The sequence below is a fragment of the Bacillus rossius genome, chromosome 2 (assembly GCF_032445375.1).
Source record: "Bacillus rossius redtenbacheri isolate Brsri chromosome 2, Brsri_v3, whole genome shotgun sequence".
NCBI lineage: Eukaryota > Metazoa > Arthropoda > Insecta > Phasmatodea > Bacillidae > Bacillus > Bacillus rossius.
In genome coordinates this window covers 124519869-124808226 of record NC_086331.1, presented here as the reverse complement: position 1 = coordinate 124808226, position 288358 = coordinate 124519869, and the positions used below count along the sequence as shown (strand labels likewise).

The 288358-nt window shown below is 35.9% G+C and overlaps 5 protein-coding genes across 9 annotated transcripts; 4 read left to right on the top strand and 1 right to left on the bottom strand.

Moving 5' to 3' along the window:
• The first annotated feature begins 3776 nt into the window (after nucleotides 1-3776).
• Nucleotides 3777-35869, top strand: LOC134529767 (uncharacterized). Of its 3 annotated transcripts, none has more exons than XR_010074699.1 (5): nucleotides 3777-4225; nucleotides 15137-15414; nucleotides 21743-21805; nucleotides 25972-26161; nucleotides 30170-35869. XR_010074699.1 is itself a non-coding variant. In XM_063364181.1 (4 exons), exons 1-4 carry the CDS (start codon nucleotides 3820-3822, stop codon nucleotides 30256-30258), a joined length of 963 nt encoding a protein of 320 aa, XP_063220251.1. In that variant the 5' UTR covers nucleotides 3783-3819; the 3' UTR covers nucleotides 30259-35869. The 3 variants fall into 3 exon arrangements, 1 of the variants encoding a protein (XP_063220251.1); XR_010074698.1 differs by having other exon boundaries at nucleotides 3790-4225; nucleotides 21746-21805; XM_063364181.1 differs by lacking the exon at nucleotides 21743-21805 and having other exon boundaries at nucleotides 3783-4225.
• Nucleotides 35870-67267: 31398 nt separating this feature from the next.
• LOC134529760 (SCAN domain-containing protein 3-like) lies at nucleotides 67268-115596 on the top strand. 2 transcript variants are annotated; one of them, XM_063364169.1, is made up of 4 exons: nucleotides 67313-68026; nucleotides 85818-86095; nucleotides 105559-105748; nucleotides 114275-115596. In XM_063364169.1, the coding sequence occupies exons 1-4, from the start codon at nucleotides 67621-67623 to the stop codon at nucleotides 114361-114363; spliced, it is 963 nt and encodes a 320-aa protein (XP_063220239.1). In that variant the 5' UTR covers nucleotides 67313-67620; the 3' UTR covers nucleotides 114364-115596. The 2 variants fall into 2 exon arrangements, with proteins under 2 accessions (XP_063220238.1, XP_063220239.1); XM_063364168.1 differs by lacking the exons at nucleotides 105559-105748; nucleotides 114275-115596 and adding an exon at nucleotides 91672-95862 and having other exon boundaries at nucleotides 67268-68026.
• Nucleotides 115597-136502: 20906 nt separating this feature from the next.
• Nucleotides 136503-191497, bottom strand: LOC134529765 (putative tricarboxylate transport protein, mitochondrial). Of its 2 annotated transcripts, none has more exons than XM_063364179.1 (7): nucleotides 191437-191497; nucleotides 169315-169443; nucleotides 165892-166099; nucleotides 159621-159844; nucleotides 155248-155468; nucleotides 139917-139990; nucleotides 136503-137629 (listed from the first exon to the last, which is right to left on the bottom strand). In XM_063364179.1, exons 2-7 carry the CDS (start codon nucleotides 169433-169435, stop codon nucleotides 137521-137523), a joined length of 957 nt encoding a protein of 318 aa, XP_063220249.1. In that variant the 5' UTR covers nucleotides 169436-169443; nucleotides 191437-191497; the 3' UTR covers nucleotides 136503-137520. The 2 variants fall into 2 exon arrangements, with proteins under 2 accessions (XP_063220249.1, XP_063220250.1); XM_063364180.1 differs by lacking the exon at nucleotides 191437-191497 and adding an exon at nucleotides 169533-169675.
• LOC134529764 (gamma-2-syntrophin) lies at nucleotides 188983-262187 on the top strand. Its single transcript, XM_063364178.1, has 11 exons — nucleotides 188983-189203; nucleotides 197052-197201; nucleotides 200690-200849; nucleotides 214098-214223; nucleotides 218995-219108; nucleotides 243189-243373; nucleotides 249430-249588; nucleotides 251925-252149; nucleotides 254606-254809; nucleotides 257629-257769; nucleotides 261018-262187. Exons 1-10 carry the CDS (start codon nucleotides 189189-189191, stop codon nucleotides 257734-257736), a joined length of 1446 nt encoding a protein of 481 aa, XP_063220248.1. The 5' UTR covers nucleotides 188983-189188; the 3' UTR covers nucleotides 257737-257769; nucleotides 261018-262187.
• LOC134529763 (tigger transposable element-derived protein 1-like) lies at nucleotides 224756-227654 on the top strand. Its single transcript, XM_063364177.1, has 2 exons — nucleotides 224756-224967; nucleotides 225701-227654. The coding sequence occupies exon 2, from the start codon at nucleotides 225703-225705 to the stop codon at nucleotides 227512-227514; it is 1812 nt and encodes a 603-aa protein (XP_063220247.1). The 5' UTR covers nucleotides 224756-224967; nucleotides 225701-225702; the 3' UTR covers nucleotides 227515-227654.
• Nucleotides 262188-288358: the final 26171 nt, after the last annotated feature.

Below are 288358 nucleotides of genomic sequence, written 5' to 3'. Positions count from 1 at the left end.
TCTCAGACGTCTCACTGGGTACGCAGGTAACGTAATTTCGTAACACAAAGGCGGGACACAAAATACACTGAATTAAGGGGCGCGTGCAGGTTACGTGGCACTCGTTACTCGGGTAACGTAAGTTAGCAATACACAATACGGGATACAAAAATACACTGAATTAAGGGGGTGCGCACAAGTTCCGTGGCACTCGTTACTCGGGTAACGTAAGTTAGAAATACACAATACGGGATACAAAAATACACGGAATTAAGGGGGTGCGCACAAGTTCCGTGGCACTCGTTACTCGGGTAACGTAAGTTAGCAGTACAAAATACGGGATACAAAAATACACTGAATGAAGGGGGTGCGCGATTGGAGACGGCCAATCCCGTATGCAAATGTCTCGGCGCGGGTGTTGTGCCCACTGTGGTGAAACACGCACCGCAATTAAGTTTGTCCAAGTTCCCTTGCGGGTTTGTGGTCAGCGCCGTGCACGTGACCTTAAACAAAGTTCTGTACGTTGCGGGAGACGGCCCGTGCCGTATGCTGAAGAGCAGCCCCGCTGACCAAGTGTGGTGCGGGGTGTCCTTAAGTTGATGCGGCCGGATTAGGTCCTGGACCGAAAAAAGGGACCGGGTACTCACGGAGAGGTTAAGCAATAAAAGGGGTTCTGTTAATTAGTGACTATATTTACCGGACGTTACTTTCGATGTAGACAAAGGATGTTGCCCCTCCGTGGGACGTAGGTCCGCCCCGGTCCGTGAGCTGCGCTGAACTGCCGAACTGGCATGGCGTCCGAGGGAGGCTCGGCCTCTCTCGCGCCAGGCGTGACCTCATTACGCTAGACTCCAAACGGGTGTGTCTGGAAGAGATTTTATTGTCGCTAAAATCCTCATTTAATGTTTCAGGAGGAATGGGTACGGTTCTTCTCTTGTCTACTCAGGTTTCCGCGGCTTTGTGCCTTAATTGCTGTTCGGGTCGCCTGACTCGGGTGGGCCATGGCCAGGGGTGTGTTCCGTTAGCGGGAGCGTATACTGGCGGGTGCAGGTCGGGCTCTGGGGTGGTCGTCGGCCAGACGACGTCAACACATACATTCTTTCCTTAAAAGTAAGGGACTGGAAGCATTTTATTGTGCACTATGATACAGTTAGGATTTAGATGTAGCACATTAATTACTTAAAAAAAAATTTTGTGTCTTTAACAACCAGCCAAAAAAGTAGTTTTAAAAAATTAAAAATAGTAGTCAAGGTCCTATTATTTAATCTTATAATTATTTGAAATGGTATTGTGTTATTTCTGATAAAGTAATACACTTTACAGTGGGGAACGACACAAACCACATCTGTTTTTGAGGTCACAAATTCAAATGTTTTATTCTATTGACGTCGTCCCAAGTGCTCCTCCAGCTCTCTGAGGCCATTATTGCCCGTTGCTGCTTCAGGCTTGTGTGTGCGCCGGTGCCCATGCGCGAAAGTGTAACAAACGGCCTTGGTCGAGAGGGGAATGCCCTGCAGAGGCGCCACCAAAACAGTGATGTGTCTATTCATAAGGGTTTTGTTTATGTTTTTATGTGAGTGTGTAGTGTAAATATCTATTTGTGTTGTTGTGTACCTGCAGATGTGTTTCTCGGGCGACTCAGTCGCGTCTCCCCGCCTGTGACCATGTGGGCTCCATGCACTTGCACACGAAGGGAAGGGGAGAATTCATGTGCGCGCAGCAAGGGGGGAGGCCGCTGAGACGTCGCGGAGCGTGGGTCGAGTTAGTCGCCTGAGTGGGATGAGAGAGTGCGGTCGCGAAGTTGTAAGTGAGAGCAGAACGGACACTGTCAGTCGCGTCACCGTTGTCACGTCCCCATCATTCCAGTTTTAGTCGGTCATATCACCGTCATTCGCATTGTCACATTACCGTCAGTCACGTCACTGTCGTTCGCGTTGGCAGTTACGTCACAGTCGTTCATGTCATCATCATTCTCATGTCACTGTCATTCACATCACTGCCAGTCACGTCACTGTCATTCACATCACTGCCAGTCATGTCACTCTCATTCACATCACTGCCAGTCACATCACCATCATTCACGCCACTGTCAGTCGCGTCACTGTCGTGTCACTGCCAGTCAGGTCACTGCTAGTGTCATGTCACACTCAAAGTGCATGGAATCGTGCCTCGCCCCCTGATGGACTGTCACAGATGAGGGCCGTGACTGCCCATGTGCAGTGTGTGACGTGTGCAGTAAACACAACTTAACATATTAAACACTTTTATTTCACCCGAGTTAGGCTAGTTTCATTTTTCATTTCATTTCATTTATTAGCGTCCTATATTTGACAGTACATATGTCCAGGTTTTGTCAGTAACATTATAAATAAAATACAACATCATAATACACTAACAAAACAATATAAAAAATATAAAAAAAATACATTATAACACAATAATATATGTTACAATAAAAAATGATAATAAAAAACAATGCAGCAATTTATGTAGATGCACTGAGGAATTCATTAACAGAGTATGGAGCTATTCGTAGTAGGTAATCTTTGAGATGTCGTTTAAATATGGTATGTGATTGGGATGCTGTATTTAACAGGGATATCGGTAGAACATTTATTAGTTTAAGGCCCATGTAAAAAGGGTTCAATTCGAATTTTTTTGTTGAATGAAAAGGAATATGATTCTTATAAATGGATCTGGTAAAGTGATTATGTATCATTATTCTTTACATACTTAATATTTTGAATTACATAAATGACAACCGAATATATATAAATGGCTGGAAATGTTAAGAGTTTGTTATTCAGGAAAATAGGCCTACAAGAATCTGTCTTACTAAGATTATAAATAATTCTAATAACCCGTTTTTGAAGCTTAAATATCATTAGCCAATTTAAGGAATTTCCCCAAAAAATAACACCATATCTCATTATTGAATATATGTTTGCATAATACATAGCCATAACTGTTCCCTTGCCACGTGGCACGAACCTTCTCTGCCGGAGCAGCTGGGCAGCGACTCCGAACCATGGGAACGGCCCTAATGTTGACACTATAGTTTCATACATACACTCGCGCATGCGTGCACGTAGTGTTCACGAGCCAAACTAGTCATATTATACACTGTGTACCTTAACATTTTCAAGTATTTAAAAGTAGGTTCTTTTATAGTTGTTTAAATTCATTTTTAAAAAGTTCTTTAAAAATCGCTTCATTGTTTGAATAGATCGCTTACCTAAAATGGTGTTAGTCTTATAGATGGTTGAATTGGAGAGCTACAATTTAAAAGAAAAAATTAAAATTGTTTATTTATGGGGTAAATTGGTAAACCATATTTAAAGAGGGGTAATTTATAAAAAAATTTGTTTAGGTCACGTTAATGACATTAAAAATATATATGAAAATTATTCTTTCCGAAACAATGAGGAAGTACCGAAAAACATATGCGGAATTTATAATTATCCAGAAGTTCAGAACTATGAAATTGTCAGAACAATGATTTTTATTATTTTACTTTATTATTTAAATGCTGTTGTGACCTTTTCTATCAGTAGTTTTCTTTAATTTGTAATTTTCGTTGGCCATAATGTTATGTATTTCTATATATCTTGAAAGCATTTATACTTATTTTACACTATAGCATTTGAATGGAAATTAATTAATTTTATAATTTTTAGTTTAAAAATCTTCATTTTTTAGAAAAAAAAAATCTGACTTGACCATTCAAAATAAATTTTGAATTTCGTGTCATCTTTGTTTGTCTATGTAACACGCCTATGTTTACACTATCTTGTACTATGTATACTTGGTAGTATTCGCGCGCGTTTCTTGATTGAACACATGAAAATGTATAAACGCACAAATGTTTATAAATTTATGGGAATGGTTTCTGAAGTTCGAAGGCACAAAGCCATTGTGAGTTTTGGACTTAATGGGTGCCATGAGCATGCCATTTTAAAAGCGGATAAATTATTTTTGTTCGGTAATCGTCAATCGGAAAACCTTACTGAGATATTGTCGGTAGGAATGGTAATAACATTTTCGGCTCACACCCTTTCGCAAGTGAGTGAAGAGAACTGCGCGTGGTACATCTATTTTGCAACAACAGACTGCGTGAGTAAGTTCGACGGTAGAATTGGTTGCATTCAGAAAAATGCTGAATTCATTCTGCCACTACGTTTTCACGTTGGCCGAGTTGATCATTTGAATGATCGTAATGGGGCAATAGAATGCTACGACAATTCAGGTACGTTATTGCTATGTGAAATAATTTTTTTTTATTATTATTATAGCTGCAATTGGGTTCTGAACTGATCCACACTTCCAACCGACGCACATTCCTCCTCCAGCCTATTCCATTCCCCTACCGTCCTCACGACCATCGCATTCTTTCCCCTTTCTGTCCTCCTCCTCTCTTTGAAAACCTTACTGTTGTAAATGTGGAGTTAACGGACTGGTTGTTAGTAAGAAACTTACAATAGTGGGAAATAAGGTACCTACCAGGTAATATTGTTACAGAGGGGCGTTAACATAAAGTGTTTGTTTTGGAGAAATTTAGTAAACGGAGGTGGTGTTTTGATAACAGGACGTAATATGATGACTGTATTGCAATTAGAGAATTTTTAATTTTTCTTTTTTCTGTTTTATTTTGTAAATAACTAGTTGCAAGTGCAACAATAAATTCTCAGAAACCAGTAGGAATTCAGAAACTCTGGTTTCCGGATAATTACAGGCACGTCTCTAGTATTCAAAAAAATTACATTCAAAATTTTATTTTTAATTAATGTAAAGGCCTTTCTGTAAGAATATTTTAATGATTTGCAGATCTTATGCTTTATATATAAGAACTTAATAAAAAAAGTGGCAGCAGCAGCATCATTGCACGTGTACTGTAATGTAAGCTATAAACTGTGTTTTCTTAAATGTTAGTAGGAATATAGAAATGCTAAATGTAAGTGTAAAAACAGGAATGTCTTTAGTGTTCGAAAAAAGTATTTTCATGAATATTTTATTTATGGAAAAGCAGCTACTTCACAGGGTAGAATTGCAGATAGTATCTAGAAAACCTTAAGTTGGCTACAACAATAAGAGCAATTTTTCATGGAATCAGTCTTTGCTACACTGTTAAAGAAAAACATAAATTTGTCACTATTTATATTACAGGTAATAATTACAAACATTTTACACCAACTGTTATCCTGAAAATATTATTTTTCACATGTGGTTATCGTAACCTAACTTCTACTTCAAATGGTTACTGTGGGGGATCACTCGTCATTTATGAATTTTTGAATGAATGTTTGCTGTAAATTAGTAGCAGTATTCAGCATGTACCTATCCTCTCGTTAAAACAATAAATTACTGGTAAACTACTTGGATTGGTAAATATTTACTTGGGCGGTATTTCCGGAAAAAAATGTTAAAAATCCGAAAATACCTTTATTTTATGCTCTTCAACTTCCTCTTTTCATTAAAATCGGCGGAGATTAGAAATTCCAAATACTTTAGGAGATATCGAATTTTTAAATTTCTTATTTGTAGTTGAGCGGTATTTGCGAAAATAAATGTTCAAAATCCGAAAATACCTTTATTATATGCTCTTCAAATTCCTCTTTTCATTAAAAGCGGCGGAGATTAGAAATTCCAAATACTTTAGGAGATATCGAATTTTTAAATTTCAGCACAAAACCAGCGCATTCCTGTGGCGTGCGTGCACCATTGTTTCTTGTTTACGTACGAGTATCTATTTTTTTATTGGATAATGATGTCACGTGATTATTCGTGATAGGCCAGAATTCAAATGAACTGATACGTGATTATTTAGTTCAATTATTGTTTAAAACGGTGTTTAATTACCGCCTCCAACTTAGGTGAGTTTTTAACGTTTCTAATTTTAAAGTCTTATTTGTTATTTTGATATTGTTGCGCAAGTAATAAGTAACAAAAAAATTTACGTGAGTTGTTACTGTACATCCTTTGTTACGGGTTTGTTAGGTAAGGTCAGTTACATTATAAATAATTTAAAACTAAAGAATAATTAAAATTAATTCACATTATTTTTAATATCACCTTAGTTTGAAAGTATTTATAATGTAACTGACCTGACCTAATCGACCATTTTAGTTTACTGTTCACCGTCTGTCCGGGTTTGTTTGGTCAGGTCAGTTACATTATAAATATTTTAAAACTAAACAGCCATTAAAATTAATTCACAAAATAATTTTTAATGTCGGCTTAGTTTGAAAGTATTAATAATGTAACTGACCTGACCTAATCAACCATTTTATTAATTACGCATTCACGATTCACGTATTCACGAACACGGCAAAATAACAAAAATGGCGCCGCTCGAATGGTTCCACAGGTCTTGTATTGCAAAATTAAAAAATTCGATATCTCCTAAAGTATTTGGAATTTCTTATCTCCGCCGCTTTTAATGAAAAGAGGAATTTGAAGAGCATATGATAAAGGTATTTTCGGATTTTTAACATTTATTTTCGCAAATACCGCTCAACTACATATGATGAAATTTAAAAATTCGATATCTCCTAAAGTATTTGGAATTTCTTACCTCCGCCACTTTTAATGTAAAGAGGAAGTTGAAGAGCATAAAATAAAGGTATTTTCGGATTTTTAACATTTTTTTTCGGAAATACCGCCCAAGTAAATATTTACCCTTGGATTTCACTACTCTTCTGAAATTATTCAAAAACTCTTAAAGGATTAAAAATTTTTGGGATTTTTGAATTATTTTCTGCAGAAAACTGTGCTTTTGTCCAATTGCATACTGAATGGAAATGGCGAGGAATTAATTTTTTTTAATAACTTGTTTTAAAACATTAGATGACATTTAAATAGTTATAGAATTAATGACATTGTTTGATAAAGGAACAGCTTCAACTTTCTTTAATTGATCCGTACCACACACAAGTTCCCACAAATTCAGGGCACAAGGCTTCACTACTGTTTCCACAATTGTGTATGGATTTTTTTGCTGGGCAATACGATAAGCAACTTTGTATGATGCTTCAAGACAATTTTTGTGTTGGGGTGAATCGAACATTATGTAAAGTACCGGTTTTCTCAAACCAAGCATTTTTAGCACCAATGAATTGGCGTTATTTGCCCATATGTACGAAGAACCATGCAGTTTATCCTAAATGTTATTAAATCCGCAAATTTTTCCTTTTCCTATTCATGTCATACTTTATCAAAGATAGTTATTGGACTAAGCTAGTTAAAAATTTTGGTAAATATGTAGTGTAGCGGTATTTGTGAAAAAAATGTTCAAAATCCGAAAATACTTTTATTGTATGCTCTTTCACTTCCTCTTTTCTTTAAACCCGGTGGAGATAAGAAATTCCAAATACTTTAGGAGATATCGCCGTTCTTATTTTGCAATACAAGACCTGTGCTATCATTCAACCTTCGCCATTTTTTTTATTTTGCTGTGTGTTCGTGCATGAATGCACAGGTGTTGTGATGAAAATTAAAAAATTTGATATCTCCTAAAGTATTTGGAATTTCTTATCTCCGCCGGGTTTAATGAAAAGAGGAAGTTAAAGATCATAGAATAAAAGTATTTTAGGAATTTAAAAAATTGTTTTTTAACAAATATTGTCCAACTATAAAAATTAGAAAATTTGATATCTCCTAAAGTATTTGGAATTTCTTATCTCCGCCGTGTTTAATGAAAAGAGGAAGTGAAAGAGCATATAGTAAAAGTATTTTCGGATTTTTAACATTTTTTTTCCGCAAATACCACTACTCTACATATTTACCAAAATTTTAAATCTTCATCACATTTTGATAATTTAAAAAAATTCATCATAAATGCTGGTTGAAAAATTTTACTTGTTATGAAGCTCTACTTCAGATGATCCATCAAAACTCAATAGTTCTACCTCCAGTTCTTTAACTAACAACTCGGTAGCTTCTAGTTTGTCTCAGGTGCTTGGAGGAGCATTGCAATATACCTTCAGTGCAGGCAATATCTAAGGAGTGGGCAGTTAATTGGCTATCAAATGTCAGGGGACTAGGAACAAGATCTAATGAATTGTTTTGTAATCTGGTTAACTCAAATTATGACATTATATGCATCACGGAAACCTGTTTCAATGAATATAGTACGTATAAATTCCCATTACTTTACAGAACAATATTTGATCTTTAGAAATGACAGAAATCAGCAACTCACTAAAAAGTAAAGAGGTGGTGGTGTGTTAAGTGCAGTTAAAAAACATAAGTTAATTACTGTTCATTCCATTGAAAATCATGATTTCCATGAAATTGAAAGTGTTTGGTTCAAAATTAAAATTTTGGAAAACAGTAATCAAATGCTAAGTAGGCTAACATCTGTCTACCCCTTGATATGCTCTAAACACATTACAAGCTTATTTTGAGTCATTTGAACAAAAACTAGTATCCATTCAAGATAATTTATTAATTCTCAGTGTCTTTAATGTTCCTGATATTGATTGGCTAAACAAATTCACTACTAGTATCCTGAACTGTCACTCTAAATCCAAGGTTTAATCATTTACTTAATTTTGTTTCGAGCCTAGACATTTATCAATGTAACAAAACCCATCCTTCAAAAAATCTATTAGATCTTGGTCTAACTAAAACACACCAATTATCAAAGAAGATGTATATCATCCACCGTTAAAATTTGTCTTACCAATTAACTCTACACACGTAATATTTATTAACTTATTCTCTGTTCTTTAGGAATTAGAAATATGGCTATCATCTTGGTCTTTATAATTCTATTCAAAATATTGATTGGACAAATTTCTATAAATCTTCTGATGTGAATGAACTTGTTGACCAACTATCTAATTGTATAACTGATAAAATTAATACTTTCATTCCACTATCTACAAAAAAGTATCTAAATATCCTGTGTGGTTGTCCAAAGAATTAATCAATACTTTAAAATCCAAGAAACACTTTCACAAACTGTGCAAGAGAAGTAGAAACCTTTTTAATATAATTATTTTCTTATTGCCGGAAACAAGTGAATATCTTTATAAAATGGGATAAAATGGTCAAGATTAACTAATAACAACATGAAGAGTAATTCCATAAAGTTTTGGTACTTGATAAATTTAATGAAGGATGGTTATTATGATCTATACTCTTTAAAAATCAATGATGTTATATGTAGTGATCCTTCCGTGTTGTCTAATGTTTTTGCTAAATATTTTTCTAGTGTCTATGTGTCCTCCACTTGTAACTCTCCAATTCCTTATAAGGCAAAAGCACCGGTAGTGGACACCCTTAAGAAATTATTTTTTAAAAAATCTGCTAAAAAAATTCCTGAAAGCACAAAAGTGGTTAAATGATATTAATGTATGCATTGGCCAATTCTCCAATCCTTCCTAGTCATCTAGAAAAGTGGATTAACAATGAACATAGCATAGTTATTAATATAATAATTAAAAAAAAAGTGTTCTCATACCAGTAGTGGACATGCAAAATTATACATTTTCCTAGTAGTGGACACAATATTTAACCAGTGGTGGACACACATTGAAATGTGCAGAAACATTTGCAAAACTAATTTTACATTTGCATAAATAAAGAAATAGAGACTAATAGTCATTTAACTTATTGGGATTAAATTTAATTATTAAATTTTTGAGCATAAAATGAACTTAACTTAATTGTATAAGACAAAACTTGAACTTTAGCAACATTCTACACAAAAATCAAAAAAGAAAAATGAAAACTGTCTTCTAAGTTTAGGTAACGTTACCTGGGGTATGAGATTTACAAGACCAACAGCAAGACAATAAAAATTAACACAAACACTGCAGCTTTTAAATTATATTTCAAACACATCTACAGGTCCACTGAAGGTGTATTTCATCCTGCCTCCATGAAGTTCAAAGTTTGGGTTTGGCAAAATGCCCACAATTTGAGTAACGTGAACATACGAAATGTCATTGTTTTTAGGTGCAAAAATTTTCTTGGATGGACCAACTGTTCTCATCCCCATTACTTGGATATCATCACCTTCTAATGTTTGTATTATGCATACATATCTGTACTTTGTAGCCAACCGTTTTCCTCCCATGAAAGTTACAAGCACAAAGGCTCCTGGTTGTACATTTCTCTCATTTGGCTCTTGCATTATGAGTTCTTCAGACACTTCACTCATAGCGTCCAGTGAATCTAGCAGAATGAGATCCCGATCATCTTCGGAAAATGATGTATCGTCTTCATTGCTGATAGTTTTGCCAGTAGGCATTAGTGGCTTCTTTTCCAATTTCTTCCTATTCCTTTCTGCAATTCTCTCTTCATTTCTGCTGAAGTTCCCTCTTCAAATTTTCCTTGTTTTCGTAATATACCTGCCAATTGCGAGACGTTATCACTGATGGAATCTTTTCCCTTGTAGCTCTTTTCTTGGTTTTCGGCATGTTGTCAGATGGCCAGAATAATGCACGTTTAAATGGAGATGGAATTACTTTTCCACTTGGAGTCACAGCACGTGAAGTTCCAGTTATGTTGCATGTTCCTGAAGTAGAAGGTTCAAGGGAAGATGAAGTACCTGGTATCTGTATCGCAGGTGTTAGTGCTGCCTCAGAAACCCTTTCATTTGTTGCATCACATGTCACAGTTGTTGAAGAAGATAGTGATTGCGAAAGTGCTAAATCAGCTTCGACGACGAGTGTTGCAACATTTTCAGCTGCAGGTGATGATGAAGTAGTCTGGGAATCTTCTAAGACATTGTCTACTTGGAGTTGCACTGCAGGTGACAATGAAATAGTCTGAGTGTCTTCTACTACATTGTCTACTTGTGGTTGTGCTTCAGGTGACAACACTAGAGTCTATACACTTTCTAAAAGGTTTTCTTCAGGTGGAGCTGAAGATGATGGCAGTGCATGAATGCCTTCTGCAACATGATAATCAAGGGGTGGAGTATCTAAAGTTGTGTGATGCTCAGTTTCTTTCGCCTTGAGGTCGTTCACATACTTCCAAAACTTGAACAGGTCAGCCTGTTGTGTGTCCTCCAGCCAAACATTGCAAGATTCCTGAAACTTGTGTACCTTCTCAGCCCCTAAGAAATTTTACAATAGCTGGGATGTGCATTTTGTCGGACAGCCATGTGTAGCCCTCTCAGAACTTGCCGAGTTTGCTGCTGGTTTAGACTTACTAGCAGATATTTCCATCAGCTTGGTGGTGTCGATTGCAGAAGGATTCCATGGATGTAGGCCACTTTTGCGGAAAGCGTGGGTGAGATCTTCAGGCTTGATGCAATCGTGGATACTTTTTTCCAGCAACTTAGGAAAATCTTTCCTTCTTAGTGTTGGATCTTCATTGTTAGCCACTCTTTCCAGCCTCCACTTGTGTTGAGTCTTCTTCCAGCCACCTTTCAGTTGCTTGAAGACACCAATGTCCATTGGTTGGAGAACGTGGGTGGAGTTGGGCAGTAGTGCAACGCACACAATTCCATTAGCTGCACAGAATTTACTTGTATGAAGTGTCAGATGGGAACAGTGGCCATCGATGAACAGAACAACTAGCAATGGAATTTTGTGCTCTATTAGCCACGGGTGGAATATGTTGGAGATTAACTCGTAGAAAATCTCCCCAGTCATCCAACCATTGGGAGATTTTCCAACGATCCAATCGTCAGGTTTTGCGATGTCAAGGTCTGGAGGAAGTCTTTCATATTTAAAAACCAACAAGGGAGGACATAAAGCTCCTGCAGCATTTCCTGTTATCAGTCAGGCATTCTTTTTCATCTGTGTTCACCTGCTGATAGATACTCTTGTCACCCTTTTGTGCCAAAACTTTGTTTCCTTTAGGGTTCAAAAAGAATGCTGTTTCATCAGAATTGAATATTCTGCTGGGGTCCAACATCACTGCCTGTAAATCATGCTCTGTGATGTAATCTCCAACCTCTTTGAACCAAGACTTGATGTGATAAGCAGTAATACTAGCTCAACTAGCAGTCAAATTCTGTGGGATTCGCAAAGACAGAGTTGTGTGCCTCTTCAAAAAAGATAGGTACCATTTAACTCCAGGGCGACCATCTTTGAAAGGAACTTCTCGTTTCAGTTCTTTCACAATTAGCTGAACACTGTTTAGCAGATCATCCTTCGTTACAGGAAAGCCTGCTTTAGCAGCAGAAACAATCCACTCAACAAGAATGTCCTCTTCCTCTGGTGTAAGCCAGGAATCTGGACCCATTCTCCTTGCAACTGGGCTTTTCCCCGAGATTTTGTTATGTAGAGTAATTCGTGGTACTCCATGGTTCGTAGCTGCTCTCTTGATGCTCAGACCATTCTGCACATCTTTTATAGCAGCTTCCATTGCTGCATGTTCATATCGCAGGATGGACCATTTTGTCATTGTGGCCTAAAGCAAAGAAACAAGTAGAATTTTTAATATCTGCATTTTATTATTCAATAAAAATTTGACATTGTTTTATATAATAGATCTACACACCAAGCAGTATGTGTTAGATGTATGTATACTTTGTCCTAATTATGGGAGACCTTTAGAAAAATAGATACATAAATTTTTATAATGTCAAAATACAATTATATAAATATTTACCAAAGGTGGAAACACAAAAAAACCAGTGGTGGACATCTGTGTCATCTATTGATAATGTTACGAATTTTAAACTGGAAGTCATAGCAATTTGTCAATGTTACATAAACATAACTTTCAAGTGAAGTTGCACATGTTTTAAATTTAAAATTAAATTCACCAGTAGTGGACATGTGTGTCCACTATATGGAAATGAGAGGTTATGCATGCCAGTAGTTGACACCCCTCATAACAGGGCCATTTTTTAAAAATTTTTATCATACGAACATATATTACGTGCCACAAAATATCTGCATTACTATAAACACAAGACATCTTACTTACATAATCTAATACTTAGTAAAACGTGTCTAACAGCACTTACCTCATCACTTTTGACAACAAATGGCGAGATTTCTGGACTTCCTCTACCGCCACTCAGATTTGGCGCGATTAAAATGCAAACATGGGGTGCTTTCCAAAAACAATCCTATCGGTTGTGTCACAAAAGTCGACTTGTAAGTATCAATTTTTTAGGTACGCGATATATTGACCCAACCTCTTATTTTTTTTGTTCAAAGTCAAAAGTGTCCATTACTGGGTGGGGTGTCCATCACCGGTGTGTTTACCTTACTGATATGGGCCTCGAAACTATACCTGTACCAACCATTTCTGAAAGTCATGTCATTTGGAGAATTAAGGTCCTAAAAACATCAAGATAAATAGAACCTGATAGCATTCTGAACTTCATTTTGAAAGGTTGCTCCCATTTGTTAGCACCATTACTACAACATATTTTTAATACATGATTGAAATCACAAGTATTTCCCAATAAATGGAAAATAGCCAAGTTGACACCTATTCATAGAAATGGATAAAAAAATTTTTTCCAATTTTCTTCCAATATCCTACTTAATGGTTTTTCCAAAATTAAAAAAAAAGTCAAAATATCTACATTTTCATTTCAGTAATAGATTATCTAATAGTCAACATAGTTTCAGCAGATGAATGTTTACAGCTAATAACTTAATTATATTTCTCTATCCTATATATAACAAAGTAGTAAATAGAAGACAGTTATTTTGATTTGGCCAAAGCCTTTGACACTGTTAACCACATTAACAGTATCAACAGTTAAAATGTTATCTCAGTTTGGTTTATGTGATAACTATATAAGTAAATTGTTATTCCAGTTATTTGATGAATATAAGTTTTTTGGTATCTATAAAAAATAATAATTCCTCTCTCTTCAATGCTAATTCTAGTGTTTCGGAGGGTGGCACTTTATCCCCTCTTATTTTTAATATCTTTATTAATAATATCAAAAGTGTTTTAAACTACTCCGTTTTGCAGAAGATTTGAAAATTTACAGGAAAATTAGTACTCCTAACGACTGCTTATTATGGCAACATAATATTAATAAAATCAATAATTGTGAATATACAATTTAGTTACACTTAACAAGGATAAAACTAAGATAATATCCTTTACGAGGAAATATTACCCAGATAAGTACGACTATAACTTGTTGAACTCTCAAATCATCAGAACTACATTGAATAAAATATATTGGAATCTTCCTAGACTCAAAAGTTATTTTTTCATAAGCAATTTAACTATCTATATTCTACTTTGGCCCTTATAAAATTCATCACTTTTCTTTTATGCTACTAATTAAGATTCTATTATTTCCCTCTATTTTTGTTATTATATTTTTATATATTATATATTTATATTCAGTACATTATCTAAACATTTAAGACTGGTAGAATTATTAAGGATAGGTACTTAATTTAAGTTATGTACAAAGTGAAATCAGTGTACAGTTCTTCTAAATACCTAATATATAGTTTTGAAAATTTATTAATTAGAATTTATTAAAAAAAGAATTTTTTTGAGAAAAATTTTATCACATTTACAAAGTTGAAAGCTTTATTTATAATACTGTCAGTTAACATTTTTTGACCTGCAATGCTATTCACGGAAGGAAAAAATTTCCCCGGTGGCTGCAAAACTATAGATCTAAGCCTTAACTGTCTGCTCTTCCTACCTTTTCCTTGGTCTTCCTTGGGTTTTTTTCCCCAGGCAGCCTCTCTTTACCCATTCTCTGGACAGGGCCATATCATCTCATTCTTGCTTTTTCAGTGATCTCATTAAAGTCTTGTACTCTTGCTCTTGCTTGCACCATCTCATTCCTAATCCTGTCTCGCCTCCTAACTGCCAACACATTCCTCATAAACTTCATTTCTATTGCTCTGATCTTCCCAGCATATCTCTATAGTCCAAGTGTCTATGGGCACTTAGTAGGTATTGTACAAGCTACTTGAAAGGAATAATTAAATGTGTGAACATTATATTTGTTGTGTGAGGGGTTTCAAGAGGTGTAATGACACTAAAAAATATACAATAGACAATTTTGACCTGAATATCTCAAGTTGTGAATGATATAAATATGTTACTGAAGGCTATCTAAGTTTAGCTTTACTTGTGGATAATACATATTAATGAACTGAATTTATTACTCTTAACCTGATAACACTTTTTGATCTGTAATTAGGTGTTATGCTAGTTAATTTTTCACATAAAAATTCTTTGTTTTTATTTTTTTCAGGTGCCACTTCATTGGTGTTCTTTTGTGCATCAAAGTTTTATATTCATGGAAGTAATTTCGATGCAAATGGGAAACTTAACCAAGTTCTGGATGGTAATGATCTACTGCATTTTGATGCAATTCCATGCATACCGCTCAACAACATCACATGTTCAGAGTGGAATGCTACTCTTGTGTGGATTGGCAGACGGCCAAGAGTGAAAGAAATAAACTGTCCCACTGAAGTTAATTTTAGAGAGTTCATCCAGGGATATAAATTCAGATGGTTTATCCGTCAGGTTAGTGTTAATTTTGTTCTTTATTTTCTTAATGGTTTTTATAAGATGTATTTAATTAAATATATAAAATTTTTCTCCTTGGAACTTTTTTTTGTCATAATAACAGTTGCTAGACTATAAGATATTTGAAAAATATTTTACTAGCCAGTTAAGCAAAATCTATTAAAGATTTAATTCGCGGGTGTGCTGGAATAAGGGGATAAGTCAAATATTGGCAAAAATGTTTCTTTTTTTATGGTATGAAATAAAGGAGAAAAAGCTCTACAAATTGGTCCAAATGGGTTAAGTCTAGCACCCTTGCGTGTTATTCTATGGCACTGAACTTTTGGAATGATTAATTACTGATCTTGCATACTTGAAAGAACTTTAAATGTTTAATATCTTAATTTCAGTAATTTTGACACATCCCCTTTTTGCCGCGCACCCGCGAATTTATCCTTCCTTTCACTCCTCTTACTATAGCAGTGCACTCCTGTAAGGGTGGTACACTCAATGAGAAGTAAGGATTGTGACAAAATATAAGCACCATTACCAAAAACAGCATAGTTTTCTTGTCCTTCCTCATATTGTTTTTGATGTTAATGTTGTAATGTTTCATAATAATTGTCAGTGTAGAAAGAGTTATTTTAAAGAAAAATTTTTTATATGTAGACTTATATTTAAATAAATAAATTTAGAAAGCTATGAACCTATTAAAAACACCATTATAGGCTAAATATTATTTTTGTGTTAAAGAGAAAACTCCTGGAATGATATTTGGTACAGTGTATTTTTTGCATTTACTAATAAATGCAGGAAAAGGCAAGCTACTTTAAAGGCAAGGTTTAAAATTAAGATTTAAAATTCTGTGATTTCTTGCCTTGTAAATGCAGAACCTCTTAACAAGTAATTAGTAGGTACTGAACTTCTTTTAAACTTACTTTACTGATATAGAAATCATTGTTTAGATAACCATTGTTTAATATAAATGTGGCAACAATGCAATATTGGGCATACATAAACAGTTCCCGTTTTGTTTTAAGAAGCCTACTGTGTTGTCTGTGCTGTCATCATTGTTTTGTCTAGAATATCTGTTTTATCTCATAGCTGGATATGTCTGTCACTGTGTTGCCCAAGGTCATTTTGTTTGTCTTTATTTACTGTTCTGGTTGTAACTGTCTCTTCAGCCCACTGTTTCCATCTGTTCTGTGACATTTGTCTGACTAAATCCTTTTTCTGAATTTTCTGTGCTCTCTGTGTGTTTAACTTTTGACATTTGGTGATTTGGGCTTAGCATATTAATCTTTTTTTTTATCCTCATTGAGGTTTCTAAACAGATGCTGTGCAACCAGCCATGGCTTATGTCAATAAAAAAGAACATATTAAATCAATCTTCCATTTCATTGAAAGAATGAATACAATATTTGACATAGTGATTGGCCGCCAGAATTTTTTTTATAAATAGAATTAACAGCAAATATTACACAGATTTAATCTTATGAAATAAGCAATTGGTTTGTATAAATTTTGTTTCTTCATTGTTTTGTTGAGTTTGGCATGACTAATTAGTTCCTAAAAATGCTTGTGTTATTCGAAACATATTCTGAAGCATTAGTTTCCATAAATAGCAAGGCTAATTTACTTAATGTTTTCCAAAATTTTGAAGGAAAATATACTTTACTTAATATAAATGCATTGAATTATACTCAAATATAAATATGTCACACCATTAATCTTTATATGCCTCCCATCGCACTTTGTATGACAAATACGACACCATGTAACGGGAGATATGTGGTTATGTACTTTATCGTCAGTCGGCTGGCTGACTTGCCCGCCCGGGCGTGACCTTCAACTCAATCTCGTACCTTTCCAAACCTTTTTTTACTGACAGTGAAACCGATATTACTGTCCGAATAATTACATTTTAATTTTTCAAAAATAAAGTGCTTATTCGCTTATCACCACATGGTTCACACCAATCCACTCAGGCCAATGATTATTTTTTTCATTGCAACATTAATTTAACAACCTTTTCCACGTGAATCATCTGTTCATTTCTGTTTCGGTATCTAATGTCAAATATATTCCCGCTAATACAACCAACAGCATCTTACTTATATAAACTTTTGGTGAGAGTCCTTATTTTATACGATTGTGCGCACAGTTGACTTGCTTAAAACTAAAGTGTGACCAACATAAGCGTGGCCTTCATTAAAATCTGCACGCCGTAACACTTCTATTTTGGTGTCAAATACTTGAACACGATGCATTATGAGTGATCAAGCACGTACAGTTACCGGCAGCTAAATGGGCAGAGGTTGCTTTTGTTTAAGTGAATTCCCTGCCACTGGCTAGACTGAGTTCACGGCCCGGTCTGTGGCCAGGCGACAACGGTACGGCACGGCGACATACGCGCGGACGTAAAAACATTTAGTCCTTTACACTCCATAGCTGCAATTTAACTTGTCATAGCTGATGTTTGTACAACAGCCAATAGCGTAGACAGACCTGTGCGTGCATCTCTTCCCCCCCTTGTTTGGCTAACTGTATCCCATGGCACATCTGTTGTTTACAGAAGTTGAAACAGACTTCATGGTGTTGTACTGAACTTTTTTTTTTGTCTACCAAGATTTCGTGCTAACTGAAATTTACAGACGTGCTATTCAAGACTGAGGCAGTAAAATTCACATCACGCCTAATGAATCCGTGCAATCTGAAGACGTGCTAAGTGAGGGAAAGTTGTATTGTGAAAACCTAAAAGTGAAAACTTTATCCAGTGATCTGCACTTTTATAAATATTTATTATAGAGATGACATAAAAGCTTACGGCAGGGGTTCCCAAAGTGTGTGGTCGTGGCCTTTAAGGTCGCCACTGCTTTTTGCTGTTTTAAAATTTGAATTTATTTTACAATTCACAAACAAATTCTCTACTTTCATGTTACACCTACTGTTTCTATATATGTATTCATTTCTCTACCTTTTTCTTTGTATCACCTGCTGCAATTTATAAAATAATTTTATTAATATATATTTTTAAAGTTAAATATATTTTCAAATTAATGTATTACAAAATAATAAAAATTATATTTAGACATTATGGTTTGTAGGTTTGTGCTTTAAAAATTGTTTTAACAATTTTTGGGCTGGACTTTGCATTGGTTTTTATCAGGGGCACTGCTGGAAATAATCTGTAGATTAAGGTAGCTGCAGGTATAAAGAAGTTTGGGAACCCCTGACTCATTTTATTGTCAATTGTGTTTCTTTTATTGTGTTTGCCTATAAACTGCTAGGAAAAAGTAATATAAATGTAACACTTAATTACAAAACATTAGGTGTGAAATAATGTAAATAAATAAAAGGTGCAGCTCTTGAAAGGAATTAGGTTGCAACCTAATAAATATTTTAACTTCAAATTATGTTAATAGAATAAATTTTTAAAACTCATTGACCATTTGTATTTATGCAGTATAAGTTAATGGCTATGGGTTTTAAATTTTGCCGAAATGAAACCATTGCTTTATATCACTAGCCACATATCATAAATGAAAAATAATTTAAAGTTTTTTTTTGTTTTCTTCTAAAAGGGCTATTAATATTTCACTAAACAAAGACCATCATTAAATGTGTTTCTCATGAGTTTTTTTTTTGGCTATTCTATTTTATATGAACACAACAAAGTAATTTTTTCTGTGCAAACATTGTGAAAAAATTGTTTTCATCCTTAAAATTATTGCTTTCTTTTAAAACTGAATGTTTATGAAGTGTTCTTTCTACTTAGATAAGTTTTTCTGTGGTAAATGTGAAAGTTAAATTAAATTTATTTAATGTAACCTAAAATCAAATACAAACCATCACTATCTTTGTTACAAAGTGTTTTGGTCTTGAAAGATACATGACCTCAAATTTATTAAGAGTTGCCACCATGTTTGTTTTAAATGTTTTAATTAGCCCAGTTATCAGAACTTAAAGATAACAATTGGATTCTGGCAAATTAATAATTAGTTACAGCTAAAAATTATTAAAAATAAAATTATTACAGCCATTACTTATTATTTAAACACAACTTCAATCGGAACTAATAGGTATAGTTATTGAGAACCAGGTAGGCTTGGCTTATTCACTACGTAAGATATGCAAGCACACAAGAGCATTTCTTTAATTGACCCAAGAAATCAGTGGTCTTTAAAACTCCAAAACATCATGTTGGCAATCCTTGTAACTTGAATAAATTGTAAAGATGTCATAAAAAAAAATATAAAAATTGTCTGCATAAGGTAGGGTAGGTGGTATAATTATTGGCAGTTAATGCATATGAAGTTTATAATTTGTTTAATATTTAGTTATATAAGTCTTGTAAAGTCAACTGTACCTATTGTTCATTGAAATGTGGCACATAACCCAACTTTGAGTACCTACAGTTGGAATGCCAACATTTGGTATGTACCTTTTAAATTTTGGCACAGCTTGCTAAGAACTTTAATATCACATAATTAAGTACCTACTTACATACAATGTTGTTAAGTAACGAATTACAAGTAATCGGATTACTTGTAATGATTACTTTTCAAGTAATTTATACTTGTAACGAATTACATTTAAAAAATGTAATTCGTACTTGTAATCGGAATACATAACATTAATTGTAATCGATACATTAAGGTAATCGATACTTTACATTTACTTGCCGTTACTTTTATTCTCGGAACGTATAATGAATACAATTAAGAACAAGAAGATCATACACTTTTGTATTAGTAAAGTTTATAATTTTACGCTTGTAGTGCTACGATCGTATGCACAACATCTATGATCAAAAATGAAGATCCATAGTGACTTGTAGTGTCTCCAACATTTCCCTATCCTAAAATCTGCATTTTTAAAATTTAACACATCGCTACCGTCAAGTGCTCCCGTTGAGCGTCTTTTTAGTGTTGGTAAAGATGTTTTTGCCATCAAGAAAGGGAATCTATCTGATGAGAACTTTAAAATGCAATTGTTTCATAAGGTCAATTCCAAAATTTAAAGAGTGTTACTTTTATTACAGGTAGCTACATGTATGAAGTCTTTTGATGTTATTCAAGCAAGTTTGTAATCAAATATTATTCATTTAATTAAAGATAATAAATTTAATCATTACATGAAATCATTTTTTAACAAAACATATATGTATGTATGTTTATTAATGTAACAAAGTGTAAAAAAAATTGAATCGTAGGTCAGTTTTAAAATGGTAGTGGAAAGTAATTGTAATTGTAATTTTACTGATTACTTCTATATAAAGTAATTTTTACTTGTAATTAGTTACATTATCACCACAGTAATTGTAATTGAGCCCAATTACTTTTTCCGAATACTTTTAACAACACTGCTTACATATATATACCTTTCACATCCATGTCTTATCCTAAGCTACATATTTTAGCATGGGGTGCCAATAAATTCGAACTTTACAATTATTGACAGTATTGTAGGATTACAGACAGCTACTTAGACACCTGTTTTGAATTTTCTGATATGTGAGACACTGTTAAACATTAATTTTGAGTTGGTTACCTTTTGTACGTTAGCCTTTTTAAATACATTGGCACTTAATTTCTTTTCTTGAGTGTAATGCTTTAAATTTTTTTTTTTTGCAGATTTATTGACCGCACAATTAATTTTAAGAAATGGAGACATTTTTGTTGATATTGTGTGGTATCATAAAAATATTTCAATTATGCACAGATCAGCTATTAAACCACCTAATAACATAAACACTACTAATATCACTTCTAGCATGCTCCTTCAATTATAATTTTTTTCTACTTTCATCACTACTCTATCACTACTATTGTTACTAATAATAATAAAAATTCAGCAAACTCTAAAATACATGGTTCAGAATTCAATGAATGCTGCTGGTAAACTTTGGTAGCAGTTGAGTCTTTTGTGGGAATAAATGTATGTGTGTGTCTATATATTTATGAAAATCTACCTAACGTACTAATATATGTGTGTGTGTATACATATATATAGCATCCACCCATGGGTGGATGCTATCTTCTTCCTGCTCTGTCTTATGGATGATTACTGGTTTTGGGATTTGGGGATGTTGGTTGTAATTCATTTCAGTCCAGTCTTCCTTTTGTGCAGATAAATTGCTGGAATAAATGTACATAGTCCGTGATCCGTGTGGCAGATTTTCATGACTTTCAACAGCAATTATGGGTGCATGCTATCTTCTTCCTGGACTGTCTTATGGATGATTACTTGTGTTGGGATTAGGGAATGTTGGCTGTAGTTCGTTTCATTCCGGTCTTCCTTTTGTGCAGAGCAATATCACAAAAAACTAAAATATTTTTTTTAGCAGGTGACAAACTGAAAACTGGTTCTGAAGAAAGGAAAGAAAAAAAGGTTGGCCTATATTCTGGTGAGTGAGGTACTGATAAAGCAATTGTCAAAATTGGTTTTAAGAGGAACAATTAATCTAATGTAGGGTTAAGGAGAAGTAAATGATTCTACAATAAACTAATTAAACAATAAATTATATTTTAAAATGATCAAAGCAGTCTGGTGTAATTTTTTTCTCTGGTCCTGATTTTGATTAGGTGAATTTAATACCTCTGTCACATTAAATTGAACATAAATGTGTTTTATAGTGCACGTTATATGTAGATCCATCAGCAGATAGAGACCTACAGTTAGAATGAAAAATTAAATAAATACTTATATAAGAGAACCCTTTTTGGTATGTGTACGTTGAGCGGCACTGTGTTCTTAAGAATAAACTAGGTTTATTCCATTCACTTTATTCTCGCAAATAATCAAATTAGATTTCAATATCATTATTAAGAAAAAATAAACAACTATAATCATAACACAAATACACATAATTCTGGTGTTATATGTGGACTTGCTACACACAAGTACAAAAATCACAGTAGCTATTAATACAAAAGTTACAATATTTTCATTATCAAAGAAGGCATTAGAACTGTTTAGTCACAAAAATATTACTCATATTACATGAAACGAGCTTTTCCTTTAGAGGGAAAGAGGCAATGAGTGACCTCAAAAGGATATGAGATATTTCTCGTAAAAGTTAAACTTTTCTCCACACAAAATCTCGTTCCAGTAATTATTTACTTAAAACATCATTAAATGACACATAAATCTGGTTTATTGTTCATAAATACGGAGAACTTCGTTATCGTACCTTAAACAGCTGTTTCCAATAGCCCATTGTGCCTTGATGGACTAAGTGAAATTTAAAAACTTACGTATTAATGACTCCTCTTCTTTTAACCTAATCGTAACCGAAATGTCACATCTTGAAGTAGGGAGTGAGTTTCGATCTCTCTCAAACTCCCACTTAAATCCCTACCCGAACAATCCATGGTTATTGGAACCAAATTTACAAACAGCTTACCAGGACAGCTGAGGAGGCTACCCCCTCCACCCAGGTACGCCAGTGCGCCTCAGTAACCACAGCCAGACACTGCGCAAGTCCATTGAATTTTATCATGTTTAATTAAAACTTTAACTTGTTTTTGATAAGGAGAAAATTGAGTGTAGTAAAGCATATTTTTGAAAAATTGTATATAATTTAAATATTTTTAATTTTAGAGCTTAAATGAACTGATTTTAAACCATAGTGTATATTTAGCGGCCTTTTTTCTTGACGTTGGTATGTAGGTGTTAATTTTTCACTTACATAATTATGTAGTTGCTCATCAAGATAATTTACGTCAAAAGAGTTATAAAAGTCAGTCCAATAGTGGTTTTTAATTGAATTGTAGAGACAGAGATAATTAGTTTTTTTGTAATTACAAAAGTCGTTATATGAATTATTCTTGTGCGAGAAACTGTCAATTGAAATAATGTTTAAAGCAGAATGGTACAGGTCTTCTTTGATTAACACATAGTTTGTAAAAGTTACAGAAGATGGAAAAATATTAGAGAAGCAGAGATATAAAATACATTCTAAATGGTTGGTTATAATTGCACTGTATTAGCCTTAGGGTAGTTGTAAAATTAAGAGACGCTGAGCCTTAATTTTAACGTGAGGACGAACAATGCTATCAGCTGAGTTGTCCGCCCAGTCAACACCAGGAACATGAAGTCTCCAACTATCAATAATTCATCAGAACAGGTAGAAAATTTATCATGTAAGGCCACAAAAGTATTCACAGTAAGCATTGGCAGTAGTATCAGGCGGCAAGTAAATATTTCCAAGAATTAAAAATTTGTAAAATGAGTTTTTTTATTCTTATCCACGTGGCTTCAACTTCAGAGGAGTCCAATATATATGTATAGGTTTAGCTGATATGAATTAATTTTCTTAATATTTATTAATGCACTGCCATCTCTTTTCTTGTTAGTTGTGGATTCCTGTTATTTCTAAATATCATATACTGATCAGTGAAATAATGAGAGTTTACACTCTATTTATTTAACCACGTTTCAGTAAGAAAATGACATTATATTGGGAAATAAGATTTTTATAAAGTTCATTTGATTTAGTTCTAAGTCCTCTGACATTTTGATATGAGATTATCAAATCTTTAACGCTAGACTGCACTGGATTATAGCAACGAACATCATAACTCCTAGTGGAATATGGTTAGAAGAAGATGCAGACGTGCTGGCCGTGGAGTTACAAGGTATAATGTTGTTGACAATTGCTGTATCCGTAAGGGTGGATTCGTTGTTAGCGATTTGCCGATTTGCTCAGCATGAAGCTTCCCCTAGAAGGGGCTAATAAGACAGCCACTAGGCCAGATAACTATGTTGTTAATATGGCTGAAGTCATCTTCAGGGACCGAGACATGGAAGGATGCATACGTATTTTTTTATTATTATTATTTTTTCATTTTTGTCACTTTGAATTGTGATATGTTTGGTTCATTGGAAAGATAATAAATGATTTCCTGTTCCAGCACAGAGGGTTCAAAGCATGTGAAAAACAGCTTTTGACATTTGATAGGTAGGTTTAGATCTGATTTTAAAATAAGATGTGTTATGAATACCAACTTTCATTGGTTTTTTTTTTTTTTGCCGAACTTGGTCATGTTTGGTATCAGCGTTGCAGTTGGCGTGGGACTTTTGCCAATATTACACAATGGAAAAGCCTTCTTGGTCGTCAGGTTGGTAGTTGGTGTTGTTGGGGTTCATGACAAGGCACGATTCGTGCTGCGTCAGAAGTAGGCCACGAGTCATGCTACTGTGGCCGGATGCGACCGGCGCTTCTGCGTGAGTTGATAACTCACTGTTGGGGGATTTTTTTCACTGCTTGACTATAAGATTTTTCGTAGTTACTCTTGGTGTTAGGTTTTGCTTGATCTGGGATAATTCTTGTTTGATGTCATAGGTTTCTGCTCTAGAGTTCATGAGCAAAGTTTTTGAAACTTAATTAATCTTTTAAATCATCAAATTTTTCGCAAAGTGATTTCACAATGCTGATTAATTCTTCCATGTTTGAGCATTCAGGTTTAGAAACTTCATGTAAGGAGTGATCGTGGTTTCATAGGTTTTTTAAAGACTTTTCTTTCGACTGTGACCTAAACATGATTGGGTGAATGTCCCTCACTAGCTCAAACTCAGGAGTAAAAGCATCATTCAGGGATGGCAAAAACCCCGAAAATCAGGCTGATTATATAACAATGAATTAATGATTTACACTAAAGGATTACAATAGAGTAACAAATGAATTGCGGAACACATGTGAAACACATCCAACGGCTAGGAACTCATGACTGCTACTTAATAATGTTTTAGAGGGAGGTTATACTTCATGGGTAAGTTGGTATTGCTCACACATGATTAACTAAAAGAGAAGCTGGGAGGTGGTTGGGGAAGGAAGGATCTGGCTCCATGAGGGTGCAGCCCCTGGACAATGTCAGCAATGAAGTGCTGCTGACTTATTTTTAACACCTGAATTTAATTGTTATATTTCTGTAAAGACGCATGACCCTAATACTGCCCGTGACTTTTATTATTAGTAATTTTTTCATTGTGTGATGGTATAAGATGATACTGCATACTTTTTCTGATGTTTTTATTATTAATTTTGTCTGAATAATTATTGAACTCAAATTAGGGTACAGAATTCTGTGCTTTTTTTGTTTTTTCATTAAAGCTAGTAGGTATTTCATCAAAATTATTACACATTAACACCACTTTTAGTATTATTCTAATACATTTATTTGCTACATGGCCAGTTTATGTACAAAAAAAAGTTAGTCTGGAAGTAATAAAACACACTTTATATTTTGACAATATACTAATTCCAAGATGATTATGTAAAAAAGCTTGAATGTTATAAAAGAAAGAGCATGTTTTTTAATAAAATATAAATATTTCATGCTAAATAATTTTTATTTTATTTTTTTACATTGTGTTTTGTTATTCAAAGAGTGGAAGAATTAGCTTTAAATTTGACTTCTAAATGAGCATAAGTATTAAGTTCGCTTGTTTATGGTATAGACTTTATTTTTGTGTCTTGTATTAATATGAATTTGATAAGGGCCCTAATCCTGTTAGCAGGCATATAAAGCCAATAAAATGTAATCAATATGATGTGATTTTTGTTTGCAGCTGTGCAATGCCAACGCCTTATATGTTAAAGCTGAAGGTCGAGTCATGTTCCTGATTAACCATGAATTTGGTGTAGCTTTACTCATGATAAGGCCAAATGTCTTGCAAACGGCATTGTTTCACAGGAATGACACTTTTTCTTGTGGACGTAACATGAGAGATTGTGATTTGAGGAAAGTCCTGAAAGAAGGTGAGATATATATCTGTTAATCATGACTTATTTTGTATTGTGTGTAACATAGCAACTGTGGTAACATTTCTAGACTAGTTTCTGAATTTTAGCGAGCTTGCTTTGCATGAAATTTAATTTTAAGCTTGGGCAGTCTTAAGCATCAAATGCCATTGATATATTTAACACTCCAGCTTCCTGCCAAAGATAGCCATGGTTGAATTTTTTTTTGTTGGATATCAAGAGAGAATATTTAACATTTCAGAGTGTCTGCATGTCACGAAAGTCATAAAGAGTAACGGAACTAAAGGAATGGTCACAATAAGTTCCGAAATAAACAATGTTTGCTGGTGTTTCATCTAAAAGTATTGAATTTTTTTTACCTAATAACGTCTTATAAATTGATGAACACCAACTGCACGCACAAAAAAGCATGACTCATTGTCACATTCCGCCTGAGCCGAGCATGCAAGCGAGAGCGCGGAACAAGTGATAGAGAGGCACGATCGGCCTAAGCGTTTGGCTTGTGACACATCTATCTCTCTTCCACTCCATCGACTGATAAAGTGAAGTGGAAAGTTAATGTGGTTTTTATTGTTTATTACAACAATTGTGCCAAAAAAGGTACTTAATTCTTGCATTTTAAGAATTTGATCTAGCGATATCATCTCATATAATTGATCTTTAATTATGAAAAAAAAAGTAGCATCGGTTGGCCAGTGCATAGGTTATGCTACAACTTTGATTAAAAATTATTATCTCATACAAACGATCGTATAAAAAGTCAACTGCTTTTATTTAGTATTCAATGGAAAAAATGATTGTGCGTAGCTATTAATGTAATATTAAAAATTAATGTTTAACATCACACATGTCATAACAATGTGTATAAAATAACAAGTTGAACTGGCCAACCACCGTGCGAGAAAATCTTCTATAATATCAAACAGGTTAAGGCAGGCTTTTTAAAATTTAAAATTTAAAAATTTGGATTTATCTGTCTAATTTTGTAATTTCAAATAAACAATTTGTTGACATTGATTTGATTTCAGTTTATTTCTATAACTAATTGTTCGTGATTATATTTAAAAAAATTATTTGAATTAAATTTGCAAAAACTGTAAATAATATTTGTAAATTAAAAAGTATCCAATTTTTCATAAATGTTTTCTTATGACGTTATCAATTAAAATTATTGTCCGTAAACCGACTTTACAGACAACCCCTTTTTTGTTATTAATTACGACTGCCATAACTGCAGAGGCATTGAACTACGGCAATGTGTTGTGTGTGTGCATTAAATTATATATATATGGCCGTTTTGTCTGTGCAAGGCATTTATTTAATTTCATTCTGTAATTATATATACAGTAATTATTTATTGAAAAGATATTTCAGATGTATAGGTTATTTTTGGACCCCTATCCCTCACTTAGCACAACTAATTTGTTCCTAAAAATGCTTGTGTTATTCGAAATCGCGTATTCTGAAGCATTAGTTTCCATAAATACCAAGGCTAATTTATTTAATGTTTTCCAAAATTGTGTAGAAAATATACTTTACATAATATAAATACGTTGAATAACACTCAACAATAAATATGTCACACCATTTATCTTTATATGCCTCCCATCACACTTTTTATGATGAATACGACACCGCGTAATGGGAGATACGTGGTTATGTACATTATCGTCAGTCGGCTGGCTGACTTGCCCGCCCGGGCGTGACCTTCAACTCAATCTCGTACCTTTCCAAACCTTTTTTTACTGACAGTGAAACCGATATTACTGTCCGAATAATTACATTTTAATTTTTCAAAAATAAAGTGCTTATTCGCTTATCACCACATGGTTCACACCAATCCACTCAGGCCAATGATTATTTTTATCATTGCAACATTAATTTAACAACCTTTTCCACGTGAATCATCTGTTCATTTCTGTTTCGGTATCTAATGTCAAATATATTCCCGCTAATACAACCAACAGCATCTTACTTATATAAACTTTTGGTGAGAGTCCTTATTTTATACGATTGTGCGCACAGTTGACTTGCTTAAAACTAAAGTGTGACCAACATAAGCGTGGCCTTCATTAAAATCTGCACGCCGTAACACTTCTATTTTGGTGTCAAATACTTGAACACGATGCATTATGAGTGATCAAGCACGTACAGTTACCGGCAGCTAAATGGGCAGAGGTTGCTTTTGTTTAAGTGAATTCCCTGCCACTGGCTAGACTGAGTTCACGGCCCGGTCTGTGGCCAGGCGACAACGGTACGGCACGGCGACATACGCGCGGACGTAAAAACATTTAGTCCTTTACACTCCATAGCTGCAATTTAACTTGTCATAGCTGATGTTTGTACAACAGCCAATAGCATAGACAGACCTGCGCGCGCATCTCTTCCCCCCTTGTTTGGCTAACTGTATGCCACGGCACATCTGTTGTTTACAGAAGTTGAAACAGACTTCGTGGCGTCATGCCTGACTTCTTTTTTTTTTTTTTTTGCCTGCCGAGGTTTTGTGCTTATTGAAATTTACAGATGTGATATTCAAGACTGGGGCAGTAAAATTAACATCGCGTTAAATGAATCTGCACAATCTGAAGACGTGTTAAGTGAGGGATAGGTGTATTGTTATGTTTAAATTTTTACATAAAAACGTCTGCTTGCGTTCAATGTATTGAAAATCAAACTAAAGTGTAATTGCATCTATTTTTGCAAATTTCATAATCTTGGTCCGATTTAACTTTGGGTTGTGCTATAAAAACTATTTTACGCTGAAGGAGATTTAATAATACAAACATGCAATGCTTGCTGTATCAAAGAAGGTAAACATTTTGTAAAGTACTTAACATAAACATAAATTCTGAAGTTATTTTAGCATTTTAAAAACATAATGATGTTGGAAAGTTGAATGGATTCGGAAGCAAGAAATGGAACTCACCAGGAAAGCAGACAATTATTAAAAAAATATTTAAATATCACAGGACTGAAATTTTCATGTACTATATTTAACTTCTGATGATTCTGTGTTAATTTTCTCAGTTAAAATTTTCTGTTTTGTTGTAGAACATGATTATTAGATTTCTAGTGTATGTAATTAATAACAGAGTTTGATGTTTATAGGCTTTTTCATAATACCTCCCTATTCTCCAAAATTTTTGCTTATCCATTGTTTTGCTGGCCCATTTATCTATACTGATATTATATAGAGGAAAGATTTGTTTGTTTGTTTGTATTGAATAGACTCCAAAACTACTGGACCGATTTGAAAAATTCTTTTTGCATTAGAAGCCAACATTATCCCTGATGAACATAGGCTACTTTTTACCGCGTTTTTTATTAACCACATTATTTAAGCAACATATTTTAATTTTTCTATCTTTGTAATTCAGTAACTAGCAACTGTCCGTCGTCGTGGTGTCTCTCTTGACGCTCGCGTTCCCACCACCGCCTGCCTCTGCTACCGCGCCCCGCCCACCCCGCTCGGCTAGCTAGGCAGCAGCATTTCACCTAAGGGAGGGGAGTCAATGTCACTCTCACGGCTCACTCGCGCGGTCGCCTCCCTACGCAGCGGTTGTGTGCGATTTCGTATATTTTTCCTTGAAAATATTTTGAATTTTTTATAATTTTTTAATCACCACTTCATATACAGGCTAATTCCTGTTCAACACTTTGTCTGTTTTTGTTGTATGAGTGTGCACGCATGACACAATTTATTTAAATATAAAAGATAGACAGAGATAGAGTGATATATATATAGATTGAGATAGAGCGAGACAGAGATAAATTGAGATAGAGTGAGGTATAGAGAATGAAATGGGTTAGATAAAGAGATATATTGATGTATAGAGCTATATAGAGATTTATATATAGAAGAGATAGAGATAGTGTGAGGTATATATGTATATATGTTGATATAAAGTGATAAATAGCAATAGAGAGATACATAGATATATAAAGATGTAGATAGAGATAAATATATGTTTAAAGAGATGGATCGATGATTTGTATATTTTTCAGGTGATGCTCTTCGTTTTATTGGTGTACAAGCACCAAAGGGGGTGTTGACGAGGTTTGTGGCTTATAAAATTCATATCTGCAAATTTTAAAAAACTTAAGAATTTTATGTCAAGTTTATTTTATTTTTTTAAACATAGTACAAATATATTAATATGCTAGTCTTAGATTTTTCATTCAATAAGCTTGGCACTATTGTACAAGTTTCGAAGTACTGTCAAGAACTTACTGTTAATGGAGCCTTGTACAGCTGGCAAGCTGAAATACCTCAAATGTATTAGTTACAATATTTTACAAGAAGTGTTTTATGAGCTGTTTGAACTTAAGTATTTTTTTAATAACGAAGACATGACTGAATGATTTGTCTCATTGTTATGCAATTTTATATTTAAAAGAATTGTTAAATTTTGTACTTACATATATGATGTTAATTGATTACTTACTATGTCATAGAAAGTTTATGTAATTGTTAATTGTAGGAGTATTTAACTCAGGTTACTTTGATTTGAAGGGCCTATGTTATAACTATACTCCATCTGAAAGTATTTTGTCTTTGATATAGAGAAATGTTAACTAAAACTATGCATAAGTGTGAGATGTATTCTTTGCTTCAGGATGTGAATTTCTAACTTCTAATTTCATGTAAACCTTATTCATGTCATTGTAAAGAATTATAGGGTAAAGTGACCGAATATTGGATAGGTTGCTAATATCGGATACCAGGATATTTGACACACGGATGCTGCACGCTATTTGTGGTGTTATTAAACAGTTGCCTTTAAGTACTCTTTGTACTCTTAAGTACTCGCGAGAATGCGCGGCCGTTGTCACCAGCGTGCCAGACGCCATTATCGTTTGTGTGTTTTATGAAGTTTCGAAATTTTCAAGGAGAGTTTTGAACTGCAGATTGCGGGTAGAAGGTGGGTAGTTACAAACCACATCTATACATTAGATCAAACTACAAGTGTTGTAGTTTCATGTATAAGTGTTGTTTATGCATACACAAGTTTGGTTTTGACACAGAAAAATGTAACAACCGAAGTTGTATGATGCCTAATATCGGATACTGAGGGATGCTGAATATCGGATATCCGATAATAGGGCTTCAATTCTAATTTTACCGCAAAAATTTGCTCCACGAAAAACAACTTTGAATTATCGAAATAAATTTATTAAAACAGTAATTATAAATTGGGAATGTTAAATAAAAATATGTGTTGTATTATTTAAATAATTTTGACGACCTAATTTGTACATAATTTTCGTGTGGCATTAAACTTTAATGTTTTTAGAGATTTGAACCAAAAAAATAGTCAAGCCTACTGTTGATAACCCTGTCTGTTTGATTCTTGATGGACATTACTCCCATACAAGAAATTTAAATGTGATAGAACTAGCACGGCAGATTGGGGTGAAAATAATTTTCCTTCCACCACATTCGACACACAAGCTACAACCTTAAGATGTAGCTTTCATGGCTCCATTTAAAAGTTTTATTCTGCTTAAATTGAACATTGGCTGGATGCCTATCCTTTCAGAGCTGTTTCTGTTTACCAAGTTGGAAGTTTAATGGGACGCGCCTGCATGAGAGAAGCTACCATGGAATCAGCTGTAAATGGGTTCAGAAAGTGTGGTATATCGCCATTTGATCCACTAGTCTTTGGAGAACAAGATTTCCTCCCTGAAGAAAAGTAGAATCACAAAACAGGTCAACGTTTGGAACATGAAAATGATGTAACCATGGCTGGAAATTACTCTACCTATCCAATTTGATGAAGGATCTGAAGACAGGACAAAGGACCGAGAAGGAACAAGCTATGATACATCCATGGATGAAATCACAGACATCCCAAAAACTTGTGAGGCTCAGAAGAAGAGAAACGCTGCAGTTACAATCAGCCCGTTCCATTTACGTCCATGTCCTAGGCTACCAGGGCCTTCTAAAAAGAGTCGTAGGTCTGGACAAACAGCCGTCATCACTTCATCTCCATACAAGGCACAGCTTACAGTCTCTCTACAAAATGCAGAGTTAAGGAGACGTAAGCAGAATCTTCCAACGAGTTCCAAGAAAGAAATTGTAAAAAAAAAAATCTTAAAGGGAGCAACAACGTCCATTTTTAGGAAGACAGCCTTGCCGAAATCATGTGGAAAGAAAGGAACTTTAAATGCAAATTTCACAGATTCGGAAGATTCAGAATTGGAGGACGAACCACCTCTTGTTTCAACGGATGACAGCGACAGTGCAGATGAAGAGTGCCTCTACTGTGGTGTGCCATATCACGAAGATCATTCTGGATTCGGTGCATTCGCTGTCTAGGATTGGTACATGAAACATTTGCTGTAATTGGTAAATACAGCTGGAAAACATTTGTTTGTGAAAACTGTGGTTCGTGATTTAGTTAATTTGTTTGGCTCAGACAGACGTTTAATATGTTCCACAGAACTCAGGTTCCTTGCAATCAATGCTTGATATATTTTTAGTTCTTTTTCTTTAAGTCTAACAGTTATGTATTGTACTTGATCAACTGCCGGGAAGAATTATGCCTTATTTCATAATTTAATTTTGAAAACACCTACTATCCGATATTAGGAACACCTAGTATCCGATATTAGGCTACTTTTTTCCAGAACTGATAAATGTTATTGTTTTCCTTTTTATTATTCTAATATTTCCGTGAACTATTTGCGTACTTGAAATACATGTCAGTGTAAACTATGTTTAACAAAGCAAATAATGGAGTAAATTGTAATTCTTAATATAATTTCTTTCATTAAGAAAATTTAAATTTTAAAAAAGTATCCAATATTCTGTCACTTTACCCTAAATGCCCGTCAGTACATTGTAGATTTCTGTGTAGCTGACACAAGTTTTAAGTTAACTAATTGATACTCTTTTAAATGTTGTTCAAATAACTAAGGAATGTAACTAAAAAAATTTTATTTTGTTGTGGAACGCATCATTTTTAGCACATGCAAATTACATAAAATGTGTAAATATTTTTGATGTTGAAGACTATGCATAGTCGACTAATTGAAACAGAAATTTGTCATGAAAATAGGTTTTAAACCGTTGTTTATTTGTTAATTTAGTTTTAATTATTTTTGCATTATTTGGTCTACTAGTGTGTCTAATTATAGAATGCATAATAAAACTACCAGCTTGGCTGAACTGGAATCAAATAATGCTTTGTCCTATAAGCAGTCTGCATGTCTATAGGATGTTTGACTCGTGAATTTATTCCATGGTTATTTTAAACGAGGAAGAAAAATGTCCAAAATATTTTAACAATGTACAAAAATTCTTTTATGTACTGTGCTGATGATAAACTATTTAAAGTGATGTGGTAGCCTACTTTGGAATTATATATATAAAGTTATTATTTGGAGTTTGTTTGTATTTTAAGGAATGTTTTAGCAATAAAATCTTTAAAATGAGTATAACGCAACAGAACATTGACAAAAATGTTTAAGGAAGCTGGAATAATTAAAAATAGTGTGAAATGTCATGTGATGTGGGCTAGTACATATAAAATAAATACCATCTCCAATTTTCCCAGTGAGTAAATAATGGCAGCTTGTTCATATTGAACCAATATGTACATAGTATTTGGCTTTTCAGAATTGATTCTTTAAGATCAACTGAAAATTTTATAATTTCTGTTTTGTAGCATTTCAAGTTAAGTTGGTTCTCTTTTTTTTGGTGTAGCATGTAAAAAAACCTCAAAAAATTTTTTCTCTTATTCTTCAGTTCCCAAAACTTTGGATCTGATGGGAAATTTTATCAACTCAGCACTTATTGATGAAGCTATTATCTCCAATATATCTAATTTGAATTTTTATAGTTTTGTGGGATTCTCACACAAAACTCAAAAAGCCAATGTTTTCTAAGCTTTGTTGGGGCTGGTACATACAAATTTTTTTGTTAGCTGACTCACAAAAACTTTTTAAGTATCCATCTTTAGCATGGTGTTGGTCACCATAATATATAACATTAGTATCAGTCTTACTTAATCCAGGAACAAAATAGTGTTTGCAACTTCCCACCACAACCACAAATCTATTGTGGTGTGGGCAAATCAAAGTACACAGGGATTTAAAGAATATTATATATCTACATATTATTGTGTGTTTGTATTATGAATTTATAGAATATATATATTAGTTAAAAATAAGTATGCAGTGTTAAACCATTATGAAACAAATGTGCTGGTGGCAGTCATGAATGCAATGCTAATTTTTCTCACCAAGAAAATTTTACTTATGATAAAGTTTATTTCCACAATTTTAGTAAATGAACATTTTTTTTTTAATTTTTCAAAACTTAGTTTTCTATTCTTAAGTAAAATATAATTTTGCCTAGTAATACAATGTTCAGGACATTACGTGTACTCAATGATCTCTATCAACCTCCCCTCCTTTTTTTTCCATTTAGTCAGAACATATTTCAAAATATATTTTTTCATTTTCACTTGTTTTTCTACTTTTACTTACCACTTACTCTGGTTAGCAACTTACCCTAGAGTATTTGTTACTAACAATTTTGGAAATTATAAGCATAACATGCTGCTTAAAGTGCTAGAAGAAACAAATACTTGCTGATACCATGGATCTATTTTCTTCTACTGGCATGTCTTGCCATTTCCCCTAAAATATAAGTGTATTAAGCTGTTGTATTTTGTTTAGATAGGTCACTGTCTTGTATAATTTTGTAAATTTTTTAGTGCACACAACTGTAATGAAGATGCAAATTACATGCCTATTACTTACAGAACTTATTTCTGTCTAACCTAACTGCATAATGTAAGTTTTATTTAAAATTTTGATAACTGCACGTCAGACAAGTGTAACTTCATTAGTATTTCAACAATTTGCTTAAAGCCGAATTTAAGTTTGTGTATGGAAGTTTAACCTAATGTTTACTTACACATTGTAACTTGTTTCGGTTTATTTCATGATACTGTAGAGTTAAGATTATTCATAGACATAATACTGTTTAAAAAGTTATAATTTTTAAAATTTGATAGAATGTTGGAACTTCATGTTTTATACGATTGTTACATAAATTTAATATAAATTAATGATTTGTTGTATCACTTGAGCAAAAATCTGTGAAGGTAATATTGGAATTTAATTTTTATTGTGTTGGTGATAGTGTCAAATATATGCTTGTTGGTGGTTGTAGAATTGTATATAGTTTGGCAATACATTTTAAATTTAATAATTTTTAGTAACTATATCTTAAGGCCATTTATAAATAAAGTAAGACTGATACTTTATGTTATATTACATTATTGGAGCATAGCACTTGTAGTTATGTTTTTGTGACTTTTAACTTCCATGATTGAAACATTTTAGTCATTAAGATAATGAATGTTATTTAGTTTTAATAGTTAATAGACTTGAGGCAAAAGTAAATGAGATATGACAGGTTACATATTTCATGCCTATTATTGAAAATGTATAGTCATTAAGTTATAATATTTATTAGTAGTTTATAGTAAATACAAATGTGAGTCAATCTACTTCTTTGTATGTTTAACTAAGGCTGATTCTATACAGTTCCTTTGTATGAAAAAAGACTGTTTCAAGCATTTGCCTTTCAAGAGTACAAATTTCTTGTATAAAAAACATTGTTTGGTAGTTTGTATTTAAGATACTTGTATTATCTTAGCTCAAATAAAAAAACGTTTTTACATTTCCTAACACACTGTTGTTTGTATACTTACATCATCCTTTCTGATGGTGGAAGTGCTTTGAAAATTTTCATTACACGGAAAAAAAACTTTCTTTCCAGGGAAATGAGAAAAACCAATCATATCTGTCTATCCACCCATTTGAAACATGAAATGATATGTGAAGAACATTTGCAACAGCATGCGCCGAGCACACAGGCACGGAAGTTAAATGTACACGGTAGGGTGTCCTAAAAAATACAAAAGTTTTAAAATGTTTACTCTCGCCCACTAAAAAGTTGTTTTGCTAAAATATGACTTCTTTTAAAACATTCAATTTATTTGCATAATATTTAAGGGTCCCTCAACAAAGTTATTTCCATGTCAGAACTAATGTTAAAATCATGGATTGGACTCGCTCACTGCGGTGACCACTAACATGAACTAGCATGTTTATTTAAACAGTTTGGATGATCAGGGGTTGCCTTTCGGTCAACATCAAAATGACAACAGCAAAGTTCATTGGGCTAGATGCATATGTGACTGATTTCATGAACATTCACCCACCCTATTACATCTTGATTTGCATTCAAAATCACCTGTCTTGAACCCCACTGGAACAGCGGGTAAAATGCCGACCGACATCAGCATCTTCGCAATTTCATGGAATTGCACAATCAAATCCTCAGCAAGTGGTTTGAGCGTGTTCCAGTGGTCCAAATTGTTTCCCCACTTCAGAATGACTTCAAACTGACACAGCACTCACAGTAGATTAAAAACTGCTCACTGAACGCCCTAAGAGCACTGTGGTCGTGGTAGTGGGAGCTCAGTTGTGAGAAGGCCTCCGAAGGTGGACATTGTTTCGCTTGGCTCCAGATCAGCGGGAGGGCGACACGCGTAATAAAATGGACCCTGTCTATCCAAATTGAGGGATAGCTAACTGTTTTTAGACTAGCAGCAGGAAGTCACGCGGGCCTTGGGTTAGGGGCTAGGAGCTCGGAAACCACTCATCGCTGAATCATATTTAGCTCAGGCAAATTAGACATATGCTTCCCGAAAAATCGTCCAAAGCTGGAAAGTGTTTTAATACCTTTTCGGGGTCCCAAATAAGAGTCCTGTGAGTTTGCGACGGATTCTGACTTCTGCTTAAGTTTTGGGAGTCAAAAAACCGCGGAATTTTCGCACTTTGTTTAGTTTTTCGCTTATAACTCCTAAACGACGCATCCGACAGAAAATTTTAAAGCTTTTTTAAATTACATTAAATTATGCTTCGAATGGTGTTTGGTTCATCAAAATCGGCCTAGCCGTTTAGCCGCAATCGATTTTCAAAGTTGGGCCATTTTTACCAACTTGGGTAAAAAGTTGATTCTTTGTTTAGTTTTTCGTTTACCACTCCTAAACGACGCATCCTGAAAAATATTTTACTCATAGCTTTGTTTAAGAGCATTAAATTCTACGTCGAATGGTTTTTACTCCGTCAAAATCGGCCTAGCCATTTAGCCGCCAACGCTGCTGTTTTGTCACTTTGGACCATCCACTCTGGTTAAAAGCAAGGAAAATTCTTGCTTCTGTCGGCCCAAATAGCGAGTTGAGTTATGTTGCCGTGTGGCTTGGGGGTTTTCATTTGCTCATGTCCTACATGGGCAAAATTGGCTTCATTATGGACGGCAGCGGCCTCCAATATTTGTGGAGTGTTTGCTTCGCGATGGCATCCACAAAACAATGATGTCAGGCCACTACTATTCCAGAGCTGTATGAGCTCATATATTGGCCCAGCTCGCTTTGGCCAAAATAATTCTACAGACGATGTCCACATCTCAAGAAACAAAGCTGACAGACGAAGAGACTGATGCACTATCGTATCTCATAAAGGATTTTACATCAGAAATATTTGACATTAACAACCCAAATGTTGACAGTCTTATGGAAAAGTTCAAAAGACAATTGGAAATCTTAGAGGAACGAGGAAGCACAGCACAGCTGTGGGTGCAGTATTTCAGGATGGTGTCAGTCCTCAAGCGATTTATCGAGGCTGAAAGAACTGGGAATTGGATGTTACACCTGCAGAGCATAAGAAACATGATTCCATATTTCCATGCCAGCGGACACTTCAACTACGCAAAAGCTAGTCAACTCTACCTGCAGGATATGGAGGAGCTCAATAAAAAAACTGACCCATGCTGAATATCTACAGTTCGTTGTACAAGGTTACTTCACAATAAGGCGTAGCGAAAAGCATTGGTCCGGAATATGGTCAATTATGACCATTGAGCAAGTGCTCATGAGAGCAATATCTTCTTGTGGAGGGCTATTCCGTGGGCGGGGAATCAGCGATGGGACTCTAGCCCGGTGGATCGCTGGCATGCCCACTGCATTGGATGTTTTTCATCAAATTGAGAGTACTGTGAGGTCTCCTTCTCAACATCCGATCAGCATGTTGACACGACAAACTCCAGAATACGGAGGGACGACAGCGATTTGCAGAAATTCAGCGAATGGTTTCAGTGCCATGACCCATTCCCTAAAATGAGTTCCCTCATGTCCATCAGCACAGGAGTTATAGCAGATAACAGCATTAACTGCCACAAATCTTTTGAAAAGGGCACAGCCAGTATGAAAACCATTGAAAGGAAAAACTTCAAAGAACTTCAACTTAACAGAAAAAATCTAGTGGTGCCTTTACGAGCCGTGAAGGCTACAGCAAAGATCAACGGAGAATCAGCCCCTATCAGTCCGGACACGATTTTCCGCCGCATTCCATTTCACATGAAATCACAGCTTCAGCTTGAATCGTACTTTGGATTCGAATTGGCCTCGTACCCACTCCCACTGTTTTATGATGATGGCATGATGCGGAAGAGTAGAAAATCTGAACTGTACAAGCTGTTCACTCCAATCAAAGTGGATTTCACTGTCAATGCAGACTACGTAGTGGATGGTGGTTTCCTCCTGCACAGAGTTGTGTGGAACAGCGGAGAACAGTTTTCCAATATCATTCACAAGTACGTAAATTACGTGAAATCCAACTACAAGTCTGACAGTATCAACATAGTTTTCGATGGATACCCAGAGGATGTGGCCGAGAAGAGTATAAAGTCTGCTGAAAGAGCGCGAAGAGCCCGTGCTATGTCATCTTCGTCGGTTATATTCCAGGAACATACCAAGGCCACAATGCCGAAAGATCGTTTCTTGTTGAATGATCACAACAAGAAACGTCTCATATCGATGCTGACAAACAAACTGATGGACGAGGGCATTCACGTGAAACAAGCCTTGGAAAATGCAGATTCTCTGATTGTGAGCACAGCAATGGAGAGGTCTATAGAGGGAGGCAATGTTTTCATAGTGGGAGAGGACACCGATCTGTTGGTCCTGCTCTTTCATGTTGCTGTCTTTGAAGAGCCCATCTCCAACGTGTTCCTCATTAAACCCGGGAAGCAGAACCAGGAAACTGTCGTTTACAGTCCGAGCAATTTCCGGCTGCCTCAAAACATGAGAAAGCATGCCCTGTTTCTCCATGCCTTCACGGGGTGCGACACCACATCCTCATTTTTTCTGCCAGGGGAAAATTCAAGAAATTCATGGCAGACCAAAACCTCCTTCATCAGGCCTCTATTTTTCATGACCCGATCGCTACTCCTGATCACGTTGCAGAGGCAGGCGTTCACTTCATAAAAACCTTGTACACGGGTGGCAGCAGCAAGTCCCTCAATCAAGTAAGGTTTGACCTCTTCCAGAGGTTGCTTTCAAAAAAGAATTTCGACTTGGCGTCCTTGCCTCCTACAGAAGAGGCTGCTCGCCAGCACTCCTTCAGAGTTTATTTACAGGTGCAGGTATGTAGGAGTAATGTACTAGATCCAGAGAGATGGGGATGGAAAATAACCACCAATGGGTTAACTCCCATCACGACTGATCCACCGGCCCCGCAAGAACTTCTCAACTCCATATCGTGCACATGTAACAAAGGGTGCAAAGCAGCTTGCTCCTGTAGAAAGGCAGGGATAAAATGCACCACCATGTGCATAACCTGTTAAGGGCACGCATGCCTCAATTCCATCTCTTAAGACAAGGATGTTATACTGGATGCCACCCAGTGTGACGAGGAGATTTATATCATCAAAGGAGAGCAAGAAATGAATCCTCATTCTCAAGATTTCGAGGATGAGGAGCTAGATGACGTGATCGGCGAAGAGCGACCGTCTTCTCCTAAACGGCGAAGAAATCATCAACATGAGTACCTTGTACATCTTTCATAATATGATCTTTCATGTACACAACTAATACATCTTTCATGTACACAACTAATACCGTTATCGTTTACATGTATACATCTTTTGTTACCATCAATAAAACATTATTCATTATAATGCCTTCTTATATTTTGAAACCACATAACATCATTTTGGAGTGTCCAGGTGCGGATCCAGTAGGAGGCGCGCGGGGGGGGGGGGGGGGGGCACGAATCCTATAATTTCTGAAACCCCAGAACAATTAATATTTCATATTTTATTAAAAATAAGGATTATACTTGAAATTCCAAAGGGGGGCCGTGCCCCCCTTCCCTTCACTCTTGGATCCGCCCCTGGATGATTGTCATTAAATAAAACATCATCAAATGATTCATATGATCCATTCAAAGGGCATAATCAACTTTCTAGCCTAGTTGGTAAAATATGGCCCCACTTCAGAAATCTATTGCGGCTAAACAGCTAGGCCGATTTTGACGGACTAAAAACCATTCGACGCAGAATTTAATCCTCTTAAAAAAAGCTATGAGTAAAGTTTTTTTTTCAGGATGCGTCGTTTAGGAGTTGTAAACGAAAAACTAAACAACTTTGAAAATCAATTGCGGCTAAATGACTAAGCCGATTTTGACGTACCAAACACCATTAGAAGCAAAATTTAATTTGTTTTAAAAAGGCTTCAAATAAAATTTTCTGTAGGATGCGTCGTTTAGGAGTTATAAGCGAAAAACTATACAAAGTGCGAAAATTCCGCGGTTTTTTGACTCCCAAAACTTAAGCAGGAGTCAGAATACGTCGCAAACTCACAGGACTCTTATTTGGGACCCCCAAAAGGTATTAAAACACTTTCCAGCTTTGGACGATTTTTCGGGAAGCATGGCCTTTTTTTGGTCTAATTTGCCTCACCTGGTGTTCGTCCGGCTCACATGACAGCACGGAGCGCAGCTTAACCCATGTCAATGCTACACAATGGCGTTCTTTCACTATGGCTACCATTTAAATTTCTCCCTCAATTCTGTTTATTGTTGCTTTAGACACATGCAGACACTGCACAAAAAACTAAATTTCTTTACTTTTAAAAATGATTCTTTTGACCCAGTTGCCAAAAAATAGCTTTTAATACTACAAGAAAGATGTGAATTTGTACAACACATGGCTGTGGTAATTTTTGCATATATGAAGTAATTTTTTGAGATTTTACAAAGTATTTCTTGCAAAAATTGGTGAATTATTTATATTTTTATTGATGTTTCATTCATGCATAATTTTTTAAACCATTTTAAAGTTATTCTAATATAAAAAAATTTGTCTTTATTTTGTTTTAATGCTTATAATGTGCACAGTTAATACTGGAAAGCTATTCCAGAAACAATTTGTATATAACCTTAACTATTCAAGGTACTGGGACAACACAAAGCATAAATGCCTGCATAATAATCCAGACCCAGGTTTACAGTGAACACTATTTTATAGTGATACAGTTTTTTTTCATCTAAATGTACGATTGTACAGATACATGTATTTTACATGAATATTTCTGTTCAATTAGCAAAAAATTTTACAGTGTGTATATCACACATGCACACATCTTGTGCATTGTGTGATACACACATAAATATAACTTATATAGTGCTGTATTCTTTCTTAGCTTTATGTCTGCATGCAACGTCAAAATAAGTCAATATACAGCAAGATCACAGAATGAGTGTAAAAATAAATTTTTATATTTCTCAAATTTTTCAACGTAAGTTATTGCCTTTTATTAGCCAAGACAAAAATTGTTCCAGTGCGTGTTTTTTTTAAAAGACTGGTGTATTTGTCCTAAGGGTTTGGTAGAATAAACTGTTTCGTTATATTTGAAGAAATAATTTATTCAAGACTAAATCACTCTGATAAACAATGGACTATTTCTGCATGAAATTTTTATTTATTTTTCTCACTAGAAAACAAATTGCACCATATACATCACACACATCATGAAACCTTTAGCACAAAAAACTATGAATCGAATCAGCATTTTCGACGTGATAACGTCTTATATATCGATGAATGCCGGCTGCGCGCATGAAAAAGCATGACTCATTGTCACGTTCTGCCTGAGCCGGGCGTGCAAGAACCAGCCAAGCACCGTGTGTGAAATCTTCTATAATATCAAACAGGTTAAGGCAGGCTTTTTAAAAGCAGCAATTTAAAAAATTTGATTAATCTGTCAAATTTTGTCTTTTCAAATTAACAATTTATTGACTTTGATTTCAGTTTATTTCTATAACTAATTGTTCATTATTATATTTAAACAAATTATTTAAATTAAATTTGCAAAAACTGTAAGTAATATTTGAAAATTAAAAAGTATGCAATTTTTCATCAATGTTTTCTTATGACGTCATCACGTAAAATTATCGTCCGTAAACCGACTACAGACAAACCGTTTTTTTTTTATGAATCTTTATAAAACCAAAACACTTGAATTGTTATCTTCCTCATGTTCCAAAACCAAATAGACGACTCAATTTCCGGCGAGGAGGCTGAATCTGAGTTGGTTCGAGGCTCATCTCTGGTAAGACTGACCTTCATATATTAGCACCGAATCTGTCAAGTAGTCCGGAGTCCATTAGAACCTTGGAGGTCCCATCACATTTAGCCTAGGTTAGCTCTGCTGTGCGACGTTGATATTCAAGTTTAAATAATTATATCTAATTTTTTTGTTTAATTTTTAGTTATGGGTTTATATTGTTACCCATTTTATGCAGTAATGCTTTTCAGAGGGTGGTGCACAATTTAACTGTAAAATTCATGAAAACGCATCTTGCCTTAGATGGAATGTAGATATTAAATGTAACGTACACAGTCACGATGGTAACAATATTTTATAAATGTGTGAACATCAAGTTTCTCTATTTTTTTATTTCTAGGGGAAAAGCCATCCCAGTACTTTATAACTGATTTTTGGGATATGTACGTAGAGAAACAAATACACAAAAACTATTACTATATGCATACACGTGTATAACACTAACGAATTAAACAGTATACATTTTTGTATGGCCCCGAAAGAAACATTTTGGCCTGCTGCATACCAATAAATTGTCTTTGTGAAAACCATACACCATCTTCTCTATTACTCATGAAACTGTACACTAAACGACTATTCACTTAATTAACTCAAACATGTTTCCATCTTGCTGTGTCACATACTCGCATGCACAGCTCTCGTGTTAAACAAGGAATCAAGGGACCTCTCAGACTAATCTTCAAGTCATAATGTACTGTCCCAATGGCCTAGGAGTAGAAGGTTCCACTCCAATAAAACATCTTGACTGACAATTCCCGACGCCATTTCGTACTGTCCCAGTGCCCCAGAAGTAACAATTTATTGCATTAATGACTATCAGCTAAGTATGTTTAAAAAATACTACTTTATTAGTCACTAAACTATGCTTTAAACAAATACTTGTGCTTAACACACCCACAAAAAATTCTAATTTATGGTTTATTCACAGAACCGTCTCTCTTGCACAAAACTAAATTTCCTGAAGCTGCATTTTCTCGTTCATAGCTGCCTAACAACATATTACAATACAGTAGAATCTCGTTATAGCGAGCACGGTAATAGCGAGAACACGGCTATAACGAGGTATTTTTGAGAAATTTACCGTGTGATCGCTTGAAGCGCGCTTTTGTTATTTGTCTGCTTTATCTCTACCCCTCTCGCTCGCCACTAGACATCTTGCCGTTGACGCCTGTCACATTCTCTAGCCGTGCAGTCGCCACCTAAGTACATGGCTTAAATATGTATGTTTTTGTTTTTATAATCACGTATTTTCAGGTTTTTTTTGGTTGTTATCTTAAAAAAGAGAATATTAAAAAGCCGCTCTAATGAGATTTAATTGTTTCTTGGTTAAGAAAAACTATTAATTATCAAATATTGTTAATTGTTTATATTCTATTTATTATTATTTACGCGACGTCATACTGTACGCGTACGCAATACGACTGGATTCGTTGCTGCAACATAACATAGCATATTATGCGGTATCAGAAGTAACGAGTAACGTAACGATAGTAACGAGTACTAATTGTTATAGTAACGAATACATACAGGTACACATTTTTTTCGTTACTTTTACACCTCTAGTAGGCACTACCGTATTTATTTCAGAATCGCTAGGGCAGTTTTCTTGTAACTTTTGTTTCGGTCAGTTGTTTGGGTATCTGTCCGGGAAAGGGGTGGTGATGGTTTGAGTTTAATCCCAAATTTATTTTCTAAAAAAGTTGACAGGTTTCTTTAAATGAAAAAAGTATAGTTTTCCAGTGACTATTTTGTTTGAGGCGTACGTGCGTTGCCGCAACCGCACTCCTGCTTTTTTGTAAGAAATTAAATCGTCGCGCTACACTAGCACTACCTGTTAGCAACATCCCAAACCAACATGGCCGCCAGCAGACAGCCCGCATCGACGATAGATAGCAGGACAATGCTGTGTCGGCCGCAGGCTGAGATGCTATACTTACGTGGCTTGGTAGGGTATTCTGGTTATTTTGACGCAATCGGTGATCGCATCCGTACTTATGGGGTATCGTTTTAAAGAGAATTCACACATCTGCTCACAGAAATTAAGATTTCGTTAATATAACCTGTTATTTTCCAATTATACTGGTTTAAACACAATTTTAAACTATTTTAGGTTAATTTTTATTTTGTGGGGGCCAAAATTTGTCTAATTCGGTTATAGCGAGGATCAAACCCGGAACCGTGACACCTCGCTATAACGGGACTCTAGTGTATATGGAAAATCTTCAACCTACCAGTTCACATTTCAAGAAGTTCTCATTTTCTCTAGTCTTATAATAATATTCTTTTATCTGTCAATTACGCAGCAATCCTAATCACGGTGATACTTCCCAAATTTGCTACTTGCAGGAAACACATTGAGTTTGGACGAGCTGTGTACAATCAGAGCAGAGAAGTTCATAAGCCTTAAATAATGTGCTTTTATTAGTGTTTTATTGACTTCAGGGGTTAGGCATCAATGTCCATTCAACAAATAAAAAACCGTCCATTCAGTGTGTGTTGATTGTATTGAAAATAATTAGACACATGTTTTAATACACCAGTGATATTGCTTCCTTGTAGAATACTGTGTACTGTTCATATTTTAAAGTGACATAATATGTATGTTGTTGATATGCCATTGACGTCCCTCGGCCTATAGTCCCTAATTCCCTGTGGTGAACTGTCCTGTTTTGCCCATGTAGCTCTCGTCGGTGAGGAAGTGAGTTCAGGCCAACGTGGCCGGGACCGGAAAGTAAGGGACCAGGAGGGAACTATGCGTATGTGGAAGGAATGGTAGATGGTAACAAGGATAATGCGATGATGTCCGTTTTCACGAGCTCCTTTTATTCCGTGAAGAATCCTGTCGCAGCCTGGCCGGCACGTCGCGAAACGAGCGTCCTCCTCTGCCGCGACCCGGACTCCCGGAAACAAACACTTGGAGACAAAATGAGAACCGGCGTAAAAGCGAATGCGGTCCCGTAGCGAATCGTACCGGTTACGAAAAGTTCAGCGGTGCTTCGTAGCACGTACGCGACTCGTGACGTATGCGTAGACGACTCTATGACGATATATACAGGTTAAGAGAGTAGGAAGGTCCAGACGTGCACAGCGTGCGTCTCGAGCGGAGTGAATGGCGAAGTTACGAAGACGCGATCTTGTTAACAAGGTTTATCGCGAGGAATCCTGTCACAGCCTGGACGACCACGTCGGTAGACGAACGTTTCATCCACGCTGCGACCCGGACCCCGTGCTACTTCTCGTGGAGCGGAGCGAAGCAGGTCCGCCCTGTGCGACTCCCAGCAGACGACTGACTCCGCCATCTGCGCGCCGCTACGCGCGGGCTGCGGAGGAGGGGAAGGGGAAGCGGGCCGGCGGGGAAGACGCGACTCGCACAGCGGGCCAGGCTTGCCGATCTACATATGACATAGCATAAGCACTTAAAACTATATACAGAAATCCCGAAATGCAAAGTATCAAAAACAAAAGGACATTTTAAATTATTAACAAAACTTAGATACTCGTGAATATTTACAACGGAACATAGTGACAATAAGTATAAGATATTAGAAATTATTTACAGCACACAAGATCGGTTTTGGACGTCCCAGGGCGCACGCGGGTGCGTCCCTGCTCGTAGCACTGCACTTAGGTTGCACTAGTAATGCAAGAGAGGACGCTGACGAGGCATGACGGCCTGAAGGAGCCGAGGCGACACTTGGGTCGACGTTACCATATTAACTTATATAGGCCTAATAACACTATTGAACACTAGCAGACTCGTGTAAGGCATTTCCAAAATAAAAATTTTAATACCTTAATTGTTAAATAAAATATATGAATTACTGGTTAGTGTTGTTACTTAGGGCTATAGACTGAGAATGGTAGGCATGGTTACTTCATTCTTTTAAGACAGTTCATTGTGATTTTCGTTCATTTATGAAAACTCATTTACACCAACAGTTTAAAATTAATTTTTTTTTTCTTTCAAATCATGATAAGCCACAATTCTCAAGTTGGCTTTTCATTAGTTACAGTTAGCAAAAAAGTTAAACAAAAAAGATGTGATAAAATCATCATCAATTTTATTTTTCAAGAATTTCACTCAGACTTACTAAAAAAATTTATCTAACATTACATAATTACTGTAAAATGTTAATTTTAAATAATATCTAATATTTGTAAGCTTAAAAATATTTGTCAATTTTGATAAAGAAGCAAGGGAAATTTTGATTAAGAAGACAAAATATAATTGTCAAAGCCACTGCGTAAATAATACGTGAATGACTAACCATGTGAAACTTGTATTACTGCGATAGCTGTTTACAACCTAAGAAGTCATAACAGTAACATAACAGTAACGTAACAGTAACCACATGGATAGCTCATGCTCGAGGTGGAGGGCCAAGTGGTTCAAAGAATTATCAAAGGCGTCGTGGCCAACAGGGATGCGTTTCTTGGGAGTCAAGAATATTCTTTACTACAAGTTAAATGTAAATTTTTTGAAAGATGTTTAAAAAAAAACAGCCATTAACAACCGAATGCCATTGAATAATTTGAAAAACTTACATTTTTTTTGTGTCTCACAGAACTCGCTAATGGAAAATCAAAAATAATTTTGATAGTTTGTATAGAAAATTTAGCTGTCAGTAATGAGATGTTTCTTGAATCACCTGTCAAAAATCAGCACTATTTGCAATGAATTTTATTTTGCTGTGTGTAGTACAGCTGGCATCATTGCTTAAAACTTGAAAATGGGGAGGTTTTTTTTATAATGGGTCTTTTTTCATTTACAGCTGGTTTAATATATTTAACCCATAAAATATTCTTATACATATAATTTATAAAAACATTAATTGAATAAAAATATTAAACTGTTACAGCAGATATGCTTTGTAGTATTTTCAGAATATTTTATTTCACAATGGGAGGGGTCATGTAATCACTAGGGGTAGTCAAATTTCGTTAATGACGAAATCGCGAAATTTTAAAAAAATCACTTGCACATGATGTGTAATACAAATAACGGTAAATCTGTATTGTACGGATTAGCGCCAAAAAAATCGTACAAATATGAAATAACTTTCATTATATGCTATCTTACGTCCTCTTTTCAGAACCGCCTGCGGAGATAAAAAATTCCAATTACTTTTGGAGATATTGAATTTTTTAATATTCATTTTTTGGCGATTTTTTTAAAAAAAAAATTTAAAAATCCGAAAATACCTTTATTCTGTGCTCTTTAACTTCCTAATTTCATTAAACCCGACGGAGATCAGAAATTCCAAATACTTTAGGAGATATGGAATTTTTTAATTTTCATGTTGTGCACTGACGCGGCGTTTCAGCGGGAAGCCTACGATTCACACATCCTTCTGGACATACCCGAATACTCACGTTGGCAAGCATTCTTTTCTTAAAATTAGCAAGAAGTAATTAAAAATACTTTAAAACATTGTAGATGGTTGGTTATATTAGGTAAGTATAGCTACATTAAAAAAACTGTAAAATCATTTTATAGTTGCTTAGCAAATAACTTTTTAATATGTAGCTATCCAGCGCTAGGAAACCGTTTTCATGATTTCACAGTATTTTTAATGTAGCTATCCTAACCAAATCAACCATCCACAATGTTTTGAAGTATTTACAATGTAGCTAACATAATCAATTGACCATTAGTTTTCATTAGTTGCATATTTATTTACAATAAACAAAAAAAAACCGAAGATGCACGATGCCTCTCGTCTGTTGAAAGAAGGCTTGCCAACGTGAGTGTTCGGGTATGTCCAGAAGGATGAGTGAATCGTAGGCTTCCCGCGTTCACCATTGTTGCTTGTTTACAAGTATGATTTTTTTTTTCCGCGACGTAGTTGAACGACTACATCACGTAAAAAGAAAATTACGTGAGTTCCTACTGTTCATCCTTTTTCCCGGTTTGTTAGGTCAGGTCAGCTACATTATAAATACTTTAAAACTAAACAACCATTAAAATTAATTTTTATTATTTTTAATGTCCGTTCAGTTTCAAAGTATTTATACTGTAGCTGACCTGACCTAATCTACCTTTGTCCCGTTTTGTTAGGTCAGGTCAGTTACATTATAAATACTTAAAACTATACAAGTAAAATTATTTGATATTATTTTAATTTCCGTTTATGGGAAGTATTTATCATGTAACTAACCTTACCTAATGGAAAATTTATGTTATTTAGGCATTCACGCACACACGGCAAAATATAAAATGGCGTCTGTGAAATGATTACATAGGGCTTGTATTGCAAAATAAGAACGGCGATATCTCCAAAAGTAATTGGAATTTTTAATCTCCGCAGGCGGTTCTGAAAAGAGGACGTAAAAGAGCATATAATGAAAGTTATTTCATATTTGTACGATTTTTTTTGGCGCTAATCCGTACAATACAGATTTACCCAAATAACCTTACATGGTAGTGATAAGACGTTAATATTAGAGGTGGGTCGAAAAGTATCAACCTGATACTTTGTCACTGATATGCGCCTGTATCAGGAACGGCAAACGAGTACACTTGAAAAGTATCAGAGACTTTAGTATCAGTTCAGAATTCACCTGGAACAACACCACGGCCAATGAGCGCAGTACCCGATCGCAGATAACGGTCACTTGGGCGGAGCTTGTGAAAGGGGAGGGAGCAGGAACGACGAATAAGGGATAAAGAAGGGAAAGAATGTAGGGGAGGAAGCGCAGGGGAAGGCGTTGAAGCCTTGAAGGAGAGGCGCAAAGCGATATTGTTACAAGCAGGGCTGCCACTCATGGGTTTTTCCACCCAGATCTGGGTTTTTCCAATGGTGTTTGGGTTTCTGGGTTTTTAAATAATGAATTCCAACAATTCTAGGTTTTTTATAATTTTAATTATTTTTATACCTAAAACAATAATAAAGTTAGTAGCTACTGTATCTGTTGCAATATCTGTTTGATAAATGCAAACAAGTCTATGTGTTTCACACACAAAAATACATAGTATAAACACAAAACTAGTTTTCAAGAAGCTAAGTCGAATATTAAATTAGACACATTCTTCAAAGAGGCTTGCAGAACACAAAACCAATGCAACAATTAACCTTCAAACCAATCTTGTAGAATCAGACTCTGAATAAAGACTAACGTACATGATGCAGTTTTATAAAAACAATTACCGGTTTAAAGAATGCAGTGATGGTGTTTGTTTTGTCATGTATATATTTGTAGGTTTTTTTATGATATGTGCTGGTCCAAGAATTACTTATACAGCCATTTTGCTGCAGTGTAATTTTCTTGTATTGGTTGTATTTAACCGTTTTCAGTCTTGTAAGGTAATTAATTGTTTTATATTAAAACCAGTTATGTTTATATTTTTGAATTGGTACGCAAACATTTTCAACGATAGCATTTTAGACGCATCTGGGTTTTTTACCCATGTGTCTGGGTTTTTTTGTAGGTTGACGCCGTCGTCGGTGCTCCCTCTGAGAGCACAGGCCGTTATGTGTCCTCAACACCTGATAAGTGCCGCGCCCCGAACGCGCCCGTGCGCGCAACGTAGTGCAGTGCCCCGAACGGCGTGACGTCAGTCACGGCCTCCTACGTGTGCGAAGCGCCCGGCCGGGTGTGGCACTGCGCAAGGGTATTGTTTATTCATGCATTTGATAATATATACAGAAACTAATAAATCTAAAACCATCAATAATCAATGTTAATGCAATAATCATTTTATAAAGGGTTATAATTCACAAAACTGGCCGAAGTCATCTTCCCGTGCTCCGCAGTTTTCCCGCGGAATTTCCCCCCTCCCTGGCCCCGGCGGCCAGGGAGGTTAGTCAGTCGCCATCCAGCACTCGCCCGGGCCAGCAGCCCACGCACGGGGAGCCTTCAACTTTCGCGCCAACATTCTGTAACTGCAATAGGTAATTATAGTCCAATCGTTTTTATATCAGCTCCCCGGTCGGCCCAAATCGGCCGTTAGCGATCTCGCGCGGTCTATTAATAAAGTGTGTAGTCCATCCATGGACCTTTTATTTCCTACGTAATTAATTAGGTGGCCCCTAGTGGCACCTGCGCCTCACGCTATAACGTCCCACCTCGGGACATAGTTCATTGCCCACGCAGGGCGGCACTGCGCCAAACGCGACCACAAACAGTCGGACGAGTCATCAACTGGGACATGCCACGGCCACGTGTGTGATATCGTTGAAGATTCCACCGTGTCCGTACCCAGCTTAACGTGGCCCTCGCCACCACGCGGACTAGCCACCTGTGCATATCCTCCTGTGCGGGACTTATCACAGTGATTTAGTGCAATGTGTTTTCATAAGTAAATTCGCGGGACCTACCGCCCTTATAGTGTAACGTGTTTTCATAAGTAAATTCGCGGGACCTACCGCCCTTATAGTGTAATGTGTTTTCATAAGTAATTGGCGGGACCTATCACTCACGCACTTCGCGTTACGTCCACGGACATTCGCATAAGCCAGAACAGGTTCATCGTGCGCGGAGCTTAGGTCGACGATGAGGCGGCCAGTTACGTGATCGTGTGACGTGTAGATTGTGCTACGCAATAAAACAACTACAAGTATGTGCGTGTTTCATTAATCAGGCGTCCTGGGAGGCCATAACAGCCCGGGGGGCCTTTTGTCGCCACGTCCCTGCCTGCAGCCACGAGGCCAGGAACCCCGCCCTTGAGATCCAAAAGTTAATCAAACAGTTAAAATTCACGTAGAATCAGATCAGGCAACGGGGACGGCGTCAAGGTTATCTAGTTTTTTCATGAATATCAGAGTGGCAGCCCTGGTTACAAGTCGTTTTGTTTATTGTCCTACTTCAAAGTACGCTCAGTGTGCAGTGCGTGCACCGTCTCGTTCAATAATAAAACTAATGAAAATTTAATATTAAAAAGTACATTAATACAAGATATAATATTTATATTTGTGCACCTAACAGCTATGAAAATGCAAATAAATTCTCAGTTGACACTAATAACAGATGTAATCAACATATGGACTTTCTTTTTTCGAAAACAATTAGTAACTAGTGTTTTCATACATTAAAAATTCACGATTTTATCAAAAATAAAAAATAAAAAAACAGATAGGTACATTAGTGAGCATACTATATCAATGTTTTTTCAAATGTTTCTTCAGATTAGTCGATGATTTATAACTCAGTTTTTGTTTACACAAATTACAATTAGCAAACTCATTATTTTCCGTGAAAAAATTCTACACAAATGAAGTCTTTTTCGTGCACTTATCCATTCCTTATTTCACTATAAAGATACTAACTACAAAGCATGACAGCCCGCAACATGGTGAAACACGGCCAGGACGAACTGCAGTGAATGTTGAACTGATTGATACTGGTTGTATCAGGCGGGCATGAGAGTATCAGAGGTAGAGAATTACCAGGCGTGATAAATAATGTATCAGATTCTCCTTCCGGTCGCACGGTCTGCGTACGCGGAGCTTTGTTGCCTCCTGGGACCGTCTGATACAGAAGTATCAGAGACTTGAAACATGATACAATGCTGTATCAGTATCAGGATATGACAGATACCGAAAATTTCTGTAACAACCCACCTCTAGTTAATATACTGCATTTCGTTTTAACGAAATTTGCTGTGATGCGCGAAATCCGTAGTTTTTCACGAAATATGACGAAATCGCAATATTCGCGCGAAATTAACCTTTTTATCGCGAAAAATCACGTTGAATCATTCTGGAACTTGCACAAAACGTTTATTATTCCAAGAGGTTATATGCGAGACGCCATCTTTGCTTTTGTTTTTCTCTAGCACCCATAGAGTAGAGTGTGGCAATAAACATTATCACTTTAGCTACTGGTAGACAAATCACAGATGGCGTTGGTAGTTACGAGTGTCGAAATGTTCTATGATTTTGTTTTCACGAGTGCGTGTCTGTCGAGTTTAAGTTCTTTATTTCCGAGTGGATGATGTCTCTCTTCCGCATCTATGATCGTTTTCCGTTGAAAGTTTTTGTGTCATTTTGGTCATATTACCGTGGTCACTGGATAAACGTATAAAATGCCGAAAGTTGTGTTTTCGAAAGAGCTAAATAATATGACGATAAAGGATTTTACGTGTTCAGTAAAGAAAAAGGCATCATGAAGTGCAAGTTCTGTAATGTGCAAGTCGACTGGAAAATAAAATACACGTGTGAAAAACACTGTAAATTTCGAGCATCGCACTAGGTGAACAAAGCATCGGGTTCTGGAACTAAGCGTCAAGTTACTCTAGAACCATATATTTCACGAATGAAAATTATTACATCCAGACGTACGCCTACTCAGTCTCCGTCGTCGCACACGTTCCTACGAGACGTAGAAGACCATAAAACGGCAAAAATGACATTATTTTGCCGACCGCAAATGCGTCTGGTGACGCAATCGTCGATAGGCCTTAACTCAATCTTTGTTCCTTTCTCTGAATCGGCCAAACGCAGTCCAGAAAAATAGCGTCACTTCCATATTAGCCAATCAAATCATAACTTTCAAAATGCTAATTGTTGTATTTGGGCGTCCTAGCCGAGGCGACTAATTATTTTCGTAGTTGTCACGGCAATGCACGAAAATAAATGCCGGCCAAGAGTGCCAACATATACATGAACAAATACAGCACACGCAGTTGAGGCGGTGAAAAACGTAAACAAAAAAAAAAAAAACAATATTCTGTACTGTTGAATAAGTACAGTGTTTTGGTGGGGACTAGTTTGCAGGAAATATATAATAGCTGATTTTCAGAGATAGGTAGTCAAAATGGACTTGAGCCACTAACGTTTCTGATCAGTTTCCGATTTTGTTGTATGTAATCTTGAGAATTTTAATTACAAATGCAGCGTGCTAAATTTTAGATGTGAATGTACTTCAAAACATTGTTTTTGATAAATTTCGACCAAATAAAACAATTATTCCATCAAACATATACATGTGTATAAAATTATAATGACGAAATAGTTATTTTTTCTAACTAAACAATTTTTTTTCACCGAAATTTGGCACCGAAATAACTCTTAAAGTTAACCAACCTCAAAATCACACCATACGAAACTCTAAACTCTCAAATGCTTCCACGCCAAGTTTATCTGAAAAATTTACTATCATGCACCAAAACATGCGCAGTTTGAGAAATAAAAAAATTGAACTTGAAAATATTCTATACTTGCTGCAACCTGACATTCTATGTTTATCAGAGCATTGGTTAAAACAGGAAGAGATTTCCTGTTGTCATTTCGATAAATATGTACTTGCAACAAGCTATTGTAGAGATAAAGTTAGTGGGGGTGGAGTCTGCATCTATGTAAAAAACAACACAGCCTTCAAAGTCTTAAAACTGGAAAACTGGTGCCAGGATAAGGTTATCGAGGCAGGTTGTGTAATACTACCTCATCTAAAATCTTGTATTATTGTAGTTTATAGATCACCTATTACCTCTAACTTAAAAAAATTTTTCACAAGTATTGAAAAAATCTTAGTTATGACAAGGAAACAGAGCAGATATCAAATAATCTGTGGAGACTTTAATATTAATATGAGTGAAAGTAATAATAAAACAGACACTTTCAAGAACCTCCTCCTACAATTTAACTTAAAATGCTCAATTTCTGAACCCACTAGAATAACCTACTCAAATAGAAGCACCCTAGATAACATCATAACAAACATAAATCACATACACTACACATCTCTAAACTATGTAACAGCTCTGTCTGATCATGATGCCCAAATCATTGCACTAGAAAAATCTATTTTAGATAGTAATATCAAAATTAAAAAGTTGTTTACAACTTACAATATAAGAAAATTTAATGATGATAAAATTACTCTTTTCAATAACCTGCTACAGAAGGAGAACTGGCAAGAGGTATACTCTCAGAATGACTCTAATATGGCGTGGAATGTGTTTTCCAACACATTCTCACGGATATTTGAACGAGCCTTCCCAAAAGTAACAGTAAAGGATAAAAACAACACTTCCAACAAATGGATGACTAGAGGACTTCACATTTCATACAATAGACTTAGATCACTCTACCAAGAAAAAAGGAGAAATATAAGTGAAAGTCAAAAAATATATATAAAAAATTATGAAAAGATATATAAAGAGTTAATTAATACAGCTAAAAAGCTATATAATAATAATATAATAGATAAAGCACCTAATAAGTGTAAACAAATGTGGAATTTAATAAAACAAGAAACTAAACAAGGTCACTGCCATGTAAATCTATCTCTAAAAATAAAGGACTGCCTAGTTGAAAATCCAATTATAATTGTCAATGAGTTTAATAAATTTTTTACAACAGTACCTCATGAACTAGTAAGGCAAGCTGACCCACAAATAGCTGATATTACCATCCCTCAAAAAGACAAAGGTTCAATAAACATAAACCAAGAATCTATAATTTTCAATCCAATTACTGAAAATGATATACTTAAAATAGTAAACATTCTAAAAGCAAAGAATTCAGCTGGCTTAGATGAAATACCTATGACCATAATAAAAAAATGCTGTTATGCCATTAAGTATCCACTAACATATATTTTTAATCATTGTTTACTAAACGGAGTGTTTCCTGATAGGCTAAAGTGGGCTAAAATAATCCCGATCCACAAAAAGGGAGAAGCTACTAGTATGACCAATTATAGGCCTATTGCAGTACTTTCTTCTTTCTCAAAAATTCTTGAAAAAATCATTGCCCACCAGTTAATAGCATTTTTAGAAAAATATAAAATAATATCACCAAATCAGTTTGGCTTTTTAAAAGGGAAATCAACAGAACAAGCAATATATCACTTTATAAACAAAGTAGTTGACTCTTTCGATAAACAAAACCATGTCTTAGGTATTTTTGCTGATCTCTCTAAGGCTTTTGATTGTGTAGATCATAAGTTGTTAATTACAAAATTAGAATCATATGGGGTAAGAGGAGTACCACTTAAAATATTTCAATCATATTTACATAACCGTTATCAAGTTACAGCAATTACTCATAGAAATAACAATGGAAGATTAATAGAATACATTTCGCAAAAAAATCCAGTAACCATTGGTGTACCTCAAGGCTCGATATTGGGGCCAATATTATTTATATTATTTATCAATGACCTTCCACAAACAGTAAGATTAATTAAAGGTGAAACAACTATGTTTGCTGATGATACAAGTGTAATAATATCAGGAACTGAAAAAACAGATTTTATAAACATAACAAATACAGTGATAAGTGAACTCAATAAATGGTTCCAAAAAAATAAACTTGTCCTCAACATTTCTAAATCCACTATAATGAAATTTTCACGGTCAAAACATTTAATTCTGGAAGACGAAATTAAGCCTATTGGAAACAGAAAATTGGAAATTAAAAATGAAATAAAATTTCTTGGTTTAGTAATTGATAAAAATCTATCCTGGAATGTGCACATAAACACTATTTCTAAAAAATTAAGCACTATGTGTTATGCTATGCAAACCATTAAAAATATTTGTTCGACTCAAGCTGTCCGAGCTCTATATTTCTCAAACGTTCAATCTATCCTTGAGTATGGTATTATTTTTTGGGGAAACTCAAGTAAAGCAATTAAATTATTTCGCCTTCAAAAAAAAATACTAAGAATAATAAAAGGTAAAAATAAAAAGTACCATTGCAAACCTCTCTTCAAGGAGCTAAACTTTCTTACACTCCCCTCCTTGTACATATATCATACCATATTGTTTGTAACTCAACATATAAATTTTAAACAAAATAGTGATATACATGAATATAACACCAGGGGTCAAAATAAGTTACAGATAGTAGGGCATAGAACCAATATATTTGCACAAGGCCCGTACTATTGTGGCATAAAATTAATTAACAAACTTCCAAGACAGATGATAAATACTAGAAATGATAAGAAATTTAAAAAGGAATTAAAAGAGTATTTAACTAAAGAAGCGTTCTACTCTGTTAAAGAGTTTTTAGATGGGTGATTCATATTTTTTGAAAAGTGATTATATTAAATGCTCTGCAAATATAGTTATTGTATCTGTTTTGTATATTAAATGCTCTGTAAACATTGACTACAAACTTAAAGACTTGTCTCTTAATATTACCTTCGTGGGCCCGCGACTCACACAGGTGAGCCCGGGCACGAAGCTAGTTCCAGTTTATCACGGGAGTGGCCGTTAACCCACTCAAACTCTTCGACGACCCCCAAGCCCATGTAGGGATCTTATTTGCAAGTGCCGCAACGTAACACGTTATTAATTATTCAGTGCGAGTGTGTGTAGTGTCAGCGTATTTGTCCAGTGTAATTGTATAACTTGTGCCCATCCACACTTTTTTAGATGCGGGATTAAAAACCAGCACCGAATTAACGTTTTCTTTATTTCATAGAGGCCCCCTGAACAGTTAGGAAACAGTCCTCTACACTGTTTAAAGCCAGTGCGTATTAAAAGCAGGGACTCCCTTCCACCATCAACAGCCGCCGATCCTAGTGGAACACGCAGGGGCAAAAAACCCACGACCACCTCGGTTAATACTCAAATTAACCTGGCGCCCGCTGGAGATTTCATTAAGAGCCACTAAAACCACTAGGACTGCCCCGGGTCTCGATCACGAGAACGCGGGTGACGGCAACACAAAATACCTAACATATCACGATGCAAACAAATTATGTCAGGTCTTGTAAAAATGTATTTCTTTCGTATACATTTTACAATCATAATTATTTCCCCAGTGAATATGTGTAGGATCTCTCGACCTACTAAATTAAAACATTAAGCTTCCTATACCACAAACTAATTCCATCAGGATCGGATTAATTTGGATATGTGATACGAAACTATTAGTACAAAAATGAAACCTTCACCAGTGAAATGAAAATCGACAAGTATTTTCCCGAAACAGGGTCTATATTATTTGATTATGAAATAAATTTATGAAAGAAATAACTGTTCTCTAGCAAAAATGTCATCCCTATTTATTTGTTTGTATAGAATTACTTCGTTAGTTTTGGCTTAAATATATAACCTAACAAAATCACGAGTTTAAATACAAGAGTAAAGTTGAAAACACACGGTTTTGAATCTTAAATTTTATTTATATGGTTTAATACAAAGCAGGTTTGATGTCGAAGTAGTTTTTGGATAATTTAATTATATCTGTTGCAAGATAAAGTTCGCGGCATATTTCATTATTGCAGCTGTAAACATTACGATTCACAATACAAACAAACAGCTGACTAACATTCTACCAGAAAAAAACTGTCTCGCAACAAAAGTTACCAAATTCTGGTTTATTTTATTACCAACACACCCATTATTAAACCACATGCTTCATCAGGTTCCGGTTAGCCAACTGCAGGCTAAGTATGGGTCATAATACACCCCTAGTTCGTTAACAGGAGGCTAGCCTAACATGAGGGCTATTCTCCGTTCACTCTTAGCTGAGTTCTGAAATAAACAAACACCGCCGTATCACTGCTCCGCGTCAGCAAGTGATAGGCTGAATTCATCTGGCGCGCCAAGCACTAGTTGCAACACACACACTTCAGTACAGTCGGTGCTAATAAAATAACGGAGACGTAATATAACAGGAAGCACCGTAGCACTTTGTTCAGCGTAGGTGGTTCATTTGCGAAGAAAAAACTATGCACTTTACGCCTAATAACCGTCTTCACAAAATCATCACAAGTTTTTATAACAGGATACTCAAGTTTCCTTTTCTTCCCGGAAGATGTTAATGTCCCGGTGTCCTGTAATTCTTTCCTTGCACGAAGCACACTGCTCTTCGAAACACGCCTAAATTCCGCAGTTAAACTCGCGATATCGTTCACACGACAATCCGGATATTTGTCTGAAAATGTTTTAAAAACATTCAACACAGTAGCTTTCTGTGCACTTTTCAAAGGCGTTCCCGTTCTGTGTTTTACAAAACTCGGTCCGACGTCAGCCATAACAAACCGTGCGCGCGCGAATCCGAAATGCAACTGTTGCTAGGGATGCAAACGATACATCGATGTTTTCAAAACATCGATGTATCGTTCATGAAACATCGATGTTAGCATCGATGTTTTGAAGAGCGATATATCGCCGATGCATCGACGAAAAAGTCCAAAAACATCGACATCGTTCATCATTAAAATTACCCTAGTTATTTTATAATATTTTGGCTATCATTTCATGAATATTTATTGAATATATAAAAAAAATTATGATACGACATTTAGTTTTTAAGATACAATTTTTTTAACTGTCTATACTTACTATAAAAACCTACTTTTTAAGTAGGTATCAAAAATGTTGTAAATACTGAACTATTTGGTTGATTTCAGTATCAATTTTTTCCCAGTATTTTAAGATGTGTAAAATCATTTGGAAAAAATAAATAGCGTTAAAAAAATTTGTTTACTTAAGAATTTTCTTTTAAATTTTGAAAAATATAGGGTAAAAGCAGCGAGACTACATGGGCAATTTCATAGCTTGTTGTACATACAAGCTATTGATTGATACCGATACGATCTCGCTAGCTCTATCGAGAAAATTAATGTTACATTTTAAACCTGCACATACTCTTCATGTTTTATCCCTATTTTTTTTTAATTAAAAATAAATTGTGTACAAAAAGTTTATTTATTTTAAATAAGTATTTTTTTTACTACAGTTATAATAACTAAACATTGGCAACTTTTGACCTTTCTTTTTTTGAGTCTGGTCAGTAAATTACAATAGCTACAATTAGGAAAATCGCTTCCAATGTATATTAAAATTTATAACATTTCATAAAAAAATTGGTTGTCTGTAAAGTCGGTTTACGAACGATAGTTTAACGTGACGTCATAACAAAAAAACATTGATGAAATTATTGCATACTTTTATGAATAAAATTGAATAATTTTTATTGAATTATCACTATTTTGTATGGATACAAAGGAGAGAAATTAAATCTACAATTTAATTGATAAATTGTCTTTTATTTGCACTCATTAATTCAAATATGTTTAATACTTTAACGAAAAGATTATTATTATAACTATAACTTTTATACATGTTTGCTATTTAACTTCTTTAAATCTGTGTTATTCTGTTAAGGATAGGAAGATGATAGGAAAAGTAGGAAACGAATGGGAGTGTTTCAAGTTTAATGTGCCTTCAAAAAGTCAAATCGATGGTTTTTCCAATCGAGTGGAAGAGAGATAGATGCGGCGCAAGCGTACAATGAGCGTAACGGGACATAGCGTAACGGGACAATGTGTAACGGGACACAGCGTAACAGGACAATGTGCGTAACGGAAAACTTTTTCGTGCGTGCAGCTGGTTTTCATCGATTTATTAGACGTCACGTCAAAAAAGAGTTATTTTTAAAATGATTTTAGACTTCTTAAAATACTGGAAAAAAATGATAAGGATACCAACCAAAATGGTTTAGCATATGCAACATTTATTTATACTTAAAAATATAAGTTTTATAAGTATCGAAGACTAAAAAAAAAGTTTCTTGAAAACTAAATGTCGTATTGCAATGGTTTTTGGATAGATAGATCTCTCATGATCTGTACTATTTTCAATATATTCATGAAATGATAAATAAAAACAAAAAAACAAGGGTAATTTTATTTTAAGTAAGCCTGTGTCTTAAGGCTGCAGTCTGCCCGGGCACACACACGGTGCGCAGAGCTTCAGGAAAAACGTGATTTTAAAACTACTCAAGATATCCGAGTGGGGTCTGTTTACGAAAAGCATTTAAGTGTTCGCTGAATGCTGAAAGGTACTTTTGAATTCGGATTAAGTTTTTAAACTGTGTTTTTAGTAGAGTGAAAATGGCTTGTTTTCGGAGTAATTTTTAGGCATAAAACAACCGATACAAAATCTTGAAACCACTTAAGGGCAGTGTAGAAGTACACCTTTATCTTCATTTCTCGGCCATATAATGTTACGGTCACCGCTCATACGAATGACGAGAAGACTGCGCGCCAATTGAGAGGAGACACCGCGCTAGAAGCACCAGCGAGCGTCGCGCTTATCATCCCACCTCACTAACACACATAAACCCTTAACATACGGCCAGCTTTACATACATTTAAATTACGGACATGCCCTTTTCCACAAAAAAAAAAAAACTATACATTTACATTTAAAATTTTGATTAAAACATTAATCAACACTGAAGTAATTTTCTAGATAAATATCTACATACGAAATGTTAAAAATGTGTGTTGTGAATCATTGTGTTTGCTATTGTTTCTGCTTCTGAAATTAAAATTCTTGTATAGTTTGGACCAATGCATACATCGCTTGTGGCATTACTTCCACATAACCAGATGTCCCCCCGGCGACGTCACACACTACCAACCAATGGCGCGCGAGCAACTGGTGCGCCCCTTTCATTCATTTCATTTCGTTCGTGGATACTCGGCCGACGATACGTGGAGTCGCGTTCGCGCGTATTTCGGGTTGTGCAGTGCTACTGGATATTGCTCTCTTCATGATTTGTGTACTTTTGGATAAGTAGGTAAGTAAAGTATTATGTTTATAAATTATAATACAATCATTAGTCTTAATTAAATTTATTTGAAACGCACACAGTCATCGAGTATTTTGATGATATGCATACTATAGTTTATTATACATCCATGTGTGTGTTATTTAAATGATTCATGCAAAACCAGGAAATTTAATATAATACAATTATTTAGACTATGTCATTTCAGTTTAGCGCTGTTTGTTACGGAAAAAACGGAAGATTGCAAAATAAGAAAAAAAACCTTTAAAAACACACAATTGCACAGATAACAAGCCTAGATCAGCCGATGTCGAACAATTTGACCCAACAATGAACCTTAATAGGTATTTTGAACATAATACCTGTTTATTTTCATTGTTGTGTTAGTATGTTTGCTGCGTTGCCAATGCTGTTGACTGTCTGCTTTTCCTGATATTGTTGAAACTGTCCCATCATTATTAGGCCACTGTTCGTCTGTGTTTTTTTTTGTGACTAAATTTCTTCCATGGAATTCTTGTGTTGTCTGATATTTTAATTTTGAATGTGTTCGTCGATTCTGTCGTCGTTGTGTTGACACATTCCTCACATCCGTGGCGGGTGTTCGCCTGTAAACACGGTTCAAAAATGTTATAAGTAACCCAGTTAATAGGCATGACCACTTGAGTAGTTTTTTCAACTAAACAAGTGCTTGTTACCCTTTATTATGGTAATCAATGTGCGTTCATTAACATTTTTAACGCGTTAGCTGTTAAAGATTAACTTATACAGCTGATAAGAGGAAGGGTGTAGAAATGCAAGGTAGGAAATTCTTATAGCTTATCCACCAGTATTACTTGTCGACAACAGTAATACTTCGGTTGCTTTTTTCATTCTGCCTTTATCTCTCCCATAAAAATTAGATACTGGCGCATGTGAGACTTCGAATGTTAAAAAGTATGGGTTGGGAATACAGGGGTGGACAGAAGGCATCATGTTTGGGGAAAAAGTGGCGTAATTATATTTTACTCTATGAAGTGACTTTGTTTGTCATCCCATGGGAAAAGATAATTGCTTGAGCTGTCAAAATAAACATCGCCGGCGGCAGTAAAAACAAAAAGTGGTGTACATCTGGTCGATCGCTGTGTATATCTACTCGAAAAACATGTCATAGCATTTCAGGATAACTAGAGTCCTAATGTCTTACGTTTAGAGCCGTATGTTTTCTACCTGATACATACAAATTTTTTAGTCACTTTTGAACGAAAATAAAACACTGGCCGAGCGGGCCAGTTTTTTGCCCTGTTTTGTGGATTTAGTATACAGCTTTTATCAGTTTGCTGACAGTTGTAAAATGTTTTTACTCTCTTCTCGGAAAAATTAAGTAAGCCGGTATTAATGTGGTTGTTAACAAGTCCAAACATCCACGATAGGCCACAGCGCAGAGGGCAGGCAGGGATTGGCGAGGAGAGGAGGGCCAGCAAACATTCCATGTTGACATGCTACGGCCGGAGGTTATTTTGGTCGTTGCATTAAAAATATTTATTATTTAATGGCACTTAATTTATTAAGTTCAAATATACAAAAATCATACCAGATAGATATATAGGGTTCAAAAAGTAAAATAATAGTTTTCTTCGCCTGGAAGAAAAAAAAAAAGGGGGGGGGGGTGGTTATAAATGCCACCTCCGAGTTTTACGAACGCAATACGTGGAAACTTGTGCATACTAGAATAATTAAGGAAAAAAGTTTTAATGTTTTGAATATTTCACTAATAAAAAGTTTAGCTTTATTAAATTTAATATGAATATATTGTATTTATAGGTTACAGGTTAATGTTGGAGGGAATGTAATCTTTATTATTATTTATTTATTATATTGTTGTCTTTAAATCATCTTAAAACATGATTTTTTAATTTTTAAATATTAAATTTTATAAAAATATTCATTTATTAAGTACATATATGTATGTCCCGATTTATCTTACCTACTTGAATTGAAAACAAAAACCAATATTATATAAAATTTTAGTCACTACTTGTTAAAAAATGCTTATTAAATAACTTAGTATTTTTAATGCTTTTTCCGTGTAAAATATGTGCCAACACTGTTTACATTTTAAGAAATATAAAAAAAGTATTATCTCGTTTTTTTACAACTTATTACCATTATGTACTTTACTTATATTTAGAGACATCTGTATTTCGCGAATACATTTCCTGTCAACATATTTCACAAAAGACTGTATCTCGTTCTCAGAGTTGTGACGAATTGTGGGCGCGCAGCAGAACGGTACCCACATTCTCAGTGACCCCGTCAAGTGGAGGAGAACATTCCTCACCGACCACAGCCAATAACTATACTTAAAAGCTACAGTATGTTGTGAAATACCTTGACGCGAAATGTATTCGCGAAATACAAGTGTCCCTACGTATATTATATAACCAAAATTTTAAAATTGCTTGTTTGTTTCAATACATATTACAATGCCACCAAACAAATTAAAAAGTAAGATTTGGCTCTATTTTACCAAAACTGGTGACAAAGAAGCTGTGTGCAAAATATGTAATAAGAACCTAAAAACTTCAGGCAATACGACAAATCTTCGTGGTCATTTAGAAAAAGTACATTCGGAACTGCAATTGCAAGATACAGAACCACCTAACAAGAAGTCAAGAGGTAATACCATTACTGGTTATTTAGAAGTAGCTGCCTCAACATCTGGTACCAGTGACTTAAGGAATGATAATCCTACAGCAACATCAAACAACGATGTAAATGTCTGCTCTTTGACAAAATCGTGCAGCACAGATGATGATATTCCAGAAACAGTGTCACTTTCACAAGAAAAAACAGTTGCCATTACATCGTCAAGCATTCTGGTGCGTGGTTCTAATAAAACTACGCAGCCAACTGTTGATGATTTCATAAACAACATAAAAAGCATAACATCACAGGATGGGGAAAAATCAAAGAAAATCACTGAAGCCATCGTGAATTTTGTAATCATGGATAACAAACCATTTTCTACTGTAGAAGGTAAAGGTTTTTTTACAATTAATGAAAGAGGTGTGTCCATTGTACAAGGTACCATGTAGAGAAACAATAAAAAACCGGATTGACGAAAAGTATGAGGCGATGAGTGATCTTTTTAAAACATACATAAAGAATGCTGATAACTATTGCATTACTTATGACATTTGGACTGAAACAATGCAAACTAAATCATTTGTGGGTATCACTATTCACTTTCTGGACAAGTCTCAACTACTCAGTGGGACATTAGGTGTTTTTGAGTTGACAGAACACCATACATCGCTGTACATCACTGAAAAACTGACAGATATTTTTTCAGAGTAGAATATTTCAATTGAAAAAGTTTCAGCTGTCATTACAGATAATGACAGCACTGTTATGAAGGTCAATCGTGACATGTTTGGTGAAAAAAAATTATTCCTTGCTTTGCCCATACAATTAACTTGGTCGTAACTAAATCCATTGATGATGCTAATAACTGTACTGAATTGATAGGTAAGGTTCGAGATATAGTCAAATACATTAAAAAGAGTGTCAATGCAAGTGACGAATTACGGAAAAGACAGATGGAAACGGGATCAAAAGGTCAAGTTAAAAAAATGATACTTGATGTTCGCACTAGATGGAATTCATGTTTGTATATGCTAGAAAGATTCTTGGAGTTAGTGTCGATTGTAGGAGCCATACTTTTAACTAGAACCGAGGCTCCCCCAATGGTTTCTAGCAGCGAGTTAGAGTGTGTCAAAGAAATGGTCGGATTGCTACGACCATTTGAAAAAGTAACAAAAGAAATTTCAGGAGACAGTTACGTTACTGTAAGCAAAGTAATCCCGTTAATCATCTGTGTCCGGGATACAGTCGAAAATATGAAACCTAGGAATGAAATCATTGTACAATTTAAAAACGAAATAAAAAAAACAGCTGGCTAGAAGGTTTGATAACATAGAACATTCCGCCATTCTGGCAATTTCAACAACTCTTGACCCAAGATTTAAGTTCATGCACTTCAAAGATCCCGTCGCTAAATCAAAAGTAATTAGTTACTTAAATAAATATATAAGGAAATCGAACGTACCTACCACCCAGAAAGACACATCTGATGAGTCGGAACAAGAAGATTCAGAAGAATTTGACATCTGGAAATACCATAAGCAGTTGACACACAAAAACATGAAAAATAAGGCATCAACATCTGCTGGAACTATCAACGAAACAGAGGTTCAGACGTACCTGTCGTCTCCTGTTACACATATGAAAAGAGACGCTATTGAAATCTGGCAGGACATTAAGTCTATTTTCCCAAAACTTTCAAATATTGCAATGTTATACCTCCCCATCGTCGCCACATATGTGCCAAGCGAGCGCTTGTTCTCGGAGGCTGGTGCAACCATCACCCAGGAAAGAAATAGACTTCTAGGGCCTAATTTATCTAAACTATTGTTCCTAAATTCTATGTAAAAATTTTTGATTTTAAGAAATAAATAGTTCGGTTATAAAAATAATTTTCATTTAAAGATTTGTTATATTTAGTTTCTTAATCTGGTGATGTAAGATAGCTAATACATTGTGTTTAAAAATATCTCTGATCACACTACTTACATTACTGCATTAGCTATCATAAAGTTATAGGTATGTACTACCTACTTATTGTAATCCCGAGGTGCCATAGACTCTGGACTTAAAATGAATATATATTTTTATAGTTAAATGGCTATCTTTATTTAATGAATTGTAATAATTTACATATTTTTTAATGAGTTTCGTATCAGACATTAGTATGTGTAGGAAGTTTTTGTTAAGGTTAGTAAGTAGCCTTGTATCTAGATGTTTACAGAAGTTTCATGTATTTTCTATGTTATATTTTAGTTTAAGTTTTACCAATTGTTATTGTATATTTATTCTTATAATATTTTATTTAATATAATGTGTGTGAGAATTGTAAAATTTAAATATTTATGTGTAATGCGCAAGGAACTCCTGAACTTTTTTTTGTGTGTACACGGGAAGTGCATATTTTTTAAAGACTTTAAAATTTAATTACCTATCGGCCATGGTTGTTGAGGTACATTTTGTTTTAGATTGGTATTTGTTTTAATATAAAAAGGTATTTATTGAAACTATTTTCTGAAAATTAATTTTATGATATAAATGTTTTTTTCTTTTTTTTTAAGAAATATGGGCACATTTATATTTTATATTAATGTTGCTAGATAATTTTACAGCTATTTTTACATAACTTAACCCTGACCTTGACCTTATATATTTTTGTGATGCTTCTGTATAATTTTTATCAGAGAATTGTCACTTCCATTTTTTTAGTAAATGTAAATATTATATTTCTTTGTATGATTTTTTTGTCATTTTTACGGTGTTGTTTTTTTCATTAGGGATTAAAAATCAAGTGAAAAAACTTAAGTATTTAAATTTTGCCATGTTATGCGTATTGCCTCCTTCCTTAATGTTTACCTTTATTTCTACTAATGTTGCGAAGTTGTAGTCATTTAAATTTGTCCACAACTCTTTGAAGTTTACTGAGAGCTGGTCCAGTAGTTCATGCGGATTTTTAAGTTTTTGGTAGCAGACTTTGCTTTTAATACATGTTTTCGTTCTGCATGAGACACGACTATAAATGGGCTGTGGATATTGTGGTCAGGAACTATAATTTAAATCATTTTGGCATGTTTTTCCCGATATTTAAAAACATCGGTTAAAACATCGATGTATCGGCTGGTCAGAACGATGTTTTTTGACATCGATGCTTTTTCTTTTGAACATCGATGTTCGTGATATCGATGTTTTTAAGAGCGATGTTGCATCCCTAACTGTTGCGCCGGGCATCAACTGTACACCGTACAGTACCTTTTGTCTATGCCACCGTACACACGGCGTCTGCTAACATAATTGTAAGTACATACTTGCTGACACATTAAACTGTATTGGAAATTAATGATGAATCGCTATAATGTTATATATCAACAATTGTTATAAAAAAGACAGTGTAAAAATACTTACAAATGGTATGTAACCAAGGGACTATTTCTTGCGCACGAATAATGTGCGCGGCGGCCGGCAGCCAATGAAAATGTTTGTTTATTCCTAAACTCAGGTAAGAGTGAACGGAGAATAGCTAACTTTTAGATTTAGCCGGGGGTCATAAAACCGGCTCTTAGTAGATTTCATTATCTGTATTAATATTCTAATATAACTAATGTTTAGTGAATATTCCGTGGTGGCCGGTTCCTACTCCCATCCTAATACTCCTCTCTTCCATGGCCTTCAAATCCTGTGGTAGATCGGCCTCTACCGGGAAGATTAGATGTTCCTACCGTTTTCCTTCATGTAGATACTTTACTAATATAGTAGTTACGCTGCTTTGAACCATGGCTGCTGGTTAACGCCGTAGGCCACCCAAATTAAAAAAACAATTTTACACGTCTGTATTCCCGCGCGTTATGTTGTTATATTTTTGAAAATGCCCAAACGCATAAATATTTCCGCAGTTACGGGAATTGTATGTGAGGTTCGAAGGTTCAAAGCTATCGTGGGTTTTGGTTTGAATGGCGTACACGAACAAGCAATTTTGAAACTTGATAGATTGTTCATTAACGGAAAGCGTTTTCGGACGGAAAACCTCACTGAGGTGTTGTCAGTTGGTTCAGTTGTTAAATTTTGGGCTCACAACCTTTTGCAAGTGGGTGTTGATAACTGTGGCTGGTTCATCACTCATGCAATAATACAAGATTATCAAAGAGAATTCGGCAATAGAATTGGTGGCATTGAGGGAACTGCTGAATTCATGCAGGCACTACATTCTCACGTTGGCCGAGTAGATGAGTTGGATGACCATAATGGGAAAATAATATGTAAGGATAATTCAGGTATGGTTTGATTTTGCTATGTGAATTATATTACTGTTTTTGTAAATGTGGAGTGAACGGACTCTTAGGTGAAAATAATTCTGAAAATTTTTTTACTCAAGTTTTATTATACCGTAAAGAGGCTTTTATTAAATTAATTGGGTTAGCTCTAGTATGCGATAACTGCAATTCAGTCTTGATAGTAAGAAACTTATTATTGGGGAATAAGGTACGAGGTAGTATTTTTATAGAGGGTCTTTTACATAAAGTTAAAATAATCCGAATATACCTTTTTGAAACAGGAGAGATGTTCCTGTATCAACCCTGTAACAGCGTTTCTATATTACTACTGGGTTCTGAAAAATCGTTAGTGGGTCATTACATACCAAATCAACCAAAAAAAACTATTTTTGACACCCACCGTCTCAGATTTTGACGAAACTTGGCATGGTTGTTCAATTTATTGATGTAAGTAACCATACCAATTTGTTTTGCTCTCTCTAGTGGTTTAGATTTTACAGCCCCTTAAAGTTTATGGATTATTGGGGTAAATCTGTATTGTACGGATTAGCGCCAAAAAAAATCGTACAAATATGAAATAACTTTCATTATATGCTCTTTTACGTCCTCTTTTCAAAACCGCCTGCGGAGATTAAAAATTCCAATTACTTTTGGAGATATCGCCGTTCTTATTTTGCAATACAAGCCGTATGTAATAATTCAACAGACGCCATTTTATATTTTGCCGTGTGTGCATGAATGCCTAAATAACAGAGATTTTCCATTAGGTAAGGTTAGTTACATGATAAATACTTCAAAATAAACGGAAATTAAAAATAATATTAATTAATTTTACTTGTATAGTTTTAAGTATTTATAATGTAACTGACCTGACCTAACAAAACGGGACAAAGGTAGATTAGGTCAGGTCAGCTACAGTATAAATACTTTGAAACTGAACGGACATTAAAAATAATAAAATTAATTTTAATGGTTGTTTACTTTTAAAGTATTTATAACGTAGCTGACCTGACCTAACAAACCGGGAAAAAGGATGAACAGTAGGAACTCACGTAATTTTCTTTTTACGTGATGTAGTCGTTCAACTATGTTGCGAAAAAAAAAAAATCATACTTGTAAACAAGCAACAATGGTGGAACGCGGGAAGCCTACGATTCACTCATCCTTCTGGACATACCCGAATACTCACGTTGGCAAGCCTTCTTTCAACAGACGAGAGGCAAACGCCCGATCGTGCATCTTCGGTTTTTTTTTTGTTTATTGTAAATAAATATGTAACTCATGAAAACTAATGGTCAATTAGGTTATGTTAGCTACATTATAAATACTTCAAAACATTGTGGATGGTTGATTTGGTTAGGAGAGCTACATTAAAAATACTGTGAAATCATGTAAACGGTTTCCTAGCGCTGGATAGCTACATATTAAAAAGTTATTTGCTAAGCAACCATAAAATGATTTTACAGTTTTTTTAATGTAGCTATACTTACCTAATATAACCAACCATCCACAGTGTTTTAAAGTATTTTTAATTACTTCTTGCTAATTTTAAGAAAAGAAGGCTAGCCAACGTGAGTATTCGGGTATGTCCAGAAGGATGTGTGAATCGTAGGCTTCCCGCTCAACGACGCATCAGTGCACATCACGAAAACTAAAAAATTCCATATCTCCTAAAGTATTTGGAATTTCTGATATCCGCCGGGTTTAATGAAAAGAGGAAGTTAAAGAGCAGAGAATAAAGGTATTTTCGGATTTTTAATTTTTTTTTTTTAAAAAATCGCCGAAAAATGAATATTAAAAAATTCGATATCTCCAAAAGTAATTGGAATTTTTAATCTCCACAGGCGGTTCTGAAAAGAGGACGTAAGATAGCATATAATGAAAGTTATTTCATATTTGTACGATTTTTTTTGGCGCTAATCCGTACAATACAGATTTACCATTATTGGCATTTTAATCATCTGGCCGCAGTTAACTAGATGTTTTGTCCGATGGAAAAAAATTCATAATTTTTTTTATTTACTAACCATTTTGTCTGAAAAAGTTTTTATGTTTGGATCAATGTAGCAGGAATAATATAAAAAATGAACAAAACTACTAAGTGTTTATTTGGAACCATAAAAAAATCTCAAAGTGTAATTTTTATGATTATCAAAACAAAATGTAGAGTTTTACGGAAAAGGATAACCATGAAATCTCTGTTTTATTTTTGTTCTAAAAGATATCTTCTACCACATTAAACAGTAAGATTCGTGGGTTTTTTTACTCCTTTGATAATTTTTTTCACTTCAAAACACAAAAATGAGTTAATTATTTAATTTTGATTAAAAAGCTGCTTTGGCCATTTTTTGCCTGACTGTGTTTCTGAATTATATACAGATGATTAAAATACCACATTTTTCTTTTGGTATCCCACACACTTTTTTTATAAAATAAATTACCTTACTTGCTGCTTCCTGTTTCCCACGCTGTCAAAGCCCTGCATTCGTGCCATGACACCATCCTGTTCCTTTTCCACTCGCAAATATATAAACAACTGCCAATGTAGTTTACCTATTTTTTTGTGTTTGTGCCTGGCTGCGGACTTCACACACCCCTTCCCCCGTCTTCTGTGCTCGCCCTCTTCCAGATCCAGATGCAAGATCTTCCCAGGAGATAAGCCATAAGGCCAGCAACTGATACAATCCGTGCATAGAGAGAGAACAAGGCGGGCTGTGTGTGACCTTGTGCATGTCCGAACCTGCCTTCCCCTCACAGCAGCATTATTTAATATAGCTTCCATGTCAGTCCGTCACAGGTAGTTGCCATGAAAGAAGTAAGATTGGTGCTTATACATAACAGTCAATTAAGCATTTCAGTAGATGAGTGTTATTGATAGTATTTATGTGTTTTTATTAAACTTTGTGAGTACCAAAGTGCATTGTTGTTATGTTTTGTTGAACAATGGAGAAAAAGTGCAGTGTTGGAGAAAATACTGAAAGTGATTGCCATCTGTTACACTATGTCAAGGACAAGTCTATACAAGGTATTGAAAAACTTTCTGAAGAAGATTTGAATCTTTTGACATTAAGATGTGAATCCAACAAGTTAACAACTGTTTGCCTTCACCATGAAAGTGTGTTTTTAAAGAAGTATGAATTTTTACAAAAGGTGTGTTGTGATCCTTTTAAAGACATAAAACTGTTATTATTAAAAAAGCACTTCGTGTTTTAACTGTACAACAGAGTAGAATCATCTTATCAAAAGGGTACAAGGTTAAACCTGGTCAGAAACTTTGTGCGTTTTGCAGGAATAAACTTTTAAAAGATAAAGAAGCTGACAAGGTTGAAAGTAATGATGAGCACGAGAATGGACAAACAAAGGACATAGGACTAACATTTAGAGATGAACTAAACCAACTTCAAAAAAATACTGTAATTGACGAGCTAAATTCTTCCTTTCATGAAATTGGATGTTCACCAATGAAATTACATGCACTTGGTCATCATAACAAATCAAGTTATGCTAAAGAAAAGCTACAAAAAGTTCATGAAAAAGTAAAATAAAAAATTGAAACTGTTCGTGAAGTTGATTTACCAGAAGAAAAAAATTGTTGGAAAAAAGTATGTTGCAGAACAGTGAAGACATGGATAAACTAGTGAACATTATTAAAAAGGAAATTATAGGTGCATCAAGAAAAAAAATAAAAAACTTTTAACACATCTGATTATTCTGTTCGTAAGGCTCAACATGTGTTTAAAGACAAGGGTTTTTTAGGCGAACCAGACCCTAAGCAAGGGAAACCGCTAAGCCTTGAAACAATTGATTTAGTGAAACAATTTTATCAGAGTGATGAACATTGTAGAATTCTGCCAGGTATGAATGATGTCGTGAGTATAGGAAAAAAGGTTTATGAGAGAAAGGGTTTGATTTTGTGTAATCTTTCTGAGCTATACTCAAGTTTTAAATGGGAGCATCCTCATTTGAAAATATGTTTTTCAAAATTCTGTTTCTTGAGAGCTAAATGGTGCGTTTTAGCTGCCTCTAGTGGCACACACTTAGTACCTATGCGTGTGCACAATACACCAGAATGTTATTTTATTGATTCATGGAGCCGGTATAGAGGAAGATTACAAAGAACTGATATTGCTCATGGTTTGTGAAGGAGCAACAAGAGAATGTATGTTAAGGCATTGTGACAAATGTTTATCAAAAGATAAGTTTGTCCATTTTTTACTGACAAAGTTTGAAGAATATGACAATGAAGACGTTATTGAGTTCAGTGGGTTTCCACAGATCGAACTGTTGTTGAATTTATAGAAACATTAGTTGAAAAACTCAACCAATTAATACCTCATTCTTACATTGCCAAATCACAAGCATCTACTTTTAAAATTTTAAAGGAAACAGCTCTTTCCATTGTAGCTGTAATTTCAATGGACTTCAGTGAAAATTATGCTTTCACGATACAAGAGGAAGCCCAAGGTTACCACTGGACCTCAGATTCATGCACTATTCATCCTGTAATCATTCACTGCAGGGATGCAACTGGCAAAAAGCTTGTTCTACCTTTTTTGCATCATATCTGATGACCTCAAACATGATGGTGTACGAAATCCAAAAAACTATGACTGCCTTTTTGAAAGAGAACCACCCACACATTAAAGAGATACAACTTCGTAACTCTGTGTCTACATGAGAGAGATTTTTTACTGAGATCTCAGTGGTAATTTTTTGCGACCAGCCATGGCAAAACGAAATGCGACGGAATAGGGGGTACTGTAAAAGGCATAGCTTGGAGGGAAAGTCTTAAACGACCTCTGGAAAAACAAATTATAACAGTGGCTGAACTGTTTGACTTCTGCAAGACCAGAATTGAAAATATCAGTTTCCATTTTATTACTAAAGAAGCAGTTAAATTGACTCGTCTTGCTATGGAAAGTCGCTTCAAAGATGTTCCAACTCTTCCAGGGACAAGATCATTTCACAACTTTCAGCCACAAAATGATTCACAAACAATTGAGTCTCGAAGAATTAGCAAGGATGAAAAAGCAGCTATTATTTTTAATTTATTTAGCATTCAGCAAAACTTATCTCGTGGAATTAGAAGATTTGTACCCTGTATGTTTTATTGCTTGTGTTTATGACAGCTTCTGGTACTTTGGCATGGTGAATGAGATAAATGCTGAACAAAAAGATGTCACGGTACAGTTTCTTCATCCCCGCGGACCATCACCATCCTTTTTTTGGCCCAAGAAAGAAGCCCATTCCTCATATTATTGCTATGGTGAAACCGCCAAAAACAATGACTGGAAGAACCTATCAGTTTTCACAAGAATGTATGACAAATATCCAATCAAAATTTGACAATCTAGACGAATTTTGAAATACAATGACCTACCAGTGTTACAACCACAATAACTGTAAGCCTTAATAACATAGGAGTATTGCAACTGTAAGTAAACACACTAATGTTTTATGTAGTGTAATTTAATAATTATATTTAAATTGAACTGCAATCTCATTACTGAGGTCAGTTCTGTTCGTATTTGTGAGTAAAGGGAACAGGTTGATGTCATGGCAGGAATGCAGGATTTGACAGCATGGGAAACAGGAAGCAGCAAGTAAGGTAATTAATTTTATAAAAAGGTGTGTGGGATACCAAAAGGAAAATATGGTATTTTAATCATCTGTATATAATTCAGAAACACAGGCAGGCAGGCAAATAGCGGCCAAAGCAGCTTTTTAATCAAAATTAAATAATTAACTCATTTTTGCGTTTTGAAGTGAAAAAAATTATCAAAGGAGTAAAAAAACAGCGAATCTTACTGTTTAATGTGGTAGAACATATCTTTTAGAACAAAAACAATACAGAGATTTCATGGTTATCCTTTTCCCTTTATGAGATTTACCATTTTCCGTAAAACTCTACATTTTGTTTTGATAATCATAAAAATTACACTTTGAGATTTTTTTATGGTTCCAAATAAACACTTAGTAGTTTTGTTCATTTTTTATATTATTCCTGCTACATTGATCCAAACATAAAATTTTTTTCAGACAAAATGGTTAGTAAATAAAAAAAATATGAATTTTTTTCCATCGGACAACACATCTAGTTAACGGCGACCAGATGATTAAAATGCCAATAATCCATAAACTTTAAGGGGCTGTAAAATCTAAACCATTCGAGATAGAGCAAAACAAATTGGTATGGTTACTTAAATCAATGAATAGAACAACCATGCCAAGTTTCGTCAAAATCTGAGACGGTGGGTGTCATGGTGTGGTTGAACTGACATGGAATGACCCTAGTATGTGTCATAATACCTGTGCATTGAAGTGGCTGCTGCAATTTTTTTTCTTTTCTGTTTGGGTCTGTGTGTTTGTATTGGATAAATTTAGCAAACTGTGGTATTGTTTAGGTAATCAAATGAGTTAATGAGACTATTTTTTAAAGGTTAGGTTAATCTTTTTGAAAACAAAACATAAATGCCTTTTAATATTTTTATTTATGGTAAAAATTTACCAGATTATCTATTTTTGTGAAATCCAACATAACTGCACATAATTGCTGATTTCCTGACCAGTTATTTTTTCCAACAGACGAGCAATAATTTTCTGTTATTGCAGTGCATTTAGATTATGTTTGAAGACGTTATTAAATTTGTAGAATAAGTGTTATTTTTTTTTACTTTTTTATTTTTATTTTTGTTTAGTTATCGGACGTCGCAGCTTTTTAGAACGGAAACATAAAAAATTGTAAAACATGGTTTTCACACTACACATGTCCCTAAATTTACTTTGAAGGTATGATTTCGTAATTCCTACTAGTTTCTGAAGAAATAATTTTATATCTTAAATTACATTACCTGTGCTTTTACGCTGCTGTCGCCATTCATTCTTTACCTGTGATAAATAGGAATATATGTTTTCCATTTACCTACTAGAGACGTTCCTAAATTAACCCTGAAAGGAACGTATCTTAATTCCTAATGGTTTGTAAAAAAAAAATAACAGATTACAGCTTACATTAAAATACCTATGTATTCACGCAGTCCCTGACATTTATTGTTTATGTTTACCTGTGTGGGTTTTAAAATTTTTATTGGAGAACTCTAGTCAATGTAGGTAGGTATTGTTATAATAATGAAATTTGTTCAACTACTGTATTGGAATTGTAAGGAATTTAATGCTTAAGTTTCATGTTTGTTATTTTATTAGAATAATAATTGTATTACGAAAGGTTTGTTTTGTTACATTGCATTTAAAGTACTTACTATTTTGAGTCACGTTGTAATGGGAGCCAAAAATTTGTATTGAATTGTTACAGTTCATTTTCTGTGAGGAATACGTGCTGTGCACTGAAGTAGCTGACACATTGAATTTTGCAGTCTTTCCAGGGAATTTTTGAGTACAGCTTTCCTAATTCTGTGTCTGATATGGCTGGGGTTTATATATCCAAGTTTATCCCTGGATCCTGATGGCTTGATCCTGATGGCATGATCAGGGCCGCCGAGAGGGGGGGAGCAAAAGGGGCAAATGCCCAGGGGCCCGGTAGCCTTAGGGGCCCGGGCGCCCGGCTGGGAAGTGAAAATAAATGGCTGGAAAAACATTTTTCCCCTGCTATTAAAACATCTTGTACTATATACACACACACACACTTATATATGTTTTGTGTGTTCCTAAAACTATAGTCTATAACCAATAACCTAATCGAGCAGTATCTGTAACATTCAGTTCACACCAAAATACTTGCGTAGTAGCAGAAATGGGAACGCCAGGTACGAGCACAATAGGTTTGCTTGGTCCCGTACACCCCTCCACTTGGAGTCAATGCCATTTAGACTCCCCCTTCTGAAGTAAAGAATGCGGTGATGGGCCCTGGCTGGAGGGTGTGTCATGGAGATATCTGATGAAATGAAACATCTCAAATCAATTCATTTTTCAAATATTGGTTCAAATCAGTTGAAAACCAATCCAGCTTTTAAACACACTACGGAGATTAAAATTGGATAGTTTATTTCCAAATGTGTGTATCGCTGTTCGAGTGTTCTGCACAATTTGCGTGACAGTTGCCGAAGCTGAAAGGTCCTTCAGCAAAATGAAGGAAATAAAAAATGTACATCGCTCAACCATGTCTCAGGAAAGGATTAGTGGGCTCACCTTGCTTGCCTTACAGCCTCATCTCGCTCGGTCATTGAACCACGACGATGTAATTAACGATTTTGCTTTGAAAAAGGCACGGTAAACCGATTTGTTGTGATTACTTCTGAACTATTTAATTGTTTGTAAATCAATATTATTGAGTAGCATAATCCTTTTAAATGCATTATATGTTTAAAATTTTAAATAATATACTACAGTGTATGATTATTCTGAATGTAGTGATTCGATATGAAGTAATGACTGTTTTGTTGTAAAACATTTTGAAGTGTTTTTAAATTTAGACATTTTTATATAGTATATGACATTTGAATAGTTGTGTTTTAGTAGGATGTAAAATATATATCATTGTTATTTAAAATGTGTCATTTATGATTTTGCATCGAACTAAGGGTATTAAATTAATTTGTATAAATTATTAATATGTATTACAAATTTTTCAATGTAATGAACATGGTTCAATGTGTTTGATGTTTTCGAAGTAATAAAATTTATTATTACTTTAAATATTTTAATAATATTTATATTCAGAATAAATTATTATACTTATGTATTTTAAACACTCATATAATAATGCAATTTCTGATCACCATTTAAGATTTTTTTATTTTTTTTAGCAATATATACATCAAAATTAATTATTATTTGTATTTTGTTGGGATTAATAATGTAAAAGTGCACTGAGATAATACATGCAAATGCTCTCTTTTTTTTTTGCGTAACTAGGAAATCGTTATGTATGTTCAAATGAAGGATGCAATTTTACGATATTATATATATTTATGGTATACATAGTACGTAATAGTGGTAAGCAAAAAAAAAAAGGAAGGGGGCCCACTACCCCAGCTGTCCAGGGGCCCACAAATTCTCTCAGCGGCCCTGGGCATGATCCTGTGGTACATGATTCCTCCTGTTTTAATCCAGTATGTCGAAAGATCCTATGGCATAATTCTGTTGGCTTGATCCTGTCGTACATGATGCTTTATGTTTTAGTTCAGTATGTCGGAAGATTCTGCACATAAAAGAATTTGCGAAATAAGAAAGAATTATGAGTTTAGGTTGGAAAAAAAAAATCTTTTTTATTTAACTTATGATCATAATTCATTAATATATGAAAATATATTTTTTTTATGTACAAAATTTTTTGACATACTGAAATAAAACAGCAGGCATCATGTACCACATGATCAAGCCTTTAGGATCCAGGGATAAACTGCAATATATGAAACTGAAGAATTAGCGTATTTTGATTTGTCCATCGTTGGCTTAAGTGGTTCTAAACAGAGATACATGATCGTGAGTAAACAGTGATTGGTGGCGGCAGTATGAAAACACAAGTATTGTAATGTAAGCTTTAAACTGTTATTATTCATGAACCAGTAGGAATTAAGAAACCATGTTTTCAGGGTAAATTTATAGATATCTCTAGTACTATAAAAACATATTTTCAGTTTTTATTTACATTTTTAGTTTCACAAAGCTGCGACATCCAATGCTGGTAGAGTAATGTAAGCTATAAACAATTACTTTTCACAAACTATTTAGAATTAAGAAACCATCCCTTGAAGGTAAATTTTGGGACGTGTGTACTGTACGTGACTTATGGGAAGATCCCTAGACTAGACACGGGTGTGGTGAAGTTGGGGGGGAACCGGTCTCTACTCGAAACAAGGGGGGTGGGTGCCAGTTATCGCTTGTCGCCTGAGCAGTGTACAGTTCTGCGTGCAAACATTGTTTCTTGTTTTCAAGTTGAGGCGCAACGCTTGGTCTGTTAGTATTTTTACTAAATGTATAGCCTATATTTGACATATATTGGTAGTTATTTAATTAGTAATTATTAAACTGTACTATTTACGTAACTATAGATAAATTTAAATAGTAATAATAAACCTCATTTTAGCAATGACTTCTACAGGGAAAAAGAGAAAAGGTATACATAGTGAAGGACGCAAAATTATAAACACTGTTGTAGAGAAGTGGGACAACGAAGCAAAAGGAGGTAACTTAGCTTTTCCTGTGAGTCAAGCTACACGTTGCGCAGCTTTTTATACAGGTGTGAGTGAAGCGACGGTGAAGCGAATCAGAAAGGAAAACCAAGTAAGAAACCCTACAGATTCTACGAATAAATTATCAACACTTGGAAAAGTTAGTTCTGCTTGGCGAAAACACACTACCATGACTGTAGATGATTTCAACAGATGCGTTATAAAAATGCTATACATGGAGAAAGCAGATATTGTTATGTGGCGTAATGATTACGTACGCAAGATACTGCACTACCGCGAAGTCGGCACAGAGATTGTTTATCTCGATGAAAGTTGGATTGACAACAATTTAACGTTTTCCAAGTGTTGGCAGCACAACGATGAATTTGGAGTTGAGGCAAATTCAAGCGCAGGTAGGAGGCTTATTATGTTGCACGCAGGTAGCCAGAATGGGTTTATTCCTAATGCATCACTTGTTTACAAAGCTGGAATTGTTACCGGAGACTACCACGGACAAATGAACTATGCAAACTTCGAAAAATGGATAGACGAAAAAGTATTACCTAATTTTCCGCCAAATTCTGTCATTGTGATGGATAATGCACCATACCACACTGTGCAAATAAACAAACCGCCGTCAAAGTATGCTACAAAAACCTATGTTATGATGTGGCTTGAGAAAAACGGTGTTGGATTCAGTGAGAGCATGCGCAAAGTTGATTTGGATAAGCTCTTAGAACTACATAAGCCCAAGGAAAAAACATACAGAATAGATGGTAAATTCAGGCAGTTTGGTCATACTGTACTTAGGCTACCTCCTTACATGTGTAACCTTAACCGAATTGAACTGGCATGGGGGAAAATCAAGAGGCTATTCAGAGAAAATAATGTTACTGGTGACTTGTCACTTACGAAACTAAATGATCTGACAGAAGCTGCTATTTCGTCAGTGACCAAACAAGATTGGGAGGGATTTTGCAGGCATGTGCAACACATTGAAGAAGGATATTGGAAGAAGGATGGCATAATTCCGGACGTTATTGACAGTAATATTGTTAATTTGGATACCGACGATGGCACTGATACTGAAAGTGACGAGTTATCATGCGATGAAGAGCCAAGTGATAGTAAATCTGACTCTGAACTGGCGAGTCCATTGTAAAAATATAACATAAGTGGGAAGATGTATTTTTGACGTGACAACGTCTAATAAATCGAACGCCGGCTGCACGCACGAAAAAGTGTCCCGTTACACACATTGTCCCGTTACGCTGTGACCCGTTACGCTCATTGTACCCTTGCACCGCATCTATCTCTCTTCCACTCGATTGGAACAACCATTGATTTGACTTTTTCGAGGCACATTAAACTTGAAACACTGCCATTCGTTTCCTACTTTTCCTATCATTGTCCTATCCTTAACAGAATAACACACATTGGAAGAAGTTAAATAGCAAACATGTATAAAAGTTATAGTTAATAATAATCTCTTCGTTAAAGTAATAAACATATTTGAATTAATGAGTGCAAATAAAAGTAAATTTATCAATTAAATTGTAGATTTCATTTCACTCCTCCTTTGTATCCATACAAAATAGTGATAATTCAATAAAAATTATTCAATTTTATTCATAAAAGTATGCAATCATTTCATCAATGTTTTATGATGTTGTCACGTTAAACTATCGACTTTACAGACAACCAATTTTTAAGTTACTATTTTAAGTTACAGTACATAGTTTTTTATTTCGCGTGACTATCAAGAAACACGAGTACATAGGCAAATTCCACTAAGACAAATTCACAGCCTCCTACACAGCGACTCAGCTTGCCTCTGCCTATTTGTCTATGCAACTGGAGTCAAGTATAAATGGTGAGTTAACATACATTTATGTCATTTTTAATTGTAAGTTAAACCAATTAAATGATTTTTTAAGTATGGATGATTTGTGGTGAATGAAATGTCTGTTATATATTTCTAAAGGGGAGTATCAGCAAGTTTCCAACATCATTTATTTACAATAACTTCTGCTGTTAGATTATTTAGGAAACAAATCAATGTGAAGACATATAATGTCATGTCATTATAAAAAATACATATAAATATTGGTTTGTTATAAAAAATTAGGATAAATGTGTACTATTTTTGCTCATTAACTACTTGACGAGCGTATTAAAATAACAGCTTCTTCGGAACGCGCTCAGTTTTTAGACAATATGACGATTTTTTGACGTAATTGGTTTCAATCGCATGAAAATAGCAGTGCTCCGTGGTTTTGTCGGCGCTCTTTTTAATCTTTAAGCAAAAAATAACGGTTTGTAACATTGGTAGTAATTGTTCAGGTTTTCTTCTATAACATTTGTGTTTCGTGTTACTGGAAAATTTAACGTTGTGTACGAGGCCAGTAAATGTTTTCGCTCTCCATAGTAGCGCATATTCCCTTGTCTGTCTGACCTTAAGACGTCAGAGCTAGCCTCGGCAACCGCATTCCTTCCAGGGATCTTCCCATCAGACATGGATAGTAGTTTGTGAAAACCATGTTTTCTGATTTTTTTCTTTCTATTCTAAAAAGCCGCAATTTCCGATAATTACCTTATTTTTTAAAACTGGATAACAATTTTCTACAGCATGCTGCAAATGTATGAAGAATATTACATCGTGTTTGTTACTGTTGTCTGCTGAAAATATTAGCTTTTAAGGAATTTACTGTTTTTTTTTGTCCTATTAAAGTAAATAACTTATCTCTTTGATAACCTGATAAATTAGTAATGTTCAGTGTTTTGATTGTGCCCCGTTGATCATACAGTATGTACTCCAAACAAATTAAATGTTTAAATTTAATATGGGTGAATATTTGCAAAGTGACACATTTGAGACCTGCATTTGTCAGAGATAAAAAAAATTAAAAAATAGTTTTTTTATGCATTCATTGTGTAAAGATAAAACTGATCATTTTGTAGCTTGAAGTAATCAACATAATATTCATTTCCTTGGTTTTCATAAATTAAAAAACAAAAATACTGAGCCATGGGACTGACAGGTTGGCACGGGACTGACATCTAACTTAGAAAATATAGACAGTAATGGCTAAATGTCTCCAAAGTTGTTGTTTACTAAATTATATGCTAACATATTACATTTAATTACTTCTATGCAACAAGAACAAACAAAAAAACATTTTTTTTATGAATTTAAAAGAAAACCAAGTCAAATTGACTGGCTAAAGTACAAAGATGTAGCACAAACCTTCGAAAATACACAGCAAATGACACTAAACTTGGAAAATTCATATTCATTAGTATGCAGGTGACAAAGAAATAATAAATGCTTCGAAAACTGAATTTTGGTACAACATTCATTAAGTCACTGACGCTCATGCACTTCTACAAAAGAAGGAAACTTATAGTAAAGTCTGTTCCCTTTAACAAGAAGACATGGCTGGGGAAGAACCTTAACAATATTCTTTGTATTAATATATGATACGTCAGTGTCATCGATGAGAAACACATTTTCATTTTTTGATACAAGTTTAAGAAATACAACTTTTATTTCATCATCTTCATCAACACTGGATTGACAAAGTGCTGCGTACATGTACTTCTTATTACTACTTGCTTGTTTCTTTGTATTTGTATGCACCTGGAGAACTTCTACTAACACATACATTCCTGTAGTAACACTAGAAAAATCATTTTCAGAAGTGTCTGTGCATAAAGTTTCAGTATCGCTATACACGTCCTCGTATTGAATTCGCGAGCTGTTGTAGCTGGAAATCATACCCAGCTCTTTCTCACTATCAAGACCTGATGTTGGTGAATCTTCATATGTCAGTGTACCAATCTCATAATGACAGCACTTATCTGAACAACTGAAACAAGACAGTCTTCGCAGACTAAGCCGGTTTGGATTATTGGTTGCTTTCACCTGGTGAACTTTCAGTGTTCCCTTAAACGGCAAAACTTTCCCTTTTTCAGTCACATCAGAAATCTTTGTGATCTCTGTTTCGGAAACTGAAAAAATTTTGACTCCCGGACAATTCTCTTGAAGAACATCGACCAAAGTATGTTGGACAAATCCCTTCCTTGAGCCACAATCCTCTGCTGTACGTTTGCACACACTTCCAATTCCATCAGGTGCGCCTTTGCCATGGCCTGCTTCCTGATAGTTCCATGTAACATTTGTAACACCTGTAAAACGATTTCCTATGTGATTGGCTAGAAATGAAAACATTGATTTGTTTCTGTACTGGCCAGATGGACTATCGCTAAGAAAATGTACCATGTGAATACTTTCTGAAACAACAGCATTCATCACCGGAAACAGATGAGCCAAAATTGCTGGAGCATTGTGTTGCAGAGAGCATGCATGATACTGTGCAGAAACATTTTGTTTCTAGAGTTCCCGAGGACTTTCTGTAAACAGCAACATTGTGCATTGATATTTGTTGCCGTGCACCACCAAAATGGAATGATTGGATTTCTTCTGCAAACTTTAAATTACAGTTTTCACTAAAGTCGCAATGTACAATTTCGTGATCTGTCAAATTATCTTTCAGTTGAGACATGGCGTTGAACTGGTGGAGAATCGTACCTTCGTGCTGTAGAAATCGAGAAAGCTGCTCTTTGTACGTACTCACAAGATTCAGTAGTGTTGATTCCTTACCCTGTTTTGTTACTTTTATGGCTGTCTTCACTTGTTTTGTCTTTTTATCTATGTAGTGCTCTTTCCCACGTACCCACTGTTGAAATTTTACTGGCTGGTTGCCTTCAAACTCATTATACATTATTCCAAATTCTAGACAGTTCCTACAGTCATGCAGCAAACACTCTTCATTTTTTTAAGAACAGCAAAATTTTTTGATAACATCAGAAGTTGTTTGTTCAAAGATCACGCCATTTAAATGCAAAGCCTCTACAACCAGTTTCATGTTTGCATGTACGGCACATGCACATGTATCTCTTTCCTCTACCTTCAGTGGGAGCACCCAAAAAGGGCGGTTTAGACAAAAAAAACTATAGCTAGCTTTTGTTTCCGGGTACTTCTTCAAAAATTGCTGATGTAGATTCTTTAGAGTATCTGTTAGATAACGCTTTTGTTTTCTAACGTTTTTCTGTGTGATGAAATCTTTATTGCCAGGGCATGTTCTACTGCTAATATCTTCTTGAAGGAATTCTGCTATTTTTCTTCTCATGGATGTAAGTATTTTATCTTTGTACTCATACTTCAAAATATTTCTTGTTTCAAAAGATGGCGTATTCCTCCTGTATCTAAAAACTCTTGCGCAAGCTGATTATAAACGGTATTTCTTCAACATCTTTCCAGCCATAGTTTTCTTAAAAACCTGTCTCTCTTTATTAGACTTTAGATCTTTGTATGTTTTTGATAAATTATCCTTCATTACTTCACCAAAAACAAGTTTATTGACTACTTAATGTTAAAGCTTATTATTATCACTTTTATTTTGTTCACTGAACCTTAAAAACACATCTGGGACCTGAAATTCTTAAAATGTCCTTGAATTTCTAAATCTTATATTTGTAGCCACCATGCAATTTCAATAACTAAATCCAGCTAGCTATATATAAGGATAATTGAGCTACCACAATTTTACAGTATTTGCAGTGTAGCTAACTAAACCATAATTTGCACAATTTTATAGTATTTTACCATAACTGGCCTAACATAAAGAAACAACATAATTTTACAATTTTTGAAATGTTTAAGAAATAACCTAAACTATCCTTACAATTATTTTGGATTCTAGCTAATCTGACTAACCTTTCATATAATTTTGAATTATTTTTACTATTGTTGATCTAGCTGAACTAACCTATTACATGATTTTACAGCATTGGAAATGCTGTTAACCTGTTTCCTTACCTACATGAGAAAGTTTTGTCTTCACTTCTGAGAGTTTCATCTTTTGTTTCAACTGTACCATGTTTAATGTAGATATCAAACATTGCCATTTTAATTAAACAACTGTGCCAACTGTAAGAAAATATAAAAATAAAAATGCCAAATTGGTCCAAACTTTTTTTGCAATATCAACTTATTAAAGTTTGATACATGAAACTTTTTGTATATAGCAGTTATTTTCTATCAACTTCAGGAAGCACATTAAATTGTATACCATGATTTAACAAAGCCAAGTGTTAAAAATCAAAAGACAGAAAACTTAATGGCCACAGAAATTGTTAAACCGAAATTGTCAGTATCATTTTTCTCACAACCTTAATGTTTTTCTACTATATGGTGGAAATTTTGATTGTTGAATATTTGTGAGTATTAAGTAACATTTTAAAATTCTGTGAAATGGTGCAGTTTTAATAGGTTAAATCAGCGACAGTTAAAATATTGTCAAATTATGCGGAAGGTGGTTTTGATTAGGCCAGCAACATTTAATATACTGTAAATTTTCTAGAATAGGTATGCTTCTGAAAAAATAAAAACAAAATTCTGAAAATAGTATATTTCTGTGCCTTTAATTGTATTTGATAATTATGTAAAACTGCATTAAAATGTTTCAATTAATTTACCGCTTGAATAATTGGGTTAGCTACATTTAAAATACTGCTAAATCATTTGAATTGTTGGCTAGGTTAGCATTATATAAATATTGCAAAATTATGTGAACAATTGGTTAGTTTATCTACACTTTAAAACAGTTCATTGATGAGCATGGATGGTTAGGTTATCTAGCAACATTAAAAAAACTTAGTGACTTTTTTCAGGACAAGTGTTACTAAAAAAAGAAGGGAGGGGGGGGAGGGTTGTCTCTAAAGTCGGTTTACGGACGATGGTTTTACGTGATGACATCATATCAAATTTTTTAAATTGCTGCTTTTAAAAAGCCCGCCTTAACCTGTTTGATATTATAGAAGATTTTCTCACGGTGGTTGGCCGGTTCTTGCACGCTCAGCTGAGGCGGAACATGACAATGAGTTATGCTTTTTCGTGCGTGCAGCCGGCGTTCATCGATTTATAAGATGTTATCATGACAAAAAAATTTGTGATAATTTTGTTCCATGGAAAAGTTGCTACTCTAAGTTATTACCCTGAATTGTATTAATGATTTTAATATTTATATATGTACTGTTAAATGTGTACTTCAACATAATTTTTCCAGGGCAGCCTCTCTTTACCCATTCTCTGGTCAGGGCCATACGATCTCATTCTTGCTTTTTCGGTGATCTCATTCAAGTCTTGTACTCTTGCTCTTGCGTTTGCTTGCACCATCTCATTCCTAATCCTGTCTCGCCTCCTAACTGCCAACACATTCCTCATAAACTTTATTCCTATTGCTCTGATCTTCCCAGCATATCTCTATAGTACAAGTGTCTATGGGCACTTAGTAGGTATTGTACAAGCTACTTGAAAGGAATAATTAAATGTGTGAACATTATATTTGTTGTGTGAGGTGTTTCAAGAGGTGTAATGACACTAAAAAATGTACATTAGTCAATTTTGACCTGAAAATCTCAAGTTATGAATGATATAAATAGTTAATGAAGGATATCTTAATTTAGTTTTACATATGGATAATACATATTAATGACCTGAATTTAATACTCTCAACATTATAACATATTTTGATCTGTAATTATGCCTTATGCTAGTAAACTTTTCAAATTAAAATTTCTTATTTTTATTTTTTCAGGAGCCAAATATGAGGTGTTCTTTTCTACAACAAAGTTTCATATTCATGGTAAGAATTTGGGGCCAAATGGGAAACTCACAAACGTTCTGGAAAATTCTGATCTAATACATTTTGATGCCATCCCAACAAATTCTGCAGACAACATCAAGGGTTGTGAGTGGTACGCTACTCTTGTGTGGATTGGGAAACGGCCAAATGTGTATGAAATTGAATCTCCCACTGAAGTTAATTTTAGAGAGATCATCAGTGGATCTAACTACAGAAGTTTTATCTATCAGGTGAATGTTAATTTTGTTCTTTATTTTCTTACTGGTTTTTATAAGTTGTTTATTTAATTAAATGTATAAACATTTTCTGCTTGTTACATTTTTTTGTTAAAATAAGAACAGTTCCTTGACCATAACGTATTTTTAAAATATTGTTACTAACCAGTTTTAACAAAATATATGAAAGATTTAACTTCTCTTTTCTTTTAACTTCCTTTACTAAAGCAATGCACTACTGGAAGGTTGGCTACACTTAATGAAAAGTAAGGACTGTGACAAAATATTAAGCACCTTTACAAAAGACAGCATAGTTTTCTGGTTCTTCCTCATATTGTTTAAAACAATTTGATACTATTGTTGTAATTTATTTATTTATTTATTTATTGAATATTTTACCATGCCTACAAACAGCAAATGATTAGCCTTAATTGATAGGCACAACATTGCTACAATAAACACAGAAAGACAAAACAAAACCACGCAAACAAAGTTATATAAAACAAAAATAGCCATGTACAAAAAAAAACCAAAGAACAGTACACAAAACAAGTCAAAATTAAAATTATACAAACAAAATAAGGCAAAGTAAACCAGATAAAAAATAAAAAAGAAGCTAGAATAGAGAATTAATGTGATCTATTATTTTCTAAAAAGATTTTTTTTGAAGGAATTAAACTGTTATACTTATTACCATTTTTGACCATCCTATAAACTATGTCATATGATTTATTTAACGAACATAACAAAGGTTGATATCGACAGTTAAAGGAAGGTGTTTTAATGCAGCGGCCAAGAAATATAATATCCCTTGTGCAACAATTCAGTTCCACATGAAGCAAGATTTTGTAAAGAAGCAATCTGGCCCCGCAACGGTTTTAATGGAAGGAGAGAAACACACAAAAATGGATCATTAATTTTTTGCAGATAAAGGATATGCTAGGCATAAAGCAGACGTGTTTATCAGTGTGAAAAGCATATATTATGGTAATGTTCAGTTTTATAGCTAGTGGCTTTGTAGTTCTGCCGATGGTGGTTTTTCCTTTCCAAAGATTACCTATTAAAGTTGTTCAATCTGTTCCAGATGCCTGGGAATTGGCCACAGTGGTACAGGCTGGATGAATGCTGAAGTGTTTTATGAGTAATTGGAAATATTTTTGTGTCATTTTTAAAGGAGAACAACATTTTGTTTGTAGATTGGTATAAAAGCCATGTTTCATTGTGTAGTAGTGATCTTTCCACTGAATTCTGTGGTTTATTAATTGCGCTGTACCCCAATGCAACATGAATCATTCAGCCAGCAGATGTCGCAGCTTTTAGGCCCACTAAAAAGGCTGGAGAAAAGGTGTACTTGATTGGCACAGGGAGCACCCTAATGATCTGAAGAAGGAAAAATTCTGTCCAATCCTGGAGGCAGTCCTGAACAAACATGTAAAAGTAGAAACATTTAGAAAAGCATTCGGTGCCTCTGTTTTGTTTCCATGGAATCCTTATGCCATTAACTACACCTATCCCTCACTTAGCACGTCTTCAAATTGCACGGATTCATTTAGCGCAATGTGAATTTTACTACCCCAGTCTTGAATAGCACGTCTGTAAATTTCAGTTAACTTGAAATCTCAGAAGGGCAAAAAAAAAAAGCCGGGAATGATGCCACGAAGTCTGTTTAAACTTCTGTAAACAACAGATGTGCCATGGGATACAGTTAGCCAAACAAGGGGGGAAGAGATGCACGCGCAGGTCTGGTTACGCTATCGGCTGTTGTACAAACATCAGCTATGGCAAGTTAAATTGCGACTATAGAGTGTAAAGGATCAAATGTTTTTACGTTCGCGCGTATGCTGCCGTGCCGTACCGTACTGTTGTTGCCTGGCCACAAACTGGGCCGTGAACTCAATCTAGCCAGTGGCAGGGAATTCACTCAAACAAAAGCAACGTCTGCTCATTCCGCTGCCGGTAACTGTACGTGCTTGATCACTCATAATGCATCTTGTTCAAGTATTTGACACCAAAATAGAAGTATTATGGCATGCAGATTGTCATGAAGGCCACGCTTATGTTGGTCGCACTTTAGTTTTAAGCATGTCAACTATGCGCACAATCGTACGAATTAAGGACTCTTACCAAAAGTTTATATAAGTCTGACGCTGTTGGTGGTACTAGCGGGAATATATTTGACATTAGATATTGGAACATAGATGATTCTCGTGGAAAATGTTTTTAAATGAATGTTGCAATGAAAAAAATAATCATTGGCTTGACAGGATTGGTGTGAACCAGGTAGTGATACACGAATAAGCACTTTAATTTTTGGAAAATTAAAATGTAACTATCCGGACAGTAATATTGTTTTCACTGTCAGTAAAGAATGGTTTGGAAAGGTACGCGACGTGAGTTTAAGGTCACGCCCGGGTGGGCAAGTCAGCCAGCCGACTGACGATAAAGTACATTACCACGTATCTCCCGTTACGAGGCGTCTTATTTGTCATACGAAGTGCGATGGGAGGCATATGAAGGTAAAGGATGTGACATATTTATAGTTGAGTATTATTCAATGCATTTATATTACGTAAAGTATATTTTCCTACACAATTTTGGAACACATGAAATAAATTAGCCTTGCCAGAATACGCGATTTCGAATAACACGAGCATTTTTAGGAACGAATTAGTCGTGCTAAGTGAGGGATAGGTGTATTCAAAGTGTGTGGGCAACACAAACAAAAATGATTATCTAGATCTACGTACTCAACTGCTGCCAAGATTGCATTATGAAACTTTCAAAACAAATATGTATGAAGAATTAATGGAAAAATTCAACAATATGAAACAGCGGGTGAAAGAGATCATAGTAAAGAATTTTACACTTTGTTCAATATCTGGCCAAGAAGAACAAGAGGTTCCACCTACATATCAAGAAGAACAAGAAGCTCCACCTAAAGACCAAGTTAATCCACCTACAGAGATGATTACAACTTATTACTGCAAAAGTTCACAAATTGTAAGAAGAGAAAATAGAAATGTGTCTATTTGTTTGATGGTGAATGTTTTCAGAATCTGACTAAAGAATCATAAAATCGGATGAAAGTAGCATCAGGAAATAGTGTTGCACAATCTTCTAAAAATCGTCAGACATTTTAATGTATCTGGAAAGGAAAATAGCAAATAGGACACCAATCATTTGGTTTGACGAGCAATGCTTGAAAGAAGTTTGAAATGGAAAAATTGTAGAAAAACAAGACTAGCTAGAAAATAAAAAATAAAGAGAATGACAAGAGAAAAGTTAAAACAAAAGAGAAGGCTATCTACAAACGAGAGTTAACATAGTAACGTGACCGAAAGAGTTGGATCACCTTTGAAACAAGGCTTGAAATAATTGTACATATACAATGTAATTTGCCTGCCAAGAACAAATTTTCACTTTTTTTACAGTTAAAAAACAAAAAAAAAAATGTTAAAAATTCTTTATGTAAACAATTGTAACAAGATGTAAAAAATCATCACTTACTAATATTAGAAGTTAATTTTGTTAATAAAAAACATAGATTTTTTTATAAAATTTGTAATTCTGAAAACATCCTTAACCCTGCCAGCAATTGTCACTCGCCCCCCCCCCCCCCCCTCTTTCAGACCCTGTTTCAATAATGAATGTTTTATCACATAGATTTGTTAAATTCTGTATAATTTCAATTAATACCACCCACCTTACTAACATTATCAGTTAAAAAACCTATGGTCAGACTTGTTGACTGACATAAGGTTTTTATGTAGCTCAGACAATGAAAAAAGATTTGAAACTACTACCAAGCAAGGTTGGCTATGGTAAAACATTTGACTTGTATTTAGCAGAACTTCGGTTGAAGTTCCAGTCCAGCCATATTATTTTATTTTCCATGGTTTCCCTATATAACTACTGTGATTTTTTTTTTAACATCGGTTTGGATAGAATCCTTCCTCAAATTCCCTGCATTGTGTTCATTGTGTGTGTTCATTTATCTATACTAATATTATAAAGCTGAAGAGTTTGTTTGTTTGAACGCGCTAATCTCAGAAACCACTGGTCCGATTTGAAAAATTCTTTCAGTGTTGGATAGTACATTTATCAAGGAAGGCTATAGGCTATATTATATTATCAATAACATTAGGGATCCTTACTAAAAGTCCAATTTAGAATCAAATGCGTTGGAGGGGGTTAGATACAACATGCAGTACACGTACGAAGTGTGTGTTGACAATGCCGCAGGCGCTAGAAGTTTATTTCCTATTGCCTATTAACATTGTTGCCACACACTAGATGCCTTATCATTCTTAATTTTCCCATACAAGTAAAAAACACCCGTGTGATATTAACAACGAAGCAATCAGTACCCTCATAAGAGTTAAAATTAGTATTTAAATACTTTTTATCACTTTAAATCACAAACCTAAACTATTGTTTTTTTCCTCTCTCTGTGTTTAATTTGTTTTTTTATTGCCCCTTTTTTTTCAAGTATATATATTTTACAGACTTGAAACTTCACAGTAATGTTCCTTATGTTACGCAGGATGACATTTTCCGAAAATTAGATCCCATGGGTGGTTAAAACCAGGCAACAGTGGGTACTTTGTCTGCATGAGAACAGGATTTTGCATTGTTCATGCCTTCTGCGTCTCCATGGCAACGGGCATCGCGCGGCAGTGGCGTACCCACAAGGAGGGGCATGTATAATGAGAGGCGCAAGAGTGATCTGCCTGTAGACTGCCGTAGCGAAGTACGGGTACATCAGTTGTACGTTGCGTGCACGAGTCGGGAAACCATCGGTGCTATTCATTTTCTCTCCGGTACATTATACAGCATTGTATTAAATTTTCACTGAATTTTTTTTATTTACTATTACTGTAAATGGGAGATGTGGCTTAATTTTTTTCCATTAGTATAGCCGTGCGAAGCCGGGTCGGGCAGCTAGTGAGATATAAAGCTCAACTAAACATTATTTACTTTTCTTTTCTACCATTCGCCTCACCAGTCTTCCCCGCTGTTTCTCTCTACTGCTGTAGCCATGCAATTTTTTTTTTAATTTTTCGTTTGAGTTTTCCTAATAAATACAACTTGAAGAGACAGTATTTTATTGTTCTATGTGATGTATTAAAGTTTTACCACATTAATTACTACCTGCATCATTAAGCTTCATGGTCATTTTGGCACCAATAACAATTTTGGTATTTTGGTGTAAACCAGGCGTACTCAACCTGGTGCTCGCGAGCACTCGATTGCTTGCGGAAGGAATAATGGTGCTCGAATAGTTGTGGTCGAAAAGTACTCGCGAACACCCTTATTCCACATTTAAAATTATATATATAAATATATAATTTTTTTCTTGTATTGTTGATATGCTCTCGCTCGCAACACACGTAGTACATAACTTTGCCGAGAGGTTGCAGATCAGCATGGGTGTGTCCCACTCGCTTGAAATATTTCGGGCTCCACACAATAGATAGCGTGGCACGTACCGTTGTGATTGCCGTGACAATACATATATTTTTCTGCGCACCGAGCACAGTTACGTGAAGAGTGAGGTTATGGTTTGTTATAATGGATAAATTTGTTGTTAGGAAACGTACTGGGAATGAAGAAGAGACATCAACATCATCGCTGTCATCATTGGTAGTGGTTTCAAATAAGGACAGCGAATGTAAGAAACAAAAAACGTACTCATTTCAGAAAACCTGGGAGACTGGTTTTCTTGCAGTCCAGAACGACGATAATACTGGTGTAATCTGCCTACTCTGTTCGGCTTCTTTATCTGGATTTCGAAAAGCAAACTGTCAAAGACATCACGAAACTCATCACAGTGTGTTCATGAAGGAATATCCAGTAAATTCAGACGCACGATTGCATAAGGTGAGTGACTTAAAGATAAAGTTTCAATGTCAGCAAAAACTGTTTTCATCCAACAGCAATAATAATAAGCTTTCTACAGAAGTATCCATAGACGTGTCTAACAAACTAGTTCGGCAAGGAATGCCATTTTCAGTTGGAGAGGTGGTCAAAGACTGTATTGTTTCAGCAGTGACAACTCTTGTTGAAAGCATACCTGAAAAATACCGAAGTATTATGATAAATGTGGCAAAGAATGTTCCTATAAGTAACGATACAGTCGCCAGACGTGTTAATGTTCTTTCTGCTCAAATGAAGGAAAATACTCGGCAAAAATTGTCTGAGTTTGTTTATTTTTTGCTAGCTGTGGACGAGTCCACCGATGTCGCTTCGGTAGCTCAACTTATGTGCTTCGTGCGTTGCATTGATAGTCACGGGACAGTTGATAATTTATTTTTGACAGTTCTACCCCTACCAGGTTCAACTACGGGTCAAGACATTTACACCGCTGTTACAAACTTCTTTGTGTCTAGTGAAATTGATGTGTCAAAGCTTGTATGTGTGGTTACGGATGGCGCACCTTCAATGGTAGGTAAAAACAAGGGATTTGTTACACTTTTGAAGAAAGATGAACGCTTTCCTTCTTTCATCCATTTCCACTGCTTGATTCATGTTGAAAACTTAGCTAGTCATTTTCAGTCAGTTCCAGAAATACCAGAGCATTTCAAAGTGATCGTGAAAGTGATTAATTTCTTTGCTGCAAAACCTCTGAACAAATGCCTGCTGAGAGTATTCCTACAAGATTTGTCTGCTCCACATTTCGATTTAATTCTTCACACAGATGTTCGCTGGCTAAGCCGTGGAAAAACTATTTCATGTGTTTGGGAACTTTTTGAAGAAATTAAGGCGTTTATTTCTTCCAGTGGTTATGCCCCTCAGTTCCCTCAGCTGTACAAAGATGATTTCAAGGTCACCCTGGCTTTTATTGTTGATTTGTTTGAATATCTGAATGAGGTACGTAAATATCCGCCTTCAAGGACCACAAAATACTGTTATTGATTTGAAACAAATAATATTTGCCTTTAAAACAAAAATTGAAAGATTCTTATCGCTAGCTGAAAAAAAAACCAACTCTTGCACTTTCCGGAAATGGAACGCACCTTGCAGAGTTTGGGCAGCACAGACTGTCCCAAGTTTGTTGTTCGTGCACTTCAAAACCTTACAAATGCATTCAGCACGAGATTCCAAACCTTGGAAGAATATGAGTCGCTGTTCGCATTGGTCTTTAATCCACTAACTTTTCCAATTGACTTAGGAAAGTTAAACTTATTGAGCGGCATGATCTGGGACACGCTGAAATGGAAGTAATAGAAATGCAGTCTACGCTGGCCATGAAACTGTTATTTCAAAATGAAAATCTCTCGACATTTTGGGGTTCAAAAGACATAGAAAAGTTTCCCATTCCTACGTAAGATTTCTACATATATGTGTTAGAGTGCTTTTTCAGTGATGAAGTATGTTAAGAACAAAATGTGATCACGATTAAGTGAATCTTACTTGGAGGACTGTCTGCGGATTGCCACAAGTGATTTCCCGTTGGATGTCCAGGATCTTGTGAATAACATTCAGGTCCAAGGGTCTCACTAGACATGGTGAACTAGCAGTGTTCGTTTTCCATGCTACTGTATGCATCCATCATTCCTGTGTTTAAATGCAGACTGTGAATTGTCTGAAATTATCTGCAAACAGATTTAAGGATAGCATTAAAATTTATTTTAATGTTATTTCAAACGATTAATTTTAGGAAATATGTCACGTAGTATGTTGTTATACTTCCTTTCCCTCAGTATGAATAAAACATTTATTTTTGCAGGAAAATTGTTTTTGGTTTTTCTTGCTTGCAAATAACAACAATTGTAACCAATGATTCTGAACAATTTGCAGGATTATATTTATTGGGCTATAGAACAAAGTGTAAAATACTTATGCAAAGTAAGCTCAAAAATTTTAAACTAAATATAATTTTCTACTTTATGCCAATAATATGAGAATACATTTCAATTCTACCTGAGAGTGGCAGGTGCTCACCACCTTAAGAAGGTTGAGTACACCTGGTGTCAACAGAAGTTGAATGTGATTTGAGACTTCACACACACACATATATATATATATCAATACATATATTGTATTGATTGCTGGGTATGAGTACAAAACTATAAAATTATGCATTTGGTTGCATTATTGACCACATTTATTAATAAAACACTGTGCACAAGTATTCTAGTTCAATGCATCGGCCAGCTAGAACTGTTACACACACAGAAATAAAGCTTGCACAACATGTTTATTATTTTAGGTAATCATTACAATGGTATTGAATTTTAACAGTTTTTAAATTTTTAGTATTTAGTTGCTGTGGTAGCCCACCTAGCTAACTGATAGCTACTTAGAAACCGGTTTTGAATTTTCTGACATGTGAGCCTCTATTGATCATTAATTTGGAGTTTATTACATTTTATGCATTAGTCTTTTCAAATACATAGGCACTTAATTTCTTTACATGAGTGTAATGCTTTACATTTTTTTTTTTGCAGAGTGATTAACTGCATTTTTAATTTTAAGAAATGGATATATTTTTGTTGATATTGTGTGGTAACATAAAAATATTTCAATTGTGCACAGACCAGCTATTATACCTCATAATAACATAAACACTACTAATATCACTTCTATCATGCTCCAACTACTATTTTTTTCTGCTATCATCACTACTCTTACACAACTATTGCTACTAATAATAATTTAAATTCAGCAAACTCTACAAGGTTCAGATTTCAACGAATGCTAGAAATATCTGATAGAAGTTGAGTCCTTTGCTGGAATAAATGTATTTAGTTAGTGATCCATGTAGCAGATTTCCATGACTTTCAACAGCAATTATGGATGCCTGGTATCTTCTTCCTGCTCTGTCGTATGGATGATTACTGGTGTTGGGATTAGGGGATGTTGGCTGCAGTTCATTCCATTCCGGTCTTCCTTTTGTGCAGAGCAATGTCACAGAAAAATAAAACTTTTTTTCAGCAGGTGATACTGAAAACTGGTTCTGAAGAAAGGAAATAAAAAAGCTGGGCTTATATTCTGGTGAGTGCGGTACCGATAAAGCAGCTGTCCAAGTGCTGTTTTAAAAGGTAACGATTAATACAATGCAGGGCTCATGAGAAATAAATGATTCTAAAAGAAGGTTACTAAACCATAAATTACAATTTAAAATGGACAAAGCTCTCTGGTGTAATTTTTTTCTCTGGTCCAATTTTTTTGAATGTAAACTTGCTTTACAGTAGGGGAAGTCCGGGCAAAGCGCATAGGCCGGGTAAAACGAATAAAGGCAGTATTAACTGAACGACAACGGATGGCTCTAGCCTACTCGCCCAGGAGGTGGAGCTAGCTATCGGCCCTCGAATGAACTCGGTACGAGATGGACATCGACAGGAACGGCGCATACAGATAATTACAAAAGATTGTGCAAGATTTGTTAAGATTTTATAAAGGTGAGTTGTTTAAAACTACTCAAGAAGTTTTAACAACAGAATAATTATTACTGTATCATATGATACCCATACAATGGCCTACATGTATAGCATATAACGTAAATAGTAACGTGTCAGTAAATTTTATTTACTCTCATTGTTCTGTAATGGCTGCAAAGCGGGCAAAGTGAATAGCTATTCACTATGCCCGGATTAATATTATTAGCTATTCACTTTGCCCTGACAACAATTTAATGATACAAACATAATTCATATTGATATTTAAAGTAACTACCAAATGCGTATCCCGAGTGTGCATGTCGTATCATTCAGTAGAAAAAAACCTAAAATTATAGTGGAGAATAAACTGTTGTTCGTGGAATGTTGACAATGTTAGAATTAATTTTATTTTTGTTAATTAGATATTATTCTCTTTATGTAAAAAAGGTTAGATTTCTTTAACATGTAAATATTTAACTGTATAAAAAACAAGTTATAAAATATAAGTATTAAAATTACAAAGCAGGAACTTTTTACTCTATTCAAAACTTATTTTATACTAAGATTTTAAACACTCATCTTCCAGTGCTTTTAATCCTACCACATATTTGTTGTTCTTAAACTTTTCGTTTAGTGGTATAATGTTATAAGTGCAAGCATACAGTTGCGGTAGGAGCTCGCACTTAATGAATAAATTAAAGAATTTTAAATTTAGCCTATGTGTTTTCATAATAAGTTAATAATTTTGCATAGTTTCCGTAATGCTCATAAATATTACACCATACAATCATTATACGACAGTTTATATCAAAATGAACTCTATCCACAGATGGTGTATAAATACAAGAGAACAACCAACCAAGGAAACTAGTCGGAGGAAACCATGAAACGAGCGATGGAAGAATGTGAAGTTAATTCAATAAATTATGTTGCTACAAAATATGGAATACCCTTTGCAACTCTTTATAGACATTGTAAGTCAGGTTCAAGCAAAAAGCGGCTTGGTAGGTTCAGAACTGTATTCACAGATGAACAAGAAATTGAACTTTTAAAATATATACAAGAAATGGACAGCATCTTTTACGGTTTGACAAGACGTGAATTCATAAGACTAGCATATGACTTCGCCCAGAAAAACAACATAGCTCATCCATCAAACTGGGATAAGAATCGTAGTGCTGGTAATGAGTGGTTTATAGTATTTCAGCAAATGCATCCTGAAATTTCGCTCAGACAGCCGGAACCGACAACAATCGCTAGAGCAAGGGGCTTCAATCGGCCGCAAGTTGATAGGTTTTACAAGATTTTATGGGACCAGATGGAGAAATATAATGTGAGTGCAAGCACATTGTTCAACATGGACGAAACAGGCATTCAGACGATGACAAATAAACCCCCTAAAATTCTCTCAGTTTGTGGAAAGAAACAGGTAGGAATAATCTCAAGTTCAGAAAGAGTAACACTTACTACAGTGATTTGTTGTTGTAATGCTGCTGGAGGTTTCATTCCACCCTTCTTAATTTTTGCTAGAAAGCGCATGCAAGAGAAACTGCTGGATGATGCGCCACCAGGAACACAAGCAACGTGCACAGACAATGGATGGAGTAATGATGAAGCATTCTTGCAGTGGCTGCAATTCTTTGTTGAACATGTCCGCCCTAAACCAGAAAAAAAATTCTGCTTTTGCTTGACAACGACAAATCACACAAATTTTACCCTGCTCTTCAGTTTTCCACTGAAAATAATGTGGTTTTTGCATCTTTTGCTCCACACACCACTCACAAAATGCAGCCTCCGGACCGAGCTGTTTACGGGCCTTTGAAGAAATACTTTGAACAAGAAGTAAATTCGTTTCAGAAGAACCATGCTGGTAGAGTTATCAACCAATACGATATTTCTAAATTGCTTTCCCCAGCATACTTGAAAGCTGCCTCAACACAGAATGATGTAAGCAGATTCAAGTCTGCTGGCTTGTGGCCCTACAACCCAAATATCTTTGGTGATGAAGATTATGCTCCTGCTTTAGTGCCGGATAGAAATGCAAATGAAAATGGTAGTGGAGAATCAGTAGTGCATAGCAATTATTGTTCCAGCATTGTCCCTGGCACTTCAAATGTTTTAGAAGGTGAAGCAGGACCATCAGGTGCTTCCAGGACTAGTCCAAGAGACATTAGACCCCTGCCAACTGCATCTCGCAAGCAAAACACAAGAAAAAGAAAATCCCAGCAAGCTGAAGTACTGACTTGCACTCCAGTTAAGGTCTACCAAAAGATGAAACTGGAACAAAATGCTAAAAAATGCACTACTCTTCACGTTTCAGCAAAGAAAAAAATTGTTGATACTGAAGAAGAGTGAAAAACACATCGAAAGCACAGAATCAGAATACAGTTGTCAAATATGTGAAGCACCATATGAGGATCCCCCAACAGAAGACTGGATTCAGTGTGCTCTGTGCAAACTCTGGAGTCATGAGTCCTGCACTTCATATTGTGGAACTGGACAATATTTGTGTCGTGAGTGTGAGTGAAGTGTCAGAATTTAATATAAAGCTGCAACATCTCAAGCATGATGTTTTAAAGAGTAACCGAATTTCAGAATATGCCTTAGTTGGGACTTTTATGCTTTTCTATTACAATATAAATATTAGGGCCTACATTAACATTAAGAAAGTTACATTGCAGCCTATTTGTTTATGAAAAAAATTAAATATGACAAATTAAAGCCTATTATTTACAAGAGAAGTAACTAGCCACTTAAGTTTTAACTGTCAAGGCATAGCTAAATTGTACTGGCTTAATATTGTTTATTGATATCATTGTTATTCACTTTGCCCTTTGCTCTTATTCGCTTTGGACCTATACAAGGGCAAAGCGAATAATGTGTGTGATATTTTAAAATAAATAATTTAAACAATGTATAATTTAAAATAAAATTTAATTTTGGCAAAACTTAATAGTACATAAAACAACGAATCAACACAACAAATTTCAGTCACCTGAGTTATTTAATGACATGAAGATATTAGTTAAAAATTAAGTTATTTGCTTTGCCCGGACTTCCCCTACACATCATTTGTAGATCTATCAGCTGATATTGACCTACAGTTGTAATGAAAAATTACATACTTAAATAAGAAAACCCTTTCTGGTATGTGTAAGACGAGTAGCACTGTGTCCTTAAAAATAATCTAGGATTATTCCATTCGCTTTATTCTTGCAAATCATGTACTTCGTTTTAAAAATCATGAATTAACCCTTAGCCGGAGACGTGAAAATATTTGACATATCTGGTGACGTGCCACTCAGACCCCAAAATGTTTTGTAGAAATTAACTGATTAGAAATTATTTTGGTCCCATGTAAAATTATTTCATGCATTTTATATACTTATTAATTAAATTTAAAAATAAATTAGTAAATGATTATTTACCAAATATAAAATACAATTTTTTTCCATTGGTGCTTGCTCAAATAAATCTAAAAATGCATATTTGTAATACTTGCTTTTTAAAATAAAATAAGCAGATGATAGCCTAAAAGTTTTATTTGCTATTCAATATAGATATAATGACAAAACAAAATCTAGAAAACTTCTACAAATAATAAGACTTTATCATAAAAACTACAACAGATAAATTTTCCCAACAAACAAAAAATCTATTTTTCCCCCAAATATTTTCCTTGCATGACCAATGCTTATACCACAACAAAATATAAAATCTAGCTAACTATAAAGCACATATATACTTATATATTTTGAAAATGGCATTTTAAACATAAAATTTATTAGTCGAACATTGTTTGAAAACATTAAATTTGTACGAAAAGTCACTCTGTAGTACAGTATTTGCACATGTTTGCTCTGCAATCATCACATATTGCTTTTCCACACACACGGCAAACATTTTTTGTTTTCTTATCCTGGCTGCGAGGACACAGACTACACCTTCTCCTTATCCCAGTAGTTTTTTCAGGAGATTCTTGTTCGATTTCTTTCTTCAAAATTCTTCCAATGGATAATCGCAGTTCTCTGGGCAGCTTGTCATTTTTTATTCTCCTGTCCATGTGTTTGTGAACAAGTTCTCTGGAAAGTTCCTTTAGAAAGGTAGATCTTGGTATTTCACAATTTTTTGCATAACAGGCATGTAATACAAAACTATTAACCGCAGCAATATTCAAAATTGCATAAAAGAGAGCTAGCGGCCATCTATTTGTTCGGCGGTTTGTTGAATAATTGGCACACTTCCTGTCAAGAGAATCAACACCTGATTTAGTGTTATTGTAAAATGCAATAATCTCAGGTTTGCCTGTTTCTACATCAGTTGATTCGGTATGGTGCATTGTTGAAATCAGAAGCACAGCTTTTCCTTTCTTTGGAACATAAGAGAGAAGTGTGATGTCTTTTGTAAATCCGTAGATACTACTGCCTTCTTGTCTTTTTCTATTTGGTAGGAATGTGGCTGGTATTTCTTTCTTGTTTTTCTTCAGTGTTCCAACATAAGTAAGGCCCCGATTGCGTAATTCCTCGGCAACTTCAACGGAGGAAAACCAGTTATCTGCAGTAATATTACGGTTGGTATTTACAATCGGTTGAACTAATTGTAAAACGGCTTGTGTTGTTTTCAGAAATTTTCTGTCTACTTGCGGGAGTAACTTGCCATCACAATCCTTCCCAGTGTAAATATATGCATTGTAAAAATAACTTGTTCTGGCATCACTTAGTATCATTACTTTGATTACATATTTTGATGGTTTATTCGGCATATACATGCGGAATCTGCAACGTCCTCTAAACCAACCAGCATTTCATCAATGCATGCCAATTCACCGAGTGAGTAAGGTAACTGAGAGTTTTTCACAAGTTCATTGAAAATCCATGATATAGCTGCGGAAGGATCATTTTCTTTTCGTTGTTCCCTGTCCTCAGAATTATCAAAACGCAAACATGACAGAAGGATTAGAAGCCTCTTTTCAGACATAACACATCTAAAAATTTCCCGACCAGTGCCGTCTGTTGCAAAAAGAGATTCCAGATCTTTGTGGTTTGATTTGAACACTGACCAAAAGTACAAAACACCTAAAAGTGCGTCAAACTCCATGCAATCCAGGTCAGACAACTCGGGTTTATTTTCCCTTGAATATTTTTCTTTCAATGTCCTGAGTTTTTTGTTGGTGTGTAAAATGACTTCATCTGCCATTTCTTGAGTAAAAATACATTTACACACTTCTAATGGTGTTGTTGTAGTGGGTAAATTCTTTGCTGGCCCTTTTAGACCCAGTAAATGAGAGAGAATATTGTGCTTAGGTGTTCTAACAGTTTTTGTTGCAGGTGTAGAACACCATTTGTACCTATTTTTACCATAATAGTATTTAACTTTTGAATGTTCACTGACCAAATCACTGCTTCGATGATAATGTTGCTCAACGTTTTCGCAGTCCATTTCTTGGCAATGTTGAGTTGCACATTCTTCACCATTATCTTGATTTTCGTTTTCATCACAGCTGATTTCAGAATCTGAATTTTGATCACTACCTGGAAGATAATCATCTGATTCTGCACTTTCATCACTTAAGTCACTGCCAATATCTTTCAACCACTTAGAAATAGTTTCGTCATAATCTGGATCGCCCACACGCACACATGTTCGTTTAGAAGCCATTTTATCACTTCTGAGATAGAAACACATCTGGTGACGTGGTGCCACTACGGCCCCAAGTTATCTTTGCGACCTGATATCTAGCGCCAGACAGCGTAAACAAATCTGGCACTGCAGGAGGAGACTATGTGATATCCAAGCGAAAGGTAGATGGCACCACAAGCAAGTGCCTTGAACTGCACATAGATGGCAGTGAGTTAAAGCTTTGCTGGGGTCACGGAGACCCCACGTCTCCGGATAAGGGCTAAAGAAAGATAAACAACAATAATCATGGCACAAATGCACATAATTCTGGTGTTACAGTTTTATTTTGTGCACACAAGTACAAAAATCACTAACTATTAATACAAAAGTTACAGTATTGTAGGCATTAGAATTGTCCAATCATGAAAATGGTTCTCATGTTAAGTGAAACAAGCTTTTTTTTAGAGGGAAAGAGGCAGTGTACCTAAAAGGGTATGAGATGTTTTTCGTAAAAAATGCAGAAAATTTTCTCTGCAGTAAATATCATTCCAGAAATTATTTACCTTTGAGCTTAAATTAGGATTATAAATATCTTGTGCCGTGCTGCGCATGTCACATTTCTGGTTGGCGAGTTTCAGTTGTGGTGATTTGGCTGAGATGTGGCTGTTGCTGCACTCTAGCGACGCAGTATCCTGGGTGTAGTTTCTGTTTCTGTGCAATTGCACTGCAGTAGTGCGTGGAGCATCGCGAGTTTCACACTCGGGTTTGCCTAGTAGGAATTTTGTTTTCCTGGTTGGTAGTATGTGGCTGTTGTTCAGCTGTTGGGGGAACTGCTTGGACAACAAGAGGTAGTAACAGGTTGTTAGAGGATGAGCGACTAGAAAATTGCAATTTTGGCGATTTTACCAGAATTTGAGCTGCCATGTCGTGAAGTAACGACTGCAAGTTGTGCTGCTGGAGTAGGTGGCTAATTGCTGCTTTGATTTTCTGCTCGTTGAAACAGAGTTAATTTTTAGTGAGCCAAGATGATTTTTGTCTACAAATGCTGCAAAATGTTTTTATGGTCGTGTGCTGCATGCTACGAGGTCGGGACGTGCCATTTTGGTTGAGGATTTGGCATGTCTTGTATGTGAAGAGAAGAAGCCATGTTGGTTTTTACAAGGCTTGTGTGAGTAGCATGGTTGCTGGTGAATTGGCGTGGGGCAACTGACTTTTTATACAGTTAATGGTCAATCTACATAGTTACAAAGTAGTATAATGACAGTTAATGTGAGCAGTATTTATTTAATATTTTAACTATGTTTTATTTTAATGAGGCACCCAAGTGATGCATCAGGTTTATATTGGATTAAATCCTGCTGGGAAAAAACAATTTATAGCACTGAACAAATAGTTTGGATAGTTGGATGTGTCATAAAATAATTTTGTTGTTTACACTAAAGTTTTTGGGGAAAATATAATTGCAGCTATTGGTGCTATGAACTCAGTAAAGTTTGTTTTTGAAACCTGGAACCTATTGACAGAGAGTGGTGGTCTGAAGACTTGCAGGTATTAGGAGACTTAAGATTTTATACTTGTACTAAATGTATTTAAATTGTTTAAAGATAATGAATAGTAACCAAAGATATATTATATTCAGACCTTACTGATAAAATAATTGTACTTTTTGGCAGAGTATTTACCTGTAAACATATTGAATTTGGTCTTGTGAGTACTTTAATTTTCTTTGCTGACTTTCAAGTCAGTACTGAGATATTACTTGGCAGATATTTTGGCAATATAATTAGCTGAGCAATTTTCACTTACATTTACTTTGTGAGAAAAGATGTAACCTGGAAGTATTTTAAAATTACTGGAGTATTATAAATTGATTTTATATAAACTGGCATAGGTTTTGATTTTTGGGAGAATGTGCATATGTTATGCTTTGGTAACAATGTACTTATGTGAAGACGCAGCGTACGTTGTCTGTTGCTACCTACAGTTTACCCCTGTAATTTTAATTTTTGATGTTACCTTGGAATCATTTTACTGATGAGTAAGTAAAATATTTGTGTTGATTGTCAAATATGAGAGCTCAATAAATTTGAATTCATATTTTAATATTTTTGAAAGTTCTGTTGAGCTGTAAAGTAACTTTGTTGTTGTGTCATGTAATGTTTTGGAGAGCTCATATTACTGTTTTGATTTTGTTGACCTTTTGAGAACTAAACTGCAATTAAACTTACCTGATCTCAACCTAGTCTTTTTCCATCTCTACTACCTTTTGCCTTTATTGCCCTCTGTTGAGGTGGTGAAGCGTGAAAAGGTAGTGACAATCTTAGACCTTTCATGTTACAAAAACTATACACCAAGCAAAACATAAATATGAATATGTATGAAAATTCACTTTACGTGGTGAAGCCAACATGCCAAATCCAGAAAAGTGAATTAGCTCCAAACTATCAACTGTCAGAAAAATTGTATCAAAATATATTTTTGAGGAAGTGTGATGATGTGAGAATTTCAAGGTAAGGTTTCAAGAGTTACTTCTCAATTAAATGCAACTCTGGCAACTAACCTACAATTATGTCCTACATAAAAAACTTAAAAACATAAAACAGAATTAAACCTGACATAGCACCATTATGTGCTCTGTTCATGGTGTGAGAAGATGTGTGTTTGATTTGGATGATTTGTTGATAAATTTGTCACGTGACCCAATTTGTATTAAAAAATTTGGCAGTTTTTCATAATTTTGATTTTTGTGTTTGATAATAATTATAATATTACCAAAATAAATTTTTGAAGTCACAATTTTGGTTTTAACGTACAACATTTGCAATTTATTTACTTTTAAATTAAAAACTAATTGTTTCGATAAAAAAAAGTATTAGTAATTTCAATTTATGGTCCATGCAGTTTTCTATTCATAATTTTGAAACTGTTAAATGGACAGATGTTTGAGGCATTTACGAGATAGGCGTAATAAACTAAAAATCGCAAAATTATGAATTAAACAATTTAAATTCTTAATTTCCTTTTTGTAGCTTATCCTGATGCTTTGTCTTCCTGACAACTCCATGTATGCCTAGAATGGAAATTTGGCAATTACATGGTAGGTACATTTCTTTTGGTATGCTTTTCAGTGTATTAAATATCACATTTTAAATTTCATATATTATTTTGGTACATAGTATTACAAAAGTATGAAACTCATCACTACTACTATCTCATCGCCTTACCTTTTTTTCGATGTCAAGTGATAAGAAGCTATAACCTACCAACTACCAATAACAGTTTGGTTTGGTATTTGTACCATGGAATGTCATGACAAAGATAATGAAAAAGTCAGTAAATTTTATTTTCACAATCCAGTAGACACTCTGGCTCTTTTGCACAATATTGTAAAAGAGAGAAATTTTAAAATTAAAATAAAAGAGAGGTAAAATTAACTATTGTGGGGATTTTGTTTAAGTTTGCAACCTCGTACTGGGAGGAAAATGACATAACTCTCTAATGTTTCTTCAGGTAAGGCCTCTAAATGCTGTGAGAGGAATTTTAACATATATTATCATAAATTATAGGATAGTTCCCTTCCCGTATAGGAAGTTCCTGCTGTAATGATTACGAACTTATCCTAAAGATTTAAACTGTAATTAAAAATAACTGAAACTAAATTCTATAAGAAACATTTATTAAGATCATAACAAAATATTCAAACTTACAATCGACTATTTAGGAACTAACTGACTTTAAATTAGACATATTATTGTACACTTAACAAAGTTTAAACAAACGAGTTACTAGACAAACTTGAACAAGGGTTTTCATTTGAAAAGCACAGACCACATTTGAATTAATCATTCATGAAAATAATCATGCATAAGTTGATGGCAATGTTCATGTATTATAAATGAATAATTAATATCCATGGGAAGGCTTATGCTTCTTTTCATATCACTAACAGGAATATTAGGGTACAGGCTTCAGTGCTGAGTTTTTTTTTTTTTATTTAAGCTAGTAGGTATTTCATCAAAATTATTACACATTAACACCACTTTTAGTATTATTCTAATACATTTCCTTGCTACATGGCCAGTTTATGTGTAAAAGAATAAAAGTTATTCAGAAAGTACACAAACACACTTTTTATATTTTGACACTATACTAATTCCAAGGTGATAATGTAAAATGTTTGAAAGGTGTAATATTTGTAACTTACAAGAAAGAGTATATTTTAAAATCAGATAAAAATATTTTATGCTAAATAATTTTTATTTTCCAGTTTATTGCATTACCTGGTTTGTTGATATTCAAAGCGTGAAAGAATTAGCTTTCAGTTTGACACCTAAATGAACTTAAGTGCATTCGTTCAGTGTACAGACTTTATTTTTGTGTCGTGTACTAATATGTATTTGGTAAAGGCCCTAATGCTCTTAGTAGGCATAAAAAGCCAATAAAATGTAATCAATGTAATGTGATTTTTGTTTGCAGCTGTGCAATGCCAAAGCATTATATGTTAAAGCTGAAGGTCGAGTCATGTTCCTGATTAACCATGAATTTGGTGTAGTTTTACTTATGATGAAGACAAATGTCTTGCAAACGGCTTTGTTTCACAGGAATGACTCATTTGTTTGTGGACGTAACATGAGAAATTGTAACCTGAGGAAATTTTTGAAAGAAGGTGAGATATATATCTGTTAATCATGACCTATTGTGTGTAACATAGCAACTGTGGTAATGTTTCTAGACCAGTTTCTGAATTTTACGGAGCTACACTGCAGGAAATTTAATTTTAAGCTTGGGCAGTCTTAAGCACCAAGTGCCATTGATGTATTTAACACTCCAGCCTCCTGCCAGAGATAGCCATGATTGAATCTATTTTTTTTTTTTTATAAAGAGAGAATATTTAACATTTCAGAGTGTCGCAGGTCACGAAAGTCACAAAGAGTAACGGAACTTAAGGAATGGTCACAAAAAAGTTCCAAAATACACTATATGTGCTTTCGTTCCATATAAAGTTTGAAAAAATACATTTTTTTAAATTATGACTGCCATAACTGCAGGGGCATTGAACTATGACAAAGTGTTGTGTGTGCATTAAATTATATTGTGGTGTGGTTAATTTGAAACTACGAATGCTTTTATGTTTATTCAAATTGTTTCTTTTGGAGCATATCATTCCATTGCCCTTTTTGACTCCGGGGCATTTATTTCATTTAATTATGTAATTTTATTAATGGTAATTTTTGTAACAAAATTATTTTTCATATGCTATGAGTAATTTTGTAGTGTTATGTTTCAAAATGTGTGCATATTTGCATAAACACGTTTGTTTAGGTTCAATTCATTGCAAATTGAAGTAAGGATGAAAGTGTATCTATTTTTGTAAATTTCAAAATCTTGTTATGAATTAATTTTGGGTTGTGCCATAAAAACTAATTAACGCCGAAGGAAATTTAAGAATCCAAACATGCAATGCTTGCTTTATCAAAGAAGGTAAACATTTTGTAAAGTACTTAACATAAACGTAAATTCAGAAGTCATTTTAGCCTTTTAAAATGGTTTTTAAGAAGGTTTGCAAACCTATATGATTATATTATTTCATAGATGGATAACCTTTTGCTGTTTAGAAGTGAGTATAAATTATCTGGCAGAGAGTCTACTATTGGCATGAACTATATCACGTTTGTTTTAGTTATGTTTTATTGTATGACTAAATGTGATCATTAATGGTTTTGCTTTGCAAGTTGATAGCATATTGACATGAAATTTATTCCTGAAAATGTTATCTTCCTGATATAAAAATCACTAAGTTCCTGGAATAGTGGATTTATTTTGTATTAAGTATAATTTTGACTATACACCAATCCCTCACTTAATTGCGCGAATTCATTTAGCACAATGTTAATTTTACTGCTCCAGTCTTGAATAGCATGTCTATAAATTTCAGTTAGCACAAAATTGCCACAGGCAAAAAAAAAGTCGGGATGACGCCACAAAGTCTACAGCAAACAACAGATGTACCGTAGCATAGTTAGCTATACGAGGGGGGGAGAGATGCGCCTGCAGGTCAGACTACGCTAACGGCTGTTGTACAAACATCAGCTATGGCATATTCAGTTGCAGCTATGGAGTATAAAGGACAAAATGTTTTTACGTCTGCGCGTATCCTGCCAAGCCGTACCTTTGTCGCCCGGCCACAGACCGGGCCGTGTGGAACTTCAGTCTAGCCAGCAGCAGGGAACTTGCACACACAAACACATCTGCCTATTCGTCTGCCAGTAACTGTATGTGCGCAAGCACCTGCAGTTGAAATAATTGGAATCATGGCTTTCCAGGGAGAGCGTAATGCATCATGTTCAAGTATTTGAGACAAAACTAGAAGTATTACAGCGTGCAGAATATCATGAAGGCCGCACTTATGTTGGTCGCACTTTAGTTTTAAGCAAGTCAACTGTGCACAATGTGCCGGCAATTAGGTATTTCGGCACTTTTTTTAAAATTGTTATTATAATTTTAATTATTTTTGAAAATTTTATTTTTCTTTATAATTTGGTGACAATTGGGTGATTTACACTTTGTTAGGCTGGTGTTCTCTATATAGTTAAACTTTGTGCCAGTCTCAGGGACCCATCTGATCTTTTGCAGTCTAATGTAGACGTTAGCAGCCCGTATGACATTTCTCCCGCCTACCGTCACATTCCCAGCCTGTAACTTTATTTCTCTGCATGACTAAAATAGCATAGAGCAGCTTCTGGCCTGCAAGCTGTATTTCTTAGAGACCCGCTGAGACTAGCGAGTCTCAGCACGAACGAGTATCCCGTGGACGCTCATTCCCAGCCCCCGTTGCGTTTTTTGTCCACCCTCCCACCCCCCACCCCCCTCAGTTCTCAGAATTTAGCCCAGGGCCATTGACCTGACATGAACCTGCCAGGCGGTAGCGACTTCAAGGTCGAATTGCCATAGAAAAAATGTGTGCAAGGATGGACCACCCACTACATCTAGCGGCAGAAATAGTAACATCTGTTCTGGTCACCAGCGAGTGGAGCTGACGCCCGTGACACCTGTTGGCGATCTTGCCAACCTCCCCCCTCTGTCCCCTTTATGCCGCCAGAGTGCAGCACCGGCTCCTCCATTAGGCCCTATGCTTCCTCCTCGCGGCCTGTAAAAGTCAATTGTATGTTGCTTTCTGTACCTGCCGGTAGAGACTGCAGCAGTCGCCTTTCGGTGCAAACAACTGAAGTCGTGCTTACGACCACTTGGTCACCTCCGGATGTCTTCGGCCCAGAGCCGAACCTTCCCCCTCTTTTCCCTAGGGCCTACCGACCGTTTTAATTAGAAGTTTTGTCCGCCATCGCGGCACTTGGTACTCTGACTTCGGCTACTTACCGCGTCAACGACGAAATTGTGTGAATAAGGAATGTAGTCAGCTGTGTTAAGGGACGTGATCCCAAGCTCAAAAATTCAGTAGTAGCCAATCAGTAGTAGTGATTAGAAAACAAGTCATGTTTTAATTTAAAGTTTATTAAATTTTTTTGATCTTACTAAATGATATTTTCTGCCGCGTCATCCGCGCAATTCTCAGTCCGCGCCTTTCTGATGTCGGCACGAGGCTTTTCCTGAGTCCAGGAGCTACACCCTGTTTGGTGAGTAATCCGGTCTATTTCCCTCCTTGAATTCCCGTTTGTTGGCCATTTCGTGCAGACTGTGTTTGTCTGGAAGCAGGTCTAATTCGTTTGGAATTTGGGTGTGTTTCAGACAGGGTCCAACATTTGGGCGCTGAAATTGCACCCATCATGTTGTCCAGGACCTCCAGCTTCATTTCTCTCTAAGAAGAGCTTCCTCCCGGCCTGAGGTCCAATTTGAAGCCCCGGGTGATATTTAAAATATAACTTCTCCCTACAACCAACGAATGAACTTACCTTATTGAATACCAGCGAGCAGTGCCATAGAGAAATTATCAAATTAGAATATGTGAAATTGTTATAGTGATGAGTGGACGAACCTAACCTGCTATAAAATGTCATTTTGTGTGGTTAACAGTATAGTATAACGTGTTTTAATAATATCGGGCCGGCCTCCTTTTAATAACTTTAATATATTGTGAATATCAGGTTATTGTGAACCTAAAACAAAAGATTCATTTAATTCTTTTTAAATAAAACAGGGAACCTATAGACCAAGCTACTTATGTAGTGTTTATTTATCATTTACCTTTATCTATTTAAACGATCCACTAGCTCCCAAGTTGCTTGTGTGCAGAAAGTATAAAATTGTCTTGTTCACTACCTCGGGCCCCCTCTGGTAATACTTGTTTTTTTCTTTATTATTTTGCTCAGCTGTTTCCTAGGCCTTTTTGGAAAAGTGGTGACCTAAGGTGATTCAGTATGTCGATGCTATGAAAAAGGATCCAACATTAACTCCAAAATGTAAGAGTTTCAGTACTGTGGCTTCAGATGTTGAAGATAATTGGCTAATTTGTAAGCTTACATTTTATCAGGCTCTAGCAAGTGAAGTAGTGCCTTTTTTGACAGAATTTCAGTCGAATAGTCCGATGGCCCCATTTTTGTTTGAATTACTAAAACTTTTACTGGGAGCTCTGATATCAAATTTGTCAAGGCAGAAGAGTAATGAATGCTGCTTGCTCTGTAACATGTATAGACATCTTAGAATCAAAAAATTTCTTTGGCCGAAGAGATAATTTGGGATTTGCTACAATAGAATCCTTGCAAAAAATTAAGACAAAAGAGAAATTGATATCCTGAAGTTTCGTCAAGAATGTATAACATGTCTGCAGGTTTTATGTAAAAAAAAATTTTCAGAGTTGTCCATTGAAATCTGCACTTACATGCTTGGATCCTGAAATAGCTTTGCAGTCAAATGTTGCAGACAAGAGACATTGCACATTGCACATTGCAGCACGTGGTACAAAAAAGGCATATGACATGGAGGAAAGTTGATGCAGTTCATTGCTAATATGTGTATATTACAGGAACATAATTTTTTAAAGACGAAATGAAGAATTTTTTTAGAGAGCAAGACAGATTGTATGACCTATGGGCTAGAGTTCTTTCAAGTTTTAAATGTGATAAAAAAGAACTCTAAAGGTTTGTGAAAAAAATTCTCATTTTTTCTTGTGGCAATGCGAGGCTTGAGAGAGGATATTCAGCAAATAAGGAATGTATCATAGAAATCAAAAAAGAGGAATCTTTAATAGCACAGAGGCAGATATCCAATGCAGTTTTGGCAGGTGGTGTCAGAAATGTTACCATAGCGAAACCCATGATACATGCCGCACTAAATGCAACAGCCTGTTATCAGTAGTACTTAGAAAAGAACAAGAAAAGGCTCAAGAATGTGCTGAAAGAGAAAAGAGAATTTCAGTATAAATTAAAGAATTAGAAAAGAAAAGGCCGGCACTTATTGAAACTGCACTTCTAGAAGAACAAATCCAGTTTTTTAAAGATTGCAAGTAATATTCCAAAGCAGATGTTTGTATTGTTGTTGAAAGACTGTGCATTTATTTATTTATAAAATATGCATTAATAACTTCTTATTGGTAGGTTTACAAGTACATTTTGTCTTCAAATCAGACACTTAATTCGAACATTAAAACATTAACCTGTTCAACTTAATTGTTTGAAATAATACATTTGAGTGAGTAAATACCTAATCTCATGAAGTTTTCATTCTCAGTTAGTTTTGTATGTAGATAAAAAAAACTTCAGATTGCCTACATTTATCACATATTGCATATACGTGGGATACAATTAAATTCAATCTTTGTTCACTTATTTATCTGTTGAAGAATTACCGTTTGAAAAAAAAATGATTAATTTAAAAAAATGAAGTAGCCTAACTGCAAAATCAGGGTCAGGGAAAATTATAATCAGGTCAGGAAAACCTGGAAATGTCAGAGAATTCATTTGAGATTTTGGGTGGCCACCCTGATTAAGCCCTGAAAAGGGGGGGGGGGGGGGAAGGTAGTATAAGTAGTTCGTAGAAGGATAAAAGATAAAAGTGGGCAGATCAGGACTTTGCAGAGTACGGAAAAGATTTTTTTGGAGGGGGGGGGGGGTGCGGCGGAAAAGGTTTTGTGCTAACAAGGCACACAGCCCAGGAAGGCCGGGTGGTGGTTGCAGTGAGGGATGTGAAGGGGTGGCAAACTATCCCCACCTCAGACATATATATTTCGAAAGAGCCAGTAGATAGCGCCACAAAGCAGAGGGCAGGCTAAAGAGATCCCAGCGTTGCCCTGAAGGAGAGGAGGGTGTAGGGTACTAGATTCCCTGGGAGGGATTGCTGCCTGTTGATGAAGACCGGAACTACAATGCCCGTAGTTTAGTTCCTTCAGAGTTCTACAGGTCTGGCACAGGACCAGCGTGATGGGCGTGGGCATAGGCTGTAGGTATCCCAAGAGGGAAAGGGGTGTAGAAGCTGGATGCTCCCCTGAGTGTGGCGAGGGGAGAGAAAAGGGAGTTCTGGGTACAGATGTGCCAGGAGAGGTGAAGAGGGTTTGGAGGGAGGGGAAACCACCAGTGTGCCACGGGGCGCACTCTGTAATCAAAGAGTGTGTGCCCTTGGACACGGGAAAGCGAGTAGCGAGACCTGGGCACATTACATGATGGCACGTGAGGGAGCGGGTGCTGAAAAGTGCACCCTGGGAGTGATAAAGGTGCACTTAATCAGGCCGAGCTTCTAGCGCAAGCGTCTGGGCGGAAAGTCCTACTGGTGCCTGAAGGCAGCCGGGCATCCATGCTGGGAAAGAAAATTATCAGGCAACAGACCCAGAGAAATTAAAATGAAAAGGTCCCATGAAAATTTAGAAATGCCCTAATGAAATAAAGCCTAAAGTCACCATATGCTAAAATATTAACCCTTTTTAAAAATATTTAGACCTAACTTGTGCCATTAAATCTAAACAAGTGGCACTGCAGTTAGTGAAAGCTTATTATTTTAGCATGCATCAGTGTACAGAAATTCTGAAAATAGAGTTTGAATTGATTGGAGAGTCCAAATATCATAGACCCATTTAAAACTTTTTAAAAATGTTCTTTCTATAAAATACTAGTCAGGAAAGATGTGTAGTGAAATTTTCAAATTTTTTTTATATAGGTATTCGTTCCTTTGATAGAAAATTTTTTGAAAGGAAATTTACCCAGAAAAGAAGTTTTGTTGCTAGATAACACTCCAACGCACCCTGATGCAGAGGAGCTTCAAGATGGTGATTTATGCCAACTTATGGATCTGGTCTTTTTTAGTAGTGATAAAAAGGAACTATCGCAGGAAGCTATTGTCTACAGTGATAGAAGGAACAAGACATGATTAAAAAATTGAAATGCATCATGTAATATGTTTCTTATTGGGTTGCAAGGTCCTAGTTTCCCAATGAACGCCAAATCATGGAAGAAGCTGCTAGGTAATAATGAAAGTATGGAAGTGGAAAGCACAAATACAAATGAAAAAACCATTCTACTTTAAGTGCAATGTACCCCTAGATATGAGGAAGCATCTTAGCAAGAGTTCAAAAGTTGCTCTTGTCGGTTCCAATGGCAATGTAATTGAATCATAAAATTACTCATGATGGTGTTAAGGCTCTGGAAACAGCAATTAGATACATTGAGCAAGAAGAAGAATCTACAGGAAATGTCATAATGATGTGGCAAAGCTGGAGATGCTTGGAAGCAAGAAATGGCACTCACCAGGAAAGCAGACAACAATCAAAAAAAAAATATTTCAATTATCACAGGACTGAACTTATCATGTACTATATTTAACTTCTGACAATTGTGTTAATTTTCAGTTAATTTGTTGTGTTTTTGTTATAACACATGATTATTAAGTTTGGAATGTGTAACATTATAATAGTTTGATGTTTATAGGCTTTTTCTTAATTTTCGCATATGCAATGTTTTGCTGGTCAATTTATGTCCAATAAATGAGAGACAACTGTAGTTTTTGACGTGACAATGTCTAATAAATCGATGAACGCTGGCTGCACGTACGAAAAAGTGTCCCGTTATGCACATTGTCCCACTACGATGTGTCCCATTACGCTCTTTTCTTCCGCGGAAACCAGGTACTCGTTAATACATATTTTCCTTTGTTTATCGCGAGGGGTGTTATTATTAATGAATTATAAATAAAATTTTGTACTCGGGGCCACAATTGCATATCATTTTGAGCACTGGAAGACATAAAAACGTAAAATATTCTCGACAAATTTTAATCTCGGCCCCAGCGCACCACGAGCGTCTGGGTTTGAGATTAAAGCCGAAATTCTTTCTTAAACTTACTAATATTTTTTTATTAACTGCAAGGGCATTTTTATTAAATTCTACGTTTAATTTCACGACGAACAAACTTCGTCAAATGTGTAATTGCAAAAAAGCGTAAAACATTCTCGACGATCTTGAAGTTAGTATAAACATGGCGGTTGACTAGCAGCCGACAATATATTTTAAATTTCTCGCCTACCACTATAAGAAATAAACATGGCGGACTACATACGTTTTTAAAACTTCCACAACACAAAACAAAATTTTTATAAATATATATACAACATCTGAAACCATTATTTCCAATATGCCCTCGTGGCCGTGCGGTTAGCATCGCTGACTACCAATCCAAAGGTTGATGGATCGAATCCCCGCCGCCGCTATTCCTTCATTTTTGTACTTTTAAAAATAAATATGGCGCGTGCGAGACTAGAAAAGTAATAAACATATTTGAATTAATGAGAGCAAATAAAAGTAAATTTATCAATTAAATTGTAGATTTCATTTCACTCCTCCTTTGTATCCATACCTAATAGTGATATTTAAAAAAAAAATGATTCAATTTTATTCATAAAAGTATGCAGAGGTAGATTTTATCATACAAAAGATAGAAAATTAAAAAAAAAAATTACTTCCTCAAAGAATAACATATTTTTAATGCCTAAATGGTTTGGTTGCAAAAACCTATTACGGCTCAGTCTCAGGCTGAATTGGATGTTTCATTTTCTTCGGGATCAATCATTTCATCAATGTTTTGTTATGACTTCACGTTAAACTATCGTCCGTAAACCAACTTTACAGACAACCAATTTTTTTTGACATAGTTTAATGTGCTCTATGTGAATCTTAAATTGTCAATAAAAATTTTATTTTTCAGTTTGGATTCCCATTTTTCAGCTCATCTGTTTTATAATTATTATTTTTTTCAGGTGACAGAGTTCATTTTATTGGTGTAGAAGCACCAAAGGGGATGTTGACCCAGTTTGTGGCTTCTGAAATTTGTATCTGCATGACTTAAATAATTGTGGAGTTTCATGTCAAGTTTGTTTTATTTTTTTAAACATATTATGAATATATTAATATGCTAGTCTTAGATTTAGATTTAATAAGCTTGGCACTATTGTACAACTTTCCAAGTACTAGCAAGAACTTACTGTTAATGAAGCCTTGTACTGATGACAAACTGAAATACAGTAGAACCCCGATTTTGCGAACACGGATTTAACGAAAACAGCGATTTAACGTAAAGGTTTTCAGGAACCATCAAAAAACACCAGTTTATTAAAATAATAATATAGATTTCCAAAAAATGAAAGTAAATTGTAACGGAAACTTATTAAAAAATACACTCTGTGGTGTCAGTAATAGAATGGAGGTACTATATATTAATATGTGCCTTTGCATCATCTGTCCAATCACAAAAAAAAAAAAAAATTGTTCAAATTGCTTAAAAACTCCGGGCGCTGTAACTGAATTGCGTAGGTGCGTGCCATTGCGCGCGCCTGGATAGATACTGTCCGCGACACATGACGTCATGAAGGGTTTCTTTGTCCGCATCCCCCTCCCCCTTCCTTGTCCCTGGCTTGACTCACCACGTTATCTTCCAATCACGCCCGCATAGTAACAGTGCTAGCCAATAATCACACGTTTCCAAATATTCCTTTTCCCATCCTCCAGGTTTCTTCAACTTGTAACCACGTCACACCAATACGCCATTATTATTCTCAGTAAGAGCTTTGTGCGGGTGTTTAGTATTTGGAATACATTTTTTATAAGAGCTGTTCGGACTTTGATGTTTTGGAGTAGATAATCACAGCGACAGACCGACAGGATGCGCTCTTGCCGTCAGCGATGTTTATTTTGACAGCTCAAGCAATTATCTTTCCCACTTCCCTTCGCAGCGGGGGAAAAAAACCGTTGGAATGCAGATGGAAAAGTAACTATGCATTAAAATAAATATATTTACGGCCCTGCTAAATTTTTCTATTCAATAAAATTTGAGGTATTAGTGATTTTTCAGCAGAAACTGCTGTGTGACTAATAAACAAATTGTATCATAATAACTTAAACTTATAAAGTATTTATTAACGGCGAAGGACAGTCGTATAAGCCCGTAAAAATATTTATTTTACCGAGAATGGACTATACAGCCTGGCTTTTGTCGCACGCGGTGTGGGAGGGGAGGAGGATGCTGACAGTTTCTCACGCAGAAGTTTGTAATAAGGGAGGGAATGTGTTGAAATGTTAGTTGATAAAAGGGGGGGGGGGGGGGGTGTTTTTACATGGTTTGTGGCTCTGGGAGGGATGAGCCTTGAAGAATTAGCAGGGGATGGGAGGTAAGCGTCACGTCACGTATGACGTCAAGCCGCCGCTACCGCCAGCCTGGCCGGACGAGTTTCTTACGCTCTCGCAGAAGCTACCACAGCGGCTTTTCGTGTGGCGGGTAAGATAACATGACAGCTGAGACGGCTTTTCGTGCGATAGTGGAAACACCGAGCTCAGCTAGACACTGCCGTGTGCATCGGCGGGATTCTACTGTACATGACTTTATTTACTGTTTTTGGATATTGGCTTTGTTACGTTTTTTTGACGATTCGTTTATGTTACTGGTATTAGAACTGGACAAAACTGGGACACGGGCGGTGGAGCTTTTATTTTTTTTTTCCGCTAAGCTCGCGTCTATTGGCTGGCTGCTGATGGAAGGTCACGAGTCTGGGCGGAGAGTTGAGTGAGTTATACAGCGCATGCGCAGCTCAGCGAACAGAGGGAGCCAGCTGGTGGCTACGCCACGCCGTAACAACAGCTGACTGAGTACAATTAATTACCTTTCTCCGCGTACGGCGCGCTATTTCCATCAATTTGCGGCCATTTTTTTAAAAAATTTTTTACTGTGACACAATGTGTATATAGTTCGTATTTGTTATAAACGCTGCAGGTTGCGACTGTATTTTAATAAACTTTAACGTATTTCTTACACTTTTCATATATTTTTTTGCCTAATTTTTCACGGTTTCTGAAAATCTGTACGTACGACTGAGGTGTTCGTACGAACCGGGGGCCGTACGAGCGAGATCAAACACGTTTAAGATGGAAAGTTGACACAGTCTGAGATAGCACGGCAGCACAAGATATCGCCGTCGACCCTGTCTACGATATGGAAACGTAGGGACGCGATTATGAGTGCGGGGGTCATTGAAAATCGGTAAATCGGATTTAACGAAACATCGATTTAGAGTAAACATTTTCGGTAACCATAGCACTTCGTTAAATCGGGGTTCTACTGTACCTCAAATGTGTTAGCTCCAGTATTTTACAAGAAGTGTTTTATGGGCTGTGAGAACTAAAGTATTTTTGTAATTACGAAGGCATGACTGAATGATTTGTCTCATTGTTATACAATTTTATATAAAAAAAATTAAATTTGGTAATTACATGTATGATGTTCACTGTTAACTTACTGTGTCATAGAAAGTATGCATAATTGTTAATTGTAGGAGTATTTAACTCAGGTTACTTTGATTTGAAGGGCTTATGTTATAACTATACTCTGAAAATATTTTGTCATTGATGTAGAGCAATTTTGACTAAAACTATGCATAAGAGTGTCAGATGTATACTTTGTTTCAGGGTGTGAATTTCTAACTTATAATTTAATGTAAACCTTATTCATGTCATTGTAAAGAAAAATAAATGCCATCAGTACATAATACATTTCCGTATAACTAACACAGTTTTAAAGTTAACTGATTGATACTCTTTAAATGTTATCCAAGTAACTAGGGAATTTAATTCGTAAACTTTTATTTTGTGGTGGAAGACATCATTTTTAGCATTTACAAATTACATAAAATTTTGAAATATTTTTGATGGATAAGGCTATGCCTAGTCAACTATTTGAAACATAATATTTTCTTGGAAATTTGTCTACAAATCATATTTTATTTGTTAATTTATTTTAAATTTTTTTATTCATTATTTGGCCCACTTTTGTGTCTAATTATAGAATACATAAAACTACCAGTTTGGCTCAACTGGATTTAAATAATGCTTTGTCCTATAAGCAGTCTGCATGTCTGTAGGATGTTTGGCTCGTGAATTTATTCCATGGTTATTTTAAATGAGAAAGAAAACCTTCCAAAATATTTTGGCAATATAAAAAAATTGTTTTAAGTACTATAAAAAAATTCTTTTAGGTACTGTGCTGATGATAAACTATTTAAAGTGATGTGGTAGCCTGCTTTGGAACTATATATAAAGTTATTACTTGGAGTTTGTTTCTATTTTAAGGAATGGTTTAGCTATAAAATTATTATAATGAGTATAGTTCAACAGAACATTGTGACAAAATATTTTAAAGGAAGCTGGAATAATTAAAAATTTTGTGAAAGGTCGTGAGTTATGGGCTAGTACATATAAATTAAATACCAACTAAAAATTTTCCTATTAAGCATTTTTTTCCTAGCAAACATGTTGGATACACCCTCTTTTATCACATAATTGTCACACTTGCATAAACGTCGCACCTATATTTTAGGGCGTCAAATTTTGGATAAAAAATCCTCTTGCGTAAACTTTTCACGATGTGTTTGGTCCCGCTATTAGTTTCCGAGCGTTTTGTGTGGGTATTGTTTTCGTATAAAATTATGTATTTTAAAATATAAATTTAATATTTATTCGGACATTACCACTTATTTAATTAACGGAAATACGAAGTTGTCTGATGTGTAAATTTTCTTTTAAAGACTTTTAAAACGTTATAATCTTTATTGTTTCGTTTGCGTTGCCGTGGTGTACCGCTTACACAAATGTAACCAGCGCTAGTTGGCATCATTCATGTTTGGTTATGTTGCTTCCCGTATATAGCGCGCACACGTAGTCAAATATCGATATATCGCCGAGTGCATGCAACGTGCGCTGTCGAGTGCCGACTTAACTACATTTGATGGCCCGCACCCTTTCGTGGTGTGTACTACGATGATAGTTACACGTTCGTTCAGGCTCACATTCGGATCACAGATTTTGTTTTTCTATTTAAAGTTAAAGAAAGGTTTTTTTGTTGCATGACTTAGTAATTTAAATTGTATGTCATGCTCTTTTATACTTCACTTTTTAAATAAATGTACGTTCCATGAATAGGTGTTGTTATATAAAATATTTTATGTAACAAAAATTTTCTTTTCGCATACTTTTCGAACTTTATTTTAGTGTAAAATGTGCGACGATTATGTGATAAAACATGGTAACATGTTTTCTGATCAGTATCATCTTTTTGATTTCTCTCAGACTTGTTTCACCATCTATGTTATTGATAAATAATAATAATAATATTATGGCAGCTTGTTTGTATCAAAACTACTAAATAAGTACATAATTTTTGGCTTTTCAGAACTGTTCTTTAAGGTCAACTGAAAATTTTGTAATTTTTGTTTTGTAGCATGTAAAGTAAGTTGGTTCATTTTTTTTGTGTGGCTTGCTATTTAAGTTATCAAAATTTAGCATTAGGTACCATTAAGTACAGTCAGTTAAGTTAGCTAGTACTGACAAGTCATTGTTGATGAATTAAAAACTGTTATCAAAGACATTGCTGCAGCCAACTTACAAAAAATATTTTGCTGTAGAAATAAGAAAAAGTTTTCTTTTAATTTATTGTCTTTATGTATCCTTATTAGGTTAAAGATATTAAAAAAACATCAATAAAATTATTCTCTTATTCACAAGCTCCCAAAACGTTTGGATCTTCTGGGAAGTTTTATCAACTCATCACTTATTAAGCTATTATCTGAAATATACCTCATTTGGATTTTTATTGTTCAGTTGGATCACATACAAAACTCAAAAAGCCAGTGTTGTCCAAGGTTTGGTGGGGCTGATAATACAAATTTCTTTGGTAGCCGACTAACAAAAAAATTGTTATTATCCATCTTTAGCATGGTGTTGGTCAGCATAATATAACATTAGTATCAGTCTTTGTTAATCCAGGAACAAAATAGTGTTTGCAACTCCCCACTAGAACTACAAAACTATTGTGGTGTGGGCAAATCAAAGTAAACAGGGCTTTAATATTATATTATGTGTGTGTGTGTATTATGAATTTATAGAATATATAAAGTACATAAAAAGGAGGACGCTGTATTAAACCTTTTTGAAACAAGTGCTTGGTGAAGTCATAGATGATTGCATATCCACAGTTTTAGTAAGTGAAAATTTTATTTTTATTTTTTTAATACTTATTCTACTGTTCTTAAGAATAAAATAATTTTGCCTAGTAATACAATGTTCAGAGGTTTAACTAAGTCTGATTCTATAAAGTTCCTTAGTATGAAAAAAAAAAGTTTCAGGTATTTCCCTTTCAAGAGTGCAAATTTAATGTATAAGAGCATTGTTTAGTAGATTGTATTTAAGATACTTGTATCATCTTATCTTGAATAAATTTTTTTTTTTACATTTCCTAACACACTGTTTATATACTTACATCATGCTTTGCGATGGTTTTCGTGATCAGATATGGTACATATTTTTGTACTGGTCATTATCATGTTAAATTACCTGATATATGTAATGCTCTATTTTATATCATGTATGGAGAGTTTTAAAATTGTGACAAAAAATAATGTGCAAATCATCTTAAGAAATTTTCCAAAGAAGTGCTTTGAAAATTTTGTTTAGACTGTAAAATTTCTTACCAGGGAAATGAGAAAAACCAATCATATCTATCTATCCACTCATTTGAAACATGAAATGATATGTGAAGAACATTCGCAACAGCAAGCGCCGAGCACAAAGGCACGAAAGTAAATGTACACGGTAGGGTGTCCAAAAAATATGAAAGTTTTAAAATGTTTACTCTCGCCCCCCAAAATGTTTCCTTTTGCTAAACATTATTTTTTGAAAAATCTGCTCATTTGCATAATATGTAAGGGTCCCTCAACAAAGTTATTTCCATGTCAGAACTAATATTAATGGTCTACAATACTAGTTAGGTTATTAAATACAAATATAGCTTTAGTAAATTTTTTAACATAAAATTTATTTTTGCAATAAATTTAAATTTGAAAGTGAAAATAATTTTTTGAGATTATCCTATTCTCTTATGTACTTGTACAGTCAAACAAACTGCAACTGAATCAAAAGAGAATCACAGACTTGGAATTGTTTGTTCAGTGGACATGAAGCTTATTGCCCATGAGAAGCAAACAGCACAATGTTGGAGTAAGCATGCATAAAGACAATAAAGAACATGCATGTAAAGTATGCAGCTGACTTTGATTGCAGCATCGCCAACTGAAGACAATCCAAGTTCTCAAAAAGATGTTGACTGACTGCTGCAACAGCAACACATGATGTGCTCGCTCCTCCTTGCTCTTAGGGTGGCAGCCGTGTTGGACAGAACTGACATCGGTGTTCGCAAGGCTACAACAGTTGTAGCTTCAGTAATAAATGAAGCTGGTTGTTCATTATCTTCTGCTGTGTTTTCGAAAAGTACTATACGCAGACAATGCTAGATCGGTCACAAGGAAACTGCAGAGAAAATTAACGAAAGTTATTGTGCTTCCAAATTGGGTAGTTCAACGAAATTGTATGGAGATATGGGTGGCCGAAACAGCTTAACTACCCATGCTGCATGCTTAGAAGGTTTAGTTGTTGAAAACTTTCCTGAGAATTTCGCTGGCGACTCCCATCGCCGTAGAACCACGGGACAAGTCCTGGGGTGCCCAGATGTTATGGGCCAAGCTTATGGATCACGCCTCAGGCATGGGGCAGCGAGAGATCGCCAACACCCGGACCGCTAAACAAGTTTATTACAAAAAAAAATTAAAACTATCTCATAAATAATTATAAAACATGATTCCCGGGGAAAATGCAGTAAAACTCACCTAAAGCGGTAATAAAAACACAACTTTCGACATTGATGTCGAAGGATACTTGCGGAGCACAAAATTTAGTAAGTTACATCATGGCCTATAAAAAGTAGGACGGTACTACCTAGCCTTTCCCAAGAGAAAGATGACCATAGATATGACCATTCGTGGAGATGTGAATTTTAACATTGGTTACACTTTCCTGCACTTAAGTGCGATAGCTCAATATTAAATCTTAACCACAATATTTATAACAAACAGGAAAAATTGATTTATAATGTTTAAAGTCTTTTCAGTCCATATGTTTTTCTTTCAAATTCACAAAGATTAACAAAGACATAAATATATAATAAAAAAAATGATTTTTATACAAAATAATTCCTTACATATTGATAGTTAAATGTAATAATAATTTCGTTACTTTAAATAATCGGAAAAGATAAAAACAATCAGGTATTGCAAAGAAATATAATAAAAAAAAATGTAGCCTCCCAGTTTGCAATTAAAATTAAACAAATATATAAGCAACAATGGGCGCATGCCCACACAAGTGCACAATGGCACACACTCCCCGCCTCAAAGGACACCACAGCAGGGTGGTGGCAATAGTACCCAAAACTAAAACTAAATATCCCAACATAACATTTAACACCCAAAAAAACATATGACCATACAAAAAAATTAATCCACAGTGGAAGAAGAAGCTAAAGGTATTAGGATAGTACCTGCAGGTACAGGAGGAGAAGGGGTTCTCAAGGACCGCAACTTCCATAAGAGGACAAGACCAAAAGCAAGGATGCACAAGAAAACGAAGGACGATAAGGATATGGCAACGAGTGGTCGGAGATGTTGATTGAACAGGTTGGTGTGGACGCAAAAGGTTTATAACATCATGGAAGGGGGCACCACTAGGTTGTGATACTAGCAACTTATCAATATCATCAACGATAGAAGAGTTGAGGGTTAAATTAACAATTTTAGAAAACATGGGGTGACTGAAATTTAAATTAACCTTAGGGAGATGTATGGTAGGTAAAGATAGATTTGACCTTAGGACAGAACTAACGGAACCAAAAGTTTTAAAGTAAAGGCTTACGATATCACAATGAGTGGCATTACTTATATATCCACTGCCAATCATTGAAATGGTGTGTGGTGCAAAAGTTTCAGTGGTCGATCTGCATAAAAGCGTGATATCAACGGAAAATTCACTGGTAAAAATCCACAGTGAATTGGTTTTTTGGAAGAAAGGAAGATGTAAAGAAGTGACAGACTTGTCGCAAAATTCGAAATATGTTTTTCCAAGGAAGAGGTTGAATTCACAGTTAGTGACATGGGAATCGAAAAATGGAAAGACTGTAGTACACAAGATAATGCCATGTTTCCTAAAACTTGATAATTGGTTAAATGTAACAGGGGCAAAATGTTTTCTGTCAGGACTAACTAACACAGTATCATGTACTCTTAGTAACAGATAATGGTTTAATTTGGGGAAAAAGAAGGGAAATGCAAAAACATGGTAAACTTCAAAGTTACTATCCTTACTGGCCAAAGGTACATTGACAATAACATTTAGAGAATGATTAAAAATTACTGCCTGAACGGTACTGAGTCCATAATACATATAAAGATTTTCATAAGAAACGGGGGCTAGCATATGTAAAGGTAAAGAAATTGAGTGTTGAACATTGTTTAACAAAGTAATAAAAAAATTAGGTTGCACCAAGGTCAAACTTAATTTTCCATGGACACTGCTTTCTATGGCTTGTCTCAAGTCCGAGAGTTCCAAACATGCACTAGAAAGAGCTTCACTGATCCTAAAAAAGAGAGTATTCAAATCAACTCGCCAACTCACTAGCATAATTTTGTCCCAAATTTCATGTATAGAGTCATTGAATAACTTAAAGAAGGCATTATGACTATCCAAATAGCGTTTAGCTAAATTTTTTTATCAAAACTGTATTGTTGAGCACTTTTTCTTCCAGATTTCTTACGATGAACATGTGATTCAAAACACAGGTCGAAATCTCATCTTGACCTTTTGAGACATCTTTTAATCGTTGTTCAAGACTAACAAGATCTTCATTATCTAGGGTTCCAAAAACAGTTTTCAAAATTATTCCGCCAAAATCGATAAACCCACGTTCCATCCTTCGCGAGTGTTCGTTGGGAAGAAGGGAAGTTAAGGTTAGAGTTTCTGCTTTGTAAGCTATGAAGTTTTCATGTAGTTGTTGAACTGCAAATCCAAAATTCTGATTCCATGAAACATTCTCCTTTAGTCCTGTCATTACATCATTTAGAGCATCTTCCAAAAGTTAACATTCCCCATCCAAGCATAGTAAATCAAAATCGAGCACAATCGTATAGAAATTGTCAGAGAAGAGAAGGGAATCACCCTTTCCAAAGAAAATACCAGAATTGAGAGGATTTACCGTGACGTTGCCATACGCCAAAGAATAGGTGCAAACAAGAAGAACCCACGCCCCGAACATGGTGTTGCACTCAAAAAACCCAGGCTGGAGTGCAAGGGACAAACAGGTTCACTAGAACACACAAAATCAAACCAACCAATGGTTAAATAGAGAAATAAAATCATCCATTCCCACTAATATTATTTTAACCAAAAAAAAACTCAGATACAATAATTACCCAAACATAATTAAACTCAAATAATCAAGGATATCAACCATTTCCCAAAATATATATATAAAAAAAAGATAAAACTTAATAATACCACCATGGTTTTTTTAAAATATATATATATATATATATATTGTGTAAGATGTGATGACAAAACATACCACATCATAGAGTAGGATAATGTAATATAACATAGCATTTTATGATTCATAGGCCCATGAAAATTATAAATCAAGTTAAGAGTTTCCATGGACTCCAAGACTAGGATAAGTAGGTGATCAGACCACGATCAACTAAGCCAAAGACCGAAGGAACTCGAAAGCCAACAGCAGACATATGGCCTAAAGAGAACAACTCCTAGACCAATGGTAGAAATCAAACTGAAGGTGGGGGATGATATTTTTTAAGATGTGAAATATGAGCTCCGGTGTCAGGGTTAGCCAAGCTAGCCATGACAGGGGTAAGAAAACGTATTTGATAAGGCCCTGACCAGCGAAACGACAATTTAGCCATTCTTTTGTCGACAGCTTTGCTGACAGGGTGTGCTTTGCACAAGACGAGATCACCCCGTTGAAAAGGATTGTCAATACGATTCTTATTGTATGTACCTTATTCTACTTCTTTCATGAGATTTTTTTAGATTTTCAAGGGCAGCTGCCCAAACATCTTTTACATTTTTAGGGTCATCAGGCAGAAGATCATTTAAACACCAAAGATTTGACAATGTGTTGTTTGGAGTGAAGGTAAACATCAAATTGTAAGGTGTGGACTTGTGAGATTCATGTCTTGCATAATTAAAAGCCATTTGGAGCCAAATTAGATTCCTATCCCAACTAACCTGATCTTGCGCATGAAAAGCGATTAACGCTGAACGGAGGTTACGATTGAACATTTCCGCATGCGAAGGTGGAGGATAGTACGGAGACAAGGTTATGTGGTGTATCCCATGTGTGAAACACATATTTTTGAACAATTCAGAAACAAACTGAGATCCATTATCAGAAACGATGGATGATGGAACACCAAAATTTTGAAAAATCTTATGTTGAAAAGCCTGGACTGTTGAACGTGCATCAGCTTTTCGTAAGGAATGAGCCACACAAATTTATAAAATGCATCAATGCAAACTAGCAACATGTTATTTCCATTTTTTCTTCTTGGCAGCGGACCAACAAAATCAATGAACAACTTTTGCATAGGTTTTTCAGCTACTTCTGATGACAAGAAACCAAGTTGTGAATGCTGTGCGGGTTTGCTGAGGGCACACAGGTGACACAGTTTTACCCTTTCAGAAATTTTGGCATGCATGCCTTTCCAGACAAAATGTTTTCTGATGGCTTCAATGCTTTGTAAATACCTAAATGTGCGCCAATAGGTGAAGAATGAAAATAATCACAAACATGAGGCTTCAAAACTTTAGGCAACACAATTCTTTTTTGATTTATTTTTACCCTTGAATACAAGATGCCTTTAGACAATAAGTAAGGTTTTTGAGGAATGCCTGCTTTTAGGTTTTGAATAATTTGTAGCAATTCATTATCAGTTACCTGATGGGACTGTATTGTATTAAATGCCAATGGAAAGTCAGTTAAAAGAACATTGCAAGTCGTGTCGACAGAAGACTTTTCCAGTTGGGAATTATTGAACATACGAGATAGAGAGTCTGCGACAACATTTTGCGTACCTCGAATGTGCTGAACTTTAAATTTTAGAGATGAAATCCTCATCACCCAACGACCAATTTTTCCTAACTGCCGGGGATGAGCCAAAAGCCAGGATAAAGCCTGATTATCTGTTTCCAATAAGAATTCTGCATGTTCCAAATAGGGTCTGAATTTATCAATTCCGAACACAACTGCCAAACATTCGAGTACATAAATACTAGATTTATTTTCTTGTTGCGTAAGTGTTCTGGATGCAAAAGCAATAGGGTGTCGTACATCATCAAATTCTTGAATTAAAACTGCTTCTATGGCAGAACCAGATGCATCAGTCTGCAAAATGAACGGTTTTGAAAAGTCAAAAGCTTTCTGTTGCTCATCTCCTCACTCAAATTTTACATTCTTTTTGCGTAGATAATTTAGAGGAACTGCTTTCTCAGCCAAATTGGGAATAAATTTACCAAAGAATTGAATCATTCCAATAAAACGGGCTATATGCCCTTCACATCACGCGGTGGAGGAAATTCTCCGATTGCTTTAGTTCATTCAGGATCAATAGAAATGCCATGAGAAGAAATTTTGTGGCCTAGAAATGAGATTTCCGGAACAGCAAATTTAACCTTCAGGGGATTTACTGTCAAACCAGCCTTCTCCTGACCGCTACTCACACTGCCCCCCACACACACACCAGTTCAGCGATCGTCACCTATCCTTAAATATTATAACATGTCTACTCAAGAGCTCGGAGAAGAAGAAAATTTTAACAAGCTTGAACCATATTTACAACTGACATGCGCGGAGGGGATGGAATCACCTAGAGAGAGGGGAAAGGCACAGTCCAGAACCGGAAACCAAGCAAAGTCATGGCGGGATCTTCAAATTATAACCGTTTAAGTTCAAAGTAATCTTTATTTAGACATCACAATTTTCATAACCCAAGTATTATTTCTTAATTTTAATTTTTTTTATGTCCTGTTATTCCTGTGATTTATTGAGTCCTGCTGTATTAACCTTGATATAAATCATAGAGTTTAGTTCTGAGGTCACGATAGGCAGGTAATTTTCATTACAGTAATTTTGGACTGTATGCTTAAATTTTCAAAATAATATTCATCCTTTTAATAACCCCCGGCAAAACTCGAACTGAGCACCTATTCAGCGTATAAATATACGTATTTAAAAATCCTTCCTTAATTTATGAACTTACCACTCCGGAAGAAGCATTGTAATTATGTCCGTAGCTTCTCTTACTCCATCCTCCATCAACTATTACTGTTACAAATGGAGTACCATCTCCATCAGTATAGCCTCTTTCCACGGCTAATTGTCATTCTTCTGCTCCAGCTTCGTAAAACAACTTTTCTAAGTGTTCCTCCCACACCTGTGGAATATGCAGTATGGTAGTTTATTACACTTTAATTTTTAGTTATTAACTGTAAAATGTGGTACATTTTATTAAAATGAGTAACTACACGTATGTAAAAATTGCTTCTATTGTGGCCTAATGTTACATATTATATTCTGAAATTAACATGCTGACAGCTAAAATTACAATGAACAGCAATAATTAATACTTCCCCTCTCACCTTTTCAATCTTTTCTTCATTTCTAAAGAAAGTATTCTTGGACATAGCTGGTACATCTAGAACACTGAGTATATTTTCAAATTGTGAAAAACCAATACCAGATATTACAGCTGTCCAAGCTCCTGCGCTATTCAGCACGTCATTAGGAGATTCTTCATTGGTAACTGGAAACTGTTGACTACACATGTCACATTCCAAAATCCACTGACATTATAGGCCTTTACGATTTTCTTTTTGAAACTTAATTGTACCAGCAGTGCACTGTTTTGTGTGGCGACTTTGCAGACTCAGAATTCTTGGCAGGACGTAAGCTGGCTTAAAAATTCTGTTGCTGCAGAGATTGTGCCATGAAGCTGGTTGTTTTTCAGTTTCTACTATTAGCTCCGGAAGGTTATCATCTTCGTTCATGAAGTCTGGTAACTCTGAAATATTGTCGTCTGTTGGGTTGAGCTCGACAACAGTTTGGCATCCGTGGGAATAAAAATTTTTAACATAATGTTATACGCAATTTAAAAGGATATATATACCGATTTAAAATAATTAATAATGGAAATGGTGAAATACAAAGTATCAGTTGACAAACAATAATATCATCACGAACTAAAATTTTACTGTTGGTTAATATACTATACCAGAGATACATTTTTCTTAAGAGGCCACTCCAGTGTTTCAGGGGCACTACGCAACCCGCGTTAACCTCATAAGATTCAATGCTATTTTCATTTTTCTTATAACTTATTAACTAATATAGATTTCGAAATGATGCTTGCTTGATATGTAAGACAACGCAGCTCTTATCAAAGCCCCTTTCTTCAAAAACGTGCATAAATTATGGTTCAAACCTAGACAATACACTTATGCATATTAGTAAAGATTAGCATAAAACCATTTTAATAAGCAATTTAATAAGCACCATTTATTAATTTCATGTATATCAATTTCAAGTAACAATACACTTATGCATATTAGTAAAGATTAGTATAAAACCATTTTAATAAGCAATTTAATAAGCACCATTTATTAATTTCATGTATATCAATTTCAAGTAACAAGCAGTCATTAATAGAGTTAATACTTCTGGAAATTTTAAAATCATCAGCAAACAATACACCACTTGAATGTTTAGGTACAAATGTAATATCATCAATGAAAATATTGAAAAGTAATGGAGAGAGAGTGCCACCCTGCGGGACCCCAGATGGAACTTTAAAATATGAAGAATAACTGTTGTTGATGGAAACAAAAAAGCATCTATTATGAAGGTAGTCGGAAAACCAGGCTACAAAATTGCCACATAAACCAAATTTAGCAAGTTTACTGAGTAAAATATCATGGTTAACAGTGTCGAATGCTTTCGCAAGGTCAAAGTAGCAGGCATCTACCTGACCCCTATTCGTTACCTCATAATAAACAGGATTTAGAAAGGACACAAGGTTGGTTGCTGTGGTCATACCAGTTCTAAAACCATGTTGTGAAGGAGACAGTCGGTTTTTAATTGGGAAATTTAAGAATTTAAAGATAATTTTTTCAAATATTTTAGACAAACCATTAAGGATAGAAATAGGACGGTAGTTAGATACCTTTAATTTAGAACTGCTTTTGAGAATGGGAACTACCCTTGCTATTTTCCATTTGGTGGGAAACGTTTGACTTTTCAAACTTACGTTAAATAAATGTTTAAGAAGTGGTGTTAATATGTATGAACAGCCTTTAAGAACAAAGTTAGGTATTCCATCAGGACCACATGACATAGAAGATTTTAGGGATTTAATACCCCAAAGCACAAGACTTTCAGAAATAACGGGGACCAAAATGGTATCATGGTTTGACGTTGATACATTAACATTATGATTGTGATTAGTAGATGAATATACATTAGAAAAAATTCAGCAAAGGTATTAGATAGCAAAACAGGGTCAGAAGACACATCATCATTATCCTTGAGAGAATACTCTTCACGGTAACCATTTCTCATTATTTTTACATAGCGCCAGAACTTTTTAGGGTAAGACCTTACTTTGTTATTAATATGTCGAGTCCAATTGATTTTGTCACGTTTGATTAGATATTTAACTTGCTTCCTGTAGAATGAAAATTGGGAATAGTAGATCATGTTTCTTTTCTGTAATTTATGGAAGTGTTTTTTTAGCTTTTAGATTAAATATTAATTCACTAGAGAACCAGCAAGGGTATTTAGTAGATTTATTAGAAATAACAGGAATAAATTCATTCATACTGTTACATATGCAGTTAGAGTTGATCCACTAAAAAATTAACATCTGTAGATTTACAGAATAAAGACCAATCAAAATTTTTTATGGAACTAAAGAGACCAAGATAATCCCCATTTTTATAATTTTTGAAATTAGTCGAAGAATTAGACTTATATGGTAAAGAGTCTAAAATTAATTTTATAAATAATGCTGGATGATAGAAGTCTTCTTTTACGAGTGGATCAGTTGCTTGAGACACTTCACAGATTGATGAGTTAGAAAAAATTAAATCTAAAAGATTAGGGAGAGGCTGAGTGTTGTTGTATTGGATAAGGCAGAGGCTAGAAGTGAAATTGAGAAGACTCTGTGCCTTACGATTAGTGTTCACTTGTAAGTCATAATTGGACCAGTCGATACCAGGAACGCTGAAGTCACCAAGGATCAGTATTTCATCTTGAAGGGACAAAAGTTTGTCTTCAAGAAATTCAAAATACGATAAATACGTAGTTAACGATGTGTTAGGCGGTAAGTAGATAGTACCAATAATAACTAGTGACGTCGTCCCAGGTGCTCCCGTGGCTCGCACAGGTTGTTATGCCACCTCGGTGCCTCACCGGTCGGCGTGTGTGGTCGGTGGTAGTGTCTCGAACGGGTGTAGGTCGATTGTCATGGAGAGCGAGATCGACTCGAGCCCTAACGGGACCTGCCAGTACGCGCCAGTTGGCCTTCACCCCTCGGCGCGAGCAGTCGTGTGCGACTCGCGGAGTTCGGCGATCGGTGTTCGTGTGCGTACCGAGAACGTGACAAGTTAGTCGTGTGTGTGGTCCAACCACTCCTGCCTGCCACGTGGCGACGTCACGACCACCGAGAGACGGAGTCTCGTGCTGTGAACTAGCCCACAGCAACCACCCCTGTTAAAGGTTAGTTGGCGCCCTCAGACACCACCCAACCACGCATCAACATCGGCAGGACGACATAGTTTAGATGAATTACTTTTAATTTTAATCCATACGGCTTCCACACCAGGATAATCAAGTGTATTAATTAGCTCAACTGAAGCAAATTTAAGTTTATTTACCGCTATTAGAACACCACTGCCACGTTTTTTCAATGTCAGTAGAGAATCTCTATCCTTTCTAAATATAAGATATTTGTCTGAGAGATAATGTGAATTTATACTCGTATCGTGGAACCAGGTTTCAGTTAAACAAATTATATTATAATCAGAAGTAAGAAAAAATCTCCCAGTTTGCATTTAAAATTAAACAGGTATATAAGCATGGTGCCTGCAAGCTAGACAAGATAGGTTTCTTCCAACAGCACAAGTCACATAGAATTTTCCCATATTAATAGTCGTCATATAAAAATACACAAGCGAATTACAAATGTTGTGCCACTGTGCACTTGTTGTGTGGGCATGCGCCCATTGTTGCTTATATAACTGTTTAATTTTAAATGCAAACTGGGAGATTTTTTTATCATATTGCTTTGCAATACCTAATTGTTTATATCTTTTCCGATTATTTATGCTTAAAGTGCTGTTGGTAGATGTGTTTAATACTACGCTTGGTCCATCAAAAGAACCTGATTTAAATTTTAAATTTTTTTTGGAACAGCTGGTTTAAACTCAGATGTCATTAGGTGAAACTTCCTTAAGTGCATCTTGTCCTAGCAACAGATGCTGTGAACAGTAGTTCCCCATGCCCCTGACCTTGGAACCTCCCTTGCCAGCAACTGATGTCAGCATTGTGACTTTAGGTTGCCGGTGACTAGCAGAAGGGAGAGGAAGTCGCTACCCAATTTATTTTTTTTCCTTTCTTCTCGCAAGTATTTTTTTTTAAGTCTGAAGATTTTAACCGGCGCGGCAGTAATGATAAACAGAAGCCGTAACCAAAAACTATTATATACTTTGATTTGTCACATGAAAGATTGCAGAATAAAACCAACAAATTATGTTGAATGTGGAAGAAACTAGACTTAACAGCTGGTACCATAAGACAAGTGTATGACACAATGATAAATATAGGAGGAGTTCAAGCAGTTAAAATCACAAATCCCTTGCTGAAAGCAGCGCAAAATGCCCATGCTTTTTATTTGGGTAGCATGGATGAAAAATAAAAATTTACCAATTGCAATTAAATGCAGCAATAGAGAAGAAACGCCATGCTAAAAAGATGAGGGCGTTGAGACAAAAAAAATTAAACTACTCAGTTAACCTAAAAAGAGGTAGAATTAATTAGTGTGCACATAAAAGCACTTTCAAATGACTAAAAGCAGTAGTAATTTTGCAAACTCTTAATTTATTAGCAAATTATAGTTCTAAACAATATATTGCTTGTATATAAGTCATATATGACTGAAGATTCTATACTTTGGAAGTTAGTGACTGAAATATTTCAAAATTTTGTGATGTGAAATGCAAAATTATGAAATTATGAAAAATGTGTGGTCACCGCACAAAAGAATCCAATATGTTTATTCAATACTTTTATTGATGTTGCTCGTCTGTACATTCTACATGTCATCACTGTTAATAAGAGCCGTTGGCATGATTCGGTATAAGGGTGGTCCAGACACGCGTACTGGACTGCGTTAGAGTTCGTATAACATGACCAGAATCCATCTAGCAAATTAAATAAAACTTAAGTAAAACAGTCTACTGCCCGAGGTAAGCTCTGGAGTTAACAGAAAGCGATTTATATGAGTTAAGTAGGCATATGGACGTGGATTAGTGATAGCAACCTTGGGCAACCGCGGCAACAGACTCCTCCTCCCAGCACGCCCTTGAGGCGGGCCCACAACTCACATCCAGACAACGGCCGTTACATATATTTAAATAAAGCGTGCCACCGGGAAAAGGAATGAGCACACATAAAGCCTTAATTAAATTAGCATACTGGCTGCAAACAATAACATTATATAATTAATTGGTTTAAACTAATTTAATATTTAAAGATGGTCTGCCTCAGGAATGTTTGTCCTCGCTCTGCATCGTTCGGGCCACGGAATATTATGAACACACTTGGAAAAGATTGCTACAAGAAGTGAGTAAACAGTGCATTGGATTGAAATCCTGTCAAAAAACCAGCATGATCACTGAAAATCTCTATAGTCCTTGTATGTTTAGAGTATCTGTTGAGGCGTGACTTCATTAATGTTATGAACATTAAAATTTCCAGGAGAGACACAAACATCAATGTGTTTTTCCTGAATTTTCAAGGGTGTTCTGCTGTTCAAGAATTAAAGGACAAGTGGCCACCCTGCTTCATATATGAGGAGCCCAGAGCTTGAGTTGTCAAGACTACTCGTCTCCAACCAAAGTGGAAAATATGGTTGACCTTCTGTACTCCAATTGGTTTTCTCAGGGTACTCCCTGTTTCCCCCACACATTGATTCTGCCAATGCTACATTCTCAACTCTACTAACAACCTCAAAGTTGTTTAAGCTCTAATGCATTCATCCATCCACTCATACATTATAAAAATAAATTGTACAGAAATATAAAGCAAACTACTTTCTTTTACAACAATGCAGGAATGTTAATATTAAATATTTACCCATTTAAATAAAAAAGGAAAAACTGTTAATAAAATTATAGGAAAATTTGTACAAAAATATTAACACTTCATCTTATCAAATGAAATAAAAAAATTTTTACAGATAAATAATGTATGTAACCATTACTTAAGTATTTATTCTCAGAACAGAACTCAAACAAAAGTTTTCAAGAAATAACTTAAAAAAAATACTTTACAATATTTATAAAATATATTATAGTTAGGCCTGTGTGAATGTACGTTTTATAGTTCAAATCAAATACGAACATCAAATTATTTGTGAATACCGCTATCAAATTTGAACAACAAGAATGAGAAAAAAAAATTTCATGTCATGTAACAACTTCTGAAAAATTAGGCAAATGATACTTAAGTGAAAGGTTGGTTAAATTAAGTCAGCTACAGTTATATAGAAAATGTTTGATAAAATAGTTAAATTATGAAATATATTTTTTTAAATTATGCAGCTAACCTAACTTAATATAACCTAACTTAACCCAACCAACCAACCTTTCCCATTTGCCTTATTTTCCCCAACCTGCTACCCTACATACTGATCCAGAAAATTTTTGCACACTGTAAAGTACCATGAAATCAATTGCAATCTATTTTATAGAAAATGTAAATATATTTCTTAAAATGCTGTATTTCCCAATTAGTGATTGAATGAGTTAATATTTACATATTTAAACCCTAGTTATTCACGAGTTTTCGTTGTTAATGGCAGCCAGGTAAATTGTGTTTTAGTTCAGCAATATTATAAACAGAATTTTGGCTAATTTCATCTGGTTATCTTAAACTATTATTCACATTTATTTATATATTATTTTTAATTCAATCACTACCTACATGTATGCTGCAACTGTATCACATGGTGTTAGTTTGATTGTGTCTATTGATTTAAATGCTATTGAAACTATGACAATTACTTCTTTTAATGTCCATCTCAATGGAGTATCCGTGTTTCATTGTATTGTATTTCATGGTTGTTGATGTTTGTTCATTTTTTCTATTTCTGGTGCGCATGACGAAAAGAATACAAATTATATTTTGTTTTCAAGTTTAAAATGACAAATATGCAGTGTTTTCAATTTTTTACACAATTTTTTCCCCGTTATTGTTAAGTGAGACTGCAGCGGGAAAAAAAAAAACCTTTGAATATTTGTTGCATGTTTAAAATGTTGCTTATTGTTAAAGTTTTGATTATGAAGTCCCATTAAACATCAAAAAAGGGTAGTAGGCCTATATCGCACAAATGACTTAATCTCATCAGTGAACACTGGTTTATGACAAACTCACGAAGTATGCTATGTCAAGTATTCGTAACCAAACAAATATTCGTTATTTCAAAGTGTATTTGATGTTGAATCAAATACGAATACTTTATTATTCGTATTCAAAAATTTGAATATTCACACAGGCCTAGTTGTACTGCAAACAAGTATGCAATCAATGATGGAATAGTACTTTGGCCTTGATATATTTGTATCCAACCATCACCTTGTTCAGTGATTCAGATGTCCAAGACATGATATTTGATTATATTCATAGCCACAACAAGAATTTCCCAGGACTCCCAATGATAAACTGGAAATCCACCACAATTACCTTGTATTGATATCCACCAGTGCACCAGTTTACCTTACAGTAACAATTCCTGCAATTATGACATTTACATTCTATCCATGATGGTTAAAAACAAGCTGACATCAAAATACCTTTTAAAAGTAAAGCCCAAATTTTAAAACCTTTTTACAATAATAAAATTTTTATTTTTTTTTCTTTGCAACACAAAACATTTTAAATAACTTTTGAAAACAAAGTAAAGTTTATCACTTACACAAACAGAACAAATAATTAACATAAAAGGTTATTAAAAATCTTTCAAAATAGTGATTTTTATACCAAGTTTTTTCAAGAGAATAAGCAAAGCTTATATGTTACAAAGATATTTAATACATATTATTCATGCAACTTAATGTGAAGATGTCTATGACTACCTACAACAGTATTTGTCGCAACATAAAAATATTGTGTAATTTTTTCATAGTTAAATGTTTCTCACTGAATACAGTAAATAAAATTGAACATATATTTTACTTCTGTCCTCACTGCATGATTTCAGGAAATCAATCCAAAAGATTATTCCCACAGTTGTGGTACCTAACAGATATCTTTTATGAAAGAGATGTGTCAAAAACACTTAAGCAAAATTGGCAGTAATTAAATATCACAGAAGCATGACCACAGCCACTTAAACCTTGAACACAACTCTGGGAATAACATACATAGTCAAACTAATGCTGAACTAATGGCAAAATTACAAATAAAATACAGATTAAAATAATGGCCAAAAGCACACAATATCTTACGGAAAAAAAAACCAACTATGTTTTCAGTTTTCAGTTTAGCTAGAAAGTTTTGATTTTTAATAAAAAAATTAACCCATAAAGGTTTTTTTAAAATTTTTTGGATAAAAAAATTGTTAAGCAAAAAAAACTAACAAACTAACATTTTTGTAACGTGAGTTAGTTCACCGACTATCTACCAGTATGTTTTCATGACCAAAAGCAACAACACACATTCAAGTGACATTACATCAGCATGAAATAAATTTAAATACATATATTATCTGTTCACATAACTATCAATTCATGAAATTGAATTTTAAAAAATTAGAAATAATTATTTTAATAAAAATAATATAACAATTTGATAGACTTTTCAACTAAAAACAACACACATTCTCTTAATATGGAATGACATATAAAATAATAATAAATCATTTGTAAAATAAAACATAACATACATTTTTTGTACCATTCAAGATCAGTGCAGAAATCTTTTTCCTAAATACATTTCTAACACAAACTAACAAGTATTCCTGCAAGAGAGGTGCACACATTTTTTCCCTTATGTATTAGCAAAATATTTTTACTCTATCTATGACCTACATAAAAAACTAGAGTTGTTCCGATACCGATATGTAGTATCGGTATCGGCCGATACTTAACTTTTTTTAATGTACTTGTATCGGGCATGGTATCAGGCCGATACATTAGTACCGTGTTACAAAAAATAAAAACGGCCTTTTAAGCATTATCAATACATTATCAGCAATATTTAACCAGATGGTCCGATAAGAAATAAAACGGGAGCTATGTTTGCTTACATAATAGACCATTGCCGGCAGTGAATACCTCATGTTATCATTATCTTATATTATCTTTATAGCCTGCTTGTCTGGCGCTAGCACTGCACAACACAGCAGTAATAACAAACAAAAGCAACTGCTACGACATATCAATGATAATATCAACAGGTATGGCAATGCTGACGCATACAAGTTTCGACATCTCGCATCAGCACAGAGAAGTTTACGACAAAAACACGTGATACGATTGATAATGTTCCGCTCACCAGTTATGGTACTGCGACATCTCGTGACTAGGCAAAGAACTATTCCGTGAACATTTCTGCATGCCAACAAAAACATGGGGTGCGATTGATATATTTCATTACACTGACATCTTTGCAATGCTTGAAAAACAAATACTGTTTTGTTTACGTTATTATGGTTTCACGAGTGTTTAGTGTTTTCGACTAGTACCGTTTTTAGGATTGCAATCACGTGTCTTGCGTTTTATTTTTTTTATTTAGCAGCTATAAGTTATTATTAACTGGTAAAAACAAATTTCTAGTGTGTGGAAATACTTCTCTATAGACTTGACAGACATAAGTAAAGCGAAATGCAACAACTGTGGTAAAATCGTGTCTCCGGGTGGTAAGGATAAAAGTAGTTTTACGACATCAAATCTTATCAAGCATTTGAAACATTGTGATGCACATCAAAATGTGTTGAAACTGAAAGCTGAAAGCTTGGAGTCAAAACAACTTTAAAGTGTTTCGTTTGCATCTACCAGTCAGAGTATTCCTGAACAAAGTAGCAGTAGTAAACCTACTTATTTTGGAGAAAGTAAACAACTTACCTTAATAGATACTTACAATAAAAATTGCAAGTATGAGAAAAATGACAAACGGGCGAAAGAAATAAGCAGAGCAGAGTATCGGGGTATCAGAATGGTATCGGCAATGGTATCAGGGTATCGGTATCGGTAAATATGGTATCGGAACAACTCTATAAAAAACAGAAATGGTAATTGGCATATATTATCATTAGCTATTTATTGCATTAAATTAAATTACTTGGAATGCAGTTTATCACTGATGATTTAAAAAATTATTGCCAAAATACCTTTTTTATTTTTAATTCACGTTATGGAATAAAATGTTTTTGTAAACACATAAATAAATGCATATTTGAAAATTCTACACCTGTTTGATACACAAACTATTATAATAGAGTTCATGCAAAAAATAAATTACATTTGAGGACAAATAACATTAAACAATTTTAGATCAAAGTAGGTACAATTGTAACAAATATTTCATATGGAATTAGTACTTTAAGAAATCACAATGCAATACACAAGTAGAATACCAATAAAACCATTACAAACCAGAAATATTTTAGCAACCGAAGAATTACATAGTTTTTCCTTGTACCAATCTTCTAAAATACTCCCTAAAACATAGAAAATTAGGAGTTGCATTTCTAGTATCGATGGAATATGGTGGTAGATATGTTACTCAGCCTTTTTACTTCCAAAATCTGTTAAAAAGGTCCATGAAGGAATCGTAAATCATAAATGTAATGGCTACATCTAAGCACACACGACCAAGACGTGGGACAGTTCCCTTGTAAAACCTAAAACAAAAACATCACACAGCATTATTAATCAGAACAGTAATCATCTGAGCACATAAAATCAAGTTCTTTAAAAGTAGATTAAGAATAACAAGGTGAAGATAAGGAATGAAGGGTGTGAGGTATAAACAAGTAAGGGAACCAACAAGATAGGAAAAAAGTTTACTTATGAGTATTCTAATGACCACGAAGAAAACACTACGAGAGATCAGACAACAAGCAAAATGTAAATTATGGATTAACGTCTGCTTGACACTAAGTTTTAAAGATGATGAGGGTGATGAGATGGGAATGGAGTTTTAATGGAACGAATGGGTGAGGGACATAGGAGTACCCCAAGAAAACCATCTGGCCCACGGCAACATCTGCCAAGTTTCCCACTTGCAAAAAAATCTGTGTTTGGTCCTGCCAGGAATCAAACCCGCATCGCCTTGGTGACAGGCAAGTGATCTGACCACTTAACTACTGTGGTTTATGTAAAAAACATAATGATTTCTGTATCCCAAACAAACCCTCCCAATGGTGAGAAGCTGTGCATTACGATGATGGTACACAACAAATATTGCCAATGTATCTAATGGTATGCAAGTAAAAACATTATACATTACTTGAGTATATAAAATAATAAGTAGGGACATGCAATTTTCATGAAAAACAAAGGAGACGAGAAACACGAAATGCACACCTAGTTTTGTTTTAACACTATATAACTGATCATTCACTAGGGTGAGCACTTTGCCATAAAATTGACATTAGATACAGGCTAATGAGCTGTTGAGATGGGATGTAGCGATGAGACCATGGTTGCTTCTGATGGAAGGAATGGTGTTTGAGAGATGGGGTTGGAAAGAAAAAAAGGGCTTGGATATGGGTAAATGAAGGGAGAAAATCAAACCAAAGGGGGTAAAAATGGGGAAGAGTTTTGAAAAACTGAAAAATCACTATATGTCCCTTAATACAAAAAATATGTATGCATTTAAAGCTATAACAATGCCTAAGAGGAGTAGTGAGTGTTGACCAACCTAGAGGTTGGTAGTAATGAGAGTGGCAAGATCAGCCATGTGAGCGAGAGCAGGTTTATGTATGTTGAGAGACATGATGGTGCAAAGGACTTGCACGACATCACAACAAGAGTAGTACAAAAAACTTTTGTTTGAAACCAACAATTAGCTCAAGGGATGGAAAAAAATGTTTCAAAAGACCAAAAAAAATCATACTTTTTCTTAGTAGGCCCCGTATCAAATCTGTTCAAAGTTATTGTAAACCTTCTGAATATTATCTAAAACTTTTGCCTGAAACAATTTTTGATACAACAAAAATTTTACTACACGAAGTGGTATTTTAATCAAATGAACTTTAGCCCTTTTTGTTCCAATATGCAGAAATATGAACTCAGAAATCAACTGAACTAAAAGGAATTTTAAAACTAAATAGTTATTATAATTTTTAAATATACAATTTTTATTACCATTGTAGTTGCTGTTCTTAAATAATTAAATCAAAACCTGTTTGGTGGTAATGCAAGGAATTATCTTGATAAACTTTTCATAAGAATAAACATACAAGTCTGTGGTGACTTTCATTATTTGTTAGAATGCTGCAAGCCAGGCTTCGGGTGGCAAATCATGAGGTTCAGATGAAATCTGCATTCTAAGGAACTGAAATGACCAAAAGGCTGGAAACAAGGTTAAAACCTCGCACATAAGATTAAGGGATCTGAAGGAAGATGCCTAATAGTTGAAACTCACACAAAATTACTGAGAAGTGATTAGAGACAAAAATTTACAGGTCAAAAAGAGAAAGATAGTGTGACAGAAGAAATGTAGATAGGATACACAGGTATCACTTACCACCAAACAATGGGTAGTTCAGTAGTTAACTTATAATGAGCCGAGAATAAACATCCACAAATGTAGGAGAAATAAAAATGGGCAAACGAAAAAATGTGGAACCTGTTTGATCAACAACAGAAAAAAGGGGTAAATTCCTATTCTTATTCAATAACAAAGACTTGCCTTCAAATCTTAGATCACACCAATATGCTTGGCCACATGACACGCGATAAGCTGAAAAATGCATGATTAAGGCTCTGGAAGGAGGGGAATTGTAAACAACTGGGCTGAAACTTAGTGCATGAAATGTGTGGTAGATGGCAAACAAGGTTCAAGAATATGGGCGAAGGATAGCTTAGGAGTTCATGAGGGAAAGGGGAACAGCTAAGCAGTAGCACATAGTTAGACATCTTGCCACTAGATGGCACTTTAATCTAAAATCATTAACAACTTACGCCATAGGTCCTTCATGTTTCCATATTTTCAATGCACAATCCCAAGTGTTTTTGTACTTCACTGCTTCCAAACCCTAAAATATCAATAACACAAATGAGTACGTATTTTTTTTGACAGATATGCATAAACCCTAAACAGTTCTCAATATATATAAACACAGATTAAAATTATTAGTTTTTTTTAAATTTAAGTGCTATGTTCTACTGCAGCATAACTATTTTCATAAACATGCACAACATTAACAACATTTCTTATTGTTCTGACATGCTGATGACCTTAGAATAGGCCAGAATTTTTGGATTTGCCATTTACAATAGAGATGAATCCTATGCAATAAATTTCATCCTTACTTATGTTTTATTTCTGCCTGCAGGTCAGTTTTCAAATTACTGCATTTAAAAAATGTCAAATTTTTGAAAGTCACTGTAAACATGAAAACAATTCACTATTGGCTACGAGTATGTGACATAAAAGCACTGATTGTCTTCAGCCAAGTCATTGCATCTAAAGACATATTAAATTAGTCTCATCCTATGTGCGCTGCGCAGGATGTTAAATGTTTATTATCTAAGTGTTTATTGATTTGTTAGACTTTCAGCACATGCCTACTACGTTGAAATATTGTAATTAAATTACAAGTGTTTGTGCTTACGCTGAATATTACTTAAAAATTATGTTTTAGAAACATATCAATTTTTACTGAACTAAAGCTTACAGTAAATATTTTAATGTTTTTCATTTGTTTCTTCCAGATTCAATCATTATTCATATTTAGAAATTACTTCTTTTTTATTAGCAATTACTTATCAAAGTAGGATAAAAATGTAACTTTTAAATTGATTCTTAGATTTGAGTTAAATAATAACTATAAAATGTTTCAAAAATGTTGATTTTAGCATAAGTACAATTAATTGTACCCCATAGAAACATTGATAACTGTAATGTTACCAAAGCCTTTCAGATTATTGTAAAAGATGATGCACAATATCCAACCATTGAAATTATGGTTAAAGTTGAATCAAATACGAATACTTTATTATTCGTATTCAAAAATTTGAATATTCACACAGGTCTAGTTGTACTGCAAACAAGTATGCAATCAATGATGAAATAGTACTTTGGCCTTGATATATTTGTATCCAACCATCACCTTGTTCAGTGATTCAGATGTTCAAGACATGATATTTGATTATATTCATAGCCACAACAAGAATTTCCCAGGACTCCCAATGATAAACTGAAAATACACCACAATAACCTTGTCTTGATATCCACCAGTGCAAGAAAGAATAAAAAAATATGAGCAAATCTAATTCACAATGTATTAACAGATTTAAACACACATACACATAGTTTAAAAATTAATTTCTAGCAGCTATGTAATGATTTATTAGAACTCAATAGATTAAAAAAATATAGAGAATTAGCTTTAAAGTGATTCTTTACCAATATATACATGCCACATATTCAACAGCTCTCAATATTTATACATATTTTTTTTAATTAACCTGTCTGATTTATGTCTTCTAAATGTTAAACTATATTTCTATCAGTATATACACACACATACAGTAAGTACTCTATTTACGTCGTACCAATTTACGTCGTTTCGGATTAACGTCGCTAATGATTGAGTACTCATGTTTCAATTTAAGTTGTCGCCGATTCACAATAACGTCGTTTACAATGACCGTAAATCTTTATTTTAACAAAAACACCGTATATAATTCGTTTATAATTCTTTGTTTCCTTCGGTAGTTAATTTATGCTATGTAGCGTAAGCTACACGTTCACCGCCTTATCTTATCATACATCATGAGGGACGCTTCCTGCTCTCCGCTGCTCTCCGCGCGGTGATGCAATACTACCAGCCCGCCCGCTCGGCCACCCACGTATCTCGCACGTAGAAGTGTTATCTACTTCCCGCAACGACACAGCATTTTCTCCTACCCCTTCCGGCCGACCTTGGGCCGTGGCCGGCCGGTGGCATGAAACATGGCTCATTTTGCGTCGTTTCTATTTACGTCGCGGTTTTCAGGAACGTAACCCCGACGTAAACCGAGGACTTACTGTATATTAGTTTCAACATCAGCAAAATTTATTTCTAAAATTAAGTTAGTTGCATCAACACCCAATGACATTTTAATTCTTTAGTATTTTCCAGATTAGAATATTGAACTGTTATATAAGTCAGACATCCAAAAAATAGAAAATTTACAATCATGCCAACAAAGTATTTTTCACTTGATCTTTTAATCGCTGGAAAATAAAAACTGTTAACAGATTTTCACATTAGCAATACCATCAATAAAATCACAAATATCAGTGTGAGAATATTCACATTAAAGGACTCCAGATAGAGCACTGAAAGGTTGTTGTTGTCATTACATAAATTAAAAGGCCCTTGAAATAACATAGCAGAAGAAACTGTTATGAACCAAGTCTAATTTATGGCATAGATAAAACAAATTCTTTAGTAAATTATGCTTTTCAAAACAGGAACTGAGAAACGAGATTTACTGATGGCAGGATTTTAAAGTGTAGCAGAAAAACAATGAAAATTAACAATAATTCAAAACATTATATTTTTTTATGTGGAAGAAAAATTATTTTTCACTGCAATTGTATACAGGTGTAACTATTTTTACTTCAATTGTATTGCTATTATTTTATTATACATTAATGAATTTTTTTTCTGTGCTTTATTTAAAATAATCAATATTCAAATCTTAATTAAAATTTTTTTGACACCATTATGTTAGAAAATTGTACTACATAAACTAATAACCAGAACACTATTTAAATTCACCATGCTCTCACCTCCGTCAGTTATTATGTGGATGTAACAAATCATGAACAACTCCAAAATTGATGACAGTTTAAATATTGACTGTTTGGTCTTTGAAATGCCTTCTGATATGAAAAAAAACCTCAGTTTATGTAGATCTAAAAACTATAGTACAAACCAAGTATTAATAGTCTGTGCAGGTGATTGTGGGTCGGTCAGCAAATAAACAATTAAACTATTAATTTCAGGGAATTTCAACAATCTGATATTGACTGGTAGAGAATGCAAGCTCAAAATTTAAGTTAGTTTTATAATAAACAAAAAGCCCAATATCTATGGAAGATGTTAGCAGTCTGGAACTCTAGTAAAAAAAATATCAAATAAGTAGCATGTCACCACTCACCACCTCCGGCTAGCTCAAATTAGGTGATGAGTGGATCATACATGTTACAGGTCACGAAGAAAGAAGAAATTTATGCACAATGTTCAATGTATTACCTGTTTTATTTTTTTATGTAAAAATCACACTATATTCCGTACAACAGAGCACACAAAAAAAATTAAACTGTACGTTCCGAAAAGAATAAACCAAGAGCCATCGCCCGGCCACTGCCTGCTCGGCCCGGTGCTTGGACAACGACCGCTCAGCCCGGTGCTCGGACAATGACTGTCTTACAGCCTTCCTTCTTTGTGCAGGCAGTGTCCTGGGCTCGCTGACGTAATTCTCAGCCAATCACGGCGCATGGCAACAGAACTTCCACGAAATGCTTACTTCTGTTCCAGCGACGCAGCAATTTTGTCTCTTTCTCACACTCCCGTGACAGTGACTCACACGCCTAGCATGTGAAACAAAGCCTCGGTCGTGGAAAAAATGAAGGAGAATTACATCAGCATGCCTTCCCACACAAAGAAGCCAGCAAAAAAATTACTAGAAAAATAAATTTATGAATTTTAAAAATAAAAACAATAAACCCGGAGAATTACGTTTACAATAACTTTTAAAAGGAAAAAACTTTACATCAAACCTGAAATTTGACAAAAAAATAATAATTATAACCAATGATTATTACTGGATTGCATGAGGAAGGCTGTAATCTGGGTTGTTACAAGCACAGCTCTTGATCTATGCTTATCAAACATTGATACCTATAATGTTACCAAAGCTTCTGAGATTACTGTAAAAGAAGATGTACCATATCCAACAATTGAAATTATATGTGCTGCACAACAAAAACTTGTAATCTTGCAAAGAAAAAAAACTGTAAGTCTGGTGCTTATCTAAAGTCAAGATAATACAAGAAGAATTCATCTACCAACAGAAATTGTGCAACCTGAAATGCAGGATTAATTAATTCAGGGAAGAATTCACAAAGTTGCTAAACAAATGAAATGATAACATGGATAATTTAATCAGTGAGAATTGCATATTGATAACACTGCTAGACAATTCAACACATCAACTGGCACAACTTCAGCAAGAAAGCCCAAAATAAACCTTAGTTGACAAATAGCAAGCTTTACAGCCAAGCAGTGAACCAAGAACTTACATTCCAGCAACGGTAGCAGGCTTTGGCAGCCGTCAGCGTGAATGTTACGAATAAACAAATCTCAGTTTCTGACAGCTTTACAACCGTAGCACACAAGTGGAAACAAAAGGATTGTAAGCCAATGTAAGTAGAGCCCATACATTACATTAGTACAAACACTTAAATCTGTCACTAAACAACCTTCTCCACGAGTAAAAGCATTATTTGAGGGACTACAGGAAAACAGCAGTGTAAGTCAAAAAATGTTCAGCTTTGAGTTAGCTATCTACATATTTCACTGCTGAAACATTGAAATTATTCTTTGGTATGGAAAACTCCAATCTGCAAAGTTCTTGGCTTACACCACTATTTTCCATACCTAGCCCCTCATTTGAGATATGCCTTGACCCAAAATTGCAAGAAAAGGACTTTATCGATTATACCAGTAAAGTAATAGACACAAAAACTCAAAGTGGTGAAGTTAAAAACATGACACTATTTATATGCATCATTTTATGTTGTGGTAGAAGAAAATTACTTTTCTTGAATATACAACATGGTTTTTGGCCTAGTGGCTGCTTGATCAGCCCTTTCTATGGTAGAGCAATTTATAATTTAGGTGAAATGTGTCAGGAGCAGCACCATACTCTTAATTATCTTAATTATTATATTAGCTGTTAAAGAAGAAAATACTATCAAAATTTTATAGTTCCCTGCACCATGCTAAAAGAATTTTCTGAAAACTGTGCAACTACTAGTGAGTCAATAATATAGATAACAGAAACGTGGTTTAATGATTACAGTATCAATCCATTTACTTCACTGTTACTTTCGTAGTCTTTAGAACAGACAGTGACCCTTTAAAAAATGGTTTATCTAAAGGTGGTGGAGTACTTATCCCAGATATTTAACTAATGCTTTAATATGATTACCCTTCAATCTAAGCAGTTTGATTTATAATTCGATTTTCAGCAAACAAAAATTTTACTTGGAACAGTATACATTCCACCACTAGAGCTTGCTGTTGAATATACGAATTATAAACATTTCTATGAAAATAAACACATAAGCTATTAATTTTAGGGGTTTTCAACAATCTGATATTGATTGGCATTGAATGCAAGCTCAAAATATAACTTAGTATTAAAATAAGCAAAAGGCCCAATATCTATGGAAGATGCTAGTAGTCTAGAACTCCAGCAAAAAAATATCAAATATCAAATAAGTAGCACAGTTCTTGAGCTATGCTTGCAGACATACCATACTTTCATTTAATATTGAGAATAATTCTTTGTAATGTGTGCATTAGTGTATTCTATTGACATTTAGGTGTTTACTTCAATCCCATATACGTGGAAACATTCAGGATGTGATATATTTTGGTCTCAGAATGTACTTTGAAACTACTGATGCTCATCATTCACAAATGATTTTAAGGCATAAATGTGGGCTTGTATGTTTTGTATGAATAAGTAGCATTTATTATTATTTTCTATATTTTATAATTCTACAATTCTCATTTTACCAAGATAGATACCATTTTGTACAAGATAACCTACAAGAATACTGTGTGTACAAGTTGATTTAGTTATTCAATAATTAAAAAATAAAGGTCTGAACAGACTTACATAAAATTTAAACAAGATGCCATCACAATAGTTAATTATTCCTGATAACAGATAAGTGGAAAATACATTCAAGAGTGTTGTTTATGAACATCTAAATATAGCAGATTTTTATAAATTCTTTTTTTATGAGATGAAAACATTTTATCAAGTAAAAATAAAACAAGTGCACTAGAAGCATGCAAATACTCCAGAATACTACTGAATTAATACCAAGCAGATTGCTGGATAGTTAACATTATAATTTTCTTACATTTAAACCTTAAATAATTTCCCACTAAATTTAGTGACTTTTAAGCTATATTCACCACCTTCGTAGGATAGGTTTGCTACCTGCTGTGTTACGTATTGAAAAGCCATTTTAATGAAAATCTGCAACTTTACTGTTTACGATGTTGAGAGATGGTCAAGCTTGCTAATTAGAAACTATTGGAAACCAAAAAAATTTAATACATGTGTACAAAAATTTTCCTGGTCGTTACACAATAGTCACAATAATTTATAGCAGTTTATTTAAGTAATGTTCAAGCATTTAATTAACAATTCCTACTTCGTGATCCACGGTGCTAAATAAATAATAATGTTATCAGCATATTGGCCCAATATGTGTGTTTTGGGGTACTAAACAGTGTTTAGTTTCAGGGCCCTGGAAGTTTTGTTACGTTGTATGTTTTTGCCCGGCTAACCACACATAGAAACGTAACAATACAAAACAAACAATGTTCCTGAGGTTCTGCTTTATTTGGAAATAAAAGAGTTTATTAAATTATCTTTGTTTATTTCTTTAAAAAAATGTTTTTTCTCATCGTTACATGGCTTCAATACACAATTTTACAAATGAATTTAATTAGAAAAACTTCGTTACTTGTACAGTTTTTGTCTTTTCTTATACAAATTTTAACGATATCTTTGAATTTTGATAGGATGAGGTCCAAATACATACCACAGCACCATACATATTGCCGTTGATGGTCGAGGAGTCTTGTCACTCGCCAAAGAAGAAAAAAAAAACTTAGTAATGTCCCTTGGTTAATTACCTAACTCAAGGTACCGTTGATCGCGGACCGAAATCACACGAGTCGGGCCGATGCCGACGCCTAGGGCCTAAATTTCTAATACATAGTCCGAAAAAAAAATGAAATTAGGTTAAAAAACTACGGCGTGGCCCCAGCCCCTAGGCGTTAAATTGTCCCTTAATAATTTTTCATTTGTTTCGTGACTTGCCGACGACGCGACCGAGTTCGGCGACGATCGAGCAACAAGTGACTTGGTCGACGAGATTACCTTCCCTTGTATAGGTGAAAACAAGGGAGGCAACCCCGTGGGCCAACTGACCAATCACAGTACAGCATTCATCAACATGCCCAAATAAGGAATTTCGGCCGAGCGCATCACACCACGCCAGGACTCGCCCTGATTGGCTGGCTAGTGGTAGCCTCCAGAGACCCTTCCAGACGGTCGCTACAGCTGTGCGTACAACGTGACGCGTAAATCCCAAACACGCATTTACAAAGTGAAAAATAGCTTTCTGGCGCCAGAGTGTCGCGCCTGTCCGCTCTTCCTTCTGTACCTTCCAGACTATTCTCAAAATATTACACTAGCAATATCCAATACAATATAAAATTACCCAAAAAATTCAAATACAATGTTAAAAATTTAGTAAACAAAGTTGAAATTCATATAAAAACTTTTGTTTAAAAATGATGTCCTGTAAAATTATAATCTATACTGCTTTAATTACTGACATTAATTATCAAATGTTAACATTAATTATTATGAACTAGAGTTAACCCTCAAATTTATAATTAAGTATCTCAAGGAAATAAGTATTTTAAGGCTTTCCATGAAATTTAACCAAAGTAATTAATAACAATTCTTAACAGCTCTGAACTGTTTTCTATATCAACAAAAAAAAAATATCCTTCACATCAAACTTATTGTTAATATTCTTATGACCCTTTTTGCAATGCTACAGTTTCTTAATAATGACTCATATTATGAAATCTATTAACAGCATTATATTTTAAACGGATACTAAGAAATGAAAACCATATTTGGTTACGTATATTTCAATTCTTTCAACTTTGTGAACATCAAGAGGTTTTAGATTTTGTTTTTTAGTATTATTACAGCCATAAGTAACTACTGACCAATGAAAACGCAATAATTAACAACAGGCATAATGTTTCAAAAGATGTTTAAACATTACCGTCATATTAAAAACTATAATCTTCCACAGTATTTCAAAGCCTATAGGCCTATTAGGTATTAATAATTATTACAATCTTTGACATGCTAAATGATTTTATTTTAAATTATCATTTGATATGTGACAGTTGTGTTGGGATGCAAATAAAATATATAAAACTTACATTACACTGAATACCGATAAACAAAGTCTAAAAAAATATGTTCATTAATAAAAATACTGAAACATTTTGTAGAAAATGTACAGTAGGACAGAAACACTGTGCTTAAGGTTACAAATGTTCGTCGTTTAATTTTGTCTTCATTACGGCAGCGTAACAGAACCACTCTTGACCGTATGAACCAGCTTATACGGAAGGGATTCTGATTGGCGAAGGAGGGGGGGGGGGGGTGGGAACCACCCACCAAATATCCTCAATAGGTTTCAAAATAACATAGAATTTAAAGAAAAATGCTCACAATTGTAAATTATTAAAGAAAACATAAATAAAAACATTCTATAAATGGTTTTAAACTTTTAGAAAGTCTATCAATTGAGATAAGGTAAATAGGCTTCATCACTAAACGAAAAAATTAAATTGTTGATGACATGTCAAATCCATGAGAGATGGTTATCAAGAGAACATAACACTTAACCACATCATCATCATCTTGACAGATGCAGGTGGCATTTGCAAATTGTTTTGGAAACTATTTTGAATACATCTACATCTCAACAACTACTAAATCAAAGTCTCATATGTCATTACCTCAGCAACTAATAATCCAACTCATAATTTAATCAGAGTCTTATGGGTAATTAACCCTTTAACTGCTATGATCGAGTTAACTGATGTGCTTTAACATGCACACCAATGCGACGATCGAGATAACTCGGACGCGATCATTGTGATGCTGCATCAGCTGTAGATTAACATGTAACATGATTTCGTTTCTTTTATCGTAGGAGCCGTATACGTAAATCTAAAAGCTAAACATATACTTCTCAATTCCACAATTATTTGGTTAGCACTTTCTCAAAATATAATTCAAAATCCACATTCCTTGCCAACCGTATGTACGCAGCTAGCCTGCGCGCTAAAATCGTTCCTCCTGCGGCTGTCTGATAAACGTGAAAAAGTATACACTAGTGCTATGTGTAGGTGTCTCTTGGAAAGAATTTGTCTGTTCACTTTTTTACCAATAGAGGGCACTACAAGTAACTTTAATTTTATTATATTTATTATATTATTTTAATTTTTAAAATTTTTTGTTATTTTCACATTTTTGCTTTAAATACTCCAGCACTGAGGGGTTTGCAAAACCATCCAAGTATATAGCAGTTAAAGGTTTTAAATCCTCAAGTTAACACTATCTACTGGAACTGATGTTATACCAAATTACATCATTAAAGGCTGTGCCACAGCTTTAGCACTGCTGCTAACTCATCTTTACAACACAAGTCTATAAACTGAACAATTCCCCTCATTATGAATATCTGCAAAAGTAATCCCCATCCATAAAACCAAGTTGCAAATCATCTACATCATAGGCTATGTCCTTGTTGTGTTGCTTTTCCTAATTTCTGGAAAAAATCAATCATATAAATTTTCTAAATCCAATTCATGATGACATTTATTATCAAAATGTGAGAGGTCTGAGATCAAAATCAATTGAGTTTTACGATAACTTAGCAGCTAATGATTTCGATATAATTTGTCTTACTGAAACTTGGTTTAACAATAATAGCATTAACTCGCATTACTTTGATGATAAATACCTCATCTTTAGAACAGATAGAGATCCAGCCTTAACAATGAAGGAAAGGGGAGGTGGGGTATTAATTGCTATCAACAAAAATAAATTTAAATATGCTTACCCAACCCATGTTTTCGATCATACAGGAATTGAAGCTGTATGGATTAAAGTTAAAACCTCTCAAACAAATACCCTAGTGCTTGGTAATATTTATATTCCACCGGATACATCACCTGCAGTGTATGGTGCCTACTTTGAAGAGCTCGAAGAAAAGTTTGCAACATGCCAAGATAATATCCTTATTCTTGGTGACTTTAATGTGCCTGGTGTTGACTGGTCTTACTTACATTCAAAAAACGTAAATCCTATTGGTATGACATCCAAAGCTAAAGCTGTGTTCCAATTTATCTCAGGTTTGGGTTTGTCCCAATGTAACGTCACTCAGCCTCCTATCCACCTATTGGACCTATGTTTTTCTAATTTACAGCATTGTGTTTTTAGTAAAGCCTTAGAGTCATTAATTAAAGAAGACACATTCCATCCGGCTCTTATTGTTAATATTGAAATAAGTCGAATAATCAGAAAAGAAAATACATCTACAACCTTTATAAATTATAAAAAAGGAGACTACTTAAGTTTGTATAATGCTATTAAAAATTATGATTGGTCTGTATTATATAACACTACTGACGTGAATATTATGGTAGACATTCTAACTACTACAGTTAATCAATATATTGTGAGTTACATTCCTGTCACTGTGAAAACTACTTATAGTTACCCGCATTGGTACTCAAAGCAACTTATACGAACACTAAAACATAAAAAACATTTCCATAAATTATACAAAAGAAACATGAATCCTTATTACTATGCTCTATTTTCACAGAAACGTAAAGAGGCTAAATATCTCATTTCAAGAGACAAAAATTTTTGGTTACAAACTCTAAACAACAAAATCAAACAAAATCCAAAAAAATTTTGGCGTTACATAAAAATCATGAAAGAAGGATACAATCAGCCATTCTCTCTCAAGGTCAATGATACTGTCACTAATGACACATTTTGTATTGCAAACAGTTTTGCGAACTATTTTTCTAGCGTATATGTAACTCCAGCCAATAACAGCACTCCTTTGGTATCTGATAATACTGCTTGCTCCATTCCTATGTCCACTATTACTGAGAGTCTTGTACTTTGGGGGATCAAATCCTTGAAATCTACTATGTCAACAGGTCCAGATGGTATTCCTAATTTCATAATAAAAGGATGCTCTCTGGTTCTTGTTCCTATCCTTCAGTTTATATTCAATAGCAGTATTAAAAACAGCATCTACCCCAATATATGGAAAACTGCCAAGGTCATTCCTATACATAAAAAAGGTAGTAAATTTAATGTCACAAATTATAGGCCTATTTCTCTTTTAAATGGATTTGCTAAAGTTTTTGATAAAATAATATTTAAGGACCTCGATTTCAATCTCAAAAATAAACTATCTGATTGTCAGCATGGCTTCAGAATTGGCAAATCTACTACTACCAATCTGATAACTTTCATAAATCCAATTTATTCTGAAGTGATAACCCGAGGCCAAGTGGATGCTTGCTATTTTGATTTAGCAAAGGCTTTTGACACAGTAAACCATCAGATATTACTCAGCAAATTATCCATTATGGGATTGAGCGACAAATATATCAAATGGTTTGGCAGATATTTAAAAGATAGGAAATACTTTGTTTCTATTAATAAAACTAAATCTGATTTACATATGGCAAACTCTGGAGTACCTCAAGGTGGTACCCTTTCTCCCCTTCTTTTCAACATTTTTATTGATGATATAACCAAAGCACTAAATTATTCTGTTGGTCTGTTATTTGCAGATGACCTAAAAATATATAGAAAAATTACTTCATTAAATGGCTGTCACTTACTTCAACATGACATTTCTTCTGTTGTTGCATGGTGTAAGACTAATCTCGTTAAACTTAACTACAGTAAAACCACCACAATAACCTTCTCAAGAAAATATCATCCTATTGTATTTGAATATAAACTAGACAATCGTATTATTGCAAAATCAAACTGTGTCAGAGACTTAGGTATTTTGCTAGATTCAAAATTATTCTTTCACAATCATATTGAAACACTTAGATCAAATGCTAATAAAATTCTAGCGTTGATTAAATATGTCACATTTAATGCATCTAATTTAGATTCAACACTTAGTCTTTATATATCCTTGGTGAGATCTAAATTTGAATATGGTTCTTTGATTTGGAATAACATTAATAAATCAGATAGTGACAAATTGGATAATATACAATTCAAACTGATCAAAATTATAAACCTAAAAAGTAACATTAATCTAAATGTAGATTTACACTCCCTTCTTGGTTCCTTACCATTAAGAAGAGAAGTATTAGATGCATTATTTGTACACAATTGTTACAAAAATACAATTAATTGTAACTATTTTCTTCACAACACTGGAATTAGAATACCTACTTTCAATAGTCGTAATCAATCTTTAATTTGTACGTTAAGTAAAACTAATGATCTATTAAACAGAATAACTAAAAATTACAATAAATATGCAAGGTTATTTCCTGAATTAGATAGCAAAATAAAATTTAAAAAAATACAACTATTCCTAACTTAATTTTTTTTTCTTTCTTGTGGTTAATAATCATATTGTTTCAAGTTAGTTTTTTTTTGTGTTATTCTTATTTTCTACATTATAAAATTTACAAATAAATTACTTACTAATTGTTAAATTTGCATGTTGTGTGTATCGCTTTGTTTTGTTTTGTTGTCTTGTATTTTGTATTGTTTTGTTCTGTCTGTATGTATCTGTGTTGTTTGTATCGTGCCTACCACCCAAGGCCATAAGCTGTAGGTAGGCATGCAACAAATATTAAATAAATAAATAAATAAATAAATAAATAATATCTAAAGTTCAGGTGCATTCTTGCTATTTTTATCAAAGACTTTTGATTCAGTGCATCATGCATTTCTGCTCAAAAAATTATAGAATTATGGATGATGACAAAAAAAAATATATTTTTTTTTGTGACATGCCCACTGACAGTTTGAGGACTTTAATGGAGGGCATGACATACACATTTTACTATGAAGGATCCTTCTCTCAACCTTTCAGTGCTCCATCTGGAAACCTACAATGTGGAACATATTTGTGATCATCATTGAGTTTGTTGCTAATGTTGTAAAAATCTCTTAACAGGTTTAATTTGCCAGTGATTAAAAGCTTAAGTGAAAAGTACTTTGTTGGAATGAATGTGAACTTTTACAACCTGAAATAAATGCTAGTATAAATTGGTCTAAACTTAACTAAATGATAAAACTGTACACATTTTTTTTTACTTCTAAAATTAATTCCATATTCCATAAAATATGTTAAATTATATTTCCATCGCCACACATATAATTTAGTTTCAACATCAGAAAAATTTATTTCTATAATTAAGTTTATAACCTTAGTTGCATCAACACCCAATGCCTTTTTAGAAATTTTGTACTCTAGTCTGTTCCAGATAGAATATCAATATGTTATATGGAATTCTCTAACAAGGTCAGATACCCAAAAAATAGAAAATATCCACACTAAAATCTTCAGTTTATGGCTTTTAAAAATTTTCCAACTTCCACAAATCTTAAAAACTCAGGTTTCTATGGTTTTGGGAACACATATATATTTTCATGATTCAATGAATAATATACTGAAAATAAAGAGTTCAAAGATGAAGGCTATATACTAACTGTTAATCCAAAATTGTATACATGATTTCATGCTTTCAGTACATAATATGACTGACATAAAAATTAACCTTTAAAGTTTATAAAAACCATTAAATAAGAACTTATTTAGTAAAACATAATTTTTATAAACAAATAAACATGGTTACATTATGAATTTTTTAAAAATCATGTGCAAAAACACCAAATATTAGAAGCCAAATTATTTTTAAAAACTGCCCCCTTAAGTGAGAACTATAGGGAAAAAAAACTAGAATATTCAGGAGCATAGGAGTGAAAAGTGAAATGGTTCAAACAAGCACGTTACAAAAAAAATTCCTGACAACGAAATGTAAATGGCTTGTGAACAAGATGCCAAAACACCAAGACCAGACAAGAAAGGTTTAACATTCACAACAAAACCATATTTCAAGATGGGTTAAACTATGAATTGCATGTCATTTGTAAACATTTGTTGCCCGAATTATGAAAAATTATTTATCACCGTGTTACACAATTGTGAACTAAATCAGGTCATCTGATTAGCTTGACAGAAAGCAAGCAGACAGGAGTTGGATGTAAATTGGTTAAGTATTTTTCACATCTGTTTCCGCGCCCTTTACGATCATAGTTCCTTACGTCATTAATTCACCAATTGTACGGCAGAGTGACTGTCAGCATCTGTCTCGCAATGTCTACATCCTGTTCCTGGGCTGTTTTTCACCCGAACAGAATGATAATGTTTTTCAAATGTACTCTGGACCAAATTTTGAATTTGAAGAATAGCGCTGCAGTGTCAGTAAGCTTAGGAAGGATCATGTAACACTTTTGGTAGTGGCTAATATGGATGATTAAAAAAATTTTAAGTACTGTAGTTAGTAACGACAGAAAATTTTTCTTAATTACAACTTTTGGTCAACATGAATTAATAATAAAATGCTGCTGTATTTAATATTTTAAAACAAGTAACCATAAAATTAAATACAAATCATGGTTTTCTGAAAGCCTGGTCAAATGACCATGTTCGACTACTCATGACTCAAATTATAGAGCAACCTATTAAGGGTCCAAATATTTAAAATTTGATTCTATATCCGTCCTCACAAATTTTAGTTATGCTAGAGTGTTGGGAATGAATAAACTACCCTCGCTACGTAGCGGAGCATGTTGGTGATCACGGTTAATGAAGATCCACCGAGAAACTGTACTGAAGTAGATAATCAAAAAGGAGAGTTTATATAGATAACCATACACAAAAATTGGAGGATGCAATAGGGACAGCAAAAAATACATAAAATAATTTTAAAAAATCTGGACCTCTCAACAGGGATAACATAGCAGGCTTCCTACCAAAAACCTTGCTTCTTTGGGGGAGTAAAGTCAAACTATTTGGTGAACAACAAAACAACTCGAGGAACCGACATCACTGCACTTTGATGCTGTTTATAAACTATAGAAATTCACAAAGCAAGTTTCTTTAGGGATAGTGGTATAAGTTATTTTTAAAATGAGCAACATGACAGTGACAATTTTGAAGATGGCCATAGTAAAAAGGTGACTCACTGTGGCTCATTTCTTAGTAAGGAACATAATGGCCCATGAGAACACCCAACCCAAAATGTTTTTTTTTTTTTTTACAAAACCCTGGATTAAAATTTTATTTTTGTTAAAACGTATTTTTAAAACCAAATACCTGCATTCTTGTCTTCACAACATCTATAGGTGTGTTCCCAAACACAGAAGCAGCACCCGCAACCATTCCAAACAGACCTACTATAAGTTTAGGCACATGTGCTTGAGGATCCCCTTTCCTATACCAGTCCTTCATTGATTCCATCACATAAAATCTGATGGCCTGATTACTTCCTTGTTTCATAATGGTTGCAGTTACTCCTTGGTAGACACCACGGAAACCTGTAACAACACTTGCACAATTATTTAATAAAAAAAAAATTAAAATACATTAATACTAATAATTTTTCTAAGTAGGTACTTAAACATTGACATGTATCTGGACTCTTAATAGCCAACCATAAGTGTCAAAACAGTAATAATTTTTTGCTAGGTGAAACATTACAAAACATTTATTGCTGCTTTTTTCAAAGTAATTTTGCTGTTATTGAAATACTTGTGGTCATTTCAAATGACCATTCAGTCTCTACATAATTGTGAAGTGTATCATTATAAGATCATATTTTTGTTGATTAAAAAATATTTCATTAAATGTATTCTGATTATTAGTCTCAATTAACCCATTTTATACAGTACCTAAAATCAGTCACAAACAAGTGTCATTCTTGTTCACAACTATCCTGGTAAGACTTTTACGATACACAATGTAATGTAAATTCTGTCAAGAATGACCAACCCATGCTTGTTTTAAATGTTGCTATAAGCCTATTAATATTGTCACAGTGCAACATTTTTGGTTATGGTTATTTCTTAAGGCTCAATCTCACAAGCCATTTTGATTTTTACTTTTATTTAAGGGCAATTTCTAAAATTTTAATGAAAGACCTCCTTTGCATTTGATGTTCTGTTACAAATATTTTCAACAGATATTTACTTAGCGTAATATCATGGGTGTAAAAAGTGACACAAGTGATAATAATTACTAATACTTGCGTGACTTTTTATCACTTGCATGACTATTAACACCATGATATTTACACTAAGTCAATATCTGTTTTGAAAATATTTGTGACAGATCAATTGCAAGAATGGTATCAAATAAAAATTTTAGAAAGAGCCCTTAAATAAAATTAATGATGAAAAAATTAAAAATCAACATGGCCTGTAAGACTCATATCATGATTTGTGGTATGAGCTAGTATTTTTTTTTGTAACCTAATTTGATTTAAAATTTTAGAATAATTTTATTGTAATAATTTCCTTTGGCAGACTGTTGATTGAAGTTCCTAGAACGATGGATTTCGTGTGGACAGGATGGGCAGCAGTGAGCAAGGTGCACGGGATTGGACAGCGGAATTACTGGAATTTCCTGTCTCCAGCCTTCCGTCAGAGCATACCAGTGTGCTGTCGAGGAGGGGGGGGGGGAGGTGTTTTAGCTGACGATCTATCAGTCCCGGCAGCCTTGAGCGAGGTGGCTTGTCTTAGATCAGCTGGGCTGTGTGTGAGGTGTAAGGTTGGGGGCTGCTTGCACTTCCAACTGTTGGTCATGTCAGGAGTTTGGCTAGCAGGTCAATATCATGTGCACAGACACAGTGGCTAGGCCAGAACAGGAGGTGATGTGTGTGTGAACAATGAGTGAAGCATTCTAGTTGTTTTCAGTTCTGAAACCACCAAAACATGAGCTAAGTACTTTCTTCTTGAGAGTATTTATAGGAGGCCTGGGCCTCATCGTGGTGGGTATGGGTGTTGTTGGGGGTCAACTGCTCTGCAGAAGATGTTGTTGTTGATGTCATGATGTACTGTTGTCGAAGTCATGTCGTAACACAGGCCAAAAAATCATAAGTCATGTTGCTAAGTATTTATTTAGATTTTTATTTTCTAGTTTAGTAGATTTGATTTAAGATGTTAAGTAGTATGTCACTGCATGGAATTGTTCTATCTCTGCCATCATTAGAATATAATTATTTTCTTAATATCGTAAGAAGTTTATGGTACTAAATATTGTTCTTGATATAGTTTTAAGGTTGCTGAAACTAATAATTTCAGTTGCGTCATTCGGCAACAGGTTAGAGCAGGTTCCATCCTTCTTGGTTTGTTTTTAATTGAAGTAAGTATAACAAGTTAAATTTCTGAAATATTGCTACATTTATGTTTGATGAAACATTCTCTCAAAAATTTTACTGTTTTATAAGTTGATTTAAAAGATAAAGTAAACACAGTTTGTTAAGCAATATCTAATTGCTACAGAGTAAAAATAATTTTATTTAAATGGTTTCGGATTTCCTAACCTTCACTGATGGCCAACAAGTAGGTTTGTAATGCCAATGACAAGGTCTGCAATGCAGAAAGATTCTGGCATTCTATCGCTAAATTTTTTTTTTGAGCTATGAGTTGGTTACAGTTTGTCTGGTGCCTAGGTAAGATCATTCTCGGCAGAAATCAGGGTGGTGGAGGTCAATGTAAGAGTTTTGGCTTATCCTATACACTTTGGTAATATTGTATTATTCTGTAGGTAGTTGTTGAAGCCCCTTGAATAGTTAACGATACCCTCCTCATTCATCTATCATGTTTTCATCTTCCTGGCCCCAATAAACACCGATTACGGATTAGAAATTGCGGTAACTACTATGTGACTTACCATTGTGTTTAGATAATCATTAGTTATGTTATGATTTCATAACAAGCTTTACTTTATTCCCACTACATAAATCACATACTCCTGCTTACATGACGCTACACCAACTGACTTATCATTACCACCAATTTTTGGATTGATCAACAAATAAACCCCCCCCCCCCCCCCCCTAAATTCATTTTAAAATATATGTTCTGAGTGGTGCAATGAGAGTGGTCAGATTTGGCAGAAATTTCCTCAAGTAACTCTAAAATCCAAGGACTCTTTGTGGTTTTCCCTTTGTTGTGGTGTTTTCATGGATTTTATTGCTTAAACTTGCTCAAGGTCATCTTGGACACCTTGTTTCAAGATTACATGTCGAAAGTACTTAACCTCTATTTTCTTGAATTGAATTTTATTTTCATTAAACTTAATGTTCAAGTGTCTGGCCTTCTGTAAAACCATCCACACTATTTAATCATGTTTTTCATTCTCCGCTGAAAAAAATGTCATCAAAATAAACAACAACCCAAGGAATATTTCCCAAGTTCGTCTCATTCACTCTAAAAAATTTCCAGAGCACACAACAAAACAAAGAAGAGTCTTGACGACCAGTAACAGCCAAATGGAGTGCTGAATGTGCAATAATGACTAGACTCTTCATCAAGTGGCAACTGGTGAAACCCATAACCCATCTTTCAAAGCCTAACCCAGTGAACATAGATTTATTTTGTAATTTACTACTCATCTCTTCAAGGGTTGGAATCATGTGAAATTATCTGCAAAGAACATTGTTTAGTGCTACAGGATCCAAGCAATATCAGTGATTTGTCGCCTTTTCCACTACACATTATACATTGGTTACACTTAACCATAAATTGATAAACAGAAAATATGGCTAACCAAAACTAATTTAACCAGAACCAAACATTGTGAAACCAGCCCTAAAAGTAACAGTGTTGATTAGCAACTTAATATCACACAACATAAGCATGAGGAAATAGTTTCAGACAATTCAGTGACAAACTTAAAAAAGCAAATCACACAAGCATGAAACATTACAAGCATGGATGATAAAATGCAGTCTCACCTGGCATCTGCCAAAGTTATTGTCTGTTTAACTTAAAACTAGATGAAAGCTATTTATATATAAGAGGAAAAAAAGTTTGATACAGTTTCAGTATGGTAGTGGGCATTTAATTGGTAAAGTCAAAATACTCCTTCATCACTTTCCTTCAATGTTCTTCCTTATGAGCTGGAGTTGTGAGGGAAAATCTTCTCATGAATGGATTTTTGCTTGCATGTCTCTTCGATTTACCATCTTTCTTGTTTTCAATAAAATGAGCACAAACAACCTAGTATTTATGACTTTTTCAAAATAATATATACACACACACAATTACAAAAAAATTATAAACATACTATAGTAGGTATGTGAATTAATAAAATTATATGAATATAATTATGTGGATGTTTATTTATATGAAAAATATTAAAAAATCATCATGAATTTAATGTGCCTGCTATGCACGTAAATTTGTCTTCTATTTGTAAACCAGAGTGTTACTTGTCTGCTTGGCATCAAACGGGTTAGCCAATCGAACAAACCTATTGCAATGCTCAACATGTCATAAGCCAAAAAATTCTTCCTAGTGATCTAGGGACTCCATCTGCACTTAAGTAAAAGTGAGAAGCAATTTTTGTCAGAAGCAGTTGGTAAAATTTAAGTCCATTGATTAGAGGTCCATTAAATGGAGTTTCCACTGTAGCATGTTTTTATGTCTTAGTTTAGAATACCACTATACTTTTTGCCACCTTACCTTGCTCTTTAATAATTGTGGTGCAACCATGGAAGAAACCCCTGAATCTTGGATTTGCTGAGCGTCTATCATTAATAAATTTTACTTTGACTGTTTCCATTGGTGTTACTGCAAATATTGCCTCTGAAACTCCAGCGCCTAAACCACAAAGCAGGCGTGAAACTGGTGGTAAATTTCCTTTTTCATCCACCGCAAATCCCTTTAATGTTTCAAAAGCACCAAACCTAATAGAGAACAAAAACATTTTCATTGACCATATCATACTAGAGCAAAAATTAACCATTTGATGGTAAGCTGTGAAGTATCAACAAATACTCACCAATTCTTTGCAACACACTCCCACTCTTACATTCATTTTTCATATCATAACCTACCTACAAATGTAGCTGTTCCTCATGGTCAAAATTAATGTAATCACACTTATAGAAGATGCAGAATAAAAACTGTATGCAGACAGAAGCACAATCAAGAAAATTACACGACAAAACATATCAGATGAGAATGCATTCTGAAAATGTAACTTAACCTGCCATGACCCAAAATAAAACAAGCACAAGTGGAAGGTTAGTGAGGTTAACTTCCAAGCAAAGAATTTTTTTGTTTCAACTAATAAAACACAGAACTGAAAAAAAGTCTGCATTGGAGTTTAATGTAATAGAAACATAATTGATAAACTGATGAGATGATCGATCACCTTCAGATTGATATTGGTGTGTAAAAACAGAACACTAAATAAATGGGCAACATATTTGCCAGTTAGTGGGGAGATGGCAACAGAACAATTTTAGAAAACTGACTTTCTTACAAGAAATCTCCATAATATTACAGCAAATTATGGATAAAAATAAATATTTTCTTGAAATTAATTTCTTTGCAGTAATTTATATAAGACAAAAGTAGCAAAGTTATGCACAAAGTCTTAATCAGGGTTGGCTGATTTAAAACCACAATCATTTAAACCATGGTTTAAACCAAGTGGTTTTTATAAAAAAAAAATCAATTTTTTAAATAAAGTATTTTTAAATAGAAAATCTTAATATTTTTAATGAAAGGTCTAAGTCCACTATAATAACAATAGTTTGCTCATTAGTGTTTCTTGTAATTTACAGGAACAAAAAATTACATACTAATCAAGATCTTATCATTTAACTTAGCTGAATAAGTTGTAAATTATACCCAGCTCAATACTACTCTAAAATTAAATTAATTAGTGAATTGGAGTCAAAGTGTAAAAAAAGAGGAAATAAATAAATTTATTATTTTTAAAAAAATTCATATTCTGCGAGCAATCCCAGACTGTACTGTAATCTCCATTCTGTAGGAAACACCCATTCTATGCAGAATCCTCTTCTTGTGGGGAAATAAACTTTCTGTGGTTAAATTCCAGTCAGATATACAGATTTGCTGGACTTCAGTTCTTTGATGTTATAACTTTTCTGGTTCAACATGAGTGGCAGAAAGCAGGATGTTGTATGGCTTTCATGTGTACATGCTGAGAACCAAAATAACTAATGTAATAAAAAAAGCTGGTTTAAATTAAATAAAACCTGGTTAAAAAAAAATTTTTATTTTTTTTAATAAACCTGGTTTTATCAACCTGGGCTTAAGACTACAGATTTTACTCATGTAGTGATTGTTGTGGGTTTAATCCTAACACCCCGGTATAACTTAAAATTATGAACACTAAGTTAGTGATCTACATTTAGTGGTTTTCAATAAAACTAGCCTGAGGGGTAAAAATGGACACAGTTGGACTAACAAGCCAACAGCTGTTCACAATTGAGCTTTGGTAGCGAGGAATGTCATTCATATTTCACCCGGATGCATTGGTATTGCTAAAGATAAACTAATACCTGTGGAAGTTTTCAGGGTTTTTTTCACTGATGAAACTAAAAATCAAATTGTTTATTCCACAAACATAAAAATTCAGGAAAAGAGTGCTAACTATACTGCACAAACTAAAACTGTTGAAGCAATGAACGATAGTGAGTTCGATGCTCTATTAGGGTTACTAATTCTTTCAGCAGCCCAAAAGGACAATCATTTACCGTCAAACGAGATGTTCAACCCAGAAATCAGTGGTGATAGATACCATGCAATCATGAGCTGTGACCGATTTGATTTTTTGTTAGAGTGCTTGCGGTTTGATGATTCTGCAACTCGAGCCGATAGGATAAAAACTGACAGTTTTGCTCCTGTGAGGAAAGTTTGGGACTTATTTGTTGCTGCGTGCCGAAGTTCTTACAAGCCTAGTTCTTTCTTGACTATTGACGAACATTTACTTGCATTTCGTGGGCGATGTAGTTTCAGAATGTACATTCCGAACAAACCAGATAAATATGGGCTGAAGATAGTTGTTATGTGTGATACTGCCACAAAATATATGGTTGATGCCCTTCCTTACACAGGTAAAACGTTAGACACAGAAGGTTTGCCTCACGCTGAGGTTTTTGTGAAAAAGCTGTCAACAACTTGTCATGGATCCAATCGCAACATAACAGTTGACAACTGGTTCACAGCTGTTCCACTAGCAACCTCACTTTTAGGAAACCCATACAAACTTATGCTTGTAGGTACACTAAGAAGAGACAAGCGAGAAATTCCACCTGAAATGAAAGACCCTAAGGGCAGAGACATAGGGGCAAGTATGTTTTGTTTCGATGGCCCACAAACCATGGTTTCTTACAAAGTAAAAAATTCCAAAACTGTTTTGTTACTATCTACTTGCCACGAAAAGCCTGTCATTGATAACGTCTCCAAAAAACCTCAAATCATCGAGATCTACAATGCCACTAAAGGAGCAGTTGAATCCTTGGACCAGATGTGTCATCAAATATCCTGTATCCGCAAGACCAGACGATGGCCTTTGTGCATGTTCTATGGCATAATGAACATTATCCTAGTAAATGCATATGTTGTTTACATTACTAATGTTGTGAAAAGAGGTCAGAAACCAGTACCAAGAAGGAAATTTGCTATGCAAATCCACCACAGCCTTGTAGAGCTATGGCTTCAACAGCGATTACAGTACCCAACTTTGACCCGCAAACTCCGGCAATCAATTGCAGATATCCTGAAAATTCCAGTTCCAGGAAGGGTCCATGACCTCCCTCAAAACCTTCCACGAACAATTTGCGGAATTTGCCCATCCGTCAAGAGGAGGATGACGTCGATCTACTGCTGCTACTGCAGGAAACCAATCTGCGCAGAGCATCGTGGAAAGTGTTGTGTCAACTGTGTTGAGGACTTGTAAAATTGCAAATCTGACAGAAACATGTTTTGAATGATGTTTAACACAATGATTTCAATAAATTCTGTACTTGTATTCAAAAGTATTTTGTTGTAATTTTTTTTACCATTCGTAGATTTTACGATAGTTTAGCTTTAATGTAACTTTTGATCAGTTTAGCTTTCTAGGGTTAACTAAGGGACTTCATTTTTTTATATCGACGCTACACAGGTTAAATGGAACTGCGAAGGTTAACTGGAACTGCGAAAATTGGTATGTATTGTAAAATTATTTTATCATAAAATATCAGACAAGTTTAAAACTCTTTTTGAAACGATAAAAACTTTTACAATTAACGAATTTTAATGAGAGGACTGAACTGTGGTTGGTACCATGTGTAAGTTCAATTTGTGTTTAGTTTTTGAAGAAAGTAATAAAAAAAGTAAGTTCTAACACTTTTTTATTTTTCAAAATAAAAACTTTACCAAATAACTAACTTTGGTTTAAAGACTTAACTTAAAAACAATCTTCAAGTCACTACATACAACATTAATTTTCAAAGTATCTCGTCATTTTTCTGGGTTGTTTTGCCAGGCCAACCTGGAATGTAACAAATGTACTTGGAATCAATTGGATCAATAATCATACCTCCAATATTTCACATGATAAATTTAAAAGTGTATAGTTGTTAAAATATTTTTGTGGTTAGGTTTTGCATGGTAGTTAGTTTTTGTAGGTATAGGCGATCATAATTAAAATGACTGATTGGTAAGGTCAACTAAATTTAAAATAGGCCTACTGTGAAATCATTCAAAAGTTTTAATTCTTGCAAAGCTGAGTTTTATATTTCACTGGTTTCTGGAAAACTCTATAACTGCAAAGAGCCTTGGAGTTGAGAAAATTGTTTTTTGGTAATTTTAAAACAAGTAAATATTGGTGCACAATTATAAAATTTGCTGTTAGTAAAAATATTCTAGCCATTTAAATTTTCTTTGTGTGTGTGATTTTAACCCCACATTTTCCCTGTAAATCAGAGCCCTTCCCTCTTTTGGGTTTTTCATGATCCTGTGGAAATATAAAACTCTTTTTTGCAAGCTAATTAAGCTACATTAGTACTGCCGTCGTCCGCGGTCTCGTGTTCGAGTCCGGGCGCGAGTTCTAGCGGGGTGGCTGGTCTGATTAACGTTTTATGTTCCGGGAGGGCGCCAGGCTAGCTCGGTGTCTAACCAATGGGGGTTCGTGGTTCGTTGCCCCAGCGTGGTCCGCTAGAACCGTCGGCGGTCTTGCCTGGGAATTTACGTTAAAGAAGAATGCGTGGGATTGCCGTAGTAGCGACGTGCCTTTATTCAAGGGATTGACGTCACACCATACAATTACTGAGTACAGACATGCCCCTGAGGGCTACTTGTCCGTTGCGGGGTGCAGGCCGGTACATGTTCAATGTTTCGTGGCACTGGTTTCTCGGGTAACAGTATGCAGGCCAAGTACACTTGATGCAAGAGAGGCGCGCACAGATGACGTGGCGCAAAGTTACGTTAACAAAGTACACTTAATGAAAATTAGGCGCGCACAAATGACGTGGCGCAAAGTTACGTTAACAACGTACACTTAATGAAAATTAGGCGCGCACAAATGACGTGGCGCAAAGTTACGTTAACAACGTACACTTAATGAAAATTAGGCGCGCACAAATGACGTGGCGCAAAGTTACGTTAACAAAGTACACTAAATGAAAATTAGGCGCGCACAATTGACGTGGCACACAGAGTTTGTGGGTGACTGGAGTCGGCCAGTCCCGTAAGCGATTGTTTCTACGCTGGTGCCGTGCCCACTGGGGTGGTACACGCACCGCCACTAAACTTGGCGAAGTTTTCCTTGCGGGTTTGTGGTCAGCGCGAAGGCGCGTGGCCTTAAGAAAAGTTCTGTGGTTTGCGGGAGACGGCCCGTGCCGTATGCTGAAGAGCGACCCTGCGCACCAGGTGTGGTGCGGGACGTCTTTACGTTTACGCGGTCGGATTAGGTCCTGAACCGTAAAAAACGGACCGGGCACGCACGGAGAGGTGAATAGAAAAAGGTTTGGTTTATGCTAAATGACTATATTTACCGGACGTTACTTGCGATGAGACAATGGTTGTGGTCTCTCCGTGGGACGTAGGTCCGTCCCGGTCCGCGAGTCGAGTAGAACTGCGGAACTGGCATGGCGTCCGGTGGCGCGTCGGCCCCTGCCGCGCCAAGCTTGACCTCATTACGTTACAAACTAAATGACTGCGTCTGGAAGAGACTTTAAGGTCGCAAAATTCGTAATTAATTGTTTGAGGGGGAATGGGTGTGGTTCGTCTCTAGTCCACTCGGATTTAGTGTGCTTTATAATAATAATGTCTGGTTTGGCCGTTCGGCTCGGTGGCTCGCTCGACTCGGGTGGGCCACGGCCAGGGGTGCGTTCCGTTAGCGGGAGAGTATACTGGCGGATGCAGGTCGGGCTTAGGGATGGTCGTCGGTCGGACGACGTCAGTACCAACAAAAAATTCCAAGTAAAAATTTTTTTTTCTGGATAACTGCTATTTCACAATTACCCCAGACCATTTCCCAGAAGTGATTTCTTAAAAATAATTTTAACTTTAACATTTAAACTTAATAAAGCAGTTACACTTCACTAATTTCTCTTAAAATATTGTCTACAATGTACACCCAAAAAACTATGCAATAATAATGATCAATATGCTGAATTATTCTTTGACCGTATTTCCTACTATTGTATTCATCAGCAAATACACAGAAGTTTTTTTTGATGGAATCCAAAAAAGAAAGTAACCTATATACATGATAGAAGTGAAACTTCTTTGGCTATTCAAACCTTGACACGTTTAAGTGCTTTCTTTGTATCATTTTGGCATCAGAAACGTTTCAAAACAATGTTTGACGAAAATGTTGCATTAAAATTCAGCCTTAAATTGTAACTGAAATTTTACTCTCATCATATCCAAAGAAGTTTCACTTCAATAAATTTACTGTACGTATTTCGTTCAAGGTAACATTTCTTACCTTACAGCAGATTTGGGTATTGAGCCATACAGAAGCACACTAAGACCTCTATATAGACCAAAAAAACCATATGACCTCACAGTTTTCTTTACACAGTCTGCAATACCAGCATATTGTTTCCCTGCACCTTTTTCATCAAGTTGAAGTTGGGTCTTCACATACTCTGTTGGGAATGTGATGCAGATCTCTATCCCTCCTGTAATGCCACCTATGCAAAAAAAATTCATATTACACATGAAAATAAGTGTTCATGAAGTAGGAAAATTTATTTTAATATTTTAATCCTTCGAAGTTCGCCCACTTGGTCTAGTAGCTAGCATGTCTGGCCGGTGGCAAACCCCCGCAGAATAATCTTGCCTTGACAAGCATAGAGACATTATGGCTGTCATCTCAGTGGAACTGCCTGTGCTCATGACATCCAGTAATGGGTAAAACGACTAATCATCATCAATCCTGCAAAATGATTTATTCAAAACCAACACACAACAAAATATCTCTTAATTACTGTTCACACAATTTCATCACTATAATTAGGCACCTACATAAGACTGGCTCGGCTAGAAGTTCATAAAACATGCAAAAGATTGGATGCTGCTGACCATAGGCCCAAAACTTCTGAAGTCTGAGATTGACTACTGCAATCCCATTTTAGGTTGAGCTGTAAAATTGAAAAAATAAAGCTCTGCAAAAATGGAAGACATACACTACCATACACAAATCCTGACAATCTTTACAAAAATTACGTAAATAAAATTAGCCCCACAAGAACTAAATAAACTACATTACAAATTTTTTTTGAGTCTCAGAGAAACACACGGCCTGCCGGCTTGATCACCAAGCTACAGTACATATTTTCCATGCAACAGGTTCCCAAATGTATGATGCATTCTGATTGGCTAAGAAAAATCTCACCGTGACCCTTCTTGTACCGCTTTCCAACATTCAGGGAGCGTTTAAGTACCCGCTGCCTGCCGCATGGCATTGGAAAACACATGTTTTGGAAAATTGTGGAGTACCTAAGGCTGATCCATGATAGGAAGGGTGAGGTTTCCTCTATCAGCCCCGGATCAGATTGTTTTTGGACTCAAGGTTGAAGATGGCAGTGATGTATCTTTAGCTTAAGGCTCGGTTTCACCCTCTACGATGTGTTACTTCATTTTCATGCCAATTTTTTATCTGGGACAATTTCTTCACATGTTCTACTATACAAAAATTCCATTTTGTGTTCAGTATCGCCAAATGTACGCTACTTGTTATCTGCCATTTGTGAAAAATCAAACAAATATTCATAATTTTAATTTTTGTTTGAATCACGTTCAATCACTAGTTCCTTTTCTGAGTTATCAAAGTTGGTTGTAACACATACTTAATTGCTTCTATAAACTAATTTTCAATAAATTTCTTTATGAAAATCTGCAATGAGTGAAAAACCAAAAATTTAATATTGAGGGTGAAGCTAAACATTAAACCATGCCCATCCCGATGGACAAACGTAGTGAGCAACATATCACTTGGGTAAAAGCCTGCACAGCTAGTAGAGGGATCATGTGTTCTCTGTGTGGCCGAGGAATTCCAAGAAGGTGAGAGGCCTGATCCAGTGTCAGTCAGCACTCTTGTAGGGGCTAGCATTTGATTCTGCCAGCTGTACCGCAGCAGTGAGAGGGAGCATTCGGCGGCACTGATGCTGTGATGGGTCTCCTCAGCCTCCCCTTCTAGCCAGGTTTACTGCATCTGGGCCACTTCGAAATGGTGTACCATTTCTCTATGACTCTAGGAAGTCGGTGTTGGTTCCTTGCAATTCAGGCACATAAATCACCCGCTGGTTTTGCTATTCTGGTTATACCCTTTTCAGGGTTCAGGTACAGAGGCATCTCAATGCACAGCCTACAGATAATGAAATTCATGTACTTATCAGAGAAATTATATAATGTTCTCAAATTACCATACAAAAGTACATACTGAAAAGCTATTAAATATAATTAAATTAAATTCTAAAAAAATATAGTAACCTACATGTAAACCTAGTAAACATATGTAAATAAATCCAGCATATGTTAACTAAATGACCAAAAAAGTGACAGTTTAAAGATCCATTAAAAGTCACTATCATTCTTACATCATATGGGATGAGGAGGCAAAGGCTTAGCTACAGATATTTCATGAAAATCACTGAAGGGTTTATAAATTATAAACATTCATATGAATGCTAAATGAAAAGTAGTAACTAAAACACATGCTGTGTAAGTCAAAATGTTATCACCTTGTCCAGGTAAGAGAAGTTATGAAAAGAAAAAAAAACTTTCCAGTCTTATTATATAATAAAAAACTAAAAACATCTCCCATTAACAGTTACACTCTTAGTATTATGAAAGAAATGGTGAAAATGTCATATATAGTACTTGCGGATTTTGATGAAATTTAATTTTTTTTATTTGAAAGGTCTTTGGCTAACTAAAAGCTGGGCTATATATAATTAAAAAGTTCCACCCATAAGGCGGTGATAAGGGGAAAATATGGTTTTAAAATAATTAATGATATCTCTGAAACTATTGAAGCATAAAAATATATATATTGGGTACCATTAATTAACATACGAAAACTACCAACCTTAATTTTTTTTAAATTTTGTGAAATTCCACCCCTAAGGGATGTAAACGGGGCAAGTATGTTTTTAAGATTAACTATGACTGCCATATCAGAATACCTGAGTAATTGATAAGAAAATAATTTAATCTGAAAAAATTTCAAATATAACTTCAAAATGCTTTATTTTCTTCCTGACATCATTTTGAATTATTATCTTAAAAGGGCACTGTGTAAGTTAAAGTAGTTTGTCATTTAAATGTGGTTTGATTTGGATAGGTACATTAAAACTACTGTAAAATCATGACAATGGTCAGTTGTGTAAGGATGGATACATTTATAAAAAAATATTTTAAAATAGTGTCCATTGGTTGGTTAGGTTAGCTACAGTAAAAATACTGTAAAATCACTGAATAGCTGAGGGGTTTCCATTTTAAAATGTAGCTGTTAATTTTGCCAACTGACATTATACTAAAATTATTTTTAATTTAGCTAATTCAACCAAACTTCACACGATTTCAAACTATATTTAACTACCCTAACCAAACCACTTGTTAAAACAGTAAATGGTAATGCCAACATAAGCTAACCAACCATTGAGTTATAAATATTAGACACTACTATTGGACAGTACTTTTAATTAACCTAACCTAACGTTAAAACGAATAACATTAATTTTAAAGTAGCAAACCGTACCAACCATTCAATTTAGATACAGTATTTAAATGTAGCAACCTAACCAACCATTCAAACCATTTTACAGTATTTTTTATTAATCTAACAACCGGTCAGGGTTATCACAGATTAAGTAATATATATAATTTTTCTGTATATACAGACCTGCTATTATTCCTTTTAATCCGGAAAATGACTGACCACCTGCGGCAGCTGCTCCCCCGAATTCCATCCATGGTCTTGCGAATGGATTTTTAAATTCCTTTTCTCGAGCGTTGATGGTCATGCTTCTAGCTATTAGTGCATAAAAATTCAAAGAAAATAAAAATTGAGTATTACTCTATCTTGTCATTTATTTAGGTAACGAAGGGTCATCTGATTACGTTATCTCCGCATACGACACACAACACAGCACTTCAACTCTCCCACTTCAATTTTGTGTACAATAAATTAAAAAACCCTACATGTGTTGATAAAGGTTGTGTTCCATATAGCAACACACATGATAGAGTAAAGGATGGGGAATATTTACTATTGCCGTGACTTTGCAGCGGCAACAGCCAAGTCACGTGTAGCGGTCGTGATTGACATGGAGCTAGGAATTACCAAGAGATGGCATGCTATAGTTTAAGTCACTTTTTTAAACTCGCAATCGCCATATTGTATACGCCCAAACACATTGCGGAAATGGTGCTTGACCACGTCTGATAATGGTTAATAAACATGATTTAGATTCTCCGGCGTTAAATACAGTTCCTTGCATAAAAAAAAAGTCATTTAAAACTGTTTTGACACTGAAAACACTACACTTCAGCAAATTATTTTGGTGTTCAACCAATATGGCGCAACAATTACCTGAAGGAAAAAATGGCTTCATGCAGTTCACATGTAATCATGCATACAAGACCACCCCATTGTGATAGGGCTCAAGTTAAAAAAAAAAAAAACATAAGCGAGTGCATAGCAAACCATGTACATGACTGTGCAAACGACCTGTGAGAAATTGGTTCACAATTGAAATAATACTGTTAGTTTTAGACAATAAAATTTTGCTATGCATTATTAACTGTCAAATCAGTATCCCATCACATCAAAACAATAATTTGGAAACACAGTTTCTCAACACATAATTTAATTTGAGCTGTGTGGAAGTTATAGTCAACAATTCGAACAATTGAACTTTTTAATAATTGTTTTTGTGTTTACATTTATCGCTGGTGACTTGTTCTAAATAAAAGCTCTAATTAATTTTTAGAGCAGAAAATACCTTAACACAAGGCCACATGATTGGCGGAGCGACCCTTTACACAGAACCTGGGGTTAAGGTAAAGTGTTTTATTGTTGCCTAGGGCACCAAATAGGTACTGGCTTAGCTATGTGAAGAAACCTTGTGCCACAGCCAGACCCCCCCCCCCCCCCACATCATTCTGTCGGCCCCATTGCTAGAAGACATGATGCCCCCCCCCCCCCTTTTTCTAACAGAGATAAAAAAATAATAAATAATAAAAGAAGGGGCGTGGCACCTTCAGTGGCGCGCGTGGCAGGCGGCGGCATCGCTTCCAAGGTGGCCCGCGTGACGGGCGTAAGGGGCGTGGCACCTTCAACAGCGCGCGTGGCAGGCAGCGGCGTCGCTTCCAAGGTGGCATGCGTGGCAGGCAGAAGGGTCGTAGCACCTTCAGCGGCGTGCGTGGCAGGCGGCGGCGTCGCTTCCAAGGTGGCCCGCGGGGCGGCGGTCGTGGCACGCCCTTGGTATCGTGCGGTTGTTGCACGCCCTTCACGTGCGTGGTGAGTGGTTGTGGCACATCCTCGTTGACATACGTGACGAGCAGTTGTGGAACGCCCTCGCTGACGTGCATGACGGGCAGTTGTGGCACGCCCTCATGGATGTGTGTGACGAGCGGTTGTGGCACGCCCTTGTTGACTTGCGTGACAGGCGGTTGTGGCATGCTCTTGCTGACATGCGTGATGGGCAGTTGTGGCACGCCCTCGTCGACGTGTGTAACAGGCGATTGTGGCAAGCCCTCGTTGACCTGTGTGACGAGCAGTTGTGGCATGTCCTCGTTGATGTGCGTGATGAGCAGTTGTGGCACATCCTCGTTGACGTGCGTGACGAGCAGTTGTGGCACGTCCTTGTTGATATGCGTGGCGAGTGGTTGTGGCAGCACGGCCGGTTCGCACCACGTAGGCCCCTCGTGAGCCCTTACGGCAGTTGGGGGCGGCTGCGTCAGGGGCGGCGTGTCTGAGTCGGCCTGCCGTATCCACCCGGATGCCGCGTGCAAGTCGTACCACAGGGGCTGGACGGTTGCAGCTTCCTCCGTCTGCAGCGATGTCCTTCTGCTCGGCGTTTCCAACCCATATGGCGGGGGCGGTGTTGGAGGCGGTGTCGGAGGCGGCGTCGGTTGCAGTGACATCGGGAGTATCGTCGACTCACGCAGCGTGTCGGCGTCCACCCAGTGTAACCACTCGAACCTCGTGGTCGTGACACTTGCGGCAACACCCACACACAGCTTCGCTCGGCACTGGTCACACATAAAACCAGACATCCATTCCTCTTCTCGCGCGACCAGATGTGAACACTCCTTGTGCCATAGATTCCCGCACGTCTCGCAGATCCACCCATCAGATGACCCGCCGGAGCATGAATCTGCACCGCACATTGTCATACCATACGCCCGGTATTCGAAGCAAAATACACACTCATAATTTTCGAAGTGCTCACAGCTCTCGCCGGGCTCTCGAAAGTCCGCTTCCGTCCAAGTCTCGTACGATTCCTGGAAATCGTCCATGCTTATCGGGAGTGTCTGGCTGATCGGTAATACAGTCTGCGTCTTCCCGCGGCGTTATCTCTTGCAGGCGCGCCGGCACGACATCTCGGGTTCGCGTCGCTCTCACGCCGCGCGGCCGCACCTGCCTCCGTCCTGTCTGCGTGCGCTTACGTGCGTTCGCGTGCGCTTACGTGCATTCGTGTGTGTTTACGGCCACACTAGTTGGACGCCATATGACGTCCCTCGGCCTATGGTCCCTAATTCCCTGTGGTGAACTGTCCTGATTTGCCCATGTAGCTCTCGTCGGTGAGTAAGTGAGTTCAGGCCAACGTCGCCGGGACCGGAAAGTAAGGGACCAGGAGGGAACTATGCGTATGTGGAAGGAATGGTAGATGGTAACAAGGATAATGCGATGATGTCCGTTTTCACGAGCTCCTTTTATTCCGTGAAGAATCCTGTTGCAGCCTGGCCGGCACGTCGCGAAACGAGCGTCCTCCTCTGCCGCGATCCGGACTCCCGGAAACAAACACTTGGAGACAAAATGAGAACCGGCGTAACAGCGAATGCGGTCCCATAGCGAATCGTACCGGATACGAAAAGTTCAGTGGTGCTTCGTAGCACGTACGCGACTCTTGACGTATGCGTAGACGACTCTATAACAATATATACAGGTTAAGAAAGTAGGAAGGTCCAGACGTGCACTGCATGCGTCTCGAGCGGATTGAGTTGCGGAGTTACGAAGACGCGATCTTGTTAACGAGGCTTATCGCGAGGAATCCTGTCACAGCCTGGACGACCACGTCGGTATACCAACGTTTCATCCACGCTGCGACCCGGACCCCTGTGCTACCTCTCGCAGAGCGGAGAGAAGCAGGTCCGCTCCGTGCGACTCCCAGTTCGCAACTGCCTGACGCTGTGCTGTCCGCCCGCGCGGGCTGCGGAGGGGAGGAAGGGGAAACGGGCCGGCGGGGAAGATGCGGCTCGCGCGGCGGGCCAGGCTTGCCGATCTACATGATATGACACAGCATAAGCACTTAAAAATATATACAAAAATCCCGAAATGAATAGTATTAAAAGAAAAGGACATTAGAAATTATTTACAACACATAAGATCGGTTTTGGACGTCGCAGGGCGCACGCGGATGCGTCCCTGCTCATAGCACTGCACTTAGGTTGCACTAGCAATGCAAGAGAGGACGTTGACGAGGCATAACGGTCTGAAGGAGCCGAGGAGACACTTGGGTCGACGTCAGCACCATGAACAAAATGGCAGCACATTTGGAAGCACCATCAACGAAAGGGCAGCACATTTGGAAGCACCATCAACGAAAAGGCAGCACATTTGGAAGCACCTTCAACAAAAAGGCAGCTCATTTGGAAGCACCATCAACAAAAAGACAGCAAATTTTGTAAGCACAAGTTACGAGAACTAAGTCTTAATTAGAAGTCACAATACAAGAAATAAAAACATTAAACTTTTACTTTCAAAATTTAACCCGAACCGGAGACGGCGGGCGGCGCAGCAAGGATCGTCAGCGTGAGATAACGAGACGTGGGAGCGCCGCGAACCTGAGACATCAGCGCGGCAAGGATCGCTGGCGCGAGATAATGCCGTGGGGAAGACGCGGATTGTATTACCGATCGGCTAACATTACTTCCCAAATCAGTAGCGCCGCTGATAATGATGGTGGGGGCGAAAATCGAGCAGGATACGGACAATCTGATAAACTTTGAGACGGAGATGGGCGACAAACACGACACCGGAAACAGTGACGTGAAGGACATGGTGTGTGGGGTGAGTGGCAAAGCCAGGTGTGTTCACGACATGGTCATGAGAGGTCACGACAGGGAATGTGATCGGGGTGATGGGCGCGCAGACATTGAGAGGCCAGTCTTGTAGTACGTGAGTGCACCATTCGTATTGCCAGTGTTCTCGGGGAGTGACAATGAGGATCCGCGGGAGTTTGTGCGGGAGTGCAAACACATCCTAAAAACTGTACGGAGTACGACGGGCAGAGTGGGCATCGCGGGTGATCGGACAGCTCCGTGGTGATGGGAGAGACTGGTGGTCGATGGCCAGGGGCTATAACACTGATTGGGTGAACTGATCCTGGGAGAACCGTGGCTGTATGAGGTCGACGCCACTGTGGAGGTACGAGCTGGGCAGATGCACTTCGGCACACGTGGTCGTTGGACCGTGTACAGCATATAACAGGCTCCTCCCAGTTCTCCTTGGTCGGTCATTTGCCTGGAGTACCTCAGGCACAACATCCCAGCAGAGCACGTCGATGCCATCAACAGTGTCTTCGCCTCCCAATCTCAGGTATTTGCGGCCGTGGACCGGTTAAGACACACGACTATGACAGAACACCTAATACCCATGGTACCGCACCGCCCACCTTTTGAGAAGGTGCACAGGTTCGGACTCCGAGAGCGTGAGGCCATTCAGACTCAAGAAGACGAAATTCTGCGCGATGGGGTGATAGAACCTAGTACCTCTCCCTACAACTCGAGGGTGGTGTTAGCCACAAAAAAGGACGGAATTTTACGCTTCTGCGTAAACTTCAAAGCGGTAAACAGACTGACTATTCCCGCCCCATCCCCACAAATCAACATTACAGACGCTTTGGCCGGACTGGGGGACTCGACTGAAGTCAGGCTACTGGCAGGTCCTGGTATGCCCCTCTGACCGTCCGAAAACGGCGTTCACTGCGCCAGATGGTCGGCGATACCAGTTCTGCGACATGCCTTTTGGTCTCATGGATGCTCCTGCCACATTCCAGGCCCTAATGGTGCGTGTTCTGGATGGATACATTAGCGAATTCGCCAGTGCCTATTTGGACAATGTCATCGTCTGGTCCAGGCCGTGGGAGGATCACGTGCACCACCTGGCACTGGTCCTGGAGAGGATGGCCAGACATGGACTGACTTGTGCTCCCAAAAAAATGTCACGTCGGGGCCACAGAGATCGAGTTACCGGGACACATAGTGACGGCGGAGAGGTACTGCCCCCGTCCCGAGAAGTTGGAGCTTATCGAGGGCAAGGGGGTAACAAAGACCAGGAAGCAGCTCCAGAAGCTTCTGGGCCTGCTTAACTGGCTGCGGTCCTTCATCCCTGACTTCACCACGATCACAGCCCCGATGACAGATCTACTGTCGCCGAAGACCAAGTTCCGGTGGACACCCGCTGTGAACGAGGCTCTGCGCCAGGTGAAGTACCGGTTCAGGAACTGTCACACGCGGTCGCATCTGGTCCCCGACCACACCATCTTCATCCAGACAGATGCGAGTCAGGAGGGGATGGGTGCGGTGCTGTACCAGGTGGACGGCGATGGAGTGAAACGTGTGATCAAGTACACCAGCGCAAAGTTTGGCCAGGCTGAACGGAGGTATCACATGAATGAGCAGGAGTACCTTTCGGTAGTCTGGGCCCTGCAACGCTACCGGCACCACGTCGAGGGGCACTCATTCACGCTGAGAACCGACAGCCATTGCCTCCGCTGGCTGGACTCCACTCAGGGCCAGAAGTCCAAGTTCACTCGCTGGGCCATGCTGATTCAGGAATTATAGTTCACAGTCGAACACATCCCAGGACGAGAGAATCAGCTGGTCGACGAGCTGTCCCGGAATCCGGACCCTAGGAGTGAGTTCTGTGATGAACAGGGCTGGGAGGAGATGCTCCTCCCAGAGCGCTAACATGGGGTCGAGGACTCAGGGCCACGGCCGTGTGTGCTGTACTCGCTGTCCAGCTCCACTGCTCCTGAGCCAGAAGCTCGACCAGAGACAATGACAGAACTGCTTTCGTGGGTCCATGGTACGCAGCTCCGTGACCCTGACACCCAGTCCCGGTTGACGGAGTGTGGGGGAAAAGTGGTACCAAGCTGCCGGAGTCTTAGCGGTGTGCTCCAGACCAGGGGGGCTCACAGGTTGAGCAGGTGGCAGACTCACGTGCCACCAGAGGCTAGGCAATGGGTACTGGGTTACCTGCATGACCACCCCCTGGCGGGACACCCGGGTGCGGAGCAGATTCCGCGTGAGGTCCAGCGGACGTTCCACTGGCCTGGCGACGCAGAAGAGGTACGGCGCTACGTGAGAGCTTGCCAACGTTGCCAGGAGCGGAAGTCCAGACGTCCCGACGGTACGGAGCAACAGGTCCCAAGACGGGCCCGGGATCCCTTCCACACTGTGGCAGTGGATATCATGGGACCGTATCCTCGTATGTCCTGCGGCCGGCATTTTATCGTGGTGGTCACGGACGTCTTCACCCGCTGGGCAGAAAGCATTTGCGGTACCAAACATGAAGACCGACACCGTGATTGCTCTACTAGAGCGCGAGTTCTTCCCGCGATACTGGTACCCCGTGGTCCTCCTGACAGACAACAAGGTGCAGTTCACGGGGAGACATTGGCGAATGCCCTGGGAGCGATGGGGGGTGGAGCATCACACCAAGCCCACCTACCATCCACGCGCAAAACCGACCGAAAGGCGGAATCAGGACGTAAAGACTCAGCTTCGCATCCGGTTGGACGAGGACCATACCAAGTGGGACCTACACCTGCCGACGCTGCTGTATTGCCTGCGCCGCAGGACAAATGTAGTCTCGGGCCACTCCCCTGCCGAACTGGTGCGGGGCCAAAACCTCGCCCTGTCCAGGGAGGCGCGAGCTCTATCCAACTCTCACGAGGCGACTGTCGACGATCGACGATACCAGGAGCAATACCTGGCCCAACGTATGCCCCAGACGCATCGGCCTCCGGGACTGCTGGAGCCAGGCCAGTGGGTCTTTGTCCAGTGTCACCATCTGTCATCAGGCGACAAGGGCTTCTGCGCCAGCCTAGCCCCTAAGTGGGCAGGCCCACAGGAGGTGGTTGGCCGACTGGGAACCACGACATACCTTGTCCGTCGCGCTGATGGACACACGACAAAGGTACACAGGGACGACTTCAGATTGGCGGACTGGACAGACGACGACGACAAACCACGGGATGCTGTACCGGACGATGACACCGCGAGGGAGCCGGACCGATCTCCCTCGAAAGAGATTCAGGAGGGGGGCGACTGTTCCCCAACGGTGACTGAGGGTGAGGCAGCGACACCCGACGTGACGGACAAAGGAGGGCCGCGAGGCACCAGCATGATGGAGCTGGAGCACTTTATGAGCCAAGTACTTCCAGATAATGATGACATCGACGACGGGAACTCTCTGCGCGGGTCGGGGCCGCTCATCGAGGATGTGACCGATGATGACACAATCCTCGATGACCTTGTCGACTTCAGTGACCCGGTGGTGACTTTGCTGGACCATGTGAAGGAATGCAAACGGAGACACGCCCACCCCTGGGAACGGCGGGTGGGAAACACGGACATTGACGATGCGACAGCCGACGTGGTGACGGTGCGGCTCCTCAGCGGGGAGGGTGACGTGGACCGGGCACACCAGGGGGTCCTGGACATGCCCTTCGAGGAGCCGATGACTTTTACCCACGCGGGGGACGGGCCGGAGGTGCACCGGTCCACACATGACACGACTGCCCCTCGCTATCTCAGGGACTACGGGTGGGAGGGTAAGTACAAGTCCCGTGACGTGCGATGTCTGGACACCAGTGGTTTGCGCTGCAGTGTCATGCAGCTCCTGCCACAGTTTGCCCGACCCCGAATGACTGACATGAACGCACCCGACAAGAGAGACCAGACTCGCAACCGGATGCGGCCACGGCTGCCGGTCTAGGCCGACGTCGGTGGCCAGGACGGTCTCGGGGGGGGGGGACATATGACGACGACCGTCATGCCCTCCTAGACATAGAGGCCGTACCTGTCCACCGACGTGTGCCTAAGGGTGGCACCTATCCCCTTGGTGCAGCACAGTGCAGTGCAGTGTAATGTATAGATCAGGGACGAACCTGCGTGCGCCCTACGTCTGGTTAAGGACCGCTCACGGAAGGCCACGTATTTTGTGTAATTTATGTATTTTATTTAGTAATTCATAATTGTATTTGTATTTTTATAATTAATCATATGTTATTTCAGTGCTGGTGTTTTGGTTTGTAGACCCACTGCCTGGCCTGCCGCGAGCTCGTGTTCTTCCGTGCCGGCCTTCTTCCCCCCTTCCATCGCCCGCGGGCGGGCAGCAGAGCGTCAGGCAGTTGCGAACTGGGAGTCGCACGGAGCGGACCTGCTTCGCTCCGCTCCGCGAGAGGTAGCACGGGGTCCGTGTCGCAGCGTGGATGAAACGTTCGTCTACCGACGTGGTCGTCCAGGCTGTGACAGGATTCCTCGCGATAAGCCTCGTTAACAAGATCGCGTCTTCGTAACTCCGCAACTCATTCCGCTCGAGATGCACGCAGTGCACGTCTGGACCTTCCTACTTTCTTAACCTGTATATATCGTTATAGAGTCGTCTACACATACGTCACGAGTCGCGTACGTGCTACGAAGCACCACTGAACTTTTCGTAACCGGTATGATTCGTTACGGGACCGCATACGCTGTTACGCTGGTTCTCATTTTGTCTTCAAGTGTTTGTTTCCAGGAGTCCGGGTCGCGGCAGAGGAGGACGCTCGTTTCGCGACGTGCCGGCCAGGCTGCGACAGGATTCTTCACGGAATAAAAGGAGCTCGTGAAAACGGACATCATCGCATTATCCTTATTACCATTTACCATTCCTTCCACATACGCATAGTTCCCTCCTGGTTCCTTAATTTCTGGTCTCGGCCACGTTGGCCTGAACTCACTTCCTCACCGACGAGAGCTACATTGGCAAATCAGGACAGTTCACCACAGGGAATTAGGGACCATAGGCCGAGGGACGTCAGTGCTTCCAAATGTGCTGCCTTTTTTGATTGTGCATCCAAAATGTGCTTCCTTTTTGTTGATGGTGCTTCAAAACATGCTGGCTTTTTTGATTGTGCTTCCAAATGTGCTGCCTTTTTTGACTGTGCTTTAAAATGTGCTGCATTTTCGTTGATGGTACTTCCAAATGTGCTGCCTTTTTTGAGTGTGCTTCCAAATGTGCTGCTTTTTCGTTGATGGCGCTTCCAAATGTGCTGCCTTTTCGTTGATAGTGCTTCCAAATGTGCTGCCTTTTTTTATTGTGCTTCCAAAATGTGTTTCCTTTTTTTGATGGTCCTTCCAAATGTGCTGCCTTTTTTGATTGTGCTTCCAAAATGTGCTGCCTTTTCGTTGATGGTGCTTCCAAATGTGCTGCCTTTTTTGAGCGTGCTTCCACAATGTGCTGCCTTTTTGTTGATGGTGCTTCCTTTTTTTTGATTGTGCTTAGTTAAATATGTGGTGACTGAATATTTACTAGTTCAAAACCTCTTGTTGTTACTAAAATATTTTTCAAGGTCACTTGGTCCTTTAGTATGTATAAAAAATTCATGATGTTCTAATTGTCTGTAATTAGCTAAAGACGAAGAAGGTCCTGCGGTCCTGAAATGACTAGCCTATACGTACGATATTGTCATAACTCGGTCTCATGGTCCGAAGACAATTGGCCTGTATGTGTGGCTTTGTACATGAACGATTTATAGGTTATTCAGACTATCGAAAAATTAGACTTTCATGTAAGGCATAGCGGTACTGTATTTAATTCGTTGGTCAGGTATATTGTCTTGAGTTGTTTTTCGTAGAGTGAATGATTAATAAATTTCACGAAAGGTAATGGAAAATAAAATATTAAATATATATTTAATATTTAGTTACACCTGTCACTGGTCAAGAATCGAACCGAGGACAGGAATCCATCGATTCAATATGTTAATTAATGAGTGATTTATTTAATGAATTTTGGATTTTTTCCCAAATATCTAGATAAATAATTACAGATTTTCAAGATGGTGACCAAATTTCCAGATGGTAGGTACCTCAGTTGTAATAAATAATTACTGCTTTCTAGCGGGTTAGAATAAAACTAGCATGATGGTAATGATAGTAAGAGGAGTACACACACAAGATGGTGTCCTCTAGCAGACGAAAATATGATGGTGGCCTCCAGCGGACGAAGACAATGTGGCGGACATGGTGTCATATCAGTTGACGATATAATTATACCTTGGTATTGGTGGTGTGAGGTCAGTCTGTAGGTGGCTTCTGTGGAGGAAGGATCTGTTGTTTTTTTTTATTTTTTGTTCTTACCGGATTCGAACCAAGGATGGGAATCGATTGAAGCAATCAGTATATAGATTATAGATTTATTTAATGAATTTTGGAATTTTTTCCATTAAAATCGGATAATAAATAAAGATTTTCAAGATGGTGGTCGTAATGGAAATTGATACAAGTGGTGACATAATTCAGAATGTCGCGTGTGACGTAAGACACTTTTATTACTTTTTATTGAGAATTGTTTAATATAATAACAAATTACTGGTTTACTCTCGCCGGAAATCGAACCGAAGACCGAAATTGTTTAAATAACAAAACATTTGAAGTAGGCATTTTAAAATTATTTTTTGGAATTTTTTTCGGAATTTCTAGCATAAAAATTACGGATTTGCAAGATGGCGACCGTAACGATAATTGCAACAGTTATGTCTTAATACAAGATGGTGGTTCTGTCTCGAACAGGTGATGATATTATTACTTCAAATTTAAAAAAAAATCACAAGTCCGAATATGCATGTTATTTTTATATATACCTACCTTATTTAATTCTCAGTCTGGTAAATGTCTCGATGGCCATGCGGTTAAAGGTGTATGTTTTCCAACCTAGAGATCAGAGCTGCGATGGTTAGAATCACAGCACTTCCAATGTATTTTGCATAAAAAAAAAAATTTAATATGTCGATAAGGACCATAATAGCTATGGTAGGTAATGGAACATCGACCTTAAGTGATGAGACAGAGAGACGCTGGCACTCTCTATGAACAAACAGCAGAAACAAAGTTAACGGTATCCAAGATGGCGGCCTCCAGTGGACCAGAAAAAAATCAAGAGCGACGCTGGTGCTCTCTAGGAACAAACGACAGAAACAAAGTCGACGACATCCAAGATGGCGGCCTCCAGTGGAACAGAAAAAAATCAATATGACGACCATGACGAAAATTTCATCATAATGAGTGGGGCGCTCGATTTAAAGATGGCGGATTCAAGATGGCTGATCCAATATGGCCGCCGGTGGTCAAGGTCAAGGTCAAAGGTCAAGGTCACGGTCATCCAAAATGGCCGCCGTGACGTCACAATCCAATATGGCGGTCGGCTCCTCGCGCTCCCCAGCCTTAAAGCCTATGCCCGGAGCCCCATTTACATACTACTAACACGAATGAGATCGTATTTGCCAAGACCACTGCAGACATGTCTCAAGCAATTGCTTGTTCAGATCGCAGTGTATAAAATAGCTGATTCTGGTGAACCTCGTATTTTTAAACTAATATAAATCCTGTATGAAGTGCTGAAGCTATTAAATATGTGTTTTATATGATTTTAGTGTTTGTTTGTGATCGGTTGTTACATTTTCGAGTGCTAAACAGACGCGTTTATTTACATATCGATTACAGAACGAGTACAATGGATGTGAAAGATGATTAGTTTAATGATGGTTGATAATGTAAGTTACATTCACAATCAGAAAAATTAAATCTACATTCGTGACGCCCAGAATCTATTAAAAATAATTGAAAAAAACTGTGACATTACACTATTGATAATACATAATATTCCTCACAAATTCTTCAGAGCTTCGGTAGTGTAATGTCGGTCTCAGTAGCATAGTTAGAAAAGCATGGTGCAGGGGCTCTGGGTTCAAATCCCGGGTAAGACATGGATGTAATTTGTGTTGTTTTAATACACCGACAACCACAACTACAATTTCACAATGATTTGGGGTAACATAAAAATACAACATTAAGGGGTTGGGGAGATGATTGGTACACTGGTGATTGTCAAACTTGCCAGTGTGTCACACATCTTAAAAAAAAAAATTGTCAGATAGTTTGAAACTGTAGCTCTGGTTAAACTCTCGTCACAGACAAAACAATTTTTGATTACAGATTATTGAATACAAATATAGTTTTAAGAAAAATTGTTCATCTAATTGTTATAATAGCTATATTTAAATTTATAGCTAAGTCCATTGGTTTGGTTATTTCATATTTGGTAGGCTTTGTCACATATAAGTTTTAATTATAATAAGATTCAATTACTGCATCACAAGTAACATAACCAATAAAAATTAACTTATTATATTAGGATATGAATGTTTAATATTATTGATGAATAAACGAAAACTTTATAGGAACTTATCTACGCCCCTGTTAGGCTAAATGAATATATGAAATGCTGTTCTTTCACTCAAGATTTAAGTTTATTATTGGAACTTATACATTCTTAAACAATGCTTGTTTATTTATTGTGCTTGGTAAAATATTTGTTAGCTACAATTTCTGAAAGTAGGATTATAAGTTAATAATCAATTAAAATATTTAAAAAGGATTAATCGGAAGCAATTTGAACTCTTACGATGATATTAGCACAACTATTATTACTGTGAATTAGCTCTATGTGCTGTCTTATTAGTAAAATATCATGAATACCTATATAATAAATAAACTACATTAAAGCAAACCCAATGTCCTCGCATCCTTTTAATTTTATGTAACTAGAGTTTCAAATTCAATCTCGTTAAGCCTAAATCTACAATTTTTTTAACACTAACAACTTAGTTTTTTTTTTTTTGCACTTGACGTGCAGAAAGTAAAAAATTAAAAATTAATATGTTACATACTTTTAGAACAAATGTCTAAAATTTTATAACATTTCAAAATTTGATTCAATGAACAGTAACATGTTAAAAAAAATCACATCTGTATGAAGTTGTTACATCTCGTTAGAGAAATACCAAATCATTTTTATAATATATTTTGAAAATGACACATTATAACTGGAAGGGGTGGAAAAATGAGGGATTAAAGGACAAATGAATTCATAATTTCCTTCACTATTAAATATTTTACAAGTTATTGTAAATCTTCGAATACTATGTAAAACTTTCTTCTGAAACAATTTTTGATGAGGCGAACCATTACTGCAAGGAATAGGAAAAAAAGGAGGTTGGAATAGAAAAAAATGTAACTTCTGTTCTGTATCCTGTACACTATTAAATCCATACCCATTCTTATATATTTTTAACTTTTTTAATACTATGTTGAACTTTTTTTTTTGCAAATGCATTTTGATACGAGCAATCATTGCCGCAAGGGGTGGAAACGTACTCAAACACTATTTAAAACATTAGTCTGAACAATTTTGATGAGACGAAATATTAGGCCTACTGCTTTAGGTTGAAATAACAAAAGGGTTTTAAAACATTTTAAATTCCTTCCTACGTAGGCTACACTATCAGATTCGTTCAAACTTATTGTTAAACTTTTAAACATAAATTTTTTTTACTTAATGTTTCAATTTACTTTGCTGTGTAGTTAAATATGATATTTTTATTAAACTAATATTTACGGTACCTTATCCTGAATCTGAAGCATAGTGAAATTTCGACAAAAAAATTACAAAGAGCAGTTTTTCAGTTTTTCACTAGGTACCTGAAATGTTTTTTTATCATTTTGTAAATGCACGTTGCATTTAAACAAGTAGTTATTTAGTATTAACAGTTCTGGAGATGCTAGTTTAGGATAGTTATACTTGAAAAACGGTAATGCCAAGTTAGTGGTTAATTAAATTAAGTAAGCTACACTAAAACTATAGTGAAAATGATTGATTAGTATCGGTTAGCAACATAAATAATATGGTTGAATAGGTTAAGGTTAAACTGTTTCTTGCATCGTACCTCGCTGCACTACGTTGCACTAGCGTCGCACCGCACGTGTTTGCGCTTCACACGTTCGGCCGAGCACACGCCTCTGTGAGGCAGCGAGATGTCATAACGGCCTGTGCGAGTCTCCGATCTACCTGTGAACTAGCTCACAGGGTTCACTTTATGCTAGTTGGTGCCTTCAGCACCCACGTACCGTATTAATTTCATGTGAGGATATGGCAGGACATCAGTGTTAATGCATAATGGTAATATAACCAACAGCTATAGTGGCTCAGTGATGGTTGTAATGTTAACTAACGATAATCGAAACTTAAATTAATCATTTTAGAGTATGTTCAATAAGAGACAATTGGACCTTCATTTAAATTCTATGAAGGTTTAAATATCATTATGATTGTCATCAGTACTTAAACTAGGTAGAGAACACAAGTTCACTTTATTCTTATTATTTATTAGTAACGTATTCTTATTCTATTTAAAAATGCCAACTGGAGTAGTTCGTTTAAAATTCTGCTACTTTTCACACAGAGCACTTAAACTCCAGAATTTGAGGCTATTTACAGTAGCAAGATTTTGTGAGAACAGCCGCCACTACCAACGAATTAGTTGTCGCCCGAGCAGTAATCGTCAAGTGACACAACCAGGGGCGCAACAACTACATTTCCAAAGGGAGGGGGCAATATACTTGTTTATAAAGAATCATCGATCCCCCTATTGAAGCGGGGGGTCCGGGGGTCCTCCCCCGGGAAAATTTGTATTTCAAGGTGGAAAATGGTGCTATTTAAGCAGTTTTATTATCTAAAAATTTATTACACAGCACTTTCTTGGCCCCGTTTGCCCCCACTTCAAGGTTTCAGAGGGGGTGCAAAATACCCTTGCCCCCCCCCCCCCCTGTTGTTGCGCCCCTGGACACAACGATACTGGTTAATGTTTACTTCACGTAATCAAGGCAAGTTAGTCGTTGTTCTGATCACACTAATCATGTACTAAAATGTGGCCACTTTTTGGATTAGCACGATCACACCCAAAACATGGTTTGACCTACCCTTTTGCACATGCACGGGCCTCTAGTGGCGGGATGTGACTCGGGGTCCTCTTTCAACAGGGCTAGCTACGTTTTGGCTCTGTGGAGTCCTTCAATAAGGTTTATCCACTGACCAAAATTCTGCAGTAGAGTACTTTTTTTCGAACCATTTTCCATCGGCACCGCGGCTAGCCTCTCACAGCTGGCCTGAACTCGCCAGCCGCTTAATATAATCAAGTGTGCCTCTGCAATGGACGTTTTATCTCATTACATAATTTCTTAGTTTTAGCCTGTGTGTGCGTTGCGACCCAGGCATCACTTAAAAGACTTAAATCGTCAAAATGTTTTACCGCTTCGTCCGCACGAGGTCACCGCTTCAGGTGTACAGTTTCATGAGAATTATTTCCAATTAAGACGACCCGAGGACTTTTCGGGATCTACTCTCTTTGCAGTCCATGTGGCATTAGTTTCATAGTTATGCATTCAACATTATCATTATCCATACTGGAGGGGTTTTCTCATGTTCCCGTTATTATGTCATTTAGGTTTTTGTTTGTCCACTGATAGGCTACTGCGGAAGTAATTACCACGCTTAAAATGTTTTGTACATCGTTGTACTTTCAAGTCGCGCATAAGAGATGGCGCCCGTACAATTAACATTTGGAACTAAGGCCGTAACTAACATTCACTTCCACTCGTCATCGTCTGCGACCTTGTAGTCGAAACCACGAGCCGCGTCGAACTCCAGCTCTAAGACGTAAGATAAGCCATGTCTACGTTAGTGCCGTGTGCGAGTGGTGATTGGCAATGAAGACTATCATAGCAGAATTATCATTGCATGATTCCTTAATTAGTCATTGATTAATACAGCTTCACCGGTGGCTGCAATAGCCCGAGGCGGAGGGACATCTACTTCCTACCAGCATATTATGGTGACGTCATGCCTCTGTGAGGCAGCGAGATGTCATAACGGCCTGTGCGAGTCTCCGATCTACCTGTGAACTAGCTCATAGGCTCACAGGGTTCACTTTAAGCTAGTTGGCGCCTTCAGAACCCACGTGAGGAGATGGCAGGACATCAGTGTTCAAGCATAATGGTAATATAACCAACAGCTGTAGTGACTCAGTGATGGTTGTAATGTTAACTAACGACAATCGAAACTTTAAATAATCATTTTAGAGTATGTTCAATCAGAGACAATTGGAACTTCATTTAAATTCTGTGAAGGTTTAAAGATCAAAATTGTTTGCTTGTATTAACTATGTAATATATATATATATATATATATATATATATATATATATATATATATATATATATATATATTATTGTGAGTGGGAGTCTTGGCTTCGAGAGGTTGAAATGAAGGACGGTAGAGACTGTTTGTCGGAAACGAGCGGCGGAGTAGTACCGAGCGACAGGAGACATTCATTATATTTTCTTAGCTCTAGATATAATACTTGTTTCATTCGTCTCTTAGAAGTCCCGCCTAATCCATTATCTCATTTACGGGGACGACTTAACAAAATTAAATATCCTTCAAGAGTTTGTTGTGTTGTTGATGTATATGAAGCACGTGTTAGTTTCAACCATAGGTAAATCAGTCACAGCGAAAAGCGAGTATTATTTCCAACATCGGCTTTTGTGTAATTAAGGAGTGCGTAGAGTCTGAATGTCACCCGAGTGGTAGGTGTTAAGTTAGGCAAATAACTGGACAGCACGTGCTTCGGAACTAAGATTTCAGCTGACAGCAGACGATAACAAGATGGATGCCTACTGCAGACGACAAAGCTTCTTCATTATCTCCTCCCATCCACGAGTTATTTAAATACCCAAATGCAATACCCCTCCTCCACACCCATTATAGACTATAGCATAAGTGGAAAGATAGACCAAGAGGGCAGCTGATGCAAAGTGAATTTTGAAAAATCAAAAAATTCGAATTTGAAAAGTCAAAAGTCAAATCTGGGTCTGTCAAGGTCATCAAAAATGGCAGAAGGGTCAAGGTCATCAAAGATGGCAGCCATCACATCACAATCCAAAATAGCTGATCCCAAATGGCGGAAGGATCCTGGATCTTGCACCTGTCCCAGAACATACTATTCCTATCTACTTACTGTCTACATGAGATTTCGCAAAAACCACCCCATATCCCTTCCCCACCCTATAATTTTTTTTGGTAATTCTAGATGAAATTTGACCCAACTGACGAATAAAGAAACATAGAAATTACTGTCTACATCTGTTTAAAAAAAAAGAGGAATCTTACTTTCCACATTGGTTTCTTAAAAACCACCCCAATCTCACTTTCCCATACCTTATAGATAAATTTTGGTATTTATTGATTAAATTCATCACAACTTATCTAGAAAACCACTCCATCCCCCTTTAAGCAGAGTTTTGGTAGTTCCTAATGATATCGCTAACAATTGACAAAAATTAATGTCTACATCTAATTTCAAAAAATAAATATAAGGAAGATCGCTATCTACATAATATTTAAAAAAATCACCCCCATTCTGCATTCCCGCCCCTTAAAAAATAATGTTGATATTTTTGATGAAATTTCGGACACTTGACATTGAAAATAAAACAAAATGTACTGTTTGGTTTCGGGGGAAAAAAAATTCCCAGCCTCTATCCACCAATAGTTAAAATTTATGAAATAAAAATTGCAGTTTTGTATTTGAAATAATTTCTCTCCCTTTCAAAAAAAAATGAGACGTCTCTTTGCATTGCGTGAAGACCAAGCAACGCAGGTTACTTCAGCTTATGTGTATACACACGTAAGTGTTGTATTGAAAGAATTTTTTTTTCTGTTACAAAAGTTACGTTAGTAAATTTTGATAATTTTTATAACTATTTATTTCACAATAGTTCAGTCTACTAAATAAAAAAAGAAGTATAACTTCTAAAGCGCTTACTAGCATACTTTTTTTGACGTGACAACGTCTAACCAATTGATGAACGCCGGCTGCACACACGAAAAAGTGTCCCGTAACACACATTGTCCCGTTGCGCTGTGTCCCGTTACGCTAATTGTACGCTGGCGCCGCATCTATCTCTCTTCCACTCGATTGGAACAACCTTCGATTTGACTTTTTCGAGGCACATTAAACTTGAAATACTCCCATTCGTTTCCTACTTTTTCTATCATCGTCCTATCCTTAACAGAATAACACAGATTGGAAGAAGTTAAATAGCAAACATGTATAAAAGTTATAGTTAAAATAATCTCTTCGTTAAAGTAATAAACATATTTGAATTAATGAGTGCAAATAAATGTAAATTTATCAATTAAATTGTAGATTTCATTTCACTCCTTTATATCCATACAAAATAGTGATAATTCAATAAAAATGATTCAATTTTATTCATAAAAGTATGCAATCATTTCATCAATGTTTTGTTATGACAGAGGTACCCCCCCCCCCAAACACTATGACTCACCCCCCCCCCTAACCAAATGATGCGCCCCCCCCCCCCCCCCGAAATTTTTTATGCCATTTTCTCAATGATTTACTCAATTATTTTATAATATTATACTTTTTTAGTATTATATTTTATCACATATTGCATTAATTAAAACTGATTTTCTAATAATAATTTTGGTCATATCAGGTAATATTTCCATCCTGAACCGACAGATGCCAAACTGCTTTTGTTGAGGAAAGTGCGGGGTTGCCAATTTGATTTACAAGATCCCTTTCAATTATCAAAGCACCAGAAATGTGTTTTCACATTAGAAGCTATAATTATGTAAGTAAATAATATAAACATTTTTCTCGTCTTTTAACCACCCCCCCCCCCCTGAAATTTTAATGACGCAGTCTGCGTCGTTAGCCCCTGGGCACCCCTGGTTATGAAGTTGTCACGTTAAACTATCGACCATATTCCTGTTGTGGAATATTGTGTGGCGTTAAATCCTGACAAGAGCAATTTTTGCTTAATTTGTGTTTTTTTTTTGTAGTTTTCTTCTGCAGACATACATGTGCTAAGCAATGTCGTATGTCCAAAAGCCTACATCAAGTCATGCACTCCCATTGCACAAATCTTTCAAAGATAATATCGTCCGTAAACCGACTTTACAGACAACCAATTTTTTTTTTTTCGTGATGAACCTGCAACCCAGCTGTTTCTCATGGCAGATGTTCTGCGCCTCTCCCGTGGTTAGTGAATCTCTAAGGCGCTACGGCGCTACGGCGCTACGGCGCTACGGCGCGCGGACAAAGCTAAGCCAGCCAGCATCCCTGGCCGCCGGCGCTATCGACGCGGCGCGGGCGGATGCGGCCTCGCTTGCGTCACGCGCGGGTATCGATCTGCGGGCGGGCAGGCAGGTGCGTGGTTGCTTGGCCGCCGCCAGTCGCCAGCGCAGCAGCAGCTGGGCAGCAGGCAGCGTCATGAAGCGGGGCCAGCGGCCGCCTGCACTCGCCTCGCTCGCCTCGCTCGCCTCGCTCGCCTAGCTCGCCCTTCCAGCCCGCGGCCATGGTGCACCTCAGGGTGAGTCTGGGCACTGGCCCACGGCGACGTACGCTAATAATTACACTTACAAACTAAAAAAGGGGGGTTGTCTGTAAAGTTCGTTTACGGACGATAATTTTATGTGACGTCATAAGAAAACATTGATGGAAAATTTGCATGCTTTTTAATTTTCAAATATTATTTACAGTTTTTTGCAAATTTAATTTAAATAATTTGTTCAAATACAATAACGAACAATTAGTTAAAAAGTCCGCCTTAACCTGTTTGATGTTATAGAAGATTTTCTCGCACGGTGGTATTGCCGGTACTTGCACGCTCGGCTCAGGCGGAACGTGACAATGAGTCGTGCTTTTTCGTGCGTGCAGCCGGTGTTGGTCGATTTGTAAGACGTTATCACGTCAAAAATATTAGGCCGTAAACCAAATACTTAACAATATGTAGTATGCTATAACTCATATTATATCACGGTTGTTATAACAACCTAATGAAAACTGCAAAGACAATTGATTAAATTTAAATAAGGAAAAAGGAAAACAGCACATTTCTTTGGAATAAACCTTAGTATTTATTTGCATAATGTGCCGTTTTAAAACCGTTAGCTAATAAGCTTGAATTTGTAAAATTTTATGATGTTAGGCCGAACTGGAAAAGGAAAAGATTATCTGCACAGAGCTCTAGCTGCCTGAAGTCGGGGCCTGCCGACCACTCTGATGTACCAGCAACCAAATATACCTGCTTTCAGGACATTCGAAACAGTAGTTTATAACGTTTCCATGTCTCGCAGGAACAGTTATACGTAGGGCCATGTATTTTTTCGCAAACAAATCTGAACGTTAATTAGACTGCAATTAAGGAATACCCACACCAGCGGTTTCTTCCTTGTAATTGGTGACCGTATGCAATAGAAACAACTGCCTTATTTGATCAGGCCATTCAGGACGTGTCTCGAATGACTGTGATTCGTGTACCAACAGTAAAACTGTACCTGAAAGAAACACACCCAATCACGAAACACATACGCTGCTACAGTGTTTTAACTATCAGCTAGTCTCGAAATCTTTCCGCGAAAAATACAAACCCTAGTTATACGGCACCAACAACCAGTTAGTATAGAAACCTGTAAAATTGTTATTTTCTGGCTCCAGGTTCGTTTCCACAAAAGTAGGCTATTAATAATCTAGTCGATATCATTGCTGCCACCTCTAGTCTTATAACCGGGTGGCAAGTGACTTGGTATCCTTTTCTTTTCTCATGTGTTATATTTAGGGGCATGTATTTTTTGCGGGAAAATCTGATCGCTCATCAGATAACAAAAAGGTATGTCTGTGCTAGCGAGTGTTATCTTGTAATTGACGGCCGTCTGCAAGAGAAGCCATTATTACCCTGTTTGGCCGGGACATTCAGACGCGTTTGCTTCCGCACTGGATGGCTATGATTGGTGTGCTGACAGTATACATATACCTGCAAGCAATAAACCCAGCCAACCACGAAACACAGACATCTTTTTCGCGAAAATAGGACGCGTCGAATACATTTTGATCCATCGACAAGGTTCAATTAAGTTTACAGACCTTTACAATCTAGACGTTTGCCCAGTTTTCACGTTCATTTCGGGGCATGTATTTTTCGCGGAAAGATTTCGAGACCAGCTGAGAGTTAAAAAAAAAAAAAAAAAAAAAATAGCAGCGTATGTGTTTCTTGATTGGGTGTGTTTCTTTCAGGTACAGTTTTACTGTTGGTACACGAATCACAGCCATTCTGAGAGGAAGCAAACACGTCCTGAATGGCTTGGTCAAATAAGGCAATTGTTTTTATTGCATACGGTCAACAATTACAACGAAGAAACCGCTGGTGTGGGTATACATTAATTGCAGTCTAATTAACGTTCAGATTTGTTTGCGAAAAATACATGGCCATAATCATCAGATAACTATCGATATATTAACGGTCAATATGAGCTGTAGGTATTAAAATTTGATTCCTACAACAATACCTACTCTTCTCTCAGGACAGGCGGTGGGGCTACTAGCAGTAGTATTATATTTAATAGTTTTTTTCAGACTATTAGCGTAGTTACGGAAGATGCACGTTTTACCAAAAAATATTAACTTTTTTAAAAAAATTATTTTGGTTTTTTGGTACTAATGCACGTCCATAAACATGTTATTTTTTAACTGTGTTTTTAACTGTGTGTATAACTGTGTTTGCGCCAGAGTGTTACTTGTCTCAACCGCGCTGTGAATTGACTCACCAGTTTCCCTAACAGACGGAAATGATGCTTGACGCTTGTGGGTCGGACGCGAGGCTCCATCTGCGTCATGGCCCGTCCGATCGACTGACACAAATTATATCTGTTTACACTTACAATCACGTAAAAGCGTTTGTTTGTAGCCTTCGAGTTGCCCTCGTTGTCTTTTGGCAGCGCGCTGTGGAATTATCTGCACACGGTCGCGCTAACCACGACGTGATGAAGGGTGACATTGTACTCTGCAAAAATGTTTACACGACTGAGTAGATACCCCGGTACCCGTGATGGCTAGAAAATTTCCTGTAACATTTCCAGACGTGCACACTTCCTGTAGTTGAAAGGCAATTACTCTAAATGAATACAAAATTAGTCACGTATCTCTTGCGGTTTTATTCGACATATATTACATTCATAACGACCTATAAGCGGAGCCCATGATTTTTTTTTAAAGAATTTGTATACAAGCCTCGGCTATAAAACATTAGATTTTGTATTTAGTTAACTAATATGTTTAATAACAAATTTTTAATTAGATGAAATAATACACAAATACTCCATGCCAAATTACTAAACTTAGTTTCATTAAATATGCTATAGTAGTTGTATAAGCATGATCATGTTAATATTTCACTGAGTATTATTACCACAAATACTCTCTGCAAGTATAAGTAAAGAATTAAAAAATATAACAAATTGTTTATAGTAATTATTTTACAAAATAATAATATGGGTTTAAATGTACTGCGTATAACATAAAAACTACAAAAAGATGTAAAATGTTTTCCAAAAATTTATTGGTAATCCAGAACAATTGTTAGTCTTTTGTTTGGACTCACCAATGTTTAGCTTAGTTTACAATGGCACGTGCGTTAAATATTTTTTTTTATACGACTCTGGCTTTAAGTTAAAGCAAAAGATGAGAGTATTGATGATAGCATTAGGGCCTATATCGGAGGTGTCGGACCATACAAAAAAAATTATACAGTCAGTGAAAGTAGAAGAGTTATTTATAAAATCAAATCAAGAGCTATAATGCAATAGAATGTCTTTAAATTAATTAATTTTTCGGGTACGGGCAGTTCTTTCTTGTCTTCTGTGACATTCAAGCTCTATTCCTTTGATTTATTACAAATAAATCCATTGAGGTTTTAAAATTGAGAGACAGTAGTATGTTTTGGTATGTCCTGCACCAGGCTTCAGGCTGTGGTGAGTGGTGCCGACCGAACTCTGACGTCACATCCATCTATGACGTCATGGCGGCCATCTTGTATGAGCATGATATTGACCTTTGAGATTGACCTTGACCCCGGCGGCCATATTGGATCAGCCATCTTTAAATCGAGTGCCCCACTCACTCATGATGAAATTTTCGTCACGGCCGCCATATCTTTTTTTTCTTTTCCGCTGGAGGCCGTCATCTTGGATACAGTCGACTTTGTTTCTGCTGTTTGTTCCTAGGGAGCGCCAGCATCGCTCTTGATTTTTTTTCTGTTCCACTGGAGGCTGCCATCTTGGATACCGTCCACTTTGTTTCTGCTGTTTGTTCCTAGAAAGCGCCAGCGTCGCTGTCTCATCGCATAAGGTCGATGTTCCATTACCTATCAGAGCTATTATAGTCCTTATCGACATATTAAATTTAATTTTTTATGCAAAATACATTGAAAGTGCTGTGATTCGAACCATCGCAGCTCTGACCTCTAGGTATGTTTACACGCCTTTAACCGCACGGCTGTGCTGAATTTTTTGGGGTTCAATTCATCATGTGTGGGGTTTTTTCCCCTTCTCTTAGTACATTTTTCTTTGTTTATTGAACATATTCCTGTTATGGAATATTATGTGGTATATATATCCTGTTGACAAAAGAAATTTTTGCTTAATTTGTGTTTTTTGTAGTTTTCTTCTACAGACATACATGTGCTTAGCAATGGCGTATGTCCAAAAGCTTACATCAAGTCATGCACTCCCATTGCACAAATCTTTCAAAAATAATGGAAATAAACATACACAACCATTAAATGAACTTTGGGTACTGTAACAGTTTAAACATAATACATGTTTTATACTATTACACGTAGAAATATTACACAACCACAATATTTAAAACACCGTATTCCCACTTTTGTTACAATTAAATTACAAATAATTAAATAGCGATGTCACTTTGATGTGCATATATATTAAAAAAATTTCAGTGTTTATGTACGCAAATAATCCCGATGATTTAATAAAGTTTCTGAGGGTTTCATTATATGAAATAAAACATTTATGCTCCTGCTTAACCCTGAGGTAAGCTATTACCAATAATTCTGTACTCAGGTTTACTGCAAGTTCCAAAAAAAAAGTTAAATTAAAATAATGCGAATATTTATAAATAAGTAAGCAAATCTCACAAAACCAGTGCTATCCAAATTCTTAGTCTTCACAAACTGATAGATTTTAGGTCAGTACTATTATTTCCTGAAATTCCAGCGATGCCAGTATGAAAATGTATCTTTTAATTTGACATCTCCAACACTATCATAGATTTAATACTTAATTAAAGATTTTGAAAACGCCAATTTGCAAACAGTTGTTTGAATAGCTTTCCAGTATTAGCTGCGCATATTAAGCACGGCAAAACAAAACCAAACCAATGGTGATATAAAAAAGTTAACTTTTCTGTGGCTTTTAAACCAAATAAATAAAACGTTTATACAATAACTTCATGCTTGTTAGCACACACATATTTTAACTAAACATACTCTTTTAATACATAAATTTTTTTTCAAAATAATTTTACCATCGACAGTGCAAACTCTAACATATTTTTTTACTAGTCTATATTTCTATATAATTATTGTATAGCGGGATTGTAAGTTTGTTTGCAGGAAATCAACTAAAAAATTGCCAGACTAGTTGTACAAATTATATTTCACTGTTATGAAATTACATAATTCATGCTGAACGATCAACATAAGAACACATAAATTTGTTCGTTACCGAGGTTGGATGTTACTGCACGTGTTAATGACACAAGAAACTACAATAAACTAGTGGAATAACATCATGTCAGTGTTAAGAAGACTGCAAGTATCCGCTCTACCACTCTGGTTCTGGGGTAGAGCGCCTGCCTTGTGACTTGTAGGACCCGGGTTCGCGCCCCGGCTCCTCCAAGGCGGATTGCCCAGACAAAATGGTGGCATTTTCTCTGGTAGGAATACAATCCCTTGTAACAAGTCAGGCTACCAAAGAAACGGTGGGTGGAACAGAAAAAAACCTGCCAGGTGGCTTCCAAATGGGGAGCCCGTTTCTTTTCTTGGGCTCCCCATGCGGTGGCCATTCCGGGGGTTTCTCCGGGGGAACGGAGTTTTGCAAAAATCTTCTTTTTTTTTTAAGTTTTGTAGCATTTTAGTAACTGCAGTTTTATCATTCCACCATGTTATAAATAAAGCTCAAACAAACATTTAAAACATTAAAAAATTTTTGCTTTTGAACATAATGTATTTTAATTAAGTCTGTATCAGTCAGTGAGTGGTTGTGTACCAATGTTGTGTGTTCAACCATTTATCGGTATATATTTTCTTGAAGTATTATTGACAGTTAAATTTTGTTATGTAGTATTTTAAAAGGTTTCGACGAAAAACTATTTATAGGCACATGAATAGTATTCCTAAAAATATTATTTCTGAAAAATCACATCGTTTGTAAAACACACACGTATTTTATGTGCGTGTGTGTACTAGTAGATATAACATCCAGATACGAATAAAATATTCTATTTATTTCAACATGAGCAAAGCCTTTGATACTTTCTAACACAATCTTATGATTAAAAAATTATAATTTTTGGCCTCGTCAAGCAATGCGTGGTATATATATGTTCTAATTATCTTACAAATGTACGTTTTTCTGTCATATTTGCAAATGCAATTTCATGGTATTAGGTGTTCCGCAAAGTAGTAGTTTATCTCAACTACTCTTTAATATTTAATAAATTATATTCCAACTGTAATCAGAATTGATCAAGAAAAGATGCTGATGAAAAAAATATAATTGGGAAATATGTTTGTGAATCTATTCAGCAAGATATTTCAGTTATCCAGATCTGATTTTCAAGTTAACAAACGTCTCTGAATTACGATAGGATTAATTGTATTACCTTTATTTTTAAAAAAAACTAATTTAATTAATCAGAATTATCACATAGTAAGTAATGACATTGAACGTGGTGTCCTCTTTTAAGACTTTCGAGTTATATTGGATACCAAGCTTTTTTTTCACCAACATGTAGATAATACTATTAGCAACACATGAAGATCTTTAGGTCTTATTAAATTTATAACTTTCTCTCCTTTAACAAATTTTAATTAAAATACGATTAAAAGTATTAATATTTAAAATTTCAGGCATTTTAATTATTTTGAATATGCTACATTCCTATATAAACTATTTGCATCAGATATATTCCTTTATTACCATTTTTGTTGGTTCAGACACATAATATCTCGATTTGAATTAAGAATTCCAACTTGCAATTACAGAATTATTGACACTTTAAAACCATTAGTAACTATAAAATGTCTAAAAAAATATAACTTTTTGAATAATCTAGAAACATTCATTGGTAAAAAAACTTAAGCAAAAAGTTATGTTAAACTTTTATAATCTACATATTTATTTTGTATACACTATTTTAGTTTCGGTTTAAAATTTTTGTGAAAACCAAAGCAACCAATTAGTTGATATGTATCAATGTATGTCATAATTAGTATATAGGTGCTATAAGGCACAAAATACTGAATTTCAATTTGATCTAACTGTTTTAATGAAGCAGAATAATATGTTAATATAAAAATACTTATTTTTGAAAGACTGCAAAGCCCACCAACATTCGATGTATGAGTCCATGTCTCCCCTAGAGCGTCTGTGCTGCTTAACCTTGTGCCTTCTACACTACACAAAATTATTTTCCTCGCATTTCAGGATCTTAAAAATACATTTTGTAGACTTTAAATAATTTAATATGGCTATTAATGGAACTTCATATCTGAAAACTCTACATAAGAAAAATGTAAATTTTATGAAGCTAGTTACATTACGATTTTACGAGTTAGGCAGTTTTCCCTTATTCCGTAGAATGTATAAGAAATTTTGGCAGAATTCCCCTTTGTCCTTTTATGTTATAGCAGTTTTCCATTACGGTACTTTTCCGTCGCCTCCATCAAAACAGGAGGAAAAGTGCCATAATGGAAAACTACAATTATTTATTCTTTTTTACAAATCGTCGTAATAAGAATACTGTGCTACTTCCTATAACACAATTTTGGAAACATTTGTTTCTACTAGTGCGCGATCTATGCAGTGATTTGTGATTGCAACTATGCCAGTCAGAAGCGTCATCTGTAGGCTGAAAAGTTAACCTGAGAAACAGCTAGAGGGTTGACAGCGCTACCTACCGAGTAGTCTATACACTTCGAGAGGAATGTTGCTGTACTTATTCCATGGAGTGTATAAGAAAATATGGCAGCCGTTATGGTACTTTTCTGCCTTTTTGGAAGAAGCCAGGCGGAATTATGCGATTGTGGTAGTTTTACAGTATGGCAGTCCAATGGGAACCTTAACAGCCAGTATTTGTGCAGGTACGGACTGGCATGGTGATGGTGAGCGATGGAAAAAGCCGGCCACAGCCAATGCGGTTGCAACTTTCTATGGAACTGCTTCGGCTGCAGAAAGAAGAACTGTCACCGGTGACACAAAACTTCAACCAGATTACACCTCTAGACTCAAGGGTAAATAACTGTGGGGCCTATGAAATTATCAAATTCTTATGGTCTTCATTTAAGCTTTTTGGCATGGGTCACTTTGCAGAGAAACAGGAGTGTTTGCGATTCTGAATTGGAAATTAAAAGTTTTCAACTTCAAAACCCTAAAAAAGTATCCTCTTGCAGATTTGTAACCATTCATTCTTTTGCACTTTATGTTAATGTTATAAAATAATTCAAAGTATCTATACTATGAATAGTTAAACTTAATAACAGGATGCATTTTAGAGATAGTCCAACAGAACTTGAAAACTATCCATTTCAGAATGTCGATCCTTTCGAATTTTTCTGCCGAAATTAATGCTCTTTTAAGGCTTAAAAACACGATTAGAATAGTTTTAATTAATGATGAATTATTTTTCTTTTTTGCTCAAAATAATATAAAAAGTAGCCACTGTATCATTTTTTACCTATAAATACTGGGCATGTTTAAGTCACCGCTTCCAAGATCGGCAACTATCCTTGTGACAATGTAGCTCTACTATAAATCATGAAATCTTTCAAATTCCCAAAAAGCGGCCCTGATGTTAGTGAGGACAGTGTGCATATAACTGATTCATCGGCTGCAAAGGGCAGATGTGAATTGAAACGAACTATTAGTTAAAAAAAAATAATGCATCAGCCAGAGTTTCCATCCGTTGCAATTGATATAATAGATTTTGGAATTAGTTTTTTTAGGTAATTTATATTATGTTAGCATTTTAATTAATTTTGAAAAAAAAATTAAGTAATTCTAAATGTATAGTTAAGATTATGTTAGTGAAGTGTTGTAGGTGAGCAAAATACGACAAATGTCCTCAAGGTAGAAGTACAAAAATGCTTGACAGATTGCACCCCAGTCCAGTCTGCAGATGCTGTATGAATGCCATTGCCAAGAACAGAGAGGTTATGTTGCCTGTTTTGTGTTGGGTTGTGTCATCGGTCACATGCTTTGCTACTTTCTGGCAAATATAAAATGTTAATTTGCTCTCTGAAAGTTAAGAAACGCTGTTAGTGTGAAATTACTTTTGCTTACTGTTAAATTTGAAAAAGGACAATTATTTTGTGATTCGAATGAAGTCAAGTAAAACTACAATATAGCAATGACGTATAAAGGCAAAATGCTGTTTATGTCATGGAGTCAGAATCACCCGACTGCAACAATGGATGCTGTTTGGAAATATGGTATGTTAAACTGATGAGCTTGTGAAGCATTCGGAATCCTAAGGTCAATATTAGAAAACCATATTGTACCAGTAAGTAAAAGCGAGATAAAAGATGGAAAGCCATTACCAACGGAAAGTCAATGATTATTAGAGACCCGTGAATTTCGCGGATTCAATGACCTCCAGGATAGACTCCAATATCTTCTACACACTCGGGCAAATGCCAACTGTTCATTGGCTGTTGACTTGTGAGTCGTCTCGATTGGGTGGCCTATGATTCGACATTTCTATGAGTGAGGGTCTCTAATTGGCCCTCAGTCCTCCAGATTAACAGAGAACCAATGACAGAAGCAGCACTAAGGTATAGTTATTTGAATTTTAGCATAACACGAAATGAATCCGGGAAATTCACGGGTCTCTAATGATTATATGCTAAAAATAACTGACTTGCTGATTTATTATGGCCTGTCATGCCGAAAGATATAAAAGAGCCATTTTCACATTCTGTAAAATTAAATTAATACACCTGCAGGGTTAGCTAAAAAAATGGCCAATGTTTTTCTAACAACGCATCCCAATAACACAACCAGGAATTAAAAAAAATTAAATCAAATCATGGCTCAGAAGTTAAACAGGCTTATTGTGGTTGAACACTTTAAAACGTTCCTGAGATTAATGCTAGAAATGAATGTTCTTCAAAAGCCACATTAAATTTATTACAGTGATGAAAAATATGAAAATATGTTCGTCATAATGGTAGACAATACGATAGCTGACAATCATTCGGTTAAATTTAGTGTGATCTAGCAGATTATAAGTGAAACATTTGGAAGTTGACAGTAGCATACTCGAGCATACTGCACCGCTAGTCAGCATGGCCCCTGGTAACAAATATTTCGATCAATCTCATATTGAAAACTCATATATACCATGGATCATGTCATATCTGAATTAGATAGGAAAATATCCAAAACAGATTGTTCTCAACTTTGACAGATCTGAGCGCAACTGTGCCATTAATGTCTTCTTCTGGGCCAGTTATAGGTATAGTGGTGAGTAGTGGTATTGGTATTATGTTCCTTCTGGGAAAGGGCTTGGGGCTGTGGACTATGTAGCCAGTCAGTGACCGGACGACCTCTAAATGACCTCGATCAGCAGAGGGGAGGGCGGATCGATTCTGGGCCGTTTGAAAATCGACACAAATGGATCCAGTCAGCTTCCGCACTTCTCCTAGGCAACTCACACAAATGGGTCAAGTCAGAGTGCCCTTCCTTCTCCTCAGAAACCGTCAGTGTCCCACCATTTCTTAGCCTGCAGCAGGCCGCCATATTGTTTTGGTCTGCTGTCAGTGGCCATCTTAGTTCCAAAGTTTAGATTTATGTTCGTCAGTGTGACCGATGAATTTTATTTTGTACAAAAATCTTGATTGTAGTGGCTCGGGATCGACCCGATGGATGCCAGCATGTCGAGGTTTGAATGCAGAAACCTTGGCCACTTTGTTTTTTAATTGTATTTTTTATTGTGGTTGTAGTTGTTGGTGTATTGGCAAGTGCTAAGAATATGATTTAGGCCGACACAATTCACATACATGTCTTACCCGGGATTCGAACCCAGAGCCCCTTCACCTGATTATTTGCCGACTAAGCTACGGAGGTTGACGCCACTAGGCTATAAGTTGGGAAATAAAGAAATATATAAGGAATTCAGACTCAAAAAGTGTGTCTCAGGAAACTTATTATAGTAGTGATATTTTGTAGGGAGCACCAATTTAGTTCTAACCATTGTTGGTAGTAATTTTAGGTAGTGTAGTAATTGAAGGTAGTGTATGACCAAGAGGAATTAAAGTACAGGAGAAGTGAACTGTTAAGTTAGCATTACATTTGTTATTATTTTGAGAATTATTATGTAATTTCTATCATTTCATTAATAATTTCAGTACGTCATATAACATAATATAGAGAAATAAATAATTTCCTTCATTATTATTTTTGTATATAAAATTTTTGTTAAAATAATTAACATTTTTTTATAATGTGTTTGGTGTACTGCCAAGTAAAGTAACAAACCTCGATGATATCTTCTGAATTTTTTTTTCATTTAAATATTTTATAATTTTTTCAATACCAAATTAAAAGTAAAGGCCAAATGTCATGAAGAAAGTTCGTTTTTCATTGTCACGCAATATGGCAGCCACTTGTATGTGCGTGCTAACAAACAACATTGACCAAATGTGGTGGCATAGCTCCTAGCTCTTAATCTCGGAGGAACAATTATGCCATACTTATGTAATTCTCCACTTGTCTGTTTCAGGAACGCATGGTTAGTGTAACAAGGCAGAAAATGGGTGGACTAGGGCTAAGTATAAAAGGTGGAGCTGAACATAAAATTCCCGTCTTGATTTCTAGGATATTTAAGAATCAAGCAGCAGCTCAGACTTGTCAACTATTTGTGGGAGATGCTATAATAAAAGGTAAATGTTTCAGACTAACTGAAATATTGCATTGTGATTTACATGAAATTGTTTCATTGTGTCCCAAAATAATCTCCGCAAGGTTGCGCAGCGATAAGACACTAGACAAGCTTTAAGAAGACTCATGTTCTAATCCCAGTTCGGCTATATTGAATAAGATTTTCCCTAGTTTCCCGAAATCATTTCAAGTAAATGCTCGGATGATTTTGGGCATGAACAACTTTTTACTTAATATCCCTGGTCAGTTTAGTATGTTCCAGTCTCTAATATATCTTGTCAGTGTAGTATGTTCCAGTCTCTAATATATCTGGTCAGTGTAGTATGATCCCCTCTTTAGTATCCCTAGTCATTGTAGTATGTTCCCGTCTCTATTGTACCTGATCATTGTAGTATGCTTTCTTCTCTAATATCCCTGGTCAGCGTAGAATGTTCCCCTCTTTAGTATCCCTAGTCAGTGTACTATGTTCCTATCTCTGATATCCCTGGTCAATGTAGTATGTTCTCGTCACTAATATCCCTGGCCAGTGAAGTATGTTCCTGTCTCTAATATCCCTGGTCAGTGTGTAATGTACCCGTCTCTAACATACCTGGTAATTGTAGTATGTCCCGTCTCTAATATCCCTGGTCAATGTAGAGTAATCCCGTCTTTAATATCCCTGGTCATTGTGGTATGTAAGTAGTAGGAAATAGTATGTTCAACACTAGGTGGAGGATCGAGGATCCGTCCACCATATTGGATGATAGTTAACTCAATGACCATATTAAATGACGTGGATCTCGGTGACCATCTTGGATGAGCTTCACCCCATCAGTCAACACATTCGAGGACTCCTGATCGTTTCACTTTGCATTATGGCCATTACCATCAAGCACTTATTACTGTCAAACAACACACGCCTGTTCTGCTAGCTGGACGGAACGAAACTGAGAGTGAAAATGAATTGTAACCAGGTAAACATACCTCTCTTCCCTCCTTATACATTGACCATCTCACTTGCCAGATAAATATAATGTTTATTTCTTCTGTCTGTTACTAGTGTGCGCCAGCTTCACACTGTCTCGTGTACGCAAGATCAATCTTCCATTACATACCAGTGTTGTTACAACCCTTAATGGAATATTTATAGAATTTTTTATGTAATATTACATAGGAATCAGGTGATTCGAACCATTACATGTCAAAACTTTGGTATGGAAAACTTATGTCTTTTTTTGACCACACGGCCAATGAGACATATACCAGACTATAAAATAAATTAGGTTTATTAAAAATATCTCATATTCGGCCTTGTAAACTTTAATAAGGAGAATTAGTGGCAGCACCTGTTTGAGGTTGAACCGCCATCTTTGTTTTAAATACTTGTTACTAGAAACATTAGTGTCGGATATTGTACAAGTCGTCCACCAGAGTGCACAACCGAAATATGTGATTTTAATGCTTGCTAGTGTCAATTATTAGACACATCGTCTGCTGGATTGCGCTGCCAATATGTAAGTATAATTTTAACCCCCTAAATTGTAATAGCGTCACTCACCTGATCATAGCATCCACCATCTTGTCGGCCATATTGGCCACTATTGTGAAAATGAGTCATTATAAACCAAAACTTTCGGAAAACTCATAACTGTATTAAAAACTTCATCAATTAATTAATACATTTATTGATTTAATCGATTCCTCTCCTGGGTTTAATCCTTGGTTAGAGCAACAAGATTTTTAGCCTAAAAATAATTATTTAAATTTATAATTAGTAGTATAATGTTGGCCGGTCCAGTGCCTCGGTTCTGGGTGTGGAGGCGGAGACACTGTCCGCCATCTTGGATTGTGATATCACGACGGCCATTGTTTATGTAAAATTCCTCAAAAATCCTCCAAAAATTATTCAAAATTCCAAAAATTTCCTTATTTCGAGGGAAAATTTTCCGTTTTTAGAGAAAATTTTCCATTTTTCCATCAAAAATTCAAAATTTCGGAATTCGAAATGACTCAAAAGAATTTTGCCTTTGAAAGAACCAAAATTCCCCATAGCGCCTTAAATTCCCCGTCGTCTAGACCTTGACCATAAAATTGAAATTCTTTAATTTTTGACCAAAAAATTACGAAAAAATTCCAAAAAATATGAAATAATTGCTTACTTCAAATGTTTAGTTACACAATCCATCCCACTAAGTTCAATTCCTGGCGAGAGTAAACATGTAATTTATGTATAAAAATAAATTATTATTAATTACAATTTAAATAAAAGTTCAATAAAAAATTGCTTCCATCACACCCGTCATCTTGGATTCTAGAAACGTTGCAATTGTTACGCCCACCATCTTGAAAATCCGTAATTTTTCTGCTAGAAAATCGGGAAAAAAATTAAAATCAATAAAAAATAATTAATAAAATTTTAATAAAACATTAAGTCATCTTAAATTAAGACTTTTCGTTACTGCCACCGTTAACAAATTCTGTAATTATTATTAAATTTTAACGGGAAAACTTTTAAAATAAAAAAATTAATTTGATTAAATTTTAATAACACATCGTACTTTAATAGTGGAATCCTTGGTTCGAACCTGGCGAGGGTGACAGATTAAAAATTATGATGGATCCTTCCTCCACACAAGTTACCGGCAGACTGACCTCCAAACACTAAAGCTAAGGCAGGTATTACGTCAGTCAGTATGACATCATGACAGCCATATTGTTTTCGCCTGCTGGAGACCGCCATCTTGGATCCTACATATTGTTTTCGTTTGCTGGAGTGTGCTACCAGCATATAAGATTAAATTTTTACCGCTAGAGTGAAGGAATTTTTTATTACTGTGACGTCCTCAATGTTGTCATTTGGGTGTTACCTTGAAATTCTCTAATTATTAAACTATAAAATAGGAAAAAAAAATTCCAGAAATCATTTAAAAAATCACTTGTTAAAATAATGATTGATTCGATTGATTTCTGTACTTAGTTCAATCCTTGCTTGATGGAATAATGAAAGATACCAAAAAATGCCAGGTTCGAAAAAAAAAATTACAAATAAACAATTTACTACAGACATTCTCCAAGTACAATAACAAACAAAATACTAACGTTTATCCTTGTCTACAGTCTTCTTAGAAGGCGAAGCGAGTCCTTTGCATGCCTAGAAGTGTGGTTTCAGCGCATTTATAAATATAAGTCTGAGCCGGCATCCCGACGTAATGACTTGGATTTTGAAGTGCCCGCCGCGGGACTGCTGATTTCCCCTCCTCTAGGTCCGATTTTCCTTCCTTTCCCCTCCTGAATTGGACCTGTCCACGCTGCGCATGCGCTGACGTCATTACGAGGCTATATAAAGACGTAAATTTGGTTAACTCGGTCATCTTCGGCGTACTTTTGAATTGATATGTTGTAGATCAACCTGGTCGCTAAGTACAGGCGGGTGCGTGGGCAGCACTCAGCGTAAGTTATGATTGATTTTTTCTTTCAGATCATGCAGGGTTGTACAGTTGCTTGCCTTGTATGAAACTAGCGTCGTGAGGGTTTCATCGCTGGTTTCAAGTCGATTAACCAGCTACGTCCAGTCGGTGACTATGCACATCAGTCGGTTGGCCAGACACGCACGACCAGTCGGTTTGTTAGGCTAACACCTCAAGTCGGTGGCAATTTACGCCTAGTCGGTTGTTAGGCATGTCTATTCAGGCACACACGTTCAGGCTAAGACGTTAAGTTGATGGCAAGGTACGCCCAGGAGCAGGGCCGCAACTAGGGGGGAGCATGCGGGGCATACGCCCCGGGCGCAAAGCTGTGGGGGCGCCGAAATCGCTTGCATTGTAATTCCTACTGCAACTGGTAACTGGTAAAACGTTTTTTAACTTGCATGCCAGGAATGTCTAATCTGATTTACAATATAACGTCTCAATATATTTAATGAACAAGTCTAGTGATTATACGGATTACTTTATGGACATAGTGGGTTCATGCATGGAAGTTACAGTAGCACAGAAACTGTTACATGTAGGTATGGAAAATGCTTAAATAGCACCATTTTTCCGTGGGAGGGCCCCGGACCCCACACATTTTTTTGGTGTGGTATGTGCAAAAAAAGAGGGGGGGGGGAGGGCATGAATCCATTCATGCCCCGGGGGCCAGAGACTCTAGTTGCGGCCCTGCCCAGGAGGCAGTGAGGAACCATGTCCAGTAGGTGGCCAGCCACATCCAGTTGGTAGGTAGGTGGTCAAACGCATCCAACCAGTAGCCAAGAGATATTTTTCTTCAATACTCGGCGAACGCTTAAAACAGTTCATGTACAAAATCATGCGCATAGGCCAAGCGCCTCCGAACTACGAGGCCAGGTCATGTATACAGGTTCGAATAAGTCATACTTTTATATATTGTCGCGGGTTGAAATTTTGCAGGGTTGTTGAAATCAAATTTAGGGACTTTACTGACGGGACTCTGGGCTGGCTGCTCTGTTCACTCGTCAGCGCAAGTGGCGTGACCATGTAATTGGGGCACGGGGCCGGCGCGGCGCGCTGCGGGCTTGCAGAATTTTGTTTGTTTGTTTGGCCGCGCGCTGGCGCAGCCACGGGCCGCAGTTACTGGGGCGCGCTGTCGTAACAAGCCGCGCGGTGTGGCCTGCACATCGGGGTAGAGGGGGGGTAGTCTTCCCAGATGTTCTAGTTAGTTGTTTAGTAAATTTGACTTCAATAACGAGCTTTTGTTATGGTAGGCGCGGCAGGGCGCGCGAATTTAAGCGCAAGTGAGTGGTGACTCGGGGCTCACTCAGGCGGAGGCTATGCGTCTCACCTGTGGTCACGAGTTGTTAGTTCGTTCGTGATGTAGGAATTCAAGCTTTCGGGCGGAAGCTATGGTCGACGCCAGAGGCCACGAGTCGTTTAATTTAAGTTAGGTCATAATGTAGTCGTCAAGCTTTCGGGCGGAGGCTATGGCCCTCGTCAGGGGTCACGCGTCATAGTTTTTAAAATGTAATGTTCGTTCGGGATTTCAAGGGCAGGAGAGGCCCCTACGTTATTTTTTTAAAGTAATCGATCAAGAAAGGCTTTTCGGAAAATGTGAGTATGGACTTATCTTTGTTTTAATTTTAAGTATTAATTATGATTTGAGGTATTCGGAAGGACTAGGGAAGTGTTTAGTGAAGTTCTCTCATTCTCTCTCTTGTAAGGTCGTTCGTTCAATCGTTAAGGAAGTAAAGAGATTATTGTTTTAAATTGTAATCCCGCTATTTAAATGTTCTTTAAAATGATGTTGAGTATTTGACTTTAAGAATAAAATAATTTTAATTAAGTATTATGTTATTTTGCAAAATCTCCTTAGTTCAGCTCTCACCAGACATCCTGTACGGGATGACGAACCTATGATCCTAGGTACAGTAAAGTATTTTATGAAGTTAAGACTAGTTGATGCCAAGCGAGTTGTTTCTATGTAAAGAGCTACGATTCTCTCCCCCCTCTGAAAGTGGATCGTGACAGAAATGGCGGTGGCACCGGCTAGGTGCACGTGACAGAAATGGTGGAGGCGCCGGGTAGGTTCTATTTCTGGAGAGAGAGAGAGGTAGATTTTTATGTTTATTATTAAGTTAGTTTCAGCTTCTGATAGCAGGTTATTAAGAGTTTACTTGAGGAGAGGATTACGGAATTTAATCTAAGTGGAGGAAGTCTTTGAGATTTTTTTTTTGACGTAACAGATGATTATTTGAGTATACTTGTAAGGATAAAGTTTATAGTGATAAGTTGTTTTAAGTCGTTGAATTTATTGTAGATTTATATCGGGGATTATTACGTGAGGAGAATACGTTATAAGTTAAATGCTTATTAGAGATAATGCAAGTGGTTTAATTTAATTGAAGTTCATTTTAAGATTGTAGGTTAAGAGAATTATAATTTAAAATAAAATTTTTTTGTCGTAAATAGGAATTATTTTCAAGTGAAGTTTGTTTTGTTTTCGTGCGCGTAGGAGACGAGACGTACGAATTAAATCAGTCGAGGGAAGGATAAACGTTAGAAAGGAATTAAAGAGAAAACGAGAGTTTATGTAAAAGAGAGTTATAGAATTTATAGTGATGTTTTGTTTTAATTAGAAAAATGTTGAGAGTTGTTTCAGAACGACACGTCAGTGGACGTGGCAGAGTGAACACGTGACGGGGAGGTGCTGAGACCTAGCGGAGAACGGAGGAACCGCAAGCGAGGGTTGGCGCACCTGATGGAATTCGGTGACGTCACGGGCTCATACGGAGACGTGGACAGGCCGTGACCTTGTTTTGATCAGCTGTACGGTAACTTAGCGATAAGAAAATAGACTATTGGTTAAATAAATTTAAATTTAAGTGTGTTTTAGGAGAAGAGGAACTTTCAGTATGTAAGTAATTTAATTTAAGAAGTGTATGATGTATAGGCTAGAAGTGTTTCGTTGTAAGTTGTTTATGTTTTTGTTAGTTAAATTCTACCTCGGTTTTAAAAATATTTTTTTTGGGATTTGTAAACATTATTAAGGAGGTACACTATAAAATCGATAAGCATTGAGAAAACTGGGAAGGCTAGATTTTGTGTGTAGAGGGAATTTACTCCAAGGGAACAGAGAGACAAAATTAATGTTTTCATTAGGGCGAGGGACCCTAAGGTGAGGCGTTGTGTCCCTGGGAAGAAAGGGAATTGTAGCGCAGACCATAGGAGATGGGCTGACTACGGAATTAAGGGTCAGGAGAATCCTGAGAGTTGTGAGTAGTTTGGGGCAGGAGTTCCCCATGGTAGTACCGAAGTGGCTATCCTGTATGGGATAGGGTACCATTTCAATGAAGTTTGTTGGTGGGGTTAGAGCCCCCTGTGTAGTGGGCCTATAGCAGATAGGCACTACAGTGAAATTTTTTGTTATTTTGTGAGGTAAATTCCCTGGAGGTTAAGTAAGATTGGATTCAGTTAGGAAGGAGGGAAATGAGAAACATTGCTGTAGAGAGTTAGTGTACTTGCCTAATGTGAAATTGAATTTTACTAAATTAATTTAGGAGAAAGTTTTGTTCGGTAAATAAATAATAATGGAAGATAGCTAGATAATTAATTAATTTTTTTTGAGTAAGGTGTTTTAAGTAATGAAATAAAATAAGGTGAAGTAATTTGAATAATTGGGGAGGAGTTTCTTTAAGAGTTTAGATAATTGTTTTTGAATTTATTGAGATATTCAGCCAGTGAAGTTTGAGTGTGAGAGATACAGTGAGATTTTAAGGAAATCGGTTGTTTATTAATTAGGACAAATGAGATTTTATGATTAAGAGTCAGTAAGCATAGTTAAAATTTACGACATGATATTTGTTGACAGTTTACAGTTATTAAGGAGAAAACAGAGTAATCTATTTATTTTTATTTTAATGGTTTGAAGATAAGATTATGAATTTTTTTTGGAAGTTTCTTTGGCATGTTGGAATAATTTTTTTTGATTTTTAGAATTTACAGAGAAAATTTAATTGATTTACATTAGTTTGAAAGTATGGAGGTTTAATGTTCGATTAGCCCTAACTTGATGGTCGGATCCCAAAAGAATGCCGTAAAACCGATAGCCAATTGAGAAGAATGCGGTAGGCGCTTGTGTAGAGAGGGGTTGTGGGAAAACTCCTTGGGACTGATGGCAGATCAGGGGCCCTAAATAGTGTGTGATGCTGTAAAACCAGTGCAGGGAAAGCCTGGTATGCTTAAATTTTTGGGCACAGGTTATGTAAACCTGGGGTTCCATGGGATTTAGTCATGTTAGCTGCTGTGAGACATTAAGAGTTCCAGGCTCCATGGTAAATTCAATGTAAATTTTTGTTTTCTTAAAATAATAAATTTGTTTTTAATTTTTTTGAGATATTTGATTTGTAACAGTGAATACAGACCCCGAGGAATAAGAGTTGTCATGCTGTGAGAGGAGAAGGTGGTAGGCCTAAAAGGGTACAGGCACCACAGAGGTTATGTGCATTGCATAATTTAAATATAAGGAAACTTGAGAATTTGAAATTTTGTTGTTGGTTTGTACACCCATAAGAAGAGTATAGGCAGAATTTTTATTGTTATGAGATGTCTAATTTAATTGAAAAGAAGAAAGTTTAAAGATGCAAGGTAACATTATTATTGTAATAATTGAAAGAGATTAAGAGGTAGAGAGAAATAGGCAGTTTTTGTTTGTAAGTACTAAAGTTTACATATAGAAATTTAGTAACTAAGAATGAATAATAAGTTAAGTCTAGTGTAAAAGTTTTTTTTAAGTTTGTTAAGTTAAGAGTCACAAGTAAATTTTTTTTTTAGAGAGAATGTCTTTGATAGGAAGTATTAGAAACTTATGGGAATTTTAGGGTAACATAAATAATGTAGGTAATGAATAATAAATATATGGTAGGTCTTAAGTTAAGATTAACATTTGAAGCAGAATTTAATTAAGAAGAACAAAAATAAATAGGCCTAATGAAAAGAACAAAAAAAGGATTTTATGGTAAAGCATTTTTTTTAAGTAATAAACAATGAATAATAATGTTGTTTCAGGGTAATGTGTACTAATAATACAATTGTTTTTTTTAGGACCAAAGAACAGGAATTATGTAATTTAAATTAACATGTATTTTTGAAACTGTTACAGATTCCTTAAGATGAGCTGAGCAGCAGTCCAGTTTACAAGATGACAAGAGTTCGAGAGACAAGATACAAGATCACTGAAACAAGAGCCAAGACTGAAGATTCAAGAGAAGAGAAAGCTGGCAGCCATGGACTTACAAGTGGAGATTAATAAGGTCATGTAAAGTTTTATTTTTTTTTATGGAAGACAGTAACTGGAGTTTTTTTTGTTATAAACATTATTTACAGAACTTTTTAGGTTATAGTAATGTAATGGAACTAGTGAGTTGTGGTAGCTGTCAAAAAGAACTAATACCTTAAGTTTAATTTTTAAAGTTAATTTTCTTAATTTACAGAGGGATTAGTAGTTTTTTTTAAAACCTTATTTAGGTTGGAATTTAAATACAATAGCTTATTATAAATGTGTACGAACAGTTCAAGTTCACAGTACTGATAGGTAGGTCAGATGATCTTATTGATTTTGATGATTTGTTGTTTTGAGTTGATTTTTAAGTGTTGTGAATTAGACAATGAAATAGTTCTGAAAACTTAAATTATTTCAAGCTAAGAAATAGTAAATTTAATTGTAACTCGAAGGACACCAGAATGTAAATTTGTTTTGAATTAGTAATGTTTGAAAATTTTATACTTTACAAGAAAGGTTATAAACAAACAGATCGGATGGAACAAGGATGCAGTAAATCACAATTTCATTTAGAATTATTGATTAGCTTTTGAGGTTATGAAGTAAAAGTAATTATAGTTTAAAAGTTTGAATAAAAAAAATGTTTTTTTTTTTTATTTGTTTGAAATAGAAAGTTTAAAAGTTAATTAGTCATGATCTAGGTGGGTGATGGGGTGGGAATTGGCCACTCTTTTTCCCTATAACCTCCCTAACATGGCCTTCTATTACAACTAACAGAAATAAAGAAGAAGAAAAATGAAGAATTATTAGTTAGAATGTTTCTTTCATGAAGATACCTGATGAACTTTTACTGTTTGGAAGAATAGTAGCAAGATTAATCAGATGTTTTACTCAGAAGAAGAAGAAGATAAAGCAGTTTTATGACTCGACAAGCCAGAGATTGGTGTTTCCCCTCTGCGCTTCTATTGACTACGTTGTTTACTCTCATGGGATAGCTGGTTCGGCACCATGGAGAGAGATTGGTGGGCATTGTGGTTGCCCCCAGAAGAAAAGAAGAGTAGAAAGGTTATGGGTGGGTCATGTGAAGTGACCTTCAACCCAGTTACTTTGTGGGGACTATTTGCTGTATAGAGAAGATCAAGACTCAAGAGTTAGGGAAAATCATTGGAGGTCATGTTTCCCTTCCTTAAGTTTTTCCTATCAAATTATTTGCCTGATTAGATTATGCTAAGGGTGGGATACTTTATGTTAGCAGTTGAATTAATTAATTTTATTTTTTTGTGTGTTTGCATCCTTGCCCATCGATTGCAGTTTAGTAGTTAGTTTTGTATTTGTCAGGCGTGATGGTAATGCCTGTTGATGATGTTTCAGAATTGTAATCTGTTCGTGATGAGGATGGCACAACTCCGAAGCAGATGTGGGGAGAAGTTGTGAGCTGCCCTGGAAGCCAGTCCAGTAGCTGTTGGAGTTGAGTGGTGTTTGCTGATGGCCAGCCCAGGGAGCTACTCTTCTCGACAACACTGACTTCGAGGAGTTGCACCAACCTTCACGAGATAAGAGTTTAATTAATTGAAACACTGTAAGGACACTTAATTTTTTTTGAAGAACGAAAGAAGTATGGTAATAAACGGAAACCGAAAAAAAAAAAAATAATAATAATTATCAAGAATTTGCACATTGTTTAACGAATACTGAGAAACTAAGAACAGTAATTTAATTTGTAAAGAGAGCTTCACTAACAGAACAATTTTTTTAGAATTGAGAACTCGAGCCTCTGAAGGTTCCTGTGAGAACAAACCAGATAAAAGTTTTACATTTAATTTTATGAATACTTGTTGTTTTAAAATAAATCTTATGCAGAATCTAGATGTATGTTCAGACAGCAAGGAACTAAGAAAATTATTATTTTTGTGAAATGAGGAATTTATAGTTATGGTTTAATGGAAAAAGACAATTTGTAATTTTGAGGTAGCTCGATGGGGCTCGAGCTCTGTGAGGGGAGGGTTATGTCGCGGGTTGAAATTTTGCAGGGTTGTTGAAATCAAATTTAGGGACTTTACTGACGGGACTCTGGGCTGGCTGCTCTGTTCACTCGTCAGCGCAAGTGGCGTGACCATGTAATTGGGGCACGGGGCCGGCGCGGCGCGCTGCGGGCTTGCAGAATTTTGTTTGTTTGTTTGGCCGCGCGCTGGCGCAGCCACGGGCCGCAGTTACTGGGGCGCGCTGTCGTAACAAGCCGCGCGGTGTGGCCTGCACATCGGGGTAGAGGGGGGGTAGTCTTCCCAGATGTTCTAGTTAGTTGTTTAGTAAATTTGACTTCAATAACGAGCTTTTGTTATGGTAGGCGCGGCAGGGCGCGCGAATTTAAGCGCAAGTGAGTGGTGACTCGGGGCTCACTCAGGCGGAGGCTATGCGTCTCACCTGTGGTCACGAGTTGTTAGTTCGTTCGTGATGTAGGAATTCAAGCTTTCGGGCGGAAGCTATGGTCGACGCCAGAGGCCACGAGTCGTTTAATTTAAGTTAGGTCATAATGTAGTCGTCAAGCTTTCGGGCGGAGGCTATGGCCCTCGTCAGGGGTCACGCGTCATAGTTTTTAAAATGTAATGTTCGTTCGGGATTTCAAGGGCAGGAGAGGCCCCTACGTTATTTTTTTAAAGTAATCGATCAAGAAAGGCTTTTCGGAAAATGTGAGTATGGACTTATCTTTGTTTTAATTTTAAGTATTAATTATGATTTGAGGTATTCGGAAGGACTAGGGAAGTGTTTAGTGAAGTTCTCTCATTCTCTCTCTTGTAAGGTCGTTCGTTCAATCGTTAAGGAAGTAAAGAGATTATTGTTTTAAATTGTAATCCCGCTATTTAAATGTTCTTTAAAATGATGTTGAGTATTTGACTTTAAGAATAAAATAATTTTAATTAAGTATTATGTTATTTTGCAAAATCTCCTTAGTTCAGCTCTCACCAGACATCCTGTACGGGATGACGAACCTATGATCCTAGGTACAGTAAAGTATTTTATGAAGTTAAGACTAGTTGATGCCAAGCGAGTTGTTTCTATGTAAAGAGCTACGATTCTCTCCCCCCTCTGAAAGTGGATCGTGACAGAAATGGCGGTGGCACCGGCTAGGTGCACGTGACAATATTCTTATTTAGTTCTTAGTCTGATATATGGTTCGATGGCCTCGTGGGGAAAGGCAAACGTTTTCCAAACCAAAGGTCTGACTTGTCATGGTTCGAATCACCTCGCTTCCGGTGTATTTTGTATATTAATTAAGTTTAATGTTTCTATAAGGTTATAATAAGACCGCTAGGTAATGGAATGTCGACCTTGCATGCACGAGACAGAGCGAGGCGGACGCACACTAGAAAAAAACAGCAGAAAGAAACTATTTTTTCCGTGGAAAACTAGATTGTCGATGGATTTTGTTCGGGGAGGGGTGGGGGTTATCTTTACCTAGATACAATTATTTTTCACTTTCAATTTTGTTCCGTACAGCTAACAGGACAGAAGAAACGATCAAGCATTGGCTGCAGGGGTCAAGGTTAACCAAGATGGTCGTCGATGTCATTCAATATGGTCACAGAGGTCAAGGTCATCCAATATGGCAGCTGACTCCACCCTCCACCGCCTTGCATCAAACATACTTACTACTACTTATATACCCGTCTCTTATAGCCTATCCCTGGCCAAAGTAGTATGTTCCCTTCTCTGTTATCCCTAGTCAGTGTAGTATGTTCCCGTCTCTAATATCCCTGGTCAGTGTTGTATGTTCACGTCTCTAATATCCCTGGTAAGTGTTGTATGTTCACGTCTCTAATATCCCTGGACAGTGTTGTATGTTCACGTCTCTAATATCCCTGGTCAGTGTTGTATGTTCACGTCTCTAATATCCCTGGTCAGGGTTGTATATTCACGTCTCTAATATTCCTGGTCAGTGTAGTATGTTCCCGTCTCTAATATCCCTGGTCAGTGAAGTATGTTCACGTCTCTAATATCCCTGGTCAGTGTAGTATGTTCCCGTCTCTAATATCCCTGGACAGTGTTGTATGTTCACGTCTCTAATATCCCTGGTCATTGTTGTATGCTTCCTTCTCTTAACTTCGTTGTCGACAGAGGTAAAGCTGAATTAAAATAAATAATTATATATTGTAAGCAGAACTTTAAAGGGCTACTAAAAATAACTCTGGAGGTAAAACAAAAATATTTTTGTTTGAAGCCATATTTGTTCATTTTTATTTATAAAAATTGTACAGTGTTAAATTAATGTTAGCTGAGAAAATTGAATTAAAATAGTGGTGACTTGGTTCATCAAAAAATGGTAGCTATACTTTTTAATAATTTTCAGTTAGGCTCCAGTTTAATTTTTTTTTATTATAAAGCATGTTTTACATTACATTGAATGGTATAGCGAGCAATTAAGCATCCCACGGGTCTTGTAGGCGAATAAAGTAATAAAAAGGAATGAGAGGCAGCCTTATAAAGTGTTATAAAAAGTTTGTGAAAGCTTTAAAACATTATAATTCTTACTGTGTTGGTTTCAGTGAATGGCGAGTATATAACATCGTGTAGTCATGACGATGCAGTGAATATTCTACGTAATGCTGGTGATATTGTAGTTCTCACGGTGAAGCACTACCGAGCGGCAGCAAAGTTTCTCCAAGACGCATGTAAGTACACGTCGTTTTTCTAAATTATCTCCAATCTGGTCGCAATCAAATGATTTAGACATAGTTTCACAGAGTGCTTGCTTCTCGTTAGTAGACAGTTGAGAGGTGCGATAATATCTGTATGGAAATAAAGACTGGACCACGATTTTTGTGTTGTTTGTGAAATGTGCGATATAACAAATACTTCATGCAGCCAGTCCTCTCAAACTGTGCAGAAATGTTTGACTTTGTTGTAAATACACTAAAAAATTACATTCTTTATGGGAAAAAAAATGTATGTATTATCCAGATATTGTTTTTATTCAATGAATTAAAATAATAAAATCATTAAATCGGCGATAATATTTAAGAATAGAATGGTTACTTGCTAGAAAGATTTTCTGTAATGTATTTGGTACGTTATGCAAAATCAATCATTTCATTTTAAAAAAATTGGTTGTCTGTAAAGTCGGTTTACGGACGATAGTTTAACGTGACAACGTCATAACAAAACATTGATGAAATTATTGCATAATTTTATGAATAAAATTGAATCATTTTTATTGAATTATCACTATTTTGTATGGATAAAAAGAAGGAGTGAAATGAAATCTACAATTATTTGATTGATAAAATTACTTTTATTTGCACTCATTAATTCAAATGTGTTTATTACTTTAACGAAGAGATTATTTTAACTATAACTTTTATACATGTTTGCTTTTTAACTTCTTCCAATCTGTGTTATTCTGTTAAGGATAGGACGATGATAAGAAAAGTAGGAAACGAATGGGAGTGTTTCAAGTTTAATGTGCCTCGAAAAAATCTAATCGATGGTTGTTCCAATCGAGTGGAAGAGAGATAGATGCGGCGCAAGCGTACAATGAGCGTAACGGGACACATCGAACGGGAAAATGTGCGTAACGGGACACTTTTTCGTGCGTGCAGCCGGCGTTAATCGATTTATTAGACGTTGTCACGTCAAAATGCTTTGGTCGATGAAAGAAGCCACAGACGATAAAAGTGCATCCCTCTTGTTGACTGCAACAGCGGTTAACGCAAGTGGACTCGTGCAGCTGTGATAACTGGGCCTGCAGACTATCTACAACGCCACTTCTCGTGACGCTATCTCGAGGCAGTCACAGGCGGATGTGCCAGGCATCTCCCATCCTTCCCTGGGGGCCGTCACCATTTACAACAACGTTCGGTATCTCACACGTCCGTGGTATTGCGAAAGAATGGAAAAAAAATTGGTTGTCTGTACTAGGGTTACCAACTATTTCACCCTGACCATCAGTGACACTGAACCCCACCTAATAGAGCGGGGGGTCCCCAGGAAAAATTTGCATTTCAAGATGCAAATTGGTGCTATTTTAGCAGTTTTTGTATCTGCAAATAAATTATGCACCTGATTGAAATATTAAAATTTTTTGTATTGGCCTAATAATTTTTTGAGTAATGAATTTAATACATAAAGATGTAAAGATTCAAGACAACTTATATGTGATTGAACATTGGTAAACTAATTTCAACTCTCTCCAATGCAAAATGTGATCAGGAAAAAAGTGGGGGAAGGGGAGATTTCTAAAGCCACTTAGCCCTTCCCCGCCCCCTTAGATTAGATTGATGCCACCTGTCGGCGTCGACATGAACTATTTGGTGGCCAGTGAACTGCGGAGTAAACGGAGCCTTGCAATGTCGCAATACATATAATGGGTGGTGCGGCGCAGGCGGGAAAATGCTTTATCAATTTTATGCAGGTCTGTGAATTGAACTTTAAACAATATACGGGAAATATCACGTCCCATTCTGCCTATGTACGGGATAATTCTTTTAGTCACAGAATACGGGACGGTTGGCAACCCTAGTCTGTACAGTCGGTTTACGGACGATAGTTTAACGTGACGTCATAACAAAACATTGATGAAATGATTACATACTTTTATGAATAAAATTGAATCATTTTTATTTAATTATCACTATTTTGTATGGATACAAAGAAGGAGTGAAATGAAATCTACAATTTAATTGATGAATTTACTTTTATTTGCACTCATTAATTCAAATATGTTTATTACTTTAACGAAGAGATTATTTTTAATATAACTTTAATACATGTTTACTGTTTAACTTCTTCCAATCTGTGTTATTCTGTTAAGGATAGGACGATGATAGGAAAAGTAGGAAACGAATGAGAGTGTTTCAAGTTTAATGTGCCTCGAAAAAGTCAAATCGATGGTTGTTCCAATCGAGTGGAAGAGAGATAGATGCCGCGCAAGCGTACAATGAGCGTAACGGGACACATCGTAACGGGACATTGTGCGTAACGGGACATTGTGCGTAACGGGACATTGTGCGTAACGGGACAATGAGTCATCCTTTTTCGTGCGTGCAGCCTGCGTTCATCGATTTATTAGACGTTGTCACGTCAAAAATGTTTATTACGATCACTTTACTCTCTTATTTTACTAACACATGCCATGGTTATATCTAGTGCGAAAGCTTACCCTTGTGTTGGCTACTTTTGATAACTTGCAACTACTTCTGCTTAGAAAAGACACATTGCTAAGGATATGGTATTATTTTTTAAAGACTAATATTCGCATACTAATATTCAGTATTAAAGAAAAAGTGAAATATAAAAAGTTTGTTTATAATACTTAGTAAAAATAACGAACTTTTCATTTGTAGAATTACAATAAAATTAATTATTTTAAATACACTTTTGATAACATTATTGTTCTAAGCGATCTTTTGAATTTGAATTTCCATTTAGATTATTATGATTGCTATACAACTTTGTTTGCAACAACTAAATATAGGTAAAAATAAATGTAATTATTTACAAAATAATGTCTTCACCTATTACAGAAGGAATTACATTTCAGATGTAGGCATAATGTGCTTATATAGTATTTTTAGTTTGTTAGTCTATCGTATTTTCTTTTATAACAATGGACATGCAATTTCTTAGTTCGACAAAATGGACAACACTATAGCTGACATGTCACATGAAGTGAGCACAATGGTAGAAACTCAGTAAGTGTTCATGTGAATGACGAACGAAACTAAATAGCAGTATGTCATTTAAGGCTAAATGATAATCTTTTTAAAATGACTCCATTACAATAAAAACAATTTTGGTTCAGGGAACCAAAACTAAGTAGGCCTCCTCCCAGCCCTCCGAGGCTAGTAATAGACGGACGGCAATAAGTTGGATCTGTTTCTGTGACACACAGAAGTATTATAAACTACAAGCAGGGTAATAAAGGTTGAGTCTGTCACAGACTGTAGGCTGAGGAATGAGGATGGGGCCAATAACCGGGACCGGGTTCCACCATCATTTATTTCTGGCGTCAAATTTCCACAATTTTCTCAAATAGTTTTTTTTTCTTTCGAAATTTCACAAACTTTCTCATTCCAAAAGGAAAGAATTTCCGTTTTGAGGGAAACATTTCCGTTTCAATTCCCAAAATTTTGGTAGCTTAAAAAGTCCACAAAGGAGCTTAAATTCTGCAGAAAAAATTTAAATATCAAGCCACTGGGTGTGGACCTTAAACTTTAATAACCTATACTGTAACACGGCACATTGAGAGGGATTTGACACTTCGATTAGTCTAAGTCTAAAACCAAAAAAAAATTATAATAGTTTGAAAAGCATTCTGTCATTTTCTAAATTGTGCTAGTGTCGATGGTACCATGCTTTGCTTGTTTCCCGCTATAGCGCACAGTTTCAGTTTCCATATAGTCAGTTGCACCGTCCGCCATCTTGTCCTCCACACTAGCTGACATCTTGATAAGTATTAAAAACCACAAATAAATTCTAAAAAAGTCTACAAATAATTTTTAGAATATATATTTCCAATGAGTGATAATTTACTAATTATGGTGCTTGTTTCGGTCTCTGATCAGTGTAAAAAATAATTTGGGAATAAAAAACTATATTGTAATAATATTTTACCATTAACTTTCAAACGAACATAATAATCATCCAAACTACATACGTGCAGTTTAAACAAGGCAACTATCCAACTGAGTAAATATGTCATTCATTTCGATCACCGGATTCGACCCCATGCGATATCGTTTAGTGGCAGATGAGGCCACCAGTCACTGCCTACACACCGCAAAAAGTCTGGAACCAAGTTTTTAGTGTCACTTCCATGTTTGAAGCGTAGCTTAATGAACGTGTACTGAGTCGCTGTCTCCTGAAAAAAATAACTTCCAGATACTCTTTATTGACTGAAAAAAGTTTCAGATTAATAGATTCTACAGTTTTATTTTTATGATACGTCAATATTGAACACAATATTTCGGATCACTCTATGTAATAATTAACGTTTATATGTCTCATAATGCAATTTTATCTTTTCACATGACCAAAAGCAATAATAATTGACACTTGGTAAAAAGATTAAAAAAATTGAACTAACTGAACTATAAGTAGACTATATCTTGAAGTATGTAAGTTCAAGTATTAAATGCTGTGAATATACATATATGTACAACATCACACCAATTAAAATGAAGTATAATTTCAATACAATGCGTTACTGCTGCTTGTTTGGTACACAGTGTCATAAAACGCCATGCTTGCTTTCCATAACATTAATTAAATATATGTATATATTTTTAATGGCGATGTTTGTAAAAAAAATGCTTCCTTTAACAGTTTACTTGCAAGGGTTTCAATAACGTCAGTCACAAACGACTGCGTGAAGATTATTGTTCATCTCCTAGTAATATACAAGTATAGTTATATGTCAGTTGATGGATGTGTTTATTCCAATAGCTCAACGGCACTTGGACAACACGGGAATTCACACGAACACCAGTGAAACGGAGTGGATTTCGCCAAACCAGTCTCCAAATGGAATCCAAAGCAAGTGGATTGACGTAATAACAGGTAAGATTATTTTAACCGAGAGAAGCTCTTGATTAGTTTAAGAAAAACTAAGAAAAATAATTAAGTTTATTCTGAAGAAAGTTCAGCATCAATGGCTAGCAAAGTCTATAACACCAAATTTCATGCTTGCTCTTTGAAAAACCGTATCTGAAGTAAACCGTTTGTCTCCTCATTCACTTCACTTGTCATTACTTGTTACAGCCCTTCAGGAATAAAATTTCCCGTCAGTTAATTGTCACTGAATATACTGCTTTAGCTGTGGATTGTGTTTAAATTCCCTGACAATGTAAACAATTTAAAGAACTATATATGGTTTTACTAAGTGAAAAACCCTTACGATCGTGACGTGGGGGAATTGACTTCTTATTTGTGTTCGTGTTCACCATATCACAACCCTAACCGACCACATGTCTAAGTTATGGCTATGGGCATTCATATGTCGCAAAAAGATTCTGAGACAAGTTTAAAGTTATAATCTTGTAGCATCGTCTGTGTTTCGTGATTGGGTGGGTTCTTTTAGATGCATGTCGAGTGTTACAACACCAATCGCAGTAATTCAAGCGGAAGCAAACACGTCCTGAGTGTCTCGGTAAAATAAGGCAACGACTTCTCTCGCAATCACAAGGACGAAACCGCTGATACTGGTTTACCTTGCTGCAGTCTAATAGGCGTTGAAATATTTTCGCGAAAAATGCCCACCCCTTGTTTGTGGCCAAATTGGGTTGGGGGGGGGGGAGAGACCATCATGCACACATTATAATAAGGATCCTGTGTGAAGTCGCTTCTTGTTTAGCTGATGGTTCGCGCCATATTTGCGGGACACCCAGAACATTGGTTGAAATGTAGTGTTTGCATTTTGCGAACAGTTTAAAACGACTGTATTTTATGGAATTGACTTGTGTTTAACAACGGACATTGTAATTCATAATTATAACCAAATATCAAAAAATTCAAACGTATGTCAGGTACATAATTTTTAAGGGTACAAAACAAAAACACGTAACGATCATAAAGTGATCAAGACAGACCCAGAAAAGCCGAGAAGATAATCATAAATGCCCAGATTAAATTCTATTTTTTAACCAGAACAATCAAAAAAATTACATAATAGCAAGTACGCAATCATTAATGAGAATTAAAGTAACCAGACACATGTTCATGGGGACCGTCTAAAAACGCCATACAATTTAACAATGTCATTCACCAAGCATTAATTTGCAGCTACAATATTACCATACGCCTAAGGAACATTATCAAAGTATAAATGCATTATTCACCTGAATATATAATAAGAAAATACCAAAATATTACACAAAAAAGATTATAAAACGTTAAGTCCCAGGGCAAAGACAGTTTACAAACGACTAAAAATTTAAATAGATAACAGGCAATGCAAGCTCACGAGGCCAAACATGGCAGGTGGTACAGTCAAATGGCAACCCGCACATGCTTCATACAAAAATTTCAAAATTTATGAGGCTAAGTTCTCTCACAGAGAATCAACAAGGATTATAAACCAGAACGCGAGAAAATACTTGGCTCCGATTTGAAATTAATTCCAAGCCACAGCAAAATCGCGAAAGACAAACATACCTGCGAACTTGATCCTCCTCATTGGGACATGACATGCTACACAAGGGAATATTACGGTGCATTACAGCAACAATTTACGCATCATAAAAGAGTTTATCCAAAACATGAATTTGAATGGTTGTGTCCTAAAACAGTAATTTAGAATAAGGGAAAATAATTGAAGATTTACGTTACGTCTGTCACCAAATCAACTGACAGAAATTCCAACTTACGTGCCATGTCTCGCTGGGCCTTCACGTCGCACCAGTACTAAGTACAAGTACGTAAATCTACACTAAGATGCGAAACAATACCCTAATAACCAAATGAAATGACCCGTAGAAGAAGGAGGTCGCCGAGGCAGGTCTCCCCGAGGCTTAAATACAAGAACCTAAATCGCGCAGTGCATGCGCAAGAACCCTGGAGGGAAGCCAAAAGCAAGGAAGGGAGGGGATGATGACATGAAAGGAAAGGGCTGGGGAGTGGTAGGAAGATAATGATGACGCATCGGAGTCTTGAAGCGGAGGCAGGGAATTAATTTCACATTAAGAGAGGTAGTGCAGTTCTTTGGAGGATTTCGGTGCCATTTAAGTCAACGTATTCTGTACAAAGATCAGAATACCAGCCAACAAACATGTGTGAGACTCAGTTAGTGACGAGAAATTAATACCCGATAGTTGTGTTTAATGGCTAGGGCTTTCTCATCGAAGAGTCAATTTGTCCGTTCGTGATCTGAGAAATGATCCTGTGAGTCGCAACAAGGTAGCAACCACATTTTCAGTCAAGCTGGTAAATGAGGAAACCTCTCACTTGGAACTTATGGCCTTTATTGTTCACCGTATTGTTGGCCTATTGTCCATGTCCACTATTCCTTAATCTTGGGTTGATTAGTACTCCAATATACATCTGGCTGACCCCATGTTGAACTCTCCAGGTAATATGATGTGTTGATTAGTGCATACTTGTTTCCTTATGTGATCACAAGCCACAAGGTGTGGTCAGTCCATGTATTCCAGTGATCTTCGAGACTGAATTCAACTGGATTCTCATGTAAAGTATTATCAACTCAGGTAAGTCTTACACTATGTCACACTGCAAATTGTTGTGTGCATCTATGGTACTATTAGAGGAAGTGGTTTGTCGCATCTGGGAACTACAAAATTCCTCATCTTAACCTAAGGTATCTCTAGGGGATGCTAAACATAAACTGCTTTTTGTCCATGATCACATATGACTCCTATGTGAAATGTATAGTTTTGCTTTTCGTTTCATGGAATCCTGACATATCCTGGCAAACAATCGTATCCAAGTTATTCACTGTCTTAAAATACTGTATAGATTGTTGAACCCAAAGCTCAGTTTTGGGGTGACATTTTGAATGTTCGTGTATACGATATAACACTCACAGATAGGGCCAGATTCAATGTACTCATTATTGTGTGATAAGATGGACCACTTCACCACTTATCTTTGTGTCTCACTTGATGCATCAACCGGACTCTCATTAAATTACTCATTGTTAACTGTTCCAAAATTTATAGATAAATGTAATTAAGATTAAATGTTGTAGTGTTCACAACAAATATAATGCAAATATACATCACACATCACAGTTCATGCAGAACATCAGAATTACAAGAAAGTTGTGAGGGTATGTAGCCACAGCAACCCGATAGAAAATTTAGGCCTGAAAACTGTCACTTGTAGAATATTTGCTGCACCATTCATTGGTATTAACACACTTTACCAGTTGGCTAAAGATATGCGGGAAAGTATCCAGCTAGCATTTTCGATACTCCTCGCCTATTGCGTGGATGATGACTTGGCCTTCATCAACAAACAATGAACCTCTTCTAGGTGCATAGCTTCAACCTGAGGAAGTTTGCAAGTAATGGACTTACCTTACTATAGTGGTTGCCAGCAGAAAATCTTTAAGCTCCTAGTTTACACACGTTTGTTGTTCCTGTGTCTACAGTAGGTGTAGTGTCTGCAGTAGTAGTAGTAGTGGTATTACACCAGTAATCCAAATTGATAAACACCTAATGCAGTATCAGTGGATGAAAGAAGTATATTGGGATTCACTCCTGCCTCAAGAATTTGTTTATCAAGAGATTCACTGTCAATTTGGCATATGTGCGCAAACAGAAAGCATGGAAATATATATATTTTTATTTATTGAACTTGATTGAACCATAATATTAGAATAACGAAATATAGTATGTCAAATGTATACTTTTAAGTTATGTTAGAATTAAAAAACGTTCAATTCGTTATTTTTGATGTGACAACATCTAATAAATCGATGAACGCCGGCTGTACGCACGAAAAAGTGTCCCGTTACACACATTGTTCCGTTACGCTGTGTCCCGTTACGCTCATTGTACGCTTGCGCCGCATCTATCTCTCTTCCACTCGATTGGCCTATGCGTCCGAGGAGACGAAAGTCAGCGGCAGCACACAACTTACATCTACACGTGAACTGTTTCGTCGACTGTTTATAAAGTGAAGTGAAAAGTTAATGTGGTTTTCATTGCTTATTACAACAACAACTTCGGCAATAAAGGTTAATTATTCTTGCATTTTAAAAATCTGATTACTAGTATAATTTCAAGTATTTGTTCTTTTATTATTAAAAAAAGTAGCATCTGTCGGCGAGTGCAGTAATAATAGGTTATGTTACAATTGACTAAAAAATTATGGTGATTCATATAATTGATGATAGATATTTGATTACTGTTTATTTATATGAAAACTTGTTCATAATTATATTTAAACTTTATAGCTAAACGCCAGTTTTTAAAATTAATTACAAGTCATCTACACGTGAACTGTTTCGTCGACTGTTTATAAAGTGAAGTGAAAAGTAAATGTGGTTTTCATTGCTTATTACAAGAACAATTTCAGCAATAAAGGTTAATTGCATTTCAAAAATCTGATTACTAGTATAATTTCAAGTATTTATTCTTTTATTGTTAAAATAAAAATGATTCAATTTTATTCATAAAAGTATGCAATCATTTCATCAATGTTTTATTATGACGTCGCGTTAAACTATCGTCCGTAAACCGACTTTCAGACAACCAATTTTTTTTATTATAGTTTATTTGCACTGTTAAGGATTATTTATTTTATTTTTTAAGTAGAAGGGAAAAAAGAATAAAATTAAAAAAAAACATACATACACATATTTATTTGCAGGCAGACGATAACTAAAACCAAATGCATGATCTCGTTAAGATAAAATAATTTTTTTTATTGGTAGTGATCTGCTGGTCCTAAATGGAACTTTTAAGCATACCTATAAACTTGAGTGTAGTGGCGCAGTTGTAACATACTGGACTCGCATTCCAGAGTTGTAACCCCAGTGCGGCTGTGGCTTCCTGGAAATACTTCCAGGCAAATACTATGGTGTTTCCATGATTAGGGACATGCATAGCTGAAAGTTAAAACATCGTAGCAAAAGTAAGTGGTTGGTCAGACCTGTTACATAAATAAAATTATTGCAAAAAAATTAGCTGTGTTTCCCCCGTGAGGAGAGGTTTTCGCTCATTTAGGTGATGGTAACTAAAATTAAAGGTACGTTATGTTCGGTCAGCGAAATTTCAAATACTGAAAATGTGTGAATTCGCTCAAAAAAAAGTGTTCGCTATATTCCAACCACGAAGTTGCCCAAGTGAGCGGAAAATTTCGGATATGTTCGTCACTGATCGGGGATTAGTGAATCTCAGGCTTCCTCGTTAGACCACGCCACCCAGTTTGACCGGTAGAGAAAGTGTATCCTAATAAGAGCCCACATTGAACGAATCGCAGATAACTCAGGGGGCGTAGCTAAGATGGTAGAGCGCTCGCTTAGCATGTGAGAGGTACCGGGATCGATACCCGGCGCCTCCAGTTTTTTTTTAAATATTACTTTAATGCGAAATTAAAAGAAGTAAACCATTATAAATGTCTCATATCATTTTACTTCTTATTGTAGGTGTAAAGTTTTTCACAGTTAAAAAACTTTTGCCACTTACTTTATTTATAATTATTGGGATCGTGAGATGATTGAAGCGCTCTAAAAATGTAAGGTCCCTGATGGTAATATGGCCATGTTGGTAATATGGCCATTTGGCTGCCATTGACTTAGTTCGCGCGGATACCGATAGAATGTGCTGGCATGTTCTTCGGAACACCATTGTCGAGAGCTCACAGAGTTTCCGAGTCCGGGCAGCACGCACACCACCTGGGAGACGCCATTTTCATGGGTTTTTGCTGCGAGCAGAGAACTCTTCTTATTTTACTCCGGTAAGTTTATATTTTATTTTAATAGTGTACTACTAGATATTGTCAGAAATTTGATGTCTCAGTGCGTAGATTTCTATACTTATTTAAATGTATTTTAAAAAGATTTATTACCTTCAACCATTTAAAAACTATAATCGACTTTTTGAAATGTCACCCAGGTTGTTAATATGGCCAACCATGTGGCCATATTAGCTGCAGTTGGCCATATTAGCAACATTTTGTGAATGAAATGGTTTATACATACTGTATGGCCCCTCGTAGGTAAATTGTTATTAGTGTATGTGATTTTATTATTTATTACGAGTTTATTTATAACTGTAATTAATATATACCTTTACAGAGACAAGTAATAAAAATTACAGAAAAATGTGTACCTCACACAGGATACCTACCTAAAATGACAACTTAAAAAAACTCCTTAGATGCCATCACTGGGTATATTTAAATTGTTTTTGTCTGGTGCATTTTTGCGGGAAAATATTTATTAAAGTGCACAATGGAAAATATATTTTTAAGAATAATATGTAAAAATGTAATGAAGTGAAAATATCATGAAACTTTTTTTGCAGGAAAATATTTATTGAAAGAGCATACTGGATATTATATTTTCAATAATTCTATATAAAAATTAATTAAATTACATAAAAAAATCCCGATACATTAATTATAGCGCCAAAAATAATAACTTATAATTAAATTGTAACTAATGTTAATTCTTTGTTTTTTGTTTCAGAAATGAATCCCTTCAATCCACAAAAGAAGCGGGGTAGTTGGACACAAGATGGACTCAGCAAGGCAGTAGATGCTGTAAGACTTGGCAACCTATCTGTTAATGCAGCAAGTAAAAGGTATGTCGTGCCTAGGCGAACCCTTCGCCGTTATCTTTCCAATAACCAAGATGTTAAATCAAAATTGGGTTGTAAGGCCACACTCAAAACTGAGGAAGAGAGGGAACTTAGCAGGAGAATAATTCGTCTAGCAAATGTTGGTTATCCACTCACATCAAAGATGCTCAAGTTAAATGTTTTTAAATACTGCCGTGAAAATGGGATAACTCACCGGTTCACTAAAGAAACTGCAGGTCGCTACTGGTTGAATAACTTTTTGGCCAGAAATCCTGAAATTAGCAAACGAAAAGCTCAAAGGCTAAATCCTGCCCGAGCTCAAAAGCTTAACAAATTCATAGTTGGAGACCATTTTGAAAAATTACAGAATGTCCTTGCTGAGAACAAGTTTTTAAACTTCCCTGAAAAAATATTCAACATGGATGAGAAGGGTTGTAGGTTACAACTGCACAAAGATCCAGAGGTTTTGGCGAAAAAGGGGTCAAAGCGCGTCCACATTGTTGCAAAGGAACGTGGCGAGAGTGTTACTGTTGTAGCCTGTGGTAATGCTACTGGAAATGTCATTCCCCCAATGATCCTATTCCCTGGATTAAGAAAAAATCCAGCTTGGGAAAAAAATTTACCTACAGGTTCAACAACAATAATGACTCGAAAAGGTAGCATGACAACCGAATCTTTTGTGTCCTTCCTGAATCACTTCTCTAGGTTCAAGCCAAGTGGGCCTTGTCTTCTGATTTTTGATGGGGCTAAGTCACATTTAGACTACAGCATATGTGAAGTTGCAGAACAGAATGAAATTATTTTGTACTGTCTTCCGTCAAACACGACTCATGAGTTACAGCCTTTAGACAAAGGTTGTTTCCGAAGTTTTGAGATTTTTTGGGATCAGCACACACTCCTTTATTTTAATATGCACAAAGAACAGCAAGACATTTCTAAATTGAACTTTGCTGATGTTTTTACACCAACATGGGAAAAGTCCATGACACAAGCAAACATGAAAAGTGGATTTAAGGCTACTGGCATTTTCCCCTTCAATCCGTTCGTGATTCCAGAAGAGGCCTTTGCACCCAGCATAGCTACTGAGCTTCCACCACCTAACACAAAAATGGCAGACGAAACTGTAACCGCTTATGCGTTGCAGGAACAACATAATTCCAATGACGACCATTCATTGGCAGGTCCGTCTGGTCTACAGACAAATGTTAGCCAGCTTGGTTCTAGACACAGCACCAGTTCATCATCTGATTCAGATATCACAGGAGACTTGGCACAACCTTCAAGTTCTTCAGATTACTCTGATAGTTTGCATATTCCCGAAAGTACTGCAAATCTGTCCAGGCGTGGTTCCATTGGAGAAATGCTACCTACACCAAAGAAAAAACGGAAAACCACACGGGTTATGAAACCTGCTATAAACAACAGGGGTGTTGTACTGAATAAATCTTTATTTGAAGATAACAAGGATGTAAAGTTAGATAGCAGCAAGAACAGTGGAAACAGCAAAAAATATAATACAAAGTCTGTTCGCCAGATAACTGCTTCAAAGAAGTCTGAGAGTTGGTACTGTGCAATTTGTTGCAATGATGAAGTGAAGGATATGAGACTGTGCGGAGTTTGTGAAATATATGTCCATGAAGAATGTGTTGGCCTCACCAAAGATGACAAAGAGTTTTTTATTTGCCCGAAATGTTTATTATAGTGTAAATATTTTGAAAGAGACCAATATGTTACTTGTTAATATCATATTTTATCTACAATCAGACTTTCATTATCAAAAAATAATAAAACTGTATTTTTATATGTTTTAAAAAATATATTTGCTGTTTATTCTTATGTATGTATAAGTAAATATTAGTAAATATTCATCAGAAATACAATTTATTTATGATTTGTGCTAATAAATCTTAATTTTCAGCTTCCTATAAATCATTGGCCATATTAACATCACATGCTTTTAATATGGCCCAAATACATGTATTTATTATTTTGCAGTTATTTTATAATGACATGTATTAAAAAATGTTTTGTTAATGGTTTTTGACAAGAAAAACCCTAGATATTATGTCCATCAAACACTTTTGGGGATTTCCCGAAAACTAGATAAAATAAAATTAAACAAAGCTTAACATGGCCATATTACCATCAGTGACCTTATGAACTGTTAGCCAAGATACTACGAACTATTACCATTGTTTATCTATTCTTATGTAACTCCCGGTAGAAATGGAAGACTCTGTCTCTCATGGTGTAAAGTGCAAGGAGCGAGCTATCTCTAATAAACATAGCCCAGATAGTGTTTTCTCGTCATATATATAGCTCGCTAATACGACTCTTGAGTTTTCTTCCCAGGCGAACATGATGACCAGAAGGAGAGGGGAGGGAGGAGATAAAAACGGTCACTCTTAGTCCTCAGGTTGGAGGAAGGCTGTCTAATGCTAACATTATCTTTGTGCACAAGCATCATGTTGTGTTGTTAAAATAAAAGTACATTCCTTAGTGTTATTGCTAATAACCAATTATCACGATGTCAACCTTCGCCCTTAAGTACAAACAAAGCAAGGTAGTCTTCGTGAGAAATTTTGGACTTAGTGTGACAGACAAGCAATAATTAGAGTACACATTTTATTCCAGTTTTAAAGGTCAAAGGGGACCATGGCGGATCATTAAATGTCCCTGTGTCTGGTAATCGAAGTTCACGTCAAAGCATATGCGTATCCTTCGTTTATTGCACCTCTAAGGCGATAAAAATCAAATTCATGCCTAACTTTTCAACTGGGGTCTTTTTGGATGCTTTCAAACGATCCGTTTATCGTCAAGACTGCCATTCCGATGTTAAAGATGACTTTTACACTCATTTTCAGAGTGCTGGAAAATGCTTCTTGGAACTTGAACAGCAACTGCTCTTGTCATCCCATCAGAATGCCTTCGTGAATGCCACAAGCCTCCTCGTAATCACATGGCATTTTGATCTACCAACTGTTTTACGTTTTGGGTGGCTGTAAGAAGCCACAGTCAAAGTCTGAAGATCTCATCTGACTTGTGTGGTAGGACAAAAAAACTTTACATTCGAGGAGTTGTGTACATTCTTTGTTCATTTTGAGGTGGTACTCAAATCCAGACCTCTATGTCCTCTTATATCTAATTCCAACGACATTGCAGCATGAACTCCTGGACACTTAGTTATGCCCTCCTGAACCAACTCTGGCAGATATACACTTCAAACGAATGCCCTTCTGGCAGCTGGTAGAAAGAGTTCACAACGATGTCTGGAAATGGTTTCACAAGGATTATATGTACACCCTCCAACAGCATAGCAAATGGATCTAGAACTCGTTCACACTCCAATTTTTTTAAGCTAAAATTAAAATGGATTCCTCCACTCCAACAGCATCTTTTATGTGTCGTTAGTCTCCAGCCTGCCTCCAACGCAAATGCCCATATTGTAACTATTTGTAAAACAGGAGGACTACTTTAGTGGCCATTCACCAAAATGTGTCCTCTTCCTGTAAATTAATGTAGCTAAATGTCAATTTTTTTTGGATTTCAGTGTGGATGAAATGTTTTGTGAAATCTGCACATGTTTGTAACCCGTCTGGTGATTCTAGTGACATTTGTAGTTTCCTTAGTTACTTTTGTTTTTTCTGTTCGATTGACATTGGTTTTATTATTGTTGTAAAAGGAAGAAAAATGTTTGCATGCTTCAATCGTGGTTTTTATGTTCGTGGTTATGAACTATGGTAGAAGGTTCGATTATATCTTCAGTCACAGCAAAATTCTTAGTGAGTTCCTGGTTTGCGACGAGTCAGTCAACATTGCTTATAAACGATTTAAGAAATGTTTTATATTAAGTTTGTTCTAATAAAATATATAATATATAAAATGTATAATTTAAAATATATACATTTTTTTGGTTTAATTCATTTTATTTTCTTGCGAGCAAATAGAAAAATTCGCTGCTTTTTAGTGATATATAGGATAGACTCCGCAACGAATGTCACCATTTTATTTTCTGCTGACTTGCGAAAAATCTCAGTTGGTTCTCTTGTGAGTTTGTACTTCTTTAGTTAATGGTTTATAATTGGTTCAAAGAGTTACAGGAAAACTGTGAGATAATAGCGTGAGCATCAGAGAAGTGAAAATGTTTTAAATTTAGCTTGTCGCGATGCGATTCTAGAATTTTTCCAGTGTTTGCTCATTGTTTTAATTTTTTGAAAATAATGAGTGGATACAGAAATTGCGGTGCATTGCAATATGTGGTATTCCATTGTTTGATATAAATCTTGCCAATATGGATATTTTAATTTTGTATGGTTATTGAAAATTGGGGAATATCTGTGCCTATAAATTACTTTGTGTTAAATTGTAACTTTTTTATGGATGTTGTTAACAATACCTATTTAGTCTTAGGAATTTTTTTATTGAGGAAAACAGGAATTTTTTTACAATGTATTTGAATTTCTGTGCGGTTTAAGTCCCAAAATAAACATTACCTACATTTAGTCTGTCCTTTAGCTGGACTCAATGTTGTATTGTTCAGTGTAGGCCTACCTGACTTATAATTTCGTGTTGGACATAAAACATTTTTAAACTCAGACGAAACCATTATTTTACACATACTTTTATGGCGTTTATCGTCCCAAATTATTTCAATGAAATAATTTTGCTACAGCAACACAATTCGCAGTGGTTGTACAACTTCGTTCAATTAAACATATTTCAGACTCTCGGGGTTCTAGCTTAAATTCTTTCTCCATTATTTACTGTGAAGAAATTGTTTAGCCCCAACTTCAAAGATGTATACCAGTCTTGTGAAGCATTTTATACCATAAGTTGTATAAATGTTTTCAACTTATTTTGTCGTGATGAATCTGCAGCCGAGGTTAATCGATCGGATTCAGGCTCATTCTGTGTAGTCAGCTCGCTAATGCCTCTCCACAGGTACCCCAATATCCTACACAGAGCCAAAGAGACAGTTTCGGGAATATCGCAAATTTGACACGGCGCACTCGGTGAGTGACTGCGCGAGCATCTCTAACACAGTTTAATTCTCGCTTTCATTTTAATCCAGAATACTGAAAGCCACTCTCTGCCATAGAATTGTCACGTTAAACCCAATGCTTAAAGTTTATTTTTTATTAGTAGGCTAGCCCCATTATAAGACACAAAAACTATGAACTTAATAAAATATGCTAGCTGGCTATTGTGGTTTTACATGCAAGAAAAAATCAGCTGATTCAGCTTATATGATATTTTTAATATTGTTACGAGTGGGAGAAACTGGGTTCGTAATGGATAGCTCAATTAATTAGTACAGTTTTAATTTATTACTAATGTCTACACGATAAATTTAATTACTGCATTAAAGATCTCTGTCCACAACAATTAGTCTTACATTGATTATTGAAACAATAACACTTTCCACTGGAATTCGACTCGAAAGTGGCTCGCTCTTCTGTCCACCTCTGTCTGCTTCCTTCGCACACTCACCTACGCCGCGCCACAGCACAGTCCTTAACTACCGCTCGTCGCACCTGATTGGCTCGCCAGGCCTTCACTCGCAGGTATCGCCTCCCGATAGGTACGGTTCGCTCACCAAGGTCAACTTGCCCTTTTCACTTCTCGCTGATCGCACGGATATCGCCAGTATCACTCCCCAAGGGGGAGACTCTCTCCTTTACTCTCGGAACTCTCCGAACTCCCGCGAAGGCCGGCTTAGTCGCTTATATACCCGTAGCATCTTTCTCGAACGGACGAGAGCGGCTGAGAATGTTTTGCGTCATCCCGGGCCGATAGACGCCCGAAACATCGAGAATGGCCCCAAGTCACTTACTCCAAACACGGTGGCATCGTCTGTAGGCCCGGAGAATTTCCAGGCCGCTTGAAGGGTCAGTGACAATATCCCGAGGCGTGAGGGTGCGTGGGGTAGGAGGGTGGTCGGCGAGGACCCTTGTAATCAGACCAGGCATGCGTGGTATGCTTGAAGTCAATGGACGGCGCATCCCCATTTGGCCTAGCTGGTAAGCCTTGCTACGATCCCAGCTTTTAGTAGGGGCGTAACAATATTTTGTCATATCGAGCACAAATGAAGGGGAATATTTTCTCCATAGTGCTCTACACAATTCTCTAAAACCACTTATGAAGACTTTGATGTAATATAAAATTATATCATTCATAATTAATTAAAACTATCATTCATTTGTGACACTTGATTACTAGGCCAATATTTGAAGGTTTTTTTATTTTTTACTTGGCGACAGCTAGGTGAATGATAATTTCTTGGTGAGAAATAGTGATAAGGTTTCATCTGTCTGACATACATTACGATGAATTATAATGTGTAAATGCAAAAAAAAAAAAGCACCTCTCTGCCATCTCCAGATAATCAAACCAAATATAAGTTGAGCGAAAACATCTTACTGTGGATGATTGTATAAGGAAGTATCGAGGGTCATTAGGCGAGGGCCATGGGTTCGAAAGCAACTCTCGCGACAGGATTCTATTTATTGCCTACTGGTTTCTCTGCTCTGCCGACTGAGAATTTCCATTGTTGTAGTGGAAGATGATGACAGGTGGACGCCTGGCAATCTGCAACTGTTGATCATAAACGTACTTGCAGTTGTGTGTCCTGGAGTTGCTGCAACTTTATTTCGACTTTAAACTTATAATATATGATGACATTTTTGGACCTTGGACTTATTAATTTCGATTCATGCTTTAACTCTATTTTTTATACATCCAAATTTTGGTGTATTTTAAATTTAATATAACCTGCCATCCGCCAATTGCAAAATCATAGCTAAATAAAGTCACTTTTGCAGTTGCTGTGATTTCCTATGCTTGTAAAATTTCTAGAACTTTCTTGCAACAAGTGGAATACTTTAGATATTTTTTTATAATTAATATTTGTTACAAATAAGGTTTAATAATTTTATGTAGTATTATATATAGTAATTTATGTCCATAAATCTGTTGTATAACACAGACACAATTCTATATATTTTATTCTTTACATTGTTCTGTTTTCTTTTTATTATAACAATAAACTTTCACGCACATTCAACAGTACATGCATAAAATAAAACCTTATTATTGGGTTGAAAACGTGTTAAAAAGTACACACCCCAAAAATTTTATGTAACAATAAGAGGATGTGTTCATTAAAAATGTTTTCCCCCCAAACATACAAAACACTACATATTTGATTTATTGTTTCAAACATATCGTATTAAATGGGCGCATCGTTTTTACAAGAAGTCTTTATGAAATTGGCAGTAAAGACTGTAGGGTGAGAGGCGGAGAGGTCTCTGGTGTTCTTTGTCTGTGTGTTGGGTGCTTCAAGAACAAATGTCTTCTAATTAGAAGTTCTGGGATCGAGTATGCTTTGTAACTTCCTGGTATGCATTAAACCAAATTACAATGCCTTCTTTCTCGAAGTTCTGGTATCGTGTCTGTTGCACACTGGTTCTGGGTTATATGCTGCAATATTCCGTGGGAATGAGTGGTTTGCTCATGGTCTGTTTGGTAGATTAATAATTGTCTATCTTCCTCTGCTGCACAATCTAAATAACTTCTTCGACTTTAAACACAAGAATTTTTTTTGGACTTTTCATTTTGGATTAGAAAGCTTCCATATTTGATACGGTCTATATATCTCTGGACACTCGAAGGATGATGGCATGTCGTCGTAAAAGTATGCAGGAACCCATCGCAGACCTCGGTGTATGATTTCAGATTGTCGCCGGCCCAATAAGAATACCCCACGGAGCCATTGCCACATCTGATGCTCACACTCTGGAAACTAGGATGATAGAGACCCATCAATACAAGACGTCTATCGACTGCAAAGTGAGTAACACATGGATACTGAAAGCTTGTTATAAAAAGCATGTCCATGATGTCATTGTACTCTTTGAACATCGACATAGGCTAACGTTAAGATATCACATCCAAAAATATGCAACAGACAGAACTGATGCTTTTTGTTTCTTCCCTGCGAACACAATTTACGAAGGCTGATTCGTCGTTTTAGTGCTGTTGCTAGTGTGACGTTAGCTTGGCCTTATAGGTTATTCATTTACACTCGGTCAACTGTGTCTATTCTTGGTGTGTTTTATGTCCTGTGCCAAAATATGTCTTGCACTGTCGATTTGTGAAATGCCTTAAAGTGTGTACTGTCATCTCACACGGGCCTTTGTAGTGTATTAGAATATGCATTCGCTGTCCACAATGCAAAGGAAAACATCCTTTGGCTTATTAAAAATACTTATTTATTTTAGCCTTCAAGGTCAGTAACTTTTGAGAAAGGTTGAAATATATTTTATGGTATATTTAAATGCGGCACACTAAGTAGACTTCCTTGTAGTAGGATTTTGTGTAAAGATGGTTCTGTCTCACTCTTCCTCGTTATGTTATGTTATGTTAGATTCCAATGCAGCAAATAGAGATATTCCCGTACTATTATTAAATGTGTCAAGATTGTTGCAGTTTTAAACCTGCCACATTAAAAGTTTAAAATGTAAAGCTTACATCCAAAGTGATTTTTAATGTGCTTTTGGGAAATATTCCTGTTCAAACTAATTTCCGTACCCTTATGATACATACATATAATGTAGAACTGCTTAGTTAACTAAATATATGATAATGTGGGTTAATATTTTCTCAGTATTCTCAACCAATTCAATTCACACACAATTATCTCTTAAATATATCTTACATTACTACATTTACCAATAATTACTGATATATGTAATTTACTACTATAGTGTTTCGCGAGCTGGCTTTGCTTTGCTTTATACGTCTTTTCGTGTTATTTATATACATTTCCTACTTTACAAATTAATTTACTTCATTTTAAGTCCATTATGCAAATCCATGATTTTATGATATTGTAATGCTGGTCATTAGGTACTGTCTTGTGCATAAGGTTCGTATATGAATGCTACGTCTTCTTGTTCATTCTGCTATTGATTTTATTTTAAGCTTTAGGTGAACTATGTGTGTGTCAATTTACATTAACATTTGTTTGTGCAAAATCTATTGTTTTATATATTCTGAATATTTCTGGAATTTCGAATGTGTACTATTACTAAAGATGTGAATGCAATTTGATAATCATTCAACATTCCTAATTAACAGATCATTTACTATTTAATAGTCACATTCTTACAGAAGCATAGAACAGTGCTTGACTGGGTAAAAATTTTATTAACACCTGTATAATTGGTGGTTGCATTGGTTAGTGTCCTGCCTTACATAGTCGTGTAGCTTCCAAATGTAGAAACTACAGATGCCCTGGGGCATGTAAAAGCATGGCAAAAATAATACAAACACTAAATTATAGGGGTTATATTATGGGGATGAGATTCTGGGAATCAAAAACTAAGAAGGAAAGGCGTCAGCGATTGTTTAACAGATGGAAAACATTTAGTGAAAACATGCAGATTCCTTTGGGAAGCTCCGTTTCCTGAAGACATTTATCTAGAGTAAATTTTGAAGTACTGTATATACATTTTTCTGTTGAGGCCACTTGTGGCGGCCTCAGTCGTCTTGGATATTATTATTATATTTATTTTGCGTAAAGTTTATTCTAAGATGATTTAATTTTTTATGACACTATTTATGTCCTTATATTATTTAATGGTGTATTTTAATATTTATTTATTGTAACTTTTTAATAGTATACTTGGTTTATTTTACGTTAAGTACTCTTACTCTGTAGTGGGACGTACGAGAAGTAACGAGAACGATCTAGCGGAGTGAGGGGTGGTAGCAGAGGAGGGGGGTGACGTCAGCTGACGTGACGAGTGGGAGGCGGCTGCCAGCTGGTTGCGAAAGGAGTGTGTTTTTGACCGCCGGCCGCGGAACTGCTCGTGAATGTAGGAATCGCATCCCCGCCATGGGGAAGTTGTGTTACGTTACATGAACAAGAATTAACGGCAATATGACGGTAATGCCATGGCACGTTTGGCGAAGCGAAAAACGTGGTGGTACACGAGCGCGCGATGGTGTGGGGCCGGTGCACGGGCCACAGAAGCATAGTGAGTGGGGTTTACGCCCGAGCCCGGGAGTCTCCGGCTTCAGAGGTATGCTTCAGTACCAAGTAAGTGTGAGAACTGGATTTTAGTACTTTATTTTCCCGGCTGGTACGATTTACAGAAGATGTGTATTGAAAACAGAGTGCGGCGACGGGATTTAGTGGTTGGATTATCTTAGGCTGAAGAACGTCATAATTTCGGTTCCTCCCCCTCCTCCGTAATAGACTTTTTTGGGACTTTGGATTAGAATTAATCATACTGCAAGAGTGTCTGTAAACCAATGTCGTTACACTGTGAATGTAATTATACCAATTTAAATGATACCCAGAATTTACCTTTTAAATCCCTTTGCCTTTTTACGGTATTTAAGTTTGAGCATCTTTGGTTTGGTAATTCATTATTATACCTATCACGATAGAGTTTCCAGGACTGTCGGTAAATTTAGTATGCTTATATATTTTTTTGCGCACTTGCCAAATGTTAGACCAGTCGATGTGCGTCTGTTAAACTTAATTTCTTTACGCTCTCAGTATCAGTATGTCAGTGGTGACGCGTACACGGGACTGGCGTGGTGGGTACGGACGTGTGCAACTACCCCGGTATAAGGGGAGTTGGCCACACTGTTATAAGAAGTGTGAAACAGACAGTGATGGAGATTTAATACCCATGCCTCATTTTCTCCACAAAGACAGGTTACCAGTCAGCCGATCCTGCAGACGAGGTTTGTGCCACCATAATTCCTTTGGAACTTCCTGTCATGGCAAAACATGTGTCAGAGGGAGCTTGTATTACTTTATGGTGAGTGCACACAGTTATCTGGGTCGGTACTCTCGGTTAAGGACAAGATTGTGAAGTAAATCTTGTTCATTTAAAAAGTATATTTCCACGACGAGCAAGTAAACCAATCAAGGTCTTGGAATTTTCTGGAAATGACAGTGAATTAGAGAGCAGGGTGACCATTAGGAGCAAGAATTATGGGGCTTCGGCCATAATGGAAAGGTAAAGTCCCAGTATAAGGTGTTATCCTAAAAGGGTAGATCCAATAATGGAATGACTGAGTCTGGTAATCCTAAGGCTAGTCGAACATAATACTTTGAAAATCAAGCTTATCAACATGTGAGATTTTTGCTCATACATGACATGAGAAAGTACATTAGATTCTGGTCAATTACTCTTAAAGCACAATTGAGATATTTCTGGTCACCAACCAGCAAGAGTCTGAGCTGCACTGCATAAATCATACCTGTGATTTATCAGACTCTTCTGTTGTATATGGTATTGATTTGCAATGTTGCAGAGCATAATCGAATGCCTGGTGCATGCTAATCTTATTTTAGCTAGTACCTTTGATGGCCTCTCTGACGAATATAAGTGGACCCCAGTTGTTCAGGGCAGGCCCACTTATACCCAAAAACGCAAAATAATGCATTAGATCAAACTGAACATGTCATGATTACACCTGCAGGTTCTCTTCCCATCAGAACATTAAAGTATGTGTTCATGATCTACGCAGTTGATGTCATTGTCTCTTGCGAATAAACTAAGGTAGTAGAAGAACCACCATAAAACACACAGGGAGATAGGATCAATTATATGCCCACATGTACCAGAATTGGTGTTTCATTGGAATCTGGAGATGATGCGACACTAGAGAAACTCCAGTAGGTTACTGTTGAGAAATCAGTGGTGGTGTATGTTCTTGAAACAATGAAGTTCTTCAAATGATTGTAGACAATGTGCCATATCATCAGGCTAATAAAAGGCCTGGTTAACCAGATGTACTAGAAAAAATTAAGATTATTTTTTATCTAGGATACCTTTTAAAGGAAATTCAAAATATGTAACATAAAAAGGGATATGGGTACATTGTGAGAATTTTTTTTCCATATAGAGCAATGACTAAACGAGACAATTAATAATAGACATAAACAGAATATATGTGGAATAAACTAACTTTCAGGTGAGGCAAGTCATCAGAGGGGCTGCATATTACTGAGTGTTCTGCTAGGACTACTTACCAGACCAAACAATGTTAGCATTATGGCATCTCTTTGTGGGAACAGAGCGTTACAATGATCCCTGGGTTACTGTTTGTGGAAATACTGCGAAAAATCAAAGAATCGACAGTCCTGTGCATCATGCAATATGGAGTTATTGGATGTCCTTTTCCTTAAGGACTTTCTTGTTAGAGAGGATGCTCTTCATGTTTTCACTTGGGCTAAAATGTATTTGGCATTTAATGCGAAGGAAACTCAGCCTTTTCTTCGGTAAGATATTACAGATGTGGTGTATGAGATAAAAAATTATTCCTCTGGATATTGTAGTTTACCTCTGAGGTTCTTAATCATGTAAACTTTAAACTACCACCATGCCTTATAAATCAGCATAGTGGTGACTTTGAGAAGGGGTGTTATCCCAAATGTTTTAAAGTAAAAATAGTAAAGCTACTCTATAAGAGAGACAGGAAAAATCCCAGAGAGAATAAGCTCTACCCATCCTCAAGTCCTCATTTGTGTAGTTTCAAATCGGGAATAGCTACTGGTAACAAATTTCTGGATATTACAACGCATAGTGGCCAGCGATGCTCGACCAGCGATGCTCAGCCAGCTGCGAAAACTTACGTGTCTCTGGAGCCTCTATGTACTGCTCATTGTCTACTTCCACGACCACAAGGGACTGGTTGTCCTCCGGAATGTGAATGTAAAAAAACACTTACAAATATGTGCCCTCAGGATTCAGACTTCAAAATGTTGCTCTGAGCATTTTATTTGATTGATTATTCAAATCGGCATTGCTTTCTCGCTTTAAATGTTTCTGTATGCATGTTATGGCCATACGTTTTTACCAGAAAATTTCTATGTGAATGTATAAAGCAAGTGTAATGAGGTTACTGTGCAGATATCATCTTGGGTGAGGTCAGTTAAATTTCTGTTTTAAGCTAAAAATGAGAAATGCATATTCTTCAAAGGCCAATTCAAGAAAACTTGAATAATCACCCACAGGTAAAGTTAGAGAACACTCGTTTTGAGTTTGTGACCAGCTTTAAGTACCTGGGTGTCTTTCTCGATGACTAGCTAACATTTATTGACCATGTGGAGTCCTTGCCTCGGAATTCTGTATAGCTTTTCTACAGGCTCTGAGGTTAATTCGGATCAACTGTGGCATTACCTTAAAACCATGGCAAGTTTTTACATGTGAGTCTTCCTCCTAATAATGATCTTTGTGGCTATAGCATGGCACCATCGGGTGGGTCTAACCCTTTAAGGAGGAAACTGTAATTGGTACAATACAGTTGACTGCTAGCATTGATTAAGGCATGTCACACCATTTTCAATCATGCTCTTCACATCATTGCTGGATAAGTGTCATTTACATCCATCAATTCTTCTGGAAAACGTATGCCTGATGAGCGATACTTGTCTACATTGCAGACAAGATGAAAAGCCCTTGAAAAGGTGAAAATTACATATGAATTGTTTATATTATTGTAATAAGGATACTAGAGGCAAGTCAACAAGGCAGGCTGGTCGACCTGGTACATCAGCCAGTGCAGCTGGGGGTCCATGGGAGGCCATACCTCTGGACAGGTAATCCAAATAGGAGTGGTGCCTCTCTCCCTGTCTATTGAGCTTTCGGCACATTCCCAGAGCCCCGTCTGCGTGAATTGTCGTAACTATGATTTCATTGTTCTCGGAACTGCAAGTGTTAAGTCGGGGATTCTGGTGATGTCATACCTTGGTGAGCTACGAGACCTTTCCAGGTCGAAAATTGGCAGGTATTTAAGATGGAGGCCGCCTTGTGGCGAGTAGTGATAGAGTGATAGGGTCTGGTGGCGATATCGGCAAATCATCGGAGCGAACTGAGAAAGAAGTGAAGTAAAGAGGGTGAGTGACCCCTTAGTGAGCGATAGAATATGACAAGCTATGGGCTTTGTGTCCGAAGATTATTGCGTTAGGGACCTAAGCATCTGGTATGGTGTTGTGTATGGCAGACGAGTGAGTAGTGCGGTGCAGTGTGTTGGGACAGAGGTGCATGGTAAGAGATGAGTAGTAGAGTTAGCCACTGTCAAGCCGAGCTCCAGTGAGAAGAGTAAAATGTGGACCTGCGGAGGTGCGATCAATCTGGAAACAGATATTAAGATTTTTATAATTTAATTTATAATGTAATTATAAGTTAGTAAATTAATCTGTATTTATTTAATTGTGCTATCCTTTTCGAACCAGTGTTTTCCCACTAGTAACATTCGGTGTCAGACGTAAGGACAGCCCTGACTAATGGATATAGACTTTAGATTTTTACATTAAAAATAAATTAAATAAAAATTTATAAAAAAATATAATTTAGCTATTTTGAGTGATATACAGTAAGTTTTAAATTTGTATTTAGATTTTAGTAAAAGTAAGCAAGGTCATAGGTTAAATTTGAGCGTAGTTAGTAAGACATAAGAGACAGACTGATAGTGTATGTAGACGAAGAAGATGATGGAGTGCACTGATGTTAATACCTACTAGAAAATTTAATTCTCAGTAATTGCTCGCCTACCAGTTGAAAAATGCATTTTAAAGAAAGATGTCTAGCTTTATGGAATATTTCCGACCCCTCTACTTGAGGTGGCAGGTGATGGATTTCCTGTTTTTCCAGAACTGTCATGCCTGTGAAACCCTCGCGTAATTGATGCTTGTGTGGAAGTGTCAGGTTTTCCCATGCCTGCAGTTCATAGCTTAGTAAAATCTTCATGTAAGTTGGCTGCAGGGGCGCAGGAACAGGATAGGCGAACACACGGAGAGGCGGACATATTACCGGAAAACATCAAAAGAAGGCCACCTCTATAAAAGTAGTTCATAAAATGGAGTAGCGGAGTTTCAGTTCGTAATGGATGATGTTCAAGGTGGCTACTGTTCTTTAGGGTATTGTCGATAAATGTATTAGTGGTAGAGAGTAAATGCTGCTCGCATTTTATAGCATATATTGCTGTGGTCTCTTCAGCGAAGAGTATTTTCCATCCATTATTTAAAAAAAATAACATGATAAAGTGGGACTTTTTGTGAATCAGTTTTCAGTCTCGTAGTTGTCCATAGCAAAGGGAAATAATCTGGGTTTACTGGACCGTTTTAAAGATATCCGGCAAATGGTAGTAGGACTAATTTATTTCGTGTGGCACCTATGCTAACAGAATTTGTCATGCAAATAAAATTATTCAGTTTCACTGTCTACCAATAAAACCGACTGGACCGTAGTGAAACTTCAAAATTTTTTGAGAATATTCCCATCGTTGGAGCAGCAGCTTTAAATTGCATCTGCCACATCGAGTGTTAGAATTCTAAGTTGGGAACTCCTGGTATGTGAAAAGCTTGTTTAAAAGGGAAAACTACGGGAAATGACTTTACTATGGTTAACATTTCTATCTAAACTCTGGAAAATTACACAAATTGGTCGTTAACCAATGATAAATCTGGAGAATTTTTTTTACCATTAAGGTGCATGCTAATGAATGTAGATTAAAATGGTAGGTGACTCAGAGAGTTTTAAATGTAGGCGTATTGATGGACTTGTGGTAAGAAACTCGGATGGCTTGCAAAATGATGACCAGTTCTGGCGCCAATTTTTTTTCGTGCTGTTGTGGGAAGTAAATAAAATACCAAAAATAGTGTACCATTGATCACAAACACCAGTTGTTTGATATTTTTAATAAATCATTTGAACAGAGAGTTATGTTTGAAACGTTTATGCCTTCGGGGGCTATGCGAATGCCACTAAGATTCAAGCTGACCACTATCACATAAAATGAGACAGCTTCAGATGAATGAGGAAGCACGAAAAAAATATTTTTTAATGTAAACTATCCTGATGATACCTGTTATCCAACATAGATTACAACACAAATTGATACATATATACTTAATTTAAGAGAATCTGCATTAAACATTTTTAAACTTTGTTTATTTTTTCTTGGCTTAAGCTAAAAAGGCTTTTAAAATTTAACATATTGATACGAATACCATTATGGTCATAATATTTTCATCATGCTTGAGGTCATTAAAATGGAGAAATTAAAGTTGTGGCCAGCATTGGAACCACAATCTCAAACATGTTCCTGGACCCATTTAACTTTTTCCTTACGTAAACTGTGCATAAACAAGTTGTGGTCTTCGAATTTTATCATTGTGTCTGTCTGTATGTATTTTTTTGTATTATATCTCACTTTTTCAAAATTATTCATTAAGAAGGTAAAAAGTGAAAATTGAAAAAGAGCAATCTTTTAAGGAACATCCCTATTTTAAAAATTATAAAAACCTTTAATTGAAACCTAATTAACATTTCGATTTTACACTGGCTGAAACAAATATTTGTATTCCCTCCCGTTGTAAGTTTAAGGTTTTTTTTTTTGTTTCTTACACATTACAAATAAACGTTCAAGTATCAAGGGTATATTTCAAGAGTTTTAGTGTGAAAATATTTATACCGTAAAATATATGTGTCGACACATTAAATGTTCATCAGGATAACACTAAGAAAAATTTCGTGGAGAAATACATTCAAACAGTGCTTTTCACAGTTTGTTTTCTCTTTTCTTGCTACCAGGCGTGTTTGAAAAATAAGTACCGTTTGGTCAATAAAAAAATAAATTCATGAAAAAAAAAGGTTTTATTGAAAGTTTTAGTTTGCTCATATCTACATCAAATGTTCACATAGTCACCATGCAGTTCCAAACACTTTTCGCAACGCTCTACCATTTTATTTAACCTCTTTGCATAGAAGTTCGCCACCTGAAAATTAAACCATTTGACAATCGTAATTTTGTACATTTTGCTGTAATTGTTGACTCACGTTTCAATAACTCAACCAAAATTAAGCCCTTTGCTTCCCAAAAAACAGTAGCCATCATTTTTCGACTAGAATAAGGAGATTGCTTAAACGTTCTCCTGAAATGTTTACTAAGCGCCTGTACTTAGGCTACACGCATTGCGTATTCGAAGTCCATGATGCCTATGGCCGAGGCGTCCGTTCCATTCCCAGGAGGGGGACTTCTAAGCAAAATGGTTAAATAAACTGGTAGAGCGTTGAAAAAGTGCTTGGAACTGAATGGCGACTATGTGAAAATGTGATGTAGATATGTAGTAAACTTAAACTTTCAATTAAACCTTTTTTTCATGAGATTATTTTTTTAATGACCAAACGGTACTTACTTTCCGGAAACGCCAGGTATTTTAGACATTTCAGTCAATATTTACAAGAAGAACGATTAACCAATAAAATGTTGTCATGAGTAAATGTTTTATGTATAATTATGTCTTACGTTTTTATGCTACGACTGACAACCAATTTTGTGTGTTTCAAGTTCCACTGATGATGGCGTACGTGACGCGGTACATATTTGGCACGGACAAACTGCGCCCGAACGCGTTTGAAGTTAGGGGCCTGAATGGTGTGAGCACCGGAATAATTCACTGTGATGACGCGGCCATTCTCTCCCAGTGGCTGAAGTACATAACAGACAATATCGTGGGGCTTACTCATTTGCAGGCAAGTACGTTAATTTGTTTAATCAGAATCCACACTTACTGATATTTAGAGTAATGGAGCAGCATAACCATGCGAGATTCAGATGTTCAGTACAGACTCAATTAAAAATATTTATGTATTTAGAGCTGATAAAACTACAATCCTCTTCATTAAACAAAACAACAATTTATTTATAAAGAAAATATAAAAAAAAGTCTTAGTGGAAAATACTTTTGCTAATAAAATATATTAATGAGTGCGTTAAATTTTTCTTTTATGTAGCAATTTTATATTTACATTCATATTGTTTAAATATTAGCAATTTTAACATATCATTTTCTAGATCAAAAAACTTATTTGTATTTCGTGTTCTGCGTGGTTACCAATTAAATTTGCAGTATGCTAGGAACTGCTTTGTATCAATAAAAACAAAGCACTTATTTCAATGAAACAGAATGAAAATTTGCCACTGTTGTAAATATAAGAATAAAAGAAGAGAAAAATTATATCGAAAATAGCACATTGATTTACACCAATCACAATCATTTTCCGTTATTTTCTCACACAATAGCATTTCATAATTTTTTTAAAGTTACTCCAAGAAAAATAAAAATTACACATTCATTTTAATAGATTATTATATTCCATTATTATAATTCAATAATTTACATAAACTTTTTTCTTTTGGTTATTACACAGTAACATTAAAATTAAGACTTCGACAGAAAAAGTTTTTAAATTATGCTACATAAAAAGTATTATGTAGTGAAAATAATGTTACGCTTACAAAATTACCTAAGTTTCATTTACTTGTTAAGAAACAACACGGAAGATCGGAAGATAACGAACGTCCTTACTTACAATATTGGATTTATAGTTATAATTCCAATGTTTTATATTTTTACTAATTCATGTTTCATACAAACATACACAAGTAAGTCACCCTGTGTCATGGCCCCTGGACCCAGGATCGGAGAAGAACCCCCCCCCCCCTTCCAATTTTGCAGTCACGTGCTTCATTATAATTGCATGGTTATTTCTTACCTACGCTCTTTTTAGAATGTTACTTAACCTGAAAATACAGGGTAAAATTATGGTTACTATTTTATAAGTCCAAACTAAGCTTTATTTATAAAATTATTTTACATTAAAATAACCACAGCGAATATGTATATTTATTTCACACACTGAGATAAAAATGAAAATAATTACAGAAAAATAAAATTAAGCTGTAGGTGTAGAATCTTCTAAAATTTCATTGAATTGAAAAGTATTCAATATGTTTTTCTAGTTTGTAAAAGATCATAATAGTTAAACATTTAAAAATGAACAGGGCTGGGCCCGAGCTCTGGACCCAGGGGTCCACCCAGCTCCACCCGTGTGGGGGCCATGCCTTGTGTAAATATAGGTACTTTATGTCCATGAAAGAATGTCCCAGTTATAAAATTTAATAGTATCAACTGTAAGCGTTTTAGGGTTTTGGTTCAAGGTCACAGTTAGATAGTAAGTCAAACAAATTTAGATAAGCGCATGCGCGAATACTGCTTTGTTGTTTTCTTGATTGCATGGCTTTTTCCCCAATTAGTAGAGGGCGAACCTGCAAACATTGTTTGGCCACCAGAATGGAGCCCAGCCCCCTCCTTTTTGGAATATCTTTGTGCGAGAGTAGTTGAATTTCGAAGTCCCTGACCGTTGGATTGGTCATAATGGTCGAGACGACAGAGCTCTTTTTCGCTGGCCTCCGCATTCACCTGACATAACGCCATGCGATTCTATCCTGCGAGGCTTTGTAAAAGATCGTGTCTACGTTCCGCCGCTACTTAATGATTTGCCAGATTTGAGACACAGAATAATCGAAGAGGCTATTGCATCCATTACCCCGGACGTGTTAACCGTGTGGGAAGAATTGTACTTTTGGTTGGATGTGTGCCGTATATCTGAAGGTACACATGTTGAACATTTGTAAAACAAAACTAGGTTAGTGTACCTTCTTTTCGAGTACGATTTGTTGTAAACAGTCTAGATTAAACTGTTATAATATACCTTTGAAACTGGGTCGTTCTTTTATGGACAACTTGTATTTCCGTAGCAATCAGAATATGCTCATTCTCAGCTCAAAATAATGCCTCAATTAGCAACCGGCCATATCCTATCCCACATGCTCGTCTTCATCTCGGCATATCTTCTCAATGATATGTCTTACCGACTGCTCCTCATGGTCCAAAATGCAAGTTTTCAACATCAAGCTTAACTTTCACTTACTATTCGCAGACGTGTCAATTATCTCCCATGTTGAAAATCCTTGAAAACAACTGAGCACCTGTGCGTTAATCCTGTCAGCCCGCTCTGCCCTGTCTGTAGTCACGAACCCTCGAAGCCGAAGCTTGAACTGGAATCATACCAGAGACTGCCTACGCCTGCGCACATGTTCTGTTTTTACGTGCGTTCAAATTTTACTGTAAATGAAAATTTATAAAAAAAATTCACAAGTCGTGATTTGAAGATGTCGGACACACTTTACTAAAAAATAAATCAAATATACGTAAAAAACCGCGGACAAAAGAAAATATAATTGTGCCCATTTAAAAAAGCATAAAGAAATTAGTATGTCCATTGTTAACATTAGTTTAATAGAACACTGCTCATACAATATATATATATATATATAATTTATTGAGGAACCGAAAAATATTTCCAGTGGTATCAAAATATTAAGTATTAATATATGGTTTGTATTCTAAATTTAATTTACATTTTAGCTTGCAAAAAATAAGCGAGTTCAAATATTACTAAAAAAAAAGGGCTAAATATTTAGTATAGGCGTGTAAATTTTTTAAATATTTGTGCTTTTATGTACAAACTGTGCAATAAATTGAAGGCATGTATTTTTCTTCTGTTTTTCAATATCTTGCTATTTTTTACACGGTGAGTTTAATGTTACACACGTTGCAAACTTGTTGTTCACGATTATTGTGAACAAACGAAACGGAGGAAGATGATCCTGCACTATTGGCTAGCATATCAGATCATGCTTTTAAGACAATCGACCTATCTGACAAACCAGCTTTATGCATTCGACTTTTAAGATCACAGTAATTGAATATCCTACATAATTCACCATAAAGCTCGATCACGTTGATCAACAACCCAACATGTCTTGTCATAGAGTCATCTAACTGGTTTTTCCATAGCACTCTTTTGTGGTTTCGTTGCACCATGCTTCTTATGTAAAATAATGTTTATATGAATTAAACATTATGATAGCGAACTTTCAAATACCAGGCACACAGTTTAAAATTTCATTAAAAATTTCATAACCTTATCCATGACTAGAGAAGAAACTAGCAAATTAATGAATATGCTATTTTTATGTTGCCTATGAGATACAGGAAATTAATTTCATATGCAAGAATTACAAAGCTATGGCAATAAAACATGGATTTTTTTAGTTTGGGCTTCTTGTAAACTTAATAAATAGCTGTGATTTTTAAATAATGCGAAATATGAATTGTGATTTTAAAATACTGTTTTTATTTATAATAATCTAATCTATTGCTGTTATAATTGGATCAGGAGTGAGATTTTACTAACAGTTTATGAGTATTACTTTGCTCTTAAAAATATATATAAAAATATGTATGTATGTGAGTGTGTGAGAGGTGAGTTGGTTGAAATACTTAACATGTGAAAAGAAAGATAAATTCCATATAGTCATAGTCAGTGTTTTAGAAATAACGACTAGATCCACGTACTATTGATTTTTGGGCAAATAATCTCTGCAGTAACAACAATTCACAATCGTCACTTACGGTGCTTTATAATCAAGCCTGGGAAAGAAAAGTGGAATGTAAGGGAAATTTTTTTCGCATGGTTTTGCACATTAGCTAAAGATGATTAGGCAATCAGCATTATAAAGGTTCCGGAACATTTGGGTACTGATTTGGGGTTTTATATTTGAGTCATTCCAGGGTTTAAGATGAAATTTAACATCATCGCCACAAAGTGAGACATGCTTATGATATCTGCATCGGACACTCTCTTGGGAAAGATATGATGATTGATGATGATTAGTAACGACAATAAATGATGATGGATGATGTTAATTGACGATGATATTATGATGAAGACGATAGTTGATTATGTTAAGATAATATGATGATGTAGATTATGATGGAGATGATTGATGATATAATGATGGAGGTGATGAGAATGAAGATAATGTAGATAATGAGAAAGATATTATAATGATGGATGATGACGGATATGATGATGGAAATTGTATGATATGATGATGAATTTGATTGAGATGATGTTGAAGGATATGATGGAGATTGTGATGGATATAATGATGATGAAGATGATGGAGATGATATTGGATATAATGATGATGATTGTGATGATAATAAAGACGATGATAATGTTTATGATGATTGGTTGATCAGTCCGAAAACTATTTGGGATCCCCAGTCATCGCGGTGATTGCCACTGACTTCCGCAGCACTAAGAAAATCCAGTTCTGAGCTTGGCCAGAAATATCAAACCCGGACCGTTTGCTCGCCAGCCAGAATATCTAACCACTGTGAATCAAAAGGTCGGACTGGAAAAGAAATCGTTGGGCCAAGTATGGTAAATGTAAGCATAATATAACTTGGAAATAATGTTACACTACGCTTAAAACTCAGTTTGAATGTGATGCTATCTCAGGCGCAACAGATGGCAAATCGGCATAACCCCATGCAAATGACAGAAAACTTCATAAATCATTGTAAAATTACGTGAAAATTGACTATTTAAACATTTAAATATGCATCAATATGACTGCGGACCTAAAAGATTAATATAGGTTGCTACCGCACAACAAGGCACAACCGGTAACAAGGTGAAGTCAGGATCCCACATCAGTAAGGTTATAGTGGGTTTTAAAACATTTGATTACCACTTGGTAGTCAGATTGTCGCGACTAGCTTTTGGAGCCCTAAAGTAGCAGCTCAAAATGTATCTCGGACATGGTTATAAGAATGAAATATGAAGACGAGTTGGAATGAAAGTTTGATAAAGGAAAATGGTATGGTGGTATGGAATCAAGTATATGGTCCCGAAAAAAAAAACACACTGTAATCTGAATGAAAAAAAGAACACTCATGGGGGTGATCCACCACCCCAGTATTAGTCTAATATTTATTTATACATTTACTAAGCGCCGGCCAGCAGACGTAATCTCTAGTTACTAAAATTAAAAAAATAAAATATATAAAAACCAATACTTATTTGTAACATTTTACATGTTATACCTTACATCATTGTAAATGTATTTAATTTTTGCAGTTTTAAGTAATATTTAACCATATATAATTCTGAAAGTCTTATTTTCTAGTTCTGATCGTTCTGTCGTATCCTCTCTTTTTTACATATCAGGAGATGTTTAGCTATGTTCAAATGAACGTAGCTATGTTGGAACAGCATTCACATTGATATTTTTCGTATGAGTGAAGTTTAACGTTAAATTAAATAGCTGGTACCCCAACTGACCAGGGGCTGGTAATACTCTCGGTGGGCCTGTAGGCACAATTGAATGAAAATAAAATTAATCGCTCTTTTATAACGTCATAACTGTCAATCCTTTAATAATTGTCACCGTGCTCATCCATACAAATGCTCGAATAAAATGTCATAAAAGTGCAAAGTTCGGAGAATAACTCAACCATCCCCCTTTTTTTCTTCTTAAAATCTGTGACCTAATCAAACAAAGAGTATTTTGCTACTCTTAGTGCCATTTTTAAGTGTTGTCAATCACGCTATGAAAGCGGGCATACGGTTACTAGAATTACTTTCATTGTTTATTTATTAATTTTTCTGTAGTTTGATATATTTCTGTAGTGTAATATTTTTCTCCAGTATAATATTTTTCTCTAGTGTAATATTGTTATGTAGTGTAATATTTTTCTGTAGCATAATATTTTTCTGTAGTGTAATATTTTTCTGTAGTGCAATATTTTTCTGTAGTATAACATTTTTTCTGTAGGGTAATGTTTGCGAAGATTGTAAGTTTATGCAGGCTTTGTGAATGAATGTTTCAGATGAAGCTCTACAATCGCAATTTCTCATCGTGTGATCGTATAGAGTACATGGGTTGGGTGAACGAAGGTGTTCTCAGCAACAACCAACCGTGGCAAAGTTATAAGCCACGGTTCCTCACGCTGAAGGGCACGAGTGTGCTACTGTTCGATTTACCACCAGTAAGTGTGCATGTTCGTAGCACTTTATGGCACGTGCATATTAATATCTAAAAAAACCAGTCCTGAGTACATTGAATAATCCACCGTTCCGAGCTTATTCTTTTGTAAGAAAACAAATAAAATTATTAGGTGGATACCCTTATTTCCAGCAGTATTTTAAGCTGAGAAACCATAGGCAACACACACACACACACACACACACACAAAGCATGCTTATTAAAGAAAAACTAATGTGCCTAATGTTCAGTACCCCATTCCTTTAAAAGTATGTTGAAATATATTCTGTAAAAAAAACGTTATTTCATTTCAGCTTTTTATCAATAATATTTGTACAGTTTTTATATAAAATTTGTATTTAACAAACTATAAAACTAAAAGAAAAACAGTAATCATTAATTAATTTTACACATTAAAGTTGAAAATATAATATTTTAAAAAACTGGTGGTTTTAAGTTCACTATTGCTAATTAAATTTGGTTAAATGTGTTATTAAGGTAAAATTGTAGTACTGTTTTCCCAGAATTGAAATTAATTTAGAAATAAATTTTCTTCTATGATACATTTTCCCAAATTTACGTAGCATTATTCGATAACAAGTTCATGTCGAATAAAACTGTGGTCTTAATTACAGAATTTCAAGCCTTCATGGGAGTTCAATTAACTTAAAAGGGTTCATGTGTTTCTCAGATGTTTTATGTTGAAAACAAATAAAATCACTTTAAAAAAAAGAACTCACATATTTAAAAATTAATGCTGAGTTTGAACCTTGTTAGAACAGCATCGCATATATATATATATATATATATATATATATATATATATATATATATATATAATTCCGCAAACAATGATCACCATGTCTACAGTATAATAATTCCCAAGCACAAATAAACAATTTTAAGTGGAGGCAGTTGCAATGTGGCAATTATTCATTTAGAATATTATAGCAAGGGAAATATGTTTTTTTCTAACGTACGAAAGTTTCTGAAACTATCTTACTGGGATATTGTTTCTTCCATTAAAAAAGTGTACTTGGAGTACAATGTGTCACGCACGAAAAGATCAAAACTTTGGCCGGTCAACGTCTATAACAGGGTTCAAAGTCAACACCATATTCACTTAATCAACAGCTCACGTCTCAATCAAAAGTCAGTCTGGGGCGGTAGACTTGTTTCTGAAGAGGCTCAGGGTCATGTTTACTTCACCAGCAGCACCCGTCTCAAGACAAAAGTCATTCTGGGACTGTAGACTGGTTTCAGAGGAGCCTCAGTGTCATGTTTAATTCACTGGAAGCTCCCGTCTCAATCAAAAGTCAATCTGGACGGTAGACTTGTTTCAGAAGAGGCTCAGGGACATATTTTTTTCGCTCTCCCCAAGACTCTTTGTTTAGAAATTAGCTAAATATTTATCAAACTTTTGACCATACCCTATTTTTTTAATATTTTCACGCATGATTCTTATTAATAATCAGACTTATTCGTACATTCTGACCAGCTGATTTATACAACCAATCAATTTATTTTACTCAACTACTCGCTCCTTCGATCTTGAAAGCGAGTCGGGTTTATCATGCAGTAGCGTACTAACTCTTATTCTGATGATAATGGGTTTCCTCCTAACTAGACTGTACTGGAAGTGGTTTTGTTCGTAGTAAATTCCCTTCAAAACACCAAGTAAATTCCAGAGACGTTACTCAGGATATTTTTAAATTATAAACTATTTAAGTATTCTATGCTAATAATAAACATAACAATGTTTTATTCCTAAATGCTATGTTGTTGTTTTTGACGTGACAACGTCTCATAAATCGATGAACGCCGGCAGCACGCACGGAAAAGGATGACACATTGTCCCTTTACGTACATTGTCCAGTTACGCTGTGTCCCGTTACGCTCATTGCACGCTTGCGCCGCATCTATCTCTCTTCCACTCGATTGGAACAACCATCGATTTGACTGTTTCGAGGCACATTAAACTTGAAACACTCCCATTCGTTTCCTACTTTTCCTATCATCGTCCTATCCTTAACAGAATAACACAGATTGGAAGAAGTTAAATAGCAAACATGTATAAAAGTGATAGTTAAAATGATCTCTTCGTTAAAGTAATAAACATATTTGAATTAATGAGTGCAAATAAAAGTAAATTTATCAATTAAATTGTAGATTTCATTTCACTCCTTCTTTGTATCCATACAAAATAGTGATAATTCAATAAAAATGATTAAATTTTATTCAAAAAAGTATGCAATCATTTCATCAATGTTTTGTTATGACGTTGTCACGTTAAACTATCGTCCGTAAACCGACTTTACAGACCACCAATTTTTTTTTCAGTTGAACGTAATGGACTGGCTGCGAGGAAAGCTCGTGTTCAAAGTATACGAGACCATGTTCCGAGTGCTGAAGGAGTCCGAGAACGTGGACGAGAGGCAACATTGTTTCCTGATCCAGACGTCGGGGCACGAGTCGCGCTACCTGTCCGTGGAGACGCGGCAAGAGTTGCTCCGCATCGAGAACGCCTGGCATTGCTCGCTATGCAGCGCCGTCGTCAAACTTGGGGTGAACATCTTCAGTGTTGATGTTGCATCGCTTCACTGCACAGTGTTCAGCCAGTTTTTATCACCAAATCGATATAATCTGAGTTAAACCTGTCCAAACCTGGTACGGAATTCGTTGCATGTATTTTATTGGTCTTAACGTCTCAATAATGAGGACGTTAGAGACAGAAACACACACAATATATAAACTAAATAATAAATTACAAAAAAAATAATAAATATTGCAAGTGATAAATATAAAGTATAAAAAATAGATGTACCAGCCTGAAGACACTCAATTTGTTATCCTCAACCAAACATTAAAAACGTCATAGAAATGTAAAACATTGTTAATAACCTCAAGGATTAAGGGTAAGGCGAATAGTAAGAAATCAGAATGGCTGTCTGGGATTAGAACCCACGTCCTTCAGTGCATTACCACTACACATACTCATCTCTGTTCACAAATGTTTGTTGTAGAGTGTTTGATACACACAGCTTGACAGGAAACCATTATCCGTTTTCTGTTCTCTATCTCATATTTTCCAAGAAAAGAAATCCAGCATCAGTCCAGCCCGTATGCCATTTTTCAAGACATTTTGCGACTGAACACTGTTAAAAAAATTTCACTCTAAACAAAACAGATAACTGGTTACAAACTATCCAGGGATCTTCATTAATTTGCTTATAGTTTTGTAATTATGCGGGTACTGAGTTTACGTACTTGAGCATGAACTCACAAGAATCGTCTTGTAGTATTAGGCTACGGTTATAGTGGATAGAGATGAAGCTCAGATTTGTTCGTTGGAACATAGTGGTTTCAGCGCAGTCTAGCCACCTGCGAAGATGGAACTCGTAGACGATGCGCATTTTTTTTTTGAAGTCCGATAATAAAGTATTTATTAATGGGTAGTGAAAATACCGACTATGTTAACGGATTGTTGGCTGCAAGAGAAGAAAAAGGAGAGCATCAAATGCTCTTTCCAAGATCTTTTAAGTCAACCAATAAAGTTTTTTTTTCTTGTATATCCCACAGACACTTGTTTTCAAATAAAAGACTAATTTTTCTACATCCATTGTTAAGACCTATTGATTAACCTACAACAAATACGTGGACGTCACAACTAAATACGAAAAATCATACTGGTTTGAAAGAATAACTTGTTCTGACGTGTTCGTTACGTATCTGCAGAGCCGGTAGCAGGCAGTGTTAACACTTCCATTTCATTCGCGTTGTTTGATTATTCTGATGATATCGTCAGAACCTCTTTTCATCAGAACACGCATCCACTTTAACCGTAGCCTCAAAAAACCTTCAGAACCTTAAAAAATCTACATCAAAAACTTTTTTTCAACGTTTCTAAGGGTATACAGTTGTCTGAATCTACGAATAACTTCGCAAACGCTCTAAAATTTCTAATAGTGTGGTAAACATGGTATCTAATTCCTTCGACATTGCCTGGCAAATGTATGTTTATACTACCGGAGCAAATGGCCAATTATTCGGAATTGGCACGTAGTGTATCGAGCTCATGACGTGGCATACGAGGTATTGAGACTCATGATGGCTTTGGGTAGGATGAGGTAAAGATGTAACTGTATGAAGTACTTGGAAAAACAAAGAAGAGATACCCATTTTTATCTTTTATTTTACTTCCTTGATGCTAACTATAATTTATATTAATATCATAGCATTATTATCTAACATTTTAAATAAAAATTAAAAATATTTTTACAAAAATGCTTATCTCCTTCAAGAGTTGCACAAGTAAACTCAGTCCAGTATCTTTTTTTTTTTAATGATTTTTTGATTAACTTTAAGTTTTTTTACGCGTTTAGAGAACTTCAAGTTATTGACGATAATCGGGAATGTCAACCAGAGAAATATGTTTTTCTTATTTATGGTTTTTTATTTTGTAAACTACTTTGCATTTTTTAAAAATGGTTTTTGATTTATACCATAGAACTTAAATGACAATGTTATAACAAATTCGGATTTTAATTTTTTAAAGGAATAATAGATTAAAAGTATTCTATTGTAAATTGAGTGTGGAATTTCAAGGCCCAGTTTATAGAGATGGTTCAAGGAAAAAACTCTACGTCTTACAGGATCCCCACCTAAGGTTAAAATTCATGGTTATTTTCACTTCTGCACACCTCAGAGATTACTTCTTAGTTACTTCTCAGCCTATGGCTTTTGCAATGAAAATTACTTAAATGTGTCTTGAAAGTTTTCGTGAGCCGGTAGATATTGTAGAGGTATTTATTGACTTTTTCCCAACCCATTCGTTCCATCAATAATACTCCATTCTCATCCCATCGCTTATCGTCTCGAGTGACCTGGATGGTGATGTCATTCATTGATTCAAAAGTAGTTGTACTCTCATTTTGTTAAATTTGATTGTAAATGAGGAAACGGGACTGTTTGCCATGCATCACTATTAAGCACTAAATGTAAAATAATTGTGTGTATTTCAGAGTAAAACCTTCTCAGTGACATCAAGTGGAAAAAGTTCTGGCTTGACTCTGGATTGGAACATGGGGTTTGCGCTTCATGAAAATGAATCGAAAACATTAATATGGAAATACAAATTTTCTCAACTGAAAGGTTCTTCAGACGATGGAAAATGTAAACTGAAACTACATTTCCAGGATAGCGACACGAGAGACATTGAAACAAAGGTAACTAAAGTAACTTAACCTAATTTCTGTTATGAATAGTTTATCCTTTGTGTCACTTCTTGTGGAAACTTATCCAGGATAATGTGTACATTAATTCCAGCGCTAATCCATAGTTTTTTTGACTTGCGGAGGGAAGGGTTAAGGGGAATAGAAAGGTACAATATTTTGGGAATCCTGGAATCGAAGATCAAGGATAAAATCTGAACTACTCATCATATTTCTTTGCGGTTTGTTTTGCCAACTAGATAATTTAATTACGGAGGATTGTGTGTACAGCAGTGGCCACAATAATGCATAGTTTTTTAGAAAAAAAATTAAATAACTTTATGCAGAAATAAGGGGTATTATCCACAAAATTAAAAATTATACCAAAATGTAATTTTTATATTGTGTAATATAATATTATCTAGAACTCTATTATAATCAAAGTGAAAAACACTTGATCGCTGAATTTTAAAGGAATTTTAACCAATTAAAACCTGCCATGCAACATTTAGGTAAGGAAGGACACGCTTGTTGAGCAATTACGTAAAATTCTGTATTATAGAGCTCTAGATAATATTGTATTACACCATTCAAAAATTACATTTTTGTATAATTTATAATTTTGTGGCTAATACCCCTTATTTCTGCATAAAGTTATTTAATTTTTTTCTAAAAAACTATGCATTATTGTGGCCACTTCTGTACACACAACCCTCTGTAATTAAATTATCTAGTTGGCAAAACAAACCGCAAAGAAATATGATGAGTAGTTCAGATTTTATCCTTGATATTCGATTCCAGCATTCCCAAGATATTTTACCTTTCCATTCCCCTTAAGTCAAAACTTTTCAGGCGGGGCAAAATAATATCCAACAATTTTTTCAAGATCAAGTATCAGTCATTATTTATTGAACGATTGTTATAAAACTGTTATAATACATATAAAAAGTGAAAGTCATTTTCTTTAAATAATCCTAAACTTTTTTTGCCTTTCTTGAAATCTTAATTTTTTTTACTCAACCCTCACTTCCTTAACAACTCGTATTAGAACTACTGATGTCCAATATTTCACAAGTAATAAACAAGTCTATTAGCCCACTTTATTCAATAAATAAATATTTGTTTTAGAAAACTGTATTTTGAGGTCAGGGTTCCGGGTGTGTTGCGTGGTGCGGGTTTATGTCCGGCCGCCACTGGACTTCAGCGAACTTCAACCTTCAGAATTCCCCAAAACTGAATTAAAATTACCCTATTTTTTTCATAATTCTGGAACGGAATTTTCACCTGAGCTCGTTCAATTTTTACTTCTGTCCGCTGCACTTTTCTGCACAGCTGTATGAAGACGTACGACTGATTTGTATATGAATTTTTGGAGATGAATGGAACAGCGATCATTTTAATTGGCTGATAATATGTGTGACGTGTGGTAAAACGTTAGAATAGTTTCTCAAAAAACTCAACAGTCAATGTTTATATGGCCATGAATGTATTTCCTTTTGGAAACGCTGCTGTTACCGTTGGCTATATATTTATTTTGCAAATATCACCCCATACGTACTTTCATTTGGAAGAAACTTCGAGAACGATGAGAGTCTTCAAGCTTGCTGATGTTTGTTGAACTCCAGTTTTCTCTATCAGAGCGTCCTCTTGCCTGTTTCCTGCACGAACACAGATTGCACTTCACTATCAAGAAACTATAATGGATGCATGTAAAAAGGTTAAAGCACACATTTGAGAGGTTTTAAACGGCTTTTAAAAATATTGTCTAGGAACTAAACAAATAAATGGGTACATAAATACATACTGTTAATTTGTAGTATGCCGACCACAGTTGCGAAGGAATTGCGTGTCTCCTCGTCAAACTGTTGTGACAAACGTTCTAATCCCATCCTGGCATAACGTCTTTCACTGCGACATTGAGCAATCAAGATTGTGAACCAAGTGACAACAGTGCAATCATTTCTCAAGCGGGAGCTGTCAATGTGAAAGAGAAGGCGGGTAACCTGACGGGAAGCAGTCCTGAAGATAGTTGAAAATCTATGTTCCAAATCTTAGCAGAGAAAATAGATACTTTAACTGAACAAAGCTCGTTATCGAGGTTACATGCTTACACATCTCTGATCTCTGGCTCGCTCACATTTTTTGCCAAAAATATTGCTTTTTAAAAAATTAAATCAACAAGAGTTACCTAATTTTCCAATCTTAGTAGTTGTAATTTTCACCAGTAGATGTCGCATCGAGCCATGTCACAGTGATTAATCGAACTAAAAAAAATTCAAAAATTGCCTGCATTCAGCCTAGCATTAGTTTTAATGCAAATAATAATGCCTGCATGGCATATTCAATACAATACTAAAATTTCCACTATCGCATACTATAATTACAGTAAGATGAACAAAAAATATTGTGCAAACTGAAAAGCGAATCCAATATCCTCTCGTATCGCCTACTCTGAACGTGGAATTCAGAACTCCGATATTAACCACACACTAGCAGCAAATTCTGCCTTGTATCCATAATGTGAAAATACAGATTTTGCCTCCACCACAATCGACCTCTAAATCACCTTGGTGTCAAATTGCAATGCGAAGTGTCACTAGAGTGTATAAGTTAATTGTAAGACATTGATGTAGCTATGCTTTGTTAATTTATTGATTGATATTCGTTTTATATACATTAGTTCTTCATAATACAGAGTTTAAAAAAAACTAATTGAAATCAATACAAAATTTTTATAAATGTAGTGAGAATTATTTTACATTAAGTGTCAGTGGTGTAATCATTTCGTAAGTCAGCTCAAGCAAACTGCAAAGTAATGATTTCTTTTTTCATAGGAATTGGAAACACCAACTTTGCAGAACCTTTTGTTCTGCATGCATGCCTTCCTTACAGCCAAAGTTGCCTCCGTGGATCCAGCATTCTTAAGCTCAAAAACAAACTGAAGAACAAATTACCTCGAACGTTCTTGATACACGGTAAGTACTAGAAATTAGTTTTATAATTTTATGACCCTAGGAAACACTTAAATAGCATAAAAGCAACCAAAAGTTAACGTTTAAGTACCTATTTATATTGGTGTTTATTCTTAAAGTATTATTTAATACTTACGAATTTTTAGAGAAGTTGAATTTCATCCATTAAAGGCTTTGGCCTAAGGAACACAAGGATTATACTTATATTTAACTTTTGACATTTTACCGTAAAATTTCACATCAATGAAATATTATACATTAAAATTAATTAGGCAAATTAAGAAAAATGTGAGAACCTGATAGTGATTTTTACTTAAAATCCAAATTTTTTTTTAAGTTTTCTCTCGTAACTTGAAATAAATAAAAATTAATGATTTGTTTTCTTGTTTTCTCAAACTAATTCAAAGAAAGCCATCAATTATGTTGTTATATGTATGAGATTTCAATTAAACATATATGGCACTAGCCAGAGGTCCATGTTACAATCGTTGAAAAATTATAATTTGGTTTGAGTTAAAATTTATTAATTTAAATTTACTAAAAATGTTTTTAAAAAATACTATCAAAAAAACGAAATACATGTTTATGGTTTAGTTCTCTGTGAGAACAGACGGCCAAAATATTGAGCAAAATGAAAGACTCTGTATTATTTCCTAGTTATTTTCAAATAAATAATCACTCTCAAGTAGGAAACCTTCAAGGACTTTTTTCTGTATATAGACTGTATATAGACTCCGTACATACTACAGAATGTGAAACATTTTTAAGTCGATCATAATTGGCCTAGTTGACTGGCGAACAAATAAAAACACATGTACAAATTTTAATCTTTGTTTATGTAATCTTAAAGAGATATTTATGAATTAAAATTAATTTTCACTTACAACTATGTCAGGTATTGTTGCTATATATTTCCTCTGGCCATAAATAATGCTAAATTACTCCAAAGGAAAAGCCGATTCTGGGACACATGCAGGAGCCAGGAACCAAGAACCGGCCGCCATATTGGATCTGCCATTTTGGATTTGTGACATCAACGTTGCACTTTTTGTTACGGCTGCCATTTTGGATTTGTGACATAACTGGCACCATCTTGGATTAACTTGGCCCGGCCAACATCTTCGATGATTTTACCTTTCCAAATTTGAATTCTCAATATTCTACTGTTTTAAATTAATAAAAATTAATATGTAAAGTTATAGTTTAATCTATCTCATTTTGTAACAATTTGTTTATTAAAAAGTGTATATTCTAATGGTGTTCTGTAGACTCCCTCTCTTCTTCTTAAGGTGGTGAAATATCTTGCAGGAAGTGTGAAAGGCTCTGCAGTTCCATCCTGACAGAACCTTTTATATTATCTTGCATTCTACAGACTAATAATGTTAGTGAAATAACATAGGTGACAAAAATGTCATTATAAATGTAGTTTATAAAAAAATTCAATTTCGAGAGTCTCACCAATTACTTTGCTGTTAGCAATATAACTGAAAAACTTAAACTGACATTTAAAAGCATCTTTAAATAAAATACCCTATCTGTTCCCATTAAATAGTATCGCTGCTTACATTACTGAAAATAGTTATAACCCCTGAATGCTGCTTTCTAGATCACCTCAGAGGTAAACCTCATGGCATACAGCATTGGATGTTTTAACTAATTTTTTTTGAAACATCGCGAGTTACCCTGGAGGCTTATGTGTCCATGCTTAGCGGGGTGTCAGATGTGGTGAAGCCCAAGCTGTGTTTTTCCTCTCAAGCTGGAAATTACAACAATTCCCTAAATGAAAACAAGGTTGCAAATAAGCACACTGGGAATACACATACACTAGGTTGAATGGGAAAAATATATTTCGCCTAAACAAACTTCCCATCAGTAAATAATAAAGAACATATATATTACAGCAAAGATTGCGAGAAAATAGAAGGCCTTACCAGCACATAGTTAATAGCATGCAACACATATTAAAAATATTAGAATTTAATTTTTAATTTTTTTAATTTTTATGTATGAACAAGATTTTTAAGGACCTTAACATTTTTATCTCAATTGACTTGTTAAAATTTTTATTACAGTGTCAAAAATAATATTTATTTAAAAGGTTTAAAAACTTTTCTACTAATTTTAAGCACTTTCTTTATATCTTGAAATAACCGTAACTTGCCTAGTATTTTTTATTTGTAAAGGTCATATTTTTATTTTAGTTTGTTACATAGTATTAAGTTATGTTACATATAATATTTTCTTAAATCTAAAAGTTTTTTTCTAATTTTCTGAAGCGTGTCGTACTGCCCACGAATGCGTCATTTTATCCGAAGTTGCGGGTAATATGACTCAATATAGTAAGTCTAGTTTTTGTACATACGCTGCAGTACTAATGGTGAAATGCGTACAAGATTTATACATGAGTCATAACTATAATCTTGAGAGTGCACAACTGCAATAACAGCTCATTATGTCCTTATTTATCCTAATTGTAGGCTCCTATTCCAAGGTGTACCATATTCCCCCATTTCCTCTACTACATTTAAACGAACCCAGTTATTTTTGTTTTCTATGTGCGGTTATGCCATTTTTACAATGATATTCGATTCTTAGATCACTGCCTATTTCTAGGTATGAAAAGTTGTTTTGGTTGTGTGAGATTTTTATTGACATGGGTTATTTTTCGTCAATCATAATATTTAATATTTAATAGAAAATGTATAAAATTATATGATTGTACCTAACATTAATTTATGTCAAGTAAATAGCTTTAAAAATAATAATCTTATAATATATTTATTACATTTGTATGACAAATTTAATAGTATAGCTGTCTATATTACTTCAACTGGGGCATTACGTTCCTGTTTACAATTTTTCTTGGTTTGCTTCGAAAAGTAGTGAATGTCAAAATTAAGCTAGTGCTGGAAATGCATTAAAGGCATTTTATAAATAATTAATTTTAATTTTTGTGTATAATTTTTCTGAAAAAAAATTTTTTATATGTAAATAGAAAAAACTTTCAATTTTTTTTTTTTGGGGGGGGGGGGGGGGAGTTGGTTAAAAATCAAATAGCAGGAATGTTTGAGTAGGGTTTTTGCCTTTCTTAGTTGGTGAGTTACTTCCACATGAGTCTTGCCTGCAGAGAATGGACGAATTAGCAATCAACATTATAACTAAATATGTATTATTTATTTTTCTACAAGAATAATGAAGAATTAAATATTTCTAATGCCTTTCCATTTTATGTGTTTGTAATTTTTTTTCAGGTTATTTGCTGAAACTGCAGCTGATGTGCTGGTCTATTTGTCTTTTGGAACTTCAAGAAATTTGTCTCCATTCCCGCCACTGTTTGAAGATAACGAGATCAGTTCGTTGTTTTATTAAAGTAATAATTTATTTCTTGACGCACAAAGTTTTTAAGTAACCATCAGAATTTCATTAAATAAAATGTAATATTCGATGCACTATTGTTGTCATTGTTTTACGTTTTAATAAAACGATCAGTCCTGAATAACATTTGGTATTACTGAAAATAACGAATTTACAAACTTTTACTCTTTAACAAGCTATTTATCAAATTAACACTTTCTGTGTACATCGAGATAAATATTTAAAGCATAATACAATGACAATTATATAAGTACACTTTGTTGATTCAGAAACTATAATTACGTAAAACCACACAAAACGAATAACTGCGGACGTCGTAGATAACTATGTGCATACAACCTTTATACTTTAAATTTTAATATATATAATGTTGTTTTATCTTATGCATGTTTTTGAGATTTACTATTCGTATATTGCTTGTTATTTTTAACGAAGTGCGTCTGTGTTAATAGGATAGAATAGAAAAAAAATTCGTTACTCTAACCTACCACCATAGCAATATAATATTTGATATCGTTTATAAACATAGTAGATTTATAATGGATCCCACAAAGTGAAAGTGAATAAATTAAAACAGTTGATTTTAAATAATTGTTAGTTACGAATCAATGTAAAGTTTAATATATCATGTAAATAAAACGCTGTTGTTATATGTTAACTCATGGCAGTTTGAAACGAAGTTGCCAATCATTACTCTATAATTTTGTCTCTATTATGTTAAAATTTATAGTTTTTAACTACATGAGCCTTATTTATCATGTGTGAATCTCACCTTACCTTATTTCCTGTTGAGCGTCATTTCACATCATTCTTCTAACTATGTTGTAATCAACATTAAAGTATTTATTTTATTTTATTTCAAATACTTGCACATCAAGAAGTATATGTTACCTGTATTGAACACAACAAATGAAGTAATATTTGTTATCCGTATTTGAAACACCATGTAAGTTACCATAGAATTTGAGATATATTGTTACACAAATGTCATTAAAGAGATTATCATGATGTAGAAATTAAAATATGAAATAAAATATTTATTATTTTATGGGTGTTTATCATTTTATTTCGACGTAGCATTTCCTCCGTGTAAAATGTCAGTGCAGTAAAATCTATTCATAGACGAATTATAAATGAGTCTAAAACGTATTTAAAAATATGGTTTAAAGTGCTTCCCAATGCTGTTATGCGCTTTTGAAGTTGGAGTTTAACAACATTTAATTGTAATAATGGAGAGAGTATTTATGATGCAGCACAGAGCGTCTGGACAATTTTTCATTGAACAAATTTCCACAACCACCGCGAAACTTGTCACCGTAGAAAGATTATTCTTTGAAATATTTGGGGGTAAAAAAAGTCAGCATATCGCAGGCGAGACCACAGGCACCACTATAGGAACCCTGGCGCTGGACTTGTGTGTGTGTGTGTGTGTGTGTGTGCATACTACTCTTGTGTATCTGAGTGCGTTTCGTTTACTGTGTGTAAAGTTATGTGTTTATTGTTTTGAAAGAAGACGAATATGTATGGCTAATCAACCCTGCTAGTGTGGAACCTCTTTCAATGAAATTGTTTATGTTCTTAATAGTTTGGTATGATCTAAATAATCTATATTCATCTGTTGTACACAAAACCCTGGGGGAGGGGGAGGGGGTGTGGTTAGTTCACAAGTAGTTAAAGATTGACTAAATGTTTAGAATTCTTGCAGTTTAAAGTAAAAGGAAGTGTTAACGAAAAAAAACAATAATAAGTTAAACAAAAATTAAAGTTTTCACCGCCTTGTTAAGAAAAAGTGCAAGATCTACTAATGGAGAAAAAATCAGAAATTTCCTACATTGAAGACTAGAGTAGTGCATATTGGGGGCTCGTGCGGCTTGTTCCGTTTCGAAGTATTGGTACCAGTGTCCGCCATCTTGAATTGTGACGCTATTGAGACCATTTGAACGATCATTATCAAACATTTGACCTGGGCCTTAAACTTGAACATCTAAATTTTCCCAAACTCAATATATGCCAAAATTCACCAATATGACTAAATATTTCCCGTTTTTAGGCAAACGCTTTTACCAAATAATATCAAAAAAAAATCTGAAAAATAAAAAAAAAATCCCTTTTCAACAGAACACTTCCGTTTAGGGGGAAAATTTCCAATTTTATTCCCTAAAAATTGTCGGAGGCTTGAAATGTCACTAAAGCAGCTTAAATTCCCCTTCTACCAGGCGCTAGTAAGCCGCTGGGGACATTTGCAGGCATCTTTACCTTGATACTAGCCGTCATCTTGGATTTTGACTTCACAGTCGCCATTTTGAATTATATAACTTTCCAACTTCTTGGATTCCGCCATATTGTTTTCTAGAACTATCAGCCACTTTGAATTATGACGTCACATCCGTCATATTGAAAATCAGTAATTACTATCCAAAAAATTCGGAAAATATTTTTAACTTTTTTCAAGCTTATTAATTAAAATATTATAAACATCACATACATTATGGATCTTTGCTTCCTCGCTTTGATTCCCATTAAGGTCATTTGATTAAAAATGGCAACAGGACCTTCCCCCATTGTGGCAATGGCAGACTGACCTATTTCCCCTGTTGGCAAGTAATATATAATTCGCCAACCAGACATCGTAGCAGCCATCTTGGATTCGCTCTCTTGGATTATCTTTCCATCTGCTAGAATGCAGTACCACTAAAGTGCATTAGTGTCAATCACTAGAATGTCATCTGTAGTAACATCTGCAATTTTGTCGGCCATCTTGGCCATCATATTAAAGATCTGTAGTCAATAACTTAAAATTTCGGGAAAAATTCCAAAAATAATATTTTAAAAATTACCTATTAATATATTGATTGATGAGATCCATTTTTGTCGGTTCGATCTTGGACTAGGGCCAGAAAAAAATACTTTGGCTCAAAATAAATGATTTATAATTGATTTATATAAAATCACTTTAATTTAATGTACCTATCACCTTAAGAGTCCAGAAACCAGGTGCAAGATACAAAACTAATATTTTACAAATAGTATTTTGTATGTATCTACCACTCTACTACATGAACACTTGAAAGGTTAGCAATCTAATAGACACTGTATTCAACTGACTAATTATTAGCTTCAATCGGTTTACAGAAAACATCGGCCAGACAGATCCTTTCCCCACATACTATTTTTTTTCTGACAGAGTTTCTTGATAGTATGTTTAACAGAGTGCTTCACTTCGTCAGATTATAAATGGAAGTATTCACTGTCTTTAAAGCGCACTGCTTCATTTCGTTCTCAAACAGATATTGTTTATCAAAATTCGCAGTCCAAACATAAGTTATATTTTAAAGATACATGAGTGTCTACTTCATCAGTAAGCCGATTGATTATGTGCTACTTGATATTGCCAAAAATGGCACAAATGTATTTTCATGCACCAAATTTATTTAAATGATATTTTTCTTTTAATATTCCACAAACTGAAATTTTGCCAAGAGGAATACATTTAAATTTTCCTTTAATGCATCAAGACCTTAAAGTCTTAGGTTTAAATCCATGTTCAGGCGGCAACGCAATCTGTTGGTGCACATCTGTTTTGCTACTAGAGCTTTTATGCATAAGAGTCTCCCAACTAAACTGAGAATTTTAAATGTCCGCAGATAGTTCCACAGTAGGCAAACGAACATCATCTTTGCAGTTTTTCGTATTACAGCAAAACTTCATACTAGAAGAATTCTTCGGACATATACTATTCTTGTGTCTTCGAGCATCATAAGAAAATGCGAACGACATATAAAAGTAGTTACAAAGATGTATATTCCATTACGACGAACATTTCAGGTCCGAGCCAGAAGCTGATGTTACTGCTGTTGTCCTAATTCCAGGAGTACTCTTAAGCACAACGTTGCAACGCTGTAGTAGTGAAACCTATACATTTGCCACGCAGAATGAACTTTGCATGACTTCAAGTGTATTTCAACTTATCATTTCTTACAGTCAAACTGTTTGCAAGGTGGATTCTTAGCACATTCTCTCTTCTCATGTCGACGAGAATTACTGTTTTTCGAGAACATATTTCCACAGTGGTGGCATCGATTCCTTGGTAGACGCTGCTGTTCCTACACTTGTCATCGTCGATAGGCTCACCATAGCAAAACTAGGTAATGATGCAGGCGATATGTATGTTTCCTTAGATGACGGCATTGCATGCATTTAAGCCACGTCTAGCGTTTTCGGTGACGGTGCCCTTTCCATCGGGATTTCCGCGGTCGTAGACAGCGCAACCATCGAGATCGTCGTTGACGATGGTACATGTTTCATTGGAATCTGCGCTGTCATCGTTGACGTCGCTAACATCAGGTTCTCCGCTAACATTGGTACATCTTTCATTGAAGTCAAAAATGGAAACGTACAAATACAAACGAAATCCCAGGATACTTCGAATAGAGAATCTTTCTTCTCCCTAACAAAGCCACAAGCGAACTGGGGATACTGCCATCTAGTCCCATCTAATATACTAGCACAGACAAATACGATACATATGTCAATACATCAACCATTTCCATTATTACATTAACCAAAATATGGACCAGTTTATTTGTCAGAAATATAGTTTGACCAAATATATTCGTATGCTGCTCCATACGACTACAATTGTAGCCAAGCTACATTATTCCTAATAACAGGTTTTAACAGATTCATACAGAAGACTTTATAAGTCATTCATCGTCTGTCACTCTCATGTCTTAGTTTACAAAATAAAGCCCATGTTTCTTTGGGGACAGATCAATTTTTGGCATTTTGAAAATCAAGTACATAGATGTTTTAACCTGTTAACCAATATGTTTTAATCTTTCCCTGGTAAGTAATCAATCTTGTCTACTACTGTCATCTTCATAACATGTTTGTTATTAATATTTTTTAATCTCTATAATCTTCATTATCACTATCATCAGCCCCATAGCCATAATAATCGTAAACATCCCAATGATCATAACCATGATTAAAATCATTTATATTTATTTGAATGTGTTGTTTTCATCATTTTGATCTCAGAGCCTCACCACAGTCTTTAAACTAGTCAGCTTCAGTTGATTATCTTTTGCTCTCAAGTTCATATAGTCGAATAAAATTTGGAGAAAATATATCTTCATTTCCCATGGAGATGGATCTTCCTTATTCCGGTTTATTTTTATTACCTTTAGAAGTTTTTAGTTTCTAATCATTAGTGAGACCTGGAATTATTTTTTTAGTATCAGTTATTATAATTTCACATGACCCCACAATTGTACGAACTAATTTTTTTAGTAATAATGAAGTATGCACTTCAGAATCTAATATGCACCAAGAGTCCTGTACACAAACATTTCTCTCCCTCTTGCGCAATGCTGCAGTGCTCATGTTCGAGCGATCTTGAAATCACCCGACAGTATAATTAACATTTCTAAACACATTTTATTCTCATGAGTGATATGAACTTTATAAATAAACAATCAAACACAAAACAAAGGTAAGCTTTTATTAGTCATGAGAAGAAAGCTGATACTTTGTACCTACACAATATGTATATTTTTTAATGGTTCTCATATTTGCTTTAATAATTTTTATTTTGCTTTAACGGTGGTAATGTGCGTTAAAAGCCAAAATTTCATTTGGTAATACATAAGTCATAAAACCTTAATGGTATCGAACAGAACCAAACCTCTTGTTACACCACTAGGTGCAAAACTCTTGCAAAGAGTCTGTCGCAACAGTAAGCACAACGGAGCAGACTGTGTCGCAAGGACAGCCAGTGACAGTTCCCAATGCAGGACAGTGCGCCACGAAACTGCAAGACTGCGGACTGTGCTCTCTCCTCGACGTTTAAAAACACAGGAGCAAGGGAGTAAGTGTGTGCTTACTGCGATGCACAATGGGCCAATTAAAATCCCATTAATCATAGTTAGTGCCCCACCTGTCACTTATCATTCAAGAAGCCATTAAAGTAGCATGTGCCGCTCCCTTAAGTGTATCCAATTAAGTGTCCACCCCGTCCCTCTATCACTCGCCAAGTGTGTTCCCCCTTCCACCGTTAGTTAATTTCAATTACTGGTGTGTATGACTCACCCCACTCACCCCGATGGGTCATCGAGGCTGTGGCATCTCTCGCACCCCTCCCCCTTCTTTTTTAAGACTGACAGGAGGACATCTCCCCCTCACCCCTGAGTATATTGCTTTTGTCTCACTAAGAATTGATTGTCCTTGTCTCTCACTCTCTCGCCAGAGTGGACGAGTATTGATTTTTTGTGATTATTGGAGGGTGTCCATGTTGTTTCTGGAGCTTGCTGCTGGGCGGCGTCGATGACGCTACTGACATCACAGGTATTTCCAATAGTTACTGTTGGAGAGCACTGCAGTCGCAGCGCTGTATTGATTTTTATACATTTACTAAAGTGTTTACAGTGCGATTTGAACCACAAGTTTTCGAAGATGTTTTAAGTAATGGGGATGGATGCTGGTGGCCATTTTAGCTGATATCAACGATATTAGCATCTTTGGATGCCATCTTGGGCCAACTTCTAAGATATGCATGAAGGATGGCTGATGTCTTGGAACGAGTTTAAGTAAGACACATGTCAGTAGCGAGAGGAATTATGGTGGCCATCTTGACTGGTGTCTTGATCAAATTGTTGGTCAACATATCGTGTTGGCCAACGTCGAAGACATTTTATGAATAGTGTGGAAGGCCAACTTGCAGATAGCTGAAAAAAACTGTCGTAGATTAAATAAAAAAATGTGCTATCAGCTTTCATGGCTGTTGTAGACTGCAGATCTCAGTGTCCAATGTGTGTAAACCAATCCTCAAAACTGTTTTGTGTTTATTCTTAAACGTTGCTTTTAGCCTGAAAAAAAAGGTTTATGGTGAAATAAAAACACCTAAATATGTACATGTTCTAAAAAAGGTTTATGTGTACTATTTCTTCTTTTTTTGGGACTCATATCACAAATATAAACACAATTACCACACCAGAAAAATATTATTTTTAGCTAGGGTAGGGTGGGGCTATTTGGGTCGTGGGGCTATTTGAGTCGAAATAAGACTTTCGGCTACTGCGCAATAACTCCGCGCATCATTGGCACGGACTGGACTTCAGAAGCGAGAAGAAGGTTGTGCTGAGCAGACGGACATGTTGTGTGCGGATGTTATGTGATATTTTGTGTACGGACGGGCGGCGAACGGCGCAAGGTAATCACCTCAGTGTCTTGAAATATTAAACTCTAACTTTAATACCCGGGGAAATAGTGATATCCAAGTGTAACATGAAACTTTATCGTAAGTGTTATATTTCAAACGAAAGAAGAAGCATTTGTGAGTTTCTTAGTATATTCACAGCAAGAATTATTTTTAATGAATTGAATATTTTGCTAATTTTGTGATTTAAAGTAATTGGGGCTATTTGAGTAGTTTTTCTGGGGCTATTTGGGTCAACAATGGGGCTATTTGGGTCAACACAAAAGTGATTATTGTGATACCAAGGATATATTTATTAAATGTAAATATGGTTTTTGCTAATATTTATTATATTACATTACATTTATATGAAAAAGTTTTGTTGCACACCATATTATGTAATTTTATCTCACTTTTTTTCAGATGGTTCGCACTTACAAAAGGACTCGTGCATATTTAAAGTGGACAAGTGAGCAGCTTAATTTAGCATCCAAAGCTGTCTTGGAGTGCTGTTTAAGCGTGAGAGCGGAAGCAAGAGTATAACGAGCACATGCCATCAGGAACGGTAGTTAAAATGTCGGAGTCTGGGTACATAAACGAGGAAATATTTCTCTTTTGGTTAAAATATTTTAATGTTTTTAGGGTTCCCGGAAAATGTCTTCTCGTACTGGATAGACATTCTTCTCACTGCTCCCTCGAATGCTTAGAGTTTTGTGAACAAAATGACATTGAACTTCTTTGTCTGCTCCCACACACAACTCATGTTCTTCAACCCATGGACAGAACTGTGTTTAAGACTCTCAAAACATACTATCATGCTGAAGCCACGCAGTATATCCATAGCCAACCAGGTGGAAAACTCAGCAAGTTCAATTTTGGGGAACTGTTCCAAAAGGCCTGGATCAAAACTGCAACGCCAGTTCTTGCAGAAAAAGGTTTTCAATGTACAGGAATACATCCATACAATCCTGAAATAGTCCCTGAAGATAAATTTTTACCATCGACACTATTCTACACACAGCAAGAACCACCTGGGCTAGAGAGCTCTATTCCATCGACTCCACTTTCTGGAGAATCTGCTTCTACGCAAAAAGATCGTGATTCCTCCGAGATATCTACTGCAACTTTAACCACGAAGCAGTTGTCTTCAAAGTCTCCAGATTTTTCACAGATTCTCTCAACGCCAGTTAAAACAAATAGTAACAAAAAAACAAGGAAGCAGAAAACAAAAATCTCGACTTTTGACATCAAAAGATAATATTTATGTCTGTTGAGCAAAGAGGTAAATAAAACTATTGAAAGGACAACCATGCAAGAAACTAAAGAAAAATTCCAGTGCAAGAAGTGTTCACTGTCCAGCTGAAGATTTACGTGAAATATCTACAAATTCATCTTCTGAGGATGATCCAAACGAAGTATCAATGCACTGCGAAGGAACTGATAACACACCGTGTAGTTTTTGTAGCCTACGTTATAACTACTTGGAATCGCTGAAGAAAGGTGACTGGATAGCTTGTCAGCAATGTGCTCGCTCGTATCATGAAGTTTGTGTTGGAGCTGTCGGTCAGAAAATGTTTGTTTGTGGGAAATGCATTTAATGCCTATGGAAACTCGTGTTTCTGTTTACTTTTTAAACATGGTCTTAGTGGACATTTTATTTATTAGAAAACATTTGTACGCGAAATATTGCCTAAATGGACTTGCACATGACTTCGAAGCACAATTTATGTTATTTAACAGCTCATTTACTCCAGAATTAAATATAATTTTAACGACTCAAATAGCCCCTTGCGAAACCCAAATAGCCCCACATATTCTATTATTGACATATTTTACAATGGGTTTGACTTTTATTTCTGTAGTATGCATTTTGATAGATACGACTTCTATAACTGAGATACATGTAATTCAATAAGTGCAATTACAATGTTTAACAAAAATAAATTTTTAAAATCGATTTAAGATGTAAAATTTTTGATTTTAATGTTAGGGTACTCAAATAGCCCCATCCTACCCTATATAAATAATAGATAGATTATCAGTCTATCTTCGCCTTATTTACATGTATCTTCTGCTGACCGTGGGGGGGGGGGAGGGAGGAGCGCTATTGTTTTCCTGCAACCCTCTCGGGAGACAGTAGCTGTTTTCTTTCCTGGGAGATGCGGCAATTCTTTGCTGCTCCAGCATCTTGAGGGGGAGACTTCAACAAACTCAGGAAAATGAAGCCCTCTATTCACTTTAGATTTTGAAGTGTGGAGGAGAGAAAGGATGGGAGCTGATAAAGGGAGTCTCTCTCTCTCTCTCTCACGCACACAAATATCTTAGCTTGGGTGGAGCCAACTTCAATCCCCGGAGGGAACAGCCACAGTGGTAGCAGTGGCGATGGCAGGCGACACATAGGCAGTAGCAGTAGAGGAGGTGGTGGCTGGTGACCCAGCAGTGATGCAGATGGCTTGTCGAGTGGAGCAGTGGTACCCATATGTTTCGCTGTGATTTTTTAGACGTTTCACGTCAAAATGATATGACAATTACCAGTCGGGATTTGAACCTATGTTCTCTGGAATACGAATATAGTGTCTTACGACTCGGTCCATAAACTTCGATAGTGTATCTTTCTCATCTTCAGATTGCCTTGTAGTGATTCCTTATGCTACAGGCGTGAGTGTACGATTATTGCATAACAGTATAAATACATAGTTTCAGACTATAGTACTCCATGTAGGCTATCATCACATGTCTTGAAAAATTATTGACATCTATAATTATAAGTACAACTATCAAAAATTATGGTCTCCTAAATTTTAATTCACGTCTTTTGAGTATATCGTGTACTAGTGCGTGTAACTACATGTGATTTTGTTTACACATTTACCATGGGTGTAGACAGTATTGTGGAATGGGAGGGCAGAAGCCAGTCCCTCCTCCGGAAACTCTTTTACAAAGATAATGTTTGAAAATACATTTTTAGGTTAGTTGACGATCCCTTAAGTACTTTTTTGAATTCCTCCAAATGTAATTATTGTAAAATAAAATTCTTGGTCTAAATAAATCTGGCAACCCTACTTTCCCCCGTTTTTTCCACGCTCTTGACACTTATTGTTACATAAACAGTTCCTCTTTTGAATAAGCTTCTCTGCACTAATACCTGTGCCTTGTTAACAGAAGTGTAAACAAATATACACATAAAACAAACAAAGCACAAACCTGTTTAAAGAAAGTCAGTATCTATGTGAATATCAACAAATTCTGTATAGTTAATTAAATAAAATTTCCACTGACAAACAACATTTTAAATAATAGGTAAATTAATTCAAGATGTAGTTTCGGACAAACGCCATTACTAATTAAACTGTATGTCATGACAAACATCAGTCTGTTTGTGCCTTAAGATCTCTTTCCCGAAAGTCGCAACTGTTCTCTTAGGAATCATATACTGTGTTAGTCTGCGCTATCATCGTTGTGGTTTTCAAAATATCTGTTTTTTCGCTCAACTGTTGTTTACGGTGTTCGTCTGTGATGTCGTCACTGTTTCTTCACATCGCTGGGTTCACCTGTGCGTCTCTGTATAGCCGTTGTTTTTCCAATTTTTATCTGTTAATTTATTTGTTAATTGATTTATTCTGTTTGCCGTTGTGCACCGTAAATTTTCTTTGTAAATGGAACCGAAATATTCATGTACATTTACATGAAAATAACTGTGTTGCCCCAGTACCTCCAATATTTAGTTATTTGCAAACAGTTGTTTGAATAGCTTTCCAGAGATTAGCTGTGCATGTTAAGCACGGTAAAACAAAAGAAAGCCAAAAGTAATATGAAAAAGATAACTTTTCTGTGGCTTTAAAACCAAATAAATAAAATGTTTATATGTTAACTTCATGCTTGCAAGCACACGCATATTTTAACTAAACATACTCTTTTAATATCTAACATTTATTTCAAAATAACTTTACCATCGACAGTGCAAGCTCTTACTTATGTTTTTACTAGTCTATATTTCTATATAATTATTGTATAGCGGGATTGTAAGTTTGTTTGCAGGAAATCAACTAAAAAATTGCCAGACTAGTTATACAAATTATATTTCACTGTTATGATTTTACATAATTCATGCTGAACGAGCAACATAACAATACATAAATTTGTTCGTTACCGATGTTAGATGTTACTGCACGTGATAATGACACACGAAACTACAGTAAACTCGTGGAATAACATCATGTCAGTGTTAAGAAGACTGCAAGTATCCGCTCTACCACTCTGGTTCTGGGGTAGAGCGCCTGCCTTGTGACTTGTAGGACCCGGGTTCGCGCCCCGGCTCCTCCAAGGCGGATTGCCCAGACAAAATGGTGGCATTTTCTCTGGTAGGAATACAATCCCTTGTAACAAGTCAGGCTACCAAAGAAACGGTGGGTGGAACAGAAAAAAACCTTCCAGGTGGCTTCCATATGGGGAGCCCGTTTCTTTTCTTGGGCTCCCCATGCGGTGGCCATTCCGGGGGTTTCTCCGGGGGAACGGAGTTTTGAAAAAAAAAATTTTTGTAGTTTTGTAGCGTTTTAGTTTTTAATAACTGTAGCATTATCATTCCAACATGTTATAAATGAAGCTCAAACAAACATTTAAAACATTTTAAAAAATTTGCTTTTGTGCATCAGTCAGTGAGTGGCTGTGTGTTCAACCATTTATCGGTATATTTTCTTGAAGTATTATTGACGGTTAAATTCTAGTCAGAAACCTTTGTTTTGTAGTATTTTAGCAGTTCTTGACGAAAAAATATTTATAGGCACATGAATTTTATTCCTAGAAATATTATTTCTATAAAACCACATAGTTTTCAATCAGGAATATCGTCTTTAACACGCGCTTTTATATATATATATATATACATACATACATATATATATACATACATATGTGTGTGTGTGTGTGTGTGTGTACCAGTATAAATCCAGATGTAAATAAAATATTATATTTATTTCAACATCTTATGATTAAAAAATTGTCAATTTTAGGCCTCGTCAAGCAATATGTGTTATATATGTTTTAATTATCTTACAAATATACCCTTTGCAGTGCAAATACAATTTCATGGTATTAGGTGTTCCGCAAAGTATTAGTTTATCTCAACTACTATTTAATATTTATTTATTATTCCAACTGTAATCAGAATTGATCAAGAAAATATTCTGATGAAAAAAAATAATATAATTGGGAAATATGTTTGTGAAACTATTCAGCAAGACATTTCAGCTGTCCGGATCTGATTTTCAAGTTAACAAACGTCTCTGAATTACGATAGCATTTATTGTATAACCTTTACTCAAAAAACTAATTTAATTAATCAGAATTATCACATAGTAAGTAAAGACATTAAACGTGGTGTCCTCTTGTAATACCTTCGAGTTATATTGGATGCCAAGCTTTTTTTTTTTCACTAACATGTACCTTAGATAATACTATTAGCAACACATGAAGATCTTTATGTCTTATTAAATTTAAGACTTTCTCTGCATCAATGGATTTTAATTGGAAAAGAATTGAACGTATGCAGAAAGAGTTCTTAAATTAATATTTAAAAATTCAGGCATTTAAATTATTTTGAATATGCTACATTCCTATATAACCTATTTCCATTTTCTATTTATTAGACGTTCGATCAGTGATGCACTTTTTTTATAAACATTTTATTACCATGTTTGTTGGTTCAGAAATAATGACTCGGTTTGGATTAAGAATTCCAACTTGCAATAAATTACAGAATTAGTGACACTTTTAAAACCATTAGTAACTATAAAATGTGTAAAAAATTATAGCTCCTTTTGAATAATCTACAAATATTCATTGGTAAAACTTTTGTAATCTACATATTTATTTTGTATACACCATTTTAGTTTCGGTTTAAGATTTTTGTGAAAACCAAATTAACCAATTGGTTAACTGAACTTTATCAATCTTTATCTATCTGTGTCGCATTGATGTGTATCAGTGTATATATGGTGTTAATGTGTTTTTGTTGTTATTTTATGACATAATTCGTTTATAGGTGCTGTAAGGCACAAAAACTGGATTTCAATTAGATCTGACTGTTTTAATGAAGCAGGATAATATGCTACACATAGTAATATTTTTATTTTCTAATATAAAAAATACTTAAATTTCAGCAGAGTTTGTGACTGCAAGCCTGTGCAAAGCCCATCAACATTCGAAATGTACGAGCCTATGTCTCCCCTAGAGCGCCTGTGCTGCTTGCCCTGTGCCTACACTACACAAAAATATTTCCCTCGCATCTTAAAATCACATTTTGTAAAATTTAAATAATTTATTATAAACATTACAAACCTTAACATCTAAGTTTTCTTTTTGTTTTCAGTCACAGAAAACATTACATAAGAAAATCCTTGAATATTTGCGTTGGATTTGCACTCATTAAATAATGATCTACAATTACTTCAATTATTCCAGTGTGCAAAAATATAAATTCTATGAAGCTAGTTACATTACAATTTTACGAGTAAGGCCGTTTTTCTCATTCCGTAGAATATATAAGAAATTTTGGCAGAATGAAATACTAGGTACCACATGTATTTTTTTTTTATTCGTCGTAATAAGAATAAAGTGTTAACTATATAACATTTTTGTAAACATTTCTTTCTTCACGTCCGCGATCTGGTTACGATTTGTTATTGCAACTATCACCGTCTGAAGCGCTATCTGTACGCTTTAAAGTTAACCTGAGAAACAGCTAGAGGGTTGACAGCGCTACCTACCGAGTATTCTATACACTACTTCGAGGACAATGCTGCTGTACTCTTCCATGTAGGGTGTAAGAAAATAATAATTCCGTCTCGTCCTTTTGACTTATGGCAGATTTCTGTTATGGTACTTTTCCGCCTTTTTCGAAGAGGCGAGGCGGAATTCTGCCATTATGGTAGTCTTCCGATATGGTAGTTTAGCCTCCTCATTCCCGAATTTTGTTTTGAAGACAACCATTTTACTACGGTATATAAATGCCTCGATAAGACGACTATCGTGCGTAGTACATCGCTTCGAAAACATTTAAATACAGTAACGACAACTAATTACTAGAGACCGGAAAAATTCGCGAATTCATTTCGCGATAGGCTAAAATAAAAATCGTTATACCTCAGTGCTGCCTCTGCTATTGGTTGACAACTCACCTGGATGACTCTGGGCCAATGAGAAACACCCAACCAAAGCTTTATCGAATCACAGGCTGCTACGCTGGAACGTCTCACAAGACAGCAGCCAATGAGTGGGTGGCATTTGACCGAGTGTACGTAGAACTATGGAGTTCATCCTACAGGTCATTGAACCCGCGAAGTTTTCCAGTCCCTACTAATTACTGACTGTGGTTATTGGCTGAGGTCGGTGAGAGGTGTCGTCCCGCTCTTGGGCCAATGAGAATGTGGTCACCGTACTGCTGCACCCTCACAATTTGCCATGACTAGAGACCCGTGAATTTCGCGGATTCAATGACCTCCAGGATAGACTCCAATATCCTCTACACACTCGGGCAAATGCCAACTGTTCATTGGCTGTTGACTTGTGAGTCGTCTCGACTGGGTGGCCTGTGATTCGACATTTCTATGAGTGAGGGTCTCTAATTGGCCCTCAGTCCTCCAGATTAACAGAGAACCAATGACAGAAGCAGCACTAAGGTATAATTATTTGAATTTTAGCATAACACGAAATTAATCCGCGAAATTCACGGGTCTCTAGCCATGACTCTTAGAAAAAGCTACAGTGTTTTATGAAATACCTTGACATGAAATGAAATCGCGAAATACAGGTGTCCCTACTGATACCTAAGGCCATATTAAAAAATGAATAAATGAAACCCTATGGTTACGTAACTACATGATGCAGGCTCTTCAACAAGAACACCGCGATGATACTTATAACGCCCAATTGACGGTGTCTATTGCGTAAATTGGACGGACGCGGGCTGATGAGCTGTCCTTGGCCAGGGGGAGACGGGAGCGAGGAGAGTGGAAATGAAATTGAACCTGAGTGAGTTGCGAGGGTAATGGCGCGAGTGAACGGTGACGGCTGCTCGGCCGCCGGGCAGTGGGGAAGGTCACTGGTGCATTGGCACCCCCCTCCCTGCTCCCACTTCCCCCTCCACTTCTCTTGCAGTCGGCACGGTCCGGTCTCACGCGCGCATCGCGCTCGGCACGGTCCGGTCGCGTTCACGCCGATACAGCTGGTGTGGTGTCCCTTCAATCAGCGTTGCCAACCGTACGGTCCTGACAGTACATGTACGGTAATTTCACTGTGTGTAAGGACGTACGGTCCTGCCCTTGGATTGTACGCCATTATTTTGTACGGTCCAATCAACACAAGTAGTATGTGGTTTCTACCCAATAAAATATTTGACACAACTGTTATCTAACTAGTTTTGAAAATCTCAACATTTCATACATTTCTACGTAGGCCTATTATGGCTACCGTGCGGGGAATACGGCGCTTCGTAATTTTTTACCGAAGGGGAATGCCCGTTAAAAAAAAACTGCTGTTTCTTCCCAGCATGCAATCTGTTGTGACGTCACAAGTCGTTTAATTCATAACTGTGTTGGGTAAGAACAAGATTTTATTTCGTTTATTTCGTAATTCTATTTCATGGCAAAATTAAATCATGAAGTCATTATTGTGCAATAGTTTTCTTTAATATAATCGTAAAAAAAATTAATGTACGGACCTGGATTGGGAAATACGGTCCAAATGACATTTTCGTACGGACTTTTTTTTGCTGAAGGGTTGGCAATGCTGCTTTAGCTTCGAAATGCGCATTCAAGTCGTCTTCCGTCGTATCACGGGCGCGGTTTCTCCAAGACCCCACTCGGTTAACTTTTACACAGTTTCCCGGCATGGGTCGTTCGATCACATAACCTATATAATCCATTCAACATACGTATTTGAAATAACTGTTAAAAAAATTCACTGCCTTTAACCTGGCAATGAACGAGTGTTTTAACGGCCTGGCATACATCCTTTTAGGTTTGGTAGCACATCAGAGACCGCTTGTAAACATGTCAATTTGAATAATTTTGCGTCAGGTAAGTAATGAGTTGGTGAGTTGCTTGTTACATATTGTAGTTTGGCGGTGAGTACGAAATAATAGTAGCCGAAAAACAAAATAATAAAAATATCTGTAAGAAAATTTAAGTGTTTTCTGGTTTTATTTACGATTTTAAAATAACATTCAAGGTTATCGGAGTAATATTTACTACAAGGGAAAAAATTGCAGTCAATAGCAAAACAGAGGATAGGCACAAAGCTATTGTTATGACTTATGTGGGGAGAACTGGGTTCGTAAGTGATAGCCTAATTAGTTTTTTTCCCATAGTTTTATTAAATACTAATATTGATTTTAATAATAAATAATTGTTCATCAAAATGTCTGATCACAAATCACTAACACTTAAAAATGTTTATTCTCAAGTCACTCAATGTCTATCAAGTTCCGCAGTTCGCACTCCTCACTGCAGCTAGGCTCAACAGTGGTTCGCCCCTTACCTCGCGCCTGTCCACACACAGTCTCGCGCCACTCAGCCGCACTCTCGCGATCCAGTCGAACTCCGCGTCGCACCACTCTCGATTTGGGGGGGGGGGGGGGGGGGGGCTCTCTCACCCTCTTCGCCGATGTCGCACTTCCCTTCACTCGCGGAACTCTCGGAACTCTCGCGGCACTCACGCGGTATTCGCGTAACTCTCGCCGCTCTCCCACGGAGGCCGGCGTCGCTGCTTAAGTACTGGTGGGTTGTCTTTCCAGAACCTACGAGAGCGGCCATGACGAGTCACGTCATCCCGGGCCGACCCGACGCCCGAACAGTCTAGAAGGGCGGCGGCCCGCGGAATTCCCAAGGCCGCTCAGCGATAGATAACAGCGGAAGGGTGTGACGACGCGTGGGGAGCAGAGGGGTGTTGCGACGACCCTTGTAATCCGGCCAGGCACGCGTGGCATGTCTTACATCAGTGGATGGCACGTGACATGGCGCGAGACACGCCAATGGCCGTGCAGGGCCGCCAGCCAGCTCCAAACCTGGCATCGCGGTCTGGTCTCTCGAGTTCGTAACACTATTATGTGAAACGTCCATTATTGAGTCACAAGGGAGTAGGCAGATATATATAACCACCCTCACCCCTTACAAAATCCTACAAGATCTATCATTTCCAACAATAAAAGGAAATAATTTGAAAGCAAACAGCGGGTAAAGTAGTTTTATCCCCCCCCCCCCTACAGCGAAATAAAACTCTGCGTACTACACTCCTGTTCCTCTCTCTATCTCCACCACTCCTTGTTCTCTTTCCCCCTTTTATTACTACCACCACCCTCTCTATCTTTCTCTCTCTATCAACTCTCTCGTCTCAACCCCTCCCCCTCTCTCTTACAACACCCTCCCTCACTCCTAGAAACCCAAAATATGTACAATATATTTGGCGGGGAGTAATAAGTGTGCCTTTTATTTAGTTTTTATTAAATATACAAGACTCATTTATGCAGATTACCTCCAGTAAAAAACAAAAAGAAATATTTTCACAAAAACCATAATGTTTGAAATAAATACTGAAAAACATGTTGAAATCCGCCTCGTCCGTTCAGCTTAGACTGCCTGACCGCTTATCACTTGCAATCCAGTAGCTTCAGCAGGCAGTATAGCCCCTGAAACTGACGCCTAAAGTATAATTCCTCAGCAACCCTCAGTAGCAATGGGATATAAAGGAAAACTAGTCAGTGAACTTAGCTGCTGACAGTAAAAAGTAAAAAGGAATACAGTCGTTAGCGTGCGAAGATGATGTTTAGCTTTCAGCCTCAAACAATTAAAATTAGGACGATTCACAAAGACATGTATAACTGAGGCCGTGTTAAAATTGGTAATTTTTTTATACAAAATAGTCACGTGACCAAATATGGTCTACAAAATCTGTGACGTTTTAATTTGCGTTTTCTTACTTCAAATACTACACTAACCTCCTACAACAGAAAAATACAGAAGCAATATGTTGTTAGCATGAATATACGAAGAAAGCACTAAAGACATATACGTCCGCATGAGAACTGCGTGTTCAGTGTGTCTATTGCGTGTCCATTGCATGCCCATTGCGTGTCCATTGCGTGTCCATTGCGTGTCCTGTGTATGTATTGCGTGTCAATTGCTCGTCCTTTTTCTTTTGTTGAATGTATGCCGTTTCGTTAAATGTGCGTAGTCAAGTGTGCAGTCAAGTAATGATTGGCCGCGCGGTTCGGAGGATGGTCTAAACACCTAACATTGGAAATGGCCTGTTTAAAATGTTCGTCGAGTTTCATAGAAAAATACCACTTGGTTCGGAGACACTTGGCCAGTATGAAGATTCGTTTCTTATTTTTCGTGACGGTGTCTTTTTTTGTGGCATATGGCTTGGGTTCGACTCTGGTTCAAAATGTTTCGGGGCGCCAATGTTCCATTCGAAGGCTAGGGTTCTACTCTCGTTACATTTTTTGTAGTTAGAAGTCATGCCAGCGAGTACTTGACATGTACCGGGTTGTTTTTGCGTACAGCCGTGAATGGCTGGGAAGCGAGGCACCGAGCGAGCGGCCAGGTGAACTGCCACCCGACTCGTATTTTGAGTAGTCGTACGTGAATACTTTTAACTTCACATGTATTTTAAGATATTTATTTTGACGTGACGTCTAATAAATCGATGAACGCCAGCTGCACGCACGAAAAAGTGTCTCGTTACGCAAATTGTCCCGTTACGCTCATTGTACGCTTGCGCCGCATCTATCTCTCTTCCACTCGATTGGAACAACCATCGATTTGACTTTTTCGAGGCACATTAAACTTGAAACACTCCCATTCGTTTCCTACTTTTCCTTACATCGTCCTATCCTGAACAGAATAACACAGATTGAAAGAAGTTAAATAGCAAACATGTATAAAAGTTATAGTTAAAATAATCTCTTCGTTAAAGTAATAAACATATTTGAATTAATGAGTGCAAATAAAAGTAAATTTATCAATTAAATTGTAGATTTCATTTCACTCCTTCTTTGTATTCATACAAAATAGTGATAATTCAATAAAAATGATTCAATTTTATTCATAAAAGTATGTAATCATTTGATCAATGTTTTGTTATGACGTTGTCACGTTAAACTATCCTCCGTAAACCGACTTTACAGACAACCAATTTTTTTACATGAGGCAAGAAAAAAATACAAAGTTGGTAAGTGGGTAACGATCACAAGGTCCTTACCACATTCCTTTCTGTCCTGCTGTTTCATGTGATATTGATGTTTTTAGTTATTGTATCCCGGATCTTAGACTGTTTAATATATGATTAATAGATTTAAATAACTCTGTACTGCCTGGTATCGAAACGCGGACACGAATAAATAATTATTTCAACGGGCGATTTTTTTGATGATTTTTGGAATTTTTCCCGATTTTCTAGGTCAATGAATAAGAATTTCCAAGATGGCGGCCATATCGGCTTACTGGAGGCTGGTAGATGAGGAACTTAAGCTGATTTTAGGATTTTGATCATGATTTATTAAATAAATGGTTTTTACCTAGAATAACCATTTTTGCATCAGTCAAGTATCGAAGCAAGTGCTGTAATCGATCGAATCAATCAGTTAATTAATTTATGATTTTCCGAAGATTTTTAGAATTTTTTTCTAAATTTCTGGCTGACAAATTACAGATTTTCATACTGGCTGATGTAATATCTGCCTTCACATTAGTGGTGGGAGGTAAGTCTGCTGGTGGCTTCGTAGAGGAAGAATCCATCGCAATTTTAAATCTATTGCCGTAACCAGTTTTGAACCCAGTTGTTTTTATAAATTTTATCATTAAAATTTTTTAAAGTATTTTTTAAAGAATTGTAAAAATGTTCTTATTAACATCGTATAAAAATTATGGATTTTCAATATGGCGGACAAATTTCAAAATGGTGAAATTTCTTTTTATGAAAAAACTTTGTTAAGTAATTTTTTTATTAATTTTAAAATTTTTCTCTATTTTCTGATGAAAATTACGGATTATAAGATGGCAACCATAACAAAAAAAGCAACATTTCTAGGATCCAAGATGGCGGCCGTTACGAAAATTGCATTGTTAGAGAGTAGGGCTTTCAATTCCAAGATGACAGATAGTTCTAGAATTAAAAATGGCGAAATATTATAGAAACCAAGTTGCGGATCCAAAATGGTGGTAAACATAATGGCCGCTTGGGTCAAGGTCAAAGGTCAAGATCATCCCAGATGGCCACCGTGACGTCACAAATCCAAGATGGTGGGAGGACACGCAGCTCCGCACCCAGAAACACGTTTCCGGACAGACTATTATTTTCTACTTCGGGCAAATGACCCCACTGGTTTCTGGTAGTGATCAGCTGAAGATAGTTCAGACTCTGGCGCCTGGTCGCGGCGGGGCGGGGGTGAGAATGTTGCGACTATCCAAGATCGGGTGGGGAGTTCCCTCCATGGTTCCCACGGCAGTGTTGTCAGACGTACGACCTGGGTGGTATTTGTGTCATAACTCAGTGGTAAGTACCACTGTTCCATTGCAAGTTTCATGATACGCGAAAAAAAAAAATAATAATTAACGATATATATGTATGTATCTTACAAATAAAATAATTCAATACATCTACCCTCAACTTATTTTTGTTCTAACGCTATGATATTCAAACGTGTGTGTATATAGAAAAAATTACTATGCCCGTTTAGAGCCTCCCCCCCTGCCCGCCCTCCTCAACAAATGCGTTGCTCGAGGCATATGCTATATTTAAGATTTTTGTGCTTGCATTTGAATAATAGTATCTCTTATTAACGAATCGTAGGCCGTAAGACTTACCTATGCCAGAGTGTATATATATATTAACCTTTTCAATTGAAAAAATTACAGGTATTTTTCTTAGATACACTACAATATACTATGGAGATAAAAACAACATATGTTAAAATACATAACTATGTTTTGAGATTATAAATATTTTAATTCTTTATTTCAAAATATTAAATGCATTTTTAAAATTAATGATTATGTATGGTAAGTGTTAAGAGGCTTAAGCTAAAAGACACAAGTTTTTAAATTATAAATATATATTATTAATATATTTTTTAAAATTTAATCAATTTCAAGCATAATATTTTATGGTATGGGTAAAGGGGCTTATGTAAAAGGCATACTATGCAATAAGATTAAACCTTTATTTAAGTTTTATTTACAAAACTTGGTGTATAATAGCATATGATTTTATAAATGGTATGAATGAATGGGCAGAGGTTACAAAACTTACCTATGATGAAATATTAAATAGGTCTATATATATATATATATATATATATATATATATATATATAGAGAGAGAGAGAGAGAGAGAGAGAGAGAGAGAGAAAACATTTCAAATGTATTTTATAGACTATATTATCATATTCGGCACAAATGTAAGGGGCTTAGTTTAAATACATACATATGTCATAAGATTATAGTTTTATTGAAATTTAAAACATTTTAAAACTATTTAATAGCATATGTTATTATAGATATATGGTACGGAATATAGGGCCCTAGTCTAAATACAAACCTATGTCATAATATCATAGTTATTTAGAAAAAAGGTTTAATAATAAAATAAGTTCATATATATTATACGAATGAAAAAATACGTATGTTTAAGACATGACTTATTTATAAGATAATAATTTTAATAAATTTTATTAGGGATTTAGGTCGAAGGTCATAACTATGCCTTAATATTATATATTAATTTTTATTTAAAAATATTTTATTATTAACGGACTTTGAAGAATTTTATGATTATGTGATATTCATACTTTATGTATATGTACCTCTAAAATTATTATATTTTTCATGACGTTACGGTGGCCAAGTGGGTAAAGGCGTGTGTTTTACAACCTTACCGGTTACTTACGTACAGAGTCTGGCACATGGTGTTTAATGTGGACAGTTTACCTGGACCAAATTCTGAACACTTGGTATGGGAAAATTTTGCCTCCATATAAATGCAACATTATTTATTGTAGTTTTTTATTTAAATAATTATCATACAATTTTAGAGAATATTCTTAACACGATTCTCTGTTTTTTTTTTCAGTCATTAAATTTATTGATTATATTTACTTATTTTGCAAACACAAATTATTCAATATTAGAAAATTTTTTCCTCCAAACTCTTAGTACATAGGACATTTTAAATTTATAAAACAAAACTACTATAAACAAATGAACCTTAAATTATACACAGTTTTATTATGAGACAATTATAATTTGATGCATTATTGTGATTGAAATAACTAAATAACGAGGTTGGTGTCCCTAGCCAGACAGTGTATACATGTTCTTATTCACATGTGGTAAGTGCAACCTTTGTTGAAACATTTAGTGCATACAGACCTTATTAAATGGCAAACTGGGTCAAGGTCAAAGGTTTCCCTTGGAGACTTACTGGATGCTGGTGGATGGAGATTTAAAGCCTCTTTGGGGAGGTTTCAAACCGTCTGGGTTTTTTGATAATAAAAATGGAAATTTTCATTAAAATGGGAATTTTTACGTAGCTATAGGGTAATTTTTGGGCTTCATGAGTAATTCTGATGTGTTCTGAGGAGTACGGAGTAAAAAAATAATATTCTGGGTCAAGTTAAAGGTCATCTAAGATCGCGGCTGGCTCCCGGCTCCAACGCATGTTCCTACTACATGTAGGCACAATAATAGGCCTACGTAAATTTTCCCATACGCATGCAAGCAAAATAGCCTCCATAGTGACGTTACAAGATGTTAGACAGATACAGACATACTTGCTCTAGAGAACGCCATTACATTTGCACGATGTGTTGGATGTATATTTTCAAGACATTTTGCATCTTACTACACATTAATTTGCAACTTTTCAACGTGGCCAAATCGCACTGCTGTATCTTAAAACCTTTCATCTGACCTGGGGGCTTATTCTAAGTATATCGTTACATCCATCGAGTCATCTCGACATCGAGTTCACTCGATAGTGTTTCTAACGACAAAAAATATCGAGAGCAAGAAAAATGTATTCTAAGTATACTATCGTTACGACGACACAGACGCTCGGGTAAGTTCGGAGTTCTCGATACCCTCCCCTTCTTTACTGACACGAGAGTGGGCATGGCGTCAAAGTGGCAACAAAACGAAAGAAAAAGACATATTTTATTTAAGAAATTTTAATAAAATGATATGTGGGATTCACAAAGTATGTAATATTTACGTCAGAAGTGATATATTTTATGTTGAGTGTAATTTTTGCTAGTTAAAAGATAAATTGTAGTAATAAACACAGTATTACACAAAATATCGCGATAAAGAATTTAAGTTAGCAAATGTGGTGACAATTCAGGCGCGGAGGTGTTTATATTTTGTTTGTTGTTATAACCTTCACGGCTACACGACACGCGAAATGGATTCAAAAATTAAAGTAAGTTCACATAAAGGACGCATTTCAGAAAGACAGCAACAAATAATATTGGAGTTTTTTGAATCTCATCCAGAGCTACGAAATAAATTTTCGCCTATTTTCACCACAGCCAAGAAAAACCAACTCTGGGGCGAGCTTAGTGGTTTACTGAATTCGAATGGCTTGGGACCTGAGAAAACGACAGACGACTTGATAAAATTATTTATGAAATGTCTATTTAAATAATTAGGTAGGCTAAGTTTTGAAATATATTTATATGTGTTGTGGTTGGTATTTGATTGAAATGAAAGTCTAGTGATAACCTAATAAAGTGGTAACAGAGCCACCTATGTAAGTGTGGTTATGTTGTTCAACCATTGAACAACATAACCACACTTACATCGGTGTTCAACTATTGAACAACATAACTACACTTACATAGGTGGCTCTGTTACCACTTTATTAGGTTATCACTAGACTTTCATTTCAATCAAATACCAACCACAACACATATAAATATGACTTGATGTAAGTTTTTGGACATACGCCATTGCTAAGAACTTTTTCTGTTGAAGAAAAACTAATAAATAAAATAAATAAATAAAAATAAAAATAAAAATACTCAAAAAAATATACAAAAAACACACAAAATTAAGCAAACAATTGCTGTTGTCAACAAGGATATGAACACCACAAAATATTCCGAAACAGGAATATGGTCAGCAAACAAAAAAAAAAAAACAAAGAAAAATGTACTAAGAGAACGAAAAAATCCCCACAAATGATGACAACACAAAAATATTGAAACCCAAAATAATTCAGCACAACAGTTGAAGCGAGACAAAAAACATGACAAAACGAAAAAACAAACAAATACAATAGTTTTACCTAAACAGAAACAAGCGACGTTTCGGGAACTGCTATCTGCTCCCGTCCTCAGGCAGAGACGCACATGGCACGGAAACACAGGTGCGACTGAGAAGGGGCTGGAAAATGAGGGTATTTATCAGAGAAAGGGCTACATCTTGCTCAGCCCTTTCTCTGATAAATACCCTCATTTTCCAGCCCCTTCTCAGTCGCACCTGTGTTTCCGTGCCATGTGCGTCTCTGCCTGAGGACGGGAGCAGATAGCAGTTCCCGAAACGTCGCTTGTTTCTGTTTAGGTAAAACTATTGTATTTGTTTGTTTTTTCGTTTTGTCATGTTTTTTGTCTCGCTTCAACTGTTGTGCTGAATTATTTTGGGTTTCAATATTTTTGTGTTGTCATCATTTGTGGGGATTTTTTCGTTCTCTTAGTACATTTTTCTTTGTTTTTTCTTTGTTTGCTGACCATATTCCTGTTTCGGAATATTTTGTGGTGTTCATATCCTTGTTGACAACAGCAATTGTTTGCTTAATTTTGTGTGTTTTTTGTATATTTTTTTGAGTATTTTTATTTTTATTTTTATTTATTTATTTTATTTATTAGTTTTTCTTCAACAGAAAAAGTTCTTAGCAATGGCGTATGTCCAAAAACTTACATCAAGTCATGCACTCCCATTGCACAAATCTTTTAAAGATAACATATAAATATATTTCAAAACTAAGCCTACCTAATTATTTAAATAGACATTTCATAAATACCTTTATCCAGTTGTCTGTCGTTTTCTCAGGTCCCAAGCCATTCGAATTCAGTAAACCACTAAGCTCGCCCCAGAGTTGGTTTTTCTTGGCTGTGGTGAAAATAGGCGAAAATTTATTTCGTAGCTCTGGATGAGATTCAAAAATCTCCAATATGATTTGTTGCTGTCTTTCTGAAATGCGTCCTTTACGTGAACTTTGTGGTAGTTATAGAGGTGGATTAGGGGGAAAAAAGAGACACAAATATCTCTATAAATGTATTATCTTACTTAATGACATTTTTGTAATTATTTAAAATGGTGCTAATTACTAATTGTTAAATTATTTCTGGTATTTTGCAGTTTTAACTTTTTGCTAATATTGGTGCACAAAAATAAGGTAAAATCTGGAGAATGGATTAACTTTGCTTCATTAAAATTACTGTAAAATTTTGTGAGAAATTGATTAGGTTCTTTAGCTACATGAAATTATAAAATAGTGCAAATGGCTCACTATATGCTATAATGTACAGACCTTATCTTCTTAACTTAACCTACAAAATATGCATCACAGATATATGCAAAAATGTAATTTAGGGCTCCCCACCCCCACACACATGAAAAAAAAACTAACATACTATAAAACAATTTATTTGAACATTACAATTTGGTAAAAGCATAATAAAACTTAAGAAAATGTGTGGCCATAGAAGTTGAAACCATAGCTGTATCCGAATACATAGGGATGCGTCCTTAGCACACACATCCCTACATCCCTTAGCAAATGCAGCCACAATGTAGAGGACGCATTTCTAATGGATGGATAGTATCCGAATACTTTTACTGCTAGCACCACCTGTTGACTGTCAGTTGTACTAATGTTCACGCAGCCATTTTGTGTAGGGATATCTACGAATATTCAGCAAAACGTAAATAATAAATACCTACCAATTAAAAAATAATGTAACGTGTATGTTATACATGTTAGCGATCCAAATAAAATACATTTTATAAATTGTAAACTTTATAAATACTTATGAGTTTTAAATTATCCTTTAAGTTTAAATTCGTATTTTTATTATATTTATTAACGTCTTCATTTGTCTCTGTTTAAGTTATCACTTTCGCCTATAATGTTTTAAACAAATCTTATGCTGAAAATCTGAAGTAATATTATACACAAACAAAATAAAACCCGATTCCGAAGCTAATGGATGTAGGGACGCGTTAGTGGATGCGAGTGTCGCATCCCTAGAAATCTCGAATTAGTGGATGCGTGAAGGGATGCATCGGCATCCCTTGTGAGAATTCGGATTCAACACAAAGATGGCCGCGTCCACTACGATGCACTTTTAGTGGATCCCTTAGCTAAGGGATCCATTAGACCAGTATTCGGATACAGCCCATATTACAATATGTAATCAATAATTTATAATGTAATTAGTAAGCTAGTAAAATCTGTTATCTTTTAGACAAATACGGACCCACCCTTAAAAGTAGCATCAGTTTTGCGATCCCGGCTCATAATACGTTCTTCAGAATGGAAGTTCAGAGCTATCCTAACCTCAACTTACTTCATAAAAATCTGGCACACACAGTATCAACCTTTGATATGAAGGTACCTACATAATACTATATTTAAAAACTTATTTTCTACTGTGCATGAAGATTACATTTTATTGGAAAATGTATTCTTGCATTTTTTTTTTTTTTACAAACTCACGACTCAAGCGAAACATCCCCATAAAATCCTTTTCTTTAATTTCAAAGGGATTAGTTTTATTCCGAAGAAGTTTCCTTTCTTTGCGCATATCTACGCCTTCGTCTATTTCAACAGCTACATGTAACAAATACCGCCTCCACGCATCGCCCATTTTGACAGTAACGATGTATTTATTTGTTTCGATAGCTTCATACCCTCTCGTTACGAAACGATAGCTTGTAACGATTTTGTACATCGAGAATGACGTCACAT

Coding starts and splice junctions, on each gene's coding strand:
- LOC134529767 (XM_063364181.1), top strand. CDS start 3,820: ATGAAAATGTATAAACGCACAAATGTTTATAAATTTATGGGAATGGTT. Junction 4,226..15,136: donor AGAATGCTACGACAATTCAG/GTACGTTATTGC, acceptor TATTTTTTTCAG/GTGCCACTTCATTGGTGTTC. Junction 26,162..30,169: donor GAGGAAAGTCCTGAAAGAAG/GTGAGATATATA, acceptor TATATTTTTCAG/GTGATGCTCTTCGTTTTATT.
- LOC134529760 (XM_063364168.1), top strand. CDS start 85,932: ATGCCATCCCAACAAATTCTGCAGACAACATCAAGGGTTGTGAGTGGT. Junction 86,096..91,671: donor ACAGAAGTTTTATCTATCAG/GTGAATGTTAAT, acceptor ATTTGTTGTTAG/GAAACGTACTGGGAATGAAG.
- LOC134529765 (XM_063364179.1), bottom strand. CDS start 169,435: ATGACCATCAACGCTCGAGAAAAGGAATTTAAAAATCCATTCGCAAGA. Junction 166,100..169,314: donor ATTAAAAGGAATAATAGCAG/GTCTGTATATAC, acceptor TTTTTTGCATAG/GTGGCATTACAGGAGGGATA. Junction 155,469..159,620: donor CACAATTATTAAAGAGCAAG/GTAAGGTGGCAA, acceptor GTGTTGTTACAG/GTTTCCGTGGTGTCTACCAA.
- LOC134529764 (XM_063364178.1), top strand. Junction 197,202..200,689: donor TTACACCTCTAGACTCAAGG/GTAAATAACTGT, acceptor TGTCTGTTTCAG/GAACGCATGGTTAGTGTAAC. Junction 200,850..214,097: donor GGGAGATGCTATAATAAAAG/GTAAATGTTTCA, acceptor TGTTGGTTTCAG/TGAATGGCGAGTATATAACA.
- LOC134529763 (XM_063364177.1), top strand. CDS start 225,703: ATGAATCCCTTCAATCCACAAAAGAAGCGGGGTAGTTGGACACAAGAT.